Source organism: Heterocephalus glaber, unplaced genomic scaffold (assembly GCF_053883595.1).
Source record: "Heterocephalus glaber isolate CG9 unplaced genomic scaffold, H.glaber_assembly_v1.0 deba00001442, whole genome shotgun sequence".
Classification (NCBI taxonomy): domain Eukaryota; kingdom Metazoa; phylum Chordata; class Mammalia; order Rodentia; family Bathyergidae; genus Heterocephalus; species Heterocephalus glaber.
This window is the reverse complement of record NW_028258296.1, coordinates 25,872,501-26,134,347: the sequence shown is the minus strand read 5'-3', so window position 1 is coordinate 26,134,347 and position 261,847 is coordinate 25,872,501. Positions and strand designations below refer to the sequence as shown.

The window sequence follows — 261,847 nt, the reverse complement described above, 5'->3', positions numbered from 1 at the left end:
ACTCAAGGCCTTGATTGTGCAAGGAAAATGCTCTACCACTCGGGCTACACTCTGACCTCCTTTTTATTCTTACTTTAAAGATGAAAAAATCTGGTGCTTATAGAATTCACACAGTTAGTAGAGAATAGCGTTAAATGATATTAAAACCTACTTCTGTGCGACTTTAAATCCCCTCAGATCTTCTCCCATTCCTATGGCTCAGTAGGTTAGCATTTTCTTTTCTTTTCTTTCTTTTTGGTACCGGGGATTGAACTCATGTCCTTGCACTTGCGAGGCAGGCAGTGGAACCACTGAGCTAAATCCCTGGCCCAGGTCCAGGTTAGCATTTTCTATAATTCCCTGAATTATAGAATTACTGTGACAGCTTCTGCCATCCTAGACAATCAAAGGGTTACATCTGAGTAAGGGTTAGGTTCTAAAGTCAGCCTGAGGGTGAAGCATTACATATATCACAATTATCCTTAAAAAAAACAACTCCAAAGTGAGTACATAGCCCTAAATTTTAGTCACACTGAGGACTGACCACCATCAAGCTTTATTAAAGGAAAACACAAAGTAGAAGTTGACAAGCTGATGTTTGGAACAATGAGGTTGCTTTTTTTTTTTTTTTTTTTGGTTTTTTGAGACAAAGTCTTCCAATGTTCAGGCTGGTCTTGAACTCACTGTGTAGCTCAGGCTGGTCTCAAACTCATGGCAATCCTCCTTGCCTCAGCCAATCTTGAGTGCAGGGATTACAAGCATGCATCACCACACCTGGCTCAATGAGCTTGCTCGTAAATCAGCAATCACTTCCCTTTCCAAAAATAGGGGTGCACAGAAAATTTCAAAAGTGCCCCTCCTTAACCACAGTGGGTGTTTCATTCTTCTTTGATATTTAACTTTTATTACCTTAATGTACATCAATAAAATAGTTGTAACACTAACAGAGATATGTGAGAACATATAGCACAGGATTTGGTCACAGAAGTTACTCAATAAATGTTTACTGGATTTAAATCCAAATCTACCTTGAAAATAACAAAAGTGTTCTATTTGGTTGACATTTTATGTTGCAGCTCCTTCAGACAGCAATCATTTCCTGCTTACTCTGGTTTGGTCTCCTGACCTTCAGTGGAGTCACATCTTAGCAATTTCTTCTAGTGTAGAGTTTTTTTCCCAGGAGGGACAGCTTGAGAATATGTAGTGTGCTGATGTAGTTTGAGGAGCCTGAGTTCTAATCTTGGCTCTGCCAATATGAGCCACAAAACTTTGGTAAATCTTTTCAGTTCTCTGGACCTCAGTTTCCTCACAGGTAAAACTGGGATGCTACTACCTCTTTACCAATAAGCCTGTTGGAGGGAGTTCAACTTAGATAACTAACAAACTTGATCACATCAAACACTGAAATAATGTGAATTTATTTCCCTTCTAGGAAGGATAACATCATGCCAGGCCTCAGGACACCAAAGCCCAAAGACAGCCTGGGATGCCTCCTGACATATCTGGCAGGAATTGATTAAAGTGGAAGCTTCTGACTCAAAGAGAAAGATAGCATGTAGTTCACTGGTGTTCTCTTGGGTGCCCAGGAGCTATTTCTATCAAGTTGTCAAATTATTATCTGTAAATATATTAAATTATTCCTAATGAGGAAAAGATTTTTTAAAATTTGGATTTATGTGTGTGTATATGTGTGATGTGACCTTGGTGAAGATGTGCAGCTGTTGAACTCTGAAAGCCATTCTGAGCACATTGCTGACTGTTACATATATAAAACAGCTCATTCCAGAAATAAATTTTAAAAATATTTCACCGCTAGCAATGTGTATATATATATGAAAAACAAACTCAGTTGCTCCTACTACATATACTCTCCCAACATAGCACATTTCCATGACTCCTAATGTGTGTCCCTACTCCCAAGCAATTCTACAGATGATTCACCAGTGGATATCAATGGGTTGTCTTCTAATTTCATTCAGTTCTTATGCTATCTCCTGGAGTTTGCATCAAATCTTACAGGTTGAGGGTTCAGTCCCACATGACTGCCTCTGACATCAGACACCAGTCACAAGCACAGGTTGTGGCCTGTTCCATCTGATTGACCAGCTGTAAATTGGGGTTCGCCTGACCCACTCTTTGTATTGGGTTAGTTGGCTAGAGTGTCTTACAGAATTCAGAGGAACATACTTACTTACATTTACCCATTTGTTATAAAGGCTATTACAAAGAGTACAAATGCGCAGCCAGATGGAAGAGATGCACAGAGTAAGGTATGGGACAAGGGTGCAGAGTTTTCATGTCTTTTCTGAGCACACCTCTCTCCAGGAACCTCCATGTGTTTAGCTATCTGGAGGCCCCCAGAACCCAGGCCTTTTGGCTATTTATGGAAACTTTATTATATAGGCACCATTGAGAGAATCATTGATCACTTTTTTATCAACTCAACCTTTATCCTCTCTGTCCAGCCCAAGGTCTGCCAGTGAGGTGGGACTGAAATTTCCAAACTTCTAATCACCTGTCTAGTCCTCTGGCAACCAGCATGGATCCTTAGACTAGGGACCCTCAGCACAATCCTCTCATTAGGATTCAAAAAACATTTATCATTTCAAGAGATTCCGAGGATTTTAGAAGATTGATGTCAGGAGATTGGGATGAAGGTCAAATATACACTTCACACACATTTGAAATTTTCCCCAATTGGTTGTTTCAAAATAGTTTACTATTATTCATGAAGTGTAGCTCTTATATGTATATTTAATTCATGTTATGCTCATAAGTGGCCCTTTTGGCCTGCAGAAAAACTCAGATGTGGTACAAATATTCATAATATATGGCCTCTAGAAATACTTAGCCTGGAGATCCAAGCAAACAAGGGAATAATTTGATGTAACCCACTCTCTTAGATTGTCTAATATAATTGCCTTAACATTATACTTACTGATTGGTTAATTTGGATAGAAATTAGGATTTTTTTTCTTGAAAAGTGTGATTTAGAATCCCAGGCTGATTTTACAGAGGAGATTAGGTAAGTTATTTGCTTTACTTTAATGGCCTTCTAGGACTCTAGTTCAGTTGTTGGTGAAATACAGTATTGCTTAGTAAGTTGACACCCAGATTTAATGAGTTTCTAGGGAGAATAATTACAGGATGACATAGACCAATGCAGCAAACTTCATTTTAAAAACATCTATCATGTGGTATTTATTTTCTTGGGTCCCTTCCATTGTATCTTATCTCTGGGATACACATTTCTCTAGAATAAATAGAGCATTCATGATTATTACATATATTATAACACCTATACACTAGAACAGAGTGCAGCAGGAGCCTTCAAACTATGCCTAGAAGATGGTTTAGCACATACTCATAAAATCAGTTATCCCACTTGATCATAGACCCAATGAGAACATATGCCAGAATGCAGGACAAGAGCATGCAGATATATTGATAACTGTAGTAAATAAGAAATGAAAACTTTCACTAAAGCCAAGATCGAGCCATTCAATAATCTGGATCCTTCTACTTTCCTGTTTGTTTATGTTCCCAATCATAGGAGCACAAAACAATTCATTATTTATTTGTTTTTCACAATGACAGTGAGTACAGCATTCCAGAAAGAGAGAACACAGAGACCAAGAAATAAGAAATTGTGTGGGAGGGCCGGGGGACTTAGCTCAGTGGTTCCGCCACCTGCCTTACAAGCGCAAGGACCCGAGTTCGATCCCCAGTACCGAAATAGCATGGGAAACTCATGGAAATAAGTCTAGGACTGCTGGGATATGTTGGCCCTAGAGAAGACTAATGAGAAGGGCAGTGGCTGGCGACAGCCTAAGACTGCAGAGGTGTTTGCCTCGTTAGAAGGACAGCAGGAAGCTATTAAATAGTATTAAGTAAGGAAGTCACATGATCATATTTGTATTTTTATAAATTTTTGTCTAGCTGCAGAATAGAGAATGGAGGGTCAGAAGAATAGGAAGGAGGGAAAAGAAGGACTCTAAGGTTTTGATTTGAGCAACTAAGGGTCCGGGGCCATTTGTGGAGAGCAACACTGAAGCACTGGCAGGCTTTTTGTTTATTGTGGTATTTGTTTTGGGGGATGGAGGAGACTGATGATTTCAGTTTGAGATACACTAAATTTGGGATGCCTAGGATACACTGTATTAGTCTGCTTGTGCAGCCATAATAAAAAAACACAGAGTTAAACAACAGAAGTGTATTTCTTGCAATGCTGCAGGATGTGGAGGCCAAGATCAAGGTGCTGGCAAGGCAGGTTTCATTTTTCTTTTCTATTGGCTTGTGACTGCCCGCAAGTTCTCACAGTTACAGAGAAAAAAAGGGTTGGAGCTTTTTGACTTTTTTTATAACTCTTTTCATAAGACACCAATCCTTTTTTTTTTTTTTTGTACCAGGGATCAAACTCGGGTCCTTATACTTGCAAGGCAGGTGGCGGAACCACTGAGCTAAACCCCTGGCCTGACGCTAATTCTATTAGGTCAGGGTCACAGCCTTAAAACTCATTAACCCCAGCTACTTGCTTAAAAGCCCCATTTCCAAATTCAGACACAGTGGGGTTGGACTTCAATATATGAATAGGGGAATAAATATTCAGTCCATAACATACATACAATCAGAGATATCATTTGGAGTCAGGAAGGGGGTGAAGCTCAGAGGCAGGGCTGGGAAGAAGGTCCTGATTTGATAATCATTGGCATAAAACTGTCCATTTGATACCCTGGGAGTGCGCTGAAATCTTCCAGAAAGCGAGAATGCCAAAGAGAGAAGGGAGGCTCTTTGGCATGTAACCTTAAGGCACAGGAAGAGAAGAGGGCAAAGAGGACTGAAAAGGAATAGCAAGAGTTGGCAAGAAAATGGGAGCGTGCGGAAACAGAGCAGCCAGGGGAGATCTTGAATACCATGTGACTAGGGAGCAGTAAATAAGCAACTGATCCCACTGAGAGAGTATTTTTGGGTTCTCCCCTCTTTTGTTACTGTGAGCAGCAGGCTCAGAGGGGTTTATATCAGATTGGGACAGTGCCAGATATTGATGAGGCTGCAAAGCCGCTCATGAGAAATTTATTTTAAAAACTAAGAGGCAAAAACTAGAATATGAAAAACCGTAATAGTTAACCTTTAATGAAAACTTACTATGTGCTAGAGGCTTATTATTTTAAGCTCTTTATAAATATTAACTCATTCTATTCTCACAATAACCTAGTGAAATTATACCTAAGTTAACATTTAAAGACCTAGTAAACTATGTGGGCATATAGAAAGCACTACATATACACATTGGCTATTTTTACTCTCATGATTATTTTACAGATGAGACACAAAGTGGCAGTGGGCATAACTATGTTGCAATTTGGCAGGTGGTAAAATTGAGATTTGAAGCCACCATATTGTTCAATCTCAGATCTCCTACTCTTAACCATGATGTTAGAAGATGATTGGATTCCCTTTTCCACTAAAGGTGAAGACAATTCAGCTATTTCATTTAAAATAAAATGATAATGCATACACAAAACAGCCTGTGACAGTTTGGCATCCACACCAAAGTACTCCCAAGATGAAGCAGACACAGCAAGGTGGAAGGTGGGCTGTGGGCAGAGGAAACCAAACCATGGTTAAAAACATTTATCTGCAAATGCTCTACCCCTGAGCGATATATGTGCACCCATAGTGGCACAGTTTGTAATAGCTAAAACTTGGAAACAGCCCAATTGCTCATCAACTAGAGACTGGATAAAGAAAATGTGGTTTTTTTATAAGATGGAGTACTACTCAGCCTTAAAGAATGAGAAACTAGAGACATTTATAGCTAAATGGATGCACATTGAGGCCATCCTCTTAAGTGAAATAAATAGGACACACATGTGTAAATACTGAATAGTTTCTCTAGTGTGAGAAACTGAAAGTGTAAATAAGGACTAAAAGGTATAACAGATAATGTGAAATAGGAAGAAAAGGTCCAAAGGGGAAGGGGAAGTGGAAGGGGTAGGGAAAAGAGGGGGAAAAGGAAAAGGAATAAATATGAGAAAAGGAAAAAATGGAAACAAAGTCTTTGTAAATAGAGAGGGGTGGAGGGGTTGAGGGGAGGGCAGGGGAATGTGGAAAAAATAAGAACCAAGATATATCATGTAAAGGTACATATTCCCAATAATGAATGTCAGCATATTGTATACCTAAAATGTGCCAATAAACTTAATGAATAAAAAAAAAATTGCCTGTGAGGTGCCTGTGTGGAACAGCGATCCCCAGACCAGAATACCTGGCACAGGTAAGGAAGGATGTGTGAGTGTGTCTAAAGGGATGGATTCTCCAACATAAAATTAAGTCAAGGTGTTAAATTATTACCATTTTCTACTGTTAACATTTTTAAAAAGGAAAGATAAGAGAAAGAGAAGAGATGAAAGCAAATACTATTGAGTGGTAGGAACTCTGCAAGATCTTAATATATTTTACCTCATAAAATCATCACGACGGGCCAGGGATTTACCTCAGTGGTTCCACCACCTGCCTTGCAAGCGTAAGGTCCCAAGTTCGAACCCCCGGCACCAAAAAAAAAAAAAAAAAAAATCATCATGACAAGCTGAGAAGTACATATCACCGTGCTTTTGGTACCGGGAATCGAACTCGGGTCCTTGAGCTTGCGCAGCAGGCGGCGAAACCACTGAGCTAAATCCCCAGCCCATCACTGTGCTTTTGAAGAGAAGAAATCTGAAGCTCAGTAGTTCAGTGATTTGCCTAGGGGCTCCCAAATATAAGTGGCAGGGCAGGATTTGAACCTAAGCCAGCTGAGTCTTGAAAGTTACGTTCTCTCCATTATGCCAGACTGTACATAATCATAACTTTCCTCTCAATCCTATCCTTCCTGTCTTGAACCATGGGAAAGCCTGTTTTTTGGGGTTTTTTTGTTTTGTTTTTTTTTTGGTACCAGGAATCGAACTTAGAGCCTTGCACTTGCAAGGCACACAGTGGCACCACTGAGCTAAATCTCCAGCTCAACCCTATTCTTACTTTTCAAAGAAAACCGTTTTCTAGGGCCAGGGGTTCAGCTCAGTGGTTCTGCTGCCTGCCTCGCAAGCGCAAGGTTCTGAGTTTGATCCCCAGTACCAAAAAACCCCCACAAAAAACAAAAACCATCTTTTAAAACTACAAACTTAACATTGTCCCTTTTTTTCTTTTCTTTTCCTTCCTTCCTTTCTTCCTTTCTTCCTTCCTGCCTTCCTTCCTTCATTTTTTTTCTTTCTTTTTCCTCTTCTTGGGTTTTTTTGGGTAACAATATTATGATCTTATCAAAAAGATAAACAAATCACTAAATTTTTTAAAATCTCAAATATCAGTGTCCTACGATGGTTCGTAAGCTTTCACTAAGCTTTAAATGAGAAAAAAGCAACATGCTTAGGCTCCCCATAAACTAAGCATTTTCTTTTTAAAGGACATTTAGAATTCTCTGTTTGCTACCTATCTGGTGTTAAAATGTCTTTCTTTTATGAAATAATAATGACAGCAACCAGTAATTTCTTTTTAATGCTCTGACTTGACAACAGTACATTTGCCCTGCCCCTTGGTTCCTAGCTCTACACCTTTTTCCCTGCCCCCCATAACTGCTTTGCTCTAAAACTGCAACACCAAAAGATGCCATGTTTTGTGTTTGTCTATTTTCCCCTTAGTTCCTTCTCCTCCTTTTGTTACTACTTCTAATACCTGATCAAATATAAAGAAACTTCTAAATGTCTTTGGAATTTCAACTGTAGCCTGAACAAGGATTTTTGCAAACAAGGAGACGTTGACAATACAGCTACTCTGAAATATTTTTCTCTGAGAAGAGTGAAGATGCTGCCTGCTGAGGTGTCTCTCACCAAACATGATTCTACATTACACACAATCATGATTATAAAAGCCAAACTGACTCCATTGCTTGCTCACTCTTTCGTAGAAAGCCACTTGCTTATATCAGAAGAGTGTATTGAATAGAATTGAAGTGAAATTATTCTTGTATTTATGCAAAGACCTTTAGACAAACAATTTTTTCTAGGTTTATTTAGTAAGCTTCTTTAAAGAAGAAACTTCATATAGCATTCATTCCTATAGAGTAATTTTAGAACCAAAAAGAGCTTCCATTCCCCAAGTGACTTCCTGACAATTTATAACAAAACATACCTCAGAAAAAGTGAGATCAGCAAGATCCCCAGGTGATTTTACTTTGGCAGGGGGGACTTTTCTCCGACATTATTCAGGGGACCCAACTCTTCTATCCCTGGCTCACAGTCCCTCTCCTTGACCTTGCAGTGCCCTTCCCCTCTCCATCTGTTTCCTCCTAAACCACTCCAAAGGACCTTTATAGACTATATTTAGTACAGTGAGCCAAAACACAGCCTCACGAAATGGATACAAACTTGGTAACTACCTTAATATTGATTGTTTGACAATTAATCCATGTCCTACCTAACTTCTCTCCCTGCCACACATGCAGGGTTTTCTCAATCACTTCCAAATGCTCTTCCAAGTGAGCTTGGGATTCCTCTGCCAGGCCCTGGGAAAAGTTATCTTGTTATGTTTCAACTCCTTCTCACCCCCTCCATCCCTTAGTGTAGGCAGTTTCAATTTGGTTTCCTACAGCCAGTGGTACACAGGACCCAGCTTGTGCTATCTCTAGAGAGTTGAATGTAAAATTTTCAGAAATTTTGCCAGTCAGGTTTTTAAACAATTATTATTATTATTATTATTGTTTTGTTTTTTTTTGGTACCGGGGACCGAACTCAGGACCTTGCGCTTGAGAGGCAGGCTCCGGAACCACTGAGCTAAATCCCTCATCCTAAACAATTATTATTAAAAGTTCAATGAGACAAACCTAAAATTAATAAAATTATATCAAAACAAAAGTAATAAATAGTCGAAATGTATCACTTTCTAATTATTGTACTGCATTTTACTACTTTTTATGAGTGGAAGACTTTTTCTGTCCATTGTGTCTGTATGGTGGGAACAGTATATAATTGAAGGTCACTGTGTAGCCCTTTCCCCATCTCTGTTCAGTGACATCACAATGATAGTTTGAAATCTGTCCTATGGGAGTATTTATGCCACTTCTATAAGTTAGGTCTCCCCATTACTTCCTAAAGCCAGTTTTGAAGTACTCATCAGCACATTATTGTGCACCATCGTGGGAAACCCAACTATCCTTTCTGCAATGCCTGAAGAAAACCAGAGCCTTGCATACTAGTGCCAGTGGAAATTCTGAGTCATCAGCTTCAGCTGGGCCCTCAGCTCTGCTCTGAAATCTTTCTGTGTTCCTCTGGTCAGTTCTTTCTTCCCACTCCAGTTGCCATTTTTTCTCACCTTCTCCATTTTTTTCCACCATTTAATCCTCTCTCTCTCTCTTACTCTTAGAAGGGAAACTCAATTCATACTTCACAGAAAAAACAGAAACCACCCAAGGAGCACTCCCTTAACTTCCTGACTCCTAATCTATAAATGGACCTGAATAAGTACTCTGCCCTTCTTACTACAATGAAAGAGGGCCCCCCTGCTGAGGCTTGCATAAGCCCTGCTCCCAGACTCTTCTGCCCCTTCAGGAACTTCACTCTCATCCCTTATCTTGTCTTCTGTTTCCTCTACCTTTCCTTCTCAGTTGTCACCTCTCTATCCAGTATTTTAACTTATACAGTTTTTTTCCATCTAAACCGACAAACTTTCCCAATCCTACGTCTGTAGTTACTCTCCTACCTTCTCCCTTCCCTTCACAGCCAAATTTGAAAGCACCTGTCTGTACTCTTCTGTCTACTTCTTTTTCTCCAACTCCTTCTTCACACTGGTTTCCCACCCAGGGCCACTGAAGCACACTTGCTAAAACCACTGATGGCCTTCGCCACACTAAATCCAGCAGATTCTCCTTGGGATTTATTTGATTTGACTTTTCTCCAATGTTTGAACTGGTTTGAACCCCTACATTATGACAACTTCTTTGAAATTCCTTCTTCCCTTGACTTCTGGGGACATCACCTTCTATTATTTTTTCTCATATTTCTATGACCACAACTTTTCAACATGTTATACAGTTGCCTTTCCTCTTTCTTTAGGGACAAGGGAAGAGCATAGAAAATCAAATTCCCTTGATAAAAGCTAGTACCAATTTTTCTTTATCACTACTTTCCTTACTGTGACTATCATCAGCAGTACCCTGCCCACCAGCCCTTCCAGACAGGAACCTGCTAAGAAGAAGGGGGAAATGTTCTAAAATGTATCTGTAATATTAGAAGTAGTGGAAACAAGGAAAGAAAGTAACATGTATTATAAAATGTCAGGCATTATGTTAGACATATTTATATATGTTATTCCATCTAATCTTCATGATAATACTGTGAGGTAAATATTATCATTCCTATTTTGCAGATGATGAAATTTCTTTTGTTTTTTTTGGTACCGAGGATTGAACTCAGCACCTTGCGCTTGCAAGGCAGGTGGCAGAACCACTGAGCTGAATCCCTGGCCCCAGATGATGAAATTTCTAAACAGCCCATAAACACTGTCACCAGCTAGAGTGGTGCATTATGTAACATGGAAATCAAATGTGGGCTGGTTCACAAACCTGCTGACAACTGTCACCATTGTTCACCCTCTTCTTCAGGGCCCTCCCAGCAAGGGGAAAAGTCCCAGTACTAATTTCCAAGATGTTACCAGTCAGCTCAGGATTCTTTCTCAACTCTTATAGAAATCATAAATTTATAAAATGTAGATCTTTAGGGGTTAACAGCCCTGGGTTTTAAATGCCAGTGGCTATAACATCATTTAGTGCTAGTGGCCTTCCTTGCTGCTCAAAACTGGCAGCTAGGAGCTCTTCAGGCCACCAGAGATGGTGCCTTCTAACTATTCTTCATTGTACTCTATCATTCTCTACTGCTGGTGGCCTTCAGTGTTACCAGCTATAGCTGCTGGGCATTTTGATCACCAGTGGCCTTTGGTGTTACCAGCTCCTAATGTACCAGCTTCACATGCTCTCCTCAAGATAGAAATCATAAATAAGGAAGCCTACATCATTGAGAAGTTTCTCTTTAGGACTTAATGTTCCAACATAATGGGAACAGTGCAGGAGCTGTACCTATTAAGACTATAGGAAGAGCTGCAACCAGTGCCAAGCAGGAGCCTTCCAGGCCACCATACCACCACTCCCAGCACCGAGGAGCAGAGCTGCACCCAGCACCAAGGGTGCCAGAAGCACACAACCCTCCCCACCTTGAAATGAGAAGACTTGTAAACTAGTCTCAAAACCAGACTTCCAGATCACCTGTAGCAAGCCCAAGGGAAATGAGATGGAACAATCTGACACTCTTCCACCTGGACTCCCTGAACTGGCAACAAAAGACAATCTGGAAAAAAAGAAATAAAAAATAATTTCTTACATAAAAGCAGAGATTCCACCCAGAGTGCAAGACATGATTAATATATCTAGAGAGGACACAGATAAAAAATAGAAGAGCTGAAAAACATGATGGAATCCCAACACAGGAAACAAATGGAATCCATAAAACAGATGCAGATTTCCAGGAGACTAAAAACTCCACTGAAAGTCTACACAGCAGAATGAGCCAATGTGAGGACAGATTTCACAGACAGAAGATGAGATTGCAATTAGTGACCAGGAAAAGATAAATTTCTTTAAAATAGTAAGGGACCATGAGAAATCAAGCCAGCAGCTGCTAGGCGATGCAAAGAAGAATAACATCAGACTGATTGGAGGCAATGAAGAAACAGGAGAGAGTGCAGATGACATAAAAAAAACTGTTCACAGAAGGGATGGCAGAAAACTTCCCAAGCAAGGGAAAAGAAATTGACATACAGATAGGTGAGGGATAGAGGACTCCAACTACCCTCGATCAAAAACAAATCTACACATAGGCATATAATTGTTAAGATTCCAGAAACACAACAGAAGAACGCAATTCTACAAGCAGTTAGAGAAAAGAAACAAATCACATACAAAGGAAAGCCCATCAGAATCACAGCAGACTTCTCAATGCAAACCCTCAAGGCAAGAAGAGCTTGGAGTGATGTATTTCAAGCCCTAAAGGAAAACAGCCTCCAACCCAGATTGATGTACCCTGCAAAACTATCTTTCAAAATTGATGGAGAAATAAGATACTTTCATGACAAAGAGCACCTTAGGAACTTCAGGAATAACAAACCAGCACTCCAAAAACTTTTAGACAATATCCTAGGAAAAGACAATGAGGATCACAACACCAGGAAGCCCAGCAGAATGAATCCATCAGGTACAACAAGAAATTAAAAGCAAAGGGGGAGAATCCAACAAAAAAGAAAAAGTGATGACAAGGATAAGTCAATACGTATCAGTTATAATCATCAATATTAATGGTCTCAATTCACCAATCAAAAGAAATAGACTGGCAGAATAGGTCAAGAAGCAAGATCCAACAATATGCTGCATACAAGAAACACACATAATTCAAAGAGAAACTCATAGATTGAAAGTTAAAGGGTGGAAAACAATACTCCATGGGACAGGAAACTGAAAAAAAGCAGGAGTAGCTATCCTCTTTGCAGACCAAGTGGATTTCAAACTCACACTGATTAAGAGAGACAAAGGACACTACATCTTTGTAAAGGGAACAATCCAAGAGGAAGCAATGACAATCATTAATATATATGCACCAAACACTAGTGCACCCAACTATATGAAACAAATACTAACAGACATGAAAAAGCAAATAAGCACTAATACAATAGTAGTGGAAGACTTCAATACCTTACTGTCACAAATAGATAGATCAACTAGACAAAAAATAAGTAATGAAATACTAGAACTCAATCAAACTCTTGAACAAATGAACTTCACAGATGTTTACAGAGTGTTCGACCCCACCAAATCAGAATACACATTCTTTTCAGCTGCACATGGGTTGTTCTCCAAAATAGACCACATACTCACACATAGAACATGTTTAAGTAAGTCTAAAGGAATTCAAGTTATCCCCTGTATATTATCAGATCATAGTGTGATGAAATTGGAGATCAATAGCAAAAGAAACCACAAGAATTTCATAAACACATGGAAATTGAACAACACACTTCTGAATAACAAATGGGTCACAAAGGAAATTAAAGAAGAAATCATACAGTTCCTACAATTAAATAACAATGACAATACCACATATCAGTATCTATAGGACACAATGAAAGCAGTCTAGGGCCGGGGATTTAGCTTGGGGTTCCAGTGCCTGCCTCGCAAGCACAAGGTCCCAAGTTCGATCCCCGGTACTGAAGAAAAAAAAAAAAAAGCAGTCTTATGAGGGAAATTCATAGCAGAGAATGCTCATATTAGGAAAGCAGAGTGAGCCCAATTAAATAACCTGATGCTGAACCTCAAGCTTCTAGAAAAAGAAGAGCAGGACAAATCCTAGCTCATACAAGGGAGGAAATTATAAAGATCAGAGTAGAAATCAATTCAATGGAGACTAAGACAATGATACATAAAAAATCAATAAAGCAAAGAGTTACTTCTTCAAAAGAATAAACAAAATTGACAAACTCTTAGCCAAACTTAACAGAAAAAAGAAAGAAAAGGCCCAAATCCATGCAGTTAGGAATGAAAAGGATGAAATTACAACAGACCCATAAGAAATCCAGAGGTTCATCAATACCTACTTCAAGAACCTATACGCCAAGAAGATGGAAAACACAGAAGAAATGGACAGATTCCTAGATACATTATGAATCACCAAAGGTGAACGAAGAAGACCTAAGAATTCTAAACAACCCAATATCAATCAATGAAATTGAAAACATAATTAAAAACTTACCAACTAAGAAAAGCCTGGGTCCTGATGGCTTCACTGCCAAATTCAAATAAGACATTTAGATTTCCACTACTGTTTAAACTCTTCAGTGAAATTGAAAAGGAACCAATACTCCAAAATTCATTCCTGGAAGCAAGCATCACCTTGATCCCCAAAGCACAGAAAGACCCAACTGAAAAAAGAGAACTATAGGCCAATCTCACTAATGAACATAGATGCAAAAATCCTTAATAAGATACTGGCAAATAGAATGCAGAAGATTATCAAGAAGATCATACACCCTGACCAAGTGGGATTCATCCCAGGGATGCAGGGATGGTTCAACATACGCAAATCAATAAAGGTAATACACTACATCAATAGAGCCAAGGAAAAAAAAACCATATGATCATCTCAATAGATGCAGAAAAAGCATTTGACAAAATCCAACATTCATTTATGATAAAAAACCTACAGAAAATTGGAAAAGACGGTCTCTACCTCAATCTGATAAAAGCCATCTATGAAAACCCAACAGCCAATATCATACTAAATGGTCAAAAACTGAAATCCTTCACACTAAAATCAGGAACAAGACAAGGATGTCCACTATCACCACTCCTGTTCAATATAGCTTTAGAAACATTAGCCACAGCAATTAGACAAGAGGGAGAAATAAAAGGAATAAAGATAGGAAATGAAGAAGTCAAATTGTCATTATTTGCAGATGATATGATACTCTATGTAGAAGACCCCAAGAACTCCACCAAAAGTCTTCTAGACTTAACAAGCAAATTCAGTAAAGTAGCTGGATACAAGGTCAACACACAAAAATCAATAGCTTTCCTCTACACGAATGACAGACTCACTTTGAGAGAAATAGGGCAAACAAAAAACTGCAATACCTAGGAATCAACCTAACAAAAGAAATCAAAGACCCCTTCTCTGAAAACTATAGCACTCTGAAAAGAGAGATTGAAGATGATATCAGAAAATGGAAAGACATCCCTTGCTACTGGGTAGGAAGATCCAACATAGTGAAAATGGCCATAGTTCCAAAACTGCTATATAGATTCAATGCAATCCCAATTGAAATTCCAGCAGCATACTTCACAGACCTTGAGAAAACAATCCAAAAATTCATTTGGAACCAGAAGAGACCCAGAATAGCAAAAGCAATTCTAGGTAACAGAGACATGGCAGGGGGTATCACAACCCCCAACTTGAAACTATACTACAAAGCTACTGTGATAAAAACACCATGGTACTGGCAAAGAAACAGACCTGAGAACCAGTGGAACAGATTAGAAGATGCAGAAACAACTCCAGACCCGCTCAGCCACCTCATCTTTGACAAAGGACCCAAGCATCCTCACTGGAGGACAGATAGCCTCTTTAATAAATGGTACTGGAAAAATTGGGTTTCAACTTGCCAAAGATTAAAACTAGACCTATATCTCTCACCATGCACTAAAATAAAATCAAAATGGATTAAAGATCTAAATCTTAAAACAGAAATACTGAACCAGCTGGAACAGAGGTTAGGCAGAACTCTTGAAGACACTGGCATAGGAAAACACTTTATGAACAAAACCTCAGTAGCATGGGAACTAGCACAAAGAATCAACAACTGGGATTGCATCTTATTAAAAAGCTTCTGCACTGCAAGAGAAACCACCAACAGAGCTAAGAGACAACCTACAATGTGGGGAAAAACATTTAGTGGCTGTACCTTAGACAAAGGACTACTATCTAGAATATATAAAGAACTGAAAAAAATCAGACCCTCAAACTTAAAGATCCAAATCAAAAATGGGCATCTGAAATGAACAGACATTTCTCAGACAAAGAAGCAAAAGCAGCAAATAAACATATGAAAAAATGTTCAATATCACTGGTCATTTGAGAGACGCAGATTAAAACAACACTGAAATTCCACCTCACCCCAGAAAGAATGGGTGCTATCATGAAATCAACCAATAACAAATGCTGGCGGGGCTGTGGGGAAAGAGGAACCCTGCTCCACTGCTGGTGGGAGTGTAGACTGGTGCAAGCACTGTGGAAATCAGTATGGAGATACTTCAAAGAACTAGGACTAGAGGTCCCATTTGACCCAGCTATTCCTCTGCTGGGTATCTTCCCCAAAGAATTAAAAGAATCATACCACAGTGATATATGTGCACCCACATTTATAGCAGCATAGTTTCTCTAGTGTGAGAAACTGAAGGACTAAAAGGTATAATAGATAATGTGAAATAGGAAGAAAAGAGGCAAAGGGGAATGGGAAATGGAAGGGGTAGGGGAAAGGAAAGAAGGGAATGGAATTAATATGAGAAAATGAAAAAATGGAAACGAAGTCTTTGTAAAAACTTTATAGGGAGGGGTTGAAGGGAGAGCAGGGGATGGTGGAAAAAATAAGAACCAAGGGAGATTATGTAAAGGTGCAAGTTTCCAATGATGAATGTCATTATATTGTATACCTAAAATGTACCAATAAAATTAATTTTTTAAAAAACTATGGGAAAAAAAAAGACTATGGGAGGTTGCATATAAAGGAAAAAGGTGGTCCAGGGATTTAGTTCAGTGGTTCTTCTGCCTGTCTCGCAAGCGCAAGGACCCAAGTTTGATCCACGGTACAAAAAAAGAAAAGGAAAAAGATAAGTTCTCACAGTGCAGTGTCAGACTCTGTTTGGTCAGAGAAAGGGGAGGGGCCCCTCTTGGACCTGAATGAGGAGGGCGGCAAAATGTCAGAGTCATCCAGAGAGGCTGCAGGGTGAAATCATGTAGGATAGGTGAACTGAAATCTGCTGCAGCCAAAGCATATAAATATCTCCTGGAGCAACCATGGGGCATCTGGTACAGCTCAGTTTGCTGCAAGGCATTTGAAGCAGGCAAGGAATAAAAGTACTGTACCTTTTGGGAGAATTGGGCTCTTCTCTTCTGTCTTACCACCAAGCTAATAAATATCAGAGGTGGTTTAAATTACTCCTAGGACTGTGCTCTCTTGAGAAATAGTGTACTTCATCTGCTTCTTGTTTATAGGGATTTTGCAGAAAACATTCAAGGCTCTCTAAAGTGTGCTCACTTGAGGGAGCAATGTCCTATATTTGTTTGGAAGCAGTGAGTTGGCGGCCCAGCTGGCTGGTCTCCAGGCAAGACTTCTCAGCATGGCAATATGTCAGAGGATATCACAGGCCAGGGTATGTTTTCAGTTCTACAGACAGAGCAACTCTATTCTTGCCAGCACACTCAGAAGTAAACAATGTCTAGGGATAGACTCATACCATCTGATCTCAAAACTGGTATGTAAAGAAGAATGCTAGTTTATACAACTACCAAAACTCTAGTATTCATTCACTGATATATTCCAAGCCTATGTAAATATCTTTATAAGAAGTAAATTTCTAATCATCGGGCTACTGCGCAAGAAATTGCGCAAAGAAATCAGAAGCAGAGATTGCAATGATTGCCTTTTTTGCTGAAACAATTGGCTGATAATTTTTGACAACAGAAGGGAAGGTGGAGAAAAAATGTCAGTTATCCTTAACCCTGGATTAGGCTGGGTACCCCTGGCGTATTCCAAATGTAAGAGCCTCCAAGTTGACCATCAATCTACCTTCTGCCTACATGATATATGAATTGGAGCACATGCCAAGCTGCCATAGCAAAGAGCCCACACACTCTGAACCAAAAATAATGAGGAGAGGGGCCAGAGATTTAGCTCAGTGGCACCATACCTGCCTCGCAATTACAAGGTCCTGAGTTCAATCCCTGGTACCACAAAAAAAAAAAAAGGAGGAGAAAGGCAGACTGAGTTAGTATAAATGAAACTGATCTAATACCATACCTGTATTCCATTTATGGGGGAAAAAATAGAATGAAAGCTATTTTCCTCCTTTTTTTGCTCCACATAGTAAATACATTCACTATAAGGGAATTGGTACGTATACATACACGCCATATATTGATCCTTTTTATTTCCCTTTTTCTTCCCCTCCCTCCACCCCCGAGCCCTTTCTCATCCTTTCAAAGAACCACTCTTTGACTCATTGATCCTTTGTATTGTTTTATTTTGGTTTTGGTCTCAATTTCATTAATTTCCATTCTGATCTTCATCAGCTCTTTTCTTCTATTAGTTTCAGATTTGGATTGTTCTGGTCTTTCTTTGAGATGCATCATTAGTTTATTTACTTGGGATCACACAATTCTTTTTAGGTGTACATTTATAGCTATGAACTTCCTTCTGTTTTGTTTTGGTACTGGGGATCAAACATGGAACCTTGCACTTTTGAGGCAGGCGGCAGAACCACTGAGCTAAATCCCTGGTCATTGAACTTCCTTTTTAAAAATGCTTTTATTGGGCTGAGGATTTAGCTCAGTGGTTCTGCTGCCTGCCTCGCAAGCGCAAGGACCAGAGTTTGATCCCCGGTACCAAAAAAAAAAATGCTTTTATTGTGTCCCATGGGTTTTGATATGTTGTGCTCTCATTGTCATTTTGATTCTAGAAACTTTTTTATTTCTTTCCTTATTTCATCTGTGATCCACTGATTATTCTTTTGCTGTTGATTTCTGGCTATGACTGACTGTTCATTCCGCTATGACTCAATAATATGCAGGGCATTACTTCAAGTCTGTATTTATTTAACTAGGCTTTATGGCCAAAGATATGGTCTATATTGGAAAAAGTTCCATGTCCTGCTGAAAAAAAAAATGTATGTTTTGGTTTTTGGTGAAATAGTGTAGATATCTATTAAGTCCATTTATCCCATGGCATGGTTTAACTCTGATGTTCCTTTGTTGATTTTTTGGTTTGTTTGTTTTGTTGATCCAATTTTGAGAATGGGGTATGAACGCCCCTCCACTGTGATTGTATTGGTGTCTTCTTGTTCTTTTAAGTCTGATAGCTTTTGTTTTATAAAGTTGAGTGCATTAACATTTGGTGCACAGATATTTACAGTTGTTATCTCTTTCTATTGAATTGCTCCTTTTAACAGTATGTAGTGGCCTTTTTGTCTCTTCTGATCAGTGTTTGTTTGTTGCGGTTCCGGGGATCGAACTCAGGACCTTGAGCTTTCCAGGCAGGCACGTTGCCACTGAGCTAAATCCCTGGCCCCTCTTCTGATCAGTTTTGAAGTCTGCTGTGTCTGAAAATAAGATGCTTGTTTTCAGGCCCTGGTTGAATGAGTCTTTTTTTCCATCCTTTCACTTCCAGTCTGTGTACTTCCTTTTGAAATAGGAGTGGCCCCTGCAGGCAGTATATGGTTGTGTTTTGTTTTTAATACACTCTTTCAATCTATATCTTTTGATTGGAGAGTTGAGATCACTTACAGTGAGATTAATTATTTTAAGGTGTTCACTGAATCTTGTCTTTGCTCTATTTTTCCAGTGCTGATTCCTCTTTTTTTTTTTTTTTTTCCTTTTGTTTAACTACTCTTCCAGCTAGATGTATAATTTCCCTTGAGTTCTTTGGTGCTGGTGGCCTTTTACTCTCTGGCTACAATTCCTTTAAGTATTTTCTGCAGTGCTGGTGTAGTAGTTATGTCTTTCTTTAGGATTTCTTTGGTATGGAAAGTCTTTACTTCTTCATTAAATTTGAAGGCTAATTTTGCAGAATATATAAGTCTGAATTGACAATTGTTTTCTTTAAGGGCTCAAAAAATTTTGTTCCAAGCTCTCCTGCCCTTTAAGGTTTGTGCTGAGAAATCCACAGTTATTCTGATAGGGTTGCCTTTGTTTTTCTCTAACAGTTTTTAGTATTCTCTCCTTTTGTTGAATTTCTGGAATTTTGCTACTGATGTCTTGTCAAGAGGTTCTTTTCTGGGCTTGGCTATTTGGGATTCTATATGCCTTTTGTACTTGAATATTGAATTTTTTCCCTAGGGTTGGAAAATTTTCTGCTATGATTTCATTGAATAAAATTTTTATGCCTTTGGAGTGACCCACTAAGTTTTTCTTTATGCCTATAATTCTGAGAGGTTTTTTTATTGAGTCATCTAGCAGCTGTTGGATCTAGCTTGCATAGGGTCTTGTTACTTCTAAGGTATCATTGAGTTTATAATCTACCACATTCATCTTATCTTTTAATTCTGACATCCTGTACTCACATTTGTCAAGTCTGCTACCTGTGTTTCCCATTAAATTTTTCACATCATCTATTTCTGCTTGCTTTCTTTTCATATTTTCGAATTCTTTGCCAAAGTGGTCATTCATGTCTTACATTGTCTTGCTTAACTCAATATGTATTATTTTTTGTTCTCTAAGTTCATCGAACATTTTGTTAATAAAATCCTTTATATTGTAATTAAATCATCTTTGAGGTCATTAAACATCATATGCATTTGCTTATATGTTTCTTCTTTTATGTCTTCAAACATTTTGACCATTTGGTTTTTGAGGTCTTTACTTATAGCTTTCTCTCCATGAGATCAGCTTTTGGGCAGTTAGGGACTTGGTAGGGAGTATGTTGCTGCCATGCAAAGCTATTTTTTTTTAAGTCAATGACACAGGTTGCACAAATCATTTTTACTCACATTTCATTGATACTAATCGCAAGGCTTCACACTTAGTTGCAAGGGAAGCTGGGAAATGTAGTTCCTAGTAACTGTTACTTTAGTAAGGTTATGGGGATTCTATTACCAAAAGGAAATGGATCTAGGAGACTGCAAAATCTCTGTTATATATGTTTTTCTTCAAGACAAAAGAAAAAGTCAGTACTATTTTGGGCAGGAGTGAGAGAACAGCTGTGTTCTTGACTAACGTGTTAGATTTTAGTCAAGATACTGAACCTATTTGTCCTTGATACTACAGAACAACCTATTTACAGTGTGGACTCTTTTGCAGATTCCAATGTCTTTCTTTCCATGTCAGGATGTGTTAATGACAAATATCTTTCCATTTCTTTCTTTCTTTTTTTTTTTTTTTTGGTACCAAGGATCAAACTCGGGTCCTTGTGCTTGCGAGGCAGGCGACGGAACCACTGGGCTAAATCCCTGGCCCTTCCATTACTTTCCATCACTCTAGGTACAGCCTATATGGAAGGAGATTGTATGCTTCTCTGTGGGGAGGGATGCTTATTGAAAGGAGCCTTATACATTTTTAAGGCCTCTGTCTAAGACTAGGCTTTTAATATAAAATTAGCTCATATGTAACAATTAGAAATAGTGACTGTGTTAACAAGAAGGTGAGATTTCTAGAGAGGAGAATCACACATCTAGTCAATAGGGGGGCAGCTAAAGCTGATCTTAGCAAAGCTCCTTCTTATGTTTGCTTGTCAGGCTGTATGCTGAAATAGGTTCACCTTGGCTGTGTATCACTCTTCTCTGTTTGTTCTTTGTTACCTCATTCCCAGGATTATCAGGCTCCTCTGGGCATTTTCCCACAACAATGGCTGAAGTACAAGAGAGTAAGTCCCCCTGAACAAGCCCATTATGAGCCTTTGCTTTGGTCATGTCTGCCAACATCCTGATGGCAAAAGTACATCACATGGTCAAGCTTCTTGTCAAGGGGCAAGGCAGGTCCCAGAACATTGCGGGAAAGTCTTTCAAAGTTCCTTGGTAAAGGGTATGAATACTGTACAGGGTGAGTTGAAAAACTAATACTATACCTGCAATCTACCATCACCTGTTCTCTTAATTAAAATTATTCATGCTCTTCTCATGTGAAAGACATGCTCACACACAAGCTCAAAGTCTAAAATCTTGTTATCTTACATCAGCTCCAAAGCAGGGATAGTTCCTTTTAGAGTGCCATGAACTAAAGGGAAGTTATCTCCTCCAACATACCCAACAATAGTTAAACAGGGACAAGATAACTGCAACAAAGACTTCTATTCCAAATGGGAAAGAAGAGCAGTCACTGTTTCATAATAATCCTCAAATTTTGCTGGGCAAATGTTGCAGGTTCCCCTACTTTGAGGGTAGAGACTGTTCCTTGAGTAAGCCCTGATTTGGCTTCTGGGGAGAGGGCTCTCCAATCTATTTTTCTTCATGCTTCCTGGCTTTCCCTCTGAGATGTCTCTGCTTTTCCTTTACTCTCCTTGACTATTTTTGAAAAAAGCATTGGAAAATATACCTTTGAGCAACTTCCTCAGACTACTTCCATCCTAAACAAAGTTTAAGGGCCTAGAGGTCTTTCCCCCACCTCTACCATTTTGAAGAGCTCAGTATAAGCTGGCAGTGCTTTTTCTAATACTATCTCTCAAAAGTATTTTGTGGGGTTTTTTTAGTATATTTAAACATGTTTAATTCCAAATCACTCCATTTGTGGCCCCCCCCTAAAAAAATCATGCCCATAGTATTTTTTTGAGACACTCCTCTATCTATAGATGCAATCATTACTATTGAGCATGTCAGGCTATTGTGGAACAAATATTCCTTAAGATTCTTAGAAGTTTTGGCCTGGCATAGTGGCTCATACCTATAATCCCAAGGAAAGAGAATCACAAGTTTACACCCAACCTGAGTAATTTAGTGAGACCCTGTCTCAAGATTAACATTTTATTTATTTATTTATTTTTGGTACCAGGGATCGAACTCGGGACCTTGCGCTTGCGAGGCAGGCAGCAGAACCACTCACCTAAATCCCCGGCCCAAGATAAACATTTTAAAAAGGGCTATGGAATGTAACTCAGCGGTAGAGCACTTGCCTGGCTTGTACGAGGTCCTGGGTTCAAACTCAATAACACACACACACACACACACACACACACGCGCGCACGCACGCACACACAAGGCTCTTAGAAGTCTTTTTGTCCAGGTAAAAAGACCTGTTTGGGCTCATCTTAATTTTCTTTCAGAGCTACTCTCAGAATGGTCTGGCATATTTTTATGGCTGTGACAAAGGTACAAAAAGCAAACTTCAATGAGCAAGCTCATTTCCAGCCTCTGTTTACACCTTATATCAAAACTTTCCATTACATTGAAAATCATGTAATTAGGACCAATGTCAAAGTAAGGGGCAGTATACTCCAAAATTATGTGGCAAAAGACATGGCTATGAAGGGAAGTAAGGAACAGAGGTCACTGTTGTACCCTACCACACTCATTTTTCTTGGAAAATTATTTAAAGCATTTTTTATACCCTATAAGGGATATTCTATGAGAAAGGACTTGTATTTATCCTTGCCAAGTGTCTAAAGAGTCCAGGACTATTCTAAATTAAATTCATGCCTTGAGATTTTTATTACCACTCAGGTAATATACCAATCAGCTACAGTTACAACTTCTCACAGAGGGGGTTCCCCCAACCCCTCAGGACCAAGGCAATTTTGCCTATTTATTCTAGGGATAAGCATTGGAGGGGCTTCCTAAATTATCTTTTCCTGAGGTCTTGTCCTTTTGGACTTTCTTGGAGAAGATTTTCCTACAAATTTCCTTAATTTCCATTTGGGTGTCCCCTAAGCCAAAACCGTGAAAGCTGCTCCTCAAATTTTCCCCTACCAGCAAACATGCTCATATGAAAGTAGTTTTGGTTCTTATGTACCTTTAAGACTCTTGCCTTTTTGGCTTGATCATTTCTTACCTAAAGGTAATGTACTTTTAAGAGGCAATTTTAAATTCAACACTTCTAGTTGTTTTTAGCAAGAATATTGATTCAAAATAAACTGCCACTATATTATTATATTATAATTCCTTAATAAAAGATCACTAATTTTGTCCAAATGGAGCAGGGAGACATACTGAATTATGCTCAGTCAAATGTGAGAATCACAGAAAGAGGACTTGTACATTAGTGTCTTGAAAGTGCTCACTTGCACTGTTTTCATTTGCCAAAAATACAGATTCTAAGGCCATACCCTAGGCCTAATGATTAGAATTTGGAGGATTTCTGGGCATGGCAGCACATGCCTATAAACCCAGCACTTGGGAGGCTGAGGTAGGAGGCCAGCCTGGGCTATGTAGAGTTCAAGGCCAGCCTGAATCTCATAGCAAGGCCCTATCTCAACAAAACAAAACAAAACAAACAGACAAACAAAAACTCAAAAACAAAAAAGAGTTGGAGTATCAAACCAGATTTCCATTTTTATAAGCTATGCAGATAATTCTTATGAGCAGTGAAGTTTGGAATAACTGGACTAAGGCATGTTTCCAAATTAGATCTTGTACATTCCCAGAAATGCTTCTTTCTAAAGCCTTCTCACCTGGAATATGCATTAGCAAAGCACTCATTTATAAGAGCAAGATTATTTTTCAGCACATTTCTTCATTTTCTTTGTAATTATAATACATATTCATAACAGGTTCTTACTAACATATTTAAATTACCATAAGGAGTGTATAAAGCTTTAAAAATCCTAAGAATTCTTGGCAGCAAAACCTTTATAAAAAATCTGGAAAGTGGAAATCCAATTATCACTTGAATGGGGGAATTTAAATTGCCAACTGTAATTTAAATCATAAACCTAGTATTCCTAATCAGCATAAACCCTTTCACAGTTACCATAACAAAACAAAAACAATCAAGCAAAAAGCACCTTCCTGATAAATGAAAGCATTATAGTCTATGCATTATATTTTTCTGTAAATGTATTTTTTGTTGATTTAATACCACACATATACCTTAACTTCTTTATTTGAAATCTATCTGAGTCATCATTGTCTTTCTCATCATTGAGACATAATACCTGACCCTGCATTTTAAAGGAAGAGAGCTTTATTTGGGGTCACAGTTTCAGAAGTCTTGTATGGTTGGTTAGCTGTAGGCAGGAAGGCATGGTGGAAGGGCATCGTGGAGGGAAAGCTGCTCATGTCTTGGCAATGAGGAAGCAGAGAGAGAAAAGAAAGGAGCCAGGAAGAAAGATATACCCTTCTAAGCCATACTGCTAGCGACCTGCCTCTTCTGACCAGAACTTACCTCCTAACAGCAAGTCAGCTATATCACCCCCATGATTCAATCATCTACCAAAAGCCTGACCTATAAATGCACGAGGACTTGGGAGACATTCTTAATCTAAACCTTGACAATGTCTTATTAAAAATACTTAAATTTGGGTCTGGGATAGATCAGTGGTAGAGCACATACCTAGTATGTGCAAGGCCCTGAGATCAACCCCCAGAATATACACATATTCACATGCATGCGTATGCACACACACACACACACACACACACACACACACACACACAAATTATATGCATATAGCCTCTGATTTTAGTGAAAGTCCACATTTTAAAATAACAGCAGGGCCGGGGATTTAGGTTAGTGGTGCTGCCGCCTGCCTCACAAGTACAAGGTCCTGAGTTTGATCCCCAGTACCAAAAACAAAAACAAAAAACAAAACAAAAAATAAAATAAAATAACAGCAAAAGGGTAATTTATTATACCCTAAAAATACCCTTAATAGTACATACTTTTTTTTCTTTTTTAAATATTTATAAATTTGGATAGATAGATGATAAAATAGCATAGAAATATTAATGGTAGGACCTGAGAACCTGTATATGGATGTAATAGTAATATTATTTCAACTTTACTTTATGTTTGAAAATTTTCATGACCAAATTTTTATGAAAAAAGGGTAAATAGCTACACATGGCTAATACCTGCATATTCATGTGCCCTGTGGTATCACACTGTTCCCTTGGTCTAGGTCATCTCTCCCCTCCCTCACCACTGAACTAAAGTCTGTACTTTCATCAGGGATCCACTCAAAATTCAAGCGTTTTCTGTTCCTCAGCCCAAGAGAGATCTGGTTGGGATACTTTTGCTCTGTGTTTAGGTTGTTAGTTTATATGCTTAGATTTCTATTAAAACTGTAAGCTTCTTGAGAGCAAGAACTATGTCATTTCATCCCCATATTGCTATGCCCCCAGCCAGGTCTGAATTTACCTATGATCACCTCTGAGAGGCCATCCATGCCCATCCCAGACTAGGTGAGTTGCCCATTCTTATGGTTTGGATCTGGAATGTATCCCAAAACCCTCATGTGCTCAGAGGTAGGGCTTATGGAAGGTGACTGGACGATGAAGCCTGTACCGCTAAGTTGCTGTTAGGAAGTGGGGCCTGGTTAGAGGTGGGTCACGGGGGGTTGACTTTGAAGGGTGTGTCTTCCTCCCCAGCTCTTCCCTTTTCTCTCTGCTTCCTGGCTGCCATGATTTGAGCAGCGTTCTTCTACCCAGGCCCTCTTACCACGCCCTCCTTCCTTATAGCTGGCCGACCATGAACCAAAAAATGTGAGTCAAAATAAACCTTTCCTGGAACCTAGTAACCTCAATTAATGTAAACACTATATGCCATAACATGAGCTAAGACAAATAATATTAACAAAGTATGAAAAAGGGGATAGGGGAACCGGAGGAGCGGGGAGAAGGCAATGAAGGGGGAAGAGGATTAAAATAAAGAAACAAGCTATAATATATACATGTAACCACTCCCCAAGAGGATTGTAAACTGCATGAATTGCAAACATGCACTAATAAAAATAAATAAATAAATACATACATACATAAACCTTTCCTCCCTTAAGTTGTAGGTCATGGTATTGTACCCCAGTAATGAGAAATTGACTGAGCCACCCAGTGTCACATTTGTAATATCCTCTATTTCTCCAAATCATAACACACTTTATGCTTTATTGCAATCATTGATTTAATGATTATTTTTGCCTACTTGACAAAGTTCCATGAGGGCATGGATAATGCCTGCCACTCACCTACTGTATTCTGACAGGAAGCATATCACAAAGGTGATGGTTCATAAATATCTATGAACTGAATGTTCAGCACCAAAGACGTGTGCAGTAGACATTTGCTGAATGAATCAATGAATGTGTGTTCTCAAAAGAATAGGCAAGAAAACATAGGTCCATAAGCTTCTAATGATTCATAAGCAGACAAACAAAAAACTTTCTAAAATAAAAGATATATTTTTCTCAATGCAAAGCCTATCACATGTCAAAGGAAATGACACATGTACCAACACTAGTTTTCTGCTTTTGTTTTTAAGAAAGAAGGCCTTTATTTCCTTGTTTAAAGATGAAGCTGAGTGAGTTCATTGCTTATTGGTGATTAATTGAAGACACCAAATCCCATACTCTTATCTCACTCCTTCAAGTCTTCCTTGGATTCAACCTTGGGTGCTGCCACCAAGCAGCAGAAGCAGGAGTGGTGACAATGGCCTCAGGGCAGTAGGCACAAATGTCAGTAGACCAGCTGAAAAGGCTTTGATCTTTTTGGCAAATATGAAACTGTACTAAGACCTACTTCTACCCATTGATGATAGGAGAGGGTATGGATGTAGTTATTGAGTAACCATTTCACAGACAGACACCCTTCCAGAAAGCAAGAATACAAATTTTCCTCTGTGATGTCAAACTTGAAGAATATAAATATTGAACACTTTGTTGGATGATCAGCTAAGTGGAGAAGGGAAGATGTTCAGCATGTTCAGCAGTGTGGCAGCTTCACTGCTCCCACTTTGTCTTCAGTCACTATCAGGTGCACATTATTCAGCATTTCAATGGTGCAGTGCCCCTCAAGATTTTAATAATGATGCCTAAAACTTGGAAGAAGAAAATCTTGGGCCCCAGACCAGTGTTTTGGGCTAACACAATGATTTCACATGGGATATTTGTACCAGCACAGCTGACGGCTGGCACTTTATTGGCCAGAAGCATGTTCCTTATTGCAACAAGGACTTCCTTGGTGAATGCAAAACTCAAATTCCTTCTAGATACAAAGCAACTGTTTCTCCAGAGATGGGCTGTTTTCCCCATGCCTTTGCATTATGGAGATGCCTTTGCATTATTGCCTTGTGCATTATGGAGATCTTGCCCATCAGTACCACAGCCTCCCCTCAGAAGAACATGAAGATCTGCTTGGACCCCATATTGCCTGCTCCCACAATAAAGCATTTTGAATAATCATCCAAAAGTTGGATGATCTTAAGGAAGTAAATGGACTTTCAGATCACCTGTCTTCCCCAAGCATCCTGGAAGTATGTCAGGGATTACTATGCATGGTTCAAAGACAATGTCATTCTCATGAGGACTCCTGGAAAGAGAAAGCTCAGTATGAGTTTTGATACAAGCACTATGAGGGGCACATAAGTTATAAGTTCCAAAGCAAATGGCTTTTACTTGCTATTATCTCAATTTCCTATGGTTGCTATAACAAATTAGCAAATGCTTGGTGGCCTCACACAAAACAGATTTCTTCTCTTACAGTTCAAGAAGTCAGAAGTTAAAAATCAATTTCACTGGCATAAAGCAAGATATTGTCAGGGCTGGTTACTTCTGGAGTCTCCAGCAGAGAGTCTATTTTCTTGGGAAGCTTTAGTGGCCTTTGTATTCCTTGCTTTGTGGCCCACTTCCTTTGAAATTTAGATGTATCATTCCAGTCTCTGCTTCCATTATCACATGGGTTTCTCCTCTGTGTAGTGTAATCTCCTGCTCCTCCTTCTTGTAAAGACACTTATGATTATGACATTTAGCTGCTACACAGATAATCTAGGATAACATTCCCATTTCAACATCCTTAACTTAGTCATATCTACAAAGTTCCATATAAGGAAGTTTTGACAATTTCTGGAGATTAGGATGTAGATATCTTTGAGGCTCATTGTTTAGCCTACCACACAGATGTTTTGTAAAAATAAATTCATGCATGATTAATTCATTCTCAAAGTTTTTACAACATTCTTACTTTTCAGTGTATCTTTCCTTAACTCATTCTCTCTCTCTCTCTCTCTCTCTCTCTCTCTCTCTCTCTCTCTCTCTCTCTCTCTCTCTCTGTGAAGGTCTCACTGTATTGCTTAGGCTGGCCTGTGATATTTCTGCCTCAGCCTTCTAAATAGCTGGGATTATAGGCATTTTTGTCATCATTGTATTTATGTATGATTAATAAGGATAGATATTACAAATAATACAAAAATGAATTGAATCAAAGGCACATACATATATTTCTGAATGTTCCATAGATGGGATTACTGTAAGCCTGGCAATGCAGACAGAATTTTAGGATTGGGGTGTATATTAGGTAGTTTAGGAAGTAATTACCTAGTCCAGGACTGCCTCCTCACCCCTATTTTGGATTTTATCTAGATGTCCCCCCAAAGGTTCATGAAGGGCTTTGAGAGGAGACTGGATCATGGGTGTGCAATACTGGATTAGTCCACCAAGTGTGATATTAGGAGGTAAAGCCTAGTGGAAAAAAGTGGGTCACTGGGGGCACAACCTGGAAGTATATATCCTCCCTACTCCATTGAGCACTCTCAGCTTCCTGCTTGCCTTGCCATAGCTCTTTCTCTTCTGCCAGGCCCCTCTGCCATGTTGCCCTGCCTTGGAACCAGCCGACTATGGACTGAAACCTCCACAAACTGTGAACTAAAATAAACCTCTCTTTCTTTAACTTGTGGGCGTCAGATATTTTGTTCCAGCAATGAGAAAGTAACTAAGACAGATTCTGGTATGAGGGAAGTATGGTCATTTCTATAACTATACCTGATCATGTGGTTCAGAAGCCTTTGGAAATGGCTTGTGGGAGGGGCTTGGAAAGGTTTGGGGATGCCAGCTGGAGAAGCAACTCTAGAATGCTGTGAGTCAAGCTTCATGGGAGATTCTTGTTAGAGAGAAGACCAAATGCTGAAGGATAATGCAGCCAGTAAAGATCAGGCTCAGGAGGTTTCTGGCAATTAGACTCCAGGCTATGTATGTTATACTCTGTCCAAAAATTTGTCTGCATTTTGTTCATGTCTGGAGACTTTAAGAGAGACTGAGATTAAGGGCAGTGGACCAATTAATCTGGTGCAAGAAATTTCAGGGCAGTCTAATGTTAAGATGGTCTCATGGCTACTGTTGAGGGCTTTTAGCCAGCTATACCTTGTAAATCAAAAGCAAATGGCCCAGCAAAATGATTTAAAATTTTTTTAGTTTGGCAGAAAGGAAGCTCTGACAAAGTTGGGACCTGAAGAAATGGAACAAAGGAGAACTTGGTTGCTGAAAAGATTAGCATTACAAAGCCAAGTACTTTAGAACAAGACAATAAAAAGATAGCCTGAGAGCATCACAAGAGCCAGCAGGATGTCACCCTTTTCAGCTTCAAAATTGCAAAGATGAAAGATTTTGCTTTGAGAAGAGAACTCCAGGACACCATGTTCCAGAATGTCCATGGCCTAGGGAATTGTTCCTTAGGATTGAGTTCACAGCACTCAGCAATCCAGGCACTCAACCCCTACAGCCAAGAGAGGAAGCCTACTTCCTTCTCCTAGTAGAGAAGGCTACTTCCCTAGTTGGTGGCAGACCTTGCTGTCAACTACGTGGTGCCAGTTTTAGGCACATGCAGAAGGGAAGAGTTGTGGAGTCAGGAAGGCTTCTATCCAGATTTCAGAAGAAAGTCTGGGAGGCCAGGCAGTGTGCCTGGGAGAGCAGTATGAGAAGATGTGAGTGTGAAGTCGAAAGTACAGTGGAGACCTGAGAATGTTGGAGAAGCCAGGAAATGAGTCATCTGAGGAAATTTGCAAGGACTGTGCAAAGCTGGCCCAATGAGAACTAATACAGCCCCATCCCACAAACACAGGCACACACATACAGAGTATTGTCCTCAAACTCACGGAAGTAGGCTTGTACAGCCATATTAAGTTTATGGGATTGCATCCACAGTTAATTGAATGAGAAATAGACACTTCAAGCTAGACTAATGAGATTCATTCTTCTCAGGAACTTGAAATTTTACATTTAGATATGTAAATGCTACTCATGCTAAGCTAGCTCTTGATCTTGGGTAGTAATCTTTTGCCACAAATATGAAAAAAGCAGAGAAAAATAATTCACAGAATTAGAAGAGTAGAACAAATGTCCAAAGAAGGAGATGAGAGAACATGTAGCTCCACAGAGAAAGGAGTAGATGGAGAACATAGCTTTGAGCCCTACTCAGTTCTAGTTCATCATAAAGTTCAGTGGCATTCTACTCATCAATTTCTTGAGATAGCTTTATAATATTAGAATAACTCCATTTTCTCTTTCCTTCTATCCTTCTTTCCTTCCTTTCTTCTTCCTTCCTTCCTTCCCCTTCCCTCCCCCCTTCCTTCCTTCCTCATTTCACTAATTTTGAATATATATTTATTATTTGTAATAAAAATTCCTTTATTAAAGTAAGATAGAATCTTTGGTGATGAATACTATTCTGATACTAGAATAAGGACAAAGTTTATAAGAGCTTAGAAATCTAGAGCAAATATACACCTGCACAAGGAGAAAATTGGGAGGCATGATCTGGCCCCTGCTTTTATCTCTCTGGCCTCATTTTGGTCCATAATTCCCTTCCATTCTGTATTCTGCTCTCCCACTTATACTGCCATTTTTACTTATCTTGGGACATTCCAAGCTCCAGTACATTTCACCGAGTTTTCTCACCTGGACTCCTCCTCTTCAGCTCATCTATGTGGCCAGCTCATTCTCATCATACAGATCGGCTTTCAAATCTTTTCCTAACCTAATGTAGTTTCTTCCACAGCAAAACACTTTCATGTCACCCTATTCATTTCTTCCACAGTGCTTATCACAGTGTGAAATTGTCTTAGTTATGCATTTCACTGCTTGTTTGTTTAATGCAATTCTCCTCCTCACCCAGGACTGGATCGGGAGCTCTATGAGAGACTGGAATTTTATTGTTTTGTTCACAGTACCTAGAACTTTACCTACCACTTGGTAGGTAGTCAATAAATATTTATTGAGGAAATGAAAGAAAACTGCCTGATGTCAATGAAGTCTTCACAGAGGAGATGGGTTTTAGGTCAAGACATAAATAATAACCTAGAGTAGGCTAGGTTGTCAAATTCAGAAGGTGAGAGAATAATATGCATCCTCACAATGTGGGTTATGATAGTTAAGTTTCATTGTCAACTTGACAGTCTAGGAGCTGGGTAGGAGATTTCTTTTTTTTTTTTTTTTTGTAGTGAGAGTTGAACTCAGGGCTTTTGTGCTGAGCCCGTTTTACTTTTACTTACTTATTTTTTTAATTTTTAATTTTGAGACAGGGTCTTGCTAAATTGCCCAGGATGGCCTGAAATTTGCAAGCTTCCGCCTCAGTCTCCCAGAGTGCTAGGATTATGAGTGTGTGTTACCATGCCCAGCTCACCTAAGGGATTAGTAAAGCATATTTCTGGGTGTATCTGGGTGGGTCATGTGTGACTGTGGGTACCATATCTGGTCCCTAATCCCTTTCACTCTGGCACTGTTTCCTTGCTCTGCTTCCCGCCTGCCATGAGCTAAGCAGCTCTTCTCTGCTATGATGTTCTTTTTTTAATTTTTTAATTTTTTTGGATTCTGGGGATCGAGGTTGGGTCCTTGCGCTTGCGCAGCAGGCGATGAAACCACTGAGCTAAATCCCCAGCCCAATTTTTTTTTTTTTTTTTTGGTTTCGGGGATCGAACTCCGGTTCTTGCGCTTATGCAGCAGGCAGTGAAACCACTGAGCTAAATCCCCGGCTGCCATGATGTTTTTGCCTTGAAGCCAGCTCCCCTGGACCGAATGCCCTGACAGCCAAATTAAATCACTTCTCCTTTAAGTTGTGGGTGCCAGAAATTGAGTCCCAGCAATGAGAAACTTGACCAATACAGGAGTACAAGGTGGAGAGGAGTGGGGAAGGATGGGAGGGAGGTAATATTGGAGAGCAAGCTGGGTATGTAGGTTGGGGACCAAATAATAAGATTTTAGAACTATGCCAAAGAGCTTGAGTTTATCCTTGGGTGACTGGAGCCATTGGTTAAATCTGAGTAATGAAGCCTTGTATGTTAGATTTCCACTGTGTTGCCATAACAAATTATTGTAACTTTAAACAATAACTGTAGGTTAGAAGACTGACATGGGCCTTAGTGGGCTAAAATAAAAGTGTCAGCAGGGCTATGTTTATTACTGGAGCCTCTAAGGAAGATCTGCTCCCAAGCTCATTTGAGTTGTCAGAGGAATCCAGTTCCTTGTGGTTATAGTACTGTGGTTTCATCTTTTGCTGGCCTTCATCTGAGTGTCATCCTTACTGTTCTTGCATATGAATGTTCCATCTCAAAGCCATAACTGTTATGTTAACACTGAATCCATCTTTCCCTTTGTATCCCTCCAACATTCCCTTTTTGTTATGTCTCATTTCTTCCACTGTCTCTCTGAGACTATAGCTGAAGAAAATTCTGTAATTTTAAAGGACTTGTGATTAAATTGGGCCCCACTCAGATATTACAAGAGAATCTCCCAATCTTAAGGTCTAAAACCATAATTATTTTGGCATGTAATTTAACATAACAAAGGCTCCAGGGATTAGAGTACCTTTTGGGCATGGGGTACTATACCTTCAAAAGCTGTGGTCACATTTTCTTCTCAGGTTATTTAACAGGTTGTGAAGTAAGTTAAGTTGAATCGAGGTAGGGGAAGACTTGTAGCTGGCTGACTACTCTGGGTCTGTCATGTGAAGGACTAAAATAATCCAGAAGGGCTAGAACTAAGGAATATTGAATAGATTTTATCTTCAAGGTTGGTTACAGATTAAATATAGAGCCATGGTCAAGTGGACTCTGGAGTGGCTCTTGGGTAGTACCATTTGGTGGAATAGGGTGTAAGGAGCAGGGTCAAGGGAAAGATGATAGATTTCCTGTGGCACTGAAAATACCCCCACATTTTGCTGATGAGTAACTCATAATTAGAAAATTATTTAAATGATTCTATTGATCATTTTTAACAAAGTATTCTTTCTAGCGGTTCTCAACATATTAAGAGGATATTACTGGGGCCGGGGATTTAGCTCAGTGGTTTCACCGCCTGCTGTGCAAGCGCAAGGACCTGAGTTCGATCCCTGGTACCAAAAAAAAGAAAAAAAAACAAAGAGGATATTATTTAAAAACAAAATTACCGATATTTACCCACTCCTATGTTTTTCTTTACATAAAGCCTTAATAAGAGCTGTAAAATCCTTGTTTCTAGATCTTTGTAAATAGCGCTATATTTATTTCTATCTTCTATTGAAGAGCACAAATAACTGCAATACCACAGAAGTTACTGAAGTTTTTGTAGATTATATAAGAATAAAAGGCACTATCCTTTGTGGCCTTAATCTGGGCTTTGGAGGGCAATATGAGTTTGTATTACACACAGCGCATAATTAGCACATATTTTAAGTTGGTTACTGTATTTCAGAAGAACAGCAAGACAAATCTATTTGCCTGGGCAATTAGGACATATAGGTTATAGCACAGGTTTGTTTGCTTTTAAGAAGTCATCTTTTACTGAATATTTTCTTTTACATATTTATTTATTTTGTGGTGTAAGGGTTGAAGCTAGGGCCCTACATCCCTAATCCTTTACTTTTTATTTTCAGACAGATTCTCATTAAACCATTCAATTGCCCAACATAGACTCAGACTTACAGTCCCCCTACCTCAGCCTTCCAGAGTGATGGGATTACAGGTGTGTGGCACAACACCTCCTTCTTTTACACTTTTAACTTTATGATAAACCAGAGAAGAGGGGATTATTATTATTCCTGTGGCCCAGAAAAGGAAACTAAGCCTAAGGAAGGCTGTATAACTTACCCTAAATTCCCTAACTAATAAGTAGTAGAGATAGAATTCAAACCCAGGATTATTTGAGTCTAAACTTCATGTTCTTTATACAGAGCTCGAAGGTCTTACTCTAGGAAGCCAGGAGAGGAAAGAAAACCTCCAAACTTCCACTTGCATGCTTTTAGTTTGAGTATTCTTCCTTGATCTCCCTGAGTACATCATTTCCTTTACTTCTCCATAGCTCCACATCCCTCTTTTGGGGATGTAGTTGTATTACATGGAAAACAATTTATAAGTTTAAAATTATGCTGTTCTGAGTAGCATGATGAATCTCATGCTAACCTGTATCATTTGGCCTGGGACAGGAATCACTTTGTATAGCTATGCACATTCTGTATGCTACCAGTCTGGCAGTTACTTAGTATTATCTTGGTTATCCTCAGATTGACTGTCCTGGTATCACAAGGCTGTGTTCAGGTAACCCTTATTGTACTTAATAATGTTCACAAAGCACAATGGTAGCAATGTTAGCAATTTGGATATGCCAAAAGGAAGTATAAAGTGTTTTAAGTATACGGGAGAAAGTTTATCATAGGTATGAATTATGATCGAAAAATACAGGGAAGGTTTGCCGTGACCCGCACAGCATAGGGTCTGAAGCCAGGGAGAGTGGTGGGAGATGAAGAAAAGATGATGAGACCATGATTACTCTTTTTTTTTTTTTTGGTACCAGGGATTGAACTCAGGTCTTTGCGCTTGCTCAGCAGGTGGCAAAACCACTGAGCTAAATACCCGGCTGTTCTTGATAGCTGGGACCAGGTGGAAGCATAGCTTGTCGGGAACTAATGGCCGCCTTTTATTTACTTATAGTGGAAGGCAAACAGGAAGAGAAAGCCGGGCAAATAGTGTTACGTGGCCTATGTGGCCTAGGCGGAAGGTAGCGTGACTTTCGCGATTGGGGCGTGCGCAGGTAGGGAATAGGGAAGGATACTGCGTAACTGTCTCCTGGGGCTGTGCTATCCAGGGTCTACAGTATGTCTGTTCGACTCTAATCTATGGAGGAGAAAGGAAGCAGGGAAGAGACAAAGGGCCATCTTCAGGCTCGGCCCGCGGCAAATATTTAAATTTTTTAAAACTGCTATTAGAGTAAAAGACATATTCCTATACATTCTCCCTCTAAATAGCCCTTCTTACTTCAAACACACTCAGTCCTTCATTATTGCCACTTTCTGAAGCAATCCTGAAAGTCTTCTTTTATGTCTTTAGTTGCACTGTTGTGGCTGCCTCCATGTCCTGAGTCAACTCAAAACGTTTCTCTTTCATGGTCATTTTGATTTTGGGGAAGATCTAGAAATTACACAGTGCCATATCTGGTGAATAAAGTGGATGAAAACATACTGCAATGTTTTTATCAGCCTGCTTTTCCTTTTGGATGGAATATGGCAGCAGCATTCACCACATTTTTTATCGCATCTCATAAAGATACTCACAAAAGAGGACTTCCAGAACAACTTCAGAAAATGGCAAGAACAGGGTCGAGAATTTAGGTCAGTAGTTTCGCCGCCTGTCTTGCAAGCGCAAGGTCCCAAGTTTGATCCCTGGTACCAAAGGAAAAAAAAAAAAGGAAAGAAAATGGCAAGAACAATGGGATAAATGTGTTTGAAGCAAGGGGGAGTATGTTGAAGGAGATTAATGCGAATGTGTCTTCTACTATAATAATTTTTTTATTTAAACACACACCACATTTTTTACTCAGCCCTTGTATTTATATAATATTGGAAAAACATAGGCATATTAGGATTTGGTATGATCTGTGGCTTCAGGCACCCCCTTGGGGTCATGGAGCATATCCCTCACAGATAAAGGTGTCACTGTAATTCACCCACTCAAAATGATTTCCATGTGCCTACTAAATGAATTTTAGTTCTCTTTTTTGGTACCAGGGATCAAACTTGGGACCTTGTGCTTGTGAGGCAGGTGGCGGAACCACTGAGCTAAATCCCCAGCCCTTTTAGTTCCCTTTTAATAAAGCCCTTTAATGTTGAGTAATTTACTAAGTATGTAGGAATATCTAAATTCTAATATGGTCTATTATTGGTAGCATTGTTCCTTTCTTATTCTGAAATGCATCCTTTTCTATTTGAGGAAATTTTATAGATTTATGAATGCAACTGGGTCGGCTTTACATCTTTTTATTTTTTTCACTGCAAACTTTTTATGTTTTCTTTGTTATTGAAGCTGATAATATGAAGCATTGAATATCAGAGATATAAAGTGTTTATATTTGTTGTGTCTCTTTTATTTCTTTCTTATTCACCAGTTCTGTAAATGGAGCTACAGAGTGTTATATTTTATTTTCTGCAGGCTACTGCTTGCTCTTTTAGTTTATGTTAGTGCAAATGTGTTTTTGCTTTTTCAAATAGAAAAACTGTAAAGAAAAAATTTTTTCACTCCATGTAAAAGGTTTGCTGTTGCTATCTCATTTTTAAAAACTGTTTTACATATTCAGTGTTTTAATATATTAAAAGAATAGTATTTATAATTAATGTATATTGAGATTGACTATGGAGTGAAATTCTCTAATATATATAAGCTTCCTGGTTTGGAGAGGCCGGAGGTGTAGTTCAATGGTACGGCATGTGCCTAGCATGCACAAGGCTCTAGGTTCAACCTCCAATACCATAAAAATAAATGAATGAATGTAAAAAATAAACAACTAAGATTTCTGATTTGGGTAAGAACATACCATCTCAAGATCAGTTACTTTATCCATAAAGCGCACCAAGAAAAGTCTTATAACTTAAAACATAGCAATATTTTCACCTGTTATTTGTCATGTTAGAGTGCTATCATAAAGAATTCTTCCAGAATTTTCCAATAATCTTTAAATAACTGAAAATTATCCTGTATTACATCAATTGTTTCTGTAAGATTATATATTTAATATTGATGGAGATGAACAAATTAATGGATCTTTTCTGTACCAGGGATCAAACTCAAGTCCTTGCGCTTGCGCGGCAGGCAGCAGAAGCACTGAGCTAAATCCCTGGCCCCTAAAGGATCTTTTCTTACAAGCATATTAATCAAATAGGAAAGAAGCACAGGAGAGAATGACTAACTCGCGCACCTCTGAAGACCACAAGCCACACTCTCGTGGTAGCCTTTTCTCTCTTCCACAGTAAACTACCAGTTCCAGAGATGTTCTGATAGTTCAGAGCACTTCCTTGAGACTCTGCCTCCTTTAAGTTCAGTTGCTACTAGTAGCTACAGGAGAAATACTTCCTTATTTAAGAATATTTGGTACTGACAAAAGCCTTTGGCTTTATCCAAAGAGGGAAAAGGGAAAGAGGGAAAAATATTGTTAATTTTTTTGTGATAATAAAAATAATGCACATAAGACAAATAAATAGAAAGCTATATCATGTTCAAGAATTGGGTGACTGAACATTGTTAAGATGGTAATTCTTTCTCAGACTAGTCAATAGAGTCAATGCAAACCCTAAGAAAAATCTTATCAGAGTTTTTTCCTGTTTTTAGAAATCGAAGCTGATCCTAAAATGTATATGGAAATTCAAAGAATCTGGAATACCCTAAACCATTTTGAAATAAAATAGAATACCTGGAAGTGAGTAATTTATAAAGAACAGAATTTATTTTTGTCACAATTCTAGAGGTTGGGAGCCCCTAGTGTGGGATTTCTTGCTGTGTCCTCACAAGGGACAGAGAGGCAAGGCGAGGGTCAGATGCTATGTGAAGCCTCTTATTTTATGAATATATGTATGTATTGTGGTACTGAGGATTGACCCCAGGGCTTTTGCACTGAGCTATATCCTCAGCCCTTTTTCTGTTTGTTTTTGGAGACAAGATTTCACTATGCAATCCAGGCTGGACCTGAACTCATTATGCAGCCCAGGCTGACCTCAAATTTAATGGTGATCTTCCTGCCTCAGCCTCTCAAGTGCTGGGATTACAGATGTGTGTTACCACACATAGCTGTGAAGCCTCTTCCATAGGGCCTTAATCTCATTTATGAGGGAGCCCTTCTGACCTAATCTCAAAGAATCCTCCTCTTAATATTATTACATTGGCAACACCTAAATTTTGGATGAGACACATTCAAGTTACAGCAGATGCCATTAATAAAATGAGAGTTGGGCTGGGGATTTAGCTCAGTGGTTCCGCCACCTGCCTCAAAAGCACAAGGACCCGAGTTCCATCCCTGGTACGAAAAAAAAAAAATAAGAGTTGGTGTGGGCCAGGGATTTAGCTCAGTGGTTTCGCTGCCTGCTGCACAAGCTCAAGGACCCGAGTTCGATCCCCGGTACCAAAAAAAAAAAGAGTTGGTGACACATACCTATAATACAGGAACTCTGGGAAGTTGAGGCAAAAATCACAAGTTTGAGCCCAGCCTGGGCATCTTAGCAATTTTGTAGGACCTTATTTCCCATTCAAGTACTACCCAGGCCCAACCCTGCTTAGCTTCCAAGTTCAGACAAGATTGGTTGCATTCAGGGTGGTATGTCCATAGACATGCAAGACCTTATCTCAAATAAAAAATAAAAAGGATGGAGGATGTAGTGAAGTTTGAAAGCCCTGAGTTCAAACTCTAGTACTGAAAAAAAGAAAAAGAAAAAAGACAAGTCACAGATTGGGAAAAAACATTCTGCAAAACATATGTTTGGTAAAGGGATTGTATCCAGAAAATATATATATATATATATATATATATATATATATATATATGCACTCAAGTTGACACTGGGCATGGGAGTGTAATCCTGTAATTCCAGCACTGTGGCAGGCTGAGGCAAGAGGATTGGAAATTTGAGCTCAGCCTAGGCCATTTAGTGAGAACCTGTCTCAAAAGATGGGGTGGGGGATGGAGGAAGGGGGAGTGAAGATGTAGTTCAGAGTGAAAGCCCTGGGTTCAATCTTCAGTACCACCAAAATAAAAACAAAAAAGAAAACTACAAATTGAGTGATGCGAATTATATGAAATTTTAGAACAGGCAAACTATATACACAAAACAGATGAGTGGTTTCAGGCTGAGAATGAGAGAGAAGGTAGATGTAAAAGGGCACAGGGGAAATTTTTAGAATGAGAAAAATGTTCTAAAACTTAATTGCAGTGATGTATACAAAACTATATAAATTTACTAAAATTCATTCATTTTATGCTGAAATGGGTAAATTTTATGGTATGTATATCATGCCTCCATAAAGCTGTTTTTAAAAACAAGCACAATTAAAAGGAGTAATAGACTGAAAAAATATTTATACAATTATACAGGGCTGGGGATTTAGCTCAGTGGTTCTGGCACCTGCCTTGCAAGCGCAAGGTCCTGAGTTCGATCCCCGGTACCAAAAAAAATAAAAAACAAAAACAATTATACAATTAACAAAGCATTAATGTCCACAAAATATATAAACTCCCTTAAGACAATAACAAATAGAATACTTAGGATATTTGGAAAATAGATAAATTTAAGAGAAAAATCACTCATGCCACTATGAACATTTTATCACATTCCCTTCTAGTCTTGTTTGAGAGACTATTTTAATATAATTGAAACCATAATTTTATAAGCTATAGTTTGGAGAGCCTGAGATTTTTAAAAAATTATGCACTGAGAGAGAGTCCCTGAAATCAAATTTTTAATTATAACACTAAAGGAGAAGAGTTCTGACTTACAATTATAGATAAGAGATACCTTTCTTCAGTACAGAATACAATGAATAACAAAATACATATTTCTTCTCACTACCATTTCCTTCTCTTCAGGCCTATAATTAGCACTCAGTCCAAGAAATGCTACCAGGCTTCTCTTTCTCAGGTCTTTTTACCACTTAATATAGAGGTGGGAAGACAAAAGATATTGAATCTCTACTTTGTTCAATTGTGCTGCTGTGGTTGAGGATTTAGCAGTGACCAAGAAATAACAGCTTTACAAAGCCTTATCTGGACAAGCTAGGGATTATATATAATAAATAATAAATAAGTAATTACAAATGATTAAATTATTACAAGCTTTGAGACCATATCCGAATCCATTTGTGTGAGTCCGTATCCAAATATAAGCCCATCCTTTACCTTGCATCTACTATATGACATCATTCCCTGAAGGCTGTATTCTGTTGCCCCTGTTCAGCCCTTCCTCCACCATCCATTTTCGAAACTCTTCCTCTCTGACCTTTGAAACTACATTGCTCTTAGCAAGTTGGCCTACATTCTCAGACTCATTCTGAAACTAAGATTGTAGTTTCCTGAAGATCAGATCTAGCTCCTTTCTCTTCTCTATAATCTGAGTGAACTCATCCATATCTATGGATGTGATCTATATGCTGACAGCTCTCAAAGTTCTACCTCCAGCCCTTAAGCCCAGTCCTGCAGGCACGACTGACGATTTAGCATTTTTACATCACTTCTTCTTAATGTTATCTCAGACTCAACATGTCATTGAATTTGTGAGTTTCAATTGGCCCATTTGAAAGAAATAAATGAAAAGAAAGAAGGAAAAATATGGCACTGTAATCCATTCAGAAGGGTAAACTAGAAATATAGGAATCATCATCTTTCATTGTCTTTTCCCTCTAGCAACACCCATATGAGATCTAAATAAATTAAGAAGTAAATTAAGAATCGGGAAGATAGGGATCAACATGTCAGCTTTACTAGTGATGAAGTCTAGGTTGAAGAATGTGATTTAGATGTGTGGTAAAAATCAGTTTCCTAACTGAGTCTTGGCTTTAGAAAGATTTTCCTATCCAGTCCCTGGCAGCACCAGAGCACTGAAGCTGTCTCCCCAAAGAATAGGCTCATCATTAAAAAGCTTGCTCCCTGTGTAGACTGAGAACATATCCTCCCTGAAGGCGAGCCAGTCCTAAACAGCGGACAGGAGAGGCTGAACCTTCAGCCCCATTTACTCTCCCAAACTCATCCATCTTGTGGAAGGAGTAAAGGATAAAACCAATTAACAAAACAAAACAAAACAAAACACCACCACCACCAACAACAAAACAAATTAGAAAATTTAAAGGAAATCCCTCTTTTGGGAAACCAGAGAGGTAGAGAAGCATCTCCCTCTTAATATGATGGCAATACCAAAGCCTATTGATTTTTATGTCCAAAATATCTCTGACAACATTGCCTTCTCTCCATTTCTATTACCACCTCCCTGATCCAAGCTCACATCATCTCTCACTTATACCTCTACAATCACCTTCTCACCATTTGAACTACCGGAAACACCTATTTTCACTTCTTCTACATCTTTTCTTCATATACCATCCACAATGATATTTTCACAATGCAAATATGATCATATTTTTTCTTCTGCTTTTCCACTTTCCTCCTTAAACATAGCTTTTAACATAAAGAATCAAATCCTTTGCAGATCCCTCAAGGCCTTACACTATCTGGCCCCACCCACTGCTACAGCCTCAATTTATAGATGTCCCTTGCTTTTTGATTTTCAGCTACATTGGCATTTTTTTCAGTTCATCTAAATGCCTCCTGCCATAGGTCCTATGACAAAAACTCATTTCCTCCTTCCAACTGATTGCTAACTGCTACTCAAACTCCAGGTGTAGTTAATCATGGTTTCCTCAGAGATGGCTTTTTTTGCCACCAAGTCCTCTCAAAATATCATGTACTTCTACATCATGGCAGTTTTCAGATAAAATTTATATTTACATGTACTATGTAAATGTTCTGTCTCTTGTAATGTAAGAATGCTAATGTTCTGAGCTATGTGAGTGGTATTGTTGCTTTCCCCCCACTAAGCTAGATCCCTAGGTTTGGATACAGTATTTGGCTTATGGTAGGTTCTTGAAAAATGTCTGTAATTTTGAAACACCAGGGTAAGAGCTAGGAGTTAGAGTGAAGGGTTTTGAAGGTTTTACTGGGAAAGATATCTTTTAGTGAGATCTGCAAGTTGATTAGAAGTTGTTAAGAAAAGGCTAAAGGAAAACATTCCAGATAGAATAACATGTGGGAAAACTTGTTAGGTAAACATTAGCCTGTATAGTGTGTCCCAGAGAATGAAAGTTTCAGAGGGACTGCAGCTGGGAGAATGACAACTAGACAGTCTGGTTAAGAGTTTAGAATTTATCCTAAGAGCAATGAAAGGCCTCAGAAGTTTTTGTATTGTTTTGTTTAAGTGATGCTGGGACTCAAACCTTGTATATGCTAGGCAAGTAGTCTACCATGAACCTACACCCCAGCCTTTTTTTGAAAGGTTTTAAGCAATGTAGTGACATGGTTAGATTTGCGTTCTGGCTACTGTAAGGAAGGGGACTAAAAATGGGAATACATTAAGATAGTCTAGGGCTGGGGATTTAGCTCAGTGGTTCTGCCTCCTGACTCACAAGCGGAAGGACCCAAGTTCAATCCCCAGTACCAAAAAAAAAAAAGAAAGAGAAAAAAGATAGATAATCTAAAAATAAGAACCAAGATATATCATGTACAGGTACAAACACCCAATGATTAATGCAAATGAATTGTATATCTAAAATGTACCAATAAAAGAACTAAAAAAAAAAAGATAGATAGTCTAAATAGAGTATAGTGGAGACAATGAGGATAGGGAATGAACAGACCGGGCCATCCATATTTAAGAGCAGAAAGAACAAACTTGATGGGGGATTGATTGTGATGACTGAGGTAGAGAGTAAAATGAGAAACTACTGCCAAGTTTAGGTTGGACAGCACTTGAGTAGAGCATATGGAGTAAGAAAAGCATCTCAGATGGTCCTGAGGAATTTTAGCATACAATGGTAGAGGAAAAGAGCCCTGTGAAGGAGAGTAAGAAAGATTTAGTGGAGAAACTACAAGAAAATCAGGAGAGTAAGATGCTGCCCAAGTCAAAGGTACATGATGTGTTTGGGAGGAAGCATCCTTATACACTGGTGTCCAGTTTCTACCATCTACACTTCAATTTCTAGGAAGAGAATAGCATATAACATTTTTCATGTATTGACTTTTTTTATTCCATCTTTCTGGAATGCCCTCCTTAATTGCTATGCTTAGGGGAAAAAGTAAAAATAACTTTAATCCCTTAACTATCTCTTTAAGCAGCATTCACCTTTTGTTATAGTCAGCTGCTTCCATGACTGTCTTCTCTGCCACACCATGACCAATACAGTACATGTCTCATGGTGGGAGTTCAAAGAACATTAGTCAATTCACTCAATATAAGTACTATTAAGAATATCATTTATTTGGGCTGGGGATTTAACTCAGTGGTTCCGCTGCTTACCTCGCAAGTGCAAGGACCCGAGTTCAATCCCCGGTACCAAAAAAACTAAAAAAAACAACCCAAAACAAAACAAAAAAGAATATCATTTATTGAATATTAAGAGTATTGTACTGTTTCTGGGTGCCTGTGCTACTGCTTGATTTATAATAACTTTTTAAGTCTTATAAAACTCATTAAGAGTCATGATTATTGCCATTTTATAGATTAGGAAACTGAAACTGAGAAAAAAGTAACTTCTTCAGAGTCACTTAGTAAGTTGCAGAGCTGCAATTCACACACAAATCTGCCCAATTCCAAAGTCCAGGCTTAACCACCATCTCTCTCAAGAGAAGTAAACATTCACATTTTTCCAGACATCTGTGGAGGAGACATTTTCGAACTGGCAGCTTTCCCAGTTCATCTAAAATTATAGCATATAAGCAACAGCTTGCTCTCATTCCAAGAATGCTTTACTCTAGGTCTGACTGAGCCCCTACTGAGCTGCCTTCTCTACCTGCAGAACAATAGGTTTTTCCTTCATACTTTTGCCTAAGCCTATCTGCCAGAGCAATTTCTGGCTCCCCAACAGGATGTGATTCTTAGAATCAATACCCTAATTCCACTTTTCCTTTCTTAACATTTCTTTGCCCCACTTGATTCATAGGATTACTCAAGAATCCTTTGCTTGAAGTGCCCATAGTGATTTCTTATTTCTGTCTAGTATGGAGCTACAGTCAACATACTAGAATGTAGGCTTCACCAGGACTGAGACATTGTCATTCTTCTTCATATCCCTATGCCCAGTATACTGAGCAATGTGATTCCCAGGACTCATGGGAGCACATATTAGATAATGGTCAGCAGAATTAGTCTAATGGTGATGAATCCCAAACTTGGCTGACTGTTACAGCAACGCAGGCATGGTATGCACAGAGTAAAATCACAAACACATGGAGGTCCATATGAAAAGATGAACTAATAAAAACTTTTCATGAAATTTGCCCAAAGTCTCTGTAGTCCAGTCCTTTCAAAACACCAGCAGACCAAAGAATGAGAGAGCAATGGCAGAGTTGGTTGCCTTTGTTGGGGAGGGAAAATTCTTTACAGGAGACCACAGATAATTCATAAAGCAATCTGTCTAAGAGTGATTTAGAGTCATTTATGAAAATAATTCTCTGGTACCTGCCTCACAAGTGCAAGGTCCTGAGTTCAATCTCCGGTACTAAAAAGAAAAAAAAAAAGAAAATAATTCTCTAGTTATTTATTTAAATTAAAAATCCTGAAAGTGTACTTAGAATAAGGCAAGGATTTCCTATCTCAATAGCTAAGGTGCTAGCTGGGTGCAGTGGTGCGAGCCTGTAGTTCCAACTACTCAGGAGGGTGAGGCATGAATCCAGGTGCTGGAGGCAGCCAAGGCAATTAAGGGCAATCCCATCTCTTTAAAAAAAAGTTAAGGTAGGGCCAGGGATTTAGCTCAGTGGCACCGTGCTTGCCTTGCAAGCACAAGGTCCTAAGCTCAATCCCTGGTACCAGGAGGGAAAAAAGTTAAGGTTCCAAAAAGCTGGGAGACATTATGAATTCTAGCAGCAATTTTCTTCATTTTTAAGGGGCTGATTCATGGATCCTCTCATTTTCTGTTGTCACTCCAGCCATTTCTCCTGGCAAGGATAGTTGCAGGCAAAATACTGATATATGGCTAGATTTATACTTTATACTTAATTATTGATTGACCTATTTTAGGGAAGTATCTGGCACATGATTGCTTTTCCTATTAAAAAAATTTCACTATTGCCCATAGAGATAGCAAGATTGATACTTTGTCTGTTCAGGATATTGCAGGCAAAGTCCCCCTTTCCCATTTTGTTCCTTCTTAGGAAAATCTCATTGTCAGAAGAAACCTATCAAAACCACCTCACTTTTATATGCCAAAAAAATTTGTGTGGGTTTTTTTTTTTTTGGTTCTAGTGCTTAAAAAAAAATTTTTTTTCATATTAGTCAGATTGGCTATCACTGTTCATTTCCAAAGCTACTGCAAAATCATCAATTTCTGTTCCTAGCCTTTAGGGATGTATTTTTTCTCTTCATTAAAAGAAATATCCTTTATGCCCTTGTACATGCATATTTTTAATTTTTTGGATACAATAACAGAAGCAGAAAGAATATGAATAAATGTTTTCTTTTTTATTACTGTTTTATATTCACTTCTGATGATATCCTTGCGGATAGAATACTGACAGTCAACCAGATGATCACTGTACAATGAATTCTAGCCAGAATCATCTCACATAGGACTGCCTATTATGCTCCAAATAGAATTACAAAGGTAGAAACTCTTACCACTCTATCTCTCCTCAAAGCAAATGTAATGTGATCACTAACTCAAATATATATATATATACAATATTATATACTATATCATATACTATGCTATATATAATATATTATATATGAAGATATTTGAGTATTATGTGACTGATCTCTTTCTTTCCTTCCCCTCTTGGTGTGGGAAATGGAAACCAGGCATTGAGCATGCTAAGCTTACACTGTACTGCTGAGCAACACCCCTAGTCCCTAATATCTCTCTTTTAAAAGGACAAGGAGGTAATTTGTCATTTCTATTTGATGCAACGGTGATGCATTATTTAACATGTAAAAATTTTCTAATAATATCCAAACTGTAGGTGAAGCAGCAATTTAGCATTCATTTTTTTTTTGTCTTTTTATACTGGGGATCAAACTCAGGATCTTGCGCTTGCAAGACAGGTGTGGCGCCACTGAGCTACTTCCCCAGCCTGCAAGCATTCATTTTTAATGAAACATTGTTGTGAATATTTATTGAATTTCAAGGGAAGAAAATACCTAAACCTCTTACCTGATAGTGCATTAGATGGCTGCACACATTTCCTTTTGCCCTCAGGCTTCTAATTATAGATCATAAGAATTAAGTGCTGGCCACATACCTTTCCCAACTCATAGTACCCCCACCGGAAAGTAGTAATATGACATGGTCAGGATTGAAAATGTGATCTAAAACTGCTTTGTGTCCTATGCTTGGGAAGTGCACTGTCTTCAGAGGTATTCAAGGGATCTGTATAGAGCCTGGGGGTCCAGGTTGCTTATCCAGGTATGCAAGCCTGAAAGCAGGAATTGCGTATATTGATTGATACTACTGTATATTCCATACAATTAGACATCTCATACCTGAGTCAAAGGATTAAATAGGTGTTGAATAAACAAATGAACGAAAAATGTCTTTTTGTATCTGGTAAAATAATGGAGCAGATGCTATAGAAATCAGAGTGCCCAGAGATTAAAGCAGTTTCTGGGAGACAAGATTTGTTCATCGCAGAGAGAGACAGGTTCCTCTGGCTTTACTATTGACACGTACTGGAGAAAGTCACGTAACGATACAGAAGAAGCATCACTACAGATTCTTAGCCTCCATTATCAACAAAACCACTAATTTTATCCAACTGCTAAGGGATCTGGGTCTAGTCTCACCCACTCTCCACAGCAGCTGTTTCATACCTTCTCCCAACCTCCTTCAAGTCACTTTGTGCAGAAACCAGTGTGTCAACTTTATAGATAAAATGGACAGCATTGGAGCAAAGGAAATAATTCATTGCCAGACATGCCACATAAAAACATGTCAAATAGAACTGTTCTTTCCCCATTCCAGTCTAATCTTAATACTCTTCCTAATCTACCACTTCATGGAACTCTCTCCTTCTATTATCTTTCTTTAAAAATTTTTTTTGAGTTTCCTTGAAACTCTATTGAAATTTTTATAAAACAATAAATTGGACACATTCAAACTACAAAATCTCACTACAACCAAGATAATGAGCATATGCATCACTTCCCAACACGTCTTTGTGATCCCTTAACCAAGCCCGCACCTTTCCCCTCCACAAGCAACCACTGATCTGTCATTGTAGATGAATATGTATTTTCTAAAGTTTTACATAAAGACAGCCAAAAAATGTTGCAGGAGAGGGTGGCTTTGTACATTTGTCCATTGGTAGGCATTTGGGTTGTTTCTGGGTTTTGGTTATTACTAATGCAGCTACTATGAAAATTCTTGTATAAGTCTTTATGTGAGTGTATCATTTTTTTATCCTGGAGTAAGTGAGAATTATACTAATTGTATGATGTGTATCTTTAAACTTTCTTTTTTTCCTTTGGTGGTGCTGGAGAGCTCATTGAAGACCTCATATATGATATGCTAGGCAAACACTCTATTTTTGAGCCCCTATTTAATTTTAAAAAAAAAAATGCCAAAATTTTTACAAAGTGATTTTACATTCCTGTAAGTAGAGTTCCAGTTGCTATACATATTTGTCAAACTTGGTATCAGTAGTCTTTTTATTTTTAACCATTTTCATAGGTATATAGTGATACCTTATTGTGGTTTTAATTTAAATTTCCCTAATGACTAAAGATATTTTTCCTGTGCTTATTTGACATATATATATGGCATAGTACCGAAGCCAGAGATAGAGGAAATTTTACAGATAGGGCACAGGTCCTAAATATTTAAAATTAACTAAAAGTTGGGCCCTAAGTGCTTGAGTTAGCATGTCAAAATAGACTATCAGGGCCTAATAAAATTAGAGACAAAAAATAGGTCCTTAACCAAATGAGAGACCTTAAAGGAAGTAAAATGCAAATAAAACAACTTGCTTTCCAGGTCTATCTGAAACCAGGAACATCCTAACTTTCTCTCAAGTACACGGGTCCCAAAAACTGTATAAAAACCCAATGGACCTAAACATCTACAGTGTCTGCCTTACAGACCATCCCTCACCAACTAGCTGAGAACTTTCCTTTTATTCTTTCTAATAAACAAACATTTAGCCATTGCTCACCACTTGCTGTTAGCTATTTTGTCAGCTTCAATCTTTGTTACCCAAAACAAGGACCTAAGAGCTAGATCAGGTTACATTTTGGTGTGTATAGGGAGCAGAAAATGGGATGATATTGAGAGTTGAACCCAGGATCTCATGCTTACTAGGCAAGTACTCTAACACTGAGCTATATCCTCAGCCCTTGTATTCATTCATCTATTTTTAAAATTAGATGATTTTTTACTGCATTGTGAATATTCTTTATATTTCATGGATAAAAGCCCTTTATCATGCATGTGATGCGTGAATATTTTCTTACATTATGTGGGCTGTCTTCATTTTCCCATACAAAGAGCAAAAGTTCTAAATTTTTTTTTTTTTTTTTTTTTTTGGTACTGGGGATCGAACTCAGGACCTTGCACTTGTGAGGCTGACAGTGGAACCACTGAGCTAAATCCCTGGCCCAAAAGTTCTTAATTTTAATAAAATCATTTTAACAATTTATTTCTTGTAGAAAATGTATTTTTGGTGTCTTTTAAAAAATCTTCGCTTAAACTTATCTCATAAAGATCTAATCCTAAAAGTTTCCAGCTTAGGTTTTAGATTAGGTCTGTGATTCATCTTGAGTTAATTTTTATATATGAATCATATTTAAAATTTTTTGCCTATGGATATTCATTTTTTCCAGTATCATTGATTGTCCTTTCTCTGAACTGCCTTTGTATTTTTGCTAAAAATTAATTGACAATGTATTCATGGATCTACTTCTGGACATTCTGTTCTTTTTCACTGATTTGTCTATCTTAATGCTAATACCATTCTGTCTAGATTACAGTTTTCCATGCTGGTCATGTCACAGACCATTTACTAGCCTATAGATTGGTTTTGTTTGAATCAGCTCCCTATCCATTGTCCATTCAGGTGCAGCTGAGTGTTGAGGAATCAGCCTTGCACAGTACAAAGCAGGGCTGCCAAGGACTACTCTCCACGTGGGCCAAGGACAAGGCAGTTTCCTTTAACGTATGGTACAGGCACTGACTCTATCCTGAAAATACCCCCCTCTTCTCTCTTCAGCTCCTTCAATAAATTTTTGCATATTTTTCTAGCACTCAAATTTGATCACATAATTTTCTTTTAAAAATCTATGAATGGGGCAGGGGATTTAGCTCAGTGGTTCTGCCACCTGCCTGGCAAGCACGAGGACCTGAGTTCGATCCCCGGTACCAAAAAAAAAAAAAATCTATAAATGGTTTTGCTTTATTCTTAGTATAAAATCCAAGTTTTTTGTCCTCTGAGATCTGGCTTTTGTTTCTGCTTCTAGTTTCATTTTTTTACAGCTCCTCATGCTTTCACTTGCATGCTATACTCTAGCCATATGAATTACTTACTGCTCCCCACATATGGCTTACTTGCTCCCACTTCTTATGCATCTTTCATGTTTCTGCCTCTGCAAAGAATAACTCTTCCCACACACATACCACCAGCTAGTTTTTATATCTTTTAAGTCTCAGTTTAGAAATGACATCAGTTCAGCTCAACAAATATTTTTAAAACAACTAATATGAAGTAAGAACTGTACTACAAGTAAGGAACAAGTCATGAACAGGACTAACCTGGCCTTTGTCCTCATGTTGTTTATAGTCTGTAGAAGCAAGTAGACATTAAGCAAGTAAGTATAATAAATGTATAATCATGTAGAAAATAATAGTTCTCATAATGTAAAATTAATTCTCATAATGCAAACCAACGATCATATGTCTGGCCATTAATCCTATCCTCTCCTCAAATGTAGTTGGCTAAAGTTCTCCTTGTGAGTCGGGGGAAGACAAGAAAAATGGAGAAAATGAGACTGCATTTCCAGTAGTTTCCCAACCCAACCCAATCTTCTTGGATTAGGCAGATGAAATGGATGTTAAAAAAACCCTGAGGATTCCTAAAATCAATGCTCTGATACTGCATTTTCCAGCTAATCATAGACCTAGAATCATTCCCACTACTTTTTTTTTGATACCAGGGATTGAACTTGGGACCTTGCGCTTTTGAGGCAGGCAGTGATACCACTGAGCTAAATCCCCGGCCCATTCCCAATATTTTTGAGATGGAGAAGTCAAGTACCAGCAGACTCCTCCAAAGTCTAGCAGAGATCAGGATGGACTTTAATCACACAGAGCGATACACAGAACTCTGTCTAGCCAGCTACACACTCCAGTTATTTCATTGCCTTCATAATCATTGACATTGCAATTTGTGAAATTAACTTTTTGCTCAATTTCTTTAACTATTTTGTTCAGATATAGGAGTTTACTCTACATAAAAGATAAGTGTAACAAAAAGGAAAGCACAGAGTCCTCTGGGAGTGTGAGGTAGAAGGATGTAGAAAAACCTCTCAAAGAAAGGGATTATTTAACTAAAACTTGAATGAGATGAAATTTTCTCAGGTAGAGGAGTGGGAGGGTGGTTCTAGCAAAGAGAGCCTCCTGCAGGGCCTTCTCTGGTCCCTCTGACTGTGTTAGGTCCTCCTTCTTGGTGTTTTCAAAGTCCTGCTGAGTGCTTACTCCTATCCTATACTTACTTTTCAGATGTATCACATGGTCTTTTTCTTTGTTTGTCTCCCTCTATTAGACTATAAGCTCCTTGAAGATAGGGACTGAGTATTTAGGGCTCAATAGCCTATCATTTGTCTCTGAGTGGAGAAGGGAAGAGGAATTAAAGGAAGACTACCTTTGGAAGGAGGGCTCAAGAAAGGTGATTCTAAGCAGAAGAATTAGAAATAAACTGATGCAGGCTTGTGGGTACAAGGATTGCTTCACAAGGAAAGGCACTTTTGTGACATGAAAACAGCACCAATTTCTGCAAATGGATTAAGCATGGCACCAAGGAGCATGACTTTGTGACTGCGGAACAGGCTGGATTTTAGTCATTATTCATCTGATTAGCTGTGTATCTTTGTACAGAGCATAAACTTCACAATTGTATATAACAAACCTTATGGATTTTTAACTGCAACTTCTGCAGCCACCAGTATAGACCCTGATAGCTCATAAGTAAATATTTACAAAATAGCTCATAAAATAAAAGCATACACTAGGGATCCCAGTATCGGTTTAGGACCATTTGTATTACAGACTGTCAGCTATGCCCATGGTGGTGCCATGTGGGAGGCAGTGGTTTCCAGCAGGAGGCTCACTAGTAGTCATTACAGATAGTTTGCCAAATCAGGGAAGGAATGAGGGAGCTGATAGGATCTGTTCCCAAGTACACGTATGAATCCTTCAATTGACTTTGTAGAGGTTTTCAGGATCTTAAAATAAAAAGCGATGACAAAACCTACAGAAGGAAAAACTCCAAGATTCCACCAAAACACTTATTAGAACGAACTCAACAAAGTTGTATGATACAAAATCACACAGCAGTGATGCTATACACCAATAATGAATTATCCAAAATAGAAATCATGAGGGCCGGGGATTTAGTTCAGTGGTTCCTCCACCTGCCTCACAAGCGCCAGGATCCGAGTTCAATCCCCAGTACCAAAAAGAAAAAAACCAAAATAGAAATCATGGAAATGATTCCATTTATAATAACTTTAAAAAACAAGAGAAGAACAAGAAAAATAACTAGGAATAAATTTAACCGAAGAGATGAAAGATCTCTATAATTAAAATTATAAAACTTTGATGAAAGAAGACACAAAAAAGGAAAGACATCCCATGTTTATGGATTAGAAGAATCAATATTACTAAAACATCTGAACTGCCTAAAGCAATTCTCAGATTCAATATAATCCTTATCAAAATACCAATGACATTCTTCACAGAACAAGAAAAAAAAAAAAATCTTAAAATTTGTCTGGAACCACAAACAACCCTGAATAACCAAAGCTATCTTTGAAAGAAAACCAAAAAACAAACCAAAAAACAAAATAACAAAAACAAAGCAGGAGACATTATACCACTTGACATCAAAATGTAACAGAAAGTTGTATTAATCAAAGCACCATGACATTAGCATAAAAGCAGACACATGGATTTATAGCCAACTGACTTTCCATCTTTCTTTTTTCTTTCTTTTATTTTGGAGTCAAGGTCTTAAACTATGTAGTTCAGGCTGGCCTTGAACTCATTACATAGCCCAGACTGGCCTCAAATTTGAAGTGATCCTTCTGCCTCAGAGTCCTGAGTGCTGGTATTACAAGCATGCACCACTGTGCCCAGTTCCTGATTTTCTACAGAGGTACTAAAAGCACTCATTGGCAAAAAGACTGACTTCTTAATAAATGGCACTGGGAAAATGGGATATCTATGTGCAGAAGTGTTATAAAAACTCACCAGTTGTAATAAAAATCAACTGAAAGTGGGTTAAACATTTAAATGTAAGAAGTGGGGGCCAGGGATTTACCTCAGTGGCACCATGCCTGCCTCGCAAGTGCAAGGTTCTGAGTCTGATCCCTCGTACCAAAAATAAATAAATAAAAATGTTTTAAAATGTAAGAAGTGAAACTATTCAACTACTAGAGTAAAGCTTGGGGGAAATGTTTCAGAACATTGGAATGGGCAAGGCTGTTTGGATAAAAGACCCCAACACCATAGGAAACAAAAGCTTAAGTAGATAAATGGGATTATATCAAACTGAAAAGCTCAGAAGCTTAGTAAAGGAAACAATTACCAGAGTGAAGAGACAATCTTCAGAATTAGAGAAAATATTTTCAAACTATCCATCTGACAATAAGTTAATATACAGACTACATAAGGAAGTCCAAAAACTCAGTAACAATAAAAAAAACACACCTTATTTAAAAATGGGCAACAGATCTAAACAGACATTTCTCAAAAGAAGATATACAAATGGCTAATAAATATATGAAAAATGCTCAATATCACTAAACATCAGGAAAATATTGTGATATGTGTAATATCACTTTATTACAGTAAGAAAAGCCATTATCAAAAAGACTAGCAATAGTAAGTGCTATTGAGGATGCAGAGAAAAGAAAACTCTTGCACATTATTGGTGAGAATGTAAATTAGTAAAGCTATTATGGAAAATAGTATGGAGGCATCTCAAAAAATCAAAAATAGAACTACCACATGATCTAGAAATCTAACTACTAGTTATGTAGCCAAAGAATATGAAATCAGTATGTTTATTTCAATGCTATTCAAAATAGGCAAAAACAAAAACAACTTCATTGTTCATCAGCTGACAAATGGATTTTAAAAACTCGTACATAAACACAATGAAATATTATTCAGCCATAAAAAGAAAAAGAATGAAGTTCCTGTCATTTACAAAAACATGGAACTAGGGATCATTATGATGAAATAATCCAGGTAGAGAAAGACAAGTACTACATGAATTCACTCATGTGCAATCCAAGAAAGTTGATCTCATAGAAGTTAAGAGTAGAATGGTGGTTACCAAAGGTAGGGGAGAGTGGAATGAGGGAGAGATGGGGAAACTCGATCAATGAGTACAAAGTTACGTTAGATAGTGCTAGTATGCGGTAAGGTGACTATAGATAATAATAACTGAGTAACTTTCAAAAAGCTAGAAGAAAAATTTTTGAATGTTTTCACCATAAAGAAATGATAAACATTTGAGGAGATATGTTTGGCCTGATTTATACATTACATAATGTATACATGTATCAAGACTTCATATGGTACTGTTAATATGTACAGTTATAATGTATCAGTTAAAATAAATGTAATGAAAGGAAGGAAGAAAGGAGGTAAGGAAGGAATACAGCAAGGAAGGGAGGGCAAGGAGGAGGGGAAGACAGGAGACAAGGAAAATAAAAGGACACATGAAGAGTTTAGAGATTTCCCTGTTTGCATCCGTGTATAATCAAGCTACTTTTCTCTGAAGTTTCAGGTGCTTCACAGTCCATTGTTTGAGAAGTAGTATGGGCTACCCTCAGCGTATTTCACGAGTCAAATTTGAGATGGAGGGGTTGGTTAAAAACATTCAGCCCAGTGCTGCTGCAGACAGATAATAGAAGGGCTCCTGGGAAGAAGTAAGGAATGTATTTAAATGTACAAAGCAGGAGTTTGATCCTGATAGTCCCTTCCTCTTGAAGAGAGAGCTATTTGGATCACTTTTATAGACTGTTGGGACAATGATCTGTTATTAGAACTGATTCCAGGCAGATTGTAAAGGGCATTAATTTGTCTCTGCTTTCTCACCCTGTTGTCCTTGGGTACTCATGACCCTTCTTTTCTAAGGCAATGCCAGGATCCTTGTGCCCCTGTTCACCTTTGATGCCTCAGAATGCCTTGCTGAAGACACTCAACCAATCTGTCCAAACTTCTTAAGTCTGATCACTTTTGTCCCCATCAAAAGTGATCTAAATCATATCCCGTTCCTTTAGTCTTCCTTTCATTTTAATGCTGGAAAGAAGCTATTTCATCCTAAATTAGTGTCTCCTTGCCACTTTGAGATACCTTTCTAATCTGCATGGATTTTTGTAGGAGAATCTGGAAGACAAAATACCTTAAGAGAAATGATGCTGGGATTTAGTGTCAAAAGCTCCCAGCTCAAGTTCACATTAGTTGTGAAATTTGGGGAAAGGTTCTTAATTAATGGGAATATCAATGTATTAATTTGGCAAATGGAAGAAAGACTCATTCCATGAGATAAAGAATAAAATGTAATGACAGTCATATAAAATTCACTAATAAACTATTTAACATTGAAAAAAACTATCAAACCAGTCAAGTCTGGTTTATTGCAATGTCCTGTCTCCTTCGGGAATTAGAGTATTGGTTGAGGAAAGTAAAACTTGATGTACTTTTGAACTTAGATTATCTAAAAGCAATGACTTAATAAGGCAACTACTCAGTTTAAAAGCCAGTTAACCAAAACTCAGTTAGGGCAATTTCTAAAATTTCCAGGCCCCTTTTGTATTCCATTGATGCTGATATCCCAAGATATCACTGATTGAAAAGTGTCCCATTATTTTATGAACCCCTATGAAAAGAAAAAAATGCCAATTACAAACTATGGTTTGTAGGACAAATTGATTTCAGAGACATTATATTTTTGAAAAGTGTTATAGGGCTGGGGATGTAGCTTTGTGGTAGAGTATTTGCCTAGCACATACAAGGTCCTACATTCAATGTCTAGTACTACCAAAATGTGTTATAGAACTGATGAAATATAGATTATAAAGTACTTAATTTTTATGGTTTATATGCTGTTATATATCTTTTATCTGGTGAAAGCAGACTAATGGTTCAAGTTCCCCTGACAGGTTCATGTTCATAGCAGACCACAGTTTGCTATCAAAGTTTTATAATGCCATCTGTTAAGATCATATTCATCTAATTCCATGCTCATCAAGCAAGTAATTTGGTGTTTCTGGCACCCTCCTTTGTACAGGAAGGGAACGTTTTGACCAGTCTGCCTGAGTATTCATGCCATTATGCTTGGCAGTCAGAACTTTTACTGTAAATTAATACTAGTGTCAGGCTGGGGATTTAGCTCAGTGGTTCTGCTGCCTGCCTCGAAAGCACGAGGACCCAAGTTCGATCTCCAGTACCAAAAAAAAAAAAAAAAATTAATATTAGAGTCTTATAAACTTCATCTACCTGAGCTTGATTAACTCTAGTTAAACTGTTTTCAGCCTGAAAAGCTAAAAGCCAAGTCCTGGGAGAAAATTACTCTACTGCATTACTATCATCAGGTGTGTTAATCAGCTTTCTGTTACTGAAACAAAATACCTGATGCAATCAATTTAAAAAGAGGAAAGAAAGGTTTATTTTGCCTGTAGTTTCAGTGCAGGGTCAGTTGGCTTGGTTGGTTTTGGATCAGCAACAAGGCAGTACATCATGTAGGGAGTGGGTGGTAGAGCAAAGCTGCTCTCTTCATAGTCAGGACACCAAAAGAGAGAGGAAGAGTAGGAGAAGATACTAGTTTCATTTTTGAAGGCACAAATCTAATGATTTGAAAGATCCCTCACTATACCCCAGTTCTTAAAGTTGCCACAACCTCCCCATACCACCAACCACAGGGAATTTGGGGGGACATTTCCAATCCAAACCTTAACACCAGATGAGACACTAGTTGAACAATAAGCTGACCTCTTTCTTTGTTAATAGTCAAATGCAAATGGAATTTTGAGCATGTGACTTTTGACTTGTCTTACCATAAAATATTTGAGGAATGAATGTGTTCTGTTTGCCTTTACATCATCCAACAGGTACTGAACGATATCTGTAACAATGTAGACACTGAATATTATGAGAGAGGCTGGCTGTACATTTTCAGTGCATTTTTCTAGTCTGAGTGGAAAGCACTAAATTCATCAGCTGTATAGAGACCATACCGCAGACATTCTGAAGGTGAAGTAATCAGGCATTCAGAAATGAACCTGATGGACTTTATAAAATAAATTATGATGACCTAGAACAGTTGTTGCACACCTATGGCCCACATGCTGCAGCAGGCACACAGAGCCCTGTCAGGATGCAAGCCCCAATGAAGGTTGCCCTAGAAAAGGTCTGACAAAGATCACATCAATTGTGCAAAAGTACACCAAATGCAAACTTTTGCCCTTCAATAAAAAGCTGTTTGTATCATTGAAATCTCTGTTATTGTGTTTTTCTTTTAAGACAAAAGGTGTTAATGTATGAGTTGTTTTTCCTAAACTAAAGCCTCAGTATTCAGGTTTAACCGCAGGGTTGACACTTTGCAATAAACAAGTGGGTTTTGGGTTGCAGTTTGGGCACTCAGTTTCTAAAAGGTTCGCCATCACTGTCCTAGAATAAAAAGAGAAATGCATATAAAAAATAAACCAGATGTTAGCCTCTTATAATTTTAGACCCCTTTTGTGTGTGTGTGTGTGTGTGTGTGTGTGTGTGTGTGTGTGAGAGAGAGAGAGAGAGAGAGAGAGAGAGAGAGAGAGAGAGAGAAATGTAGGCTCTCTGTGCTGGTCAGGCTGGCCTCAAACTCAAGATCCTCTTGCCTCAGACTCCCAAGTAGCTGGGATTATAGGCATGTGTCACATTGCTATTTCTAAATGCTTCCTAAATCTATTCTTCAAAGGTTGCAACTACCATTCTTCTTCTTCTTTCAATATATTTAGAAAACTGAAGTAATACTTGATAGTGACAATATTTGTTTCTAAGAGATTTAGTTTCATTTACAATTAAACTAATGACTCTCAATCCAACTTACACATTTGTACAATTATATGTCCCAATTTTTTATTCTTTTTTTTTTTTTGGTACCAGGGATCGAACTCGGGTCCTTGCGCTTGTGCAGCAGGCAGTGAAACCACTGAGCTAAATCCCTGGCCTTGTCCCAATTTTTTATTACAAAGAAAATCAATATATAATTTAATACATTGGCCTACCATTTCACATTCCTTTTCTTTATTAAAGCACATGGGATAGCTGAAATTACAGATGCCTTTTTTCCTTTGATGGATCTCAATGAAATGTTATAGAACATCTGTAATCTATCATTGGAAAAAATAAACAACAAAGGCATTTCTCAAGTTTGATGTGTGTGGAAGTTCAATGAAGGTCTAGGAGGGTTGGTTTTCACCAGGAGAATGCTAGCTGGTTAGTTGCTAAGAATTCTTGAGCAGTGGTAGTTACCTGTAGCTTGATATTAATTTCTCGGTTTTGTGTGTGCAGTTGCTTGATCTTGTCAATTTTTCACAGTTGATGAGATTCAGTGACTTTTTCCCTTTCTCTCCTTTTCTTTTACTACTGAACCTATTGTACTGAGATGAGTCACTCCACTGATCTTGTCTTTACCAATGTCACCAATGATCTTGTACAGTTAGTGGACACTCCTATCTTTTATGATGTCTTTGCTACATTTACTCAGAATGTACAGAATGCGCATCAGTCTCATTTCCTTTTCCTCTAGGGCATAAAGTAAACTACTGTTTTCCCAGCCTTCCCCTGCAATTCAGTGGGGACACATGACTAGAGTGCTGACTAGTGAAAAAAGAGAAGTGTTATGCTAAGATATGATGGAAAGAGTTTAGGTCCCTGAGTAAATACTGCAAGGCATCCACTCCTTTCCAACTGACTGCAGTGGAGTAGGATAAGAACAAGAAATGAAGCGTACCGTGTTAAGCCACTGAGATCTGGGGTTATTTGTAATAGCAGTAAGCTATTATGAATGTATCTTTGGCTTCTGTTGTGCTACTCTTGCTTGGATTTCTGTCTTATCCCCTTGTCCCTTTGTTTATTTTCTTGGACTTCTCTACTCATTGCTTAAACTTTTTTTTTCTTTTGGTACCAGGAATTGAACTCAGGACCTTGAGCTTGCAAGGCAGGTGCAATGCCACTGAGCTAAATCTCCAGCCCCTTAAACCGTTTTTTTTTTTTTCCGGTTTGGGACTTTTTATTTTGCTATTTGAAAACAAGAAACAGATTTCATTTTGAATATTTGGTTCTTGCTATTTAAAAAACATATGAAATCTTTGTAATCAAAGATGTAATATACATATTTTGAATTTAGTCCACACAGTTCCAAGAAGAATTTAAACTGGAGGACCTGAAGAAGCTAGAGCCAAGTAAGTTTTCTTACACCTTTCAGTGATATTCCTTTATAAAAAAAGTACTTTATCGGTTACAGACATTAACATTACTTAGCATACATGCAGATCGGATGTATCCCCTTAATATTTAGTCCTGTGTGATCTTTTCTGCCCTTTTAAAATTCCTATAGTATTTAGAGTGCCTGTTGTTTGCATTGCATCTTCACTGTAGAATGTACTTCATCTAGATATCTTTAAACCTTACTTTGTCTTGATGGCTTTCATAGGACCTCGGTCTAGTCCAGAGGGGACGCACAATGACAGTCATTGATCCACTGCATGTCATTGACAGGTGCAGTGTGGCTGTTGGGCTGTGCTATAAAATATTTCCTTGCTACCTCCTTTTTTCCCATCTTTAAAACTTTTTGAAGTGAACAGTTTCTTCAAATATTTTGGTTGTTAGGGTCCTGCCAAATAATGTCTATTTCCTGGTTCAGATGAATGCCCTGCCCTCTTCAGAGAAATGTCTGCAGTGTGGGCAGAGCTGAATAGAAGGCTCAGTGAATGGAAGTTGAAATACTCCCCTTCCACTGAGACAAGATTAGCCATCTTAGTTCTTTATGTAAATGGGGAGTAGGAGATTTCCTTTATGCATTTTAAAGTCAGCTTTCTAAGCAGCGAATCATAAAGTCTTGGCATTTATGATCAGAAAGGAGTTTTAGGTGTGGGGTCTCATACTCTCGCTGTGCAGTTGAAGATCCAGTTTCACTCTGACCCTGACTCTGACCCTGTGTCTCAGGACACTGGTCAGCTGAGCTCCCTTCACACTGTTGCAGTTCCTTTGATGTTTCTGTGCCCTTAGATTTCATGATCTCTTCCCGAAAGCATGCTCAGCAGTTTCTCCCGTTGTCACACAAGATCTTCTGCTGGATGTTCCTTCAAGCAGCAGCCCTTGCAGAGCACTCAGATGAGCAGAAGCCTCCCAGCAGCTCACTGGCCACATGGCCCAAGACCACGACCCTGCCCTGTACCATGAGCATACACTGGGCCACTAACACAGGCCCTCTCGGCTCAAGCTCCAGAGAGATGACTGATCCACGTGTTGTTAGTGGAGGATCAAAGTAAATCTTTGATGGTCTTGTGTGTGTATGTAATTCTGAGTTCATCAAAGCTGAGCACTTGTTGAGATAATTATCAAGAATTAGACCTTTTCTAAGCTTGTCCTTGGTCAAGCCTCTCTTTTTTTTTTTGAGACAGGGTCTCACTGTGTAGTTCAGGCTGGCCTTGAACTCCCAGCGATTCTCCTGCCTCAGCCTCCTGAGTGCTGGGATTACAGGTGTGCATCACCATACTTGGCAATCAAGCTTCTTCTAAGGAAAATCAATGAATGTCCCATTAAACATTTTTTTATATAAGGTTCCAGGGCCCACAATTTTCATTTTCTACATGTGTTCCATGAACAAGCTCACACATGCTTATGGTTTTATCTACTTCTAATAAGCTGATAGCAGAATAGTAAATACATTCCTAAATATTAGATACAATTTTTACTAAATATGTGTATACTAAATTGTTATGGTTTGTATCTAGATGTCCCCTCAAAGCCTCATGTGCTCATAGGTAGGGCTTTTCAAAGGTGGCTGGATCTAGGGTGTGTGAATGTGGATTAAGGGTGTGAAAATTAAATTAGTCCACTGATTGGTTTAGCATTGTTTGGGTGTGGATGATGGGAAGCACAAAAGGCTTGTAGCCTGGAAGGATAAAAGGGAAAGGGAGGTTTGCTGCTGTTGCTGGCTGCTTACTGTCTGTCTTGCCATGGATTGTCTCTCCTCTGTAATACCCCTTTGCCATACCATATTGTTTTAGAGCCAGCTGATTATGGACTGTAAACTTTACAAACTGTGAGCTAAATAAACCTTTCCTCCTTTAACTTTGGGTATCAGGTATTTTGTCCCAGTGATGAAAAAAGTAACTAAGACATAAATCTATTTTATATCATGTTTTAACTATGATTTCAAAATCTTTTTTTTTTTTTGGTACCAGGGATCGAACTTGGGACCTTGTGCTTTTGAGGCAGGTGGATGCCACTGAGCTAAATCCCCGGCCTTCAAAATCTTTTTATCTACTTCCTCATCTCCCCCACTCCCTGGTAAGTTGAGTTTATGTATCTTTCCCCCTCTAATTTTATGTATCTTTTATCTAGTTCTTTCACTGAACTATAAAAACTTCTCATTTATTCTACTTTATTGAGTATCTACAAGGAATTGTCTTTTTTTCTGGTGGTGTGTAGTACAGTGCCTTGCACAGAGTAAGCAATCAGTGAACATTGCTTGATTTAAACAGAATTATTTATTGCATAGCTGCTATATGTTATGCTGTGTTAGGGTCAGTGTGAAATGAAAATAAATATAAAATCTGTTTTGTTTTCTTCATCTCTCTCTCTCTCTCTAAACACATCCCTATTCCTAATCCAATGGATAAATATACTGAACTATTTGCAGTTTACAAAAGTGACTTGACCTATGGTTTCGGTACTATAGTTTTGGGGGACCCAGAACTAGTGCGGCTCTAAGCAAGCCCAAAACTTAATTTCACTTAGTTGTTAGGACTGTAGAATAACTAATGCTTAAATTTTTCTTTTTGGTCTAGAATTCAGATGTATTAGAATATGGACACTTCTTAAATTTTTATCCAACAATGAACTGTATTTTCTTTTTGAGTAAGTCATTTGAGACTATAGCTTACTCTGTATAATTTATTAGGTAATTATTCACTGGAATAATTAATGGATTCATGTAGTGTGATAATATTGCCATAGTTTAACATATTAGCAGTAGCCAGATCTTACTTTTCCTTTCTTTTTTTTGTTTGTTTTTTTGGTACCGGCAATCAAACTCGGGACCCTGCACTTTCGAGGCAGGCAGCGGAACCACTGAGGTAAATCCCCGGCCCTTTTCTTTACTTTCTTAAAAAGATTTTTCATGATTTTATTCAAAGTGAGTAGATGTCCCCATGAATTTTCTCCCGTAGTCAAACTGTTTTCCACATGTGATTTTCATTTTCAACTGCATTTTTCTTTTAATGTCTTTAAATATTTGGTGTTGAGCTACCTAACTGGTCCTTTGATTTTCCCAGTTGCTTTTTCTTTTCTCTCTCTTTTTGTTTGTCTGTTTGTTTGTTTCGCACTACCAAACTCAAGCCTTTTGTGCTTAAGTTTTCTCCTGTTCATAGTGTCTGAGATGTTTTGTTTATAAAGAGTTTCATTAATCATTACTACTTCATAATTGCTACTATTACTATTATTACCACTTATATACTATTATTGTTCAAGTGTAAATTTCCAGTATAGTTTCATCAGTGAGACAGGTTCCTGATCATGGATAGTATCTGAGTGGTAGTGTTGGTGCTGTGATCCATCTGCACATCAGTCAGTCAGTGGTGTGCATTCACAAGAGTTTGTTTTTGTTATTGGTAGCTGCTTTTGAAGTGATATAATGTGAGAATTTCCATATTGTATAATATTTTTATTTGTTGTAAGTACCAGAGTAAACCAGGAATGTCGTTTTGATGGATCGTGTGTATAAAATTACAAGGAAACCACTCGACCAACTGGCCGAAAATATAGGCAGATTTATATTTTATGATGTATCTACTTGTATAAATAAAGGAAAAATTGCATTTTGAAAGAGCACAAAGAGCTGTGTGACTGACAAAATGACCACACTGCTTTTGGCCTTGTTGGGTTGTAATGAAATTGAGCAAATTAGAGCAATGCCTGGTACATAATAAGTATTCAGAAGTGTTAGCTATTAACAACCGGTGAAGCAATTGGTGTATTTTGTCAAGTATCTTTGTTTGGAATTCATGTTTGTTAAGGATGAAATCACTAATCTACAGGAAAGAAAATGTCAAATAAATGCATTTATAATGTATTTTTCTGTGCGTGTCAATAACATCTTGAGGGTTTGGAGGAGCATAGTTTATGATAGTTGCTCAGTTTAAACTTTTTAGTGAGAAAACAGGTTTAATTTTTTAATGAGAAATCAGAGAAGTCAAAGAACTGAAGGCAGGACTAGTAGATTCCTGACGAACTTTTTGTTTATCTTAAACGGTAGCAACTTCTTGTTCCCTCAGTTCAAAAGTAAAGAGCTCCTAATCAGTGTTTCTCTGCCCTCAGAATCCTGTGGTGAATGCCTGTTAAAAAGGTTTTACAAGACCTTCTAGGGGTCCACTCATTTCTTTGCAGGATTAAATAGCATCTCAGATGCATCTCATATAACTTTCCTTTGGAGAACCATGGCACATTCAATAATGCAGAGAGCATACTCACAATCAACTGAACCAAACCCAGGACATCTTTTAGGGTAGGCTGTCCTGGTGACTGAGAGCCACTAGGTACTTTGCCTCGCTATCTGGCCTCTCCCAATAGGCTTAAGATCCCAAAACCGTCCTCTGCCTCTACTCCACAGTTATTACTCCCAAGTGTCGCATTCTTTAGCTGTTTTCCTCAATAGTAGGGAAAAAAGGTGGGGGGGCGCGTTTGGGCTCGCTAGAGGTTGTGGAAACCAAACATGGGGCTGTTCCACCTTAAAGGGCCTAGGCATGCCTAGTGTTTGGGTCTTGCAGAGTTTGGGCACCACCATATTTGGATCGTGCCTACTTTGGGGCGGGAACCTCCTTGGGAGTGATTAGGTCAGCGCTGGAGGAGGTGACCTTGTTTGGTTTCTGGCACCCGAGAACAGTGGTGTACTGTTCCTGCTGACCCCGTTTGTCTAATTGGCCCAGACTCTCCACCAGCCGAGGTTGCCCAAGAGCTCCTCGCTGGCCACCCCCGCTGCCCGCGCCCGAGCAGAGGCGGGAAAGCCGCGCGCCTGCGCCGTGGGAACCGGGCCCGGAGGCGAAAAGCGGGGAGCGGAGGGGGGCCGCGGCAGCCGGGTAGCGTACAGAGCGGCGTGTGACGCGGGGACGCCGCGCGCTCCCAACGTCGCCCCGGTTTGACGCACACGGCACCAAACTGTGAGTTTCAGGGGTTATTTGGTCGGATTAGCCGAGACCTGAGTGGGTTTCAGGCCTCTGGGCTGTGGCGACAGCGGGACTGAGGGTGGTGGAAAAACTTGGGGGACCCGGTCTGCGGCGCTCGGGCCCGGGGAGCTACGCCCTAGGCTGGGTCCCAACCATCCAAAAGGACGCATTTTGCCGCACAGGCTAAGATGGCGGCGGCGGCCGAGGAGGCGGAGTTGGTGCTACACAAGGAACCCGGGCCCCGGGTTCGGGGAGGCGGCGGCCGCGGGGGGCCGCGGAGCTTGAGGTGAGCGGCAGTCGCCGCTGCGGGGCGGGCCTCTCGGGGGCGGGGGGCCTTTCCGCCGCGGCGTCGGAGGATCCGGGAGCGGACACAAAGGGGCTGAGCTGGGCAGTAGACTTGGGGGTTTTGTTTAGTCACATGAAGCTGAGCAGCCAGTGAGCAGTCGGGGGAAGGGGCCGAGATCAGGCTGCTTGGGGAGCCTGGCGGTCGCCATTGCAATGCACTGAGTAACGGGGCGGTCCGAAGGCAGTCGCCAAGCCAACCCCTCTGCCTTCGAGGCTGCTCGGTCCTAGCCAGAGGCGCCGGCTGTGGCGTGAACTATACACACCCCTCCCTTGACTTGGGACGGGACCGCATAGCTCTCCCCTCCCCCGTTCTGCAACATCTTGTGCCGCTAGGTGCCTGGGAAGTAACAGCCAGAGGTAAATCGCTTGAAGTATTCGGGTTGCCAGGGGCTTGGTGGGTGTCCAGCTAAAGCTTTTTGCCTCTCCAGGTCTGATTCCCTGGCCTTTGTGTCCCTGGGAGCTTAATCTCTGCCAGAGGAAAGCAGGTGTGCTCCACTTCTCCCGTGAACCTGAAGATGAGTTGTCCCAGACCCTTCTCAGTGATTGGAAACTTAGGTGGTGGAGCTAAAGGTTTCTTGTTACGGGACTGCCACAGACGACTCTCGTGTTGGGATCCATCCATGGTTTAGCGACCTTAGTGGAAAAGTTTTCCTCAACTGTTTTAAGTAATATTGACTTCAATATAGTTGTTATAAAACATATATATTTAGATTTCAGATTTTATGTGATTATTAAACTCAGCGAAGGGATACATATAATTGAGGCCTGAAATGATGGTACTGTTTTGTGTACAAGTTAATCGCAACAGAAATACCCCACCACCATCATCTGTTTTGGCTGCTCTTGACTAACGCCAAGTTTGTTGCATCTGGGTGATGTTTTAGATTTGCCTTAATCCTGTATCTTCAGTAGTGTAGTTAAATTGTTAGGTCCCACAAGAAGCAGAAAGCATTTAAAAAAATAGACAACTAAAGTTCCTCAGAGAAAGGAAGTCTGCACCTTGCCTTCAGTGCCATGTGTAAGTATCACGGGAACTTGATGTGACCAATATTTTATTTTGGTAGGTTTGGTAAGAAAAAACTTTTTTGTAATGATTATAATTTAGCTTAGACATTTTAATAGGTGAAACATGAATGCTTAACTAGTATTAATGGAGTGGTATGTATACTACCCTTAAAATCATAGCTCTGTAAGTTTTAGAATTTAACAATTTAAAGTTATAATGCAAGAACTTCATATTTTTATACAGTAATTAATTAATATTGAAGTACCAATTTCAGAGCATCAGATGTTTTGGGTTTTCCTTTAACATAATTACCTGAAGGGATATTTAAACGTGTTTAGATCATTAACTTAAGTTTCTGTGTTAAAAATAAAATTTAAACTTTTTAAAATTACTTAAAACTTTACTTTATTTCTTTTCAGATACATATCCCCCCACTTTTTTTCTAATAAAGAAAAATCTTGTACTAATGAATAGGAGATATTAATTATTAGCAAAATGTATTCCTGGATCATACAGTTTTACGGTGGAAGGAATCTCAACCACAATTCTTACCTGCTTCTCTTGCAATGTAGTATGGATGCTTAAGTTAATGGCATAGTGGAAAACTGTCATTCAGTGTCTATCCCATTTCTGTTTTCTTTGCCATATTGCTGGGACGAGAAGGTGAATATCTACAACTAATAATGATTAAAAATAAAACAAGGGAGTATCACTGAAAATACTTGTTAATTAAATACTATCACATTAATGAGAACTGTGACGGTAAGTTAATTTTCATTTAATGTTATGTGGTGACTTAGTTTTTGAAGTGATTTTCAATGAAATCAGATGAAAATACAGAAATTTCACAGTAGAATAACTTAGAAATTTTGAGATTTTTCCAAAAGCAAATGACCCAGTAATTTAAATTAAAAGGGAACACCAAATACTTGTTGAATTTCTAGGAAAGTATGAAATAACTGCCAGTTATTGCCAGTTGTTACCTAAGAAATGAGATAGATGCAGAAAGTAGTCCTTTTGGTTGGATAAACAAACATGCCACTTAGACTGCTCCTTTTAAAAACAACTTTTTGGAACCTACTACTACTACTTTACTACTGTAAAGTCTGTTGGGAAATTCAGCCAGTAGTAGAATCATTTATGGTTGGATCCCACAATGATATTTAACTTTTTTGGATATCAAATTTGGCAAAACCAGTTGTTTTAAGGCTCTAATCAGTCATGTAAGGTGCTTTTTACACTTTATTTTGGCCAAAAGGCCGAGAAGCAATGTGTAAGGTGCTTTTTAATTGATTTTTCTGAGAATGTTGATAGCTGTTTCATAATTTTCAACACTGAGTAGATTTAATTACACTCTAGTTTGATGATTACTGTTACTTTCACGTTATCTAATTATAAAGTGAGGTTGTCACCTGTAAACCTTAATGTTTTCTGGGTTTAGTTTGTCATTCAGGTTATAGGAAAGAATTCGATTGATTTCAGACAGTAAATGGGTAGCAGAGAGTCACAAGATGGTGGAGATACACATACTTTAGAGGAAATTGAAGTACATCTTTCTATTGTCCCAAAGACCCTGGATTGTTTAGGGTTACTTATTTAGGCTCTTTTCACTTGTGACTCTAGGAGGGAAAGAGTGGATCTTATTATGTGGGATGCCTTTTTTTAGGACTGCTTTTCATACAGATAACAGGCGGTTGTAGTTAGCAGCAAACTGTAGAAATTGGCACGTTGAATTATCCAACCGTAATTTATAGAACACTAGTTTCTATAGTCCTTTTTTAAAAAAGTGTTTTTACATGTTTTAAAAAATGGTAGCCTTGTAAAATAAAATATGAGAATGAATAATGATATAATAAAATTTAGATACTCAAATGAGCACCTAATGTTTTTTACATTTAATCTCTGGTATAGAATGTACATGAAGAATCTGTAAGGATTGAACAAAGTTATAATGTACAGCTTTGATTGAAGTAGTTCCAGAAGTATTTTTGATTCAGGTTTATTAGAGGGCAGTAGCTACTTTTAATAGAGTGAGCCATTTATACCATTGAGTTTTAAGAGATTGAAAATCATCAAACTGATTCTAGCACTGGCTCACCCTGCTGGTTGGCTGAAGTCTTTCACCTCTTTCCTCTTATATGCAGTACCACATGAGACTTAGGTTATGGAACACCAAATTCCATTCAGTCTTAAGGGAGGCGGAGTCTCTGTGAAAAAGATGTTTCTTTCTTTCTTTCTTTCTTTCTTTCTTTCTTTCTTTCTTTCTTTCTTTCTTTCTTTCTTTCTTTCTTTCTCTCCCCCCCTCTTTCTTTCTTTTTCTTTCTTTCTTTCTTTCTTTCTTTCTTTCTTTCTTTCTTTCTTTCTTTCTTTCTTTCTTTCTTTCTAGGTGTTTTCTTATCAGGTCTCAGTTGGTCCACTCTCATTTTTTATCTCAGATCTGCCAAAGTTAAACTCTGGATTTATTTCCTTTCTGAACTTACTAGGAACTCATGCAATTATGGAATTAGAATGTTTTTGTATTTTTAAATTCAAGATAAGAAACCCTTTGACAGTTGAGAGCTATTAGCAGGAAAAACAAAAATTCCTGTGAGATGACTTTCCAGGAGGAGAAAAGCAGAGGATTTCAAGAGGAAGAGGAGAAACCTGCCAGAGGAGAAGCAATAGCAGAGCACACTTCTCTTGGGTGGCAGAAAATGAGACTCGATTCAAGTTAGCTTTCCTAAGAGTTTCTTTTCAGTTTCCCTCTACTAATCTTTATCTTACCTCTTCTGTCTGAAAGTTGTAGCCTTCCTATTCATTTAAGATTATTAAATTTGTGATATTATAAATAAACATATACAATAAGTGATTCGTTCCATGAAATTTAATTCTATTAGTCTAGATTGTGGTAGAATTTAAATTGCTTAGAGTGATATGTTCAGATTTTATGTGTTAAGCCTTTTAGTATGTATAACATTTAAGTTGAAAGTACAGTGCTGTAAGATCTTTCTTTTTGCTTGGTCTGGAGATTGAACCGAGGGCTTCTAGTATGCACTTTACCACTGAGTCAAACCTTCAGTCCTGTAAATACTTTCTGTATAAACTATAGAAACATAAATATGTTAAGAACTAAATAATTGAAATTTTTATAACACCTAATAAAGTGTTAAGATTAAAGTACAGTTTACAAAGAATGTTTACTTGTATTCTATCAATTATTTAATTTTTTAGAAAGGTGAATATTTAAATTTTTATGGGTTTATTTCATTTGCAAGCTTATTGCATATATGTGTATGTGTGTGTGTATATATATATATATGTATATATTTTTTTTTTCCGTCAATTTCTTGAGGAAGTTGTTAAATATAACTAGTGCCTAAAAGTACCACTTATTGGGGAGGGACAATGATTCCCAGTTTATTGTTGAATGGTTTATGACAGTAGATAAAAGTCTTTCCAAAGTTGGAATTGTGTTTTGCTTAATACTGACTCACTGACTGTTTTACACACAAACACACATTATATATATACATACATATAGAATCACAGTTGACATTTGTAAACATTTATGTGTAAGGCATCAGAAAAAGATAAAGTTTAAAAGTGTATGCCTTGAAGTAGAACCGGCAGTGTTCAAATTTAGCATTATAAGCACTAGACAAGTAGATTTACTGATAAATACCATCTTTATAGAGGTTTAGAATTACAGAATTCATGTAAAGTCCTTAGCTTTCTGGCAGACAATGAATGCAGAGCAATTGTTAGTAATAATAATTATTGTTATTATCATCATTTATTCTTTCTAAAGTAACTTGGAATTTCTACCCTGTGGTCATTTGGGATTGTATGCTTTTGCTAGTGTTCCATTTTAGGCCATGCCTATAAAGACCGTTAATAAAGTGAGAGGCAGGAACCAGGTTAAATATTTCAGAAATTCGTTCCATTTTATTACTGTCAGCTGATGAATAGGTGTGCTTGGGAATGAGTTCATTTTAGTGAAATTATTTCCCAATCAGGTGTTTGTCTTTGTTATAACATCCCAAATTTCTTCACCTTCCTTTAAATTGTGGTGGTGGTGACCATTAGTATTAGTAGAGAGGAGAGGATGAGTAACTACGGAAATTTGTATGTAATGAACAACTGAGTGAGGAGTGGCTGACCTCAGAGCTGGTTTGAGGAGAGGGATGTAATTTTTCCATTGGATAGCCTAAGTTAGGGGAATTTCTCCAAACAACATTTCCTTTTGCTATTTTCCTCTCCACAGTTTTCTTGTTTTGTGTATGTCTGTGCTAGTATAATGTTAGTTACCTTTTTCCCTCTTTTTTTCCTAGTACTTATCCCCACTACAAATTTTAAGCTTATACGCAAAATCATAAATGGTAGCTAGTAAAAATAATTTTAAGTTTACATAGGGAGGTGTGTTTAGTTTTATATATGTATGTACATTATAGTTAGAAGTTTCATTTATGTTTAAAAATATTTTTAGCAATTTGAAAATGAAGGAGGGAAAATCACCCATGGACTTCCACCATTATTTATTCATATAAGAGGGGCTAATATTGACTTTAAATATGATATGCTACTTCTAATGCTATGATGTATATATTCCCATTTCACATGTTAAGGAAACAAATTTCAAACTTAGGTCATAAGAATGGTAAACAATGAGGCAGCCAAACTTAAACCTAGGTTCTATCTTGATTCTAGAGACAAGACCTTTCTTTTCTTGAATGTCTGTCCTTTTACCTAGTTGTTATATGGTTTGTAATTTTTATCTCCTGATTTGAAAACTTACTATAAAAGTATTTTTTCTGCCTACCCTTATTTCAAGTGCTGTCTTATTGCACACATTGTTTATTCATACCATCATATAAAGGCTCTTTGTCTTAACTTCTGGACATTGACACAGTGATATTGGCCAAAATGGAAACTGCCTTTTTCTTCACTGAGTTATTAAGATCAAGCTTAGTCAGAACTAGTTTCCAGTGGGTTAGGATTACTACAGGTTTAATTATGTATCTATCCTTTCTGTTGGGATGTTTAACTCAAAGTTGAATATAAGTAAAATATAGATGACATACTTGATTTATAGTCATCTGAGAACGTTTTTTATTTTTACACTGAAATACCTTAACCTTCCTTGTTAAAAATGATATTAAAATTAAATATTTGTAGATTTATAAATTAAATGGACACTTGGATCCTATTTAGTTACTATTAGTAATTCTTAATATAATATTTAATTTGTTTGAAAAGAATATTTTACTATAGAATTCTTATATTTACATTACGATGACATATATTAAAGGATAATATGTATGTGAAGTAGGGCATGTCTTAATTTTGGCCAATTTAGTTATTCTGCAATGTTTACATCTTTCAAAACATGTTGTATATGAAAATTATTTACAATTTTATTTTTTCAAAAGGAGAAAAAAATTTAGGGGCATGAATAAATAGACTCTACAGGTCAGCACTGCCAAATAGGAATATAGGTTGATCCACAAACACAACTTACAATTTTCTGTAGCCACGTTAAAGAAATTAGGGAAATTTTATTAATATATCTTATTTTACCCAGTAGATCTGAAGTGCCATTTAAACATAATTGAAACATCTTGTGTACTGTTTTTCATATGAAGACTTCAAAATCCATGGTTACTACATACTTAAAGCACATCTCAGTTCAGAGTAGCCAGACTTCAGGTGCTCAGTGGCCACACTATATCAGACGGTGTAGGTATAGAAAATTCCATTGGGGGAATAGAGAAAGGATAAAGTAAAAATTGAACTGAACCTGAAAGGATGACTGATAAAAGGAAATACTGGAGAAGAATATTCCTACCAATATATACTGAAGTATACACATTTTATGAATACTACCCAGTGAAATAAATTTACTTATTTATTTATTTATTTATGGTACCGGGGATCTAACTCAGGACCTTGCGCTTTTGAGGCAGGCAGCAGAACCACTGAGCTAAATCCCCAGCCCTAATTTTTTTGGGTACCGAGCATTGAACTCGGGACCTTGTGCTTGCATGGCAGGCAATGGATCCCAGTGACTTTTAAAAATATACCCAGGTTACTTCTGCCCAAATCAAGATATAGAACATTCTCTGCACTGAAAGAGATACCTTGTGTCTCTTCCCATTAATTCCTGCTCATAGATGTAATCACTGTTTTGGCCTCTATCAGTATATATTAGTTTCCCTTTTTTCTTAGCTTGCTTATGATATATTTGTCCTTTCCAAAAGTAGTAAGAGCTGATTCCTGAATCTCTTCTCTGTCCTTGTTTGGCGTTGCTGTATGAATTTAGACATAAATCATATGATTGTTGGTACTGTAGAGGTGTTTCTTAGTTTTCATTAATAGTAACCCTTACAGATTAGTTTTATGACCTGAAAATCCACTTAGAATGTAAAGATTTGAATTGCCTCCACAGATAACGTAGTCGTCTGACTTGCTTTCATTGCACTATTCTCAAGGCACAAAGCCTAGAAATAGATGGAGGAAGTCTTGGATTGCCTTCTTACATAGATGCCTTTTGGAGCCTTTTTTATAGTATATTCTAGGGAGTATGTAAGTTAGCTTTTAGGCATTTAGGGTTGCTTAATAGGGTATTATTGTGATTTTAGCAGTAGGATTAAATAAACGTGTTTCTTTTTACAGGTAGGTGTCTACCTCTTAACCAAAAAGATTTGACCTTTGTTTATGTATAATTAAAATATTATCTCATAGACTTGCATAAAAGATTAAATGGTTAAAACCCATGAAGGAAGCTTATAAACAGAATTAAAATGGTGTTGTTGGTCGTGATACTTCTAGCAGTTACTTATAGTAATTCTATTTGAATTTGTTTTGTTTTTCCAAATGCAGTTAATAGTTCCATTATTAAATTGGTGCTTATGGGAAAAATTTTCTGAAATACAGATTACTTACAATAAAGTAGTAAAGAGTACACAATTACTAAAACATGTATCTTCATACTTTTGAAGAACTGATACATTTTGTAAATTGTGTAGAAATTTTCTCATTCACATTTGGATTATGAATGCTTTTGAGTTTGAATGAAAATTTTTACACCTTATAAAAGTGTTGCCTTTTGGAATTTTTAGTAAGTTTAATGTACTACCACTCCAAGAATTTCAGTAGCCGTCTTGAAGAAATTAAGATTAAACATCTGTTAACTTTTCCTTTTGTAGGTTTTGTTTTTTGTTTTTGTTTTTTTGAGACAACATATCTCTATGCAGTTCAGGCTGGCTTTGAATTTACTGTGTACCCCCAGAATGGCCTTGAACTTGCTGGGATTCTCCTGCCTCAGTCTCCCGAGGGCTGAGATTACAGGTATTCGCTACCATGCCTGGCAATCTTGTAGGTTTTGTGAAGTATAAAAGGATAAAGCAAAATTTGTTTTTATCTGAAATATTAAGACGTTGTACATAGCTCTTGGGAAGTAGATTTAGAAAAATCACAAAACAATGTTATAGCTTTAAGAGCTGGCTTCTGTTTTTAGTTTAGTTTTGTTTTTTGTGCCAGGCATTGAACTCGGGACCTTGCTCCTGCAAGGCAGGCAGCGGCACCACTGAGCCATATCCCCGGCCCATGAACTGACTTCTGTGGTAGAAAAAAAATTAAGAGTATGTCTGTTTGCATACTATATTTGCATTTGGTTTTGAGAGATTTGATTACAAAAAATCTTGTGCTACTGTAATTCCCCAATCTTTTTTCACTTGTTTTAGCTTGGTTGGTTAAAATTTACTGAGTACTTTAATAAGAACAGGATACAGTTCCTGCTTCAAAGAGTTCATGGATCTAAGATACAACTTGAAGGGTGCTTAATACATTTCAGTTACTGAGCTGACATAAAGTATAAATAATTTTTTGTTGGAAGGTATGCGTATTTGAACTTAGGACCTTGTGCTTGTGAGGCAGTCACAGTGCCACTGAGCTAAATCTCCGGCCTCAAATATAAGTAATATAAGAGTGGCTTAATAAAACTTCTTGGCAGAAAATAATTTTTTAGCTGGATTTTGAAGAAATGGTATATATAGATTGGTGGAAAGTAGATTATCAGGTAGTGAGAAGGGAACTTTAAAAAGGACTGAAATGACAATTGTGGAATGCAAATATTTTCCATGGGTTAGAGTATTTTAAATGAACGTAATGAAAAATAAACGATTAAGATTGTGGCATGATTAGAAATTAGAAATAAGGAGTTCTGTGAAAGTTCATTGATTAGCATTTCATGAAGAAGTGTGAAAAATTGAAGTGAGGAAGTCCAGTTAGAAGTTATTATCTTTGTGGTTTGGGTAGGGTATATTAAGAGTAAGTACAAACATTACAAGTTTTTCATTTTTTGGTATTCAAAATAAATTTATTTGGAGATAACAGTTTGCATATGAGTTATGAGATACATCTGACTTTTTCTGTTATTACAAACTCACTGACTTCAGCTTTTTTTTGGTTACGTTTGGTTTGGAAACTTAAGTAAAAACCCAAGAAAGTTATGTTATAATTGCTGGTATTTTGAAATAAATATTTGGGCTAAATGGTAAAAGCTTGTAATGCTAAATTTTGAGTTATAACAGTGTATGTTAGTGTTCCCTAGCTTACACCTCTGTATGACTCCAGAGTTCTTGGAAATAGGCCTACCCTGACCTGCTTATTTTGTTTTGGTACTGGTAAGCTGAAAAGCAAGGAAAAATTACATGCAAGAGGAGTAGCAGTTTGAAAAGAGTGAGGGCTAGAAGAAAAAAATCGTTCTAAATACACTGCTCCTATTAAAATGCTTTATATGGGAAAGAAGTAGAGGAGATAGAGCTGATTTCCAGTGGCTGTGACTTTTCAAAAGTCTTGTGCTATGCAGTGAATATGATAGTGCCATTAACACAAATGGAACTCTTAACTAGACACTATTAAGTGGGAGTGTTTAACCCTCTCCCTGTTCATCTTATTTTCCAAGCTTGATTTACCAACTTTCAAGTTTTATTACCTGAGATTCTTCCAATAGCCTTTAAATTTTTATTGATTTCTTTCTTTTTTTTTGGTACCGGAGATCGTTTTATTGATTTCTTCTTGTCTCTTCTCTTTTAAAAATTGGATTAAAAATCTTCCTATTTTTTATGAGTCTTATTTAAACAAAATGACAAATGTTGAAAATTAAAAAATGGCAAGAGTACACTAACACTTGCAAGCAAAAGAGTGAAGTGACATGTTTTATATCAAGCAAAGGATAATTCCAAACAAAAAGGAAAACAACTTTTTAAATAAAAAATCAGGTCTGTTAAATAATATCAGTCTTGAATTTGTGTGACGAAGAAGCAGATAGCTTTGAAATATATACAGTATAACTTCTTTATAGATTGATAACATCAGTATTTAAATTTTAATTTACCTTTAGAATTTTATAGATCAAGTAAAAAAATTGTCAGTAAAAGTTTTGAATAGTAATATGTTTTACTTAAGGTATGTCAGACTTTGTTGTCACTAGAGACTACATATGTTAACATTTGTTTGATTTTCTTACTGTTTTATGTTGGCCTCAGAATTTATATTTAAGAGGATTTTGCAGGTCAATAGTAATTTTATTGTGGTATAGTAAAACTCAATTTTAGACCCAAAACTATAGCAACTATTTGGACTATTAAAACCCTATATCCTACCAAAACTTGAGCCTCAATTTTATACTATTTAGAAATGAACAACAGTGAGGACACGACAAATCAAAACTAATGAGCTGAATATTCAGTTGATCATGGGGGTTAAATAGCTACTTACTTGGTTTGCCATCACCCTCTCACTAGAATTATAATACGGTGATAATCTCACTTGTTGAACTCAATTCATTCCAAACTTGTGTTCAAACACTGAAACATTCTAATTGAACATATTTATCCCATAAGAAACAATGGAAATGGAAAGGGCCGGGCATTTAGCTCAGTGGCTCTGCGCCTGCCTTGCAAGCACAAGGTCCTGAGTTTGATCCCCGGTATCAAAAAAAAAGGAAAAAATGGAAAACCAAGTAATTACACTTGTACATTCATTTTCCAAGACTTTAACAGATTTCACAATGATATGTTTAACTATTGTGGTTCTCACAGTTTTCCTCTTAGCTTTACTGCTGGTATTACTTTCTTTGGGGCCATGATTATGATATTTTATGCAGATAAAGCGCAAAAACAATGCTGAATATTTTAACGCACTAACACTGCACGTTGTTTGGGTGAGAGATACGCTTAGACTGAAGTGTCACTCGTTTGTGTCTGTGGAGAGATGTGACGTGGGACTCTCAGCCTTATAGGCTTTTTTTTTTCTTTGTACCAGGGATCAAACTTGGGACCTTGTGCTCTGGCCATATAGGTTTTTTCAAGTTGTTTTTTCAGTTTGACTAACAAGGAAAGTTTCAAACACTGAGCAGATATTTTTGAACTTTGCTGTTTAAGTAGTGAAAAATTTGAGCTTGGAGCAGTTCAACAACTGAGGTATCACTGCAGTGGTTTTATTTAAAAGGCATAGAATCTCACGGATAAAACTAGAAAGGTAATCACAGAAGTAAAACTTTGGAAGGTCAAAAGCACCAAGTGTTAACTAAATGTAGAAAAAGCTTCCACTATCAGTGGGAAAGACTTAGAATTTGCTGCAGGAATCGTTGGCTATGGGAAAGATTGTCTAAAAGTCTGTATAACAAATAACATTCATGGGACCAGGAAGGGTGTCTTACCTTTAAATTTCTTCTCTTACATCCACCCAGAGAATCTGCTTGAAAACAGTAGGCATAGATTAGGTTAAGGGCATCATATCTAAAATCAGGAAAAATTGAATACAAATCTACATGTTGAACTGGAAATCATTCTCAGCCTCTCTTCTCATCCCAGTTCTGAGAGTACTGGATTGGAAAATTTATCCTCTTTACAGCTAACTGATTAGGAAAAAAGACCAATTGGCAATAAAGATGAGGATCCATCAGGAAAATGGCCTAGATTGATCATCCTACAGTTACAACTGCCCACTAACACAAAATTTCTAAGTGACTTTAAGTGCATTTTTGAGACTAAAGAGCACCAAACACATTCAAGAATAAGCCCAATATGTAAAGGAAGGAAGAAGCATTTCAAGAAGAAAACTTTTTACAAAATGTTAGTGATATTTTTGGAAGTAAGGGGACACTGCATCTTTGAAACCAAAAATTACGCTTTAAAAAAAGCAGTACTCATGAAACAATGAAGAGCTCTTAGAAATTTAGAATATGAAATAATAGAAGAAGGCTTGGAAATTTAGCAGGTAAAACATCTAATAGAAGAGTTGAAAGATAAACTTGAGAAAGATCTCTCACAAAGCCAGACAAAAGAGGTGCAAAGTAGAAGAAAATTAGAACACACTTGCAGGTACACCATGTAAAAATAACAGCATGAGAGAAAATGAGAGGAAAAATAGTTGAGCAAAAAACTTCAGTTTTCACAGTGAAAGTGTTCATGAGTGGTCATCATAGTGATTGAAAAGAAGAGCCACATCAAGTTACATCATTGTGAAATTTCAGACACCAGAATAAAGAGATAGTGAAAGCTTTTGACAGTAGTGAATGTAAAAGGGATTATGAATCAACACTGGAAAGTAATTGATAATGGAATGACTTCAAAATATTGAAGGAAAGTTGTTTCCAAACTATTCATCCTATACTTTACTAAGCTGTCAAATGTGGAAGTTGGCTGTGAATATGAAACTTTTGTTTTAATCTTTTTTTTTTTTTTGGTACCGGGGATCGAACTCATGACCTTGTGCGTGCTTATGAGGCAGGTGCCACTGAGTTAAATCCCCAGCCCCTATGAGTATGAAACTTTTGAGATTGATAGAATATTAACTTCAAATGTATTCTGTAAACTAAAAAAAGGAAGAATTCAGGGAATAGGGTATTATACAGGGAAAGGTAAAGAAACTTCCTAGGATGGTAGTGAAAGGACGTACAAGCAGGAGGCTGTGCGGCGGGTTTGAAGAGTAACCAGTTTGAATCTAGGTGATACGTCTTCAGAAAGAAAAGAAAAATACAAGTTGAGTGACCCTTGTCTGAAATACCTGGAGTCAGGAATGTATTGAGGTTTTTAGATTTTGGAATATTTGAATAGACTTTATCACATGGGTTGCCCAAAAATGTTTTGGATTTTGGACCATTTTGGGTTTCAGATTTGGATTAGGGATGCCCAGGATTTTTGTTACTTAATTCATAAAGGATATTTGTAGTTCTCTTGAGTTACTTGTCTCCCTTTGATAAGAGAGTAATATTGGGTTTATAGAATGAGTTAAGAATTGCCCCTTCCTCTTCTATTTTTTTTGGAAGCATTTGAAAAGGTTTAGTATTAATTCTTCAGATATTTGGTTTAAATGTAGATTTAACCAGTGAAGCTGTCTGGTCCTGGGCTTTTTTGTTACCTGTTGAGGTTTCCTGAGCTTTTTTTGGGGTTTATTTTATTAGTACATGTTTGTAATTCATAGTTTACAGTCCTCTTGGGGAGTGGTTACATGTACATATTACAGGTTGGAGCCCCCCCCCCCATGTTTTCTTGGGTCAGTTTGGTAATTTGTTTTTCTGCGGATTTGTCGATTTTAACTACATTATCTCGTTTTTTGGCATATGGTTGTTTATAGTGTTTTCTTACAAGGCCAGTGAAAGTGATGCCTTTTTCATTCCTGATGGTAGTATTACAAACTTTCTTAATTTAGCTGATGGTTTGTGAGTTTTGTTGATTTCTTCAAAGAATCAACTTTTGGTTTTATTGATTTTTTCCTTCTATTTCTTGATTCTGTATTTAATCATTTCTGCTGTAATCTTTATTTCCTTTCTTCTATTTGCCTTGGACTTAGTTTGCTTTCCCTGATTTCTAAACGTGGAATTTTAGGTTATAGATTTGAAATCTTTCTTTTTATTTTATTTTATTATTTTTGGGGACTAGGGATTGAACTTAGGACCTTGCGCTTGCGAGTTCTTTCTTTTTAAATGTAGGCCTGTATAGCTGGAAGTTTCCATTTAAACACTGACTTTACTTCATTCTATAAGTTTTGGTATTTTTGTTTATTTTCATTAGTTTCAGTATATTTTTTAATTTCCTCTGTGATTTCTTCTTTGGCTTATTTACTTTTTAGGAGTTTGTGCTTAATTTCTACCTAATTCCCCAAATTTTCTCTGTTACTGAGTTCGTTGTTGTTCCTCTATTCTTTTTTTTTTTTTTTGGTACCAGGGATCGAACTCAGGACCTTGTGCTTGTGGGGCAGGCACGGTGCCACTGAGCTAAATCCCCTGTTCCTCTATTGTAGTGTCTCCTTTTGTGTTGAATATTTTTTATTTTTATTCAATGTGGTCAGAGAACATTAATTTTATTCCTTTAAAATAAGACTTATTTTACAGCCTAACATATAATTTATACCAAAGGATATTACTTGTTAATTTGAAAAGAATATGAATTCTTCTGTCATTCTCCAGATTTCTGTTAGGTGTAGTTAATTTGTGGGGTTGTCTTCTATTTCCATATTGATTGTCTGTTTTACTCTATCCATTACTGAAAATGAGGTGTTAAAGTTTTCAGGTATTACTTTTGAATTTTCTTTGCCTTTTCATTTATATTTTCGGCTATTTGTTTTGTTTTCTTTTGGGTGTTTTTTTTTTGGTATCAGGGATCGAACTCGGGTCCTTGCGCTTGTGCATCAGGTGGCAAAACCACTGAGCTAAATCCCCAGCCCAGTGAAGTTTATATTAATTTTTTTTTTGTTTTTTGTTTGTTTGTTTGGTACCGGGGATCGAACTCGGTCCTTCTGTTTTTGAGGGAGGGGGTGGAACCACTGAGCTAAGTCCCCGGCCCTCCCCTGCTCTTTTGATAGGTGTATATACGTTTATAATTGCTATGTAATTTTGATTGGTTGAGCTTTTTATTATAAAATATTCTTTTTGTTTGTAGTAATAATTTTTTGTCTTAATGGTTGTTGTGTCTGAGTATAGCACTCCAGCTCTTTTGATTTCTGTTTGCATGATAGATCTTTTCTCATACTTTTATGTGCCAGTTAAGCTTAACTGTCAACTGGATTGGCTTGGGAGCCACCTAGGGGATTAGTGAAGTACACTTCTGGATATGTCTGAATGGGTCATGGAATTACAGTCTTGGGTATTATTTATGGTTTCTTGCCCCTTCCTCTCTGACACTGTTTCCCTGTTCTGCTTCCCACCTGCAGTGAACTAAGATTTGCTCACCTATGCCCTTCCACTATGATGTTTGTATGCTGAAGCCAGCTGACTGTGGACTGAGACTCCTGAAACCATGAGGCAAATTAAACTTCATTAATTTGTGGGTGTTGGGTATTGTGTCCTAGCAACAAGAAAGCTAACTAGTACAGAAAATTGGTACCTGAGAAATGAGGTTATTGCTCAGATTATACCTGGCCATGTGGTTTAGAAGACATTGTAATTGGCTTGTGGCAAATATTGGAACAAGTTTGGAGAAGCAGGCTGGAGAAGGCCCTAGGATGCTGTAAGCAGAGCTTGATGGTGATTCTGTTTGACTCAGAAGACCAGAATGGTGATAGGAATGGGTATAGTTAAGGCCAGGCTCCTGAAGTTTCAAATGGGGACAAGGACTCTGTTGGGAAGTGGACTAGAGGCCATTTGTGTTACACTCTGGCAAAAAATTTGTCTACATTTTGCCCACAGCAGGAGACTGAGATTAAGGGCAGTGGACTAATTGATCTGGTTGAGGAAATTTCAAGGTAGCCCAACATTCCGGCTTGTGGCATGGGTACTACTAGCTGCTTTTAGCCAGGTTGATAGAATTGGGGGCAAAAAGCAGAACAGAACAATTGGAAAAACTTACATTTGGCTCAAAAGGAACCACTTGCAAAGTTGGGGCAAAAGGTAGTATGGTTGATGAAGAGAAAAGCACCATGAAAAAGAAGCCAAGTAATTTGTACAGGACAAGAAGAAAGATGCTTTGAGGGCATTTCAGAAATCAGTAAGACCCCACCCATCATAGGCTCAAGGATGCAAAAGTTTCAATCTTAATTTAAGAGAATTGCACCAAAACAAGACAAACCCAGCAAGGCAAATATTATCCTGTACCTTCGTGTCCATCATCCAGGGCACACAGTAATTTCGAGCGCTTGGCAACCCCACTTCCATGGGACTGAAACCCAAAAGGTGTTTCTCTGGGCCCCACAGCTTTCCTCAGCAGACATTTCACATTTCTGGCACTTTCACCTTCCCCGAGTCTCCAAACACATCTTTTTAAACCATACTTAATCTCCAAATAAACATAATAATAAATAATTCTGCCTAACATGATACAACTATCTTTGTTACAACTGAAAATATAATAATCCTTTCCCCCAAATCTTAAAAGCTCCAGCATTTTTCAAAAGTCTCTTCTAAGACTCCAGGCAAACTCTTAGCTATAAACCTCTAGAAAAAACAGCTACATAATCCCAAAATACAATAGCAGTGGGTACATAGTCCCATTTTTTCCGGAACCAGGGATCGAACTCAGGACCTTATGCTTGCAAGGCAGGTGTGGTGCCACTGAGCTAATTACCCCGGCCCTATTGTGCTTTTAAAATCCAGAATTTCTATTTGGTTTATGTTCATAATTTTCATCTGCTACTGATACTATTTGTGAGTTACATATCATACTTTTCTGTAGATCATTATATATGAATTTCCTTTAGTTCTTTAAATATATTTAAACTGATTTTAAAACTTAGTCTAGTTCAGTGTCCAGGTTTCCTTAAGGACATTTTGTATTGACTGCTTTCCCACTACATATGAATCATACTTTAAAAATATGTTTTGTAATTTTTGACAACTATGTTTTATTTATTTATTTATTTTTCAGTACTGGGGATTGAACTCAGGACCTTGCTCTTGTGAGGCAGGCGCAGTGCCACTGAGCTAAATCCTTGACCCTTGAAAACTATGTTTTAAGTAACACGACAGCTTTGATAATCATATCCCCCCTGTTCCCCAGGGTGTTGGTTTTAGCAATTTTTCTGAATTAAAATACGTATATTTTATACAAATACGTATTTTTTTTTTCATGTGTGGGTACTAAACCCACCTAGCTCAGTGGTCAACTAGTGATTAGACAGGTTTCCCTAAATGTCTGGGTCTGATATATTTCCCAGTCTTTGTTGAAGCTCTTTGCAACACCATCAACGCCAGAATGTTTACAACTCTTTATTTCCTGCTGTGCAAAGCAAGGTTAGTCAGAGGTAAGCACTTAGGACCTCAGGTCTTCCCTGGGCATGTGCACAGCCCTGCAATTGCATGTGGTCTTCTAGGCTGTCAGGAATGTTGAGCTTTTCACAGTCCCCAGCTTTTCTATTTTAAGCTTTTGGTTAGTCTGTTGTTTGTGCCATCTGTTATCATCTGCTTCAACCAGCTATAGAAACAGTTGATCATTTTTGACAAATGCTTTTGGTTATAGGGGGCAACTTTTTATTTTGGGTATGTTCTGAGTCAGGTCAGATTAAGAGAGCCTTCTAGAAAAACCACCAAGGACGTCAGATAATGACAGCTCTCTAGAAATAATGGGATATTGAAGAACTACCAGCCCTCTCTGCCCACTCTGGCTATTAGTTTTCACGGGGCTGTGGCCTGTTGGTTTTCGTTGCTACTGCAGAGCTGAGGCAGGAGGATGGGAATAGGGCAAGATAAAATGCCACAAAGCTTGCTGGTCTTACCAAGGTCAAGTCAACTTTCTTGAATAAATTTTCCCCAGGTTGCCACAAGCTTTTGGTTAATTTCTGGAGTTCAGAAACTGTTGAGTTTTAGTTTTTGCCAGTGTTGATGTTATGGAGGAAATAATTTTCAAAAGTATTGATTCTGATATTTTTGCTGATGTCCTACTGTTTAATTTTGAGAGTTCTTTTGTGTTTTAGACACAAGTCTTTTGTCAAGTTTGTAGTTTGCCAAATGATTTCAGATCTATCACTTGTTTTTTCATTTTTAACAGCATCTTTTATAGAGTAAATGATTTTCATGATACTTAGTTTATCATATTTTTTTTATGGATTGTCCTTTTGGTAATTTTTCTAGCCTTTGGTCCTAATGATTTTCTCTTGTCTTCTGAAAGTTGCGATTTTATATTTTACATTTAAATATATGATGTATTTTAGAGTTTGGTATAATTTGAAGTTCAGGTAAATTTTTTTCCTATGTATATCCAATTATTCCACCATCAATTGTTGGAAGCCCCCACCTGTCCCTTATTAAATTGCTTTTGCAGCTTTGTAAAAATCAGCCGGTCATCTTTCTGTGTGGCTATGATACAGTTTTCAGGGGTTACAGAGGGACTGTAAGAGGGTTGTCATTTTCTTAAAAAGGAGGCAGCCAGCTGGGGATTTAGCTCAGTGGTTTCGCCGCCTGCCGCACAAGCACAAGGACCTGAGTTTGATCCCCAGTACCAAAAAAAAAAAAAAGGAAGCAGCCAGATCTAAATACAAAAATCAAGATATCATTATAAGTATATTATTTAGAAATATGAGTAGATTAGGGAAAGGATGGTGGGTAATACTGCCTTATTGGAGTTTTAAAATATGTGTTTGCTTTCCAAGGCCTTACTTAGGAAAAGTGAAAGCCTTAAACATCTATTTTTACTGTAGAAAAAAATATTCAGAATAGTTTATGGCAGAAATGCACAACTTCAGTATTAAAAGTAAAGCACTTGCTTAATCACCCTCTAGTCAACAATTAAAATATTGCCAGGGCCCCCAACTCTGCTGCCTCCCAGTTGTACGTCTCCCTCTTTTGGAAGGCAGCTACCATCCTACCTTTTATGGGGGGGTCACTTATTTTGCTTTATGTTTTTATCACCTAAAATATATATTTTTGAACTGTACTGTTTCCATTTTCTTGCAGGAGGCCGCAATATTGATTATGCCCAAAGCATGCTGTAAGCAGTGCAGGCTGGAAAGAGTTAAATCCCTTAATTGGCTTATTTTAAGAAGCAAGTGTGACTGAAGCTACGTGACTCACAAAAGTATCTCATGAGCACTCTGGTAGCGTGCAGGTCAACATGACCTCCCCGGTAATGGCCACGGCTGAGACCAGAGTAATGGCCTATGAAGCTGTGGGGCTAATACAAGATAACATGTATAGCTGAGGTTGGAGTAAATCGCACCCAAATTCCATTCCCACATTTTTTAAGAAAATGAAATTTGTATAAATGCATCCTAGCTTCTTTTCCAGCATGTTTGTGAGATTCCTCTCCATTGTTGGATCTAATTATAGTTGATTTATTTTCCTTGATATATGATATATAGTATGAATATCCTATGATTTATTCATTTTATTATTAATGGAAATATAGGTTGTTTCCAATTTTAGGTTTTTAAGAAAAGTATTGCCATGATTTTCCTTATACCTGTTTTTCTAGTGTATGCATGTATGCATTTATATTTAGTAAATACCTAGATATTCAGTAACTAGGTTATAAGAGGATATGTTCAATTCCAGAAGATTATCCAAACTTTTTCCCAAAGCATTTGAACAATTTGCAAATTCATCAACAAAATGCCTTTTGTATTTCATCACTTTGTATTGATACTGATATGTGTGTATAAATGCTTCTTTTTGTTTATCTTGGTTAGGTTTGAAATTGTTGGATCTGTAAGTTAATGTCTTCTATCAAATTTGAGATGTTTTGGACATTATTTCTTCAGTGGTTGGTTTGTGTGTATGTGTGGTTGGTTACCTCTTCATACTTCTGAGACTTGAGTTACATTTAATTGGACTGCCTGATACTGTCCTACTGATTTCTGGTTATTTTTCTTTAGTCACTGTCTGTTCTTTGGAGTGTAGCTTTATTTCTCTGTCTTAAAGCTCATCAGTCTTCTAATTTTCTGTTGAACACATCTGGTAAGTTTTTTCTTTTAATTTCTATTACTGTATTTTTCAGCTTTTTTTCTTTTGTAGTTTTACTTTTTGTAGTATACTTTAACTGCTTTGAATTCATTGTATACTGTCTCCAACATTCAGTAGTGCTCAGAAACAGTACCTATTTTCTCTCCTTTTTACCTGAATGTGGGTTAAATTTTTCCTGTTTCTTTATATATCATGTTATTTTTGCTTCCAAACTGTGTATTATAAAAAAATAAACAAATAAAACAGTGTATTATAGATACATTTTAGTGACTCAATTCTGTTAAATATTCTTAGAATTATTGACCTTTGTTTTGGGTAGCTTGTCTGAGCTTAGAGTTGCGAACTTGAATTTTATGTAGGGTATGCAGCCACTGATCTTTGTTCTTGGCTTCCAGTTGTTGCTTTTTTGACTTGGTGTCTTGGAGGTCTCCCTGTGAATAAGATGGTAGTCTGAGATTTTGGTGGAGTTGATTGTCATATTTTGAAACCTGCCCTATGGCTTTCTTGGTTCTATGGATTCCATTAATTTCTATCTGTTCTGCTGTGTTTGGGCTCTGTCCTCTGACATTAACCTCGTAGAGCTTCAGTTTCTTACTGCCCAAACTACATATTTTGGGGAATCCCCTGTTTTGAGAACAGACTTACGGTACAGTTCTATTTTTCAGATGTAGCATTCTTTCTGGTCTCTGATTGTTTTTTCCCTTGACACCCTTGGGTCTCTTCATTGTTATCCAGTCATTGGAACAAAGTTAATATTATGGAGTTTTCTTAACCCCTCTATTTCTCTAACTGCCATGCTTTTTACATTTAAAATTCTAACTGCTTTTTGTAGGCCTAAGCTGTGAGTTCTATCGAGATACTTTTTTTCTCCAGAGATAATTTTCATTTGTGCCAGACACATGGGGTGTCTAGCAGTCTGGGATTATCTTAGATTTTAGGAATTGTGATTTTTGTTAGTTGGCTGCCTACGTGTATTCAGTAGGTCTATAATATATGCAAGAACTCATTTACTTGATCCTTTGGAATATTAAATAATGATAAGCATATGATATAATATATGAATTAGCCAGATTTCTGTGGCTGTGACAGAATATCTAAGACAACTTAAAGAAGGGTTTATTTTGACCCAAAATTTCAGAAGTTTTAGTCCATACTTGCTTGTTGCTTTGGTCCTGTAGCAGCACAGTACTGCCCTGGCTGCAAGAGTGCTTGGTAGAGCAAAGCTGCATAGAGTGGCTAGGATGCAGAGAAAGGAGCCAAGTCACCAAATCCCTTTGAAGGACATGTCCTCAGTAACCTAACTTTTTTCACCACTTTAATAGAGTAAGAATGTTTTCCCAAAGGAAAAACCAAAGTACCATTACAAAAAGAGGAGGAATGATAGGCAACATAGGAGATTGATCTATAAGAGATTCATAGATTTTTGGGATATTATGAAAAGTTTTACTTTAAGGTTGGGTTCAGGAAAGCTGTATAGAAACAAAATTCCACACCAAAAAATAATTGATAACATAATTTGCAGAAATGATTTTGCTCACTTTAATCTTGAGTTTTAAAAACTTGTGAGAAAATGTTTTGTAGGATCACTGCTAATTAAGTGAGATGTTTTATCTCTTCGTCTTTTGAAGTTGAGACCTAGATCAAATGTTGTTCTAAAATAACTACTAAGGACAACATTTGAATTATAGTATTAATATAGAGTTGATAATATTATTTCAGTCTTACTCAGTTCGCTGTAACTGTAACAAATTTCTTAAAAGTGGGTCAAAGCAGAAAGCATGTGCTATTACAAGTGTGTCAGTATTTCTGGTTTGGGCCAACATCATAAATTTATGAGTCTGTGTTTAGTAGCAGGTCAAAAGGGTGGCTCTTCCTCTTGGCTGGGTTCTCTCACATGTTTGGGAGTTAGTTCGCTGGTCTAAGATGGGGTGGAACATCTGAAATACCTTCTTATCTTCCAAAAGATTAAATGGTTTGCCTTCATGTTGGTAGCAGGGTTCTGAGAGAGCAGAAGTAAGGTCTTTTGAGCCCTGGGCATAGAATCTACAATGTGTGCAATCTGGCATTTTACTGATGTTGCTTACAAGGTCAGTCCCAAAGTTAAGCTGCAGAAAAGACCCCATCTCCTGATGGTAGAAACTTCAAAAGTTCATTACCAAATAGTTGAATAACAAGGATTAATGGAGAATTGGAGCTATTTTTGCAATCAAATGTTTTGATCCAATTTGTTAAATTAGATTAGTTTATAATGAATGTTTACTTCTGGTCTCCTATTTCAATAAAAGTTGTGTTTAGGTATAGATAAAAATTTTACATATGACTGTTGTATTTGTTTCATAAAGATTTTGGAAGCATTGTGTATACATTAAATTAGCAATTATAGGTAGACCTTGGTAAATTACCAATTGTTGGAAAGCAATTCATTTGTACCTGTGGCTTTTTGTTTATAAATGATGCTGTTCTTTTTGTGTTAATTTATTGTCATTTTAACTTTTTAAATTTGAGGTTTTAATTTTTTCTACATTCTTTGCAGATTGTGAATTTTAAAGTTATTGAAGTATAATTGACGTAATAAATCATTTTTAAAATTTGCAATTTGATAACTGCATATACCCAGAAAATCATCACCACAATGAAGATGACCGTGTCCTTTACTTTTATAATTTTCCTCATGTATCTTGGTAATTCTTTCCTATTCTCCCTTATTCCCAGGCAATGCCATTGTGTAGTCTTGACACTCTTGTCAAAAATTATATGACCATAGTGCCTGAGCTTATTTCTGGGCTGTTTTCTTCTATTGGTCTTTATATGTTGTTAAGCCATTACCAACACTGTCTTGATTACTATTGCTTTTTAGTATGTTTTGAAGTGAGGAAGTATGGAATCTCCAAATTTATTATTGTTTTTAAGATTTTTTTGCACTTGGGAGAGTCACCTGAGAATTCCATATGAGTTTAAGTATGAATTTTTCTGTTTCCTCAAAAAACACCATTGAGATTTTTATAGGCATTGCACTTGAATCTTTTGATTGGTTTGAGTAGTATAGGGATTTTAACAATGTCTTCCAATCTACAAACATGGTATCTTTCCATTTATTAGTATCTTCTATGATTTAGCAGTGTTTTGTAGTTTTCAGCGAATAGTATATTGCAACCTTGGTTAAATAAATTTTTTTTTTTGTGGTGTCTATATACTGTTTTGTTTTTTTGAAAATTCTTTTATTGGTACATTTTAGGTATACAATACATTTACTTTTCTCATTGGGAACTTGTACCAAATAAATGTTTATAAAAAACTTTTATTGCTATTGTAAGTGGAATTATTTTCTTAATTTTCTTTTTGTTGTTGTTAGTATATAGAAATGCAACTGGTTTTTGTATCCTGCAATTTTGCTGAAATAACTTATTAGTTTTAATCATTGGATTTTTTGTTTTTCTGAAAATTTAAGATTTTCTTACAAATTCATATCATTTGAGAAAATGGATAATTATACCTTTTCCTTTCCAATTTTGATGTATTTTATTATACCTAATTGTTTTGGTTGGAACTTCTAGTACTATAGAAATAGAAATGAAATATTCACATTTTTATTGTACTGAATGGTTTCCTTCTACTTTTAGTTTGTTGAGTAGTATTTGTATAATGAAGTAGTAAATTTTGCCAAATGCTGTTTTTGTATCAGTTGATAATGATATGATTTTTTTCTCACCCTTTATTTTGTTAATATGGTAGATTACAATGATTGATTTCATGTGTTGAACTATCCTTGCATTTCAGGAATAAAACATACTTGGTTACAGTGTACAGTCCTATCAAAATGTTGGATTTGTTTAGCTGAAGAATTTTGCATCATTGATGAGAGATATTTGGACTAGTTTTCTTTCTTCCTGTGTCTGATTTGGGTATCAGGATAATGTAAACAGAGAATGAATTTGAAATATTTCTTCCTCGTCAGTTCTTTGGAAGAGGTTGAGGATGGCGTTAATTCTTTAAATTTTGGTAGAATTCTCCAGAAAAGCCATGTAGTCCTGGACTTTACTTAGTTGAAAAGTTTTTGATTACTGGATCCAATCTCCTTTAACTCATTTTTGGCAGGTTTTTAATTTTATTACACGTGGTTGAAGATACTTTTTATAATTTTATTCTTAAACTTTTTGACACTTGTTTTGTGACCAGCCTTGGTCAAAATACTATATTTTTATGTGTATCTGAACTTCTGGTTTTAATTTTGAACCATCTTCTGTATTGTTTCATTTTCCATAATGTTTGTCTCTTTGATGTATAGTTTTTAATATAATTTGAAGGTTAGACTTTTTCAGATGTACATATATAGAAAATTTGAGCAGGATAGTATAATATTTGCATATTTTTGTCCAATCTTTCCATAGTAATAAATTAATATGGTACATTTGTTAAAATTAATGAACAAATATTGTCATATTATTACTAAAGACCATAGTTTACTCAGATTTCCCTAGTTTTTACCAGTCTTCTTTTTTCTGTTTCAGGATACTACATTATATTTTGTTGTCATTTTTCCTTAGGCTCCTCCAGACTTTGTTTCTGATGACCTTAACAGTTACTTTTGAGGTATACTAGTCAAATATGTTGTAGGATTTCCTGTGTTGGGTTTGTTTGGTGTTTTTCTCTTGATTAGGCTGTGGTTATGAGTTGGATATATTTGACATTTTATTGAGGCCTTAATATCATCAAGAAAAGTACTTAAAGAGATTAGTACTTTTCTCTTTTGTACACCTTTTACAGTGCTTAAACAATATCCCAATTATACTTTTTAAGTGTGAATTTAAGAACTTTAATATTGGGCTGGGGAATTAGCTCAGTGGTTCCGCCGCCTGCCTTGAAAGTGCAAGGTCCTGAGTTCGATCCCTGGTACCAAAAAAAAACCACCCCACTTTAATATTAATTTTCTTTATAAGATCTTCTTTATATACTACTATCAAAAAGATAAAAAAGCTGGGTATGGTGGCATATGCTTGTAATCTTAGGACTCTGGGAGGCCGAGGAGGGAGGATTCCAATTCCAGCCCAGCCTGGGCAAGTTAGTGGGTTAGGGAGACCCTTTGTCAAAATAAAAAATAAACGGCTGGGGATGTAGCTCAGGGCGAAAGCCCTGGATTCAATCTCCAGTACCAGGGAAAATAAAAAAAGATGAAAGATAACAAGTGTTGGTAAGGGCATGGGGAAAAGGGAACCCTTTTGCACTATTGTTGGGACTATAAGTTAATATAGTAATTATGGAAACAAGTGTGGAGGTTCCTCAGAAAACAACAAACTAGAATTACCATATGACCCAGTAATTCACTTCAAAGGAGTTGAAATCACTATGCTGAAGAGGTTTCTGCATTCCTGTATTTATTGCTGTATTAATCATAATAGCTAAGATATGGGAGATTGAGTCGATAAAGAAAATGTACGGGCAGAATGGAATACTGTTCAGCCTCAAAAGAAATTGCATCATTAGTATCAACATGGATGACTTTATGTTGAAGTACCTTAAGCTAAGTGAAGCCAGCCCACAATGACAAATACCACAAGATCTCACTTGAATGAGGAAGCTAAAAATGTTGAGAGTAGAGTGGTGTTTACCTAAGGCTGTGTGGAGTTGGAGGGGTGAATGGAGAAAGGGACAGTGTTGATCCTTGGATACAAAATTTCAGGAAGAATAAGCTTTCATAATTTGTTGTGCAGAATGGTGAGGTATAATTGAATGGAGCAAAATAAAAATCTTTTACTGTCGTTGATTTATATGCAGTTGTGGTATATTTTTATATGCTTTTATTTTTATTGTAGTGAATGTTCCTGACAAAATTTACCATTTTAACCAGTTTTAAGCATATAGAAAGGTACATTTATGTTGTTGTTGCAACCATATATATCCTTTTTTTGTATATTAACCTGCTTGGGCGGCTATAACAAAATAACAAAGAGTAGGTGGCTAAACAGTTCTGAAGACTGAAGTTCAGGATCAGCATATTGGCAGGTTTTGTTTCTCCTGGTGTCGCTTATCCTGTAGATAACCTTTCTTCTGTGTGTGCATGCCTGCTCTCCTTTCTTACAAGGACCACTCATACTGGATTAAGTTTGCATCCTTGTGATCTCATTTAGTTAGTTTACCTTCTGAAACCTTTATTCAAATATGGTTAGATACAGAGTTAGAGTTTTGGAGGGAAGGATAGAGTTCAGTTTATAATACTTTTATGTAGAAGTGCTTCTAATTTATTTCCTTGGGAGTCTACTTTCATTAATATATGAGTTTCTTATGGTTGCTCTAACCAATTACCACAACCTGGGAGGCTTAAATAAACAATAGAAGTTTATTCTCTCTCAGTTCTGGAGGCCAGAATTCTGGCATCATTATTAATTACAGGGCCAAAATCAAACTTGTTACAGCTGTTTTTCCTTTGGAGGCTCTAGAGGACTGTCCATTTTTTGTCTTTTCCTGATGTTGGTATTTCTGACTGTATGTGACCACATCCCTCCAGTCTTTAAGACCAGGATTTTCAAATTTTTATGGCCTATCTTTCACTGCCTCCTTCTCTGGGTGGAGACAAATTTTCCCCTGCTTGCTTCTGACAAAGATAGATAGGATTGCACCTAGGGCCTACGTAGATAACCCAGGATAATCTGTCTCATATTTTTTCAAGTTTCTTAATCAGATTTGCAGAGATCTTAGTTTTCCTTCGACATATAAAGTAACAGCTATCAGAGATTGGGAGTGGATATATTTTGGGGGCCGTTATTTAGCCTATCAAACTCAGTTTATAGTGGACTTCTAATGCCTTCACTTTCATTTATAGTGTATAGTTTGTAAAAGGTCCCAGTGTCATTGAAGTTGATGGCACTTGGTGTTAGAATATTCTCAACTCTGGGATTGCAGAAAATTCTAGGTCTGTGGTTTTTAGTGTGTGGTCCCCAATATAACATCACCATCACCATAGGAACTTAATAAAATTCATAGGCTTCAGTGTATTCCTACTAAAGTAGAAACGGGGAGGCAATGTCTAATAATATGTGTCTTGTAAATCCTTCAGGTAAATCTGATGCACACTTAAGTTTGAGAACCGTTTTTGTAGATTATTGACACTATTAGTACTAAAACTGTATTTGTCTGCAACTCTCTTGTGCTTAAGTCTAGTACTTAAAGGATTTCTGGCTCATAAACTTTGTTTTCAGGAAAGTTAGAAATATTTAGTACCACAGTCTTGGTACTAATAGTGAAATTAAATAATTCACTCAATCAAAGATTGAACTGGGGTGATTTTTTTTGTCGATTTTATTTTTACTTTGATGTAATTATTAATGTTAACTTTCTGGGAGTGATAATTTTGTCTTGGAGTCCTTGTAGATTTGAATTAAATGGATTAGCCTCAGTTTTACCTGCCTATCTTCTATATCCCAAATATATTTTGGCATACAATACGGAATTTGAATCTTTCATTCAGACCACATTACTAAGCTTTTACTATGTCATTTAGTAAGAGTGCTGAAATGGAATAAATGAATTCTTTTCCTCAGATTGTTTCTATTGTGGATTAGAAAATACGCAAATAAACAGAAAAGACTAATAGCTTTACCAGTTGCTGTAGTAATTGAGAAACACAATTTTACACAGGTGAAGGAATTAAAGAAGGATCTGCCAGAGTTGAGTGACTGAACTAATTATTGAAGGACTAGTAAAAGGGTGTTAGCAACGTTTGAGAGAGGTAGAAAGTAGTTTTTGGAAAGTAATTATAGTTCACCTTGTGAAAAGGCATGAAAGCTTAGAGCCTGAGTTATTCTAAGAACTGAAGAGGTTTAGTTATTAAGTTAAAAGGGGTACAAGATGGCATAAAATATACTGTTATTAATCATAATATCTAACTGATGAAGTACTAATGCTAAGTAAGCATCATTATTCAACTGTGTCTTCATAGGAACTGAAGAGGTTTAGTTTGGTAGAAATACGGATAAGAAAGTAGTGATTGGAGATAGATAAAGCTGAGATCATTGATGAGTAGTATTGCAGAACTTAAAGCATATAAGTATATGTGTAGGATAACCATTATAAAATGATTACCCAATTATGAGGACACATTTGAGGTAACATTTAATTTGGAAATGGAACAGTTATAGTAATCTGCCTTGAGAATTGAAGTGTGGTGGTGTCATCTTTTGAGAATAGAGAATTCAGAGTAACAACAGGGTGGTTTCAGGGAGGGGAAAGTGGTTAGGGTGAAACAATACTGAATTTTCAGAATTTGTGAAATGTGATAAAATATGAGTAGGTAGATTTTTTTTTTGGGGGGGGTTACCAGGGATTGAACTCAGTAACCTTGCTCTTGCGAGGCAGTCAGTGGAACCACTGAGCTAAATCCCCGGCCCTGAGTAAGTAGATTTTTGACAGGTACATTTTCAATAGTAGAAGTCAGTTTTTATGAGATTGAGGATTAGGTAGAGGAAGCACGAGAATGTTAGTATATGCTATTTTCCTTTTTTTTTTTTTTGGTACGGGGGGATCAAACTCAGGACCTTGCACTTGCGAGGCAGGCGATGCGCCACTGAGCTAAATCCCTGGCCCAGTACATGCTATTTTCTAGAAAAATGATGGTTAGCATTAGTACTTAAGTGTTAGGTATTATTATGATTAATATTAGTATATTTTATGCTATCTTATACCCCTTTTATCTTCAGCTTTTTGGATGTGTTTTGTATATAATAATTAGAAACACTAACCTAGAAATGTCTTAATATAGTTAGCCTAGCTTCTGCATCCATGAATTCAGCCAACCTTAGACTTAAAGTATTTAGAGAAAAACAGTTGTGCCTATGCCAAATATGTACATACTTTTTTTCCTTGTAATTAACCCCTAAGCAATGCAGTGTAACACCTATTTATATAGCATTTACATTGTCCTTGGTATAAGTAATCTAGAGAAAATTTAAAGCATATAGAAGGAATATGCATAAGTTATGTGCAGAGACTGTGCCATTTTATATAAGGTACCTGAACCTCTGCAGATTTTGGTATCCTTGAAGGTTCTTGGAAACAGTTTCCCCAAAGATGAAGAATGGCTACTAACTTTACCTATTGCCATTGCTGTGCTATGAAAATTAATAAAAACAAGTTATCGTAAAAAATTTTAAAAGACAAAATTTTTTCTTTAAAAAAAGTACTACTTAGCAATAGTTTTTTCCTAAGTTACAGTGATCATGTTTTAGTTGAACACTTTTTCAGGTGTTTTATTAAGAAAATAATTTGTAGTTTTTCATTTAAATGAAAACTGTAGTTATTCATACTGGAAGCAAAAAGCTAAACAATGGTTTTTACGTGTGTCCTTTTAGGTTTGATTTAATTTCGGATGAGATTGTTCCTGCAGCGAGATGTTAATAAGACAAAATCTAGGTAAGTAGAAAATTACTTTGTTAAATGTTACATACCAAGGTAGGAATAATAATGGAAAGTTTGTTTTAAAAAATAAGCCTTCAGGGGTATGGTGGCACACTCCTGTAATCCCAGCACTCAGAAGGCTGAGGCAGGAGGATCACTTTGATTTTGAGGACAACCTGAGCTACATAGCGAGTTCAAGGCTAAACTACATCATGAGACCTTGTCTCAAAAAACAAAAAAGAAAAAAGCCTTCAAGTCCAGAATGAAAGAATGTTTAAGTAAAATTTTGAAATATGAAAAATTGACTTTTTGGTAAACTTGGTTCAGTTGATTTGATAGGAGTGAAAAATAAACCAACTATCAAATTGTGACTAAATTCTTAGTTTTTCTTCTTTTGTGTTGAGGTCATCCAAAGCATACAAGTTTCTAGTGACTGTCCTAACATGTTAAAAAATGAAGATGATGTTTGGTTTAGTCACTATTACTGAACTCTTATCAGTTCGGTATAAGATTGATTGGATTACTTCATTGCTTTTCTTTGTTAATATAGTACATGAGTAGTCTTTGCTTTCATAAATTTTACGTTGTTATATATTAATGAAATTCTCCAAGGCCAGGGATGTAGCTCAGTGGCGCCAAGCCTGCCTGGCAAATTCAAGGTCCTGAGTTCAATGCCCGATCCAAAAAGAAAAAAAAAAAAAGAAATTCTCCAGATGTGACTTTTTTGTTAATGTAGTGTTCAGAATTGTAAATTATTATCTTAGTGTTTTTCTTCTGGGTATGTCTACTGATTGACTTTTCTAATGTAGTAGCATTCTGATTCGTTTTCTAAGAGTATTAACTTTGAACAAATTGAACTGTACCCTGGCATGGTGGTACACACCTATCATCCCAGCACACTGTGAGGCTGAGGCAAGAGAATCATGAGCTTGAGCATGGGCATCTCAGTGAGGGCCCTGGGTTCAATCCCTACTACTACCAAAAAAAATTTTTTTAATTATCATTATTACTTTTTGGCTCTTATGTAAAAGAATACATTTTAATAATATAAGCTGTTGGTTCTGTCACCTGCCTCGCAAGCGCAAGGACCCGAGTTTGATGTCCGGTACCCCCCAAAAATATATATATATAAGCTGTTGATAAATGTGTTTATTATTGGTAAGTGAATATGTAACTTCAGGGTATAGAGTAAAAAGGATACATTGGTAAAATTTCATTCAACTTAGCCTTTCTCTGATCTAAGCAGATGTCTCAGTTGTCAGAAAATTTGCTAGCATCAATGTTTGTTTAAAAAAATGCACAAGATGAGGAGTGCTATATTTAAGTAATATGTATTTAGATAATGTCTTCAATCTGTGATATAGGCATGCTTTGAAGCAAACATTTCATTTTATAGCTAGGATGTAATAATGATAGTGTTGGTAGTTTAAAAAATACAGATTGTGCTGTGCACTCTGTTAAGTGTTTCTCATTCCTTTATTAGTATGATACCTCTTATTGGGTAGGTCCTGCTATGTAGAAAAACATTTTTTCTTTAGGAAGAGTACTTTATTTTTGTGGCATTTATTATAAAGATCTTGAAATGGAGAAGCCACGTTTTGTGCTTGAATATCTTATAAGGAATTTGCTAGTTGAATATGCAGTAGAACCTTTCTTCTGATTACTTACAAGCCTGGTAATTGCTTGTAGGATGACACTGGTTTACCTATTGACCTTATTTTACTATGGTTGTATATGTACTTTTTTCTTCTTCATCGTAGTATAATTTACGTATGTTAACTTGTGAAATTTAAAATATAGAGCTGAATGACTCTTAAGTTCTTATGTGTAACTACACCTAGATGAACATACAGAAAATTTCATTATCATAGAAAGTTTCTTATGCTCTTCCCCTTTCCAATCCAATAGCTTATCTTTTAAAAATCCATCAGCATAGATTTAGTTTCAGTTTTCTTGGCATTGATATATGTAGAGTTATGTATATTTGGTTTCTCTCATTCAACATTATGTTTATTAAGTTTCATCCATGTCATTATGAATATATCTAGTTTATTTTTTATTGCTTAGTAATATTCCATCATGCAAACATACTATAAATTATTTATAATCTGTCTGTAATTTGGTTTTATTTGAGTTTCCAGATTTCTGGCCTTACTTTTGTACACTGCTTTCTTCTACTTGTCTTCTTTTATTTTTCCTCATCACTTGCACAATAAAATGTAAGCCCTATAACACAGCATATAATCATTTCACTGAACCTATGTCCCATGCCTAGAATTACATGAATAAACTAAGTCTGATATTTTATATTTGTTCTAGTCATGAGTATATGTTGTAACACTCCTCAAACCCCTATCTCTCTAGTTTCCAGTGTCCTTTCTCCTGGTCGTCAGCTTTTCTCCTGAAGTAGTATATTTCAGGTAATGTCTTAGGAGTTTTGAGCCAGGGCTGGCTGCACTACTGTTGTAGTAGGTTGTTGTTTTTTATTAGAGTATGAGTTCTTTGAAGATAGACACCATCCATGTCTCATTTATCCTAGTAGCATAGTGCTTAGGTACTGTATGCACTGAATGTTTGTTAAACATAAGTCAGGGTGGGGTGGAGATTTAGCTCAGTGGTTCTGCTGCCTTCCTCACAAGCGCAAGGTCCCAAGTTCAATCCCTGGTACCGAAAAAAAGAAAAAAAGAAACATAAGTCAGGGAACAGAATTGTCTCTCAAGCAAATAGGCATTCAAAATGCTGTCTGGAGTAGGATAGCAGCATTAACATTTGAGTTTCTCTTTGGCTATGGGAAGGAGCCAGTGAGGGCAATCCAGAGGCAGCATTATAGATAATTTGAAAAGAGAAAATGTTCTCAAAGTCTTCTTTCAAGCCAGCTGAAATAAAATGGCTAGTAATATTTTTAGTTTAAGTACTTAAGACTTAGTGTTATTGTTGATTTCGATAACTATTTCCAAGCAAAGGCATTAATCTGTGTACTGGAAATTGAAGTGTTTGCTTCTTGAGCATTGTATTTGTAGGGTTTTTACGAGTTATTTCTTTAATTTGAAGATTTATAAAGCTGTTAGACTAATAAAAGTAGAAGATTAGAAAGACAGTTAACATGTTAAGAAGTGAAGAAAACTTTTCCTTATTTCCCTGGAAGGAAAAAATAATGGAGGAAGAAATTGAAGAACTGTGGTCCAGAACTTTAATAACATTTCTTTTTCTTTTTTTAGTACTAGGGATTGAACTCAGGACCTTGCAAGGCAGGTGGTGGCACCACTGAGCTACGTCCCTGGCCCTTTAATAACATTTCTAATTTCTGTAGGTTAGGACGCTTGCTGTTTGCTGAAAAGTATTTTTGAAACATTTTTTATCATTATAGATATGTAATGTGATATATGCAATATGATTTTTAAGAAATGAAGCATTGAAAAAAGTTTAGGACATTTTGACTAGTGTTTTACTTCTATGTTTGAAATTTGGCTAGTTGGGTTGGCTATAGTAGTCACCTGGGACTTACATACCTGAAGCCTGATTGCCCTCTAGCAATTTCAAAGCAAGAAGAGGTTCTTCCCCAATGGGATCAATTTGTTGCTTTTCCTCCATGAAGCTTCTGCTTTAGAGGTTGAATATAGGGTTGGACATAGATGGATTCAATCTCTCTACAAGGAATTTTAGAAGATTATTACCAAATATAGAACCTTGATTATCTTTTGTCATAAATGTAAAGTATGTCAAGTTTTTTGGTTGATTTGAGTAATTTAACTTTGAAACTGTTTCATTTATGTGTCTCTATGAGGTTTTAAGACTAATTTTTCTCTTCAGAGGGTGATGGGTATAACTCAGTTTCTGTATCTGACTCTTTATCTGAGATGGGCCCTTAAGAAAAAAATAGAATTTTAATTAGAGGATAACCGTGGGAAAATACGGTTAGAGAGGGCATAGACTAAAGCTTTTGATTTAGTTTTTAGAAATTATTTCATAAAAATTTAATCTAACTAGATATTCATGTTGATAAGTTTAGTAGCATTTTCTTAAATATTCTAAAACTTATATTTTCTGTAGATCAAGAATTCATTGTTTGACTATTCCTCGTTCTCTTTTTTCAAATTGTTTAAATGATTTTGAACCCATCAAGAAATAAATAATGTTTCAAAAGTCTCCATACTGATACTAGTTTAACTGTCTCTGCATTAAATTTAAGACTGAGGTTCATAAAAAGTGGCTGACTTGAAGTCAGGAAGGTAATTGCAAAAATACAATTAGAACCTAAATCTTCTATCTATGGTTTATTTGAGATAACTATTATAACTGGTATTTTAAACCTTTTCAAATCTTCTAGTTTAGCTGAGAACCATGAACCTCCCTGTAACAATTGGTGCTTAGTAAACATTTGTTTAATGTTTTATGAATTGGTTAATATTGTAGTTAAACTGGTTTTAGCTCATACTTGATACAGTGTAATGTAGTCTTTGTAGTTACAATCAAGAGTGGTTAGTGTTGTGTGGTTGTCTGTGTTCTTAGAAGGAAAAGGTACTGTGTTTTATTTATTAATATATATTCACCTGCCTAGGATAATATTATTGAAGGCATTTAAATGTGAGGAAATGTGATTACATCTGGGTTTTGTTGTTGTTTTGTTTTGTTTCTTGGTTGGTTGTTGTTTTGGTTTTTTTTGTGGTGGATATTGAACCCAGAGATCTGTGCCTGCTCACAATAAACACATGCATTTGTGTTGTATCAAAAGTAACCTAATTAAAATGGCAAATATTTAATAAAAAGTGAGTATGTGAGGTAAGAAGATTTAATGCTGATGATCTCTTTCTAGTTCTAGGGTCTCATATCTAACTGCCACCTAACATTTTGAATTATATGTCCTGAGCTACTTCTTATGCTTTCCAAACCTTTTCTTCACAGTGCCTATCTGTGAACACAGCACTATTGCTGAGTCTAGAACCATGAATTATTCAAATCTTTCCTTATTCTTCTACTCCTCAACTCCATTATAATTAATCACCAAAGCTTATCTTACTGTTAATTACGTAAGATTTAATGCCATTAGTGAAAAATTATACTATTGTTAGCAAGAGTCTTACAAAAAATATTTGAATAGCTTAAGAATGTAATAAACGTATTATATCTTGGGTATAATAAACTAATGTATGGTAGCTGGTTATCAATTTTGATAATATTTGATAATAAAAACATTCCCTACCCCGAATAACAAAAGTAGATTGAAACGACCCCAAAGTCTTTAGGATAATCATGATTTCACCAAGCCAGCAGGATAAAGGTGTATGTGAAGGCAAGATTTTATCTACCTCATTAACCATTGTATACTCACTTTCTAGAGCAGTTTTTGGCACAGAGTTTCTCAACAAATACTTACTGAATAATCAGTATTGACACACAATATTTTAACATCTAATCATATTTTATTCATAAGTAACAGTAGTAGCAGACTTAAGTTTTAAGGTTGTTAAAAAGGATCTTACTCCCAATTTTAAAGGTACTTTCATTTTTCCTCCTTGAAGAATCCTGTAACAGTTCATATTTATACTACCTTCCTTCAGCATGCTTCCTTTCTAACAAATACATTTCTCTACTCAGAACATTTTTATTGACATTTTTGAAACACATCTTTCAGTGAAACCAACTTGGACATTTTCTTGTGTATTACAATATCAACATGTCCAAACTGGTTTCAAAACCCATTTTTTCTTGCTACTGTCATTCACTATTCTCTTGTCATCCGAGATCAAAATCCCTCTAAATGTTACATTATGTATTAGTGAGCTTTTCTGTTGCTGAGACAAAAATACCTGGCACCCACAGTTTAAAGGAATAGAGGTTTAATAATGGTAGAAGGACATGGTGGAGCAAAGATGCTTGTTAGTTCATGGTAGTTGGGAAGCAGAGCAAGGGAACTGTGACCAAGGAAGGGGACAGGGATCAGATTATAGTAGCCAAGGTCATGATTCCATGGCCTACCCAGACACACCCAAAAGTATGCTTTACTAATTTGCTAGTTTACTAATTCAGTCTAGTTGACACAACATGATTAATGGTCATATTGCTTACTTTCAGTTTGTTAGTTTCTGTCTTTTTGCTTTTATTTTGTCAATATAGCATGTTTTTTCTCATTTCCCCCCCCTGCTCTCTCCTATTGCTTTAATTTTGTTTATTCAATATGTGGCATTCATGTGTGGTTGAACTATGTATCCTCACTTCACTTGTTTAGGACTACTTAATTCAACTTTTTAGAGAATGACTTTAATTGTATATTTGTGCAAAAGGCATTAAATCCTTAAGGATAAATTTTAATTTTTAAATCTTATATCTAAGAGTTTCCAAATTCATATCTTAATCAACTTTAACAGTTTCATCTCCTACTGTCTTTTTATTAAGACTCAAAGAAATGAGAAAGTTTTATGGGTAGTTGTGCAGAGAAGTAATTGGAGGACAAAGAAGTATGATTTGTTCATAATAAACTGGGGGGAGACATAACAAAGCCTGTTTGTTGAAACTCTTGGCTTCTCTGTTTTTTTCTTTACTTTTTTTTTTTTTTGTTGCCCGGGATCGAACTTGGGTCCTTGCACTTTCGAGGCAGGCAGCAGAACCACTGAGCTAAATCCCTGGCCCTTGGCTTCTCTGTTTGATGTTCCTTCCATCCCTGTAGATCAAGGCACATATCAAAAGAGATTTTTTATTTGGTGCCAGGGATCAAACTCATGGACCTTGCACTTGCGAGGCAGGTGGTGGAACCACTGAGCTAAATCCCTGGCCCTCAAATGAGATTTTTTAAAGGAAGAGGAGGAACTCAAAGAATGACCTTCCTAGATATTAATGGTCTGCTTTTGCTCTTTTCTCAAATGCCAAGATAACATACTTAGGAGTAGCATTTCTTGCACATTATCACCAGGAAGTCACTTTCTCTCAATACCTGTAATGGTTGTAAACTGAACCACATATTAACTAAATGGCTTAAAAGCATGGCAAGATAAAACACTTAAGTATTGACACCTCTTTTTTTTTGTTGTTAAATTCTTTTATTGGTATGTTTTAGGTATAGAACACAATTACATTTCTCATTGGGAATTGTACCTTTACATGATGCATCTTGGTTCTTACTTTTTCCCCATTCCTAGCCCTCCCTTCACCCCCTCCAGCCTTCCCTGTTTACAAAGACTTTATTTCCATTTTTTCCATTTCTCAGCATTTTTCCTTTCCCTTCTTTCCTTTCCCCTGCCCCTCCCACTACCCCTACCCCTTTGGACCTTTTCTTCCTATTTTGCATTATCAATTATTCATTCTAATCATCGGTACATTTTAGGTATACAATATAATGACATTCATCATTGGAAATTTGCACCTTTACATAGTCTCTCTTGGTTCTTATTTTTCACCCTTGCCCAGCCCTCCCTTCAACCCCTCCAATCCTCCCTATTTACAAAGATTTTGTTCCTATCTTTCCATTTTCTCATATTAATCCCAGTCCCTCCTATCCTTTCCCTTAGCCCTCCCACTTCCTTCCCCTTTGCCCCTTTTCCTCCTATTTCACATTACCTATTATACATTTTAGTCCTTATTTACACTTTCAGTTTCTCACACCAGAGAAACTATTCAGTATTTATACGTGTGTGTCCTATTTATTTCACTTAAGAGTATCACCTCAATGTGCATCCACTTAGCTATAAATGTCTAATTTCTCATTTTTTATGGCTGAGTAGTACTCCATTGTATTAAAAAAAACACATTTTCTTTATCCAGTCTCCAGTTGATGGGCATTTGGGCTGTTTCCAAGTTTTAGCTGTCACAAACTGTGCTGCTATGAACATGGGTGCACATATTTCACTGTGGTGTGATTCTTTTAATTCTTTGGGGAAGATCCCCAGCAGTGGAATAGCGGGGTCAAGTGGAACTTCCAGTCCTAGTTCTTTGAGGTATCTCCATACTGATTTCCACAGTGGTTGCACCAGTCTACACTCCCACCAGCAGTGGAGCAGGGTTCCTCTTTCCCCACAGCCCTGCCAGCATTTGTTAGTGGTTGATTTTATGATAGCAGCCATTCTTTCTGGAGTGAGGTGGAATCTCAGCATTGTTTTCATTTGCATCTCTCCAATGACCAGTGATGTTGAACATTTTTTCATGTATTTATTTGCTGTTTCTACTTCTTTGTCTGAGAAATGTCTGTTCATTTTTTTAAAGACCCATTTTCAGATTGGGTCTTTAAATTTGGGAGGTCTGATCTTTTTAAGTTCTTTATAGATTCGAGATAGTAGACCTTTGTCTGAGGAAGAGCAGGTGAAGATTTTTTTCCCACATTGTGTGTTGCCTCTTCACGCTCCTGGTGGTTTCTCTTGGTGTGCAGAAGCTTTTTAATAAGAGATCCCACTTGTTGATTGTTTGTGCTAGTTCAAGGGCAACTGAGGTTTTGTTCATAAAATCTTTTCCTACACCGATGTCTTCAAGGGTTCTACCTAACCTCTGTTCCAGCTGGTTGAGAGTTTCTATTTTAATATTTAGATCTTTAATCCATTTTGATTTTAGTTTATTGCATGGTGAGAGATATAGGTCTAGTTTTAATCTTTGGCAAGTTGAAGCCCAATTTTTCCAGCACCATTTATTAAAGAGGCTATCTTTCCTCCAGTGAGAGTGTTTGGCTCCTTTATCAAAGATGAGATGGCTGAGTGTGTCTGGCATTGTTTCTGCATCTTCTAATCTGTTCCACTGGTCCTCAGGTCTGTTTCTTTGCTAGGACCATGCTGTTTTTATCACAGTACATTTGTAGTAGAGTTGCTGGTTGGGGATTGTGATACCCCTTGCCATGTCTCTGTTACCTAGAATTGCTTTTGCTATTCTGGGTCTCTTCTTGTTCCAAATGAATTTTTGGATTGTTTTCTCAAGGTCCATGAAGTATGCTGCTGGGATCTCAATTGGAATTGCATTAAATCTATATAGCAGTTTTGGAAGTATGGCCATTTTCACTATATTAATCCTTCCTACCCAGGAGCAGGGGATGTCTGTCCATTTTCTGATATCATCTTCAGTCTCCCTTTTCAGAGTGCCATAGTTTTCAGAGAAGAAGTCTTTGATTTCTTTTGTTAGGTTGATTCCTAGGTATTTCAGTTTTTTGGATGCTATTGTGAAAGGAATTATTTGCCCTATTTCTCTCTCAGTGAGTCTGTCATTGGTGTAGAGGAAAGCTATTGAATTTTGTGTGTTGACCTTTTAACCAGCTACTTGCCTGAATTTGGTTATTAAGTCTAGAAGACTTTTGGTGGAGTTCTTGGGGCCTTCTATATAGAGTATCATGTCATCTGCAAATAATGACAATTTGACTTCTTCATTTCCTATCTTTATTCCTTTTATTTCTTTCTCTTGTCTAATTGCCATGGCTAATGTTTCCAGAACTATATTGAACAAGAGTGGTGATAGTGGACATCCTTGTCTTGTTCCTGATTTGAGTGTGAAGGATTTCAGTTTTTGACCATTTAGTATGATATTGGCTGTTGGTTTTTCATAGATGGCTTTTATCAGTTTGAGGTAGAGACCATCTATTCCAATTTTTTGTAGGTTTTTTATCACAAATGCATATTGGATTTTGTCAAATGGTTTTTCTGTGTCTATGGAGATAATCATATGGTTTTTGTCCTTGGCTCTGTGGATACAGTGTATTACATTGATTGATTTGCGTATGTTGAACCATCCCTGCATCCCTGGGATGAATCCCACTTGGTCAGGGTGTATGATCTTCTTGATGATCTTCTCCAGTGTATTTTCCAGTATGTTATTAAGGATTTTTGCATCTATGTTCATTAGTGAGATTGGCCTATAGTTCTCTTTTTTAGTTGAGTCTTTCTCTGCTTTGGGGATCAAGGTGATGCTTGCTTCCAGGAATGAATTTGGGAGTATTGCTTCCCTTTCAATTTCATTGAAGAGTTTAAACAGTAGTGGCAGTAGTTCCTCTCTAAATGTCTTGTAGAATTCAGCAGTGAAGCCATCAGGGCCCGGGCTTTTCTTAGTTGATAAGTTTTTAATTACATTTTCAATTTCATTGGTTGATATTGGGTTGTTCAGAACTTTTAGGTCTTCTTCGTTCAACTTTGGTAATTCCTATGTATCTAGGAATCTGTCCATTTCTTCTGTGTTGTCCATCTTATTGGCGTATAGGTTCTGGAAGTAGGTATTGATGAATCTCTGGATTTCTGCTGGGTCTGTTGTAATTTCACCCTTTTCATTCCTAATTGCATAGATTTGGGGCTTTTCTTTCCTTTTTCTGATAAGGTTGGCTAAGAGTTTGTCAATTTTGTTGATTCTTTTGAAGAACCAACTCTTGGCTTCATTGATTTTTTTGTATCGTTCTCTTAGTCTCCATTGCATTGATTTCTCCTCTGATCTTTATAATTTCCTCCCTTGTATGAGCTCTGGGGTTGTCCTGCTCTTCTTTATCTAGAAGCTTGAGGTTCAGCATCAGGTTGTTTAATTGGGCTCGTTCTGTTTTCCTAATATGCCTATTCACTGCTATGAATTTCCCTCATAAGACTGCTTTCATTGTGTCCCATAGATTCTGATATGTTATATTGTCATTGTCATTTAATTGAAGGAACTGTCTGATTTCTTCTTTAATTTCCTCTGTGACCCATTGCTTATTCAGAAGCGTGTTGTTCAATTTCCATGTGTTTATGAAGTTTTTTGAGTTTCTTTTGCTATGGATCTCCAATTTCATCGCACTATGGTCTGATAATATACAGGGGATAACTTCAATTCCTTTGCACTTACTTAAACATGTTCTATGTGTGAGTATGTGGTCTCTTTTGGAGAATGACCCATGTGCAGCTGAGAAGAATGTGTATTCTGATTTTGTGGGGTGGAAGACTCTGTAAACATCTGTTAAGTTCATTTGTTCAAGAGTTCGATTGAGTTCTAGTATTTCATTACTTATTTTTAGTCTAGTTGATCTATCTGTGACAGTGGGGTATTGAGGTCCCCCACTACAATTGTATTAGTGCATATATGACTTTTCATGTCCGTTAGTATTTGTTTTATATAATTGGGTGCACTAGTGTTTGGTGCATAGATATTTATGATTGTCATCTCTTCCTCTTGGATGGTTCCCTTTACAAGGATGTAGTGTCCTTCTTCATCTCTCTTAATCAGTGTTGGTTTGAAATCTACTTGATCTGCCAAGAGGGATAGCTACTCCTGCTTTTTTTCCGGTTTCTGTCCCATGGAGTATTGTTTTCCACCCTTTAACTTTCAATCTATGAGTTTCTCTTTGAATTATGTGTGTTTCTTGTATGCAGCATATTGTTGGATCTTGCTTCTTGACCCATTCTGCCAGTCTATTTCTTTTGACTGGTGAAGTGAGACCATTTAACGTTGATGGTTATAACTGAAACATATTGACTTGTCATTGCCATGACTTTTTCTTTTTGTTAGGTTCTCCCCCTTTACATTTAATTTCTTGTCCTGCCAGATGGGTTCATTCTGCTTTGCTTCCTGGGGTTGTGATCCTCAATGTCTGTTCCTAGGATATTGTGTAAAATTCTTTGGAGTGCTGGTTTGGTATTCACGAAGTTCCTAAAGTGCTCTTTGTCATGAAAGTATCTTATTTCTCCATCAATTTTGAAAGAGAGTTTTGCAGGGTACATCAATCTGGGTTGAAGGCTGTTTTCTTTGAGGGCTTGGAATATGTCACTCCAAGCTCTTCTTGCCTTAATGGTTTGTGTTGAGAAGTCTGCTGTGATTCTGATGGGCTTTCCTTTGTATGTGATTTGTTTCTTTTCTCTAATTGGAAAACTTTGGCCTTCTGTTGAGTTTCTGGAATGTTAACAATTATATGCCTATGTGTAGATTTTTTTGATCAAGGCTATTTGGAGTCCTGTATGCCTCACTTATCTGTATGTGAAGCTCTTTCCCCCTGCTTGGGAAGTTTTCTGCCATTATTTCTGTGAAGAGCTTTTTTATGTCATCTCCACTCTCTCCTGTTTTTTCATTGAGCCCAATCAGTCTTATGTTATTGTTCTTTGCATCATCTAGCAGCTGCTGGATTGATTTCTCATGTTCCCCTATAATTTTGAAGCAATTTTTCTTTTCCTGGTCACTAATTGCAATCTTATCTTCTATATCTGAAATTCTGTCCTCACATTGGCTCATTCTGCTGTGTAGACTTTCAGTGGAGTTTTTAATGCCCTGGAAATCTATTTTCATCTGTTTTATGGATTCCATTTGTTTCCTATGTTGGGATTCCATCATGTTCCTGAGCTCCTCTCTAGATTTATTAATCATGTCTTGCACTAGGGGCACAATTTCTCCTGTTATCTGAGAAATTATTTCTGATTTCATTTTTTCCAGATCCCCTTTTGTTGCCAGTTCAGTCGGTCCAGGTGGTTGAATATCAGAGTGTTCCGTCTCATTTCCCTTTGGGGTTGCTGTAGGTGATCTAGAAGTCTGGTTTTGGGACTTATTTACGTGTTTTCTCATTTCAGCTGGGTGGCGGGGAGGGGTTGCTGTTGGAGCCTGCACGGATTACCTCCTCTGAGCTGGGAGAGGTTCGACAGGGGCCAGGAGCAGCAGTAGGGATGGTGACCCAAAAGCCCTTTCCTGTGGGCTGGGAGCAGCGGGAGGGATGGTGGCCAGGAAGTCCCTTCCTCTGGATCAGGAGCAGTGGGAAGGTAGTTCAGAAGCCCCTACCTCTGGGCCAGGAGCGGCGGGACTCAGTACCGTGGTCTGGTGGTCTGCTGTCCTCTGTGTCTTTGTAGTGTGGAACCAGGTGACTGTACAGAGGAGCAGGGAGGGGGTGTCCAGTGGATTGTTGCCACGGCATGGGCTGATTCGGCGTGTTCTGCACTACTCGTGACCTCTGTAGGGCGTGCGCAGAACTGCCTGTCTGCAGGGGCCTGATTGGGCATGTTCCACGTGACCAAGTATTGACAGGTCTTGTAATACTCTCTGTAGTTTCCAGGCTCATATTTTTTGACTGAATTATTAAAAACTAAAACTATAATAACAAATTTATTTTTTTAACAGAGTTTTGTGTAATGTTTTTCTTTGTGCACTTTATAAGCTCTCATATGTTTTGGCCTGAGTAAAAAGCAAAGCCAGATAAACTTGGGTTTATTTTATTTAACATTTATATTGTATTTATTGTATACCAGGCATCATTATAAATACTTTATAAATCTTAGCTCAGTCCTCATTTTGTAGATAACAACACTGAGATATAATGAGTTTAACAGTGAAAGGGCTAGAATTTGAATCTCAGGGTAACTTTTTTTACTAATAAATTTTATTTTGTCCTATTTTCACCTCAAGCCCCCTCCCCTCCCTATGTACAAAAGCTTTGTTTCCATTTTTTCTATTTTCACCTTTTTTCTTGTCCCGTTCTTCCTTTCTCTCTCCCTCATCCCTTGTTCCCCTTCCCATTTGAACACTTTCTTCCCATTTTCCAGCATCCATTATATGTCCGTCCTTATTTCCACATTCAGTTTCTCACTCAGAGAAACAATGTGGTGCTTAAACATGTGTGTCCAATTTATTTCATTTAAGAGTTTGGTCTCAAGGACTATCTATTGAGCTATAAATGTCTGAAGTTCATTCTTTATGGCAGAGTAGTACTTTAGTGTATAAAAAACTGCATCTTCTTTATCCACTTGTCAGTTGATGGGCATTTGGGCTGTTTCCAAGATTTAACTATTACAGACTGTGCTGCTATAAGCATATATTGCTGTGGTATGATGCTTTTAATTCTTTCAGGAAGATACCAAGAAGAGGAATAGCTGGGTCAAATGGAACCTCTAATTTTAGTTTCTTGAGAAATCTCCACACTGATTTCCACAGTGAAAAAGGAAGGGTTCCTTTTTCCCCACAGGCCCTCCAGCATTTGTTATAGGTTGATTTTTTGATAGCAGCCATTCTTTCTGGAGTGAGATGGAATCTCAGCATTGTTTTAATTTGCATCTCTCAAATGACCAGTTATATTGAATGTTTTTTCATACATTTATTGCCATTTCTAATTCTTCATCTGAGGAATGTCTTTATTTCAGATGTCCATTGTTGCATTGGGTCTTTAAATTTGGGGGGGGGTCTGATATTTTCGAGTTCTTTATATATTCTAGGTAATACTCCTTTTTCTGAATAGCTGGTAAAAAATTTTTCCCACTCTGAGGGTTGGTGGTTTCTCTTTCTGTGCAAAAGCTTTTTAAGATGAGGTCCCAGTTTTTGACTCTTTGTAGTATTTCCCATGTTGTCTGGGTTTTGTTCATGAAGTCTTTGCCTACTCCTATTTCCTCAAGCATTCTACCCATTCTCTCTTCCAGCAGATTTAGTGTTTCTGTTTTAATATTTAGATCTTTGATCCATTTCGATTTTAGGTTAGTGTGTGGTGAAAGTGGCAGGTGCAGTGCCACTGAGCTAAATCCCCAGCCCTAGTTTTTCATGTCTGTCAATATTTGCTTTGTATAGTTGGGTACGCTGCTGTTTGTTGCATATATATTTAGATTGTTGTCTCTTCCTCTTGGATTGTTCCCTTTACCAGGATGAAGTGACCTTCCTTATCTCTCTCAGTCAGTCTTGGCTTGAAATCCACTTTGTCTGCAAATAGAATAGCTACCCTGGCTTTTTTCTGTTTCCTGTCTCATGGAATATTGTTTTCCATCCCTTGACTTTCAGTCTGTGAATTTGTTTTTCAATTAAATGTGTTTCTTTTATGCAACATACTGTTGGATTTTGCTCCTTGATCCATTCTGCTTGTCTGTCTCTTTTGATTGATGAATTGAGATCATTAACATTGATGGTTAGAGGGCCGGGGATTTAGGTCAGTGGTTTCACCGCCTGCCTTGCAAGCACAAGGACCTGAGTTCGATCCCCGTACCAAAAACAAAAACAAACAAAAAAACATTGATGGTTAGAACTGATATGTATTGTCTGTCTGTCATGTTATTTTCCTGCTGCTGGGTTCCTTCTTTCCTTTCCTGTTTAATTTCTTGCCTTGCTTGGTGGATCCATTCTGTTGGGGTTCATGGAGTTGTAAACCTTATTTTTTCTAGAATATGCTTCAGAACACTTTGGATTGCTGGTTTAGTGGTCATGAATTTCTTCAGGTGTTCTTTGTCATGGAAGTATCTTATTTCTCCATCAATTTTGAAGGATAGTTTTGCAGGGTACATCAATCTGGGTTGGAGTTTGTTTTCCTTTGGGGCTTGAAATACTTCACTAGAAGCTCTCCTTGACTTGAGAGTTTGTGTTGAGAAGTCTGCTGTGCTTCTGATGGGCTTTCCTTTATAGGTTATTTGTTTCTTTTCTCTAACAGCTTTTAATATTCTGTCCTTGGGTTGAATTTCGGGAACCTTGACTATTATATGGCTTGGGGAAGCCTTTTTTTTCATGGCTAATTTGATTCCTATATGTCTTACTTATCTGTATGTCAAATTTTAAAAATTTTTTTATTTTTTATTTTTTAAATTCTTTTATTGGTACATGTTAGGTATACAATACGTTTACATTTATCATTGGGTGCTTGTACCTGTACATGATGTATCTTAGTTCTTATTTTTTTCCCCATTACCTGTGCACCCTTCCCTATTTACATAGATTTCGTTTCCATTTTTTTTTTCTTTTCTCATAATTTTTCCTTTCCCTTCTTCCCTTTCCCCTTCCCCTCCCACCACCCCTGTATGTCAAATTCTTTTTCCCTGTTGGAGAGTTTTCTGCCATTACTTTTGAGAACAGATTTTTTTAGGTCATTTGCACTACCTCCTACTTTTTTATTATCTCTGATGAATCTTATATTATTCTTCTTTGCATCAACTATCTAGCATCTGCTGCATTGGTTTCTTGTGGTCCCTTGCTATTTTTAAGAAATCTCTCTTTCCCTGATTGCTAACCACAGTCCTGTCTTCTATATCTGGTATTCTGTCCTCACATTGGCTCATTCTGCTATGTATACTTTCAGTGAAGTTTTTAATCTCCTGGATATCTGTTTGACTCTGTTTCATGTATTTCATTTCTTTCCTATGCTGGGTGTTCATGACTTCCATCACGTTCCTGAGCTCCTTTATTTATTTATTTTTTAATCTGTATTTTTCATTCTGGTCACCATCTCTGTAGTTATCTGGGAAATTATTTCTGCTTTGATTTTTTTCCAGAGCCCTGTTCATCTGCTTTGTTACTTCTGCTATTACCACTGCAGAGAGTCCAGGTGGGTGGCTTTCGGATTGTTCCACTTCATTGCCCCTGGGGTTTGCCTTTGGTGAGCTGAAAGTGTGGGGGTTGCATATTGTTTTAAGTGTCTTAACATTCTCTGTTTTTTTTAAAGTTTGATTCCTGATTTGATGCTTGTAAATTACTTATGGCAAGTAGCTTTCTTGCCAGTATTCAGAATCCTTAGGAAATGACTACTTCTCAGAAGCCTCTTGCAGGTGTAGCTAGCTTTTGGGTTTTGAGTCCGTTGCAGGATCCTGCCTTTTCAGTTTATTGGGAATGAGAACTTTCTGCCTACTTGGCCCAGCTACCAGTTCTTTGGCACTGGTCTGTAGGGTTTTTTTTTTAAGACCCGTAGGCAGTCAGTCTTGGTGTACCAGGAGGAACAACTGATGAGCACAATTATGTCACCTTGGCTAAAGTAGTACAATCAACAATAACAATAGCGTCAAATACAGTCTAGGAAATGACAAATTGTGGTCCTTAATGTGGCTTTTTTATTCTTAGAGGAGAAGATATAAAAGGGGTCAGGGGGTAAAAAAACAAAAATAGAAGAAGAGGAAGAGGTCAGAAGTGAGGCTGGAGAACAAACTAGAAAACTGGTGAAGAAGACAGGTGGGAAAGAGAAAAGGAAAAAATAAGAACAGAACAATAACAAAAAATGAGAAAAAAAACTAAACAAAACAAGAACTAGAAAGGAGGAAAAACAGAAAAAAAAAAAACAGAAAGAAAAAATAGGGCCAAGTATTTAGCTCAGTGGTTCCGCCGGCTGCCTCGAAAGCACAAGGTCCTGAGTTTGATCCCTGGTACCAAAAAAAAAGAGAGAAAATATTTAAAAACCCCAGATGTCCAATTCAAGGTGTGTCTATGCTGTTACTGTTAGGCAGTATGGGCAAACAGAGTCCAGAGCCAAACTGATTAATCTCAGCAAGCTAGCTGCAGCTTCACGGTGGGCGAGTGGATAATCCCAATGATCCTGCCCCTTTAGTTCCTCTGAAGTTCAGGCCAGTTTCTGGCCATGAGGCTGGAACTGGATTCCTTGAACCTACAGTAGTTTATGTGTCTCCTGCCTGCTTGAACTCTGCTCCCTGACCTCCTGCTGACTTGAACTCAGCACCCTCACTGAGGCACCAAAGGGTACTAGATGGAGTCTTCCCGCAGCTGTTCTGAATTCCAGGCTTGGCCCCTCTCCAAGATGACTACCAGCCAATAACCCTCTCCTGGGTGAAGTCTGAATTTGGATAACTCACCAGCTACTGCAGTCGGGTTCATCCACTGCTCTGGTCCCCTGGTTTCTATGTGGAGGCCTCTGGGGTCGTGAGTAATCACTGTGGCCGGAAGTTTTAGCCAGAAGTTCCCTGGCAGAGTCCGGGCTCTGGGAGAGAGTGCTACTTGGTACCTCCCTCCTTTTTGTTAAAGTCTCTCTCTTCACTCTCCCTGTAGATTTCAGTTCTCCCCTCAGATCCTTCCTGGGTTCCTGGACCCACTTCCCTCCCCCTCCTCCTCCTCCTACTCCTCGAGCTGTTATATTCCAGGGTCAGGACACCAAATCTCAGAGAAGCTGTTTCTCTGTTGCTCACCACTTTGCCATCTGCCCAAAAGTCTGAATCAGGGTAATTTGGCTTCAGAGTGTGCTCTTAAAGATTGTTATATGCTCTTATCAGAGCAATAAATAATTTAGCAGTTAAGTAACAAAAAATCATACATATAAAAAATGTAATCATACATATGTACTGATCTCATTTGTCTTCTTAAATATTGCTTCTTTTCCCTCTCACGCTTGGGAAAAATACAGACCCATTATTGGTCCCCATCCATTCTCATTGGTAATTTTCCCCCCAATTTAAAATACAATACATGATCAAAACTATAGTAAATGTTTAAATTTTAAAGTTCATTACAGTAAAAGACAGATTGCCATTAATCCCCTCAAAATATTTCCTTTTGGCTTCACACACAATTATCCCATTATCATTGGCACTTTCTGAAGCAGTTCTGGAATAAAGGTATGTTTTAAAAAAATACAATGAATGCTGCTCTAAGTGCTATCTGGTAGAAAGGCAGGCTCATGAAGATACTACAGTGTGTCCTCATCTACCTTTTTCATCAGATCTGTCACTACTCAAAGTCAAAATGACCATGAAAGGTAAACATTTTGAATCAATTCAGGACAGTGAGGCAGCCATAACAGCATAACTGAAGATATAAAAGTACTTCTAGAAGAACTGTTTCAGAAAGTGGTAAGAACAATGGGATAAGGGTGTTTGAAGTGAGGAAGAGTATTTTGAGAGGCATTAATACAAGTGTCTTTCACAGCAATACATTTTTATGTAAACACTTTTTATACAGTGTTCATTTTTTTTTAGAGTTGAGTTATTTTACTTAGCATAATGTCCTTAAAGTTCATTCATTTTGTAGCATTTTGGCAGGTTTCTTCCTTTTTAATGCTACATAATATTCCATTTAAGTATATCTCATATTTTGTTTATCTTTTATGGATTGATGGACACACTATTTACTAACCTAGTTTGGATAATGTTACTAATGCTTCTGTAAATGTGGACAACTGTCTTTTTGAGACCCTGTTTTCTGTTCTTTGGGTATATACCCAGAAGTGGGATTGCTGGATTAATAAGATAACCCTAGTTTTAGTCTTCAGAGGAACCGTCACTGGTTTCCATAGTGGCTGTACAATTTGACATTCCAACCAACAATACACAGATACTCTTCTTTCTCTATATCCTCACCAATACATATGTGAATATTTTTTTAAATTGTAGCCATCCTATTGGGTGTGAGATGCCTTATTGTGGATTTACTTTTGTTTGTTTAATATGGGGTCTCTCTATGTTGCACAGGCTGGCCTCAAACTCCTGGACTCAAATTATCATCCTGCCTGAGCCTCCCACATACTGAGAAACAGGCATGCAGGTTTTATTGTGATTTTGATTTGCATTTCTCTGATAATCAGTGAAATTGTACCTCTTTTCATATACTAATTGGCCAAGACTCTTAAACATTTTTAAGTTGGGTCATTTGCTTTTCTGTTTTTGAGTTGTACATATTCTCTATGTATTCTGGATATAAGTCCCTTATCAAATATATGATTTGCCAGTATTTTCTCCCATTCTGTGTTGTCTTTTTACTCTGTTTAGGTTGTCTGTTGTTTCACAAAATTTAGTTTTCAGTAAGTCTAGTTTTTTTTAAATTTTCTGTGCCTTTAATATCATATCCAAGAGATCACTGCAGAATCCAGTTTCAAGAAGCATTTGCCCTATGTTTTCTTCAAAGAGTTCTGTAGTTTTAGATCTTATATTTTGATCTTTATCCACTTTGAGTTAATTTTTATATAAATATTAGATTAGGATCCAACTTCTGTCTTTTGCATATATATATTTAGTTCTCCCTAGCACCATTTGTTGAAGAGACTATCTTTCCCCTCTTCGTATAATCGTTCCACCCTTGTCAGAAAGCATTTGACAGTAAATGCAGGGTTTATTTTTGTGCTCTTTAATGTTGGTTTTTACTGTGTTTTGAAATCAAAAAGTGTAAGACCTCTCACTTTGTTCTTTATAAAGATTGTTTGGCTCTTTAGAATCCCATGAAGTTACATATAAATTTAAAGATAGATTTTTGTGTTCTGTAAGAAATATCTTTGGGTTTTTGACAGGGATTGCATTGATTCTATAGATTGCATTGAGTATAACTGACAACTACATTAAGTCTTTGAACACATGAATATGGGATGTATTTACATTTATTTGTGTCTTCTTTAGTTTCAGTAACGCTTTCTCATTTTCATTGTACAGTTTTTTTTTATTGCTTTAGTTAATTTAACCCATAAATATTTTATTCTTTTTGATGCTATTTTAAATGGAATTTCCTTTTTGATTGGTCATTTCCTTTTTGATTGGTCAAACTGATTTTTGTTTGTTGGCTTTGTATCCTGCTTCTTTTTGGGATTCATTTATTAGCTGTAACTCTGGAACCTTCAGGATATTTACATAGGATTGTAACATCTGCAAATAGATAATTTTACTTTTCCATCTCCAGTTTGGGTGGATTTTAGTTTTTGCCTAATTGTTGTGGTTATAACTTCCAGTGATATATTGAATAGAAATTGTGAGAATCGGCAATTTTGCTTTATGGTTTTTATTATGTTGAAGTAGTTTCCTTCTCTTCCTGATGGGTATGAAGTGATATCATTGAGGTCTTGGTTTTCATTTCTCTGGTGATTAGAAATGTTGAGCATCTTTTTATATGCTTATTGGCCATTTGTATATCAGCTTTGGAGAAATGTCCGTTCAAATCTTTTCCCCATTTTTTAAAAAAATCAGGTTGTCTGGAGTTTTTTGTAATTGACTTACAGGGTATGTATATATTTGGATATTAGCCTTTTATCAGTTACATGATTTGAAAATATTTTTTCCTGTTGCAAAGGTTTCCTTTTCATTCTATTGAGTCCTTTGATGCATAAAAGTTTTAAAAGTTTGATGTAATATAATTATTCTGTTCTCAATTTGTTGCTGTGCTTTTAGTATCATATTCAAGAAATTATTGCCACATCTAGTATTATGATGTTTTCCTCCTGTTTTATAGTTTTAATTTACTTTTGGGCCTTTGGTGCATTTTAAGTTTTTGTATATACAGTTTTGTTCTTTGGCAGGATTTTTTTTATTATTTGGGATCTATTTCCTTTTAGGATGGATTTTTCTATTTCTACAAAAATGTCATTAGGTTTTTATGAGGGATTGCATTGAATCTGTAGATTTTTTTCCTGTAGTATTGATCTCTTAAATCCTAAGGGCATCACAGTGAATTTTTAGAAAAGATGCGTTATCGTAGTGTGTAACACCCATGTTTATTTTTTAGGATTATTTCTATTGATGAATTATTAATTTTAATTTTATGTTTTATATTAATGTGTACTTAACAGCGAAAGAAAATGTCAATAAAAAATAAAAATTTTAATATACAGTGAATGTGTAGAATAAATTAAATTTTTAATATGCAATGAATGTGTAGAAAAAGCATCAACATCTTCAATATCAACTGTTTACTTGCTTACAAGATCTAAAAAATAACAGTAGAAATAAATATCTATGTGAAGTACAATGAAAATACAAACAAAACTACCACAGAAATCATCTTTGCTTCAATTATCACACCTAAGGCCATCTTCACACATGACAACAGCCTGTTCTATACATATATCTTGCTCACGCTGGCAGCACATGTGCTTAGCTTTCCTTTCCTGTTTGGCAGGGCAGACTTGTCACCTCTCTTGTCTTCCTCTTTTGTCAGGAGCTTTCTATTATATTATACAATGTGTACTTATCAGGAAAATGAAATATCAATAAAGTAAAATATCAAATATGTAATGAGTGTTTAGAATAAACACCGTTTTCTACATCAACTGTTTGCTTACTAAATCTCAAAAATAACAAAAATAAATTCCTATGTGACCTACAACAAGAATACAAATAAAACTCTATCACAAAAATAATCTTTACTTCAGTTATCACTCCTAAGGGAATTTTTCCACACATGAGAACAGCATGTTCCATACACAAGTATCACTTACACGAATAGCACATGTGTTTTGTTTCTTGTCTTCTTTGGTAGAACATACTTGACATCTTGCTGGTATTCCGGTTTTCTTAGGTGGATCTTGTGTTGTTTCACCTGTCTGTTCACCAATCTGCTCCAGAATTCTTTTGTGTAGTTCTTTAAGCAGATACATACTGTTTTTCCTCTGTTGTAATTGATCATTTATTAATTCCAGTCCCAATCCTCTAAGAAAATTTCTCCATGATATTTTGTGCTTGTTATTTTCTTTGTAAACTATGAAATTATTTATACCTGACATATTTAGGATCCAGCAAAACACAACCATTGGCCAACACTTTGTGTTTTGAGTGATATCATAGTTGCTGCATGACTTGTCAACATCTACTCCACCTTTCATTTTGTTGTAAAGTGTGACCATTTCTGACTTCATTGTTTTGAGGATTCAATCAATCTTTTTGTTTGTTTGGTTGGTTTATTGAGACAGTGTCTCCCTGCATAGTCCAGGCTAGCCTTGAACTCACTGTGTAGCAGACTGACCTTGAACTCACAGGATCCTCTTGCCTCAGCCTCCTGAGTGCTGGGATTATAGGTGTGTACCACCATGCCTAGCTTCACTATCAGTCTTATCATAATGCTGTAATGTTGACAGTATCAGTACTACTTTGTTTTTCTTTACCATGTAGGAGGCTAAAAATGTCTTTCTGAAATCCAGAGATTCTAGCATACATTTCTCTATTGTTACCTTGCAACATTTTTTCAGAAATCTCTACTTGGGAATACTTCCTGTGCTGTTCAGCTGGTGCTTTTTTAGTAAATGTAATATCAGTGCATACCTCATAAACCAGTTGTTGAATGTGACATTTAGGTTACTTTTTCAAATAGGTGCAACAAGTCTGTTCACAATATCATATGGTTTATTACTCCATGGGTGAAGATCTGGTGGCTGAGTTCCAGGATAAATTTCTAAATTCAAGGTGTAAAATGTCTTCACATCTATTAGGGCATATATCTTTAAACCATATTTGGAAGGTTTATTTTGGATTTATTGCTGAAACCTTCAGCAACCACAAAATGATACAAGATGTTTGTCAATTGTCATATATTCAGATGGTACATAAATTGGTTGACAGAGCTTTCAAAAAATGAGCAAATAGCAGCCATATGTTGGATGTTTTTCTTTTTTCCTTTTTGGAGGGTCTTTTTGTCATTAAAACATAGGCAATTTTGAAAGAACGAAATCTTTTTGAGTGTCATTCTAAAAATCTCAATGACACATTTGTCATTTCTCCATAAATCCTTTAGATTTTGACAGTTAGAATGATAAAAGTCCTCCTGTGAAGGCTTTTAGTTCAGATAGTGAGATGTAATGATAAATATATTTTTGAATATTACTATTGATGCATATAGAATACTTATATTTCATCATTAATGTGTTTCAAAACATCTTGTAGTATATTGTCTGTTACAAACAATTTCCAACATTGAATCACAGTGTTGGCATTCTGTCCAATAGGTTTCACCCCTGGCAAGAACCTAATATCATTCATTTTTATTTTTTTTCTCAAATTTTAAAAATTAATTTTATTGGGACTTTTAAATATAATAATAATAACAATCATCATATGGAATTTATACCTGTATATGATATATCTTGATTCTTCCTTTCTTCCCCTTTCTCTCTCCTCCCTTCAACCTCTCTTCTCCTCCATATTTACAAAAGCTGTGTTTCCATTTTTCCTTCTATTCTTTTTTTCCTTTTTCCTCCCCTCCATTTCCCCTTCCATTTGAACATTTTCTTTGTATTTCACAATATCTGTTACACATTTTTGAACTTATTTACACTTATGGTTTCTCACACCAGAGAAACCATGTGATACATGAACATATGTGTCTGATTTATTTCACTAAAGAGTATAGTCTCAAGGTGCATCTATTTACCTAGAAATGTTTCAAGTTTATCCTTCTTTATGACAGAGTAGCACCCCATTTTATTAAAAAAATGACATCTTCATTCATTGGTTGATGGGCATTTGGCCTGTTTCCAAGATTTAGCTATTACAGACTGTGCCACTGTAAACATGGCTATGCATATATTACTGTGGTATGATGCTTTTAATTCTCAAATGGAACCTCTAGTTTTGAGGAATCTCCACACTGATTTCCATAGTGGTTGCACCATTTTACATTCCCACTAACTGTGGGAGTTCTTCCCCACAGCCCCACCAGCATTTGTTATTGGTTGATTTCTTGAAAATAGCCATTCTTTCTGGAGTATGATGGAATCTCAGTATTGTTTTAATTTGCGTCTCTCAGGTGACCAGAGATGTTGAACAATTATTCATATATGTATTTGTTATTTGTACTTTTTCATCTGAAACGTGCCTATTCATTTCAGATGCCCATTTTTGGATTGGGTCTTTAAATTTGGGGGATCTGATTGTATACCAATTTTCTGTAGAATTTTTATCATGAATGGATGTTAGACTTTGTCAAATGCTTTTTCTGCACCTATTGAGACAATCATGTGGTTTTTGTCCTTGCCTCTGTTAATATGGTGTCTTATATTTATTGATTTGTGTATGTTGAACCATCCCTGCATTCCTGGAATGAATCTTACTTCGTCATGGTGTATAATCTTCTTGATGATTTGCTGTATTCTGTTTACCAGTATCTTATTGAGGATTTTTGCATCTATGTTCATTAGAGAGATTGGCCTGAAGCTCTCTTTTTTGGTTGGATCCTTCTCTGATTTTGGTATCAGAGTGATGTTTGCTTCCAGGGATGAGTTTGGGAGTATTGCTTCCCTTTCAATTTCATTAGAGAGTTTGAAGTGGCATTAGATCTTCTCTAATTTTCTTGTAGGATTCAGCAGTTAACCATCAGGACCTGGGCTCTTCTTTGTTGATAGGTTTTAAATTACATCATCAGTTTCATTGACTGATACTGGTTTATTTATAATCCTTTTATCTTCTTGATTCAGCTTTGGTAATTCATATGTATCTAGAAATCTTTCCATTTCTTCTGTGTTTTCCATCTTATTAGAATATAGGCTCTCAAAGTAGGTATTAATGATATGGATCTCTGCAGGATTTGTTGTGATTTCACCCTTTTTGTTACTAATTGCATGGATTTGAGTCTTTTCTTTCCTTTTTTGATAAGGTTGGCTAAGAGTTTGTCAATTTTATTTAATCTTTCAAAGAACCAACTCTGTGATTCATTGTACTGTTTTCTTAGTCTCAATTACCTTAATTTTTGCTCTAATCCTTAGAATTTCCTCCCTCATGAGCTTTGGGCTTGACTTGCTCTTCTTTTTCTAGAAGCTTGAGTTTAGGTTAATAATAACATTAAATAAGTAACATTAGGTTATTTATTTGAGCTTGTTTTGTTTCTCTGATGTGGGAATTTACTGCTATAAATTTCCCTCATAGGACTGTTTTTAATTGCATTCCCAAGTTCCTATATGTTAATCATAGATATTGTCTGATTTCTTCTTGAGTTAAATGTGTTTCTTATATGCAGCATATTGTTGGATCTTGTTTCTTGATCCATTCTACCAGTCTGTTTCTTTTGATTAGTGATTTATGTTGATGGTAACTGATATGTATAGACTTATCCTTGTCATGGTATTTTCTGTTATTGGTTCTCTTTCTTTTGCCTCTGTTTAATTCCTTGCCTTGTCTAGTGGATTCATTCTGTTGGGGTTCATGGAATTGTAACAGCTTTTAATATTCTGTTCTTGTGTTGAATTTTTGGAATACTGAATATTATATGCCTTGGGGTAGTTTTTTTAAATTTTTTTATCGTGGCTAATTGGAGTTCTATATACTTCACTTAACTATATGTCAAATTCTTTTTCCGTGTGTGGGAAGTTTTCTACCATTGCTTCTATAAACAGGTTTTTATGTAGTTTGTACTGTCTCCTGCTTTTTCTTTGACTCTAATCAACCTTATGTTATTCTTCTTTGCATCATCTAGCAGCTGTTGGATTGATTTTTCATGATCCCTTGCTATTTTTAAGAAGTCTTTCTTTTTATGATTGCTCACTGCAATCCTGTCTTCTAGATTTGTTATTCTGTCTTCATACTGGTTCGTTCTGCTGTGATACTTTCAATAGAATTTTTAATCTCTTGCCTGTCTGTTTGAATCTGTTTCATGGATTCATTTCTTTCCTATGATGGGCATTCATAGTTTCCATCATTTTCCTAATGTCCTCTAATTTTTATCTGTGTATTCTCTAGATTCACTAATGATGCCCTTCATTATGGCCATCATCTCTGAAGTTATCTGAGAAATTATTTCTGATTTGATGTTTTCTAGGGCCTCATTCATCTGCTTTGTTACTTCTGCTATTACCACTTCAGAGAGACCAGGTGGGTGGCTTTCAAATTGTTTGACCTCATTGCCACCTGTGTTTGCCTTTGGTGAGCTGGAAGTCTTGGGCTGCAACTTGCTTCTGTGTCTTCTCATTTTCTTTTTTTTTTTTTTCAGTTTAATTCCTGCATTGATGCTTATAAATTGTTTATGGTAGATATCTTTGTTGCTAGTATTCAGAACCCTTAGGAAATGACTACTTCTCAGAGATGTCTTCCAGGTTTAGCTGGCTTTTGGGTTTTGATTCTGTTGCAAGTCCCTCCCTCTTCAATTTATTGGGGATGCAAAGTTGCTACCAATTTGGTCTAGTCCTGGTTCTTTGGTACTGGGCTGTAGTATTATTTATGACCCTCAAGCAAACTCAGTCTTAGCATATATGGAAGAACAACTGATTAGAACAATTATGTCACCTTGGCTAAAGTAGTACAATCAATAATAATAGTAGCATCAAACACACCCTACAAAATGATAAACTGTGGTGACCATCAATTTGCCACCTTTTAACCAAATGAACAGATGTGTAATTATAGAACCAAATCTAAAAACAAACAATTGAAATATGCCCTCCATATGGCAATTTTACCCTCAGGGGAGAAAATTTAAAAGGGGCTAGGGGGAAAAAAGAGAAACAGAAGAAGAGAAAGGGATTAGAAAGCAAGACTAGAGGACAAAGGAAGATTGTGCAAAACTTTGGGAACTGGTGAAGAAGACAGGAGGAAAAGAAAGACGAAACAAGAACTTCACCTGATGACTCACTTTGAACTTCCTCCCTAAGTTGTAAAAGTGGATTTTCATGCAACATTGTACTGAATTGCACTAATTCTACAAGAAAAATCAAAATATGTCATAAAAAATAATAAATACACAAAAGTGTAACCCAGTGTATAACGTGGGTAAAACTTACCTATTCACACTTTGACACGTGTACTGTACACACCTTGCTATTCAATGTCCCAAGTGGTTGAACACAAAGATTGCCTCCTGTACTCCCCAGTGCAACTACTGAGATGCACAGCCTGCTACTCTTATGATAAAGTACATATTTTATTAGAAAAATGTGGTCGTGTGTATTTTACCCACCATGAGGCACCATATTAAAGTCTTCCAACCCATGAGCATGGGATGTTTCCCATTTATTTGTATCTTTGTTTTCAGCACAATTTTTAAAAAGTTTCATATACGAGCATTCTGCATTTTTAGCTGTCTATTCCTATATTTTGTTCTTTAGATGCTTTTGGAATTGGAACTCTTTATTCAGTTTGGTATTTTTGTGTGTTGATTTTTTTTGGTAAATTGCAATTTTGCTTAATTCTTTCATTATAAATTTTTGTGGCATTTTTAGAGTTTCTTATTTGTATCATATCACCTGTGAACCCAGTTAATTTTACTTCATCCTTTCCCATTTGATGCATTTCCTATATCTCTTCTTGCCTTCCTTTCCCCTCTCACTTTTTCCCTCTCTTCCTTTCCTCTCTGGCCAGGAATTCCAGTGCTATGTTAAATAGAAGTGGTAGAAGTGATATCTTTAGTTTGTTGCTGATCTTGGGGGGAAAGCTTTCAGTCTTGAAAATTCTTAGCTGTAGTATTTTCAGATAACGTTTTATATTGAAGTCGTTTCCTTCTTTGCCTACTTTGTTGAATGTGTTCATCAGGAAGAAGGGTGTTGAATTTTGTCATTTTTCTGCAGCAGTTGTATTATCTGTCATATGATTTTTTTTCCCTTTATTTTGTTAATGCGGTGTGTTATATTGATTGTTTTTTATGTTGAATCAATCTTTGCATTTCAGGAATAAATCCCACTTGGTCACAGTATATTAATCCTTTTAATCTGCTGTTCAGTTTTCTGTGCTAGTAATTTCTTTCTGGTTTTCAATCTCTTTTCTATCTGGATAAGTGAAGATTCACAAATACTTTTATAATGAAGCCATACTGTAGCATATACTCTCTTTTGCTCTGTCCTTTACTACCATTTTACTAAGGAAAATATGTTTGTAATGTAACTGATGTTTTTCTGTAATCATTTGAATATCCTTATATTTTGTTGCACATACTTCACATTAATCATAGCACATAACTATGTAGTACTCAGTCTCTAGACTATTGCTTTTGCATGGTTAGGCATTGCAGTGCCACAGGAGATTATGCATGTACACACGCACACTATTGCTAAAGTTACTTTGATTGGAATTTTTCAGATAATGACTGAGGATTAGTATTTTTTTTTCAAGTCTTCAAGCACAGACATATTTGAGAATTCTGACAGAATGATCCTGGCTACACACCAGAGATATAAGGAATAGTTTTTGTTGTTGTTGTTTTGTTTTGGGTTTTTTTGGTACTGGGGATCAAACTTGGGACCTTCCACTTGCAAGGCAGGTGGCGGAACCACTGAGCTAAATCCCAGGCCCTAAGGAATAGTTTTTAAAACAAGCAAAAATAAAGCAACAACAAAAACTCTACAGGGCTTAATGAAATTGAATAAAATTCCAGGGGAGGAATTGAGGAGTCTTGTTTTTTAAAAATTTCCCAAGTATCTCTGAAGCACAGCTCAGATTTTAACACTAATCTAGAATTTTTCTCAAGTATCATAAAGAACATTTAGCAAGAGCCCCAAATCTAAGGTTTTCTATTATATGGATTGAAAGAAAATCCATATTTTTTGTATAATTTATGTAGAAGTTATGTTGTTCTTTTCTTACCATTAAAAACTGACACAGTTGCCTGTGTAGGTAGAGGGCCATTTCATTGCCACAGAGGGTTTCAGTAATATGGGCAGAAAGGACCATTTTTTCTTGGACAGATTTACTCATATGCCCAAACTGGTACTCAGTTTACATTTCAGCATTTAGCATAAAGCATAGTGGAAGTGACCTTAGTTTAATGTTTTCATAGGGCAGAAATTACTAGTCATTCTCTTAAATCACAGTAGAACCTTTATGTGCAGTATCACTTAAACTATCTCATTGGTTCTGCCAGTGAGTATTTAGTTGGCTAGGGCAACCATAAGAAAATGCCACAGACTGGGTAGTTGAAGCAATAGAAATTTATTTTCTCACATTTCTGAATGCTAGAAATCCAAGATCAAGAGGTTGGCAGGTTTAGTTTTGATTGAGGCTTGTCTCCTTGCTTTGCACATGGCTATTTTCTCACTTAGATAAGCCTTCCTCTGTGTTTGCCCATCTTGTGGTGTCATTTTATATGTCCTAGTCTCTTATAATAATCAGATTGGATTAGGGCCTATGCTAATGGCTTCATTTAAGTAATTTTAGTATTTAATACAGCCACATGTAGAGATATTGGAGGTCAGGGCTTCAACATGTGAGTTTTGGGTGTACACTATTGAATTTGTAACAGTAAATTCAAAATAGTCTGTATAACTGAGTGATTTATTGCATTAAATTATTTTGAATTGTTTATCAGATGGCGATTAGTGAATGAATATCTGCCAAATATGATTACTTTGATTTTGTAATGAATATTTACTTAACACCATTAGAGTGTAATACAAGATGTAATGCATTGATCACATTTGTGACTTTAGTTTCTTGTGACTAATAGATATGCATTATCAGTGTATCTGACAGATATACTTAACATATTTAGGAAAAGAGTCATATCTCAGAGGAAGTCACAATACTGCCTTATTGAATATCATTTATGATTTAATTTTGGGGGTAATGCTAGAAATTGGCCTCAGTTCCTTGAGGATCCTAAGCATCCACGTTACCACTGACCTATACTCTACTCCCACAAATTTGCTCTGAATTCATTGCAACCCACCTTAATTATCAATAGATATCATCATAAAGAAACAGTAAAAATGTGTACTGTCTGCCAACATTATACGGTGCAATCTGGATATAGTCATTGTTTATACACCAGAAAGCTAATTATAGAACAGTAAATGCTTCTGAGATTTAAATTATTATTTTCTCAATAAAAAATAGTAATAGTTTTTATTAGAACCATTGTCTAAAGTGTACTTGCTTCTGGTATATCACATTAAAATGAGAGACCTAACCCACATATCACATCATATTATTTTCCATATATTTTCAAATTGATTGGATAATATTAAAATTAGCTTGTATCTTTTGTGCACACATTGGTGGCTTGAGAGAGGCTGCTCAGAAGCATGCAGTGTACCTGGTGAAACCAGCTGAAGTTAGTAAAAGAAAAGTTTGCTTCATTTGATTCCTAGAATTATTGATTTTCAGGCCCTTGTTCACGTATAGTTAGCTTTTTGTGTGTGTACCTCTTCATTTAGGCTGTCCAAAGCACAGCATGTACAACAGACATGATTCTTATTCTCATGGAACCATAGGGAAGATTTTTCTTAAAATTTAGGTCTCATTGGGAGAGATTAATCAGTCATTGTCAGTTGAATATTTGAAAGGAACACTTCTACCAGAGCACATGAAAAAGGAACTTGACAGTGTGTTGAGGAAGGTTTCCCATAGAGAGTGACCTTGAGAGCTGATCTGAGGCAGTATTAAGAGTTAAGGTTAACTAGATTTGTGTGATGACGGCTGAGGAGAAGAGAGTAGAGCATATACAGAAGCCCTATGATGAGAAGGAACATGTTTGGAGAATTTGCAAAAGGCCCAATGAGGTGTATCACTGAGGACTGGTGGGAAGAAAGTGTGAGACCCAAGTGGAGACACAGGGCTCAGCACAGCTCATTCAACTGTGTTAAGGATTTGGAATTACCAAAATTTGGAATTTTTCCCTTGTGAGAGGGGAAAATGTATTTCACAGAGTAATAATGAACTAAAAAACTTCCTTCTGTCTGTGGTATACAGAATAAGTAGAAAGGGACTGCTAAATTCCACTTAAGAATCTGAAATGCTTTTGGAAATTCTTTCTGCTATTAATTCACAAAAAAGTAGTCATCAATTGTATTCAACATGGAGAGGTACTGTTTTAGTTGCCAGATCATATCAGTGAACAAATATGTCTCTGCCCTCTAGAAGCTTACTTTATAGTCAGGAAGAAAAAAACAAATATCAACTATATGTCAGATCCAATAAGAATACCTCTGTGTTTTATGTATGCTGTGAAGCAAAATATAAGCATAGAGGAGAATATAGAGTAACAGTGCTATATTGGTCTGCTTTTCTGTCACCAATACAGAATATTTGATACCTGTAACTTAAAGCAGAGGCTTATTTTGATTCACAGTTTCAGTGAATTCAGTCTATGGTCAGCGGCTCCAAGGCAGAGGGGCATGGCAGAGGACCATAGTGGAGGAAAACTGCTCATATGATAGTGGCCAGGAAGCAGAGAGAGAAGGGAGAATACAGTGTTCCAAATCAAGCCCCACTGACCCACCCCTTCTAATCAGGCCCCACCTCTGAAAGTGAGACTTGAGAGACATTTTAGATCTAAATCATAGCAAGCACTACGTTATGTAGGTTGGTCTAGAAATAACTAAGAAGGAGATAATTAGGCACAAGTGTAAAGTAAGTGATCTATACCTATTTTGAGGTAGAACTCTAGGCAGAGATCATTAAGTACAAAGTACCTGGGGTGTATGTGATCAAAGAATAGCAAGGAGGCCAGTATGAGTACAGTGAGAAGGAGGTGGTAGGAGGTAAAGTCTGGGACTAAGTACATTATAAGTTGATAGGACATAAACAGTATGACCCTTATTTGATAGTTTATAAATAGTTTTATAATAAAATTTGTCATTTCTTTTGATGGTAGTACATCATGCAATTAAAGTAGTATTCTATGATTTTTAAAAAGTGAGGGGATTTTTTTTGTTTGTTTGCTTTTGTGGTGATTGAGATTGAACCAAGGACCTTATACATGCTGGGCTGTACCACTAAGTTATACTCTAGCCCAAAAATTCTTTGTATAATATTTTTTCTCAGTGCTAGCAACCAAATCCAGGGCCTTGCACATGCCTGACAAGTGTTTTACCATTGAGCTACATCCCCAGCTGTCCTCTTCTATAAGTAAGAAAAATGTATTCTTAAGGAAAAAAGTCTTCATAATTTTGGGGGTTGAATTGTGCCCCCCCCATGGATATGTTAAAATCCTGACTTCCTGCACCACAGAATATGACCTAATTTGGAGAAAAGGCCTTTACAGAGGTAACCAAGTTAAAGTGAGGTCGTTAGGGTAGGCCCTAATCCAAATAGGACTGGTAGTCTTTATAAAATTTGAAAATTTGGACACCAAGATTTTCATAGAGGGAAAATGATGTGAAGAGACATAGAAGATGGCCATTTACGAGCCAAGAAGAGAAATAAAACAGATCCTTTCCTCATAGCGCTCAAGGAACCAATGCCATTAACACCATGATCTTGAAATTTATAGCATCCAGATCTGTGAAACAGTAAATTTCTGTTGCTTAAACCTCTCAGTCTTGAAAACTTTGTATGACAATCCTAGCGAGACTAACACACCTAGTAACTGAAGAGCCAGTTTTCTTTTTCTATTCTGGTTCTCTTTACATTTTCCCAGTACTTAACTGGTGACAAATTATTAGGAAACCCTTTAGTACATTTAGCGTGTGCATGCGTGTGTGTGTGTGATTAATTTCTAAAGCAACTTTAGGAAAATGTGGATTTAAAATATAAACAACAAAAAGTCAGTGCTATGGCATTGTATTTATAGTTACTGCATTCCAAGAAAGCGTTAACTTTAAAACTATATAACTCTGTCTCAAGAGTTTTGTTTTGTTTCTTGTTTCTTGTTTTGTATCTAAAGTTTCACCAAGATTTTAAGATTGATTTTTTGATTCTGATGTAATACTTCCACATAACTTCTATTACTCCTGGATAGTATTTCAGGAAAAGAATTTGCTACCACTTGGTGGCACTACATGGCTTAAAAATGAATTAGAATGTCTGCTGTTAACTATGCAGTTATCATAAAAGATTAAATTCAGAGGGAATCTATTTGATATGACCAACTTGATATTATAAATGCTTGATTCTTATTTTATAAATAAAATAATTACTGGTATTTTAAAAATACGATTTTATTAAAATGTCATGAAATTATAAAAATCTAAGCCAAGGTTTACTTTGGTGGATAGGTACTGTACAAAAATTGTTTATAGAAACCACCTCTAGTTCAGGTATCATTTATCATAATCTTCTTCATAGTCTAAATGCAAGAAAAATATTTTAATATTTAGAAACAAACATCTTCAGCTTTAATAGGATTTTCAAAGGTGTATATTTTCTCTTATATTCTAAGAAATGGCATTTTTCATATAATCAATGTAAATAAAACATTCCTGCAGCATATTGAAAACTCAAGCTGTTTTTTTTTTTTTTGGTACCGGGGATCGAACTCAGGTCCTTGCGCTTGTGAGGCAGGCGGCGGAACCATTGAGCTAAATCCGTTCTTTTTAAAACCTTTATTTTATTTAATTAAACAAAGGTAGAAGTGAAAATTTACTGCATTTTCAGAAATGATTTTTTTTTTTTTTGGGTACCAGGGATCGAACTCAGGACCTTCCACTTCCAAGGCAGGCGGCAGAACCACTGAGCTAAATCTGTGGCCCTTTCAGAAATGATTTTTATTCCCAGTTTTCTTCTAATACTATAATAAAGTATTTTTGTAATATATTTTCCAAGCTGCACATACAGCATATAAAAGCACTTCATGTCTTTTTACAAATTAAAATATAATACTGTAAGGTGTACAAACTGTTAAGTACATAGTTTACCCAATCTTTACAAAGTAAATACTTCATAATCACTACAGATCAAGAATAAGAGTACTGAGAAACTGAAAGTATAAATAAGGATCAAAATGTATAATAGATAATGTGAAATAGGAAGAAAAGGTGCAAAGGGGAAGTGAGAGGGGTAGGGGAAAGGAAATCCAGGAATGGAATTAACATGAGAAAAGGAAAAAATGGAAACAAAGTCTTTGTAAATAGGGGTAGAGGGGTTGAAGGGAGGGCAGGGGAATGGGGAAAAAAATAAGAACCAAGATATATTATGTAAAGGCACAGATTCCAATAATGAATGTCAGCATATTGTATACCTAAAGTGTACCAATAAAATTAATGAAAAAAAAAAAAAGAATGTTGCCAGCAAACCAGAAGCCCTCTGGGCTTCCTTTCTCAGGCTCTATCCCTTTCTTCTCTCCCAGCATAGTCATACCTGACTTGAAGAATGTAACTGATATTTTTTGCCTGTTTTTGAGCTTTTAATAGTTTTTGTACTTTCAGTGATAGTATTTTGTGTCTGGCTTATTTTGTTCAGTGTATTTTGGGAGATTTGTGAATGTTGTCAGATGTAACTATAGTTGACTTATGATTTCATCAAGTTTATCTTTTTAGTGTAGGACTTTTGAGTTGAATAATATTGCCATGAACATTCTTTCACTTGGTGCACTGTGCAGCATTTGTATTGGTATATGCCAGGAGAAGAGTAATGATATGTTCAAATTTAGAAGATGACACAAGAATTGTTTTAAAGTAATTGTGTGATGTTATCAACAGTATATGACAGTCCCTTTGTTTTGTGTCCTTACCAATGTTTTGTATTAATAGTCTCTTTAATTTTGCCCCTTCTGGAGAATGCATTTTCCTGATTCCAGATGAAATTGAGTACTTTTTCATAAATGCATTGGTTGTTTAGTTAGCTTCTTTTGCGAAGTGTCTTTTCCTTTCCCTCTGCTGTTTTTGTTTTTAATTACTGTTGAGCTTTCTCTTTTTTTCCCCTTGGGGTTTAAGTTTTTCCACGCTCCAAAACCAAGAAGATACTCTCATAAGTTAACAATTTAAAACAGTCATTCTCAACTGCATGGAGTTCCCCCACCTAAACAGATATTTGGCAGTGTATGGAGACCTTTTTAGTTTATTTAACTTAATAGGTGTAGTACTTACACTGGGTGATTACTTCCAGGATTTTGTAGGTTGAGCTAGGAATGTTGCTAAATTTAGCTCCACAACATAGAGTGTTAAGAATCCTACAATGAATATATAGTTATCTAGCCAAGTCACTAGTGTAAGGTGGAAAAGTGATATTCTAGAAACTGATTTTGCTAGAGCAGATTTTTGCATATGAGTTATAGAGGTCATCTTTTCTTTTCTTCCTGTGAATGTACACTTCATATGGCATTGTTTATTAAAAAGATTTTCTCCTCATTGCTCTATAGTATCACCTTTGTCATAAATCAAGTAAGCATACTGTTGTATGGACTTTCTGTACATCATAAACTGTTTAACACACAGCCTCTAACCTGTAGATGCCAGTAGTACTGATACGGAAAAGTTTTAGATAACTTAATAGATTGAATATTAAGGTAGCTGTACAAGCAAAATAAGTAAAGTGTTCTTTTAAGATTTGCTTTTCCTGTAACTCCTTGTTTAAGGTGAAGACTATCTGACTCTAACCAGTAACTTCATTAACCTAACAAAGTTACCATGCCAGGGAGAATTTACAATGTATATGGCCTATCTTGTGTCTGTGACTTGTAAATAGGAACTGGAATTGTATTTACATATCAAAGACTACTAGGGATGAGATAATGGCTAAAAAGGGTATAAAAAGGGAAATGCTGAAAAAAGGGCGCTGATATTGACCAGTCTTGTTTCTGGCATGCCCGTCCGCTCTCCAGAAGAAATTTTATTATTTTATCCGAATTCTGTGTCTCTGTGTATTTCTTTCCAAGATTTCCCTAACAGTACTAGTGACAGATAATCCATATCTTTGGCTTTGGTGTTAGGATTATACCTGTCTCATAGAATGTGTCAGGAAATGTTCATTCCTCTTCCATAAAGTTTGCCAGCTAAACTGTCTGGGCCTAGACTCATCTTTTTGGGGGAAGTTTTTGATTACTGATTCAGTCCCCTTATTTTTTATAGGTCTATTTAGATTTTTTGTTTCTTCCTGCATTAGCTTTGGTAGTATGTGTGTTTCTGGAAATTTTTTTCCGTTTCATCTATATTATCTAACTTGTTGAAGTCCACTTTATTCATAGTATTCTCTTGTAATCTTTAAATTTTAAAAGTCCATAATAATGTTCCTACTTTGGTTCTGAAATATTATTTGTATTTTCCCTCTTAATCAGTTTCTTTGTTAATTTTGTTGATCTTTTCAAAGAACCAACTCTTGATATCATTGCTTTATTTTTAAATTTAATTTAAATTTATACATAAAAACAAAAACTGTACATAGATACATACACAGTGTGTAATATCTAAATCAAATTATACCATGCTGGGCTGGGGATTTAGCTCAGTGGTTCCACTGCCTGCCTCAAAAGCACAAGGTCCAGAATTCAATCCCCAGTACCACCAAAAAAACCCCAAACAAATTATACCACACCTGTAATCCCAACAGTTAGGGGGATGAGGTAGAAAGATTGTGAGTTCAAGGCCAGCCTGGATTACATAGTGAATTTAAGGCCAGCTTTGTGAGGCCCTGGTTAAAAAAAAATAATAATAATAACCAGAAAAATTAGATTATGATATATTTACTCAAACATGTATCATCTCTTTTTGTTGAAAACATTCCAAATCCTTTCTTCTAGCTCTTTGAAATATATAGCACATTATTTTTCATTATCTATAATCACCCTACTATGCAATATTATACCAGACTTTTTACTGCTAACTGTAACTTAGTAACCCTCCCTCCCTTCTTCCTCCCTACTCTCCTTATCCTGTAAGAATCACTACTCTACTCTCAGCTTTCTGTGACATCAACTTTTTTATATTCCACATGAATGAGATCATACAATACCTGTCTTTCAGTGCCTGGCTTTTTTCACTAACATAATGGTTTCCAGGTCTGTCTATGTTGTTATAAATGACAGTATTTTATTCTTTTTTATGACTGAGTAATATTCCATTGTGTATACGAACCACTTTTTTTTTTTTCCTATTTCAGTTGATGGACACTTAGATTAGTTTCCATTTCTTGGCTATTGTGAAATGTTACAATAAACATGAGAGTGTAGATGTCTCTTCAATATACTGAGTTCATTTCTCTTGGTTATATACACAGGATTGGAATTGGTCGACCATATGGCAATTCTGTTATTTATTTATTTATTTATTTATTTATAATTTAACACATTCCCACTGGCTTGTACCACCGGTGGTATATGCATGACTGTCCCATTGGGCAGCCTGAACCACCCAATTGGACTGTCCTATGATGCCTGAACATGTACAGTCAGGGTCCTGTTGTATTGCTCAGACTGGCCTCAAATACATAGGCCCAAGCAGTCCTCCTCCTTCAACCTCTGGAGTAGCTGGGGCTGTGGGTGTTTACCGCTGGGCCCAGCTTTGTTTTAAATTTTATAATGTCATATTAATTTGCCTTCCCACCAAGAGTATTCAAGAGTTCCCTTTTCTCCATATCGTCACCAACATTTGTTAAAAGATTGTCATTTTTAGGGCCAGGGATTTAGTTCAGTGCCACCAAACCTGCCTCACAAGCACAAGGTCCTGAGTTTGATCCCTGGTGCAAAAAAAAGAAGATTGTCTTTTTTATAGTGACCATTCTTATTGAAGTGAAACATCTGAATGTGGTTTAGATCTGTATTTCCCTGATGTTTAGTGATATTGAGCATTTTTTCCTATACCCACTACCTATTTGTATGTCTTTTGAGATACAAAGGTCTATTTGGTCTATGCCCACTTTTTAATGTGGCTACTTGATTTTTGTTGTTGAGTATTTTGAGTTTTTTATATATTCTGGCTATTAACCCCTTGGCAGTTAAGGTTTGCAATTTTTAAAATCATACTGAAGGTTATTTATTCAGTCTGTTTATTGTTTTCTTTGCTGTGCAGAAGTTTTTTAGTTTGAAGTAATCTCATTGCCTATTTTTCCATTTGTTTCCTGTGATTTTGGGTTCTTGACCAAAATGTCCTTGTCCATTTAGAAATCCTGAAACATTTTATTTATGTTTTCTTCTGTCCCACTCGATAGTTTCAGGTCTTACATTTAAATCTTTATTCTGTTTTGTGTTGATTTTTGAAACTCTTCATGTTTGTATTCTCTTACCTCTTTTCTGATATTATTTCTTCTGCTGGCTTTGAGTTTAGTTTGCTCTTCTTTTTACAGTTCTGTAAGGTGTGATGATAGGTTGCTGATTTGAGCTTTTTTAGTGTAAGTTTTTAGCAGCCATAAAATTTTCCCCTGCAGTCTACTTTTGCTGCATCCCTTAAGTTTTGGTATATTGCATTTTTGTTTGCAGCCCTATCAGAATTGGCCATTTCCTAGGTCTTATCTGTAGGGAAGGTGGACTGAACCTTGGATAAACATAAAATTAGTAGAGAAGGTGGCAGTCACTCATTTAATGAGGGGAGAAATATTTGGTGGTTTTCATTACACAATAGTTTCTAAGATTTTTCTTTTCCTGTGAGATTCTTATGTTCAACAGGAGAATAATAAACCTGCCTGAAAGCATCAGATTAGTTCTCAAACATCAGGACCTGCTTTTTTTTCTTTCCTAGTCTAGGTATTATTTCTGAAAGTATTCTCTTTTCCTTGGCTGCTTATAAGATTTTTCTCATTTTTTATTATCAGTTCTACTGTGACATATTTGTATGTAGTTTATTTATTCATCTTAAGAATTCCTGGAAGCTGTAGCTTGATGTCTTTTGTAAATGTCAGAAAAACCTAAATCATTATCTTTAAGTATTGCTTCTGTCCTATTATATCTCCTTCTGGTATTCCAAGCAAAGGTATATGGGATAATTTCACTGTGTCCTTTCCAGCCCTTACTCTTTTCTCCATTATTTTTTCTTTGTTTGTTTGTTTGTTTAGTCTCTCCTTACTTCATTTTGGATACTTTGTTCTGAACTGTTTTTAGTTCTAATTATCTCTTTAACGTATCTGATTTTTAGTTTTGTTACATAGTTGCCAGAGAATATTCTGTACAGTGATTGCTATTTCTGTTGGCAATTTCTTGGTCATTAATACATATTTTCCCACTTAGTTGCTTAGTATGCCTAGTTTTTATTGTTTTAGAGAATTTTCTATATATATGTGATTATTAGACTTGAGACTGTTTTGTTGCACAATCCCTGAAAGAATTTTGGAAGACTCACATTTTTAAATGAGCACCTGACATTTTTGGTAAAAATAATGTGCTTATCTATAGTTAACGTGTTTTAAGTACTTCAAGGAATATAAATACCTCAGTTTGAACTCTACAGTATTTAATAAACCTTATTATGTTACCAAAATTTCTATATTTTTGTTTTAATCTCGATTTTTTTAAAAATTAATTTTGTTGGTACATTTTAGGTATACAGTATAATGACATTCGTCATTGGAGATTTGTACCTTTACATAATATATCTTGTTTCTTATTTTTTCCTCATTCCCCTGCCCTCCCTTCCATCCCTCTACCCCTCTCTATTTACAAAGACTTTGTTTCCAAGTTTTCCTTTTCTCATGTTAATTCCATTCCCCTCTTTCCTTTCCCCTACCCCTCCCACTTCCCCTTCCCCTTTGCCCCTTTTCTTCCTATTTCACATTAGCTGTTATACATTTTGATTCGTATTTACACTTTCAGTTTCTCATCTGCTTCATTTCTTAACCCTTGGGAAAAGTGTTTAAAGCATTTTTCTGTGGCTCTTGATTTGTTAGATTCTCTTTATACTTGTAGAAGTTTCTGATTTATATATTTTGTAGCCATTTCATTGTTTGGAAAGAACAGTATTATATCTCTTTCAGTTCTGCTTTCATTTTATTGAGATTTTATGAGAAAGGAAAGTTAAAATTCATATTTATGATATACCCTAAGGAATTGGAAATTCCTAAATCTTTTTTTTATTTTTGTTTTTTATTAGTACATATTTGCAGTGCATAATGATTACATACATTCCTCATGAGGAATTGGTACATGTACATAGCACATTTTAATTCTTTTTTTATTCCCTCTCCATCTTTACCCTCCTCCCTTATTTCTTGGACCCCTTTTCTTTGGCAAAAAGTCTATCTCCCTGTTTCTTACTCTCTTTTATTATGCTCTTTGTTTATATTTTGCATTTTTTGTATAAGAGAAACCGTGTGACTTTTCTTCCATGCTGTATAATATTTTCTTATTTTTTTTATTATTTTAGTTTATCAGTACATGGGTATAAAACATAATGTTTACATTCCTTGTGGGAAGTTGGTACATGTACATAACACATCTTAATTCTTTTTTCATTCCCTTTTCCTTCCCTCCTTCCCCCTTCCACCCATTCCTTGGACCCCACTTTAGTTATATGTTTTCAGCATAGTACATAATGTTGAAATTCCATGTGTAGAGTTGGTACATGTATGTAATACATCCCAGCTCCTTTTTTTCATCCCTCATCCTTTCCCTGCCTTTCTCCTGCCTCCATCTCTTGATCCCCCTCCCCTTTGAGAAGGAGCTATCCCTCAGGTTCCTATTATCTAGCTCTTATTTTGCTCTTTATTTTTACTCTGGGCTTCTCATATAACAGCCCTGATTTATTTCAGTTAACATTATGGTCTTCAGGTGCATCCATTTTCCTATAAATGACTTATTTATCCTTCTTTATGGCAGAATAGTACTCCATTGTGTATAAATACTGCTACATTTTCTTTATCCATTTATCTGTTGATGGTCATACAGGCAGCTTTCAAGATTTAGCTATTATATGAGCCAGGGATTTAGCTCAGTAGTTTCGCCGCCTGCTGCGCAAGCCCAAGGACCCGAGTTCAATCCCCAGTACAAAAAAAAAAAAAAAAAAAAGATTTAGCTATTATAAATTATGCTGCTATGAACATGGAGATACACACACACACACACACACACACACACACATATATATATATGATTGTAACATGTCTAACTCTTTCTGAAAGATACATAGAAGAGGTGTAACTGAATGGAATTTGTATTTTTAGTTTTTTGAGTTATCTCTGTATTGATTTCCATAAATGACTATACTAGTTTACAGTCCCACCAACAATGTAAAAGGGGTCCTTTTTCTCCACAGCCTTATCAGCACTTGTTATTATTTGATATCTTGATGATAGTCATTTTTATCTGAACAGAACCCCAGTTGCACAAGAAATAACATCAAGAATCAACGAATGGGATCATATCAAATTTAAAAAGCTCTGCACAGCAAAGGAAACAACCAGCAGGGTGAAGAGACAACCTATAAAATGGGAAAAAGTATTTTCCAAGTATTCTTTGGACAGAGGACTAATATCTAGAACATACGAAGAATTCATAGAAATTAGACCGTATCCCACATAAAAGATCCAGACCCTAAAAAAGGCAAGTCAAATGAATAGATGCTCCTCAGAAGACATGCAGTTGACCAATGAATATATGAAAAATGTTGAACATCTTTGGCTATTAGAAAAATGGAAATTAAAACAACACTAAGAAATTCTTAATTTTTTTGTGGGGGTGTACTGGGGATCGAACTCAGGACCTCACACTTGCCAGGCAGGCACTGGATTGCTGAGCAACATCCCCACACAGAAGAAATTCTTAGATCTTGAGTGGTCACTTCATGTGAACACAAAGTTCCCTTTGCTTTATTGCTTACTGAATGTTATTTCCCTAGAGCCATATTCTAGTTCACAACAGTGTTGTCGCTCCAGTCTTGTGTTTCTTTACCTTCTGCCCATTCATCCTGTTACAATACCTTGGAACTGGTAAAGGTTTCAGGTAGCTCCTCCCAGAATATATTTCTTTTTGTAAGAATGTTCCTCACTATTTATTCAGCATATTCCTAGGGAGCTAGAATAGTCTAGCAGTAGCTCTGCATGCTAGCCTGTGAGATAGATTTAGACATAAGGGCAGTACACAGTTTCAGTGTCATCTTTACATAAATCAAACATACTAATGGTATAAGAGTCATTGGGAATTAACAGTTAACAAGTAAATACTCAATGTCAGGCCCTGTGTTATGTTTTTGGATACATTGCCTTACTTAATCCTCATAATCTTCTTTTGTTTTTTTTTGTTTTTGTTTTTGAGACAGTCTCGCTATGTAGTTTAGGCTGGTCTCGAACTTGCGGTGAACCTCCTGCCTCAGCCTCCCAAGTGCTGGATTACATGTATGCACCACCACGCCTGGCTAATCCTCACAATTTTTATGAGTAGGCTTCATCCCTCTTTTACTGATCAAGCACTGAATTTAAAGGAAAATGAAGTAATTTAGCTCCAAGGTAGAAGTTGTGGAGCTACTTTTCTTGGCTAAGGCATATTGCAGGGCCTTCCTTCTACTTTGAATAGAATATGTTCAATATGTGTTATACACTGGGAACATAATGAATTTTTTTATTGACAGAGTTCTTTAATATGTATGTGTCCCATATAGGATTGTTTACTTAATACGACAATTTAAAAAACAAATAGCTATTGATTAATTTATTACTGTTAAAGATAATTTAAAATTTCTCTGAAATGATACCAGTTTTTTATATGCTTCAGTTGCCCTTTTCAAAACAATGACATCCTATTGATTAATCACATTTTAGTTTCCTGGATTGAGTAAATTGGGAATCATACATTTGGTACATCTCTTATGCTTTACAACTGCTACTCTTGACCAAGATTTCATTCTTTCCTCATGTGGGTGGACCAGAAAGAAATTCTTGTAAACCACAATTGTTTGAATGGAGTTATACATTTGATTATTAATAAATACTTCTATTTTCTAAATACTGTATAATTTTCTGTAATATTTTTGTGAAATTTTGTAATTACTAAAATTTTCAATAAACAAATATCTCATCTTATAAATGAAATTCTGAAACCGAACATTTAATAAAACTTGTTAGCAGCTCTATTGTAAATTGGAAAAGTAGTAATGGCTGGTTGGTGATTTGCCATCACAAAAATATGTGCTTTTCCCCTTCTCTTTGTTAAGAAAGGAGTGTGAGAGAGAAGCATAGTAGTACATTTTGTTTCAAGGATAGTAAATTTCTACCTTGGAATTTTTTTCTTAGAAGATAATGGAATTTTTTTTCTCCTTTGAAAAAAAGAGAAAAATGATTCAAGTAAATAAATTATTGAGTTCACATTTAGTAAAAATATTATTTTGTGGAAAATATATTTTTATTTTTTCTAGTTCTCAAAGAATCACACTTTTATATCTGAATATATATAAATTAAATTTATATAGTTGAGCTTAAATCTATATAATACAGATGAAACATTATCAGAGAATTATAGAACAGTTTTTATAATCTAAACCCCACCTTTCAATAAAGTTGTGAATCAGTAAGAGTTCATCCTGTGGATTTCAAAATGTTGAAGTTCTGATTGAGTATGAACAACTTTGTTATTTTCTAAATGATTAATAATGCCTTAAGCAAATAAATTAATGGGCTTTTACAATGAGAGATTTACTGAGTTAAAATGTACAAAAGTTTAAGAAAATATACAGTTGAGGTCTGCGCACGCCCTACCGAGGTCCCGAGTCGCGCAGAACACACCAAATCAGCCCGCTGCAGGTAGGCAGGTCTGTGCACGCCCTACTGAGGTCCCGAGTTGCGCAGAAGATGCCGAATCACCCCACTGCAGACAGGCAGGTCTGTACACGCCCTACCGAGGTCCCGAGTTGCACGGAAGACGCGGAATCACCCCACTGCAGACAGGCAGGTCTGCCCACGCCCTACCGAGGTCCCGAGGTGCGGGGAACACGCCAAATCAGCCCACGCCCCAGCAACAATCCACTGGACCACCCCCCCGCTCCTATGTACAATCATCTGGTTCCACACTACAAAGATGCAGAGGACACCAGACCACCAGACCACGGTACTGAGTCCCGCTGCTCCCGGCCTAGAGGAAGGGCCTTCTCGGTCACCATCCTTCCCGCTGCTCCCAGCCCAGAGGAAAGGGCTTTTGGGCCACCTGTCCCGCTGCTCCTGGCACAGAGGAAGGGGCTTCATGGCCACCATCCCTCCCGCTGATCCTGGCCCAAAGGAAGGGGCTTCCAGGCCACCATCCCTCCCGCTGCTCCCAGCCCACAGGAAAGGGCTTTTAGGCCACCATTCCTACTGCTGTTCCCAGCCCCTGTCCCACCTCTCCCAGCTCAGAGGAGGTAATCGGGGCAGGTGCTAACAGCCCCCCGCCCCAGTCGAAATGCGAAAGCACGTAAATAAGTCTCAAAACCAAACTTCCAGATCACCTACAGCAACCCCAAAGGGAAATGAGATGGAACACTCTGATACTCAACCACCTGGACCCACTGAACTGGCAACAAAAGGACATCTGGAAAAAATGAAATCAGAAATAATTTCTCATATAACAGGAGAAATTGTGCCCCCAGTGCAAGACATGATTAATAAATCTAGAGAGGAACTCAGGACCATGATGGAATCCCAACATAGGAACCAAATGGAATCCATAAAACAGATGCAAATAGATTTCCAGGACATGAAAAACTCCACTGAAAGTCTACACAGCAGAATGAGCCAATGTGAGGACAGAATTTCAGATATAGAAGATAAGATTGCAATTAGTGACCAGGAAAAGAAAAATTGCTTCAAAATTATAAGGGAACAAGAGAGATCAATCCAGCAGCTGCTAGATGATGCAAAGAAGAATAACATAAGACTGATTGGGCTCAATGAAGAAATAGGAGAGAGTGCAGATGACGTAAAAAAATCTCTTCACAGAAATAATGGCAGAAAACTTCCCAAGCATGGGAAAAGAGCTTAACATACAGATAAGTGAGGCATATAGGACTCCAAATAGCCTTGATCAAAAAAATCTACACATAGGCATATAATTGTTAAGATTCCAGAAACTCAACAGAAGAACAAAGTTCTCCAAGCAGTTAGAGAAAAAAAAAATCACATAAAAGGAAAGCCCATGAGAATCACAGCAGACTTCTCAACACAAACCATAAAGGCAAGAAGAGGTTGGAGTGACATATTCCAAGCTCTAAAAGAAAACAGCCTCCAACCCAGATTGATGTACCCTGCAAAACTCTCTTTCAAAATTGATGGAGAAATAAGATACTTTCACGACAAAGAGCACCTTAGGAACTTCGTGAATACCAAACCAGCACTCCAAAGAATTTTACACAATATCCTAGGAACAGACATTGAGGATCACAACCCCAGGAAGCAAAGCAGAATGAACCCATCTGGCAGGACAAGAAATTAAATGTAAAGGGGGAGAACCTAACAAAAAGAAAAAGTCATGGCAATGACAAGTCAATACATTTCAGTTATAACCATCAACGTTAAATGGTCTCACTTCACCAGTCAAAAGAAATAGACTGGCAGAATGGGTCAAGAAGCAAGATCCAACAATATGCTGCATACAAGAAACACACATAATTCAAAGAGAAACTCATAGATTGAAAGTTAAAGGGTGGAAAACAATACTCCATGGGACAGAAACCGGAAAAAAAGCAGGAGTAGCTATCCCTCTTGGCAGATCAAGTAGATTTCAAACCAACACTGATTAAGAGAGATGAAGAAGGACACTACATCCTTGTAAAGGGAACCATCCAAGAGGAAGAGATGATAATCATAAATATCTATGCCCCAAACACTAGTGCACCCAACTATATAAAACAAATACTAACGGACATGAAAAGTCATATATGCACTAATACAGTTGTACTGGGGGACCTCAACACCCCACTGTCACAAATAGATAGATCAACTAGACTAAAAATAAGTAATGAAATACTAGAACTCAATCGAACTCTTGAACAAATGAACTTAACAGATGTTTACACCCCACAAAATCAGAATACACATTCTTCTCAGCTGCACATGGGTCATTCTTCAAAATAGACCACATACTCACACATAGAACATGTTTAAGTAAGTGCAAAGGAATTGAAGTTATCCCCTGTATATTATCAGACCATAGTGCGATGAAATTGGAGATCCATAGCAGAAGAAACTCAAAAAATTTCATAAACATGTGGAAATTGAACAGCACACTTCTGAATAACCAATGGGTCCCAGAGGAAATTAAAGAAGAAATCAGACAGTTCCTTCAATTAAATGACAATGACAGTACAACATATCAGAATCTATGGGACACAATGAAAGCAGTCTTATGAGGGAAATTCATAGCAGTGAATACACATATTAGGAAAACAAAACGAGCCCAGTTAGACAGCCTGATGCTGAACCTCAAGCTTCTAGATAAAGAAGAGCAGGACAACCCCAGAGCTCATTCAAGGAGGAAATTATAAGGATCAGAGGAGAAATCAATGCAATGGAGACTAAGAGAATGATACAAAAAATCAATGAAGCCAAGAGTTGGTTCTTCAAAACAATCAACAAAATTGACAAACCTTGACCAACCTTGTCAGAAAAAGGAAAGAAAAGCCCCAAATCCATGCAATTAGGAACGAAAAGGGTGAAATTACAACAGACCCAGCAGAAATCCAGAGGACCATCAGTACCTACTTCCAGAACCTATACGCCAATAAGATGGACAACACAGAAAAAATGGACCGATTCCTAGATACATATGAATTACCAAAGTTAAACGAAGAGGACTTAAAAATTCTGAACAACCCAATATCAACCAATGAAATTGAAAACGTAATTAAAAACTTATCAACTAAGAAAAGCCTGGGCCCTGATGGCTTCACTGCTGAATTCTACAAGACATTAGAGAGGAACTGCTGCCACTACTGTTTAAACTCTTCAGTGAAATTGAAAGGGAAGCAATACTTCCAAATTCATTCCTGGAAGCACACCTTGATTCCCAAAGCAAGAAGGACCCAACCGAAAAGGAGAGCTATAGGCCAATCTCACTAATGAACATAGATGCAGAAGTCCTTACTAAGATACTGGCAAACAATGCAGAAGATCATACACCCTGATCAAGTGGAATTCATCCCAGGGATGCAGGGATGGTTCAATTTACGAAAATCAATCAATGTAATACACTATATCAATAGAGCCAAGGACAAAAACCATATGATTATCTCCATAGATGCAGAAAAAGCATTTGACAAAATCCAACATGCATTTATGATAAAAAACCCTACAAAAAATTGGAATAGATGGTCTCGACCTCAAACTGATAGAAGCCATCTATGAAAAACCAACAGCCACAATATCATTGTAAATGGTCAAAAACTGAAATCCTTCACACTAAAATCAGGAACAAGACAAGGATATCCACTATCACCACTCCTGTTCAATATAGTTCTGGAAACATTAGCCACGGCAATTAGACAAGAGAAAGAAAGAAATAAAAGAAATAAAAATAGGAAATGAAGAAGTCATTGTCATTATTTGCAGATGACATGATACTCTATATAGAAGATCCCAAGAACTCCACCAAAAGTCTTCTAGACTTAATAACCAAATTCAGTCAAGTAGCTGGTTACAAGGTCAACACACAAAAATCAATAGCTTTCCTCTACACCAATGACAGACTCACTGAGAGAGAAATAGGGCAAATAATTCCTTTCACAATAGCATCCAAAAAACTGAAATACCTAGGAATCAACCTAATGAAAGAAATCAAAGATCTCTTCTCTGAAAACTATGACACTCTGAAAAGAGAGATTGAAGATGATATCAGAAAATGGACAGACTTCCCCTGCTCTTGGGTAGGAAGGATTAATATAGTGAAAATGGTCATACTTCCAAAACTGCTATATAGATTTAATGCAATTCCAATTGAGATCCCAGCAGCATACTTCATGGACCTTGAGAAAACAATCCAAAAATTCATTTGGAACAAGAAGAGACCCAGAATAGCAAAAGCAATTCTAGGTAACAGAGACATGGCAGGGGGTATCACAATCCCCAACCTGCAACTCTACTACAAAGCTACTGTGATTAAAAACAGCATGGTCCTGGCAAAGAAACAGACTTGAGGACCAGTGGAACAGATTAGAAGATGCAGAAACAATGCCAGACACACTCAGCCATCTCATCTTCGATAAAGGAGCCAAACACCCTCACTGGAGGAAAGATAGCCTCTTTAATAAATGGTGCTGGAAAAATGGGGCTTCAACTTGTCAAAGATTAAAACTAGGCCTATATCTCTCACCATGCACTACACTAAAATCAAAATGGATTAAAGATCTAAATATTACAATAGAAACTCTCAACCAGTTGGAACAGAGGTTAGGTAGAACCCTTGAAGACATCGGTATAGGAAAAGATTTTATGAATGAAACCTCAGTTGCCCTTGAACTAGCACAAACAGCAAGTGGGATCTCTTCTTATTTAAAGGCTTCTGCACCGCAAGAGAAACGACTAGCAGTGTGAAGAGACAACCCACAATGTGGGAAGAAATCTTCACCTCTTCCTCAGACAAAGGTCTACTATCTTGAATCTATAAAGAACTTAAAAAGATCAGACCTCCCAAATTTAAAGACCCAATCCAAAAATGGGCATCTGGAATGAACAGACATTTCTCAGACAAAGAAGTAGAAATAGCAAATAAATACATGAAAAAATGTTCAACATCACTGGTCATTCAAGAGATGCAAATGAAAACAATGCTGAGATTCCACTTCACTCCAGAAAGAATGGCTGCTATCATGAAATCAACCACTAACAAATGCTGACGGGGCTGTGGGGAAAGAGGAACCCTGCTCCACTGCTGGTGGGAGTGTAGGCTGGTGCAAGCACTGTGGTAATCAGTATGGAGATACCTCAAAGAACTAGGACTGGAAGTCTCATTTGACCCTGCTATTCCACTGCTGGGGATCTTCCCCAAAGAATTAAAAGAATCATACCACAGTGATATATGTGCGCCCATGTTCATAGCAGCACAGTTTGTGATAGCTAAAACTTAGAAACAGCCCAAATGCCCATCAACTGGAGACTGGATAAAGAAAATGTGTTTTATTTAATAAAATGGAGTACTACTCAGCCATAAAAAATGAGAAATTAGAGATATTTATAGCTAAGTGGATGCACATTGAGGCAATACTCTTAAGTGAAATAAATAGGACACACATGTATAAATACCAAATAGTTTCTCTGGTGTGAGGAACTGTAAATAAGGACTAAATGTATAATAGATAATGTGAAATAGGAAGAAAGGGGGTAAAGGGGAAGGAAGTGGGAGGGCTAGGGGAAAGGATAGAAGGGAATGGGATTAATATGAGAAAATGGAAAACTAGGAACAAAATCTTTGTAAATAGGGAGGACTGGAGGGGTTGAAGGGAGGGCTGGGCAAGGGTGAAAAATAAGAACCAAGAGAGACTTTGTGAAGGTGCAAATTTCCAATGATGAATGTGATTATATTGTATACCTAAAATGTACCAATGATTAGAATGAATAATCGATTGTGCAAAATAGGAAGAAAAGGTCCAAAGGGGTAGGGGTAGTGGGAGGGGCAGGGGAAAGGAAAGAAGGGAAAGGAAAAATGATGAGAAATGGAAATAAAGTCTTTGTAAATAGGGAAAGGTGGAGGGCGTGAAGGGAGGGCTAGGAATGCGGAAAAATAAGAACCAAGATGCTTTATGTAAAGGTACAATTCCCAATGAGAAATGTAATTGTATTGTATACCTACAATGTACCAATAAAAGAATTTAATAAAAAAAAAATTTAAAAAAAGAAAATACACAGTTATATCTGTGAAATTTTAAATTTGAAAAAACTTGCTACATTACTGGAATATTAGGAGGAAACTAGCAAACATTTCTTATGTTCAAGGCATCAGAATAGACACACTCTTTTTGCTGGTAAAGTTCCATAGTTAAGCTTATCATCCTGATTAGCTTCAGAGAAACCTGGAAGATTAGTAAAGCATGCTTCTGGGTGTGTCTAAGGGGTTATTGGGGGAATAACCTTGGGGACTAGATCTGGATCCTGGCCTCTTCCTCTCTGGCTCTTTGAAGACTCTGCTTTCTGCTTTCCAGATACATTATCATGATTTGAGCCAGCTTTTCTCCCCCATTCCCTTCTGCCATGATGCTTCTACCTTGAAGCCAGGAGACAATGGTTTGATACCTTTTAAATCCTAAAATTAACCTCTTCTTTTTTAAATTGTAGGTGCCAGTTATTTTGTCCCAGTAGTATGAAAGCTGGCTATATAAATATTATATATATATATATATAAATATAAATATTGTGTTGGTCACCTTTTCTCAAAAATGATACAGTAGTTTGATCTGCACTGACAGTCTGTTGGAACACAAATCATTTCTTCAACTGTTATAAGAAATCCCTTCGAAACCACAATGTTTGCATTTACAGTTATAATACTACCTTTGATGTACATATGCTAAGCATGTACTGATGTGTACATGCTTTGATCAAATGGAATCTACAAGTTGCAACAGAAGTTTCATTTGCGAACATTGAGCTTTTTAGTTATTGGAACAAATTCTTAATTTTTCCAAATAAACTGAATAAACATCTGACTTCTGTATTTCTTTTTTTTTTTTGTACTGGGAATCAAACACAGGCCCTCATGTTTGCCAAGTAGGCACTCCACCACTGAGCTACATCTCTGGCCCATCTGTACTTCTTTTGCAAATTATATATTACATATGTAGATACAACAGTTTTTAATGGTGAAATTCTCTTTGCCCTTTAAAATTATTTTTATTCTGGAAGCAATTTATTCTATATGCATATATAATTTATATATAATTTATCTTACCATTTTGAATATTTAACAGTTTTTATTTAAGTAGGTATATGCTTTGTCTTCCTTTCTTTTATACTTATTAGACATGGTGGGCTAATATAAAATATTGCAAAGCTGAACACAAATAGCAAACCCATCATAGACTGAAGAATACCAAAACACTCAAAGTAAAATGACAATTTTTAGCAGTTAATAATCTTTATTAGTGTAAGGCCAAGTTGACACACTGCCTATGGAATGTGGAATTGACCTAGTAATAAGAGTTTTAAACTTAAAAGATTTAGATCAATACATTTAACAGTGAACTCACCTGTGTTAATTATGTAAATATGGTAAAATAAAATTGATCAGTTTGAAAAATATGTAAAGAAAGTTGTCACTTTTCTTAAGTGTAAGCATCAGTTATTGTTGGAGTCATAAGCATCTGTCATTCATCCTATCAAAGCTAAAAGCATTATTTAACCTTGTTCTGACTATATGAAAGCATAAACAGCACAATAAAAAATTATTCTTTGCTTAATGTGACTTAACATTCTCCTTTGGTTGCAACTCTGTTGCCCTGCTTCTTCCATTTGGAAATTCTTGATTAGGAAATTACCAAATACCTGTCTCCTAGTGTTGATTCCCATTGTTACATAATTTTCAAAATCATTGAAGTTGTGCATTTGTATCGTAGCCCTTCCCATTACTTGCTTCAGTTTAGCATATGGCAGCAGAATTCTCGAGATGTGTGATTATGTTTAACATTTAGTATACTTTACAGTAAGAATTGTCTTATTGAAAAAAAAAAAGTCAGGCATGGTTGTGCAGTCTTGTAATCCCAGCACTCAGGGAAGCTGAAGCCAGGAGGATTGCTGGGAGTTTGAGGCCAACCCGGCCTACATAGTTAGTTCAAGACTTGCCTAAACTACAAAGTGAGACCCTGTCTCAAAAAAACAAAAAAAGAGAGTCATTTTGCACATTTAGATTGTGTTATTAGTACTTTGTATTTGTAACATCTTCTTTTTAAATAATGATAGTGTATGGCATCAGGAACAAAACTTCAACAAGTTCAGTGTAATTTGATGGTAGATGGTAAAATTACATACTGTATAAGATCATTAGTTTTTCATGGCAGTACCCCGTACTTCTGGCAATAAAACACTATGTGCCCGATGTATTTTATTTTTGTTTGTAAGCTATACATTTTTTAGATGTTCAGACCCTGACTTTTTTTTTAATATTGCCAATAGAATAAAGACAGCCATGATGTGGAGTTTTCATGACACAGATAACTCCGTGGTTATCAGTGTGTTAGTCACTTCGTGCCATGTTTTCATTGCTGAAGAATCAACTTATCAACATATTACAAGTTAACTAAAAGATTATTTTAGATAATTGCAAATCTTGGGGAAGTTCCAGTAGTTTATCACACTCCAGTTTCGGCCCTATTTCAACCTAGTCTTAAATGTTAATATTTAACAACTGTTTAGCATATATGGTGATAATAAAAGGGACCTTGGAAATCATCTTATCAAATTTTCTATCTCAGATTTCCTTCAACAGTGTTCCTGACAATAGTGTACCTACTGAGCCATTCTAGTTCACTGTCTGTAAAGCAACCCTTTGCAATGTTGAAGGGTTCCTACTTCTAATTTTTCCTACTCTAGAGGTGAAATCCATATTTTGATGAATTTAATATATTGCTCTCTATGTAACATACCTTCAAACATTTGAAAATTGTTAAACGTGTAGGATAATTCTTAGGCTAAATATACCGTATTGTCACTTTATTATATGGCATGTTTTTCAGGTCAGCTAATGCTAGATACCGTTATAAATGTTCTGTATTTTTAATTTTTTCCTCTCAATGTGACATCCAGAATAGGATAGTCCCTGGAAGACATGATTATATTGTGTACTCTTCTCTTGAATTGTGAGGTTTAGGGTGTATGTTTGTATATTGTGTATAATATATATAGGCTTAAGTACTGTAATTTATATGTAGTTAATTAAGAATTGTTTTGTAGTTAGGATGACAGTTGTGAACAATTTTCTCTTCATGACCCAAGCTCATATTACTAACTGAAGTTGTCATGTGTTCTTAAGGATAATTTAAATGAACATAGAGTTTGTGAAAACCTGACAGATACTAACTATAACTCAGCTAGTGGGCAACATTATAATTTATTTATAGCTGTGTATTGTAGTTATTAATGAACTACTGTAGGATGAGGGCAAATTCTAGTATTTTTTGTGTGAAATTGTTCCACATGAGAAAAGTTGGTATTATGTAGTAGTGGTAAGTACTCACAAAATGTTAACCTATTTGCAATAAATACAATTAATAATGTACATAAAAGAATGAAATTAAGTTAATTTTCTATGACAAAAAGAATTATTCATGAACAGAAAGTGGACAGCATAGATTTGATGACAGGAAGGTTGTATCTAACCTGAATTACTGAGTGACCTAGGAAGCTTGCTCAAAGGGATTACAGAATAATTATGTTAATATGCAATTATCACCTCATTTCTTCTGTAGTAACCTCAAGATGTAGTGTAGTGAGGGTGTTATAGCAAGTGCTGATAGTTTGCAAAAATACTGATGTTTGAGATTTCTGAGACAATAAGTCTAGCTTGAGGCGTATAAGTGATGATCTGTCATCTTGAAGACAGATCTGACCTTTGTACATTTTTTAATGCTCACAGTATATAACTAGAGGCAGTTATAGCTGTAGAACTCATTATGATTTTCTAGAAACTGAAATATGTTTTATGTAGATTTAAAATTCCCATTTGCAGCTTTTTAAAAAGTGTGTGACATTTTTAAGGAGCATCTTTGAATTGAGTTAAAAGAAAAATTCTATAATTATATGATTATATGGCAGAGGATTTAATAATTATGTCTAAACATAGTTCTAAAAGATCCTAATTTATATAGCAAATTCACTGAATTCATTGAATTGAAATTTGGAGTCTAAACAACATAGTATTATAGTCTATTTTTTGTAAAAACCTAATGAATAATCCCTATCTTCAAATATGTCTCTACTTTCTTATAGTACCATAAACTGGTACTGATGACTGTGTTAAGTGTATTTGAACATATAAAAGTTGTTAAAAACTCTTTGAGACAGCATAAAATTAGTTTATAGATCAAATACTTTCTCATCTGGATGCTGTATAATCTTCTGTGAACATAGTGAAATAAATGTTGTAATTCTAGATACATTATTCATGGCAAAAGAGTTTGATCCATTGGTTTTCTTTGTATCTTAATGTAGCAGCTATGAGTTTTGAATACTGTCATTAAGAACAAGTACATTTGGAAAATTTTATAATTAGAATATATTCTGAAAATTAAACCAGAAAAATGTTTAATATACAAGCTTAGTCAATTTCTTAAAGCATATTTTTGATGTAGATTTTTATTATTAATGTACTAAGAGTGCCTTGATCATTATCTAAAACAGAGTTACTCTTATTTATGGGGCAATCAAGCCATGTTTCATTTATGAAGATGTGAAGAAAATCTTTCTTTCTTAAAGAAAGCCTAGTTTTGTATATTTTAACAATATATACTTTGATTTTTTTGTTAGATATGTTTTGTTTTGTATGTTCTGCATATATTTTTTTGTTTTTGAGCAAAACAGTTTGGTATCTTCACAATGTAATCTTATGAAAAGCTTTTATAAAGCCATTTTGGTAATGAGGACGCAGTCTCCAAGCCGACATGATGTTCTCATAGTTTGTCACCCTGCTGTTCAGGGGGTACCAGTGAAGTTGCTTTAAATGGGAAGCGTCTGTTCCATCTCTGAACCTCTAACACCATAACAGATGGGTGGAACATAGAACATGGAAGGTTTTACCTCTGAGGTGGTAACAGTGAAGCCACTCATTAACACTGAATTTACCACTTCGTTAGCAACGCTGCTTCCTGTTGAGAAAAGCTAATATAGGCTTTCAAATTGACTGAGCATATATTTGTCTACCTCTGTGATTATGATAAATAGGAACAGAAAGTGTCTTTCAGGCTACTTTTTTTAAACTATCATTTATTTCAGATTTATGAGATTGTTACTACTGAGGCATTATACTTTTTTGTACCTAATTTAATGAGAACAGGAATGAGTAATAGTGTAACATCAAAGCTTACTTTTTGTTGACATTTGTACACTCCTTCCTAACACATGTTTATGTGCTGCCCATTTTTAACTTATGTGTTTGTGATGTAGAGACTCCTGCTGAGTGCTGCATTAGCACCATTTTGGGGCGATATCATTGAATATGATCTTATTGAAAGTCTATTTTTATTACTGTGGAAGTTTGCCAGATTCAAAACAGAATTTTAAAACCTATGAGGGGTGGAATAATGCCAAAGAAAGATATCTGTAATGTTTGTTTGTAATTAAACATTTTGTGGAAAGAATAAGATCATTATATAAATGCTTGTTCTAAGTTAGGAGGTAAGAAAAAAGTAATTATAAACAATTATTTATTCTTGAACTAGATTTAATGTTTTACAAATTATGAAATTGGTACCATAAAGGATAGTAGAAATAATGAAATTCATTTAAAGTGTTTCTGATTTCTAAATACTGGATTGTAAAGTCTTACTGTTTAAAATAGTATTATTCACCTTACAAAGTAAAAAGACTGTAAAAGAAAATTGTGCAGGCTTATTCTTTGTCTGAGGAGTAGAATCCTAGTCTGTCTTATTTACTATTATATGTCTAATAACTACAGCTGTGCCTAGCACGTAGTAAATACTCAATAAATATTTGGAGAATGACTGAACTGCACTTACTACTATGTACAAGAGGAAAAGAAGTATAAAATTTATGCCAGTACTTTAAATAGTTAACATCTGTAGTTGGCAAGTAGCAACTTCTTTCTAAATAGTGAAAAAGATTTTTGGAAACATTGAAAACTTTGCACAGTTGCTCAGTCAAAAAATCAGAACCACATTGGATCTAGATGGAGTTTAATAGAATGGAGTATCTAAATTTCATAGGAAGAAAATTTTTCTTTTTATATTTTAGGCATTTTTTTCTTTGATTTTGCATTTGTGTTTTTGTTCATTCAACACATACTCATTTATTTAACAAATAATGCATCTATGCCAAGTGCTGTGCTAGGTTCTAGAAATATGGTGGTGACTACTTTGTAGCCCCTGCCCATAAAGAGCTTATATTCTTCTAGTACAGGCAATTCCAGTACAATGTGGCCATTTTTAAGAGCAGGAGAAGAACAGGGTGCAGGAGAACTCTTTGGAGAAAGACAGTAATTATACTCGTGGTGTGAATGTCTCTCAAATATGAGTTTCTTATCCTTATAAAGTATTGTGCTATCTACTCAATGATTAATTCTATCATCAAAAGTGTTTCAGTATTTTTATCTGTATGAAAGAAACTAAAAAACAATTATGTTTTGATGGAAAAAATTTTTAGGTCACTGCACTAGACTATAAGATCACAAATAGGATAATTACTTTTGGGGGATATCTGGAATTTGGGAGCTCAGGGTATGAAATTTTAACATAAAATTTAATCTACATTTTACTAATTTAGGATTAGATAATTTGAATGAGGAATACATGAAACTGTGATTAAAACTTTTTTTACTGTTGGAATTTTAGGAGAACATTAAACATCTTAAGAGCAAAGCAATCAAATATTTTCAAAAATAAAAATCATTGTTTTAACACAAACAATTGATATTGATAGACAATATCTTAATTCAGACAAAGTTCTTCAGTGAATAGTATTTTGTTATCTTCCTCAGGAATTAGCTCTTAAGTGACAAAACTTCTCTTTGATATTTGATAATTCACAGTATTCTATAATATAATCTACTTGAGTGAGATAAGTTTATTAGCTGTCTGTATTTGAGGTTTTAGTTTTTTCAGTCTGTAGTATATTAATTTATTGTATGTATGAGTTTGTGTTGCATTTCCCTAGACATTTTGTATATATGCAGTATTGAGTTGTTGCCTAGCAACAGTATTAACTCTTGAGATACTTTTAGAGTGTGTAAGTTTTTTAAAGTGTTTTTTATTCTTGGAAAGTTACTAGGATCTTGATATAAAGAGTAGAAAAATAAAAGTAATAAAAATATGTACTTTCTACTCTCCATACACTAATAGTACTTTTTTCGTGCAAAATCTAAATTTTTGTTTTCCATTTTCTAGACTAAATGTGTTAAATGGGCTTGCCAACAATATGGATGATTTGAAGATAAACACCGATATTACTGGTGCTAAAGAAGAACTCCTAGATGACAACAATTTTATCTCAGAGAACAAGAGTGGAGTTCATAAACCAAAAGATTGTCGAACATCATTTCAGAAAAACAGTTCATTGACTCTGCCTGAAGAACTCTCAAAGGACAAATCTGAAAAAGCCTTAAGTGGAGGCCAGTCTACTTTGTTTATACATGCTGGTGCTCCCACAATTTCTAGTGAAAACTTTACCATACCTACAGGAGCTACTGTTAATGGACCAGTTTCACACTCCTCCATAACTAAGACTTCCAATATGAATAAAGGCAGTGTTTCATTAACCACTGGACAGCCTGTGGATCAGCCAACAACAGAATCTTGTTCAACTTTGAAAGTAGCAGCTGATCTTCAGCTTTCTACACCACAAAAAGCAAGTCAACACCAAGTTCTATTTTTGTTATCAGATGTAGCACATACTAAGAATCCAACCCATTCCATTAAAAAACTACCTACCTCTGCTTCAGTTGGTTGTGACATTCAAAATTCAGTAGGGAATAGTATAAAGTCAGATAGCACTTTAATAAATGAAGTAGAGGTGGGCGAGGATAGTGAAGATTTACTAGTAAAAGATGATGGTGTTAATACAGTAACAGGAATTTCCTCAGGTACAGATGAATTTAGGTCAGAAAATGATACAAACTGGGATCCCCAAAAAGAGTTCATTCAGTTTCTTATAACTAATGAAGAAACTGTGGATAAAGCTCCCACTCACTCTAAAGTAGGTCTAGAAAAAAAGAGAAAGCGAAAAATGGATGTAAGCAAGATAACTCGTTACACTGAGGATTGTTTTGGTGATTCTAATTGTGTACCAAATAAAGCAAAAATGCTAGAAGTTGACCTTATGAAACAGAATGAAGAGGTACAAACAATAGACTCACAGAAATACACATTATCAAAAGTGAAGCCTGAATCAACTGATGAAGACTTGGAATCTGTAGATGCTTTTCAACATCTAATTTATAATCCAGATAAATGTGGAGAAGATAGTTCACCTGTTCATACTAGCACTTTTATTTCAAATACCTTAAAAAAGAAATGTGAAGAGAGTGATCCTGAGTCACCTGCTACTTTTAGTACCGAAGAGCCATCATTCTACCCCTGTACAAAGTGCAATGTGAATTTTAGGGAGAAAAAGCACCTCCACAGGCATATGATGTATCATTTAGATGGGAATAGTCACTTTCGCCATCTTAATGTCCCAAGGCCATATGCATGTCGAGAATGTGGACGGACATTTAGAGATCGCAATTCACTTCTAAAACATATGATTATTCACCAAGAAAGAAGACAGAAGTTGATGGAGGAAATCCGTGAATTGAAAGAACTTCAGGATGAAGGAAGAAGTGCACGATTACAATGTCCTCAATGTGTGTTTGGTACCAATTGCCCTAAAACATTTGTGCAACATGCTAAAACCCATGAAAAAGATAAAAGGTACTATTGCTGTGAAGAGTGTAATTTCATGGCAGTGACAGAAAATGAATTGGAATGCCATCGAGGCATTGCCCATGGAGCAGTGGTAAAATGTCCTATAGTCAATTCTGATGTAGCCCAGAAAAAAACACAAAAGAAGGCTTTCATGAAAGACTCTGTTACAGGATCATCCAAAAAATCAGCTACATACACATGTAAGGTGTGTCCTTTTACCACTTCAGCCAGAAGTATTTTAAAAAAGCACGTGGAATATTTGCATTCCTCGTCATGTGTTGATTCATTTGGTAATTCTCTGGGACTTGATAAAAGAAAAAGTGACACCCCAGAAGAACCTATAGATCTAGATAGCACTAAACCATTAATAAAACAACAGTCAACCACATTTCCAAAGAACTCTGCTTTAAAGCAAGATGTAAAGCGAACATTTGGATCAAGCTCACAATCAAGTAATTTTTCAAAATTCCATAAGCGGCCACATAGAATACAAAAAGCTCGGAAAAGCATTGCCCAGTCAGGTGTAAACATGTGCAGTCAAAACAACTCTCCTCATAAGACTATTATTAAAAGCAGCACTGACCAAAAACCGAAGTATATTCATCAATCAGGAAAAGAAAAATCTAATACCAAGGCAAATAGCAACTATTTATATAGACACAAATATGAAAACTACAGGATGATCAAAAAATCAGGTGAATCATATCCTCTGCATTTCAAAAAAGAAGTTAGTTCATTAAATTCTTTACATCTGTTTTCATCAAGTAATTCTCATAATAGTTTTATTTCAGACCCTCATAACCAAGACACCAAACGGCCAGAAGGCTTCAAGGACCACAGGCGTGTAGCTGTGAAAAGAGTAGCTAAAGAATCAAAGAAGGAAAGTTCTGTTGGAGGAGAAGACTTGGATAGCTATCCTGATTTTTTGCATAAAATGACGGTTGTGGTTTTACAAAAACTTAATTCTGCTGAAAAGAAAGATAGTTATGAAACAGAAGATGATAGTTCCTGGGATAATGTTGAATTAAGTGACTACACTACACAGGCTATAGATGATGAAACCTACAGTGATCTTAACCAAGAACATGTAAACATATTTCCTCTATTTAAAAGCAAGGTGGAAGGTGAAGAGCCTGGAGAAAATGCTACCCTTAGTTATGATCAAAATAATGGCTTTTATTTTGAATATTATGAAGATGGTGGAACTAACAACTTTTTACATGAGATACATGATTCTCAGCATTTAGAAAATGCAGAAACTTCATTATCAAAGCATAGTTCTGTTTTTCATTGGACTGATTTGTCCCTTGAGAAGAAATCATGCCCTTATTGCCCAGCAACATTTGAAACAGGCGTTGGACTATCAAATCATGTCCGAGGACATCTTCACAGAGCAGGATTAAGTTATGAAGCCCGTCATGTTGTATCACCAGAACAGATAGCCACAAGTGACAAAATGCAACATTTTAAAAGAACTGGCACAGGGACACCTGTTAAGAGAGTTAGAAAAGGTAAGTTCTCACATAGATAGAGCTAATGTATTAGTGTTCAAATTTAGAGGATTTGAAAGGTTTGTTTGAATTTGGTCTTTATTAGAATCTAATAATTTCATATTTTAGAATTTATTTTAATAAATTCTGATTACTGTTAAAAAATTTTTTTTTAGCTATAGAAAAATCTGAAACCACTTCTGAACATACTTGTCAACTATGTGGTGGTTGGTTTGATACTAAAATTGGATTATCAAATCATGTTAGAGGCCACCTGAAAAGACTTGGAAAGACCAAATGGGATGCTCACAAATCTCCAATCTGTGTTCTGAATGAGATGATGCAAAATGAAGAAAAATATGAAAAAATCTTAAAGGCATTGAACAGTCGTCGTATTATTCCCAGACCATTTGTAGCTCAAAAACTTGTATCAAGTGATGACTTTCTGTCTCAAAATGTTTTACCTCTTGAAGCATACCATAATGGCCTAAAGACTGAAGCTCTGTCAGTGTCTGCATCAGAGGAAGAAGGGCTGAATTTCTTAAATGAATATGATGAAACAAAACCTGAACTGCCCAGTGGAAAAAAGAATCAGTCTCTTACACTGATAGAACTTCTTAAAAATAAGAGGATGGGAGAAGAAAGGAATTCTGCTCTTTCTCCTCAAAAGATCCACAATCAGACAGCAAGAAAAAGATTTGTTCAGAAATGTGTTCTTCCATTAAATGAAGATAGTCCATTGATGTATCACCCACAAAAAATGGACTTGACTATGCACTCAGGTAAGAGGATACTTACGACTACCTTATGTAATTTTAAAACAGTTAATTATGCATTCTTTAGTGGAATATTTGTGGAAAATACTTTCTCAGAATCTTCTTATTTAAGCTGCTTTTTTTGCAGAACAGATTGGTTATTCTGTCATTTCTGTATAACTCATCAATTGATGCTCATCAGCACTGAACCTCTGCCTCATTTCATGGTCTGAATGTAAGGTGAGAACAAAAGCAAAAGAAGACACACAAGTCAACAACAACAACAAATAAAAAGCTAATCTGTAAAAATAAAATTTGCCAGGGTTAAGGGATGATTACGGGTGGGAGGGAGGTTGATGTTATTCAAAAGCATAGCGTTACTGAAGGCGGAGACCTTTGTCACATCTTTGCCAGTGCTCCAAAGTGGTAATATTCTCAAGATTTAGCTGTTGGTTTTCCCAATGCTTGGGTAAAACAAAACAAAGAAGACTCTTTAAACTGAACGGATTGGTGTCTGTTGTATGTTGTGATTAACCCAGAGAAGCCTCTTCCTCTCCACTTCGTCATTGTAATATGGAATAGTTTGGTTTTGAAGAACTATTGTGAGTATATGAAACATATTTGTTTGGGTTTTTGTATTTGCAATAGTGTTCTATTGATATAGAGATGATTTAGCTTAGTGATTGTACACCAGTAGTTTTTTCCTCTCAAGGAATATTTTGTATATATTGGCAAATGACATGGCAAATAAAGTAGCTGAATTTTATTCAGTATTGCAGGGTCTGGTTTATACTTTTAAGACTAGAAAAATTGTAAGCCTCTTTATAGGTTTCTTTTGGAGATTATAGATTTCTTTTGGAGTGTTGAAGGTTTATATAGATGGTTTCATGATTGGAGTCCCTAACATGAGTGTGTCTGAGGTAATAGTAAGTGGCCAATGGATTAATAATAAAATTACTGTAAGGAAATGTTAATTATTTATTTCTGGCAGACATCGGGATATCCCAAATATTTGTTAATGCAGTTTTGATTTAAGGAAAGATCTTGCGTTTTAAGTGGTCTGAAAAATAATTTATCTAGTTGGGCTTCTGGTTAATAGGGCTCTTTCTTCATACAATGAGAGTCTTTGCAAAGTCAGCTTTCTGTATTTTTCAGAAGGATAAAATGTAAGGAAGATGTGTTAGCTGTGTTGACCAAGCTGTAATATACTTATAACAGGAACTTATACTTGTGGCTTTCATAGTAATGTTGAGGAAACCAGTTGAAACGTGTTGGGGGAGTGAGGGTTGTCTGAGAAGTTAGGAGTTTCTTATTGTTTCAACATGTTTTTCCTGTAATGACTAAGATGTTAGCTTGTTGATCATTTATTTAGCACAAAGATTTTAGCAAAAAACTTCAAATCATTAACTTTCATTATTGATTGCGCATTCCAAGTAATGAACATAAAATGCCCTGAATAAAATGTTGTGTCTAACAGCTGTTCAGTGGTGTGTTTTACCACCTTTTCTCCCAGCCTTCATCAAAAAGCCTAATTTAGTATCAAGCCATTTACGGTTTTGTGGGTAAAACACTTTAATTACCACTTTGTCAACTAGACTTCTTAATTCTTTTTATTGGTAATGTTGTAAGCTTTGAAACTCTTAGAACTATGCTATTCAAATCACAGGGTTGTATTTTATAGTAGGTTTAAAAAATGATCTGCGTAACACAGAAATCTGCAAGAAAGTGATAATAGGTGTTAAATCCAGAGGAGCTTAGAGGTTCATGTCACTCCCTTTCCACTTTTCCAAACAGCATGGGTTGGCTCTAAATAATAACTATAAACTACTAATAATTAACTCCCCCTTCTTATATTAAGTTAAGCTAACTCATGAACGCTTTTGAAACCATCTTTATTGTGGTACTTTTCTACACACTTTAAGCTAAGAAAATTTCACTTTTTGAAGTGAGAACTGGATTATAGTTTTCTTTTGAATGATAGGTATGCCTGTGAAGCTTAGAACATGTGTGCATTGCAATACGACGTTTACAAGTGCTGTTAGCCTGTCCAACCACTTACGCGCTTATGCACGAAAGAAGAGTGCTGGACTTTTGACTGGTACAGGTATGTTTGAACAGATATCACAGCAAGTCTGTTTGATACAATACACTTTTTTTTTCACCATGCTGGTGCTAATTCAGATTATATTTATAACTTTCTTTGGTAAGCATTAGTTGAATCTGAATAGACATTAAATTTCAGCAACTTGTAAACTGTTAACATAATTTTAAGCAAGTGGTTCTTTTTCATTTGGCTCATATTGACTTAATTTGGAGAAAAATAAAAAACCATAAATATTTGGAACTTTTAAGCCCAAATCCCGTTGATCTTAAAGTATGCTATTTTTGATTTTTAAATTTATTTATATTAGTAGATTCCAGTAAGACACCTCTTTGGTGGAAAAAAAAAGATTGTAGTTCTATCTTAGGGAGATGCTTTATTAGAAAAGGAAATTACAGTGAAATTTCAAAAATATAAAATTGATTAAAAAACTAAGCAAACCAATGAGTTTTCTATTAACCTGTAGATCAGATCTTTGAAGATCAGGCCTTAATAATGGTCTGTTCTGACAACTGAATATACTTTTCTTTTAATGCCCCTAAACTATATTTAGGATTAATAAATATATAGCTATACGTGTAAATGCACATTTCTGTGTTATTTTTGGTTGGCTAGGCCAACCTTGCAGATATTCTTCATACTGCTATCAGTGAAACTAATTAGCTTACTCATATGTAATATGCTTCTTAAATCCTACAAAATTTTTGCTGTGCTCTTTCATTTGTAGTCTTTCAAATTATCCTACATCAGCAAATCCAATTTTTTTCACATCTTACAATAAACCCTTTTTCTAAATAGATCTTTATAAATCTTTTTGATTAAAATTCACTTTCCAGTCTTTTTATTTCTCTTGTCCTTTTAGATCACTACCTTCTGCTTTCTCTAGCTGTTGTTTTCTCAACCTTTTTGTTCTTCCTCATGCCCTGTGACTTATATCAAATATGTTCTTGCTGCCAAAAGATACTTGTATTCGTATTGGTGTCTTCATTCTGCTTCTTTACTTTATTCCTTGACTTGATATGCAAATAACCAGGGTGCCTGTTAACCATTTGTATTAACAGGAGGGGAATAGTAGGTTTTACTTCACTAGATTAGGGCTCCTACTGTGGGGTTATAATGTTTATATACCCTCACCTTCATCAGGCTTGGAAGGTGATGCAGATATTAGAGGTAGGGGAAAATGAAAATAAGAGAATGTCGAAATGGGGAATCAGCATCATTGCTATCATAGCCACTAATCTTTATTGAATACTTACTATGTGAATGGCACTATGCAATGTATTTTACATGCATAGCATTTAATAAACAACCATGTGAGAAGTAGGTACTGTGACTCTCTCCATTTCACAGGAAGTTAGGGCCTGGAGAACTTCAACAATTTGCTGAACTTTTATAGTTAATGTGTAGCAGAATTGAAATTCAAGTCATGGCAGTCATATCTTAGATCTTTATCTTTAGTCACTATCCTCTATCGGGATCCTTTTCTTGGATTTCTTATTTTAGAAAGAAGGCAGTTAATTCTTAAATGAAGTTGGCTTTAAGTTAGGGAACATTGTGATGAGAATTGAATAAACAGAGGTCTGGTTAGAACAATAAAAAATGGTTAGCCCTAGTTCAAACTTCAGAGGGCTTGTAAAAAATTCATTCTATTGAAACAGATTATTCAAATGTTCAATGAGACCAAGTCTGTCTAATCCAGACTTTGTTAGTCCATTTAAAAATGTTTTTACCTCATCTGCAGAATCTTTCAAAATGTAGTGACATTACCTTTCATTAAAAAAACTTTATTATTAGAAAAGTAAAAGAGGATGAATTGAGATATAGTCTAGGCCAGTGGTGGGAAACCTATGGCACATGTGCTGAAGCAGGCACACAGAGCCCTCTCTGTCAGCATGTGAGCCAAGTTGCTCCAGCAGCAGAGCATTGGGTAATAGTTGTTTTTCCTAAACTAAAACCTCAGAGTATTCAAGTTTAAATGTGGTGTTAGCACTTTGTTATAAATAAGTGGGTTTTGGGTTGCAATTTGGGCACTTGGTCTCTAAAAAGTTCGCCATCACTAGTCTAGGCCATCAAGAAAAAACAGGAATTGTTTTTATTTAAATTAAATATTAATCAAAATGTCAGAAGTGTTAGAAAATAAAGTTTTGTGTGATATTCCTTGGCAAAAAGAATGGAAATGAAAACCTGAAGAAGGTCCAAGGTGGTTTTACACAACTAGTACTCACTTTTAAGAAACAAAAAATTTGCTTCTTTTTCTTAAAAATTCTAAAGTACTTTGCCCTTATTTTTAAAATCTTCTTGATCAGTAGAGCTATACAGATGATGTCTTTGCAACTTATTTGTGCCAAATAAGTTCTTATGCAACTTTATTAATGTTTTTAGTTTCTTAGATGGAGAATTCTGTTTATAAGCTCCACATACCATATTCCTCACCCACATCAGTATCACAAAGCAGTGGTTCCAACCTATGAGGTTTCCAGTGGCTTATTAAAAGGAATTCATCAGTTCATAGGAGTAATAAGCATCACTTTTTAAAGAATATAAATAGCTCCTCTTATGATGAATAAAGTACGAATTCAGGCCAAGTGGTGGTACATGGCTACAGTTCCAGCTACTCAGAAGGCTGAGGTGGGGAAAAAAAATAACAATCATTAAAAAGGACTGGGGATGTAGCTCAGTGGTGCTGCACCTGCCTTGCAAGTCCAAGGTCCTGAGTTTGATACCCGGTACCAAAAACAACAACAATCAGAAGGCTGAGTTGGAAAGATTGCAAGTTTGAAGCTAGCCTGAGTAATTAGCAAGACTCTCTCAAAGTTAAAAAAATAAAAAGGGCTAGGGATATAGCTCAGTGCTAAAGAGCTTGCCTTGCATGAAAAGGAAAAGAAAAGAAGAAAAAGATGCTGAAGATGCAAAGACCGTGTAACATCAATACTGATTCACTTATTACAAGTATAAATTAAAATATGTCCTTCTTGATATTAGGAAAAGGAACTAATGAACAAAATAGAAAAGCTTTAGAATGGAAGGTATCAAAGAGCTAACCATGCTTGGGACAGTTAATTGTCAAAAGAGAATTGCACAGATTACAGTTTTCCCCAGAACTGACTCAGTTTAAGAATTTTCTGTATCTTCAGTTATATGTAATTTATGAAAACATTTTGATTTTCTTAATCTTGGTCTAAAGAGATTAGTATCAGAGGATTTACTTTTTATCCTATATTGTAAATTCAAGGCACACTTAGTTAGAATTAGTTTTTGTTAGTATAGATACCACCTATTCATGGTAGTCTTTCCAGATTTGTCTCTTTGGAGGACTAATGTTTTACATGCTCGTACACATTTTTTTCCTGGTTAAGTCTGTATATAGTCTCATAAAAACATTATATAATTTTCATTAAAAATCAGAGAAATTTCATGATAGAGTTCGTATTCAGTGCTTTAGACTTTTTTCTTTTCACTATTTGCTTTGGTGGGAGGGGATGACTAGCGATCAAACTCTGGGCCTTGGACATGCTAAGGAAAGAGCTCTACACTGAGCCACATCCCTGGCCAGCCCCACTGTTTGCTTTTTTATCTTCTAAAGTACTTTATTTACTTAAATGATATCTCTTTATATTAGTAAGATTAAGAACAGTGTTACCAAGTTATTAATAGAAAACCATACAATACTGGAAGTGTCTTGATTGGATGGTAAATTATATAGTAACTCTAGTTATTAAAATTTCTAAAACATTTAAAATTATTCAAAGAAGAATTTATCCTATCAACCTAATTTATAATCAATTTGAGATCAAAACATTTTGAGATCAAAATAAGAGTGAGGAAAGGGAAGTAAGTTCAGAGTAGAATGCTGTCAAAGAAAATAAATCTGTGAAACTTATGTTTCCACAATATATCTATGTGCTATACAGCATTCTTTCCTGGCTTGAAAAGAAGGAAGAATAATGTTGACATTCTGCATCTTTATTGTGACTTCATTTTACTTCTGTATACAAACTCACATACAATATTTATTCATTCATTCACCTGAATTCAGTGATACATTCTTAATATTTTCTTTAATTTTATTTTTTCTCATTAAAAATTAATGCTACTCATGAGTCAATACAGTGATACAGTACCCATTAGGAAGTCACTACCCACAGATTGAAAACACTGCCCCAAGTGTTTTTCTGTGTTAGGGGCTTGTACTGACTGGTACCCAACTGTAATAGTAGTGTCTTAGAAATCTTAATACTTCTCTGGCAGCAAGTGTTATTTTTCTCAGTTTATTCATTTTAATGTATAGATCACATTTTTAAAAATCAAATGCTCGCCTTATAATTTAAAATAAATTATAAATTTCTGGTTACCTATTTAAAATTAATGAAAAAAATATTTTTGCGTATCCCAAAAAATATATTTGGGAACAAGTTCCTTTCATTATCTTCAGAACACTTTATTCATAACATTTTGAAAGCACCTCCAACAACAAATAACTGACCCATCATAATTAAAGAAACATGTTTTCCAATGACAAAAAAGTTTTAAAAATTATTAGAGCCTTCAGTCAATACAACTAGTGCACAATGTCTGCCTTTTTTAGTTTTTATTTTTTCATATCATCCACTTTTGGTGTAATTGTAGACTGCATGATTCTTTTGCTGTTTTCAGCCTTAATGATATAATTGGCCATAGAAGCCCACAGCAAGTGCTAATGAATATACAACATCATGTCAGGTGCTGAGTGGGTTTGTAAACCACGAAAAAATTATTTTTAGCTTAGGAAAAGTGCTATAGGAGCACTCTCTGCTGTGATAGAAAAAAAAAGTTGTATTGAGAGATTTCACTTGTTCTTTCATGAGTGTCTCTGCAAGTCTTTTTATATTACTACAATATTGCATGTTGAAGAAATTGCATGCCTTTACAGTGATTCATTCATTCTGAAAGAGTATAAGTAAAAAAATTTGATCTTACAAAGATTCAACTCTGATGGATCAAGCTAGCTTCTCCATAAAGCAAATACATTGGTCATCTACACTGTTTGGGGGATCAGGAGAAATTTGACAGATATCTCTGCTATCAGTGAATTTTAAAAAGGATTATTGCCAGAACATTTAAACTATCAAAATTAGAAGACTGTGCAGGATAGTTGCAATTAAGTGGTATATTGGTTGTAAGTGCCGCAGGAGTTCAGATTATTTTCATCTAGGTCTCCTTTTGAGAGGAACCAGAAACTAAGTGGGACTCCTGTTTTCATGCTTCCTTCACAATTTATTGCATAGTTAATTAGAGCCTCAAAAATACAAAATTGCTCATACTAGTATGTTTCTTGTCATTATTTTTAAAATAAGAGAAAAATAAAATAGTCACAGAACATTTTCATTCATTTAATAAAATTTAGTTTCTTACATCAGAACTATGCTTGTCTCTGAGGCTATAAAGACCCCGAACTCCTCCTGTATAAACGTAATCATGACCCAGTGGGATAAGTACAAGTATACTATTACAGAAAACTTTAAATTTTCAGCCAGACCTCAAACTTGAAGGATTATAAGTTTTATGAAGAGGAGATGAAATAGATCATTCTAGGCAGAGAGAAAAAACTGTGAACACAAAGGAATGAAATTTGGGATGCAAGAAATGCCATGAGATTTGGTTATAGATGTTTGGGGAGACAGTGATGCCAGAAAGGTGGGGTTGGTGCTTTGAAAGCTTGCTAAAAAAAAAATTAAAAAATTAGCAAGTCACTGAAGGATTTTTTTTTTTTAAATAATGGTATGGCATGCTCCAACTTTTAATTTCAAAAGCTATCCCTGAGACAGTGAAAGATGATGGTGCTCTATATTTTCATGGCTGCTGCATATCTTGGTAATACTAAGTATTAAAAGCATAAATATTTAAACATTTATCTGTGCAGTAACATGATTTATTCAGAATTTATAAGATAATGACTTGTTCAAATTGAATACATTTTTTAAGTAACTGAAGACTAACCCTTTAAATATTAAGCTTGATTTTTTCCTAACCATTTTGATAATATTCCAAAATGTTATTTTTACCTTATAAAACAGTAGACTGAATATAATTTAATCACATTCATATTAAGAATAGCCTATATAGAAATAAGTAATTGTTTTATTATGCCAGCAAGAATTAGGCTATTTGCCCACTATACAATGATTGGCTGGTTATTCACTAATTCAACAAGCATTTTTTCAGTTCCTACTGTGGTTTATGCATTGCACTAATAATGTAGAGATAAAGTGAGCCTTCCAGTATAGAAGTGCGTATATAATAACTGTGATATAAGACAAATTTGTAAGTGCTGTTGGAGAGTTGTATGTGGTATATTGTGGAAGTTCAGAGGAAGAAGATATTGTACTTAGAGCTAGACTAGGACTAGCAAGCAAAGACTTTTGCATTTGAATGAACCCTCAAGGATAGTTGATTGAAATAAAAATTAGGGTCAGGGGTAGGGACTGAACACACGTGAAAGAGGGATTATCATTGGACAATATGGAAAAATTATTTAAAATACTTCTCTTGTCAGTTATCTAGCAACACATCACTCAGCTGTCCACTGTAACAAAGCAGATAGCCACACTTACTGAATCAGTGAGGTTGTTATTGAGAGTATAGAGCCCAAGAGATTTGTACTATTGTAGCATAAAATACCTAAATTTTACAATGCCTGTTTTTGGTGTTTATTGGTTATAAAATTTATATTAATTTAGTTTCTTTTTTTTAAATAAACATCTTGTTTTTCATAAGTTTTAGTCCTCTAGCATTCCTGTTGGTTTTGTTACTTTAAAACTCTCTGGGTTTTGCTTTTTGTAATGTTTGAAATTTTAAAACATGCCTTAAATCTTTAGTTGTAATATTTGTGTTTGCTGTCATCTCTAGCCTAACATGAATTTCTTGAATGCTATTTATTATTCGGATTAAGGTACAGTTTGACCTTACAGTAACAAGACATGTTACTGACCAGGCATAGACACTAGGAAATTTGCCTTAGTTGACTTTATGGGTATAATACAACTGTACACTAACTTTTTCTCGTGCAGATTGGAGCAAGAAGATCACTTGTTAGAGATTGGTAGTCCCTCACCCAGAAGTAGAAAAGTGGAATTTACTGTTTCTTTGTTGTATCTAGGGTTTAGGAATAGGTTAATTCTTGTTACCCAGTGTTTAGAATATATATACAATTGTGGCCTTAGATGGAAGTTGATCAAAGCAAAAAATACTTTGTCAGTACCAAGTTTGGGTGTAATTTTAGATTTGTGGGAATGTGTAAAACTTTGAAAAATTCCAAAAAGCCAAATTAGATCCTCTAGGACCATGAATTTGTGACATTTAAATTTAGTGTATTGCTGTGATTCTGTATAATTTAAGTTGAATGTGATTATATGAAAGATAATTTAAAGGAAAATTGAAAGTAAGGTGGTTTTCTTATTTAATTATTCCTACTACATCTGAAATGATGTTTTAGAAATACTGAGACTATAGAGGGCAGTGTGGCATTGCCCAAGTAACTCTAAACAAAAGTCACTCAGCAAATTTGTCAATATGTACTTTAATGTTTATTCCAGTTTTAGATGTGTCTTAGTCTAAGAAAAATGATAGATATTCAGAACAAATATCGTTTTTTGCTTAACAAAAAATGGTGTGCAAGTTAAATTTATTTTGAAAAGAAAGTTTTAAATATTTTTTTCCTTGCCTATTACCACAAAGTAGTAATGCATTTGCTATCTTATTAACTCATACTTGATCAATAAGTCCTTTAGAGCTAGGGTTTTGGCAAGGTAATCTGTCTATAATTTCTATGTTCATAAAAATGTGTAATGAAGTATCATATTGATGCTACTTTTCACTTTATATCTTGAGGATACTTGCTCAAAATGTATTGACAAAGGAAAACAACAGAGCGAAAAGACAACCTACTGAATGAGAGAAAAGTCTTTCCTACCTACTCTTCTGGATACAGGATTAGTATCTAGAATATATAAGAACTGAAAGCTAGGAGTGGTGGTACATGCCTATAATCCCAGCACTTGGGAGACTGAGGCAGGACAGTTGCCACGAGTTTGAGGCCAGACTGAACTACGTAGGGAGATCTGGTCTCAAAAAAAAACCTAAAAAAAATTAACCCCCAGAAAACAATGCAGTCAAAAAGTAGGTAAATGAACTGAATAAAACATGTCTCAAAAGAAGTACAAATAGCCAGTAAGTATATGGAAAAATGTACATCTTTAACTATAGAGAAATGAAAATCAAAACTACTTTGAGATTCCATCTCACTCTAGTCAGAAAGGCTATTGTCAAGAATGAAAAAACAAGGGACGGGGATGTGGCTCAGTGGTGCCGTGCCTGCCTGGCAAGCGCAAGGTGTCCTGAGTTTGATCCCTGGTACTGGAAAAAAATAAAAAACAATAAATGCTGGTGAGGATGAAGGAATGGGCAGGGGGGACCCTCCCTATACTGTTCATGGGAATAGTACAGCTGTACTGTACTGTAGTAAACTAGTGCAACACCTGTGGAAATAAGTGTGGAGAGTCCTCAAAAAACTAAATATGGGACGGGGATTTAGCTCAGTGGTGCTGCCACCTGTTTTGCAAGCACAAGGTCCTGAGTTCCATCCCCCGTACCAAAACAAAACAAAAAAACCCCTAAATACCATTTTATACAACTATACAACTTCTGGGTTTATTCTCACAAGAGTTAAAAGTCAGCATACTATAGTGATACGTGCATACTCATGTTTATGGGAGCACAATTCACAATAGTTAAGCTGTGGAAACAGTCCAGATGCCTTTCAGCAGATAAATGGATAGAGAAAAAAATATATTAATGGAATATTACTTAGCCATAAAGAAGAGTGAAGTCATCTTTTGCATGAAAATGGATGAACTAGAGATCATGTTAGTGAAATAAGCCAGACTCAAAAAGTTAAATATGTTTTATATTAGAAGCCAAGTAAATAAAATACATAAATAAGTAGATGACAGGAAACTAAGAGGTAGAGTTTTGGAGAAGGGGCTCAGGAGGATGAGAAGGGAGGAAAAGGTAAAAGGTGACAGGTTAGAAAATGATGAGGATATTAAATGCATGTATGAGTTTTCAAAAATGAAACTCATCATTTGGTATTACTAACATGAATTGAGTTTTTTGTTTTTGTTTTTTGTTGTTTTTTTTTTTTTTGCGGTGCTGGGGATCGAACTCAGGACCTTGTGCTTGTGAGGCAGCTGCAGCACCACTGAGCTAAATCCCCTGCTCTTAAGTTTTAAAAAATCTGTTACTAATTATTCTATCAAATAGCAGATGCTTCTACAAATCGTGCTTTTTCTTCTGCATGGACTCTTTTCTGAACCAAGATTATGGTTGTTGCTACCTCTAATATCACCTCTATCTTTGTAGGGCAAACTCAGCTACATGTGTCTTTTAGACTAATACTAGTTAAGCCGCAAGCCTCAAACCAAAAGAAATTGGCTCTCCAGAGAGTGTGCATATCATCCTGTTCCAGGTGAAATGTTTAAACATTTTAGTCTCTGTTAACTTTGCCGCTGATTGCTTTGTAATTCTGGATTACCATTCTTTAGTCAGTGGGAAAGGAAACTCTAAAATTGATGATAGATACTTAGGGCACTAAAAAAATACCTACTTTGAGATTGACAATATCGGGGAGAAATGATGAGAAGAATACTTTAAAAATTACTAATTGTATATTTTATACTTAATTCCTGACTAGAAAAACTTTGCTTTTCATAACAATAAACTACTTAAACTACTCATCTTAGGAATGATTGTCTTGATTATATTGGTATAGCTATGAGCAAAGAATTTATATTGGTAGGAGCAGGGGAGTTCTTTCCAGGTTTCATGTCTTGTAGAGAATGCGTATTTCACAGTTTTTTTCTAAATAGCTACCTTTTTTTTTTTTTTAATGGGTCAGGTATTTAAGGGGTTGAACTGCATGCATCCTTTCTCATTTAGGGCACCAGTTACTTAGTACCAGGACATAGGACCTAACTATTCTTTTAAAATTATTAAGAATTTCAAGACTGCAACAGCAAAGCATTCAACCAAGTGTGGAACCCTATGCAACTGCATAGGCCAAACATCCATGAAAGCTGGTTTCTTGGATACTTTGTGCCAACAGAAAAGTATAAATTGAAAAAAAAACTTTTGCTTTTCAACAAATGGGTTCCCCTTACCTTCATCTCTATTTTGTACTAGCCAACATAATTTCTTTACAATAAAACAGCCAAAAACCCTGGTTCTTTTCAGTTAGATCTGAGAGAAAAAAAATGCCATTTGTATATTTTATATACTTAGGACTTATAAAACTTGAAGGGTTAGTTGTAACAATCAGAATTGAGTTCAGTTTTTCATCTCACACTTGTGTGTCCCTTGGGACATGTGCATCCTTTTCCCACCCCACCACTGTAACTACCACCCTTGCCACCAGCTTTTTGAATGGTAATAGGATGGATTGTGGTTTGCCCATTTGTGTTATTTTTTTTACTGCTGTTTTTCTGAGGAATTCATAATTGTTATTGCTTACCCAATTTGTATAGGCTAACCAGATAGAAATTTTCTTCCCTGTAATGGAGATATAACATGACTCTTATTTTAATTATTGTGTATATAACTTGGTGATTAATGTTCAGTTTCACTGTAACCCAGTGCTATGGTCTGAATGTCTACTCCAAAACTCATGTTGAAATTGTATTTCTTCTGTAACAGTATTAACAGGTGATTAGACCAATAGAGCTCCTTGAGGGTGGCTGTTATTATGGGAGGGAGTGGATGTTGTAGACAACCTGTGTGCCCAAGCAGACACTTACTGCAGAGGCTGACCAGAGAGCCCTCTATTGAGGCAGTGCCCAGTTAGAGCTATAGGAGTCAGGGAACCTTCTAGTGCCCAGAATAGTAGAGCTACCAGCATGCAGTGCCAGTCTGGGAGAGCCATGGGCCCATCACCTCAACCAGGAGAGTTGAAGCCTGGGCTAAGTAGAGTGGAGCTGTAAAGCTTTGAGGGCCTAACCTTCTCAGTGTATCCAGGAGGATGTATATGGAGAAAGATTATTCTGGAGCTTTAAGATTTAATGTTGTCTTCCCTGTTGGCGTTTTTATCCCTTGTGGAATAAGACTGTCTGTCCTATGCCTGTTCCACCATTTATTTTGGAAGTTGATAACTTGTTTTGACGTCACACATTACTAATGGAGGGAATCTACCTCACGATGAATCATGCTTTGAATCTCACCCATATCTGATTGAGATGAAACTGGACTTTGGACTCTTGAGTTGGTGCTGGAACTTTTTAAAGACTTTTGGGGGCCATTAGGATGGAATGGAGGCATTTTGTATGTGAGAAGAACTTACGTTTTAGGGAGATAGGGGACAAAATGCTATGATTTAAATGTCCCTTCCAAAATTCATGTTGAAGTTTTATTGCTATTGCAATAGTATTAAGAGGTAGGGGGGCTTTTAAGAAGTGATTAGGCCATTAGGGTTCTGCTGTCATGAATAGATTAATGCTGTTATTGTGGGAGTGGATTAGGTATCACAGGAGTAGATTCCTGATAAAAAGATTGTTTGCCCAATTTCCTCTCTGTTTTTCCTGCGCTTGCTTGCCCTTCTTCCATGTTATGACTCAGCAAGAAGCCCTTTATCAGATGCTGGTGCCGTGCTCTTGGACCTCCTGTCCTCCAGACTGTGAACCAAATATACCTCTGTTATTTCTAATTTACCTCATCTGTGGTATTGTTACAGTAGCAGATAATGTACATTAGAAATGTCAACAATCAAGGAAGAAACAGATGAAATGGGACTTTTAAATAATTTGGCAAGGGAGGATGATTACAAATAAAAATATTTTGGTGACGGATGTTTAGTTATGGTGTGCTTTATCATAGAATCTTCAGGTGTTTTGATGAAATAAGTCCTTATTCTCTGTGGTTATTTCTAGTGTGAAGAGAAAAGACAATAATGGGCAGAAAATGAAAGGGCAAAAAATATCATTTAATAATGTTAAAGCCACAAGTAACCTGTTTTTATACTTATATATTTAAAACTAAACAGTGGTTCACAAAACAGACTTGAATTTGTGTTATCTGTTAATAAGCTGTTCACTGATCTGGTTGAATGCTTTGGACATGTTATATTTCATGGCATAGCAGTATGGTATTCTTTCTTAGAATTTACAGTCTGTTGTATTTAACTTTCTTGATTCTGTTTAACCAAAACAGCTGTTTTACTGAAAAGTATTTTTTTGTACTCACAGCTCAATTCATTCTCCTCAAACGTAAAGTATTCCTGGTAGCAGTTTAAATCTTTAAAAAAAAATCAGATAACTTCACAGATTTTCTTAGTCTTCTGGTTGAAGTGGATCACTTGAACAGTTTCTGCCACCCTAAATAGGCAGAAGGTTTGAAAGGAGGAAGTTTTGAGGCTCAGTCAGGAAGGTTTGAGTTGACTGGATTTCTTCCATTCCACAAAAGCAGTTATAGTCAAGGAGAGTCGTTGTAAAACTCGAGTAGTTTTGCATATTTAAAACACTTTGGAAATCAAAACAGATGTGAAGGGTTTTTTGTTGTTGTTGTTCAGCACTAGTAAATACAAATAAAACCCAGAATGGCTTTGTGTAACAGTTGTCTATTTGGCAGATTATTCATAGAAACAACTTCTTTATACCTTTGGCTATTTATCACAAATATTAATGAGATCCATTTTACTAAAATTGAATATACAGTGATATATTCTACATTTAATGTCATAGGAACTCTTGGCATAGTCTAGAGTAGTATAACTGTTTCAAAGTCCATTAAATAAGAATGTTTGTGTAATGGATATGTTTGTACATCATCTTTTTCATTTAATAGATAATTTTGTGTTAATCATCTTTTATGTAGAAGATACATATAGATGTCTCCTTTGTGTACATGTTAATAGTATGTTTAAAAAAATCAAATACAGGGCCAGGGATTTAGCTCAGTGGTTCCGCCACCTGCCTCTCAAACCCAAGGTAGGTCCCGAGTTCAATCCCTGGTACCAAAAAAAAAAAAAATCAAATAATATGTTAAATATACTTTTGTACAGATTTTTCTAACTGTTATAGCAGTATTACAGATATTAGTATTAGAAAAGAAACTTTTCCTGTTAAATGGATTCATGTTTCACCTGTTAGAAAAAAAAGATATATCAGAGACTAAGCAATTTTAAAGTAATAATGAAGATATTAAAACAACATTGAGACATCTAGGTTTAATTACCAAGGGTCTCAGGTTTTTTATATCTTAACCTTATGGTTAAAGAATCTAAAGAATCTAAAGAATCAAGGTTCTTTAACCCTGCCTGGAGCCCTAGCTACCAGAAACTGTTGTCACGTGCTGGCAGAGTTGTCCTGCTTTCCAACTTCATAATACATTCAGATGTTAATTACTATAAAAACCATTACACTCACATTTAAAATTTATATTTGATCATAAAACAGCCTAAATTTCTAGTCTGCACAGCATCAGAAATTCAAACAATACTATTTTCCTCCCTATTAAATAAGTTAAAATATTTTTTTCATTTGAGTAAACATGTCGTTTCATTTTTAAAGTAGTATCACAGCATTTAAAAGTAATATATATGTTTAATAAATGTTAAAACATTCTTTTGTATACTTTTCAACATCCCCTGCCCTTCTCCCTTAATTTGCTTTATACCCCTAACATTAGCATTCTGTGAACCCTCCTTTTAAAGGTTGTCATAATGTATTCTATTTGTATCCTGTAGTAATTTATTTGTATTTTAAAAGGAATTTGAATGCAGTGTGGCAATTTTGACAGCCAGCAAGCTCATCAAAGTAAGATTCTACCTGTAATCTCCTGATGAAGCAAATGCTTGGTCTGTTCCACATTATGGAAGCAGGGATTGTGTATGGTTTACCTTATAGGTAGAAAAGTAGCTGACATCTAACAGCACTCACCCTTTGAGTTTCCTGAATTCTGTTTTCAATGTGTGGATCACTTAAAATCCATTTAAATTTAAATTGCTTACTGTAGCAACAAGGGAAAAAAACAAGGTACTTTATTCATACTAGTTGTGAAGAACCAAGCTTTAGTATATGTGCTGCCAAAGCGAGCATAAAAACCAAGCTTCTGTGTGTAAGCTAGACTAGTCTATGATTTATATCTAAGATAATGACAAATGTGTGGCTGTAGCGACATACTTAAACAAATGGTGCAGAGGGAATGGATAAGAATGTTACCTGTATTACCTGTAATATTACAAGTTACCTGTATTAGTGGGATTTCTATTTATGCACTGGCTGAATGTCAGTGGTTAAATAACTGGGTTTTTTGCTTTATTTGTACTCCAGAATAATTTGTAGAGTTCTTGTTGTGTACCAGGCTCTTGACTTAGATAACTAGTGAAAACACATGTAAAATTTTTTTTAATTCCAGATTTTGGTTGTTTAGGTTTGAATTAGCCATTCTTTATTACTTGACTTCCAGGATTCTTTATTAGACTCTTGTTCTAAGGATACGCAGAAAAAGATCCTACCTTTTACTTTTAAACAGGCAGGTGACAGCTGATACCAGTGGCTTGAATGAGATTTTTAGCCTTCTTATGGTTTTTAATTTTCTGGGTGGCATTTCTATTAGCATTGCCACTTGAATACTGTAAGGAACCTTGTTTGCTAGTTTGTAATGGTAGCATCTGTTCTTTTGGAGTTTGGACTTGAAACAACTCATTTCACAGAATCATTGAATAGTCAATTCCTGTTCTTTCTTACTTAGAATTTTTTCAGGGGATTTCATGTGGCAGAATTAAAAGAAGGAAAGTCATTTGAATGACTTCTGTTGCTTTTGTATTCCTCCCCTTTGGATCCCTAGAGATAAACTCTTACCTTCTCTTCCTGCTAATTGATAAGCAGAACCCTAGATTACTATCTTCTCTTTGTCTAAGGGAATGGTGTAGCTGTATTCAAAGAAATGAAATGTCATGTCCTTTCTGCTTCGACCTATAAAAATATTTTCCTTTATTAAGTCAATTTTTTTGAAAAGACAAAATTCAAATGATGGAAAATTTCAAGAGCAGCACTAAAACTTTGGTCTATCTTAGTATTTTAAAATCTTCTTTTCCCTCTTTTTAATCATATTTTAAAAATAAACTGTTGCTGGGCATAGTGGTGCATGCCTGTAATCCCAGCACTCTGGGAGCTGAACCAGGAGGATTGCAGTGGCGAGTTTGAGGCCACCCTGGGCGATACAATAGAGTTCAAGGCCAGCCTGAACTACATAGCAAAACGCTATCTCAAAAAAATAAAACAAACAAGCAAACAAAAACAAAATAAAAATATACTGTTGGAGAAAATAGAAAATGAAAAAATATAGAAATAGCATTAAACATCAGCTCCAGTTATAAACATACATGAGATAATGGATTTATACTCTAATAAACACATGTTTGCATGATTGTACATATGAGCTTTTTTGCCTTTGAATTGCTATGAAAATTGATTTTTCATTGAGATCTTTATTACATTATTGATACTCCCTTGTGGAGTTTTCAAAGCATGTGAAACAAGTTAATGGTGTAATAATCAAATGCAAATTTAATTTAATGACCTTAAATAGAAGGTTATAATTTCCCTGGAAATAAGGAAGATTAATCAGATGTTAAAATTATGTATGATCAAAAGAGTAAAGATTACCCTTATTGTAATTATTGACCAATTGAGTTTCCAGTTTATTTAGATTTTCTCAGTTCTAATTTAGTATGGTAAAGCATTCTTTGAAAAAAACAGTACAGGACAATTTTACACATATAACACTACTGCTACTAAAGAATCGGGTACAAGTTTTTGCATGACTCAAGGAATAGGAAAATTAATGAAAAGTAATTACTAAATTGATGTCGACGGTCTCACCTCTATATATTTTTGTATGTTTTCTCGCCTCTATATATTTTTGTATGTTTTAAAATACATAAAGAATGTTAAAATTTTCTCTTCCCCTTTTTAGCCTTAGATTGTAAGCAAAAGAAGTCAAGGTCAAGATCTGGAAGCAAGAAGAAAATGTTAACATTACCTCACGGTGCTGACGAGGTTTACATTCTTCGATGCAGGTATATGCCTATTTTGCCCAACTGGTCGGTTTCTTCAGAGTTTGCTTTGAGACATATTATCCAATTTATTGAAGATTTTTAATATGTGGCAGAGTGCATTCTCAAAATCAACTTACACATGAAGTTTTGGAGACAGGCTTAAAATCTTATTTAGCTCAAAATATAGTATAGTTTACTTCAACTCCTAATGATTCAAGTTTTATCTACTAGCCAAGAGACTGCATTATTCTATGATTTATAAAAGTGGGCTTTTTTGTGTGTGTGTTCTACCAGGGATTGAACTCAGGACCTTGGGCTTGTTAGACAGGCACGGTGCCACTGAGCTACACCCCCAGCCCCTTTAGTTGTTAGGTTTTAATTTAGTTTGATTTAATTTGGTTTCATTTAATTTTTTTACTGTCTTAAGTTACTGGTTATTAGGGAACATATTTCCTCTCATACACACAACTCTTTGCAAACATTCACACAGGAATATGCATAAATACCTTAGTGTAAGAATTCTCAATTGAGGAAGGGCCTTTAGAATGAAATTTTTGTTTTGGGGGGGTTTTTTTGGTATGAGAGATTGAACTCAGGACCTTGCATTTGCAATGCAGGTGGCGGGACCGCTGAGCTAAATTCCTGGCCCTAAAATGAAAATTTTTGGAGTAATAGTTGTAAATGAATAAGATGTGGAGATATTGAGATAGTTTGGTTAATTTTAACCTAACTATTGTTTCTACCTCCGCAAAAATTACTACAATTTGTTATATCTATTAATAAACATAGAAATTGAAAGTCTTAATCTGGTATTAAATCATTTCAACTTTATTTAGAAACTGCCAGACCAGTACTATATATAATACAATATATAGTAATGTTTATTGCTTATGTTTATGAATTTTATGTGGATTGGTTTTAAATAAAGGTGATTGGTTGTGTTAAGAAAACTGTAATCAACCTTCTTCTGTAGGTTTTGTGGCCTAGTCTTTCGAGGACCACTGTCTGTTCAGGAAGACTGGATTAAGCACTTACAACGACACATTGTAAACGCTAATCTTCCACGGACTGGAGCTGGCATGGTGGAAGTCACGTCACTACTTAAAAAGCCTGCCTCCATTACAGAAACTTCATTTTCTCTACTAATGGCAGAAGCAGCTTCATAGAACCAGGAAAACTTTTAAATAGCAAATTTGAATCAGATGTAAATTTGAAATTCTTTGTCTTTTTTTTTTTGTAAGCCACATTAAATTATCCGTTTATAAATACTAAAGCAGGAAAATGGGGAAAAGTGAATTACACTGACATCAGAGCAAATTGAATACTTAAAACAGTAAGTAGTCTATATATTTTATATAGGATGGAAGATGTGTTTTTAAGGTTTACTAAGTTTTGTTAGTTAACTATTCACTTATTAAAAGATCTTACATGTAGACAGCCATTTATAAACTGTTGCACATGGATATGTATAGACAGACTTATTGGACAAATATGTTTTCTGCAGTGTTACCAGAATCAAGGCTCTGTTTATTCCCCATAAGACTTGCATAGAAAAATAAAATATTATATATTTTGTTTGTATGTATTTAGTGTTTTGTATAATACCAGGAATTGCTAACTAAATTACTCAACTTAGGGCATTAAATATCATGTACTTCATAGTTTGAGACTGTTCACTCAAATAGGGCAGAGTAATATTCTATCTAGATGTGTAAGTGTTTTTCTAAAATCACATGGAACGGTTTTTTTTATACTAAAAAGTGGAGGGAGATTTGTTTAAACAAGTATTTCTAAAAGAAATATGTACATAGTCCTGGAAATTATTTGTGGTAAGGAAATATTCTTTACTCCAATTGCATTTCTCAGACAATAAAGTGGTGCATCCATGCTACCTCCTACTTTGTCAACAAAGATGCTATTTACCCTTTACATTTTTGTATCATAATAGATTTTAAAAATCTAATGTTCTTTATTGCAAGACATCCTTTTGTTAACAGATTTGTTTCTTTTTAATGTTTTACCTAAAATTTGACATGCTTACAGGACAGGTTTGCCTCTTACTTTATTTAACATTGTAGAAATGTAATTAATAAAAGATACTACACAATTTAGAATAGGCTTTCTCATTTATATTATCTTCCAAATTTGATCAGTTAGCAAAACTTAATACACCAATTAAAATATTTCTACATATGATGAGAATGTTTACAATTTAAATTTTAGAACTTGTTTTGGATGTGATTATATGTACGAAAATTGTGTAACACTATGCTCATGCTAAGAACCGACATAACGGAATTACTGAAATAAATGTGCTGTGAGGAATGGAAAATATGGTGCAGGTGTCTTGGTCATGATAAATTGTGATTATTCTTTTAAGTTCTTTCAAAAAAAACAAATCAGTTCTTTTTATATGAATTTAGCTTCCTTTACAGATAAGTTTTTGTATGCAAGCACCATTTCATTTAATTTCATTTAGTTTGGGTAATACTGTAGTTGAACCAGTGCATCAATCAAAAATGCATTGATACTTTCCCTCATATGTAAATAAAGTTAAAAACAGTTAAAATAAGGAGTATTTTGGTAGAGTATATACATACCTCACTGCCAGTGAAAATTGTTTTCCTATGGTATATCTCCTTACCAGAAAAATCTCTAAATAAAAAAAGACTTAAAGAAAATGATAATGTCTATAATGTGAAGCATTTCTTATTTTATCATTGGTAGAAATAGTCCATTTGAGGTTGTGTTTCATTGACTTAATTTGTTTATATTTACCAGGTCACTATTCACAGGTTATAGTTTTTCTAGAAGCACTACATTGGTCAACATAATGTATGTGAAAAGATAATTTTTCCCATTCATGATTAACTCTTAATCCAGGACCATTGTCTTTATTTTTTTTCCCAGTGTCAGGGATCAAACTCAGGACCTTGTGCTTGCAAGGCAGGCACGGTACCACTGAGCTAAATCCCTGGTCCCCTGGACCACTTTCTATGTGAAATTAGAAGGTTGGATTAGATGAATCATTCCCAAGCTAGGGTCTCTTGATCCCTAGTATTAGATAAGGGAAAAGTACTTAAGTTATTTTTTTCAGTTTTTCAAAAGGCCTGATCAGATTTTTTTTTGCTAAATTGTCCAGGCTGGCCTCCAACTCAAAATCCTCCTGGCTCAGCCTCCAGCTACCTCTGATTAAGGTACATACCATGTTGCCCTGCTCAGTTGTTTTTAATTGGAAGACATACTACATAGCAAGTAGAATTTAGGCATTAAAAAAATTATAACAAAATTCCTGATGGGAAGACTAGTACTATCTAGAGCCCTTTTCAGCTTTAATTGTTAAGATAAGATTTGTCTTATCAAAGCAACTATCATCATATATAAATACGAGAAAAGTTAGTTTGATCACGTTTCAGAATTGAACCTACATTAAATTTTTTCATATATCCAGCTATATTTAAAACAATTATTTACCTTCTTAAATGTAAATCAGTCATCAAAGTAGAACATTTAAAATCAGAATTAACAAACTAGAAAATTCATGAAAAGTAAATTTTCATAATTCTTTAGGAAGCAAAATTCATCCTTTATTTGCCAACTAGAAAGTTAGTATTGTATTTTCTATTGGTTGCCACTAGAAGAAAATTATAAAATATTATCTCAAGTTCATGATAGGTTTTTTGTCAGAATATGGGCTGCTTTATTAATCAAAATTAATAAATTTTCTCAATTCTTTCATTGTCGATTGAAATATGCTTATTGTCGATTGAAATATGCAAGTTTCTTTAACTGGCTTTTTAAAAATCTAGTCAACAGTGTTGATGTATTTTAATAGCAATGAGACAAAAAAAACTTCTCCACAAGTAGTTTTTCCTACTGTGCTTCTTTAGAATATATTAGAATGATGACATAGCTCATATCTGTTTTAGATATTACTTATTTTTTATGATATAAATGATGGCTTACTAAATTTATTAAACAAACTTTTCTTAAGAACACACATGTAACTTTCTATTAGTCCAAAGGGTAAGTTTGGATTTTTTCTCCCTAATGAAATGTCACACATGCTTATTTTAGAAATGTAGGCTGGGGGTGTAGAGTAGTAGAGTGCTTGTCTAGCATGTATTAGGCTCTGGATTTGATCCCCAGCACTATACACACACACACACAGGCATGCGCACGGGCATGCACACACACACACACACACATACATGAAAAGTGGAAGTCACCAGTGGTATTATCACTTAAAGATAGCTACTTTGGGCTGAGGATTTAGCTCAGTGGTTTCGCCACCTGCTGTGCAAGAGCAAGGACCCAAGTTCGATCTCCAGTACCAAAAAAAACAAAGATAGCTACTGTTTTTTTTGGTACTGGGGATTGAACTCAGGACCTTGCGCTTGCGAAGCAGGTGCAGCGCCACTAAGCTAAATACCTTGCCCTAAAGACAGCTACTTTTAAAGGTTTTGTACATTTCTTTCTCTTTTTGTTTCAATATAGTTATGAGATAGTGTTCACTATAATATATTATAATCCTATTGTCCCAGGTCAGTTTTAAATTTGAATGCAGTCTTGTATAGACTAACCTTTGAATGCTACATAATTTATTTTGATACTTGGATGGACAGAAGCCAATGAGCATTAATAAAATTCCAAATCGTGAACTAGAATCATCCCTGCTGCAAAAGATAATTAACTCTTAGAACAATGGGACTTTATTTTCCTATTTTGAAGGCCAGCCAAGTTCAGTTCTAGATCTTCCATCAGCAACTCCTGCCTGCCTAAATATTTTGGTCCTTTAGCCAGAGGTACCACCTTTTTTTTTTTGGTCCGGGGATCGAACTCGGATCCTTGTGCTTGCGCAGCAGGTGCCAAAACCACTGAGGTAAAATCCCTGGCCCTAGTTTTTCTTGATTATCACAAATTATTGAGTACCTTTCATTGCTTAGACAAACATTAGTAATATCAAAGCTTATAGAATTGATGCCTCATTGGTTTTAGATTAGGCCAAAAGACAAGATGAAGTGTATATAATTTAATAAATTACTTAATTTTTTGTTATTAAAATTTTAGACAAAAAAATATATAAAAATTTGTCATATGCCCACTATTTTTGCTTTCTGTTTATAGGTGCTTTTACATTTTAAAAAACCCCAAGAAATTGTGCTACATAGAAATTTACACTCTTAGCAATAGATTCATGAGCATTTTCATGCCACTAAATATTCTTAGATATGCTTTTTAAAAAATTAAATTTACTTTTGCTGTTACATTAAAAAGTACATATTATACTTATTAATATGAGATACCATGTAATGTTTCAATGCATACGTACCTTGTGTAATGTTTACATATACCTACAATATTTCCTTAAATGTTTATCATTTCTTTACGGTTAAATATACTTTTTATCTCCTGAATTTTGGCATTTGATGAACATTCTTTTTTTTTTTTTTTTTTTTTTTTGGTACCAGGGATCGAACTTGGGTCTTGCTAGGCAGGTGGTGAAACCACTGACCTAAATCCCTGGCCCACAATGAGCATTCTTGTTAGAAATTGTGTCCATCCAAAATTATTTCCTTAGGGTAAATTTCTAGTACTAGAATTGGTAGGTTAAAGAGTTAGATTTTGCTCACAGTTGAGGCTTTATATATTTATTTCCAAACTGTTATTGAGAAAGCTTAGTAATAATATATTTGTATTTGCAATGTATGAGAATGACTTACCCTTACACTTGTCCATATATTTTCTCAACAAACAAAACTTTGCTTATTTAATAAAAAGTTGTATCTTTTCATTTCTAAGTGACATATGAAACAAAACAGGAACTTTTGATCTTAAAGGTATTAGCTTTCTGCTGGGCATGGTGGCACAAGCCTGTAATCCCAGCACTTGGGAGACTCAGACAGGAGAATCGCCGCAACTTTGAGGCCAGCCTGGGCTACATAGTGAGTTCAAGGATACCCTGAACTCTCTAGTGAGACCCTGGCTCCAAAAAAAGTATTAGCTGTCTGGTTTAAAATACTAAATTACAATATGATTATGTTTTCAGTAGATAATAACCTCTACTTTCATAATTGGCCTCTAGAACAATAAGAGTATGAGCATTTTCAAGAGATTTTTGACTGTTGTGTGGCTTCCAAAAATTTTATGTGTATAATTATGTACATTTTTCTGAGAATTCCATAGCATTTATACTCAAATTGGTCTGTGGGCCCTAATTCCAAAAAAGTAAAGAATATTTGAAAGTAATGTATTGCCACATAACCTTTCAAGTGATTTTTTAGTATAACTCTAGAAAAATTCTGATTATTAACTTTCAAAAGTTCTGGCAGATTTTGTTAAATGTGAATTGTTTTATATCTTCTGAACAAGTTGGTAGAAAAAGATTATTTAGAAGTTTGCAGCCAGCAGAGAGTGAGGAATGATGCATACCCGTAGTCTTAGCTACTTAGGAGGCTCAAGCAGGAAGATTTCTTGAGCCCAGGAGTTCAAAGCCAGCCTGAGCAACATAGTGAGACCCAATCTCAAAAACAAATGAAATTTGCTCTGAAATTTATATGATTTCTTAACTATAGTGTCTAAAGAGTTCATTCTTTCTTAGCTTTTTAAGGCCAAACTTTGTAATTTTATTTTTTCTATTGATGAATTTAGCAAATTTCAGCAAACACTTTTAAATAGCTTTCAGGTAGTATTTTCATTTAAAACAATATTTTACTAATAAACTACATTTATCAGCTCAGTACATTCAGTTCCTCTTTCAAGAGCCTCAGCTCTCTGATTTAAAACTTCAAATTTGTAACTATCTTTTACAAATATAATAAATTCTTAAATATGTAGAATCATGAATATGGTTCTTGAATATTTCAATGCCTCACATAACTTAGTAAAATATCTACCTTAAAATCACAACTCAGAAGGCTGAAATGTTTAATCTAACAGGCCAGGTAGATTTGTTAGATGTTATAAATGTTAGACATACTCAAAACTTTTTTTTTTTAATATACATAATTTCTTTTTTTATTTTTTAAATTAATTTTATTGGTACATTTTAGATATATATATAATGATAACAGTCATCATACAGAATTTGTACCTGTACATGATATTTCTTGATTCTTCTTTCCATTTTCCCTTCTATTCTTTTTTCCTTTTTCCTTCCTTCCTTTCCTGCTCTTTCCTCTGTAGTCCTCCTTTCCATTTGAACATTTTCTTCCTATTTCAAAACTTTAAAGTAGGTACAAACCGCTATTTGCTAAATTTGTTTTGCTTAAGTGAGATAAAGTACATAAATGTGTTATTTAAAGAAATACATTAATCACTACAAGGATAAGATGTAGAATATTACCAGTATCCCCCAAATAACTAAAGGTCTCTCCCTTCCTGTTACTTGCCCCCAACCCCTTTTGGCATTGCTGGGAATGAAACTTATATATCGCCTTGCATGCATTAAGCAAGTGCTCGGCCACAGAGATATACTCAGAGCCTTCTGGCTTTTCTAATAATTTATTTGCTTTTTTGCTTTTCTTAACTATATCCTATGAATGGATATAGTTTACTTTTGTTTGTTTTTGTATTTTATAGAAATGGAATTATACCACATCACAAGATTTGCAGCTAGCTTTTGCTTAATGTTATCGTTGAAGTTCATCTCTATTTTCTGTTTATTCATTTTCATTGTTGCATGTTATTCCATTATATAGATATACCACCATTTTGTTATCCATTTTTATTGTTGATAAACATTTCAGTTTTCAGCTATGGCTTTTAGAGCTGTGAAGCTAGATTCTTGTCTGTTTAATGATAAACATTGCAGTTTTCTCTAGGGTACATGCCAAGGAGTAGGATTTTTTTGATTGTAGAGTATATGCTTCTGAGATGAGGATAAACTGTTTTACAAAATAATTGTACATGTTTACACTGCCACAAGAATTGAAGAACTCTTGTTCCTCTAGATCCTTATTAGTATAGTCAGATTTTAAAATTTCTCCTAGTTCATTATGAATTTAATTTATATTTTCCCGATTACTATAAGGTTTCATCCTTATGTTTATTAACTTGGAATTCCTCTTGAGAATTCCATTTTGTAAATGCCTTTACAAAATTGCCCATTTTAAGACACTTAGAAACACTGGGTTGTCTTGTTAATTTTCCTATTAACTCTTAGCAGTTCCACTAACCTTTAGGTTTGATGTGTTGCCAATATCTTCTGCTCTATTGTTCCATTTTTCATTTGCTTTTTAGTTAATTTTGATGAATAGTTCTTAATTTTAGTGTAATCAAATTCATCCTTTAAATTTCTTAAGGTTGTTTTGTGGCATATGTTCTGGACTTTTGTTTCTGTGATGAGGCCTTTATTCACTTAATTCTTAAAAAATATTTTCACTGGATAAAGAATTCTGAACTGGCAGCTATTCCGTCTTCTCACTCACATACATTCAAACTGGTATTCCACCATTTTTTGCCTTGTTCTTACAAGTTCACTTGTTGCCTATTTTAAAATAAGCTGCCTATGCGCGCTTCGGCAGCACATATACTAAAATAAGCTGCCTAAATTTCCTGGATGCTCTTAATATACTTATTTCTAAATCTCTAGTTTATGATAGTACAACTATGTGGGAATTTTTATTGTCAAATTTGGATCTCTTGGTTTTTGGAAATGTTCTAGTCATTATTTCTCAGCTAATTTTTCTGCCCCATTTTCTCTCATTCTTTGGGGATTCAAAAGCTTAGATATTAAATATGTTCTCTAGGCTTCTTTTGCCTTTTCTGTTTTCTATATCTCTTTGTGTTTTACTTTGTTTTTTGTTTGTTTTTTTGGTACTGGGAATTGAACTTGAGATCTAGCGCTTGTGAGGCAGGCGGTGGAACCACTGAGCTAAACCCCTGGCCCATCTTAGTGCTTTACTTTGATCTCTTACTGTGCCTTCCACTTTTTTGTAAATTTCCTCAGCAGTTATTAAAGCCACCACTGCCATCTTAATTTTATAATATTCAGTTGTAGAATTTCTGTTGATTCTTTTTCAGATACTGCTTTTTATTGTTTGTAGTCACCTGGCTAGACTTGACCTCTTCTCTTCTCATGAGCCACATTGTAGTCTGAATCTGATAATTCTGGAATCTAAAATAACTGTGGGTCAGATTCTGTTGATAGTTGCTTTTTCTGTTTTTTGTACATGGTAGCTTATGTGCCTAAATGTTTGACTATATACTGAACATTATATTTGAAAACTATTTTTAGTATTTTGAGGCCTGTGATAGTATCTTGCCCCACAGAATTTTCTTTCTAACAGTTTAGAAAACCTTTCAGTTCCCCTGGCCTAGTCAGATAATCCAAAGTTAGACTATAAGAGCTAGATCATGAGAAGGCCGTTTTATATTTGGTTCACTTTTTATGATAGTGAATATAGTTTTATTCTACGAGACCATCAGAAATGTAACTTAGTTTCAGAGCTATTTAGATTTTTGAACCAGTAATTCTTCATTATCTTGTTAGTTTTTAAATAGATATATGTAGTTTTTTGTTTTTATTAATCTAACATTTTAAGAAATCCTTGTATAAACTTTCTGAGTGTGGGAATTTTTTATGTTTTGTTGACTTAATATTTTCCTAGAAGAGTTCTGATACATAATATGCATAAAGTAAAATGTTTACTCAGTGTTGTGTTTGAACTACAAATTTAAATGGGGTTAAAAATTCATTTCCTCTTTGTCTTCTTAAAAATAAATTTTGGATATTTGTATACATTTCTTTAACTTTTTGTCTTTTGGAAACAGGGTCTCATTAGGTAAGTTTCAGACTGGCCTTGGCAGCAATCCTCCTTCCTCAGGCTCCTGAGTCCTGGGATTGTAGGCATGTACCACCACGCCTGGCAATTTGTACATATTTTTCTCTTCCACATGTATTTTGGAATTAGTTTGGCAAATTCCTTTAGAATATCCAAGATTTTGTTCAGAACTACACTGTATTTGGTGGAAAATGGAAGAATAATAGGTCTTTCAGAAACATGGTGGTGTTTGTTTGTTTGTTTGAGGGTTTTGTTTTTTGTTTTGTTTGAAATAGGGTCTTGTTAAGTCACTAAATTGCCCAACCTGGGCTCAAACTTGTAATCCTCCTGTCTGAGCCTCCCAGAATTATAAGGTGTACACTACCACAACCAGCTTCCTTTTCATCTTTTATATGCCTCAGAAAATCTTACAGATTTCTTTGTAGGGAATTGCATATTTCTTTTAAAATTTATGTCTGTATATTTTAGTTTCTGTTACTATTGTAAATAGATTTTTCTCCAAATTCTTGAAATTCAGTGTTGCTGAACGAAAAATTGACTGTCTATAAATCAGTCTTACAGCCTTTCACCATGCTGAGCTTTCATATTGTAATGTTTTTTAACTTAATTCCTTTAAAATATATTAGTACTCAATCATATCATCTAAAAATTACATGTGTCTCTTGCTTTATAATATTATTCTTATTCTTTTTTGTGTGTTTATACATTGTCAAGAAGTAATAAGCTTTTTTTGAAGTAATAATAACAGTAATAGTAATAAGCTTTTAAACATTGAACTATCCCTGAGTTTCTCAATAAGTGATGATGGGTTGGTTGATACTGTAAACGTGATTTGCTTCTATTTCATTGAGGAATTTTTATGTATATTTATTAATGATACTGACATTTACTTTTCTTCTGTTCTACTTAGCTAGATTTTATGTCTGAGTTGGAAAGAGTTTTCACAATATGAACAATATTACTTTCTTAAACATTTGCTAGTACTCATCCTGAGTCTATTATCATTTGAGATACCGGTCTCTTGACTACTTTTACTATTTATTATACAAGGATTTTTTAAAAATCTACTTTTGTTAGTTTTACTAAGAACCTAGTCTTAGTATTTTATTCATCAACTCAACATTTCTATCTTTCAGCACTTAATCTTTATTCTCAGCCTTTTTGGATTTCTGTAAGTACGTGTAAGGCTGGTTTCCTATGCATATCAATTTGGTCATATTCCACAGCTTTGTATATATTAGAGCTATCATTGTTTACTTATTAATTTCATTTCAACTTTGATTTCCTTTTTAACTAATTTCTGCCCTTTTTGAGAATTTGTTGAAACTTTCTCAGTGGTCTAAGATACAGTTTTGTGTTGGTAATGTTCAATGTTTTGAAAAGATTGTGCGGACTCTGGGTTTTATATCTATTATATGTAATCTATATACATATATATATGTATGATTTAAATTACACTGTTAAAGTTATCTGTATCTTACTCATGTTTTTTGCTTTGCTTGTCAGCTTCTGTGAAAGATAGCTTGGGATCCCCCAGTATGATTGTTGTTGTGTCAGTTTCTCCCCATCCTACATTTGGTTTTTATATTCTCAAACATTCCTTGTAAGTATAAGAAAATTCATGATTATTATATCTATTTTGTGGATTGCTTGATTTTTCAAATACCAAAAAATGGATATATCTTTTATTCCTTCCATTCTAATATCATTTTATTTTAGATTTGCCTTTTATCTTGGATATGTAGCTAGATTTTCTTCACGGGTGACTATAACCATTCATATTTTGTTGTTTATGTATGTGTTTCTACTTGTTTTTGCCATATTATTTTGTTTCGTATGTATTATGTTTAATAGTGGTTTTCCTTTCTCGTATTTTATTGGATTTTTATTAATTTTTTGTATGTATATTGGTATAGGATCATAATAAGGCATAGATAATGCATTCCTTTTGCACATTTTCTTGCAGTTTTTAAAAATTGTCTTTAATCCATTTGAAATTAGATTTTACTTATGATATAGCAAGAGTCCATATCTCTATTTGTCCAAAATGGATATAGCTATACCAACACCATTTATTAAATAGTTTTTCTTTGTCACATATCATTTCTGAGGTAATCTGGGATTTACATCTGGAATCTCTCTGCTGTTTAACTTATGTCTTCTAAATACCACATTTATTTCATTACAGGGTTTTTTTTTTATACTATGTTTCAACACCTGACAGCAGGTTCTTTATTTAAGAATATGTTTTCACCTCCTTCATTACTGTTTTGCAGTGAGATCTTTAGAATGATTTTATGACCCTTCTGTTTCAAAAGTTTTGAGACTTTTCATAATTCTGAGAAGTCTGTCCTCCATTTAAATTTAATTTTGTACTGCTTACCAGTGTTTCCTTTTTTCTTATTCCATCTTGAGGTCTCTTTCAGATCTCTTTTGCCCTGAAAGGTGAATAATAAATTGAGTGGATAAAAGATCCTTTTCTAGAAAAGTGCATGGATTGGCTGTTCATTGCCAGTTTCACTTTTTTTCCTTATAAGAATTCATTCTTTCTGGCTTGTTATTTATAAGATTTTCTGTTCATCCTTAGAGTTTAGGGCCTTTATCAAGAATGACGAGGGAGGAGGGGGGGATTTGTGTGTTAATCAGTCCAACCTGGAACTTAAAATCTGGTAAAATTTTTTATTATTACCTGCTGAGTAATTTTGGCTTTTCCATTTGTTTATTTTTCTTCTTCCACAATTTCCATTTTCTTCATTTCTTTAACTTGTTCCTCAAATCTGCAGTCAAATGCTCTACCACTGAGATATACCCCTGCACCTGTTCTTCAGATCTTTTCCCGCATGATTTCCATTTATGTATGTTTGCTTTGTACTCTCTTTCTTGTACTTAGTGACCATCTCCTTTTAAACCCATCTTTTAAAATTCTATTTCTAAGCTTTTAGAAGTATGTGTGCTGTGTGCTGTATTTAAATCTCCCAAAATTTCCAATTTTATTTTTATTCATGTTTTTATGTTCTCTAGCATTTCTGTTTCACTAAGGACATGTTCTGATTATTCTGACTGTTCTCTCTGGTTCTGGGCCACCTTAAATGCTTTATTTTTCTTTGTAACTCATTTGGGTTCTGGTCTGTTTGTTGGGATATCCTACATATTAATAATTTTCTAAGCATGAAAAGTGAAGTAGCAGTCCTTGCTGAGGTACCTGAAGGTTGTCGCTGGCCCCTTGTCTCCCTGAGCTCTCTGATGTCACTCAGTATCAAGTTCAGGAAGCTGAAACTCTGCTTACCCATTTATTCATTTAACTTGGGGCCCAGAATTGGCCTTCTCCCTATAGCCCACATATCCTAACAGTTGACCTTTCCCTAGGATCCACCAGCCCTAGTGTTTAGCCCTAGTCTCTTCAGCACATGAAGAAGAAAACTCGATAAGAAGTTGCCTTCTCTGTTTTATAGGAAGGACTTCAAGAGTGCCCTAGGCCTCACTTAAGTTTACAATAGTTGCCTATATGTCCCAGTAGCTATTTAGTTTAAGAAAACCTAAAAGCTTAGTGTTCAGTAGAGAAGGAATCTCTGTTGAAATCACTCCTGCTCCAATTTTTTCACTCTTAAAAATTTTAACAGATAATTTAATTTGAATTTGTATCTACCTTAATAAGTAGCTGTATCTTTTCCCTATAACACAAGAACCTTAATATATCTAGCTTCTATATTATTTTTAAAATAACTACTTTTGGTAGGTATTGATCCTTCATTACTTGTCTGTCTGAAGAAATGGAAAAAAATGCCTGAAGCACTCCTGCTGCATACTGAAATACAGTAATTGTCTCAAAGAAAAGTTCGTGCAGTTGAGTTCCAAACTGAAATCTAGTCATTCTTTTATGAAGCATTTTTGTAAGTTGAGATGAAATTGATACAACATAAAATTAACAGTTTTAATGTAAGTAAGTTAGTGGTATTTAGTAGATGCACAATGTTATGCAAAAGCCAACTCTTCCTAGTTTCAAAATATATCCCTTAACCCCAAAACAAACCTGTGCAGATTAAGCACTTGCTCCCCAATACCTGACAACCACTACACTCTATTATGTCTCAATGGATTTACTCATTCTTCCACATTATTTTTAATAACTTTCTTTAAGTGCTGAGTTTTTACTGGTTTCTTTACCATTCATGATTTTGTAGACACATCTTAAAACTTAGAATAATTTATCTTTTATTGGAATACATCCTCAAGGAATTTTTTTTCAGAAAGGACTTTGTGGGTGATAAGCTTAGTGAACCTCTATACGTCTGAATGCATGTGTTTTCTTTTTTTTGAAGGTAGGGTAGATTTTTCCCTTGGGCCTCCAAAGATAATTCCCTTGTCCTATTATATCCAGTATTGTGGATCATTTAGTGTCAGTCTAATGTTATTCCTTTGTCAGCCCCCTCCCTGTGGAATTTTTAAGATTACCCTTTGTCCTGAAAGTTCACCAATACGTATCTTTATTTTTTTATTTACCCTGTTCAACATTTTATAGACCCTCTCAACCTGAAGATTTACGTCTGTTTTCAGTTAAGATGTTTATTATTTCTTTGGTTATTACTTTGAATTCTTTTTGTTCTCTCCTTGTGGCACTTCTTTTTGGTGGATATTAAAACTTATGATCTTTCTTCCCTATCCTTTTTGTTAATAGCGAAACATTTATTGGTACATTTTAGGCGTACGTAATGATAACATCTTCCCCATCTCTTTTGCAGTGTGCTCCAGAAGAATTTCTTAGCTCAGTCTTCTAGCACACTAATTGACTTTGATACGTTCATTCTGCTATCTAGCATATCTGATGAGTAATTTTTTATTTTTTTGTTTGTTTATTTTTGGTAGCAGGGATCCAACTCAGGACCAGGCAGGCACAGCACCACTGAGCTACAATCCCAGCCTGATGACTTGTTTTTTGATTTGATGTTTTGGTTTATTGGATTTCACAGTTTTTCTTTCTAAGTTTCATTATTCTTAAGACCCTATTTTGTTTCATGAATATAATTTCCTCATGGCTCTCAGAGGAGTTAGGTGTATGAGTCTATTTGCTTTGTTCTTTCTTAGGATAACTCTGTTGAGTTCAATGCCATTCTTTTTTTTTTTTTTGGTTCTGGGAATCGAACTTGGGACCTTGCGCTTGTGAGGCAGGTGGCAGCACCACTGAGCTAAATTCCCAGCCCTCAATGCCATTCTTAATGGTATTGGTTTTCCTCAAATATTTGATGGTTCTCTGTTGGTTTGGGAGTGGGTTTTGTTTTAGTTAGTTTTTTTGTTTTTGTTTTGTTTTTTGTAGTACTAGGGATTGAACTCAGAGCCTGTGCAGTGAGCTACATCCTAAGCCCTTTTTAAAAATTATTGTTTTTTTCTTTTGAAACAGTGTTTCACTAAATTTGCTCAGGCTGGGTTCACACCTGCAGTCCTCCTGCCTCAGCCACACCAACCTTCAGTTCTTGCTTGTTTGTTCATCTTACGTTTTACATTCCTTATTAGTTTTTCTGCAGATATTAATTCTGCTTGCTTCTAGTGCTTGTGGTGCAAATGTACAATATACCAACATTGAGTCTTCTAGAAAGAAAAACTTTTTCTTTTCTGGTTTGCAGAGCAGTCCTATGCCTCTGGTATCTCTGAACTAAAAGAACCCCAACCTCCAGAGCCCTTCTCACTATTGTAAACAGTCTTGCTACATAGCTGGGTTTAAATTTTCTCTTTAGGAAGATTACATATGCTGTTTGTTTGTTTTTAGGGATTACTCATAGTTTCTGAATTACTAAAGTACACTTTTCTTTCCTAACACTGTTACAGATTTTTAAACTTCTTCTTAATGTCAGCTTTTAGGGATATAGAGGGTACAGCAATATATTTTTTCTTTTTTTCATTGATAAAGCAGTTCATGTAAATTGGAATGATATATTATTTCCCTAAAGCCTTTGAAACCATAAGCCAGAGCAGTTATGCTTCAAAGCAGTGGTTTTTAGCTGCCTCAAGTCCTCTTTGTTTATCCTAAATATAACTTACGTCAGTCCTACAGTATCAGAACAATGTGTTCTTCCTACTGCATTTCATAAAGATGCATAGAAATTGATAAAAAATAAAAATATTTTTAAATAAGTTAACTTAAAGCATAGATTGGTTAAAATGAGTAAATTTTTATTCCATGATTTAAGTTTTGTATTCCTCCACCCCTTGTTTAGAAGGTGACATCTTTTTGCTATCATTTCTCTTGATTTCTCTGCTTAAATTGACCAAACTGCTAATTTGAAATGCCTGTCATGGTGTCACTTCAGAACCAAGGCTTTACTTTTAAGATGAAATCTGGCTTTCCTAGGCCCAGTAACTGTTTTATATAATATATTTAAGCCCTTTGGGAGGTTCTTAAGTTGCTTAGTTTCATGAAACTTCTTCCAGAAGGCTAGTACAATGAACACTTAAAGCTATTCATTGAGAAGATAGAAGAAATTTATTTTCTCTTACACATAACTTTAAAGATCCATTCTATTACATATTTTCTATTGTATTTCCTCTTCTGACACAGTAGGCAAATGCCCTTCTAAAACTAAATCTTACATGCCTGTTGAACCGATGATTGGAAACTACTATACATAGTCTGCTGTGTGGCGTTCGGCCCACACAGTTTAAAAGAAAATTGCTTCTCTACGTAGTTACTGCTAAAGCCAGAGAGTTCTGTGAGAGAAAAGAAAGGTCTGAACCTACTTATTCCTTGTTACAAGGGCTCTTCTCCTCCCTCCTCTGTAAAAGTCCCCAGTTTTGAACCTTATGCTTTCAGACTACTTCACTAACCACTCCTTGCTGCAATTATCTTAGCAGTTCTCTACTATACCAAAGCCTTGAGCAAATTTTTTTTGTTGTCACTTTTTGTTTGTTTTGTTTTTGTTTTTTTGGTACCAGGGATCAAACTCAGGATCTTGCACTTGCGAGACACTAAACCCCCAGCTCCATTATTGTCACTTTTTACAGCATACCCTTGTCCTAAATCTTGAGGATTTCATTGTCCATGAGAAAGTGACATTAAAGAAAATTGCCAAAGTAGCTGAGGCAGTAAGCTATGTACTGATCTTGGGGAAAAGTATAATGCTAGCTGAGAGAAGGGCAGGTGGAAAGACTGAAGTATGTTTGGTGAGCTGAAAGAACAGCAGGAAGTCCATTATGGCTAGAGGAAAGCAAAGGGAAAAGCAGGAAATGAAGTACTGTGGAGCTGGTCATGTAGAGCCTCTATACCATTGTTAGGAATAGAAAATCACACGATCTTAGAGTCTTACCCTTTGCTCAGCATTGGCTTGATACTGTAATGCTCATGTTGTAAATTTGATCTGTATTGGTGACTGCAGCCCACCTTTTTTTTCCCACAGTTTTAGTATTCCGCTTCTGAACTACCACTACCTGTCTTACTTTTATTCTTTCTTGTATCCTAACTCCAGTAATTCTTCAGTGCTATGAGGGCCTACAATCTAGTGGTCTTACTCCCTTTTTACTGACTCTCATCTATCTTTCCCCATGTTCTTGCTTTCTGTTTTACTCAGATTGTATTCATTAGCCCTTCATCAAGATCACTGTCTTGTAATGACCCATCCCAAAGTGTCTCTGATTTTGTGTGTACTGTTTTGGCAAGGTTCCAACTCCAGTCAAACCAACGCTTCACACTTAAAATGTTTTTTCTTTCTGTCTTAAAAACTTTCAGCCCCCTCTAACCTCTCCAGCTACCCCCTATTTCTCTTTTTCCTTTTAAAGCAAAACTTTACCAGGTATAATGATCATGATAAAAGTATAACATTTGTAATAATAGATAGTAGTTATTAAGTATTTGCTGTGTGCCAATCCCTGTTCCAGATATTTTGCACATCAATCCTAACTTTATTTTCATAGCAATCTAATGAAGTAGAAAACAGCATAATTTACAATAAGAAAAGTAAGTCATGAAGATCAACTTCCTCAACAACTAGTAAACAAGGAAGCTGGACTTCAAATCCAGGCAGTCTAGGATCAGATCCTAAGCTCTTAACTATTATGACTACAAGTGTATTCTAAATATGAGTTCTGCAGAGGTGACACATTACAATTTCCAAGAGTTAGCATACCAAACTGCAGTCTTCATTCCTCACTAGAATTAGTACTAATGGTTCTGGCTGTTGAGAAATGTGTTATAAAGCGGAATTTTTCATGTTACCAGAAAGTTAAAAGTGGTTTCTTCTAGGCTCAGGGCTCTTTCTATCTTGTAATATTTTTATCTTTTTTGTTTCTTTATGGTTTGCATTTCTCTTACCTCTCATATGTGTTCATTGGTAAAGGGTTCAAGGTTGGCTCTACCTTTTTGTTGAAGCATAAACTGTCTCCTATCCCTAATGCTTAGTGGGCCAAACAGGGACCAGAATTGAGTCCCAGGAAAAGAAGTTACAGAGAAGACTCTTCACCCTGAACTGTAATCCAGAAAAAAAGAATCCCTGAGCTGAATCAGACTGTAAACAGAATTTTTCTGCATTGTCCCTTCTGCCATTTGCATTTGCTACTTTGGAATTGGTAATGGCACATATTTACTAGATTAAAAATAATCAGGAACTTTGCACTCTTTTTAAAGGAGATTTTTTTAAAAAAACTACTTATGACATAATTTTAAAACCCTTCAATTGGAGTTACTTGCTTTAAACCCTAATCTGATACATTCCTAGAGAACTTAAAGAATTGCTCATAATCCATTTGTTTTTTTGAGACAAGTTCTCACTATGTTGAGCAGGCTAGCCTTGAACTTAACAATCCTACCGCCTCAGCCTCTCAAGTAGCTGATTATAGGCAAACAACTGTGTCCATCTTTTACTTCTTTCTTATATTTGCCTTATATCCTTTGTTACATCTGTCTTTTGGAATTTAATCATTTAATAGGGATATTTATTACCCCTGAATTACAAAATTTTTAGTAATAAGCTCTCAAAAGTAGTTAAGATTTTAAGGGGGTTTTTTTGCTTTGTTTTTTTAAGTTTTAAAAGCAAGAAAAAATCAGAATCACTTTAGCTGACTGCCTGTATTGTCATGGCAGATATGGCAGACTGCTCCTTCTTAAATCTCTGCCAAGGGGAAAGGAGTATTATGATTGTCTTATCTCTTTCCTGTATGAAACAGGTTGTGAAGTAAGTGTGCATGCCTAGAGAGGAATGATTAGTGTTTGTTCTTCATTGTTTTTTATTGTTTTATTGTTCTTCAAAGTTAAATGTAATTAAGACAAATGTATAGGAAGGTAAAACTATCAAAAATGAAAGGTCCAATCCAGAAAGAACTGATGTTAACATGAAATCATTAAAACAATAAAAAATTGACCTACAAACTATTAGAGTGGAAGGAAACTATAACGTTTTCCAAATGATACTTTCACTGGGGAGATCTTATTTATTAGAAAAATAAAGCTGAAAATATTTTGCTAAGCTGGCCTAAATTTAATAAACTCCATTGCTCTTTTAGGAGTAATATTTTTCTGTGGTTCTGAAGAAAATAAATAACTTTGTTGGGACAGATTTAGCTTAAGAGTTCTCAATCCAACAGTATATGCTTTTAGATGAATTGATATCTTTTAGAAAATATCTGTTACAAGGCTGCAGCCTACTCACTTTTTGTAAATACTAGTGATTTAAGGAGTAGTATTATAAAATATTGTAAAGATCAAAATTATAAGCACAAAATACATACAAATCAAACAACTTAAGAAATACAAGTGTTATATATTGAGGAGGAACTGTAGAGAACATGACAAGAGGTTCAGTCAGCTAGGCAAATAAAAGAGAATCTGAAAGTGGGCGTTAAAAGCCTCCTAGCATAAAGGGGTGTTAGAAGGGAGACTATTCTGAGAAATTTCAGATTCAACCCAGTGGATGTGCTTGAAAAGCCAGGCAGGAGGGGAAAAAGCAACTTTGATTCTTTATGAACTAGATCTATAGAAGAGGGACTATCCATAAAGCATTTGTTAAAACTGATACATGAAGAAAGCAGACTTGTGTTTGAGAATAGCTTTGTTTGCCATTGTGATGGATTTTCACACAGCTACTTTTCTCTGATATTATAACTCTAGAAGGAACATCCAAATGATAGAACTATAGTTGGCTTTTTGGCTTTTCTTTTACCAAATAAATAATACAAAAGAAAACAAACATGTCTCCCACTGTAGCCAATGGTTGATGATGGCAGTGATGATGGTATCAGTGACAATGATGTAGACAAATTTGAATGTGGTTGTTCCTGGAAGGAAGCTAGAGAGTAATAAAAAAAATATTAAACCTGGTATCATAACTTGGTTTCTAGACCTGGATAGTTGCCTGCTTCACTTAAATACAAAATTCTGAATTTATCTTGATTTTAGTTTCCCTAATACTAGATATGGAACTACATATCTTGTCCATCAACCTGTAAAATTAGGTCATTACAGCAGAAAGTGCCTCCACTAACACTAAAATTGGCTTGAAAAGTATGAATATCAAAAAGAACATATAAAAATAAGGTATCTTTTTAATTAAACATGCCTAATTACATTTGATTTATGTCACAATGAACTTTTTGGAAACTACCTCTGGAAGGAATGCAGCATTCATTTTGGTAAAGATAAAAAGAGCTGGTAGCACATCATATCACCACATGGAGGCTAGCAATTAGACATAAAGCCAGACAAAACCACAAGAAGACCACAAATAAAAGAGAGTCTTAATGTGATTTAAATACCATGACTGAGTTGCATTCACTGTCGGCCTGACCACCAAGTCCACTGTGACATCATCCTCTATAGAGATGTATTCTAGCAAAAGACTTCTGTATCCGCCATCTGGCTCCTGATTCAGGGAGCACATCTCACTGAATGACACGTAACCCAGTGGGATACACCAAATTTGCTTAAACATGAGCACATCATCTTCTCATAACAAAGGCTGAATATCATCCTAATTTTATATTCTGTAAACTTTGTTTTGGAAATTAGTAAAGCAACTGTCTTTTGGGTAGGTCTATAAACAGTGATCTTATTTTCTATATCCAAGACACAATTTCAAAAAATAGTTTATGTTCTCTGTCACAGCCTCCTGGGAAGAGTATGCTAAATAAACACTATTCACAAGTTTCTTAAGTTTTGACTTCTTGGTTTAATACCTATTTTATTAGCTGTTGGAAAGGAAGGAGACTATATTATGTCTTCTATAATTAAACTACACCCCAAATCTGTAGATCTCTAGTTAATCCTAGAAAGCTTTTCAGTGGTTTGTGGGGTCCATTCTGACAAGTGCTAAAGAAGGAGCGTTATGTGAAATTTAGGGGAAAATGAAGGTAACTTTTTCTTGAAAGTCGTATAAAAATATGACCCTTTATTGGAACCAAATAAAAGCTGATTTCAAGTACGGAGCTGAAATTAATAAAAGTAAAAAAATATAAACATTCTTTAGACAGAAGACTCAGAAGAAAATGGGAAATATAAATGAGAGGTAAAAAGTTCCAATTGACAATGAGAAAGCAAGACATAAATTTTAATGGCAATTGATTTTGAGTAAACTGTTCATCAGAAACCAAAGGGGAAGTGGAATATGAGACTAATAAGGTAAGAAATAGTGCAGAATTCTGGGACAAGTCTACTCTAACCTGGGCTTCTTCTAACTAGGGCTACATGCATTGATCTCATTCAGTGTTTCAAGAATTGACCCAAGTTTGTGGAGCCAAATGATACTGAAGGGTGATGAGGTGAATGACGGGTGCAAGTAAACTTCATAATGTTGTTTTCAAATGTCTAGTCTCTTGGGACGTCCTACCCTGGAAAACCACTGAAATTGGCCTGAGGAAGGGGAAGATTTATAAACTCATTTAAAAGAGCAGTAGTCTGAATAATAGCAGTTAAAACATTTTTGAAGAATAAAGTCTCAGCTAGTCTTAACACTGGGCTGTAAGCTCCTGCCTTGAATATAAGATCCACCCAAATAAGAATTTGAAGGGACATTATGTGGAAGATATTAAACAGCTGTTCTTTATCTCTTCTGAGTTCAAACAATAAGAAACGGACATAAGCTTCAGCATGAGAGATTTGGGCAAAGAAGAAGAATATTGTCAGTTGAAGTGGGTTACAGAATGAGTCTTATTCTGTGAAAGACTTATCTTTGACATGACTATAGTAAGAAATACGATGAATTACACAAGAATTAGAAACAATGTTGAAGCACAAATATACCTAACCATGAAAAATGAGAGACATATATAGCAACATAATGACAAATTAGCAAATTAAATTCTCAGGAAACTGCATTTGGATCGCAAGGGAGTCTTCATTTTTAGCTTTGTCAGTTGACACAATTTTGAATTGGGTCTGATTCTTATTGGCATCTCTGATCTGTATACAGTTTCTGAAATATCTTTCCTGGGGAGAATTTTTAAACATGATATCAGTGGAAAATTTTTTTTATCAGACTGTGCTTTTCATAGAACTCCCTTTGACTTTCACAAGATTTGAGCTGTCTCAGAGACTCTGAGAACCTAGAGCATTAGACTAACAGCAGCTATACAGTATTGCATTAAGGGCTTAGATCCTGGCTGAGATCCTAAGAATTAGTATGTATGATTTAGATTGAACTATTTCTGCTGGTGTAGATCCAAGAAGAAATTAGTGCTATTTTAGACTTCATTCAAACAACCTATGAAGGACCATTCTTGTACCTTAAAGAATCACTAATTCAACATCAATAAGAACAGTCAAGAAATTTTAGTCTTGTGCAGTGATATGCTAATGTTTTAACATCCAACCAAGAACAAACTACCAAAATGACTTCTCTGAAGGCAGAGTTGGGAAGATTTGTGCATCATAGCCTCTCATTGCTCCAGTACTCTGGTGATCCTATGTTAGGTGTACTTAGAATATCAAAGTTTAGGGCCGGGGATTTAGCTCAGTGGTTCTGGCACCTGCCTTGCAAGTGCAAGGTCCCAAGTTCGATCCCCGGTCACAAAAAAAAAAAATAAAGAATACCAAAGTTCAGAAGCATCATTGACTAATGACAGCTGACATTGTCATTTCCAAGCAGAACTCCTCTCTCCCACCTTTTGACAAACTATAAAAGCAAACCAAAACACATGGCTCTTCTTTTTAAATCCTAAAGATTTCATTATTTAAAAGATGATTCCTCCGTATTGTCCTCTGTAGTGATATTACCCAGACCCTTATATGTTCTGATTGGGGAAAGTGAAATTACCAGGTAATAGAAATGATTCTTAGGAGCAGTAAGCCCAACCTGTTGCCAAGGCAAGAGAATCACTTGAGCACACAAGTTCTAGACCAGACTAGCCAACACAGTGAGACCATCTCAGAAAAGAAAAGAAAAAAGGCTTGGGAACACATTTTATTTTTGGATTTGAATATTTTGATGTTTAAAAGACTGATAGCTCCCTGAACGCACTACCTACCATTGGATAACAAGTCTGACTGGACATTTAACTACTTCTAGAACATTTATTTGCTTATTTTTGAAAATAGTAGGACTGTTACATTAATATGTCAGTTTATAGCCCACCTCCTATCTTCATTCTTAGATTTGCACATATCTTTGCAACTCCAGGAAACATGACTCTCACATCTTCAGACTCACTATAAAAAATGATATCCTCAATACCAGAATGCCCAAATTACTTGCATTGCTACCTATAAATCGTCTTGGAATTACCTTATAAATCAACTGGAATTTCCAGTTGCTTTCATGTTTACTTATGAATTCCTACATTTCTATATTTAAAAGACAAAACCATTCAGTCATTGCAAAAACTTCCCCTGGATCTTTGGGGAGAAAACAATGGATTCTTAGACATATTCATTCCAATAATAATATGGCTAATATTCATACTGAGCTACTCACAGTGTTCATAGTAATACATTGATATGTTTGCTCACTGACTTCAACAACAACCCTCAGGGACAGATGTCATTTTACAGATCAGGAAAGAGGTTCAGGAGAGCTAAAGCCACATGTACAACATCAAGTTAACTCATACTAGATTTTATATTTTAATCTGACTCCTTACGTTCTTCCCATTATACAGAACTGAAAACTTACAAGAAAATCTCATTATCCAGTCTCAAACACTGTACCAATAAGTATACTTTTAATAAGTAGATGATAGGTGCAATGTGACCTAGTTCTTTTTAATTCCTGTATCTTAACACTGGTATTCAGCATTGCTATTGGCTAATGAGTTAGATTCATTGCCTGGTTCTGGCTTGGTTGAGATGAGCCACTGGCAATATGACCATTTGGAGAAGATGGGAACAAGCAAAAGAGGCAACCAATATGCTGAGATCACAAACTGCAACTGCCCAAGTCAAGGGGTGGGGTGGGCTGATATATACAGAGGCCCTCCTGATCATTTGCCTTAACTTCACATTTTATTCTCCCCTGACATAAAGGGGGTGGGGTAGAAAATGAGTCAAATGGTACAAAGCCCTTCAAGAAGGCTTTCTGTAGATCTTATAGTCCACACTATAGTACTAGAAAATACTGAAATTACTTTGAATTTCAGAGTTATACATTTCATACAAGGAATTACTGAAGAAAATCATTGCTTCAGTAATGAGGACTCCTGATACAAATGAGGGTTACCAACAAACTTCAAATATGGCACAGAGTAAAGAAATGCCTGACCCTGATGGCAAGGAATATATTGAAAACTTAGGTGTTCCTCTGAGGCTTCTCCCCTGTGGATCTTTACTAGATATTGTTAGGAAGTAGAAAGAGCTGTATCAAGGAATCAAATCACATCACATACAAAAAAGCATTGATTCACTGGAGGTTTTCCAAGGCAAACGATTTCCCTCCAAATTCTGAGATCCGTGGTCAAGCCTGGGCCACTGCCAGGATATGTAGGTGTCAATATGTGATTTCTCAACACCTATGGTGAAGCCAAATCTGGATCCACAGTTTCTCATATGCCAAATTTATAAATGAAAGCCAGAGTAAGAGGCATGGTTTGTAGAACCACCAAATGGCACTCTGCATGGACCGAAAGAGCTTTTATATTCTCTGAAAAGTGGATACTAGTTTGTCATCTGAATTTATATAGGATATTTTCTTAACAGCTTAACAGATCAGTAGTGAATATAATCTTTTTAGACTTGAAAAGTGCTGTGACCTGGTGACATTTCTGGAACTACTAGAACCAAGGTATGTATAAACTATTTCCAGGAGAGATTGAGGTAATCATTAAGTTCCCATAAGATAAGGAAGGGAAAGGAGCAGGGAGATCTTAGTAACAGTACAATATTAAGTTGGGAAAGATCAGGAAAAAAGTATCAGAAGGTTAGTAGAGGGCCAGGGATTTAGCTCAGTGGTTCCGGCACCTGCCTCACAAGCAAAAGGACCTGAGTTTGATCCCTGGTACCAAAAAAAAAAAGGTTAGTAGAAATAGAGAAGTAAATTGGGTGTTTTCACCAAATAACCATATAAGGACCATTAGTAGTTCTTCATAACATAATTAAGTAGAACCATATGAAATTACTTGCATTCAATTATCTTTGACCTACAAAAGTGGTCATGGGATATGGTTCAACTTAATAAAACTAGAAACTACTGGGAACAAGGTAAATCTGTGAAACACGTAACAAGCACCCTCAATTATTCCTTGGCTAACTAGTAGTAAAATGATAGAAAAACAGTCCAAAATAAATTATTTTTAGAAGTCAGTATAGTCAGCTCATTAACCTAAAATATCTATGGATCTTTAATCCAAAGTGTTCTCCCTATTCCCGAGGATTATTTGAGAAAACAGGGTTTTGAAAAGAAAATCTACTTCAGCAAGTATTTTCTATTAACATAAAATAAATTTAATATTAAGCAGTGTTGCCCATATTTAAGAATCTGGTGAGAGCTAACTGAAGAAAAGATCAACAAGGGTCCCATGCTGATGAATATCTGTCATTCATCCTGCAGCAATGGTATAAAACTTCCTTGGCTGTAGAGTCTCCCACCCACAATGTAACCCTGATCCATGACAGAATCCATAGTCCTCCTCCACCTGAGGAGTCCATAGGTATCTATAAATAAGCAAATGTTGGTTGCCCTGCTGTGCCAGCCTCACCCTTTCCCACTGCCTGGCACAAGTGAACTCTTGAGCAGGCTACTGGCATGTTAGCTTTACTAGTGTTCATTCATGGCTTCTGGGTCATCTGAGACAAGCTTTCTGTTTACAGGTCTTAAAAGGCATAGAAAATAATAAAAATAGTAATTTTGTTTGTACACACAGGAGGAAAGCAAGGTTGGTATTTGAAAGGAGTGTTGAATAAAACTGTACCATTTTCTGTACATATTAAATTTAACTATAGAGGCTAGTGATTAGCATGTGTGAAGCCCTGGGTTTAATTCCCAGCGCAAAGGGAAAAAAGAGTTGAAGAAGAATTAGATAATATAGAGGGAGAGGCAAAAACTATCTTTATAGCACTGTTATGGAGTAAAAAGCCAGAGAAATTATCACTTTTCCCCCAAATTATAAGAAAGTACTATGGAGATAAACCAATTCTTCACATAGGTTTGATAAAGAAATAAGTATTTAGAAGATAATTTACAGGTTACAGTATCTTTTCATACATGGCCATCTTCAGAGTGTTCCCATGATATAGGTGTCATTTTCTTGTCTTAACAGAATAAAAACTAATGTTCCTAGAGGTCATAATTAGCCCCCAAAACAAGTTTCAAATATAGGTTTTGCTGAAGTTTTGCATGGTAAGAGGAAAAGATCTGTGCTTTGGCATCATACATACATGGGTTTGGTGCCTGGTACTGTTCAGTATTGTGCTACTTTATTTCTTAAAATTTTCTCACGGGGACAGGGATTTAGCTCAGTGGTTTCGTCGCCTGCTGTGCAAGTGCAAGGACCTGAGTTTGATTCCCGGTACCAAAAAAAAAAATTTTCTCTCAATTGAACCCCATTGACTTTCAGTTTCATCATCAGCAAAATGGCAGTGTCCACCCTTATAAAGTCAACATTGGATACAGAGAGAGATTAAAATGGCAGAGTACAGACCAGCAGCAAATTACAGCCTTTTTGGGACCTAGAATTGAGACATCTACAAAAACAGAAACTTAGCGAAGAGAAAAATAAATAGCCCTTCAGGAATCAAGTAAGAAAACTAGAAACCACAAAGAAACTAGTGAAACTGAGGACAACACAGAGAAAAGAACTAAGCAGTCTGGAAGACCAACTCCAGCTCCCGGGAAGGAGGTCCTGTGTCTGCAAGCACAAGGTAACCCTGAAGAGGGTCAGCTGCCCCAGGCAGAAATAGTAGATCACAAAGCCCACAATTATTATAAGCCTCAAATATTTAGAGTGTGGGGTTCTATTACAAAAGTGACTCCTGTTACTCAGTTTTGGGGTGCTGGGGTCTCCTAGAGGTGGTTTCTGTGTTCTTTCTGTCCTGCACAAAGAACCGGTCGAGAAAAGTGCAAACAGTAGCAAGGTTTTATGTTTACAGTATTAAAGATAAGAAAAGAAACATGCTCTGCAGAGCAAGTTCAGGCCAACTGAAGGTAGGAAAAGAGATACACTCTGCAAACCACAGGGTGGGCCACTTGAAGAGTTAACAGTGGTGCCTGACCTGATCCTGGCTTTTTGTATCTCCCAGTCTTCAGGCTGATGTCAGGTCTAGGCTATCATATCAAAAACCTGCCCAAGCTTCCAAGAAGAAGATAGCACTCTGAGATTGGTTCCAACTGCAAAGCTTTGGGAACTGTTCTGTGCATGTGTCCTGGAACTTTGTAGTTGACAGGTCACGCTCACTTCCCCCAGCTAGTTTGCTATATCCTAAGCTCATGCCTCACTTCCGCTTGTCAGACTAGAGCTGGAGAAGAAATTCACTGCAGTGTCTGGAGTACTTAGAAATGATATAATCAGAAGCCATTTGGGAAAGGGTTTATTGTTTAAGATTGAACTACTCCAGGAAAGAGAAATCACAGAACCACTTTAGGGTTTCTGGAGTCTCACTACTACAGTGACTGAGTGGGAGACAGCCATGAAGGGGCAGGCTAGTCACAGACCCCCTCTGAGAAGTTCAAGCAGCTATAAAAGACACGGCATTTCCACCCTCTGTGGTGAGAAGCCAGTGCTGTCATGTATGGTTTTTTTGAGAGGGCTGGGTCTGAAAGCTCTGACAGTCTAGCAGACTGGCCTTCCTTGCTGCCTACTTGTAGCACAGAGCTTGGTGCTCTGTTTGCTTTCCCCTTCTGCCATCATGATCAGCAATATTCTTTGGCTTGGATAGTTGTCACATTCTGGGGTATATTGACAGAGGGGCCTTGAGCATGGGGTGTACCTCATGAGCCCACAGGCCTTACAACTACTCAGAGTGAGTAGACTTGGGATGCATAGAAGGGCACAAACACTAATAGCTGCTGGAGTGGACCCAGCTCTAAAGCAAACTACACCCAGTAGTAAAGGCAGAGAGGACTCAGCAGTCATATAGCCAAAAGTGGATGTGGAAACAAAATAGGCTGTAGTTGTGACTTACTATCCCACCCCCATACCTAGTAGATTTCAGTAAAAAACACTCTGGAAAGAAACTACTCACTCTAATGCAAAGAGGAAACTTTTGGACTCATTTCTCTTTTTGTTTATCTTTTGTTTGGGGTTCTTTTTTTGTCATTTTCTTCTTTATTTTCTATCTTTTGCTCTTTGTTTTGTCTTTTTCTCCTTTTTTTTTTTTTGGTCCTTTTTTCCTTATATTTCTTTTCTTTTTCTTGTTTCTCTTTTTCTACTTTTATTCTTTTTTTTTTTTTTTTTTTTTTTTTTTTTAAGACAGTCTCTCTATGTAGTTCAGGCTGACTTTGAACTCACTAGGTACCCGACGCTGACCTCAAACTCAGCAATTCTCCTGCCTCTGCCTCCCAAGTGCTGGGATTATAGACATGCACCACCACACCCGGCTTAATTTTATTCTTTAATTGGTTTTTTTTATCTCACTTTTTCTCCTTCTCATCTTCCTTTTCTTTCTCTTTCAAATTTTACTTCTTCCAGTTTTTCCTTCTCCACTTCTCCATTTTTCCTATTACTATTAAGCTTTATTAATTTTTAGCTGTTGAGTTGGCGCTGATATTATTTCTGAATTCTTTTTTATTCTTAATGGTGGAATAATTTGCTGCTTTTAATAGATTTTACTATATGACAATATTTAGTCTTTGTGTCTACATTATTATTACAAATCTCTTTTTGATTGTTAAGGATAGTATAGTTGTAACTTTTATTAGTTCTTAAGTATGTCAGTATACAGTTTATCTTTGACTCCATTACTATTGCTGATTCTTTTCCTATTACTAGCGGTGGCAGAGTTGTTGCTTTTAATTGGTTTTTACTGTATGTCAATATCTGGTTTGTCTTGGTGTTATTGATATTACTGCAGTTTGTTTTCTCCTCTCCAAGTGGTGCTGTGGATCAAGCCCCCAGAAGAAGGTTGGACACTAACTAGACTCTCAAACATTACTCTGAATAGGTTGAAGAGGGGTTTAAACACCATATCATCAAAGACAGAATCTAAAAAGATCTCCATGGTAACAGAATTTCTCTACCCTAACAGATCCTCACCCCACAGTGCAAAAAAATAGAAACATGAGAAAGTAAGGCAACAAGATACCTCCAAAAACTCCTACCTACACAAAAGCTGATCTCAGGAACCCTGAAGTAGAGGAAACTATAAGCAAAAAACTCAAAACCCAAATGGTTAAAATGTTTGAAGAGATAAAAAGAAGAAACATACAGGTATTCCTTGTTTAACAACCTACCTATTAGGACTTACAACCCACCACTTGGACTTATGATCCATGTCTTTTTGTACAGTTCTATACATCATTATAGAGCCTCAATGGTTTTTTTTGTTGTACAGTACACCGTGTTTATACAGCACTATAATTTTTGCTGAATGTACTGCGTAATACAGTACTGTAGCTTTATGTTCTATTATACATTACTATATTGCATGTAAAAATTATACAAATAAAAGCTAAAATCATCAAGTTGGAGTTTCCTTTGACCATTTCTTTGTTCTGAATATTGTAATGTATATACTATGTACAATTCTTCATTTAGTGACCAGTTCATTTAAGGACCCTAGTCACAGGAATGAAGCTCTATCATTAAACAAGGAATGTCTGTATAAGCAATTGTATAAGATGTTTAATGATTTCAAAGAGGATTTAATTAAACAGATAAAGGATTTTACCAATAAAATATTGGAGCAGCTTAAAGAAGAAACAAAAAATAAACTCATTGAGCTCAATAAGACAAAGCAAGATAATGAAAAACATGAAGGTTCAAGCCAATAGTGTTTTTTCTGATACAATTTTCTCAAAAGCCTTGTAGGTTTCTTATGACTCTTATTGATATTCAATCCATTAGACAAAAGCAGCATTCACAAATTTTGTCAAGTTAAGGTAGTCTCTACCTTGCTTTCCTATAAGGCTGCTATGGAACAATGACCATAAGATCTCTGCCTGAAGCCATTTTTTAATTTTAGTGATATTTACCATCTGAAAAAGGTGAAAATGACAGTTTTATTTTCCAAGCCAACAAGCTTTGTTAACCTTTGTTTAACAGTCATTCTTTAACAGTTTTCTTTTGCATTTAACTGTAAGCAACAGAAAGACCCAAACAATAGCTTGAACACTTTGGAAATCTTTTTAGCTAGAACATCTAGTTAGTTTTGTAAATTTTCTAATTTTAATGTTAGTAGAAGCAACAATGAAGCTAACATTTCACCACTATATGTCAAAGGTCTCCTCTCCAGTTTCCAGAAGCATATTTTTCACTTTCCATTAATCTCTCACCAATGGCCTCTTTGAAAGGCATCAGGTTTCCACCAAGAGCATCTTTGAGAACATTTGCTTTTATAATTCTCCCAGCTAGGACCTCCCAGCTACTTCTAATTTAGATTTGTGTTCACAGCAGTACACATCTTTCAGAGAACTGACCCTATTCCAATTACCTATTCCTCTGTGAAAAACAACTCCAAAACTTAATGGTTTAAAACAATAACATCAATTTTGGTCATGAAATTGCAATTAGAGCAGGCCTCCGTGGAACAGTAATCCCACCTCCACTTAGCATGGGCTGCTCAATGGAAAGGGACTAGAAACCAGTGAAGTCTATGGCTGGTAGGTAATACTGGCTGCCTTCTTGGACTTTAGCTAGATTGTTGGCTTGAGCACTATCACATAGCCTCTCCATATATACTGGGCATTCTTCCAAAATGGTGGCTATCACCATTTTTCACTTGTTCCAAGGTTAACTATCTCAAAAAAGAGAGCAAGATAGAAATTGTATCACTGTTTCTGACCTAGCCTTGAAAGACATTCAGCATTACTTCTGTTGCTATTAACTCATTAATAGAGATCCACTAAAGAAATGATGTCAGTGAAAATGGCAGGGTAGAGCCGGGGATTTAGCTCAGTGGTTCTGACGCCTGCCTCAAAAGCGCAAAGTCCCGAGTTCAATCCCTGGTACCAAAAAAAAAAGAAGAAAAGAAAAGAAAATGGCAGGGTAAGAAATTGCAATCCCTCTAGAGCAATGTAAAAACTGGCCAAAACTCTCTGAACCAACTTTTTCAGAACTCTATAAATAAACCAAAAATTTGTAGCAACCTCAGCATTGCCTTTAAAAAAAAACAACAACCAGCTGAATCTTCTCAATAACAATGAGTTCAGTGGCATTTCAATATACCCTGGTCCCATCCCTACTGCTCAGTAGTACTCTTGAAAATAACAGCTCACATTTCTGGTACCTAAAAGAGAAGAATGGGCTTCCTTCACAAGGAAGTGTCACTAATTGATCAGTCTGGTGGTTTCTTGGAAGATTGGAAAGACTTGTTTTTACTCTCCTTGATTCAATTCATCCAGTATTAAAGCTGGCCTTTCTTAAAAAATTTATAAGCAAGTATTTCAGTTACTGCTGCCCAGGATTATAGATAACAGTTATAGCAAACAATAGATTAGTTAAAAAGCTGAAGAGAAAGGCTGGAGAGTGAGATGCCCATAAAGGATTTGAAAAGTCTTGACATATTTCTTGGAGTCTAGAAAGCCACACGCTTACATAGGGCTCTGTGCATGTTCAAGAAAGTCCTAAGAAGGCCCCATGCTATCATCTCTGAGGCTCTGCACAAGTAGAAAATGAGGGATAAAGCAGAATTATAAATTACAGTGGTGCCTCCATTCAGGAACTTAATTTGTTCCATGATTCTGGGGAAGATGGCCACATTCACATTTGTTACCTAATGAGGAGTTTACAAATGGAAGCAAAATTTTACCGAATGCTTCTGTTTGAAAACTGAATTGTTCACAAACAGAAGTGTTCATGAACCCAGGTATTATTGTACCTGTGAATGTGGAAAATTTACTAGAAGAACTCAAAGATAGATTTGAGCTAGCAGAAGAAAGAATTAGCATATAAATATCTCAATACATGTAAGAAAAGTATTTGACAAAATCCAACATCTTTTCATGATAAAACACTTAACAAGCTAGGAACATAAGAGAATTTCCTCAAAATATAAGGGCATCTATAAAATACCACCCACAGCTAACATCATATTTAAGGGTATAAGACTTAACACTTTCACCTTAAGATTAGGAACAAGTCAAGGTCATCTGGTCTCACCACTTCTGTTCAACAGGAGGTTCAAGTCAAAGGAAGTAATGGGGAAAAAAAGAAATAAAAGCATCCAGATTAGAAAGAAAAGGTTAAATGGTCTTCACCTGCAGATAACATAATCTTATGTAAAGAGGAAACCCTCAAAAATGTACAAAAATATTTTTAAAGCTAAAAATGAGTTCATCAAAATTACAGGGCACAAAATCAATATATAAAAGCAGCTGCATTCCTATACATTAACAATAAAGAATCCAAAAATAAAATTAAGAAAATAATTCTGTATGCAATAATGTCAACAGACATAAAATACTAAGTAATAAATTTACCCAAAGAAATGCAAGATTTACACATTGAAAACTACAAACCATTATTGAAACTAAGTAAAGAAGTCCCAAATAAATGGAAAGATATGGATTAGAAAACAATATTGTTTACATGGAAGTATTCTCAAATTGATCTACAAGTTTCATAAACTTTTCTATGAAAATTCCAATGACTTTTTTTTTCAGAGATGGAAAACCTATCCTAAAATTCATATGGGAATACAAGAAACTTGGAATAGCATAAGGACAAAATTGGAGAGCACACAATTCCCAATTTCAGAACTTACTCCAAGGATAATCAAAGAACTGTGATACAGACATAAGGATAGACATAAGAATCCATGCAGACGCCCTGCCCAGAGGAAAGGGCTTTTGGGCTGCCATCTGTCCCCCTGCTCCAGGCCCAGAGGAAGGGGCTACTCTGCCACCATGCATCCCGCCACTCCCAGCCCAGAGGAAAGGGCTTTTGGGCTGCCTTCCATCCCACCACTCCTGGCGCAGAGGAAGGGGCTTCTGGGCCACCATCTCTACCTCTGCTCCAGGCCCCTCTCCCACCTCTCCGAGCTCAGGGGAAGTGAGCCACGTGGGTGCCATCAGCAACCCCCTGCCCCCCCAGTTGAAATGTAAAAACATGTAAATAAGTCTCAAAACCAGACTTCCAGATCACCTACAGCAACCCCAAAGGGAAATGAGATGGAACACTCTGATACTCAACCACCTGGACCCACTGAACTGGCAACAAAAGGGGATCTGGAAAAAATGAAATCAGAAATAATTTCTCAGATAACAGAAGAAATTGTGCCCCTAGTGCAAGACATGATTAATAAATCTAGAGAGGAACTCAGGAACATGATGGAATCCCAACACAGGAAACAAATGGAATCCATAAAACAGATGCAAATAGATTTTCAGAAGGTGACAAGCTCCATTGACAGTCTACACAGCAGAATGAGCCAATGTGAGGACAGAATTTCAGATATAGAAGATAAGATTGTAATTAGTGACCAGGAAAAGAAAAATTGCTTCAAAATTATATGGGAACATGAGAAATCAATCCAGCAGCTGCTAGACGATGCAAAGAAGAATAACATAAGACTGATTGGAGGCAATGAAGAAACAGGAGAGAGTGCAGATGACATAAAAAAAACTGTTCACAGAAGTAATGGCAGAAAACTTCCCAAGCAGGGGAAAAGAACTTGACATACAGATAAGTGAGGCATATAGGATGCCAAATATCCTTGATCAAAAAAAATTCTACACATAGGCACATAATTATGAAGATTCCAGAAACTCAACAGAAGAACAAAGTTCTCCAAGGAGTTAGAAAAAAGAAACAAATCACATACAAAGGAAACCCCATGAGAATCACAGCAGACTTCTCAACACAAACCATCCAGTCAAGAGGAGCTTGGAGTGACATATTCCAAGCCCTAAAAGAAAACAGCCTTCAAGCCAGATTGCTGTATCCTGCAAAACTATCTTTCAAAATTGATGGAGAAATAAGATACTTTCATGACAAAGAGCACCTTAGGGAGTTTGTGAATACCAAACCAGCACTCCAAAGAATTTTACACAATATCCTAGGAACAGACATTGAGGATCACTACCCCAGGAAGCAAAGCAGAGTGGACCCATCTGGCATGACAAGAAATTAAATGTAAAGGGGGAGAACCCAACAAAAAAGAAAAAGTCTTGGCAATGATAAGTCAATATGTTTCAGTTATAACCATCAATGTTAATGGTCTCAATTCACCAATCAAAAGAAATAGACTGGCAGAATGGGTCAAGAAGCAAAATCCAACAGTATGCTGCATACAAGAAACACACTTAATTCAAAAGGAAACTCAGACTGAAAGTTAAAGGGTGGGAAACAATACTCCATGCAACAGGAACCCAAAAAAAAGCAGGAGTACTATCCTCTTTGCAGATCAAGTAGATTTCAATCCAACACTGATTAAGAAAGATGAAGAAGGACACTACATCCTTGTAAATGGAAGAATCCAAGAGGAAGAGATGACAATCATAAATATGTATGCACCAAACACTAGTGCACCCAACTATATAAAACAAATACTAATGGACATGAAAAGTCATATATGCACTAATACAATTGTAGTGGGGGACCTCAACACCTCATTGTCACAAATAGGTAGATCAACTAGACAAAAAATAAGTAATGAAATACTAGAACTCAATCGAACTCTTGAACAAATGAACTTAACAGATGTTTACAGAGTCTTCCACCCCACAAAATCAGAATACACATTCTTCTCAGCTGCACATGGGTCATTCTCCAAAATAGACCACATACTCACACATAGAACATGTTTAAGTAAGTGCAAAGGAATTGAAGTTATCCCCTGTATATTATCAGACCATAGTGCAATGAAATTGGAGATCCATAGCAAAAGAAACTCAAAAAACTTCATAAACATGTGGAAATTGAACAACACACTTCTGAATAACCAAGGGGTCCCAGAGGAAATTAAAGAAGAAATCAGACAGTTCCTTCAATTAAATGACAATGACAATACAACATATCGGAATCTATGGGACACAATGAATGCAGTCTTGCAAAGGAAATTCATAACAGTGAATACACATATTAGGAAAACAGAGACAGCCCAATTAAACAACCTGATGCTGCACCTCAAGCTTCTAGAAAAAGAAGAGCAGGACAACCCAAGAGCTCATATAAGGGAGGAAATTATAAAGATCAGAGGAGAAATCAATGCAATGGAGACTAAGGGAACGATACAAAAAATTAATGAAGCCAAGAGTTGGTTCTTCAAAAAAATCAACAAAATTGACAAACAGTTAGCCAACCTTGTCAGAAAAAGGAAAGAAAAGGCCCAAATTCATGCAATTAGGAATGAAAAGGGTGAAATTACAACAGACCCAGCAGAAATCCAGAGATTCATCAATACCTACTTCCAGAACCTATACGCCTATAAGATGGACAACACAGAAGAAATGGACAGATTCCTAGATACATAGGAATTACCAAAGTTGAACAAAGAAGACCTAAAAATTCTGAACAACCCAATATCAACCAATGAAATTGAAAATGTAATTAAAAATTTATCAGCTAAGAAAAGCCCAGGCCCTGATGGCTTCACTGCTGAATTCTATAAGACATTTAGAGAGGAACTACTGCCACTACTGTTTAAACTCTTCAATGAAATTGAAAGGGAAGCAATACTCCCAAATTCATTCCTGGAAGCAAGCATCACCTTGATCCCCAAAGCAGAGAAAGAACCAACTGAAAAGGAGAACTATAGGCCAATCTCGCTAATGAACATAGATGCAAAAATCCTTACTAAGATACTGGCAAATAGAATGCAGAAGATCATCAAGAAGATCATATACCCTGATCAAGTGGGATTCATCCCAGGAATGCAGGGATGGTTCAACATACGCAAATCAATCAATGTAATACACTATATCAATAGAGCCAAGAACAAAAACCATATGATTATCTCCATAGATGCAGAAAAAGCATTTGACAAAATCCAACATGCATTTATGATAAAAACCCTACACAAAATTGAAATAGATGGTCTCTACCTCAAACTGATAAAAGCCATCTATGAAAAACCAATAGCCAATATCATATTAAATGATCAAAAACTGAAATCCTTCACACTAAAATCAGGAACAAGACAAGGATGTCCATTATCACCACTCTTGTTCGATATAGTTTTGTAAGCATTAGCCAGGGCAATTAGACAAGAGAAAGAAATAAAGGGAATAAAGATAGGAAATGAAGAAGTCAAACTGTCATTATTTGCAGATGACATGATACTCTATATAGAAGGCCCCAAGAACTCCATCAAAAGTCTTCTAGACTTAATAACCAAATTCAGTCAAGTAGCTGGTTAAAAGGTCAACACACAAAATTCAATAGCTTTCCTCTACACAAATGACAGACTCACTGTGACAGAAATAGGACAAATAATTCCTTTCACAATAGCATCCAAAAAACTGAAATACCTAGGAATCAACCTAATGAAAGAAATCAAAGACCTCTTCTCTGAAAACTATGGCACTCTGCAAAGAGAGATTGAAGATGATATCAGAAAATGGACAGACATCCCCTGCTCCTGGGTAGGAAGGATTAATATAGTGAAAATGGCCATACTTCCAAAACTGCTATATAGATTTAATGCAATTCCAATAGAGATCCCAGCAGCATACTTCATGGACCTTGAGAAAACAATCCAAAAATTCATTTGGAACAAGAAGAGACCCAGAATAGCAAAAGCAATTCTAGGTAACAGAGACATGGCAGGGGGTATCACAACCCCCAACTTGAAACTATACTACAAAGCTACTGTGATAAATACACCATGGTACTGGCAAAGAAACAGACCTGAGGAACAGTGGAACAGATTAGAAGTTGCAGAAACAACGCCAGACACACTCAGCCATCTCATCTTCGATAAAGGAGCCAAATACTCTCACTGGAGGAAAGATAACCTTTTTAATAAATGTGCTGGAAAAAATGGGTTTCAACTTGCCAAAGATTAAATCTAGACCTGTATCTCTCAGTATGCACTAAACTAAAATTGAAATGGATTAAAGATCTAAATATTAAAATAGAAACTCTGAACCAGTTGGAACAGAGGTTAGGTAGAACTCTTGAAGACATCGGTGTAGGAAAAGATTTTATGAACAAAACCTCAGTTGCCCGTGAACTAGCACAAACAATCAACAAGTGGGATCTCTTATTAAAAAGCTTCTGCACACCAAGAGAAACCACCAGCAGTGTGAAGAGACAGCCTACAATGTGGGAAAAAAATCTTCACCTGCTTTTCTCAGACAAAGGTCTACTATCTCGAATCTATAAAGAACTTAAAAAGATCAGACCTCCCAAATTTAAAGACCCAATCCAAAAATGGGCATCTGAAATGAACAGACATTTCTCGGACAAAGAAGTAGAAGTAGCAAATAAATACATGAAAAAATGTTCAACATCACTGGTCATTCGAGCGAAGCAAATGAAAACGCTGAGATGAGTCGCACAGAACGCGCCAAATCAACCCGCTGCAGACAGGCAGGTCTGCAGATGCCATAGCAAGGGCGCGAGTCACAGGGAACGCGCTGAATCAGCCTGTGCCCTGCAGCAATCCACTGGACACCCCGCCCCCCGCTCCTCTGTACAGCCACCTGGTTTCACACTACAAAGACTCAGAAGACACTGGACCATCAGACCACTGTATTGGGTAAGTTGGAGTCATCTTCACCTCTCATTAGGACTAGGACTATCTTCAGAGGAAGGGCAGCTTGGAACCTGCAATACAACTCTGCAGAGTTCAACTCTACAGGAGGACAGGGAGCTTAACTTGGGACTTGCAGACAGAAATCTGCCTGAATCTCATGGGTCTGCGACTAGCTTGCTGAGACTCATTGACTTATATCTGCACACTGCAACCCACATTGTCTATTGTGACAGCAGAGACATACCCTGAAAGAGGCCCTTCATCTTCATGGTTATTTTTTATTCCCAAAATTAGTTTTATTAGTTTGATTTTTTTCTCTTTTCTTTTGCTCCTCTTATCTTTAATTTTTTTCCTACTCTTTGCAAATATTTGTTTTTCTCTCTTTTTTCTTTTCTTCTTTCTTTTCTCTTTCCTTTCTCTCTCTCTTACACTCACTCTCTTGCTCTTCCACATTGTTCATCTTCCCTTTTTGTCCCTGTTTTGGTCCTCATTCCGAGTTCTTCTTTATTTTCCTATTATTCTCTTTTTCCTTTTCGTCTGTGTTCTCTGGCCACACTGCTAACCTTCCCCTATCCTTCTTCCCATATATCCCTCCCTTCCCAACCCCTTCTAACTCCCCATCCCAAAGAGTAAAGTTGTTATATTGAAGTGTATTCACTGTATGTTGGGTTGGTCCTCAATCTTGATTTAATTCACACAGCTAAAGGTGATAGATTAATAACAACAACAAAATGTCATTTTCAAAGATGTACTTGATGTAATGGTGTTGCTGATTGTATCACTTGGGCTAAGGTGTTGGTATTGATCTAGTCAATGAACCTTCCTAGTATAAGGAAAATGAGATAACCTTAGAGTCATTAGAGACTCAAAACTTAAAGACCAGCTATATCTGGAAGACACCTCTGAGAAGCAATCATTCCATAAGGGTTCTAATTACAAGCAGCAAAGATACCTACAATAAGCAATTTCAAACTATCAACCCAGGAGTTAAACCAAGGACAGTACCAAAAACAAAAATGAGAAGACGTTTAAGCAAGGCACAAACTCAGACTTCCACCCCACCAAGGGTAAATCCTGGGAGAAATGAGATGGAAAAGTCCCATAACCAACCACCTGGATACCCTGAACTGATAGCACAGGAAGTAGCAAAACAGATGAATGAGGCCCTAGAAAAATTCAAAGCAGAAATAATCTCCCAGATATCCACAGAGATGGTGAGCAGAGTGAAAGACATGATTAGAGGATCTAGAACAGAAACAGATAAAAAAAATGGATGAGCTCAGAAACATGCTGGAAACCATGAATAGCCAGCATAAGAAAAAACTGGAAACCATGATTGCCCAACATAAGAAAGAAATGGAATCCATGAAACACATTCAAACAGATATTCAGGAGATCAAAAACTCCATTGAAAGTATCCACAGCAGATTAAGGGAATCTCAAGATAGAATATCAGATATAGAAGAGAGGATCGCGGTTAGAGACCATGAAAATAGAGATTTCTTAAAAATAGTAAAGGACCACGAGAAATCAATCCAACAACTGCTAGATGATGCAAAGAAGAATAACATAAAACTGATAGGAGTCTGTAGGGAAAAGAGGAAGGGGACGTTACCAGAACCTCTGCAGTAAGTCCTAGTCTCCTGTGAGCCACGGCAGCACACAGTGACTTACAGGAAAGGTAGACAAATGAGAAGAAGCTGAGCTTTGGATCTGATCAGTGCTACTCTGGGCAGCAAAGACAAAAGCCCCCTAGCTTGCAGCACTTTTTATTCAGTACATGGGGAAACAGATGTAACAAGTGAAAATGCAGAGTTCAGTACTTTACATTGGGATAAACAAGGTGTAACAAAAGGCTGGGGGGCAATGGAAATCTAAGAACAAGGAGGAACTATGCAGATGAAGATTTGGTTCCTCCCTGGCATCTCTGTCTCCCGCAGGTGTGGTCTTGTCCTGGAGATTACAGCATCTGGGGATCACTGAGGTCTCAGTTGTGACCCAAGGCCAAAATGCAATTATGTCTGGAATGTCGTAGCTGGTCTGTAGGCAGGAGAACTAGGCCTAGTCAAATGATTTTTCCCTAGAATTATGTAGCATTGCTCCTGACAGGAGTCCATGAAAAAACAGGAGAAAGCACAATTGACATAAAAAAACTGTTCACAGAAGTAATAGTGGAAAATTTCCAGACAGAGGTAGAGAATTGGATATACAGATAAGTGAGGCATATAGAACTCCAACTAGCCATGATCAAAAAAACTACATCTAGACATATAATAGTCAAGATCCCAGAAACCCAACAGAAAAACAAAATCCTACAAGCAGTTAGAGAAAAGAAACAAATCACCTATAAAGGAAAGCCCATCAGAATCACAGCAGACTTCTCAACATAAACCTTCAAATCAGGAGAGCCTGGAGTATTTCAAGCCCTAAAAGAAAATAACTTCCAACTTAGACTGTTGTATCCTGCAAAATTATCTTTCAAAATCAATGGGGAAATTAGATACTTCCATGACAAAGAACACCTGAGAAATTTCATGAACACCAAACCAGCACTACAAGCAATTCTAAACAATATCCTAGAAAAAAAGCAGTGAAGGTCACAACTCCATGAGGCTCAATAGAAGGAAGCCACCAGGCAAGGTAAGACACTAAAGGGAATGGGGGAAAAAATAAGAAATAAAAGAGCCAAAAAAACTAAAACATCATGACAAGGACAAATCAACATCTATCAATTATAACCATCAATGTTAATGGCCTCAATTCACCAATCAAAAGAAATAGACTGGCAGAATGGATTAAAAAGGAAAATGCAACAATATGCTGTATACAAGAAACACACCTAACTGAAAAAGAAACTCATAAACTGAAAGTAAAAGGATGGAAAACAGTTCTCCATGCCACAGGAACCCAGAAAAAAGCACAGGTAGCCATCTTATTTGCAGACAAAGTAGATTTCAAAGCAAAAGTAATTAAGAGAGACAAAGATGGTCACTACATCCTTGTGAAGGGAACAATCCAAGAGGAAGAGATGACAATCCTAAATGTATATGCACCAAATACAAATGCTCCCAACTTTACAAAACAAATATTAATAGACATGAAAAACCAAATAAACACTAACACAATTGTAGTGGGGGACCTCAATACCCCACTATCACAAATAGACAGATCATCCTGACAAAAATTTAACAAGGAAATTCTACAACTAAACCAAACTATTGAACAAATGGACTTAATAGATGTTTACAGAGTGTTTCACCCCACAAAATTGGAATACACATTCTTTTCAGCTGCACATGGGTCATTCTCCAGAATAGACCACATGCTAGCTCATAGGACATATCTAAGTAAGTGTAAAAGAATTGAAGTTACCCCCTGTATGTTATCAGACCATAGTGCAATAAAATTGGAGATCAATAACATAAGAAACCACAAAACCCCAACAAACATATGGAAACTGAATAACACCCTCTTGAACAACCAATGGGTCACAGAAGTAATTAAAGAAGAAATTAAACAGTTTCTACAAGTAAATGAAAATGCCAGTACAACATACAGGAATCTATGGGACACAATGAAAGCAGTTCTACACAGGAAATTCATAGCAGTGAATGCCCATATTAGGAAAACAGAGAAAACACAGATAAATAACCTAATGCACAACCTCAAGCTCCTAGAAAAAGAAGAACATAATGAATCCAAAGCTTATACAAGAAAGGAAATTATAAAGATTAGGGCAGAAATCAATGCAATGGAGACTAAGAGAACAATACAAAAAATCAATGAATCAAAGGGTTGGTTTTTTGAAAGAATAAATAAAATCGATAAACCTTTAGCCAACCTTATCAAAAAAAGAAAAGAAAAGGCACAAATACATCCAATTAAGAATGAAAAAGGTGAAATCACAACAGATCCAGCAGAAATCCAGAGGATCATCAATACCTACTTCGAGAACCTCTACTCCAATAAAATGGAAAACACAGAAGAAATGGGCAGATTCCTAGATACATAAGAATTGCCAAAGTTAAATGAAGAAGATATAGAAATTCTAAACACCCCAATTACAATGAGTGAAATTGAAAATGTAATAAAATATTTACCAACAAAGAAAAGCCCAGGTCCAGATGGCTTCACTGCTGAATTTTACAAGACATTTAAAGAAGAACTAATGCCATTACTCTTTAAACTCATTAAGGAAATTAAAAGGGAAGCAATACTTCCAAATTCACTCCTGGAAGCAAGTGTTACTTTGATTCCAAAACCAGAGAAAGACCCAACCCAAAAAGAGAACTACAGGCCAATCTCCCTAATGAACATAGATGCAAAAATCCTCAACAAGATACTGGTAAACAGAATACTGAGGGTCATCAAGAAGATCATACACCCTGACCAAGTCGGATTTATCCCAGGGATGCAAGGATGGTTCAACATTCGTAAATCAATAAATGTAATACACCATATTAACAGAGTCAAGGACAAAAACCATATGATCATCTCAATAGATGCAGAAAAAGCATTTGACAAAATCCAGCACCCATTCATGATAAAAACCCTACAGAAAATTGGAATAGAAGGTCTTTATCTTAACCTGATTAAGGCTATCTATGAAAAACCGGCAGCCAACATCATACTAAATGGTCAAAAACTGAAAACTTTCACGCTAAAGTCAGGAACAAGACAATGATGCCCACTATCACCACTCCTGTTCAATATAGTTATGGAAACAATAGCCACAACAATTAGAAAAGAGAAAGAAATAAAAGGAATAAAGATAGGAAAAGAAAAAGTTAAACTGTCATTATTTGCTGAGGATATGATACTTTACATAGAAGACCCAAAAAAACTCCACCAGAAGACTTCTAGACTTAATTGACAGATTCAGTAGAGTAGCTGGATATAAGGTCAACACTCAACAGACAATAGCCTTCTTGTACACAAATAACAGACTCACTGAGAGAGAAATTAGGGAAACAATTCCTTTCACAATAGCATCCAAAAAAATCAAATATCCAGGAATCAATCTAAGAAAGGAAGCAAAAGACCTCTATATTGAAAACTACAGCACTCTGAAAAAAGAAATCGAAGAGGATACAAGAAAATGGAAAGACATCCCTTGCTCCTGGGTAGGAAGAACCAATATAGTGAAAATTGCCATACTTCCAAAACTACTATATAGATTCAATGCAATGCCAATTGAAATTCCAACAATATACTTCACAGAACTAGAGAAAACAATCCAAAAATTCATTTGGAACCATAAGAGACCTAGAATCGCTAAAGCAATTCTAAGCAACAGAGACATGGCTGGGGGTATCACAATCCCCAACTTGAAACTGTACTACAAAGCTACTGTGATAAAAATCAGCATGGTACTGGCAAAGGAACAGACCTTAGGATCAGTGGAATAGATTAGAAGATGCAGAAACAACTCCAGACATGCTCAGCCACCTCATCTTTGACAAAGGAGCCAACCACCATCATTGGAGGAAAGATAGCCTATTTAATAAATGGTGTTGGAAAAACTAGATCTCAACCTGCCAAAGATTGAAACTAGACCCATACCTATCACCATGAACTAAACTAAGATCAAAGTGGATTAAAGACATAATTTTTTTTTTTTTTTTGGTACCAGGTATCGAACTTGGGTCCTTGTGCTTGCGCGGCAGGCGGCAGAACCACTGAGCTAAATCCCCGGCCCTAAAGGTATAAATATTAAGACAGAAACACTAAACTTGCTGGAAGATAAGTTAGGTAGAACTCTTGAAGACATTGGCATAGGAAAAGACTTCATGAACAAAACCTCAGCAGCATGGGAACTAGCAGAAAGAATCAACAACTGGGATCTCATCTTATTAAAAAGCTTCTGCGGGCCGGGGATTTAGCTCAGTGGTTCTGCCGCCTGCCTCGCAAGGGCAAGGACCTGAGTTCAATCCCCGGTACCAAAAAAAAAAAAAAAAAAAGCTTCTGCATTGCAAAAGAAACCACCAACAGAGCTAACAGACAACCAACAATATGGGGAAAAATTTTTAGCAGCTGTACCTCAGACAAAGGACTACTATCTAGAATATATAAAGAATTGAAAAAAATCAGACCCCCCAAATTCAAAGACCCAATTCAAAAATGGGCATCTGAAATGAACAGACATTTCTCAGACATGGAAGTAAAAGCAGCAAACAAATATATGAAAAAATGTTCAACATCACTGGTCATTCGAGAGATGCAGATGAAAACAACACTGAGATTCCACCTCAGCCCACATAGAATGGCTGCTAGCAAGAAATCAACAAATAACAAATGCTAATGGGGTTGTGGGGAGAAAGGAACCCTTCTCCATTGTTGGTAGGAGTGCCGACTGGTGCAACCACTGTGGAAGTCAGTATGGAGATACCTCAAAGAACTAGGACTGGAAGTCCCATTTGACCCCGCTATTCCACTGCTGGATATCTTCCCAAAAGAATTAAAAGAATCATACCACAGTGATATATGTACACCCATGTTCATAGTGTTCATAGCGGCACAGTTTGTAATAGCTAAAGCTTGGAAGCAGCCCAAGTGCCCATCAACTGGAAACTGGATAAAGAAAATGTGGTTTTTTATAAAATGGAGTACTACTCAGCCATAAAGAATGAAAAGCTAGAGTCATTTATAGCTAAATGGATGCATATCAAGGCCATACTCTTAAGTGAAATAAATAGGACACACAGGTGTAAATACCAAATAGTTTCACTATTGTGAGAAACTGATAGTGTATATAAGGGTTAAAATGATTAAAATGAATAATTGATAATTTGAAATTGGAAAAAAGGTCCAAAGACGAAGGAGTGAAGGGAGGGGAAGGGGAAAGGAAAAGAGGGAAAGGAAAAAACGAGAAAAGAAAAAAAAATGGATATTAAATCTATGTAAATAGGGAAGGGCGGAGGGGGTGAAGGGTGCACAGGTAATGGGGGAAAAAAAATAAAAACCAAGATATATCATGTACAGGTAGAAACACGCAATGATAAATGTAAACAATTGGATACCTAAAATGTACCAATAAAAGAACTAAAAAAAAAAAAGAAATACATGTTGAACTCAAATGAAATTCAATTCAATAAAAAAATGTTGAATTTTACCATTGCAAAAAATGACACAAGATGAAACTAAATTCATTACTTCTTCATTCACCATTTTAGTTTAGCATTACCTGAATCTGAGAGCTTAAGTAGGCTATTGTATTAAATTTGCAAACAATTTCCATTTGTTTGAAATAAAATAAATTTTAAATTAAAAAAAAAACAACAACGCTGAGATTCCACTTCACTCCAGAAAGAATGGCTGCTATCATGAAATCAACCAATAACAAATGCTGGTGGGGCTGTGGGGAAAGAGGAGCCCTGCTCCACTGCTGGTGGGAGTGTAGACTGGTGCAAGCACTGTGGAAGTCAGTATGGAAATACCTCAAAGAACCAGGACTGGAAGTTCCATTTGACCCCGCTATTCCACTGCTGGGGATCTTCCCCAAAGAATTAAAAGAATCACACCACAGTGATATATGTGCACCCATGTTCATAGCAGCACAGTTTGAGATAGCTAAAACTTGGAAACAGCCCAAATGCCCATCAACTGGAGACTGAATAAAGAAAATGTGGGGGTTTTTTATAAAATGGAGTACTACTCAGCCATAAAAATGAGAAATTAGAGACATTTATAGCTAAATGGATGCACATTGAGGCGATACTCTTAAGTGAAATAAATAGGACACACACGTATAAATACTGAATAGTTTCTCTGGTGTGAGAAACTGAAAGTGTAAATAAGGACTAAAATGTATAATAGATAATGTGAAATAGGAAGAAAAGGGGCAAAGGGGAAGGAAGTAGGAGGGGTAGGGGAAAGGAAAGAAGGGAATGGAATTAATATGAGAAAATGGAAAAATAGGAATAAAATCTTTGTAAATAAGGAGGAATGGAGGGGTTGAAGGGAGGGCTGGGCAAGGGTGAAAAATAAGAACCAAGAGAGATTATGTAAAGGTGCCAATTTCCAATGATGAATGTGATTATATTGTATACCTAAAATGTACCAATGATTAGAATGAATAATCAATAATGCAAAATAGGAAGAAAAGGTCCAAAGGGGTAGGGGTAGTGGGAGGGGCAGGGGAAAGGAAAGAAGGGAAAGGAACAATGGTGAGAAATGGAAAAAATGGAAATAAAGTCTTTTGTAAATAGGGAAGGGTGGAGGGGGTGAAGGGAGGGCTAGGAATGGGGAAAAAATAAGAACCAAGATGAATCATGTAAAGGTACAATTCCCAATGAGAAATGTAATTGTGTTGTATACCTACAATGTACCAATAAAAGAATTTAAGAAATAAAAAAAGAACCCATGCAATATAATTGAGAGTCCAGACATAAATGCATACATAGATTTTCAAAAAGCGTGCAAAGATCATTCAATGGGGAAAGAATAGTCTTTTCAATAAATGATGTTTGGACAACAAGCTATTCTCATACAAAAGAATGAATTCAGATCACTAACTCATAATTAACTCAAGATAGATCAAAACCCTTTTGCAAATGAGATGGGGACCAAAAGAAGAGGGAGGGAGAAGGGTAGAAGGGGAAGGGGAGGTGAAAAAAATTAAGATGTGTTATGTGCATGTACCAACTCCCCACAATGAATATAATGATTATGTACTGCAAACATGTACTAATAAAACATTTTTAAAACCTTAAATACTCTCAGAATTAAAACTTTAAGACAAAAACAAAGTGTAGTCCTAATTTCTAGGAAACCATAGAAAAAAGAAATTTAGTGCATATAAAGCTAGCCAGCAGTTGCCTAGACTGGGGTGGAGTTCATTGACAGAGGGACAAGGGAGCTCTTTGGGGTGATGAAGTGTTCTCTACCTCAATTGTGACAGTGGCACACATCTTGTAAAAAAAAAAAAAAGATAATGTACATTTAAATGGTTACATTTTGTATAAGAATTACCTCTCAATAAAGTTAAGGAAAAAAATTCTTCCTTACCATCTCCACTCTTATACCCTGCTCAAAACTACCATTGTTTATCACCTGGAATAGATCTCTAACTGTTCTCTATTATTGCCTTCTTTCAGCAACATAACATTCAGGTGACTCTGTTAAAACACAAGTCACGTCATATCTTTTATCTGCTCATAATCCTCTAGTGGCTTCCAAACTCACTTCCAGCAAAAGCCAAAGTAAGTCAGTTTACGGTAACCCATGTCTTTTACTTTTACTTTTGTTTATTTATTCATATTTTGGTGCTAGTGGGGATTGAACTAAGGGCCTTTGCACTGACTACATCTCAGCCCCTTTTTAAAAAATTTTGAGACTGGGTCTCATTAAGTCACAGAATTGTCCAAGCTGGGCTCAACTTGCATTCCTCCTGCCTCAGCCTCCCAGAGTGTTGTGATTACAGACATGTGCCACCACAGCTAATTGAACCCATGTCTTTATGTGACCTGCCTCCACCATCCACCTCCAAATATGACTGTCTCCTCTTCTACTAATTCCCCTTGCTTGTTCTGTTCCAGCCATTTAGGCCCTTTATTTCTCTTTGAACATACCAGACATATTCTGTTAAAAGATAAACCAAGGCATAATACATTTTTTTAAAGTTAATTTGAGCAAATAGTGACTCAGGAATGGGCACCAAACCAAAGGTAGTTTTGAGCTCCATTAAGGGAATGTGAGGGAAGGTTCTTTTTGGGAAAACATGAAAAAAATAAATCTGATTGGTTATAGTTATATGGTCTACCCATTTGGTCTACCCATTTGGTCTACCCTGCTGAAAGTCCCTAGTTTATAAGTTAGTTGTTGGCTTCTTACTGGTTATCCTCAAGTTTCATTTTAACTTTAGGCATTTATAAGAAATAGCTCAAATTTCACTTACGTTTTAAGCAAGGTTCCACTTAAGAGGCTTAGCTGGCTCTGTCTGTCTCAGGATTCCCCAGGCCTGGTCTCCTCATTCCTAACTGAGGGTTTGTATGCTGCTATTCCCTTTGTTTTGGATGCTTTCCCCAAGATATCTACATGGCTTTCTTTCTACCCTTCAAGTTATTACTCAAATGTTGCCTTTCCTGTGAGGCCTTCTCCAACTACTTTATTTTAAAATTGTAAGCCCATCTCTTGGAGTTAAAAAGAAAATTTGCCAATTTGTGAAGGTTTCTTACAAACTAGTAAGTCATGTGAAAAAATTGATTTTTTAAAAATCTCACAAACAGAATGTTAAGTTAGTTTCTGCTTAGCATGGAATTGTGTGGGGCTAGAATTCTGGTAGCGCAAAGTGCTGCCCCATACATGCAGAAATGTCACTGATGGACTCTGATGAACCTCAGAAAGTTTCACAGCCTTTAAGAGCTTCAAGAAGAGAACAGTTGTTTAATAGTGAAGTGAGAATCTCACTGAAAGTCACTGGTGCTATGTTCAGCATGGCCTGTTGGTGGGAGACCAAGGATTCTGTATCATGTGTGGTTTGGGTGAAATTTGTGCCATTACTTCCAAACACAAAGGGCATAACTTGACCAGAGAATGCTTTTTGCAGACAACATATTCATAGTTGAAAAGAACTGCTGGCAACAAAGCCCCTTCCCCTTCTGTCCTCCCCCTCACTGTGAATAATAGTTGACAGATGCCTTACAAAACAACTAAAAAACCACAGAAACCCCACTAGGGACTGTGTGTACTTCAAAAACCAAAATAACCAAAAAGCCTGTAATTGGAAATATTAAATACATCCTTTTCCTTCTACTGTAATAAAAAAAAAAAAGGAACTATAAAGGCCAGACTTTCCATGGAGACTAAGATTAGGTTTAAGGATCCCTGGGGAGTGTACTACAAATCACATATTTCTAAAGTACTCATTATTTCTTCATTTTTCTCTGAATGAAATAATCACTGGCATTTTAAAGGACGTAAGTTTTTCTCAGAAAGCATATCTGCTTCTCAAAAGAAAGAAGGGCGTAGAGTTGTTATGGCAGAAGATCTTAAACTTGTGTATTATAAGTTGACTACCTCTTACTCAAAATGCTTGAGACCAGAAATGTTCTGGATATTTTTAAATTTTTTTGGATCTTGGAGAATTTACGTGCATGCGCGCATGTGTGTGTGATGAGAAATCTTGGGGAAGGGACCCAAGTCTAAACACAAAATTTATTTGTTTCATATACAACTTATATACATAGCCTGAAGGTAGTTTTATATTTTTAGTGTGCATTCTACCTTGACCCACCACATGAGGTCAGGCCTGGAATATACGATTTGTGGAATCATGGCGGTGCTCGTAAAGTCTTGGAGTTTGGAGCATTTTGAATTTGGGATGTACAGCCTATACTAAGTGGGGGTGGAAGGGCTTTCATATGACAGTGACTTGCATGGGGAAGAAGAGAAGAGGCAGGAGAGAAAGATGAAAAAGAGGGCAGAGTGTGGGCCAGGGGAAAAGTGACTTGTTTGGGGTTATGTGTCAAGAATAAAAGTATATATATTCTATCCAAAGGGTTTTTCTCTCCTTAACCTTCTCACCTTTCCTTGTTCCTACTGGAGTGCAGTCATTGCGTGTCTGGTGGCAAGGACTGATGGGAATTGAAAGTGACTAATGACTCAGCTTGAGGAAAAAGCCCTTAGAGTCCCCAGACAGACCCTGGGAACAGGGTAGTGAGGAGAGAACCATAACCTAGAGTTTTGGGATTCTGATGGGAGTTGGAAAAAAAAGTCTCAGGATTGTTAAAAATATGGCTTTGTGGATAGAGGAGCTGTGGGGAGTTTTCCTATGTTGTGACTTGTGACTGCCTTTGTTGCTCTCAAGAAAGCTTTCTACAGAGATGCATATTACTTTCAAGTCTTTTGGGGTTGAAATGAGGATTCAATTGGATTTAGACTGTGCTGCTGTGACCTCAAAGAACATTTAGTGGCAAAACTGAGATGAAAACAGCCTTCCCAAATCTTTTGTTTGTTACTAAACAATTACCACTTGGATAGTATAAAGAAGTTGGTCCAGCTCCTTTTAACTCTACTTGAGAGCTGCAGGACAGGTTCAGTTCAAGTCGATCTATGGCCCCAGCATGTCAGAACCTGTGAATTAGGGATGAGCAGGCTGTAATAAGCACAGAAATATTTCACAACATTGGTCAGATATGGGGAAAATCTTTCCCAGTGATGTTTCTGACTATATGTGTTTGTAGGTACAGGCATAGGAAAGCTTTTGAGAAGGGGCAAGCCAAACACTTATTTAGTACATAACTATGTGCCTGGCACCATTTTAATCTCTTTATATGAATGAATTAACTTAATTATCAAAACTCACTGAGGTAAGTACTATTATTATCCTTCCAACTTAGGTAGATACTAATGAGGAGGGGTTAGGAAAGTGCCTGGGATCTTACAGCCAGTAATTAGCAGAGTTGGGATTTGAACAGCCAGCAGCTGTGTAGGTAACCAAACACATAAAGCAAGGAGGGAGAGGAGATGGATGTGTTGGGGGCAGAAAGCAAGAATGGGGTACTTTGTACGTGTAGAAGGGTGAAAGTGATAGAACTATGTTATATGTGTGTATGAATGTGCCAAAGCAAAATTCACTGTTCTATGTAACTAATATGCACTAGTGAAAAATATATTTAAAGATCAAAAATAGAACAGAAAAAGAAAAAGAAAAACAATGGGATACTTTTACAGTACCTATACACATACTTATTATGTGAATTTTTATAATGAAGAGATATTCACATATTTATTTGTGTGATCTTAAAATATATACAAATAAACTGAAATAATAAAAAAGTTAAAATATATACAAATAAACTGAAAACATAAAAAATCAAACAACCTGATTAAGAATGGGTAGAAGACTCCTAGACATTTCTCCAGAGAAGGTATACAAATGACTAATTAACACATGAAAAGATGCTCAATGTCCCTAATCATCAGGGAAATACAAATCAAAATCTTACAATGTCACAATGTGACACCATCTCACACTCTTTAGGATGGCTGCTAGCAAATAAATAAATAAATAAAATAAACAACAAAAAAACAGAAGATGGTAAATGTTGATGAGAATATAGAGAATTTGGACCCTTGTACACAGTGGGAATGGAAGACGGTGTGGAAAGAATGCTATGGAAAACAATATGGTAGTTCCTCAAAAAATTTAGAATATACCATAGATCCAACAATTCTTTTGAGCAAAGGGGTATAGCTCAGTGGTAAAGCACTTGCCTAGCATGTACAAGGCCCTGGATTTAATCTACAGGACTGCCAAAAAAAGATTGAAATCTGGTTCTCAGAGAGATATTTGTATACCCATATTCACAGCAGGATTATTCACAATAGCTAAAAGGTAGAAACAATTCATATGTACATCAATGGATAAATGAATAAAAATGTGTGGTATATACATAGAATGAGATATTATTCAGCCTTAAAAAGGAAAGAAATTCTTACACATGTTTCAACATGAATGTCCTTCAGGTCATTATGCTCAGTGAAGTAAGTCAAAGGGCAAAAGCTATACTATTCTAGTTATATGAAATACCCAGAGTAGACAGATTCAGAGAGAGAAAGAAAGAGAGAGAGAGAGAGAGAGAGAGAGAGAGAGAGAGAATAGAATGGTGATGGCCAAGAGCTGTGGTTATGAGGACAAGGGGAGCTAGTGCTTGGTGGATACAGAATTTCAGTGGAACAAGGTGAAAATAGTTCTGCAGGTGGATGATGGTGATGGTTGTACAACAATGCAAGTGTACTTAATGCAACAGAACTACACACTTAACAATGGTTACAATGGTAAATTTTATAGTAAATGTATCATCATAAAAAGTAATAATTTTTAAATAGCTATGCAAAAAGAGTGTGAAGGTGTTAAGAAAGAGTTAGGAAGTAACCAGAGAGTTTGTCTTGGTCCCTCAGAACACTAATTGGCCCATGCCTGAGCTCTATTAAGAAACCTTCCTTCCATTCAGGAGTTTGAGGGCCGGCAATTTAGCTCAGTGGTTCGAGCGCCTGCCTTACAAGTGCAAGATCCGGAGTTTGATCCCCTGTGCCAAAAAAAAAAAAAGTACTAACACCATTCAGAAGTTTGTTCTCAAGAGACTCTGAGGACCTTGGAGAAAACAGCAGAAGTGCTTTGATGTCAGGAAACAGAGTATGACACAGCCAGAAGGAAGACAACAATCTCCACCTCTTCCCAAACACACTGACATTGTAGCCACCATGAGCTCCCTTTACTACTCCTGCCCCAGCTCTGGAATCAAAATTTCCTCCTAATTTACTGAAAAGACTATTTTTTTCTATTTATTTACTTAGGACCTTTGAAAATCAAATTCCTTGCTACTAAGAAATTATATAGAGAGATTTATATAAAATTTATATAATGATTTATATAATTTTTATAATTTTAATGATTTATATAATTTTTATATTGATTTATATAATTTAGAGAAATTTATATAAAATTTGTAAAACTCTATTCACTTAAACTCTTTATGCTTATAACAATACTGTACTGGCTTTAATTAATGTAGCTTTATAATAAATCACAAAGTTAGAAAATTTAAGTCTTCCAATTTTTTTCTCCTTTTTCAAAATTGTTCTGGCTACTTTAAGTTCTTTGCATTTTCATATAATTTTAAGAATCTGCTTATTAATTTCTATTTCTAGAAGTATTCTGGGATGATGACAGGGATTGTGCTGTATCTCTTGATCAATTTTGGAGGAATTGATATCCTAACAATATCGAGTCCGCAATCCATAAATGTGGTATACCTCTTTATTGCTCTAGCTCTTATTTAATTCCTTCTAGCAATGTTTAGTAGTTTTCAATGTAGACAGAGCTTTCCCCTATATTTTGCTAAATGTAAATGTTTAGTAAATGGTTTATGCGCCTTGGGATATTATAAGTGGAATCGTTTTTGTATTTCATTTTCTAACTGGTTGCTGTTTTAAAATACAATTAGTTTTTGTCATTGTAGTTTGTATTTATTTGGGCAGGGGTACTGGGATTGAACCCAGGGAGCACTGAGGTACACATCTCCAGCCTCTGTTCCCCCCTTTTTGAGACAGTTCTCAAACTTTTGATCCTTGGCCTCAGCCTGCTGAGTAGCTGGGGTTATGGCTGTGTGCCATCATGTCGGAATCCATCCTTTATTTTAATATGAATTTTTTTGGGGGGGGCAGGGTACCAGGGATCAAACTCAGGACCTTGCACTTGTGAGGCAGCCAGCGGCACCACTGAGCTAAATCTCTGGCTCCTTTAACATGACTTTTTAGGTTCACAAGTTGATTTTGCATTTTGACTTTGTATCTTTATACTATTAATTTAATTAATCTAAAAATGGAAATAACAAAGATATTAATGTTTCTTCCTTTCAAGTATTTATGTCTTTACTCTTGTTTCAGAGTCCTAGCTAGAAACTCTTGTCCATCGTTGAGAGTAGGCATTTTGCCCCATTCACATCTTTGTTTTTTTTTTTGGTACCGGAGATTGAACTCAGACCTTACACCTGCAAGGTGGGCGTCGGAACCACTGAGCTAAATCTCTGGCCCTGCCTTGTTCACATCTTAAGAAGAAACCATTTGACACATTACCATATGCAAGATATTTAGCTGTTTGTTTTTCACAGAAATCATGCAACTGAAGTTTGCTGAAAATTTATTATAAATGGGTATTAAACTTATCAAGTGATTTTTCTGCATCTTTTGAGATGTTCAAATGGTTTTTCTCCTTTATTTTATTAATATGCTGAATTACATTGATTTTCAAATAATATACTAATTTTGAATTCTTAGACTAAATGCCATACTACTGAATATACCCTCAACTCTTTTTTTTTTTTTTTTTTTTTAAGGACATGGTTTATTTGGCTCATAATTTCAGTGGTTTCAATCGTCCATAGCTATCTGGGTCAAAGCCAGGAACATCATGATGGAAGGGCATGGCAGATCAAAGCTGTTCATTTCATGGTGGTCTAGAAGCAAAGCAGGGGAGAAGTGCCAGACAGGAAGGGACCAGGGACCTTACATAATATCTAAAGTCATGCCTCCATGGTCCACCTAGAAATATCCAGAAATATGCTTTACTAATCCTCTAGGTGGCTCCCAAGCCAATCAAGTTGACAATACACTGTAACTGTCAAACATGGGTAGGCTAAGTTACTTGTCCAAACTAATACAATATGTAGCAGAAACAGAATTAGGACTCAGACTGCTGGTTTCAAAGCCTGTGCCCTTAACCACTATGCTTGTGTGGATCCATGAATAGAGAATTACAGGAATATCTAGATCTGTGTTTAGCTCTTTTATTCTTGAGATAGTGTCTCAATCAGTTGCCTAGGCTGTCCTCAAACCCAAGATCCCCCGCCTCAGCCTCTGTAGTAGCTAGAATTACAGGCATGTGCCACGGCACCTGGCCTTTCTGTCTTGTTAGGGTTTTAGTATCAAGATTATGCTGGTTTCATAGAAGACTTTGGAAATGATTTTTTTTCCTATATTTTAAGTTGATAGCATTATATTACTCTTAAGGTTTGATAGAATTCACCAATGACACAAACTGGGCCTGGAGTTTTATTGCTGTGTTTACTATTGTTTTAATAATGAATTCAACTTCCTGGCTAGATATAGGGCTATTTAAAATTTTTATTTCATTACATGTCAGCTTTGATAAGTATTGCTTTAAATCTCTCCATTTCATCCATATTGTCAAATATAAAAGCTTAAAAGTTGTCTATATATTTCCTTATTATATAATGTTTTGATTGGTGGATGTATGTTGATATCTTTCTTAACAGATTTTTTATTAATTTTCTTTCTTTTTTTATTGATCAGTTTCACTTGAGGCTTACCAATTTTATTTCTTTTCAAAGAACCAAATTTTGACTTTGTTAATTTTGTCTCATTTTATTTTTCTACGCTATTAACTTCTGCTTTTGTCTTCGCTGATTTCTTTATTATTTTTTAAATAAAAGTACTCTAGATTTAATTTGCTCATCAATTCCCAGCTTCTTAGAGTAAAAACTTAGATAACTGATTTTAAATCTTTTTTATATTATTATTTGATTGAAATTTTTAAAAAAATTTCCTTATGATTTCTTTGACCCATGAGTTAACAGAGAGGTACGGTCATCTCTCAATTGTGAATGATTGGTTCCAGGACCCTAAGGAATATCAAAATCTGCAGATGCTCAACTTTCTTACATAAAATGGCATAATATTTGCATATAACCTATGCATGTATTTTAAATCATCTCTAGATTACTGTACCTATAATACCTAATAAAATGTAAATGCCATGTAAATAGTTAACATACTTTGTAGTTTGAGTGAATAATGACAAGGAAAAAATCTGTAGGTTCTACAAATGAAGGTTTTTTTCTAAAATCGTTTGAACTTGGTTGATTTAATTTGAGATGTAGAAGCTACAATATGAAAGGCCAACTGTATGTTATTTAATTTCCAAATATTTGAGCTTTTAAAAGTATCTTTGTGTTGATGATTTCTAATTTCACTCTTTGGTAGACAGAAAATTTATTTTGCATGATTTTAGTCTATTCTAATTTATTAAGATATATTTTATGGCCTAGCACATGGTCTATCTTGGTGAACAGTTTTTATACACTTGAAAATAATATGTATTCTACTGTTAGGTGTAGTGCTCTATAAGTGTCATTTATGTTAAGGTGATTGTGTTGTTCATTTCTCCTACATTCTTAGTGACTTGGTGGGGTCTAGTTGTAGGGGACATTAAATCCATAATTAAAATTCTGAATAGTCTATTTCTTTAGTTGTAGTGGTATTTGAACAATGGATTTTGAAACTCTGATTTAGGTATATACACACAATTGTAACGTGTTTTGATGAATTAGCCCTTTTATTATGATGAAATATTATCCTTTATTTCTGACAACAGTGTTTGTCTTGAAGTCTATTTTAGTATGATATTAATATAGTAATATGCTTATCGTTTACACAGTATACATTTTTCCATATTTTAATTTTAACCTATTAGTGCCTTTATATTTAAATTGTGTCTCTGTTCTAGTCATCACACTGTGGGATGTTTTAGTTATCTATTTCTATATAATAAATTACCCTAAATTTTAAAGGTTTAAAACAATTATTATTTTACTTCGCAACATTCTTTGGGTAAAGAATTTGGGCAAGGCTTATTTAAGCAGTTCTGGCCCTTTGCCTTGTGCCTCTGGTTCTTTTAAGTGGCTGAGCTGAATGAGAAGATTCAATAAAATCTCACATGCTTGACAAGTGCCTCAGTGTTTCTTCATGGGGCTAGGTCAGGCTTCCTCATAGTATAGTGTCCTCAGGGTATCTGAATTTCTTACATGATGGTTGACTTCTAAGAGCAAGTGACACCAAAACAGTTATTTTAAATTCACATGGCATTTTCTCTTCCTTTTTAACAGAAACCTAATTTTCCCCCATGATTCTCAGGCATGGTGTACTTTGGGGCATCTCCAGACAGTGGCTATAGATTAGCCTCTTAAACCAGTCACATTAATCTTTCCCTCCTCCCAGCAATTGGTTTAGAAATAGGTCTGTGACACAGCTCTGGATAAGGCTTGAGGTAAAGTCAGAAAGAAAGCTTCTGAAAGGTGCTTCTTAGGTCCTAAAAAGGAATGCACCATAGAAATATCTCTTTCTGCTGCTAGAAACTATTACCTACATTTAATACCTGGAATTGTGTACCCATATTGCTACTATGAAGGAATGCAGTATTAAAAGACAAGCAAACACACCAAGATGACCAAAGAAAAATCTAGAATAAACCTGGGTCTTCAGTGATGTTTCTGAGAACCTAAATCAATCAATGCTGATGTCATGTCCACAGCCCAGGTGTGTTAAGCCAGTGGAGTAGGTTGCTGAAGAAAGTACCCAGAGAAGGCTTGTGAGAAAGCTTATTAAGATATTAATAGGAGGTGCCCCCTCCCCCTGCAGCTGTATCCCATGGAACTTCCTCCCCCATCAGTAAGAACGCTTTCCAGTGCTTGTCAGTTGTCTGCTTTGAGAGGATCCTAGGGCAGAGAAGGTGAGCCAGTCCCAGCACCCTGAAGGAAGCTCCCCACCTCCATCCCAGGCTCCTAGGGCAGAGAAGGCTCCTAGGCCAGAGAAGGCTCCTAGGGCAGAGAAGGTGAGCCGGTCCCAGTACCCAGAAGGAACTCCCCCCACTGCCATCCCAAGCTCCTAGGGCAGAGAAGGTGAACCGTGTGGGTGCCAGAAGCACCCCCCCCCACCGTGGAAATGAGGAGACACATAAACAAGCCTCAAAAACAGACTTCCAGATCACCTACAGCAACCCCAAAGGGAAACCAGATGGAAAAATCTGACACTCAACCACTTGGACTCTCTGAACTGGCAACAAAAGAGGATCTGGGAAAAATGAAATCAGAAATAATGACTCAGATAACAGCAAAGATTTTGCTCGTGGTGCAAGACATGATTAATAAAACTAGAGGGGACACAGATAAAAAAATAGAGGATCTGAAGAACATGATGGAATCCCAACATAAGAAACAAATGGAATCCATAAAACAGATACAAACAGATTTCCAAGAGATTAAAAACTCCATCGAATGTCTGCACACCAGAATGAACCAATGTGAGGATAGAATTTCATATATAGAGGATAAGATTGCAATTAGTGAGGAGGAAAAGAAAAATTGCTTTAAAATTGTAAAGGAACATGCGAAATCAATCCAGCAGCTGCTAGACGATGCAAAGAAGAATAACATAAGACTGACTGGAGTCAATGAAGAAAGAGGAGAGCATGCAGATGACATCAAAAAACTGTTCACAGAAGTGATGGCAGAAAACTTCCCAAGGAGGGGAAAAGAACTTGACATACAGATAAGTGAGGCATATAGGACTCCAGCTAGCCTTGATCAAAAAATATCTACACATAGACATATAATTGTTAAGATTCCAGAAATCCAACAGAAGAACAAAATTCTACAAGCAGTTAGAGAAAAGAAACAAATCCCATACAAAGGAATCACAGCAGACTTTTCAACACAAACCCTCAAGGCAAGAAGAGCTTGGAGTGATGTATTTCAAGCCCTAAAGGAAAACAGCCTCCAACCCAGACTGATGTACCCTGCAAAACTATCTTTCAAAATTGATGGAGAAATAAGATACTTTCATGATAAAGAGCACCTTAGGAACTTCATGAATACCAAACTGGCACTCCAAAAAATTTTAGACAATACCCTAGGAAAAGACAATCAGGATCACAACCCCAGGAAACCCAGCAGAATGAATCCATTGAGCCTGACAAATTAAACGCAAAGGGGGAGAATCCAACAAAAAGAAAAAGTCATGACATGGCTTTTAAAACTTTTAACTTCATCTCCCTAATGAGTGTATAATTCAATCTTATTATTGTACTGATTAGTATTTTTCTGATTCTAGAATTGCACACCATTCCTTGTGCTAACTGGCTATTTATCATCTTCTTATGTCTACATTTTAATTGGATTGTCTATTAATGAGCTCTAAGAATTCTTTATATATTCTGCTCATAGGTTATATGCATTGGAAATATGGTCTGTTTAAGGACTACTTTTCATTTTAATGATGTCATTTAAAGTTCTAAATTTTGATGGAATCTCATTTATCAATTTTTTTTCTTTTATACATCATGTTTTTTGTATCCTAGGTAGTTCTTGCCTACCCTGAATTCATAAATATTTTCCCTTATAATTTCTTCTTAAAGTTTTATACTTTTAGGCTTTCTTATTTAGGTTCATAGATCCCTTCAAGTTATTTTCATGTATGGAAAAAAAGGGTTGAGGTTAATTTTTTATATACGGATACCAGGTGTTCTAGTGCCATTTGCTGAAAACACTATCTCTTCCTCGGCTCTTGAATCGAGTTTATAGTCTATAAAACGCTAATGTTAAACAGTCTTTCAAAACTCAATAGACCATATATGTGTGGTTCTATTTCTAGATTCTCTGTTTTATTCCAATGATCTATATGTCTTTCCTTACACCAACACTGCCTTGATTACGGTAGCTTTAGAAGAAGTCTTAAAATTAGGCACTAAACGTCTTCCAACACTGTTTTTGTTTTTAACTTTTCTGGGTCCTTTGTACTCCTTCATAACTTTTAAATTTCAATATCCAATTCTTCATTTCTAGCAAGTATACACAGACCTGAATTTTTATATATACCTTGTGTTTTCTAATCCCGCTAACTTCAAGAACAAGTTCTAGGGGCTCCTAGAGATTTCTTAGTATTTTCTCTGTAGATGATCATTTCATCTACATATAAAGATTTTGCTTCTGCCATGCCAATCCTATCCTAGTTGTGTCATTTTATTGCCAGACTATTTTGGTGGGGACCAGGTTTCAAAGTTTAATGGACAGATAAAGAGTAAGCATATCTGCCCTTGTTCCCCACCTTAAGCAGAAAGCATTGTATCTTCTCCATTCATACAAGGTGTTCTCACTGGAAGTATGGAGTACATGTCTTTAATGTGTTGAGAAGTTTCTTCTCTACTTCCAGTCTCCTGATAGCTTTTACCATGAACAGCTGTAGAATTTAGTCCAATACTTTTTGTCCAACTAGTGACAGGATCATATGGCTTTTTCCTTTCCTCTGTTTAAATGATGACTTTTGGGGGTGGATCTTCCAATGCTGAACCAACACTGGCATCCCTATGACAAAACCACTTTCTACATCCTGCCAGATCTGACTTCTAATAGTTTGTTTTGTTAAACAAATTTTTACCTATGTTCATACTTTTTTCTTCTATTATCTTTATCCAGTTTTAGGATTAGCACAATGTTGAGTTCCTAAAATGAGGGGAGAAGTGTTCCTTCTTTTCTCTGCTTTAATTGTTTGATATAATTTATCAGTTAAAATGTTTGAGTCTGATGTTGTCACATAGGTAGGTTTTCAAGCTAGGAATATACTTTCTTTAATAGGTGCTATTCAAATTTTATATTTCCTCCAGAGTTAGTTTCATTAATTTGTCTTCTAAATTACTTCTTAGAAGTTGTCAAATTTATTTCAAAAAGATTTTTGTAATATGCTTTCTATATCCTTTAAAATTCTGTAAAATCTGTGGTAATGTCTCCTAGATCTTAATATTGTAATTTTAAAAATGTATAACTGATATTGTGTAACAGGAAGAAAAGGTCTAAAAGAGCAGGGGAATTGGGAGGGGGAGGGGAAGGGAAAAAAGGGAAAGGAAAAAATATGAGAAGAGGAAAAAAATGGAAACAAAGTCTTTGCAAATAGGGAAGGGTGGAGGGGGTGAAGGGAGGGCAAGGGAAGGGGAAAAAAAATAAGAACCAAGAGACTCAAGTAATGGTACAAGATCCCAATGATGAATGTAACTGTATTTTATACCTAAAATGTACGAATAAAGTTAATGGGGAAGAAAAAAACCCAAAAAAACAAACAACAACAACAAAAAGATGTTAATAGGAAAGGATAGGGTTAATTGGGACTTACTAGCAGGAAAGGATATAGTCCAGTGGTGATGGGCTAGGCAAGACAGTAGGCAGAAGTCCATGGGTGGCTGGCCAGGCAGGAAATTGCCAAAAGGTCTGGCAGTGGTGGGCTGGACAGGGACAATTGCCAGGAAGAACTGGAAGGGTCCACTGGAGGCTGGGAAAATGGGTGGTACTACAGTACTACATGTTCTCTGTTCTGCACTCAATTATTGAAGGGAGGAGGTTTAATAGAGTAAACTACACAGCAGTGACATCATTAGCTTGCTTTGTTCCCTTGTAAGACCAGCATTTCAAAGACTAGCTGCACATGGGCACATGGGCAGGAAGGCAGTTTCTACACATAGCAGTAGTTTGTCCAGTTCCCAGGATCCCAACATTCCACTCCCTGTGTGCTTATAATGTCCTCTTAGTTTTTCTTAAGAATCTTGGAATCTTGTATTTTGTGAAATAAACAAGCACACAAAACAGTCTTCTTTTACTTGTAGTCTAAAGCATTCTGAAAGAAATAAGATGAAGATGTTTAAAATGGAGATAAAACTGGATCCAGAGTTATCAATCCTCTATTAAGAAGTACTGTTGGGCTGGGGATGTAACTCAGTGTAGGGCATTTGCTGGCATGCAAGGGGCACTGAGTTCAATCCTCAGTATGATGATTACTTATTGGAGGGATTATATTTAATACATTTAAGCCTATAGTGTAAGTTACAAAAGATACTAAACCACAAAGAATTTATTTTTTGACATAAAATAGATCTTTATTTTTAAATATATTTTATTAGCACATGGTGGTTGTTTGTTTGAGACAAGATCTCTCTATGTAGGCCAGGCTGGTCTTGAACCAACTATGTAACTAGGCTCTCCTCCAACTCAAGGCAATACTTCTGCCTTAGCCTCCTGAGTGCTGGGATTACAACTATCTGCCACCACACCCAGTTAGCTCATGTTTGCAGTACGTGATGTGGAGTGGTACATGTACTTGACAACCCACTTGGAATTTAAATTTTAACTTTAAGAATCAAATTAGAAACACAATAGTTTTTTTTTTTCTCTTCCAAATGGCATTATTAACATGGAACTTCTGCTAGCAGCAGACTTGACAATGTAGGCAGGAGGGAAGAATCATGTCATTAGAAAAAATTATCTTGAAGTTAAAAGTACAGTGACTAAGACCACATCTTTTATCATTTCAATGAAGTCACAGATTTGGATTTTTAAGTTGGTTGTAAAGACAAAACAGATTGTAAGGGAGCAGGGATTTAGCTCAGTGGTTCCACCACCTGCCTCACAGGCACAGGGTCCCGAGTTCAATCCACGGTACCAAAAAACCCCAAAAACCCCACAGATTGTGAGTTAGTACACAAAGTAAAAGCCTCAAAGAAGCTACAAATGACTGTATTTTAATCCAGTTGTGACACCCACTACAATAAATGTTATATATATATATCTTTCTTTTTTTTTTTTTACATCAAGAGTGCTTTATTTCCTCCACAGGTATTCTGTTAAATAAAGCACCATTTATATACTGCCAGGCCACAGCTAAAGAGGATTCTTTACAGGATCAAATTTCTTGTGGTTGTTGCATATACAAGTAAACTTAACTTTGATAATAAGAACCACAGCAATTGGAGGCAATCTGCCCTTATTATAAGATACAAAACTGGCACAGAGAACACCATATTATATACAGTAAAAATGCTGTAATAAATGTTATATCTTAATCACAAATATTTTTATTTGTTGAAAGTCATTTGGCTGTAATGAATTTAATTTTAATCATTCACATAAATAAGTATTTTTAAAAAATTAATTTTATTGGTACATTTAAGGTATACAATATAATGACATTCATCATTGGAAATTTGTACCTTTACATAATCCATGTTGGTTCTTATTTTTTCCCCATTCCCCTGCCCTCCCTTCACCCCTCCACCCCCCCATCTATAAAGACTTCGTTTCCATTTTTTTCTCATATTAATTCCATTCCCTTCTTTTCTTTCTCCTACCCCTCCCATTTCCCCCTCCCCTTTGCACCTTTTCCTCCTATTTCACATTATCCGTTATATCTTTTAGTCCTTATTTACACTTTCAGTTTCTCACACTAGAGAAACTATTCAGTATTTACACAAGTGTGTCTTATTTATTTCACTTAAGAGTATGGCCTCAGTACGCATCCATTTAGCTATAACTATCTCTAGTTTATCATTCTTTATGGCTGAGTAATACTCCATTTATTTTTTTTAAAACCCACATTATCTTTATCCAGTCTCCAGTTGATGGACATTTGGGCTGTTTCCAAGTTTTAGCTATCACAAATTGTGCTGCTATGAACATGGGTGCACATACATCACTGTGGTATGTCATTCTTTTAATTCTTTGGGAAAGATACCAAGCAGGGAAATAGCTGGTTCAAATGGGACTTCCAGTCCTAGTTCTTTCAGGTATCTCCATACTGATTTCCACAGTGGTTGCACCAGTCTACACTCCCACCAGCAGTGGAGCAGGGTTCCTCTTTCCCCACAGCCCTGCCAGCTTTGTTATTGGTTGATGTCATGATAGCAGCATTCTTTCTGTGGTGATGTGGAATCTCAGTGTTGTTTTCATTTGTATCTCTCCAGTGACCAGTGATGTTAAACATTTTTTCATATGTTTATTTGCTATTTCTACTTCTTTGTCTGAGAAATGTCTGTTCATTTCAGATGCCCATTTTCAGATTGGGTCTTTAAATTTGGGAGGTCTGATTTTTTAAGTTCTTTATAGATTATACATAGTAGACCTTTGTCTGAGGGACAGCTGGTGGGTTGTCCTTTACACTTGGTGGTTTCTCTTGCTGTGCAGAAGCTTTTTAATAAGAAGAGATCCCATTTGTTGTTTGTTTGTGCTAGTTCCCGTGCTACTGAGGTTTTGTTCATAAAATCTTTTCCTACACCAATGTCTTACCTAACCTCTCTTCCAGCCGGTTTAGTGTTTCTGTTTTAATATTTAGATCTTTAATCCATTTCAATTTTAGTTTAGTGCATGGGGAGAGATATAGGTCTAGTTTTAATCTTTGGCAAGTTGAAACCCAATTTTTCCAGCACAATTTATTAAAGAGGCTATCTTTCCTCCAGTGAGGGTGTTTGGGTCCTTTGTCAAAGATGAGGTAGCTGAGTGTGTCTGGAGTTGTTTCAGCATCTTCTAATCTGTTCCACTGATCCTCAGGTCTGTTTCTTCTCCAGTACCATGCTGTTTTTATCACAGTAGCTTTGTAGTATAGTTTCAAATTGCGGATTGTGATACCCTCTACCTTGTCTATGTTGACTAGAATTGCTTTTGCTATTCTAGGTCTCTTCTATTTCCAAATAAATTTATGGATTCTTTTCTCAAGGTCTGTGAAGTATACTGCTGGGATTTCAATTGGGATTGCACTGAATCTATATAGGAGTTTTGGAAGTATGGCCATTTTCACTATATTCATTCTTCCTACCCAGCAACAAGATATGTCTTTCCCTTTTCTTTTTTTTTGGTACCAGAGATTGAACTCAAGACCTTGCGTTTGTGAGGCAGGCGGCAAAACCACTGAGCTAAGTCCCCAGCCCTTTCTATTTTCTTATATCCTCTTCGATTTCTTTTTTCAGAGTGCTATAGTTTTCAGAGTAGAGGTCTTTGATTTCTTTTGTTAGGTTGATTCCTAGGTAATTTCATTTTTTTTTTTTTGGATGCTATTGTGAAGGGAGTTGTTTCTCCAGTCCCTCTTTCACTGAGTCTGTTGTTCGTGTAGAGGAAAGCTATTGATTTTTGTGTGTTGACCTTGTATCCAGCTACTCTACTGAATTTGGTTATTAAGTCTAGAAGACTTTTTGTGGAGTTCTTGGGGTCTTCTATATGGAGTATCATGTCATCTGCAAATAATGACAATTTAACTTCTTTGTTTCCTATCTTTATTCCTTTTGTTTTTTTCTCTTATCTAATTGCTATAGTTAATGTTTCCAGAACTATATTGAACAGGAGTGGTGATAGTGGACATCCTTGTCTTGTTCCTGATTTTAGTGTGAAGGAATTCAGTTTTTGACCATTTAGTATGATATTGGCTGTTGGTTTTTCATAGATGGCTTTTATCAAGTTGAGATAGAGGCCGTCTATTCCAATTTTCTGCAGGGTTTTTATATGTGTATTGGATTTTTCAATCACTTTTTCTGCATCTATTGAGATGATCATATGGTTTTTGTGTTTGTTAATATAGTATATTAGTGTAATATTAATATAGCGTATTACATTTATTGATTTACCTATGTTGAAACATCCCTGCATCCCTGGGATGAATCCCACTTGGTCAGGGTGTATGATCTTCTTGATGATCTTCTGCATTCTATTTGGCAATATCTTATTAAGGATTTTTGCATCTATGTTCATTAGTGAGATTGGCCTATAGTTCTCCATTTCAATTGGGTCTTTCTTTGCTTTGGGGATCAAAGTGATGCTTACTTCCAGGAATGAATTTGGGAGTATTGCCTCCCTTTCAATTTCATTGAAGAGTTCAAACAGTAGTTCCACACTAAATGTCTTGTAGAATTCATCAGTGAAGCCATCAGGACCTGGTTTTTTCTTAGTTGATAAGTTTTAATTATGTTTTCAATTTCATTGATTGATACTGGGTCATTTAGAATTTTTAGGTCATCTTTGTTCAACTTTGGTAATTCACACGTATCTAGGAATCTGTCAATTTCTTCTGTATTTTCCATCTTATTGACATATAGGTTCTCGAAGTAGATATTGATGATCTTCTGGATTTCTGCTGGGTCTGTTGTAATTTCACCCTTTTCATTCCTAATTGCATGGATTTGGGCCTTTTCTTTCCTTTGTCTGATAAGTTTGGCCAAGGGTTTGTCAATTTTTTTATTCTTTCAAAGAACCAACTCTTAGCTTCATTGATTTTTTTGTATTTTTCTCTTAGTCTCCATTACATTGATTTCTGCCCTGATCTTTATAATTTCCTCCCTCATATGAGGTTTGGGTTTGTCTTGCTCTGCTTTTTCTAGAAGCTTGAGCTTTAGCATCATTTTGGGTAATTGGGCTCACTCTGTTTTCCTAATGTGAGTATTCACTGCTATGAATTTCCCTCATAAGACTGCTTTCACTGTGTCCCATAAATTCCAATATGTTGTATTGTCATTGTCATTTAATTGAAGGAACTGTCTGATTTCTTCTTTAATTTTCTCTGTGACCCATTGGTTATTCAGAAGTGTGTTGTTCAATTTCCATGTGTTTATGAAATTCTTGCAATTTCTTTTGCTATTGATCTCCAATTTCATCACACTATGATCTGATAATATACAAGGGATAACTTCAATTTCTTTGCACTTACTTAAATATGTTCTATGAGTGAGTATGTGGTCTATTATGGAGAACAACCCATGTGCAGCTGAAAAGAATGTGTATTCTGGGCTGGGGATTTAGTTCAGTGGTTTTGCTGCCTGCTGCACAAGCACAAAGACCCGAGTTTGTTCCCCAGTAGCAAAAAAAAAAAAAAAAAAAAAAGAATGTGCATTCTGATTTTGTGGGGTGGAGCACTCTGTAAACATCTGTTAAGTTCATTTGTTCAAGAGTTTGATTGAGTTCTAGTATTTCGTTGCTTATTTTTTGTCTAGTTGATCTATTTGTGCCAATAGGGTATTGAGGTCCCCCACTACTATTGTATTAGGGCTTATATGATTTTTCATGTCTGTTAGTATTTGTTTTATATAGTTGGGTGCACTAGTGTTTGGTGCATATATATATTAATGACTGTCATCTCTTCCTCTTGGATTGTTCCCTTTACAAGGATATAGTGTCCTTCTTTGTCTCTCTTAATCAGTTTTGGTTTGAAATCCACTTGATCTGCAAAGAGGATAGCTACTGCTGCTTTTTTTCAGGTTCCTGTCACATGGAGTATTGTTTTCCACCCTTCAACTTTCAGTCTATGAGTTTCTTTTTGAATTAAGTGTGTTTCTTGTATGCAGCATATTGTTGGATCTTGCTTCTTGACCCATTCCGCCAGTCTATTTCTCTTGATTGGTGAATTGAGACCATTAACATTGATGGTTATAACTGATACATATTGATTTATCCTTGTCATCACTTTTTCTTTTTTTTGGATTCTCCCTCTTTGCGTTTAATTTCTTGCCATGCCTGATGGATTCATTCTGCTGGGCTTCCTGGGATTTTAAGCCTCGTTGTCTTTTCCTAGGATATTGTGTAAAATTTTTTGGAGTGCTGGTATTCGTGAAGTTCTGAAGGTGCTCTTTGTCATGAAAGTATCTTATTTCTCTATCAATTTTGAAAGATAGTTTTTCAGGGTACATCAATCCGGGTTGGAAGTTTTTTTCCTTTAGGGCTTGAAATACATCACTCCAAGCTCTTCTTGCCTTGAGGATTTGTGTTGAAAAGTCTGCTGTGATTCCTTTGTATGGGATTTGTTTCTTTTCTCTTAACTGCTTGTAGAATTTTGTTCTTCTGTGGGGTTTCTAGAATTGTAACTATTATATGCCTATGTGTAGATTTTCTTTATCATGGCTAGTTGGAGTCCTATATGCCTCATTTCTCTGTATGTCAAGTTCTTTTCCCCTGCTTAGGAAGTTTTCTGCCATTACTTCTGTGAACAGTTTTTTTTTTATGTCATCTGCACTCTCTCCTGTTTCTTCATTGACTCAGATCAGTCTGATGTTATTCTTCTTTGCATTGTCTAGCAGTTGCTGGATTGATTTCTCATGGTCCCTTACTATTTTTAAGGTATTTTTGTTTTCCTGGTCACTAATTGCAATCCTATCTTCTATATCTGAAATTCTATCCTCACATTGGCTCATTCTGCTGCATAAACTTTCAGTGGAGTTTTCAATTTCCTGAAAATGTGTTTGCATCTGTTTTATGGATTCCATTTGTTTCTTATGTTGGGATTGCATCATGTTCCTCAGCTACTCTATTTTTTTAATCTGTGTCCACTCTAGATTTATTAATCATGTCTTGTACTATGGGCATAATCTCTGCTGCTATCTGAGAAATTTTTTCTGACTTCATTTTTTCCAGGTCCTCTTTCATTGCCAGTTCAGGGAGTCTAGGTGGTAGAGTATCAGATTGGTCCATCTCATTGTGCTTCGGGGTTGCCTTGGGTGACCTGGAAGTCTGGTTTTGAGACTTGTTTACATGTTTTCTCATTTCAACAGATGCAGCCTGCTGTGCCTTTGTTGAGGTGACTTTTTGCTCACCCAGTGTTCTTCAATTCTCAGCCAGCCACTTACCAGTCTTCACTCTGCTGCTCACCAGTACATCAATTCCTGGTTTCAGAATGGTGGCCTTCTGGATCCCTGAGATGACCTGTTGTCTGGGTGAGTTTCTGGCTGGCATCTGTGCTCACTTGAGATGGTATCTAGGCATGCCTCTTGCTGGGGCCCCTATGCAGCTTTTGTCTGGGAGGGCCTTTGGCTAGGGACAGTGCACCTCAGTTCCTGTTGTCTGCGCAGACTTTTGGCTAGGGTCTCCCTGCACTCATCAATGGTATGGGGGTGAGCCTCTGACTGTTGCTTGTGTGCCTGTGTAGCTCTTTTCCAGGTGGGCCCTTGGCTGTGGCCCATGGAATGGTGGGCCTCTGGCTGAAACTTGTGCGCCTGTACAGTTCTTTTCTGGGTGGACCTTTGGCTTGATTGAGTGTGCCCGAGTCTCTGGGGTTGGAGCAGAGCCCTGGCTGGGATCCACCTGCAGTCACACGGTCTGGTCCACAGAGCTGCTCCCTAGGATCTGTGCATAATTACCAATGGAATGGAGGGCCTCTGGCTGAAACTTGTGGACCTGTTATTTTTCTCTCTCTCTCTCTCTTTTTCTCTTTCTTTCTTTCTTTCTTTCTTTCTTTCTTTCTTTCTTTTTTTTTGATACTGGGGATCAAACTTGGGACCTTGAGCTTGTGAGGTCGGTAGTGACACCACTGAGCTAAATCCCCGGCCCTCACATAAATAAGTATTTAGATCACTGCACTCATTATTTTGGCTTTTACAGGAATGTAAGAGCTATATTAGGAGCAATGTATGATTTGCTTACTTTTTATCTTGTCTTGCCAAGCAAAGATGTAAAAAACATCTATTGCCTATTATCATCATTTATAAACAAAAATGTTTAATACCTCAAAAGGGTATAATTTCAGATTTTCCAAAAGATTAAATTTTGCTGGGACAGGGATTAGCTCAGTGGTTCTGCCACCTGCCTCACAAGCAAAGATCCCAAGTTTGATCCCTGGTACCAAAAAATCAAAAACAGAAACAAAATTTTGCTTTCTAAAATTGCAATAGGAACTGGAGATTAAAGTTAGTGACAGAAAATTTGCCTAGCATGTGTAAGACCCTAAGTTCAATTCTCAGCACTGCAAAAAACAAAACAACACTAACAACAAAAACAAAATTTAAGCAAGCAAACAAAACAAAACAAGACCTGTGCTCAGTTTTCTTTATATATTTGGCATAGCATAAGCAGGTGATACTTGTTAGTGGACTGGCAAGAGCCTGCACATAGGCACATGGAAACTATTGATTTTAATGATTTGCTTGTAATTCTTATAAACTGGAAAATATTTACCTTCATCTTTCTCTACTTAAAAATAGCTTCTTTGGGCCAGGGATTTAGCTCAGTGGCACTGTGCCAACTGTGAAAGCAAGTGCAAGGTCCTGAGTTCAATCCCCCACACCCCCAAAAAACAAAACAAAACAAAAAAATAGCTCCTTTGTTCAATGACTATATGTTTATGACATGCAAGGCCTCATGGAAGCCACCCTGAAGAATTCCTAAATCTGTAGAACCTGGCCCCAACCTTTGACCCACTGATGTCTTGGCTGAGCCATAAGACACATCATAGAATCAGGGAGATCTTGAATTTTCTGCATTGAGTGTCTTTTTTTGTTTGTTTGTTTGTTTTTCCAGTAATAGGGATAGAACTCAGGACCTTGCACTTGTGAGGCAGGCATGGTACCACTGAGCTAAATCCCTGGCCCTCAAAGGTAGTTTTTTTTTTTTTTAAGTGTAGCCTAATTTCTTTCAGGTCTCAACCTTGTGTGTCTTTCCTAATAGGCAGCCAAACAGTTAGCACAGTTGATTTTGATAGTGCCAGAAAGCCACATGTAGTGTTTTAAGAGGTGAAGCTAATCACAAGCCCTAAAGAGACCATTACAGCAAAGTGTGACGATTGCAGCATCTTGTGAGTAAGAGCCCAGGCACACATGGACTCATCACCCCTAAGTCTGTCCTTTCTGGCTCCTCACTGAGACTTTTTTCTCAGCCCTCTTTGAACAAAGGGAGAGGAAAGCACCCCTGTTAAGTGTTCTCTGATTTGTCTAGCCCCGAGAACTGTATTCTCAGACTATCTGAATTAGATTATGATCACACAAGGATTATCTTATCACTATAAGTAGATTGTGAGCTAAATATATTGGGTCAGCAGCTAAGATCAGTATCATCTCTCCCAAATGAAAGTTCTTATTTGGCAGAAACCATTAATGAACATTTTATCCATCGAATTCAGTGTAGAGTATGGAATCTTCTCATCTACTGGACAAATTTAGCTTCAACTCATTGCTAATTTGGCTCAAGAAGAAATAGTTCTTGTTTTTGAAAAATCCACTGAGCAATGTTTGAGTTTGAAATGATGAAGTAAGGAGGAAAGTGTTTAAAAAACAAAACCAAATAATGATTTCTCACATATATATCCAAGGCAACTCTACATTATTTTCAAGACTTTCTACTACAAACAAATTAACACAGGCATACAGAAGCAACATAATAGTTCCATCACAGTTTCATACATCAGGACTCTTGGAGAGCCAATATATTGTGGTTTGCTCCCAAGTTTTTTTTTTCTTGCTATCTTGTTTTATAACAAATAAGAGGGGCTTGGGAATATAGCTAACTCAGTGGGAGAGTGCTTGCCTAGCACAGAGTAGGACCCAGATTCAATCCACAGCACCACAAAAATAGTTGTTTGTGGTGGCATACTCTGAAACAAGAGGATCACAAGTTTGAGTTCCAACTGGGAAACTTAGCGAGAGCCTATCTCAAAATTTAAAAAAAATGAGAACCAAAGATATAACTCAGTACAGAGGTTCTAGGTTCAATCTTCAGTACCACAGGGGGAAAATTTTTTTTTTTTAATTTTCCTTCCAAAGTGCCTCTTGACAACTTATTTCCTAAATGCTATATCAGGTCTCAGTTTAGCTAATTGATAACTCTCACTCTATTTAAACATCCACAGGATTGAAGCTCTGATAAACTAATCTAAGTCAGTTAAGAAAACCACCTAGGAAATGGGCTTCCTCTTACATATACACAGTTTGATTTTGAAACACCATTGTCAAGAAATACAAGCAATCCCTGAAACTTTTTCCCCCTGGGTTATCAGAGTCTGAGACAATTGATGACATTACATCGGTCGTTCATTTTAGATTCGTGGAGCCCACAAAAATCAATAGTTTTCCATTATCAGGTCCAGCTGGGTCACTAGTCTGTCAATGAGCTGTTACAATTGCTGTACAGGGGTGAGCCTGACCAGTCAATTGCTGCTGACAAGAGGAAAACATGCTGACAGCCACGGGAACAAGTCAGAACACAGATTTGCACTTCAGTCTGCCCTCCAAAGAGACTTGGAGCAAGGCCATTTTCAAGACACAGGGCACACTCTGTAGGAGGCCTGGGGGGGAGCACCCCCCCCGGGGGGGTTATAGCATAAGTGCCTATGGGCTAGTCCTGGTTCCAGCCAACCACCTCCTGTGGAGACTATCTGTACTCACTACCTTTGTTAAAAGGCACGTACCAGCTAGGATTGTCTCTAAACAGACACACTTGTACCTAGAGCAAGATTACGTGGAAGGAGGAACCCTACTTTTAACACCATCAACCTAGATGAAACGATACATATTTACAGAACATAAAAACTGAAAGAGGAAGAAAATAGGCCAAAGGCATTGACTCTGAACAAATACAACTATACATGCTATAAATGAGTATTGACTGAGGACAGAAGATTCTTTGATGTTGGTACATAGACTGTACTTATTGCCTCTTTTATAATTTATATTATATTATATTATATTATCTCCATGTGAGATATTTAACCAAACTAAGCATCCCTCATTGGTGTTTCATCCACAGCCTTCAGTCTAATGGAATGGGCAGCAGAGGAATCTAATGTCTTGTCCTGCGCATATAGGAAGTGGGGTATAGAATGGTAAACCTGCATGAGTATTTTAGAGGCTGTACATAATAAAATGGAAATATGCTCATCTTGCCTATGTGACAAAATTGTCAGGAAATTTAAAGTGATATCAGTTGAGAGTGAACTCTGTTCAAGTATGGAACTATGTGTGTGCACATACACATGTATGGCTCTCTAGAAGCTATCTATGCAGCAAGAAGTTTGGAAGCAACTGAAAGAAGTCTTCCAGTGGATTAATTCAGTTTTGGTCTAGACTGAATGCTGTCCTTCATTACTTGAGTACATAAATGGTCTCTAAAGACCACCATAAGTGCAACCTGAATTTAGAGGACAGTTTGGAAATCTCAGTGGGTTTTGTGGCTCTCCTTAGTTCACTGAGAAGATGCTAGCAGAGAGGACATCTGGGTTCCTACATGCTAAGGGGCTTTCCAAGCATCATGACTTTGTACAGTCATTGGGAATCCTCATGTTGATTTGATTTCAGATATCAAACTTAAGAACTTAAAAGATAAATATTTTGAGTTTGTTTCAATATTATGATTTTTAATGTTCTACTTTTATTAACATCTTTCAAGTATTAAATTATAGCCCCCCCCCATGCCTCCAGTCTTCAGTTAAAATCATTTGGAAGTCAACATTCACTTTTTGTTCCACCATCAAAGCTGATAATCAACTGTGTTACTGGAAGCCAACTAACTACTTTTTTTTTTCAATATATACCACACACAAAAAAATCATTTTTTAAATGAGGAAAAAAGTAGTTTTAACAAGAGCAAATTTGCTAGTAATTAGATGAACCAGTCTTATGTCTTCCAGCACTCGGAAACATGGAATTCATCAGAACTCTCATAGCATTAATTAAAAAGAATTTATGTTTTTTTAATAAAATGCTTCAAGTTTTAGCTCCTTTATTCCTCCACCAAATGTGATTATGTGGGGGCTGAAGGGAATTCAGGTTAATATGTTGACACACTTAACAATGCAGGGTCATGTTGCACAATACGCTTCACTGGTTTGGTTCAGTACACCCCCTGACAGGGCCTAATCATCCCCTGCCCTAAAGGCAGAGGGAAAGAGAGGATTTTAATTACTGTTCTGTATGCAAGTTTGCCAGCATTAAATTGAGACGTAATTAGGCCTCTGAATTTTAATAATTGTCCTAGTTAATTGGGCAGACAAGTACTTTATGCAGCATGCCATGATGAGATAATTAGTATTTCCAAATGACAAAATTGGGCTCTTGATTACAAATTCTACATGAAGGGGGAAAAAGGTAGCAACCAGATCTTTACAAATCTATTAAGGGAAGTTTAGCGATGTTGGTAATTTAAAGTCCATTAGGAAGCAAGGTTTCATTCTCAGAGCCCAGTGTCTGAGAGAAGGGCCTCTGGCCTACTTGGGTTCTCACTTAAGCCTTCTCCCCAGGGTGCTGTGCTTTTTCTGGGGACTGCAGCATGTATCTCCCTAATCCTTCCCCTACGTTTAGCTGCTATCACTGACCTTGGATAAGACTGTTTGGCTAAATGGCAAGTGGCAGCTCTGAAAAAGAACTCATAGGATGTGGAAAGGTAGAAAAGAATAGAAATCCAACCAGCTCAGGGATATAGGTATCCATAGTGGCTTTCTCTTACAAACAGCTGTTCTTTTACTCTTCTCTCAGAATTCACCATTCTCATTTATCAACAGCTCCACTAAAATCTTTTCATTGCAAAAAAATTAAATCAAAATCTTAAATTTGAGATATTATGTTATTGGTGTGAAGACTATGGAGATTGCACTCTGACCTGGATTTGAGATCCTCACTTACTAGGTGTGTAACCTTAGATAAATTGCTTAATTTCACTAAGCCTCAGTTTCCTCACTGGCAAAATAAAGAACTTTTCCCATTAAGACTGTTGAGAAGATTAAATAAAATAATGAAGATAATTTATAGCACAGTGCCTGGCAAAGAGTAAATGCTCAATAAATATTAGCCACGGATTAAATGCAAATTAAATCAATAACACTGAAAGGCATAATGTGAAAGTACTGGGTCTGACTCTTTGCCACGACAATCCTCAAATGAAACAAGGGTCCTCTTTGCCTTCTGAGGGAGGAACATGGTACCCTTCTTTGTGTTGGGGAGGCAATGACAACCCATATGCCCAACAAGGTTTCTTTCATTCCCCATTCTTTTTGCATCAGCATTGTGGACATGCCTTGCCATGCAGAAGTCTCTGGGGTGGTGAAACTAAGAGGAATGTAGTATAAATTCTGTATCTTACCCCCAAACCTTGTGACACACTTCAACAATATCACTTTTCTTTTTTAACTCCAGAGGCATACTTTTCTCACAATCAGTAATCAGCGGGCTAAGATCTAGAGCTATGTTTTCAGACAAAAGGAGTATTAATCAGATGCAAACCAGAACCCTTCGAAAATATGATTCATTGGTGGTTCATGAATGACTATCTGATGAAAGTTTGTTAGGGGAAACTCAGAAGTTTTGGAGGTATATTCTTGACTACTGAGGATGACTAAGGAAAATAACAATGTCTATAGGTTTGTCTAGTCAAGACAGCCTACCAGGCTAAATCAGCATTTCTTAGGAATTTCTTAGAATTTTGTACTGTCTCATTTGTGAATGGGGAAGAGTTCTGGTGGAGATTCCGATTGAGAATATAACGTACTCTACTAGGGGAACTTTTCATCACCCTTACATAATCTCTCGAGTACATTTTCACCTAAGTGATAGAGAGGAAGGCAACACCATGAGCCTTGAGGAAGAAGAGACTCAAGATTAAGTGTAGAATGCAAACATTCTATTAGAAGTTTAGACGAAAAGAGTAAAAGATTCTTGTTAGAGATGAGAAGGACAACAGAGGAAAGAGTGAGTGAACCCTATACTCACCCTGTATTTACACAGTAAGGAAACCTCTCCTCTTGGGGCTTTGAGTCTCTCTGTAGCTCTTAGGGCTGCTGCTCCTGGAGTCCTCACTGCACTTCCCAGTTGCAAAGAAGCAACATCACTGGGTGGGGAGGACAGCTGTCAAAAGGATTTTTCCCTGCCACACAATGCTGAAGCCTCTCTCCTTCTCTTCTGAAGAAGTGCGTTTATGACTGATCGTTCAACACCTTGTTGGTTCTGATTGCAGAAAACACACCTTATAAATATATGATAACCATCCTGTAATAGAGAGTGTGACAATTTACTTCACAGTGCGTTTCAGGCTGCTAATTGATCGTTTCAGTTCAGGGACGTTTTGGAATAAATTATAGCCATCAAAAGGATATCACAGCTCATTTTGGTGGAATGGTTTCCACGTCGTTTCGCGTTGATCTCCAGGAGAGAGGCGATTGCACCCAGCGGGCTGAGAGGGAGGGAGGGGCAAGGGAAAAAGAGGCCAGTGGGCGGGGCCATGCTGATGAAGGCGGAGTCGGCGAGTGCGGGCTGGGACTGGGCCGCCGACGAGGGGCGGGAAAGTGGGCGGAGCCGGGGCGGGGCGGTAGTGGCGCGAGCGCGGCTGCAGGACCGCGGCCGAACGGTAGAGGCCTCCCTTCCGAGGAGGTAGCGCGGACTTCTCTGGCTGGGGCACTCCTCCCGGTCTCGTCCATCCCAGCGAGGTCCCGGCGCGGCCGGGCCCAACGCGGCCCTTCCCCACCTGTTCTCCTCCCCCTGCAGCCGGCAGCTCCTGTTTTCTGAGGTGAGAGTCTCCCTCTGGCCGAAGGCCCTGCTCGGGGCGGGTGCTAGCGCGCGCGGAGTCTCACCTCCCCGCAGCTTGGTGCCCAGTGGGGCAGACGCGCGCCCTGGCGCTGCTTTCCGCGCTCGGCGAGCTGGGGTTGGCGAGGCGTGGGCGCGTCGCGGCCTCTCAGGGGACCTCGGGGCTTGGATAACTCAGGGTCTCACGCCCCAGGCGAGGAGGAGTCCTGTGGAGAGATGCGGCGTGGGCGTCGGCGTTGGCCAAGCCCTCGGAGGACCCCGGCGGGGCGCTGCGGTCTCCCAGGCAGGCTGGGCCTCCGAGCCTGGAGCGTTTCGCCAAGACCAAGAGGTGCCCGGTTTCCGACCCCAGCCCACCCAGAGAGGGTCAGGCCCGCCCGCCCTCCCTCCCCTAGATTTCAGCCCCCTGCAGAAGTGTGTACCTTTGTGTGGCTGTCATGGGGACGGACAGGAGAACCCAAGGCCTGTTTATTTCTGGATAGGTTCGAACTTGAAAAACATTTTCCTACTCTGGCACTGGGCCCCTTACCAGGCAGGAAGCCCCCTACTCCGCTCACGGGAGCCCCAGGCAGTCTTCATTCTCGGAGTGTTTTAAGGCAAAAGGACTGAGGCCCTTCAGGTCACGCACAGCATGCGTCTCCATCCCCTGTGCGCAAAGACCGCCTTTATATGTGTCCTTAAGTTTTTTAGTATTCTGTCACGCTAATATGTTGTGTCAGTCCAGGGCAGGGGTGTTCCATGCAGGCGATTTGACAGCGATCATTATACCAAGCTATTATGAAGTGTGATGTCATGCAGGCTGGAAGGACAGATAATACATAAACCAGGTCTTGACACACTAATCTTACATGAAAACATTTGAGGCCATCAGCAAGAGGCATTTTAATTCACACACTAAAAATATTTTGTGTTTGGTTGACATCTTTCAGAATGGTGAAGGAAGTAGTAGCATTTATCATTTTGTAGGTATTTATCAGTGTACTCACAAAACCCCCATAGGAAGGATTTTCTCTTATTCCTATTCTATGGTATAAATTGAGGAACAGAGTTGGTATTTGATCTACTAAATAGTCCGTAGCAAGTCAGTGAGAGATTTTTGTTTTCAGAACCAAAAATTTTCTAAAAGTGGAATGAATAATTGGAAAACTCAAATCCAAAGTCAATTCCAAACTTAAGCAAATGCTTTAGGCTTGATATTGTGTAGTAGCCAGAAGCTGTATTTACATGGATGAAATCCTGTGTAGTTTTACAATGAACTCCATATATATTGGCCCAAGATGTTTTTCTTTTCCTCCACTTATCCATTCAGTATTTATTCACTAGTTATTATAGGTATTCCACCCCACTTTGACACTGAACATGATCCCTTTAGGCATTTCACACACAAAAAAATTGTAAAACTGTAACTAAAATATGTGTATTTTCTCTTGGCTACAAAAAACTCAAGGAATATTATTAGAAAAAAGTTAATAACTGGCTACTTATTTTACAAATGGAAAATTGTATTGACTACCTTCAAGTAAGTCAAGAAAATAAATTAGGAATCAAAGTTTTCTCCAACTAGTGCTCTATTCACAGTGCCATTTTTTTCTCCTAAGACTTTTTAAACAAAGTTTAAAGGACTGACATGATTCAAGGGGCTATGCTATTCTTTCAATTATTTTGGAAGTGCATTAAAGCCTTGAGTCAAAACATTTTGTGTGAAATCTGTAAGATGCGCCTAATGAATAAACAATTTTGCAAAGTAGAGTGATGAAAACTAAGATGTTAGGAATAATTTTATTACTAACCCTAATATTGTGCTGTAGGAGTTGAAACTCTATAACCAAAATATGACTATAAAGTAATGTCTGTGTTTTAACAACTATGCTAGAACTTACATATACATTTTGGGGTGTTCTCATCCAACTAGTCGTTTTGGAAGGCTGTCACTTAAATGCTTCTGTTACTCAACCCTCTTTTAAAACTCTTCATTAGGCACTATTTTCAATACCCACAGCACATCTGGTTTAAAGACTTAGAGGGGGCAAGTCATCTTCCTATCCATTGCACTGAAGAAGGAGGTGAGTGATCAACTTAGGGTAATGTAATTTGAGATCAAAACAAGCTGAGAGATAATTAGATGACTTTCTCCAGTGGCTTTTAAAAAAACTAGTTCTGAAGTCATTTTACTAACATAGTTTGAACAGTGGAAGCGCCAGCGCCATTGGAATAAGAGTAGTTGCCAAGCAACAGCCTTAAGAAAAATGCTCATTCAGAATTTAAGAATCTCTTTAATTGTCAGTGAATTGCTAATTTAACAGTAATATACATATATAATACATTGGTGTGTACTATACAGATATGTTAATTCAGAAAGTTATATTATCAAGGATTTGGTCCACAGATTCTGGATTTTAAGAGATTTCACAATTCTGGTATGATTTTAAAAGCTATTAAGTTCTAGAATATGAAATTTGGTGGGAAAATTCAAGATATCATGGCTAAAATTAGGATTGCCCTATGTAACTCCACTGAATCAGTGCTTACATTCCTTGAAATATAAAATTATACTCAGCTAAGAAGTCAGACTTAACTTGTATTCTATCTAGTGAGTATTCTATCATTATAAAGAATTCAGCCATCCTTATACTACAAGTGAGATCTAACCTGCAAGCTAAAATACTTGTAATTTTCAGTAGTTCAGTATGAATGTAGACCTCAAAGTATATATGAAGTAGAATCCCTTTGTACTATTGTAAGTTAATAATATGCCACCTACTATGCAAAATAAAGAATCATGAAGCTCTTAACTTAGAAATTTTAAACTCTTAGAATATTCAATGCCAGAATATAGGAGGGGGTTAGAAAGACACCAAAGGAAAAGAGTCAAGGAGGAGTGAGGTAAGTCATGGAATTTTTTTTTAATTGTAATTAGTTGAATTTGTTAGAGGGAAAGTTTTATAATCAGTTTCCAAAACCACCAGAAAAACAATTTAAAACTTGAAGAAATAATTCAAATTCAACTCCAACTGAAACTATATGGAGAAACAAGAAAAGCAGAAAAAAAATATAATGAGCTAAGAAGGAATTTTTCTAAAGGTTCAGGTCTAATATCTTTAGTATGATATGGAGGACCACGAGATCATTAGTGATTGGCAGGAATCCAGATCATGATGATCAGTAGTGATCAAGGGCAGAGGATAATGAAGAAAGAGCTTTTCAACTTAAAATATTATAAATGCTGATGTTCTTCAAGGGAGGTCAGCCAGCAGATAAAGAAATGTCCCAACAAGTAAGTTCTTACCCTCTTTCACCCCACAGTTAGATCATATATGGGGATTAACCAAGTTTGAGATAAGACAAAAAGATACATCCTTATTTTAGTCACCTATAGTCCTGGAACTTTTAGTCCTGTCTACTTTGATGAGCATGGTTTTTGCCCAGAAATTAGATGAAGTGGATCTGCTGGGCCTTGGAGGCCAGGGCTGTATACCTAAGTAAAAGGTCAGAGGAAAAAGGTAGACAGACTCAATTCTCTATCTTTTCTGAGGAAAGACCCTGTACTCTGTCCATTAGGTAGACAAAACAGCTTCTGTTGGGGAAAAAAAGGCCAGATACCCAGCAAACCCTCCGTAAATAATGACAATTGTGGGGAAACAATTGACACTGATTTTAGCCTTCCTTTTGCAATAGCCCAACAGTTATGCCTGGTTATCTTCTATAGATTAGTCATCCAAATATTTTTAAATTTGAGCTTAAATATTAAATGTTGTATGTAGTGTTTATAGCTTTAGAAGTGTGGCAAGGGAGTTGTTAGTGTGCCTCAGGTAGTGGTAATAGAAGTCTGGTGGTTATCTCTTTTTTTTTTTTTTTGGTATTGGGGATCGAACTTGGGACTTTGTGCCTTCTAGGTAGGCGGTTTAGATTTACAAGACTTGCATGTAGCTCCAGAATATAAATTAAGTGGACTGTTTCCTAAAAACTGTAAAGTGTAGTGGTAGAAAGAGTCCTGGACCAAGAGTTTGGACTAGGTTTGGCATGTACCAGTTATGTAACTTGAGGCACATTTTAGTTTTCCTCATAAGCAAACAGTATGGGTAATATCTATTAGATCTACTTTATTAGTAATTTGAGCTTAGTCTGAGATGAACTGAACAGAAAGACTTAGTTTGTTGAGTGCTGTGCATGTGCCAGAGTTTGTGTACTGCAATGCAAGCTTAATATGTTAAAGTAAAGGTTGTAGTCATTGAATTGTCTAGATATTTAAACCAAAATATAAATGAATATGGAAATACCCTTGGGAAACTGGGAGAATAGACTAGGTTTAGCATGGATACAGAGACAAATGAGCAGTACAGTATAGTCATTATTCTTCCTTTCTCATATTGAGAAGAAGTACCCTATTGCCGTATCAAGAGGGTTTGTTTTTTTTCAAAAGACTTGTTTCATGTAAAGAAACCTGATAGGTTCCTCAGTACTGTTAAACCCAGTTCTGCATCATTGGCACTGAAGGGACAATCTCCTTTGAAGAAAATTGGCCATACTTTTTAGCTCTTGATTCTCATACTCTCAAGCTTTTCTTAGCAATTTCACTAAACTATATTGCCACATTCATGACTTAGAGGTGAACAAGTTGACTTGAGTTATACATATTGGCTTAGTTGGTCAACTGTGAACATTTTTTTATCTTTTACAATTGTATTCTTCCTACAGCAACAATCCATTTCTGCTGCAGAGACAGCAAGCCCCTCCCCCACTCCTAAAAGGCCATTTAAAAAATTAATATTTGTATCTTTCATTTTATCCTACTTTCCCCTGTGTACTGTATTTAAAAGATGCCAGGGATGCTTGGGGAAGGGTGATTTGCCCCTCTATTTTCTAGAAACATCAGTACAGATGCAGAGAGGACATTAGCTCCCACCAGTACGGGGGGAGAATATGACTCCTAGAAAGGTAGTTTCAAAAAGTGGAATGTTGTGTGGTGTGTGTGTGTGTGTGTGTGTGTGTGTGTGTGTGTGTGTATACATACATACATACCTATCCTTCTGTTGACTTTCAGAATCTACAGAAGAATAAAAGCAATTCTTCTTCTCTGAGATAATGGTTAGATGGTGTCTTAGTTACTTTTCTCATTGTTGAGATGTTGTTAAAGGAGGAAAGGTTTATTTCAGTTCACAGTTCACAGAGGTTCAGTCCACAGTTGGCTGGCTTCAAGGCAAGGTGGCATGGCAGAGGGGCATCACAGAGGAGAAACAGTTTATGGCAGGTAGGAGATAGCAAAGTAGCAGTGAAGCAGCAGCAGCCTTCTTTCTGTCCCTTATATTACATCCAGGCTACTCACCTTTTGGGTGGGCAGCACTAACACCCAGAGCTGGGCACCCTTAATCTCAGCATCACACACCCTGGATCCAGCCACCTCCATAAAGCCCTATGTATGACCACATGAGGGTTTGGGGGGACATCTGGATACAAGCCATAACAGATGGGTATTTTTGGGAAATTTGTTGAGTGTGCTCCATATAACATTTCATTACTTCACAGTATGTGAGCTACAGTGTATTTGAGCCAGTACAATGTAGTGTCTGAGGAAAAGTGGCCTTTGATTCTGATCTTATGTGCCCAAATTTCTTGATCTCTCTGAGCTTCAGTTTCTTTATCTGCAAAATGGCAACAATGCCTAATGTGGTGGTGCATGCCTATATTTCCAGCATTTTTGAGGCTGAAGCAAGAGGATCACTGTTGGGCTACATAATGAATTCAAGGCCAATGTGGAATGCAGAACAAGACCCTGTCTCAAAAGGAGGGGCAACAATAACAGTGTCTATTTACAAGGATTGTTGTGCATGAGGTGAGTGCTTAACAAATGGAAACTATATTATTAGAGTCTGGAGAGTAAGAGGAATATAAAGAAATATACAACAAATTTTCATCTTCAGGGAGGTTGCATTTTGGTTGGAAGGGATCAAATAAAAAGAAAATTGACAATACAGGGCAGAAAATGGTAGTTGCCAAAATGAGTGGTGTAGATGTTGAAGAGTTCAGCATTAGCTGAGGACTAGGTTGATGGCAAAAGATTTCAAGACGGAGGTAGGCATTTCTTTCATGGTTTGCAGGCTAGGTGGGATTCAGATATGTAGAATGTAATTGAGAAGGCATCCTAGATGGCAAGGGGGAGGAGTAATCAGAACACAAAACAGCAGGTTTGGGAGGAGGCTAGTGTAGAAAGCATACTGGCTTCTGAACCAGACTATTAATCCTAAGAATCCTAGCTGGCTGTGAGACCTGGGGTGGACAAGTAGCTTAATGACTTCTTTTAAAATAGACATATACCAGTTTTAATAATGGTATGGGTTGTGCCCATCAAATTAAGTTGAGGGGATTAAACGAAAGAATGTTTCATGATGCCTGGCACCTTCAATAAAATAAAGATAATTCATGTTATGTTTTCAGAGGACAGTGAGAGAGCTGTCTGTCTAAAGAATTGTATTGCCTGCTGTAGGCAAGTAGTGAAAAACAAACCAGAAAGACACCAATTAGTGCCTACAGGCAGAGTGGGGAGGAGGTCTGAGGCCACCTTAAGGACCTGGGCTGTTACAGATAATAAGAACTATAAAGTCTTTGGAGTAAAGTAGGAGTTTAGGATAGTTAATCTCAGGGCACTCTGGAGGCTGTGTTGGAGGAAGGAAGAAACTCACTGGTGCGTATGTAAGGTGATCAAGGTCTAGATTAGGATAGTGGCAGGGTTACTAGACCTCATCTCCTTAAGCTGCTTTACAGCTTAGAGCTCAGAAGGGGAGCTTTTTTCTTTGTTTTGTTTTGTTTTGTTTGTCGACTCTTAATATTTAGTGTCAGTTGACCAGAATAAAACTAGGATAGATCCACAACTTTGGAAAATTGAGCTCACTCAGTATCCAGGGACTATAAAGATGGAAGGTAACTTTGATGCTAAATAACTCTATAACTTGCTTCAGCTTATAAAATAGCCCTTTTTATAAAGCCCCTCTCCCCTTTCTGTTAATTCTAATTCAGTCTGTCTACCCCTGGCTTTCAGGAATACACATATACAGGTCATTTATAACTGTATAGAATTTGAGGTTAGGATTTTCATGACAAGAAGCACTGAGATAAATGGTGAGGACCTAACCAAGCAATTTTGATAACTTAATTTACTTGGTGATAGTGTAAATTGGATAACATTCTGTCCTCTCTCTTGTTTTGAGAAGTGATTTAATTAAAAACTCTTGTGAGGCATAATGGTGCACACCTGTAATCTCAGCTACTTAGGAGGCTGAGGCAGGAGGATCACAAGTTTGAGGCCAATCTAGGCAACTTAGTGAGACACTCCTAAAAAATAAAAAGGGTGGGGATTTAACTCAGTGCAAAGGCCCTGAATTCACCCCCTTCCCCATAAAAAAACTCCACAGCAACAACAACAAAACATGAACCCAGTAAACTGTTTTGAATTCTGTGGAATATATTTATATTGTCTCGTGTTCTCTCCCCACCTTTCCCTTTTTTCTGTCCATAGTTTTGTAATGGGATAGTGCATAGTAGGAAGTTGCAATTCTAAAGAAAATCGTATTGATTATATGAACACTGATTTTAAAAACATTAGAAAATCATGACTATAGTAGGCCTTAAACATTAAGTAGTAAAGAAAAACTTGACCTATCATTTCCTGAACTTTCCTGTAGGCAAAGGCCTGCAACAGTCAACATCATGCTAATAGTTTTTTGAGGTGTCTGCACGTACATTGCTCTTCTCACAGGAGGATGCAAATGAAAGAGGATTGTATGCAGTGTTTGACAAACACTGGAAGGACATAGTGACAAAGGAGAAAGTAGACTCTGTAAGGTTAGACAAAGTAAACTGGTTTAGTCCTACCACTTTTGAGCAAGTGCAAGGAGTATGTTGTGTTTATTTTTCATTTCCTGAATTTATTTAAATTGTTGGCTGGGATGGGGAAGAAAACATGATGCTTTAACACTGATTTAGATGCAAAAATGCAGATTATGTCCAGTTCCTGACACTTCCCTTTATACTCTAGCCTGGCAAGGGAAAATTGTCAAAGAGGCTCAACTCAAGGGAAAGGAGGGAAGAAAACAAAAGACTCCTCATTTTTTAATGAATAGTTTGTGAATATATGTTGTTTTGGATTTCTGACATCTCTGCTACCATAACATCATCCAGTGTAGTCACTGGGTAAAACCCTGGGCAGGGGTTTGGAGCAGGGCCAGGTAGCATTGGAAAGAGGGTTTTCAAGGGACTGCTGGCATTAATTTTGCTGAAGGGACCTCATCAGAGGCCAGCCTCTTGTCTTCCATGGGTGGCTGGCCTTGGAAAGGGCCTGCAAGGAAATTTCAGCCTTGCTGTTCTTCCAGCCTCTGCCTTCTGCTCTTGCAGTGGGACCTCTCTTTCTGTCTTCCCCCTTTTTTCAATTAAATGAATTAATTACCAGACATTTAACTTTTTGCCAGACTCTTTCATTATGCTCAGAGTTGTTGCTGAGCGGCAAAAGGAAGTAATAACATTCGCAGTGAGGGGCAAATCCTGTTAATGAACAAATTAAAGTTCAAACAGTGATTCAAGTTCACAACCTCTCTGTGGCACTTCTCTTTAATAAGAGTTATACATGTTACTTTCCTCGCTCTTCTCTCCCTGTTATTACTTTTTAAGCTTTTCATCAACACTGCTGGGGCATATTTGAGGCTCCCAACCTTTCATCCGGACAAGACTCAGAGCAGTTATAATCCTGTCTTAATTTGGCAACTTTTGTAAAACACATAAAGGGCCCAGGGTCACCTTTGGTTGCCAAGGCCCAGGGTGACTCTGTAGCTTCCACCTCCCACCAGGGCTGTGGTGGGCTGCTCTTCTGAAATTCAACCCCCCACCACCACCACCATGGTAGTCACGATCAGATGACTTAACTTCACACCCCAGGGCACAGCCATGCAAAACTTGACTACTAGTGTTGGAGCCTGTGCTTCTTTCTGTTTCCTCTCCAGTCAGTTCCCTCTCCAGCCTTCCTCTCCTCCCAGCTGGTTGCAGGAGAGGGATCTGTGAAGGGAGGAAGGAGTCTCTGATCTAAAAGCTGGGAAACTGTGGGGAGATGTTTTTGAAGTAGGAAGGATGCTTGACACCCTCCCCATTACAACTACTACACTGAAGACACTTCTCCATTCCAGGCACAGGAGGTCCAGCCTTCTCAATTCCTGGCAGGAAGAGCCTAGAAGGGGTCTTGTGTCTGTCTCCTCCTTGTTCCCCTTCAGTGTGTGTGTGTGTGTGTGTGTGTGTGTGTGTGTGTGCGCGCGCGCGCGCGCACTGTGGATTGCGTGGGGGTGTTTTCTACCTTGATGCCTGCTTCTCACCACCGTTCCCTGAGCGTGGCTAGATATAATCACCATGACAACTGCAGTCTATGAGCATACACATAATAGAGATGAAATAGACAAAAGATTAGCATGCCATGAAAAGTACAATAAGTTTCTTATTTAGCATTTAGATAACTGTCTTTCCTTAGGAGCAAGCTTCAAAGTTGAAGCCAGTTTAGACCAAGAGGATTAATTCTTTCTCCCGCATGCTTCATTGAATCTCTCATTACCAAACTTTGTCTGTATTGATGTAAGATTTGATTGAAGATTAGAGCATTTAGCAAATCTTGCTTTTCTGCATGTATCAGGTCCTTTCAAGCACGGATCGCAGTGCCCAGTGGTCAATACCCTTACTTTTATCCAGTGTCTGCTTCATTTAAACTTAATCAACTCCATCAATGAACTGGAACAGGGAAACGTCCCTACGGTAAGAATGTTGTGCTTTTGTGGGATAATTCTTTGCTCTTTCCCGATCTGTTGGCGTTAAACCTAAAATTGTACTATGATGAACTTTTTTTTAATCAATATGATAATGACAATTGGGCCTGAACGCCCTGGTAGGACTTAGAGTAGAGCAGGATCTGGCCCCCATTACCAAAACAACTTCTCATCCTGCAATAGTCAGACTCCTTTTGTGTGGCTTTAATACGTTTTCTTCCCTGACATTGAATATTGCTCAAGCTGGAAAATGATGCGTCTTTGTAGAGAGAGCTCGTATGTCACAACCAGAAAGTGAAGCAGACCGATTGGTTGTGTGAATTATCTGACTTGCTGCAGTGAATTATTTGCACTGTTTCCCTACCTAGTCAACAAGTTCCTGAGGTATAGTAGAGATCAATCAAAACTGACAGCCTGTGTGTGAAGGCTTTACTGTGTAAATCTGGCATACTCATCCTGGCCATGCAGGCCCTGGCATCTGTATATCATTTTTATACTGCTACCAGTAGAGCAATTTCAAAAGTATTTGCAAGGAAAATGCGTGTCCCCATCTGTTCCTGGAAGCATAAATGTGCCACCTTCAGAGGGTTTTCACTGGTAATCATATCTTTAATGATCAACAGACTAGTGATATATACCTTTCCATAAAATGGGGTTTTCTTTACTTTATTGTGATTGGCTAGAATAAATAGCTTTTCCATATGTTAGGGAGATAAAATATAAGATTAGCAGAGGTCATTTGTTGGATAGTAAACAAAAGAAACAATTCATTTCAAATAATCTTTGAAAAGAAGCAATGACAAAATTAAGTTGCAATAACAAAGCATCTGAGGCCCACATCAGGAAACAGACCTTGTTCCTCCTTGGAAAAGGGCCGTTTAAGAGCAGAAACTCAGATTCTTCTAGGAGACTCTGGTGGCTTATTGTTAGAGTCAGGGGAGGGAGAGGAGCAGGGGAGGAAAACAGGGCTAAAATAATACTTATTTGTTTTACTTCTGTTGTAAGGTCCAATTTCCTCTCCCTTCTTTTACCTGGTCTTTTGCTACCCCACTTCAGCACCCTGGGTAAGTTGATGGCTGGTGTGTTCTAAAGCAGGGAAATGATACCCTGCCGACTTTCTCTTCAGGTCCTTCAATGAAAGAGAGGTTTCCTATGTACTTTAAAATAAAAGCCAGCTTTCTCTGCTGGAGATTTCCCTTCTCCCACAGAAAAGGGACACTTCCAAGGCTGGGCACATTTCCCAGCTTTAGGTGAAATTCCAAAGCCTAGGGAGAGAGGTTTTAGGAAATGAATGCTCTTAGTGATAGAATTCCACCTGTGTGGGTTACAGTTCCAGAAGCAATCAGGTGTGCTGACTCCTGTCCCCTTCTTCCCACACACCCTGGCCCTGACTGTCTACACATAGTTCCAGAAGTCCTTTTTTCAGATGCACCTCCTAAAAAGTTCTGTGGAGTTTAGTGAAATTTGGAAGCTTTTCCTTCAGGTTCCTGGTTCCAGAGGTTTTCAGAAGCAGTGACTACCTGAGGAGTCTCTAAATTCATTTTGTTTCCAGAGCCAGGAGAGAACCATTGGTTGTAGAACAGCAGGATCTCATCAGTCCCAGCCTTCATGCTCTCCAGAAAACAGGCATGAACTTGGTGGACCTGTGTTCTGTACAAATCAGGAATTGAGGATGAGGGTCCCAGGAAGTTCTTTATAAATATTGAGAACAGACTAGTTAGTAGACGTGGTCATTTGAGTCTTTTTCTTTGCTGATTTTTATTTTTATTTTTTTTCCTTGGGGTAGTGGGGGAAAAGCAGTATTTTTTTTGGTATATTTCTTCCTGCTCTATGTTCTACAGAATTCTTCTCTGTCCCCAAACATCTGCTGCTTTTACTGCAGCAGGTATAGCAGGAATGTGTGGATGTTAGTTTCAAAGTTAGAAATGTAATCTGAAGGCAAAGTTCCAAGCAAAGTCCCCAATTAGCATCTTAGACCTAATTTGGGTTAATTTCCAGACCACCCCCCCCCCAGCCGTGACGCTTAGGGATTCTCTGGGGGCCTGGAAATTAAAAAATTGGTGAGTCACCATGGAAAAATTATAATTTTTGAAAAAGATAGGGAAGCCATTGTAGAAAGTTTTAAAAAAATTTTCTTCTGAATTTTAGAAACAATCTTACAGGCTGGCTTGCACATAGGTAGGCATAGATTTACAAGTAGATCACACTTTGCTTGACCTTATCCCAGCTTTATTATAGTACTGTAATTAAAACTGGAAGAAAGATAAGTCACACTTTTTTCCACATTGGGTTGTGATACATTGCAGGTCTTCAGTGATTTGCATGCAACAAGGAAATTCTAGCATATGTTGTGTATGAAACATGATTTACACTCAGTTTTAAAAAGCAAGTTTCCTGGTTTCTGTGTATTTAAAATTGATACCCATTTTTGTTGAATGTTACTTTTTTTCATAAAATGAAGTTATAAAAAGACCCTCACTGACCTGTTTCCAAGAGGTAATCTCTGTTGTTTGTTCCTTTCTTTCCCTAGAAGGGTAAGGCTGTCACTCTACCTTTGGGACCTTTTCACACTTTGTTCCTAGGGATCCTATTTAACTCACAAGCCTCTGCTGTAAATGTTATCTGTCCACATGAGAGTGGAAGTCACCTGTAGAGATTGCCTTTGTGTCTCATGTTGGCTGAGAACTATAGAACTCAGGCATCTAAGAAGGGAACTAGGCTTCCACATTTTCAAAAACCCGAGATTGGAGGCATTAGCAGTACAGAGTCTTTTGCTGATTCAAAACCACAGACCTGATACACATGTACATCCATTGAATAGATGGAAATCTTGGCAACTATAGGACAAGGATTGAAAATTTTAAAACCACACACACCATGTTCGGGGTGAAAATTATCTACACTGACAATGCTATCTCTTCTCCAGTCTCACTGCCACCAAGCAACCTCAGTCAGTCCATGTTTCTTGCACTGAAAATGCACTTAATCTCAGATACCTGAAAGGATGTAATTTCTTAACCAATTTTATGGAAAACAAAACCCCTTCTAGCCTTAGAAGACAATAACCTTTCAGATATTTGAAAACAGATAAAGTTTAATAGTGTTAATTTGCAGTACAGCCTCATGACTGCAATATGTGTAAGTATATAATAGTTTTTTAGGTGTCCCTTAGCAAGACAGGAATGAGCAGGCAATATGGTGTGTTGGAAACAAATTCAGATTTTTTAAATAATCTTAAGGAAACAGCTCTTCTGATTTAGGAAAGTAAACAATTGATGCATAAGACAAAATAAACTTTTGAGATTCATATAAATTAAAAACCCTTAAGTTAAATTACCAATAAAATGCCACCTGCATCTTTAAATTGCTAAGGTGCTCAAAGTTATCAGGAAATGAAAATTTGGGGGGGGGATTAAAGTTTATTTTTGTTCTCCCTCCCTCCATCAAAACAGCACAGTAGCAATAGTTTTGGTCACTCTTGGCTTTTATTGGGGATTTCCATTGTGGTCCAGAGGGAAATAGCATAGGAGCAACTTGTATACTTAATAGTTTCAGTTTAAATGCTGTTATTTTCAGGCAGAATTTCTACAGTCACCCTTTGTAAACACTACTAAAGAACGTGTTTTGATTTTAGGTCAGAGCAGCTGGATGAATGAAACAACCTAAGATCTGGAGGAAAGGGTTTTCTTATGGGGAAAGGGGGAGTAGAAAGGAAAAAAAAATTAGTTTTACTATGCGGTCGAAGTACCCTCCAGGCGTGTGAAGTGGGGATTTCTAGTCAGTACCATGCCAGCCCATTTACTAACAATCTTGGAGCCAGTCACCTTGGAAAGCGGGATGTGGGTAGTTTGTATCATGTCGGGGGTCTCTCCTGTTTCTATTCACTGGCCTTTGCCCAGAGACTTCAGACATCCAGGGGACGCCAAAGAGGTTTTGGGAAGTGCCTGGTCATCAGAGCGGGAGGATCCCTTCCTCTCTGGGGTTAGGGTCCTGGCGGACGCGCCGCCTTCTCTGCCGAGCCGCTGGTGAAAGGCGCAGGTCGGCGGGGCACGCCTCGGCTGCGGGCTCCGGGGCACGTGACCCGCAGACAGCGCCCAGGAGCAGAGCGACGCCGGATTTCGCGCGGGGAGCGGGGTTCTTCTGCCTCAGGCTCGACGCCTTCCCGCCTCCCTGGACTTGGGCGCTCCGGCCGACCCGGCCGACCCGACCCGGAAGATGGCGTCGGCTGGAGAGGCAGCCTGCCCGTGGGTGGGGCTGCAGTCCGCACCTGGCAGGCTGGGCGCGAGCTTGGGTGGGTCGTGAGTTTTCCCTAGCCGCGGGTTAACCCTGAGGCACATCTCCCGGACTGGGAGAAAGGGGCGCTGCGTCCTTCCCGCCCTTCCCTTCTCCCATGACTGCCCTGAGGGCAGATACGTGGTCCGAGAATCTCGGGGTTTGCTCCTAGGGGCGGTAGGGACAGGCCACATGCCAGCTCCTGGGTCCATG

General features: G+C 36.6%; 1 protein-coding gene, 1 long non-coding RNA gene and 1 pseudogene across 37 annotated transcripts in view; 2 read left to right on the top strand and 1 right to left on the bottom strand.

The window, feature by feature from the left end:
• Positions 1–27,027: 27,027 nt before the first annotated feature.
• On the bottom strand, positions 27,028–37,029 carry LOC101701208 (large ribosomal subunit protein uL10 pseudogene; annotated as a pseudogene).
• Positions 37,030–63,556: 26,527 nt separating this feature from the next.
• On the top strand, positions 63,557–174,921 carry Znf644 (zinc finger protein 644). 36 transcript variants are annotated; one of them, XM_087213068.1, is made up of 13 exons: positions 63,860–64,145; positions 64,633–65,222; positions 79,407–79,497; positions 83,080–83,113; positions 86,618–86,765; positions 88,629–88,674; positions 89,895–89,947; positions 93,426–93,486; positions 150,290–153,318; positions 153,474–154,079; positions 156,034–156,156; positions 172,153–172,255; positions 173,208–174,921. In XM_087213068.1, the coding sequence occupies exons 8-13, from the start codon at positions 93,443–93,445 to the stop codon at positions 173,398–173,400; spliced, it is 4,098 nt and encodes a 1,365-aa protein (XP_087069194.1). In that variant the 5' UTR covers positions 63,860–64,145; positions 64,633–65,222; positions 79,407–79,497; positions 83,080–83,113; positions 86,618–86,765; positions 88,629–88,674; positions 89,895–89,947; positions 93,426–93,442; the 3' UTR covers positions 173,401–174,921. The 36 variants fall into 36 exon arrangements, with proteins under 36 accessions (XP_012926346.2, XP_012926348.2, XP_004841348.2 ...); XM_087213066.1 differs by lacking the exon at positions 83,080–83,113; XM_087213073.1 differs by lacking the exons at positions 83,080–83,113; positions 86,618–86,765; positions 88,629–88,674; positions 89,895–89,947 and adding an exon at positions 134,604–134,832.
• A 72,348-nt stretch (positions 174,922–247,269) lies between these two features.
• Positions 247,270–261,847, top strand: part of LOC147827652 (uncharacterized) — an 18,986-nt gene continuing 4,408 nt past the window's right edge. Inside the window, exon 1 of the long non-coding RNA XR_015451972.1 lies at positions 247,270–247,557. This is a non-coding gene — a long non-coding RNA (uncharacterized LOC147827652). The remainder of the gene's footprint in view (positions 247,558–261,847) is intronic.

Excerpts from the sequence above, each read along its gene's own strand:
- Znf644 (XM_004841291.4), top strand. The coding sequence starts at position 93,443 with ATGAGATTGTTCCTGCAGCGAGATGTTAATAAGACAAAATCTAG. Across the intron at positions 156,157-172,152 it reads TGGACTTTTGACTGGTACAG|CCTTAGATTGTAAGCAAAAG; the intron begins GTATGTTTGAAC and ends TCCCCTTTTTAG. Across the intron at positions 172,256-173,207 it reads GTTTACATTCTTCGATGCAG|GTTTTGTGGCCTAGTCTTTC; the intron begins GTATATGCCTAT and ends CTTCTTCTGTAG.